Source organism: Acipenser ruthenus, chromosome 5, assembly GCF_902713425.1.
Source record: "Acipenser ruthenus chromosome 5, fAciRut3.2 maternal haplotype, whole genome shotgun sequence".
Lineage (NCBI taxonomy): Eukaryota > Metazoa > Chordata > Actinopteri > Acipenseriformes > Acipenseridae > Acipenser > Acipenser ruthenus.
The window spans coordinates 47,928,325-48,148,122 of record NC_081193.1 but is presented as its reverse complement, the minus strand read 5'-3'; the positions used below and the strand labels follow the sequence as shown (position 1 = coordinate 48,148,122).

General features: G+C 38.4%; 2 protein-coding genes across 4 annotated transcripts; one reads left to right on the top strand and one right to left on the bottom strand.

The window, feature by feature from the left end:
• The first annotated feature begins 15,737 nt into the window (after positions 1-15,737).
• LOC117403271 (tyrosine-protein phosphatase non-receptor type 14-like) lies at positions 15,738-141,051 on the top strand. Of its 2 annotated transcripts, XM_034005299.3 has the most exons (19): positions 15,738-16,266; positions 60,138-60,467; positions 70,201-70,370; positions 95,709-95,806; positions 96,758-96,825; positions 107,297-107,367; positions 108,305-108,392; positions 109,004-109,092; positions 109,970-110,057; positions 112,085-112,167; positions 114,729-114,786; positions 117,928-118,000; positions 118,372-119,831; positions 120,933-121,067; positions 132,074-132,292; positions 136,436-136,564; positions 137,175-137,409; positions 137,891-138,054; positions 138,637-141,051. In XM_034005299.3, exons 2-19 carry the CDS (start codon positions 60,294-60,296, stop codon positions 138,763-138,765), a joined length of 3,531 nt encoding a protein of 1,176 aa, XP_033861190.1. In that variant the 5' UTR covers positions 15,738-16,266; positions 60,138-60,293; the 3' UTR covers positions 138,766-141,051. The 2 variants fall into 2 exon arrangements, with proteins under 2 accessions (XP_033861190.1, XP_058880277.1); XM_059024294.1 differs by lacking the exon at positions 60,138-60,467.
• Positions 141,052-143,436: 2,385 nt separating this feature from the next.
• LOC117403425 (N-lysine methyltransferase SMYD2-like) lies at positions 143,437-192,767 on the bottom strand. Of its 2 annotated transcripts, XM_034005565.3 has the most exons (13): positions 192,353-192,767; positions 184,959-185,022; positions 176,980-177,090; positions 175,309-175,476; positions 170,158-170,218; positions 167,278-167,402; positions 163,862-163,929; positions 162,917-163,019; positions 157,734-157,844; positions 151,506-151,626; positions 149,719-149,893; positions 148,403-148,511; positions 143,437-145,716 (listed from the first exon to the last, which is right to left on the bottom strand). In XM_034005565.3, exons 1-13 carry the CDS (start codon positions 192,526-192,528, stop codon positions 145,636-145,638), a joined length of 1,473 nt encoding a protein of 490 aa, XP_033861456.3. In that variant the 5' UTR covers positions 192,529-192,767; the 3' UTR covers positions 143,437-145,635. The 2 variants fall into 2 exon arrangements, with proteins under 2 accessions (XP_033861456.3, XP_033861457.1); XM_034005566.3 differs by lacking the exon at positions 175,309-175,476 and having other exon boundaries at positions 143,438-145,716; positions 192,353-192,762.
• Positions 192,768-219,798: the final 27,031 nt, after the last annotated feature.

The following is a 219,798-nucleotide window of genomic DNA, read 5'->3' as shown; positions in this document are numbered from 1 at the left end:
AACTTACCCCTCTCTCTGGGTCTCATTCGTCATTCTACATTACATTCATCTTCTGTTTTTGGTCATATTTCTCCAGCTCATGTTCCTTCTCTTTTGCAGCTTTTCTGAGTGCATTTGATTGTGACAGGACAGATATCTTATCTGTAGCTTCAGCTTCCACTGCAAGTTTATCTACAGACGCCAGAAGAGCCTTGATGTTGGTCTCAATCTTCCTTTTCTTTACCTTAAGCTCTTCCACTTCATCCAGTGCTGCATTTCTTTTCTGTGACTTCTGCATGTCTTCTTTCTTCCTCCTTTCCTTGTCTAGATATGCATGATATCTTTGTCCTGCTGATCCACTTATCCTCACCTGTGTCACCCCTCCCATCACTCTCTGAGCAACTAAAGTTCTCTCTTTCATGTTTTCCACAGTTATCTGTTTATTTATGGAGAAGCCTTTCTCTACAGAGGCCTGGCCATGGGACAGCAGAAGTACCTTCTGTGTGACCTCCCACAGTTCCTGGTAGCGGTGGTCTTTTGAGAGTTGCTCATAGAAGACGCAGTCCAGCCTGGAGTCAGTTTCATTGAACTGTGAGAAATCATCACTAGTTCTGCAAAAAGTTGCAAAGTCTTTGAACTGAGTGATGATCCGGTCACATTTGCTCTCTCTCACCTGTCCATTATTTGATATGACTTGGAGGCAGGTCTTTAATCACTTTTCACACTGCCCAGGATTCTCAGCGATTTGTTTTGGATCAAGCCAACCCAAGTTCCTCACCAGGGTATATCTTAGGGGACAGTTCTGCAGTAGCTTGGTCACAGATGTGAGAAGAAACTTCTTAGCTTCAGTCTTGACAGTCAGAACATCTTTTTCTGAGACCTTTTTCTTCAACTTCAACTCCTTGAGAAGTTTGTCTGCAATAAATCCAGTGTTTACAATGGATGCATCTTTGTGGTTTTCATGTGCTGTAAGATCTTCTGTGAACAACTTTGCAGGGGTTTTGACTCTTTTCATCACATCATCAGTAATGAATCTCTGCATGAGATGTCTCACTGTGTCGAATAGGTCGTTTGCTAGGAAAGGCAACATGGGCTTGTCAGTTTGATATTTAACTAGAAAAGACTGGCACTCTTGGGCTATTGAGAGGAAGACATTAGCCTTAACAAGGAACAGTGGGTCAGCACAACTTTCCTCAACTGTAGCAAATGATTTTTTCTTTGGATGTGGGACTTTTCCTGCACACTGGAAACTTGAAACGTAGGTCTGGACCTGTGGCCAGATCTCGATTGCTCTCTCAAGGACCCTTACATTTTCCAACCATCTATGCTGACAGTACTTTAAGGTGAAGATGCTGGACCCTGTAACTCTCTGTGACGGAAATATGAGTTCTGGTTGTAAATCTCCCTCCCGACCTGTGAGGGTGCTAAGTAGTGAAAGGGAAAGGCTTTGGACGGGTTGGCCTGACAGTTTATTTCCTGGGTCGGAAAGTCAGTCAGCCTGGAAAAAGACAAGGCTCCGTCGCAGGAACATATTGACCCGGAAGGTAAACGAGGTAGCAGCTGCAGGCAATAGATTACCAAGGGGTCATGCATGATTGCATAAAAGAGGCCGGCGAATTGTAAATCTTTTCCTTCGCTTGGTTTTTATTGAGAGACTGGAAGGACTGTGTGAGATGCAGAGAAAGAGTACGGGAAAATATTTGTGAGTGTTTGTTTGTTTGTTCGTGTCTGTTTAGTAACTGTCTGTGTTTTTGTTATATAGCACTAGACGGCTAAACACGAATCCAGAGCTGTTGCCAAGGAGCAGCACAAAACCGGATCAACACTGCACTACAGTCACGATTAACATTGTTATCACCACTTGTTCACAAGTATAGCACGTATTATATTGTACTTCACCACAAGCACTGAGAGCACTCCCTTTGGACTTGTGATCGTGTGTGTGTCTAATTATGTGTGTTAGTACTGTGATTATTATTTACGGGACTGCAACCACATTGTTGTGTATTGCCAGTTCATTATTATTTGCTGGCTGGTCATCAGACCATTGGATTAATCATTAAATTAACCATTTCACCCGTACTTTGTTGTCTGTTTGTTCTTGGGATTACTGCATCCGCACCACACCTGCTATACACCTGCTACTAATTACCACTTTGCCACACTCTCATAAAGTCCTCTCGCCTTGCTGGAGAATCTTTAAAGAGCCACAAAAGACTACTTAGTGTGTGTTTGATGTCCCATTTAGTTTGATTGCTGCCAGTTGAAAAAAAACATTGTGCATTATATGTAGTCCACAACTCCCTATATTGATTAGCTTGCTACCAGTCTCCTCCTCAATGTTTCTGGAAAGTATGTCGTGCAATTTCCAGTTTACATTGGGCCCATCCATGGACAGTTGAATAATGTCAACAGAGTCACAGCTGCTTCGTACTCTTGTGTTCAAGTCATCAGCATATGCATGTCCAGAAAATGTGAACTCAAGACCCTTGTGCTTATACAGTCTCCATTCCAGAAGCGAATGTGCACATCCATCTGCTTTGATTGGAGGTGACTGTTCAAACTCTCGTCGAAAAGTAACACGTAATCACTGGCAGACTTCACCTTTGACAGCAGCAGAGATGAGAAGTGTGGTGCAATTCCAAATGTTGACAAGTAAGCTGCTTTATCATCCCCACAAGTAAATTTGGAGGCAATGTTACTGTCCGGAAACATCAGACGAAAGAGTTCGCCCTTCCCTTTGCAACTGTAGATTGTGCTTTTCCATCACATCAAGTGCCCAGTAAATATCAGCCATAAGAACATCTGTCCCACTCACAAAGTTCCTCACTGATGAGTTGCTGGATGTAACTCCAGATGATGTGCTGAAATAGGAAAAATATGTCATTAGACAAAGTACACTGCATATAAATATTTATTAGGAACACCTATCTTGAATAGTTTCTTTTCTCCTTTAGTCAGAGATCACTGCTATGCATTATTCAATTATTAATCTGTACTGGAATGAAAAGTGATGAAGATAAATTAGATGACAAAATAAAAGGGAACATCTTTTGATGGTTTTTGTCCATCTAGTTTTTTGTATAAAAAAAATATATATATTTTTATATATACAGTGGCTCTCAAAAGTATTCACCCCTGTGATGGGGTGCAGCCTATTTTGTGGTGGTTTTGTGTTTTTTGTATTGTTTAGAGTGGATATGAGTGAGTTTGGGGTGTGGTTCAGTGAATTTGTGTGAGGAATGTGTGGAATGTGCCTGGGCTAATGAGGTGCGAATTGCCCAATTAGCCCAGGCACCTGTATAAAAGGGAGTGGTTGGGTATGTTAGGGGGAGAGTGTTTGTAACAGTGAGAAGACGTGTGTGTGTGTGTGTGTGTGTGTGTGTGTGTGTGTGTGTGTGTGTGTGTGTGTGTGTGTGTGTGTGTGTGTGTGTGTGTGTGTGTGTGTGTGTGTGTGAGTGTGTGTGTGTGTGTGTGTGTGTGAGAGTGTGAGAGTGTGAGTGAGTGAGTGAGTGAGTGAGTGTGTGTGAGTGAGTGAGTGTGTGAGAGTGAGAGAGAGAGTGTGTGTGAGTGTGTGAGTGAGAGAGAGAGAGAATGTGTGAGAGAGTGAGTGAGTCAGAGTGTGAGAGAGAGAGAGAGTGAGTGATTCTTTTTGTATAGTTTGTGTTTAAAGCCTGTTTTTGTGTTCGTCTTTTTGGTTGGCCATCGTGCCTTTTTATTTGTGTTTTGTCAATTAAAATATTTTTGGTTTCACTGCATTTTCTGTCTCTGAGTCTTCCCTCTGCTGCTATCCTGGCACAGGTGGTGTTAGAAGTGGGATAGCGCCCCCTGGAGACTTAGAGCGGAAGTGCAGTTTTTGTTTTGTTTTTGGAAAAAAAGAAAAAAAAAAGAAAATGGAGCTGGCCCAGGAGGAGGCAGATGACAGCTGGGAGCTATTTTTAAAAGGGCTCGCAGCAGAGTTGTGCCCCGGCTGTGGGGCATATGGACACACAGTGGCCATCTGCCCCACCCAGTATGAGGAGGAGGAGCTGCCGCTGCAAGAGCCGGAAGAGGAGGAGCCAGTGGGTCCTGTGTCCGGAGGGGAGGAGCCAGTGGGTCCTGTGTCCGGAGGGGAGGAGCCAGTGGGTCCTGTGTCCGGAGGGGAGGAGCCAGTGGGTCCTGTATCCAGAGGGGAGGAGCCAGTGCGTCCTGTGTCCGGAGGGGAGGAGCCAGTGCGTCCTGTGTCTGGAGGGGAGGAGCCAGTGAGTCCTGTGTCCGGAGGGGAGAAGCTGAAGGCCCAAACCCCTATTTTTTTTTGGGAGGGACGAGGGCGTGAAGCTCAGGCTCCACAGCAGCCGCTGTTTTTGCTGCTGAAGGGAGCCCAGCGGAGACGCCCGCCACCAGCCCTACCCCCGCTGTCGGAGGAGCCGGCAGCGCCACCAGCCCTACCCCCGCTGTCAGAGGAGCCGGCAGCGCCACCAGCCCTACCCCTGCTGTTGGAGGAGCCGGCAACGCCACCAGCCCTACCCCCGCTGTCGGAGGAGCCGGCAGCGCCACCAGCCCTACCCCCGCTGTCGGAGGAGCCGGCAGCGCCACCAGCCCTAACCCCCGCTGTCGGAGGAGCCGGCAGCGCCACTAGCCCTAACCCTGCTGTCGGAGGAGCTGGCAGCGCCACCAGCCCTAACCCCGCTGTCGGAGGAGCCGGCAGCTCCACCAGCCCTAACCCCGCTGTCGGAGGAGCCGACAGTGCCAACAGCTCTAACCCCGCTGTCGGAGGAGCCAGCAGCGCCACCAGAGTGAGACGTGCTGCTGTTCCCGCCTCCGCCACCAGAGGGAGACAAGCTGCTGTTCCCGCCTCCGCCACCAGAGGGAGACGAGCTGCTGTTCCTGCTCCCGCCATTAGAGGAATTGGAGCGGGCTGTACCTCCTGTCGCAACAGCGAAGAGGAACTCTGGCCGCTGCCACCCTGGCCAGAGGTTCCTGCACTGTTGGCCACACCCAAGGATGCCTGCCTCGCACCGCCCAAGGATGCCTGCCTCGCACCGCCCAAGGGTGCCTGCCTCGCACCGCCCAAGGATGCTTGCCTCGCACCGCCCAGGGATGCCACAGCCACTCTGCTCAGGGATACCACGTCTGGATCGCCTGGGGTTGCCTGCTGCTCCGCATCGCCTGGGGTTGCCTGCTGCTCCGCATCGCCTGGGGTTGCCTGCTGCTCCGCATTGCCTGGGGTTGCCTGCTGCTCCGCATCACCTGGGGTTGTCTGCTGCTCCGCATCGCCTCCCGAGGGTCCGCTGCTGCTGCCGTCGCCTCCCGAGGGTCCGCTGCTGCTGCTGTCGCCTCCCGAGGGTCCGCTGCTGCTGCCGTCGCCTCCCGAGGGTCCGCTGCTGCTGCCGTCGCCTCCCGAGGGTCCGCTGCTGCTGCCGTCGCTTCCCGAGGGTCCGCTGCTGCTGCCGTCGCCTGGGGTCGTCGGGGATCCTGCTTCGCCTGGGGTCGCCAGGGATCCTGCTTCGCCTGGGGTCGTCGAGGGTCCTGCTTCACCTGGGGTTGCTACAATGTGGCCGGAGCCCCACGGAGGGGAGCTGCCGGCCATGAAGAAAGGGGGGAGATCAGGAGACCAGCTCCCCTCGCAGCAGTTTCGCTGCCGGAGATCGTGTGGTCGGAGCCCCACGGAGGGGAAATGCCGGCTATGAAGAAGGGGGGGAGGTCAGGAGACCAGCTCCCCCAGCTCCTTTTGCGGCAGGATAGTGTGTGGCGGGAGCCCCGGAAGAGGGAGCTGCCAGCCACGAAGAATTGGGGGTTGCCGGACCTCCCCTCCTGCGCACAAGGAGGGGAGGTGTGTGATGGGGTGCAGCCTATTTTGTGGTGGTTTTGTGTTTTTTGTATTGTTTAGAGTGGATATGAGTGAGTTTGGGGTGTGGTTCAGTGAATTTGTGTGAGGAATGTGCCTGGGCTAATGAGGTGCGAATTGCCCAATTAGCCCAGGCACCTGTATAAAAGGGAGTGGTTGGGTATGTTAGTTGGTGAGTGTTTGTAACAGTGAGAAGACACGTGTGTGTGTGTGTGTGTGTGTGTGTGTGTGTGTGTGTGTGTGTGTGTGTGTGTGTGTGTGTGTGTGTGTGTGTGTGAGTGTGTGAGTGTGTGAGTGAGTGAGTGAGTGAGTGAGAGAGAGAGAGAGAGAGAGAGAGAGAGAGAGAGTGATTCTTTTTGTATAGTTTGTGTTTAAAGCCTGTTTTTGTGTTCGTCTTTTTGGTTGACAATCATGCCTTTTTATTTGTGTTTTGTCAATTAAAATATTTTTGGTTTCACTGCATTTTCTGTCTCTGAGTCTTCCCTCTGCTGCTATCCTGCCACAACCCCCCTTGGACTTTTCCACATTTTATTGTGTTACAACATGGAATCAAAATGGATTTAATTAGGAGTTTTTGCCACTGATCAACACAAAAAAAGTCCATAATGTCAAAGTGAAAAATAAAATCTACAAATTGTTCTAAATTAATTATAAATATAAAACAGAAAATAATTGATTGCATAAGTATTCACCCCCCTTTGCTATGACACACCTAAATAAGCTCTGGTGCAACCAATTGTCTTTAGAAGTCACATAATTAGTTGAATGGAGTCCACCTGTGTGCAATTAAAGTGTTTCACATGATTTGTTTTTGGGAGGTCCCACAGTTGGTTAGTACATTTCCTAACAAAAACAAAGATTAATTTGTGTTTTATTTGGTTTAAATTGCCTAAAAAAAAGATCAAACAAACCCTAAGCAAAAACAGAAGTTTCCACTGAACTCCATAGCCTATAGACACAAAATTTGTTTAAAAAAAAAAAACTGGCCACTTATGCACATTAACTTTTTTAAAGTTAATTTCCCCACTATAAAACACTTTGTATTTTTAAACTAGTCTTTATCAATTTTAGACTTAAACATATTCACCCATACTTGTTGTTGTTTGCTGCCCCCTGCTGAAGATTTAGAGTTTTGAGCCTGACTTTCTAAACCTCCTTTGAGTGCAGACTGGGTAGTAGGGGATTTCCTTGCAGCAAGATGTGTTCTCGACCGCAGTACAGTTCTAGGAATTATACAATGACTCATTTCTCCTGTTGGAATATCAACAAACCCTAAAAAAAGGAAGGAAAAATCGTTTTGTCAAAATAACTAAATGGTAAGTTCCAAGGTAGTCTATACAGTGCAGTTTCTTTAAAATGACAGACCTTTAAAAAAAAAACCTGATCTACACTCCAAAACAATATACACACACACACACACACACACACACACACACACATATATACAGGGGTGGACAAATCGGGTCCGGACTACTGAACTGTAATGTTCCAAAGCCTGCGGGACTACCGACGACTTCTAAAGATTTTTTTTTTTTCTTAAGCAGTTACTAAAACCCAAAGCGGCCCAGAAATTGGGACGTTATCTGCAAACCAAATCGGCCCAGAATTTGCGACGTAAATGAAAACGGGCAGTCTACATGTAAAACGTAAAACTGTCATTACATTAGAGATAACTTAATGTATCCTGTAACAAAACTGCAATAGTGTGGAAGATATATATTTGATATTAAAATATATTGGTTTAGACTATAACAAAGATCGAGTGTAAGTAATCTGGGGATTTAAAGAACAATCCAGAGTGTTCTTAAAGTTGTCTAGGTCTTGTTTGAAAAGCCTGAAAGAAGGGTTATTGTTTATAAATTTTGATTTCTGAATATGAAACTTTCCCAATAAAATAATACAGTTAACCAAACTGGTTATCTTACTGACATTTTCTTCATAACCAAAGATAATATTCTTTAGGTCAAATGAAACAAAATGAGAGGTTTTCCTTAAAATAAACAATGAGACGTCAGTCCAGAAAGACTTAGTGTAATCACAGATTACAAATAAATAAAATATATCCTCCTCTTCTTGACCACAGAATGCGCAGGCACTGGAAATCAAGGGATTAAACTTAGAGATATATTTATTACAGGGATAATACCTATGGAGTATTTTAAAATGAATTTCTTTTACCTTATTATTAATAGCAAATCTATAAGGTATTAGCCAGGAAAAGGACCAGTTTAGAGGTCCCAAAATCTGTTCCCAATAAATTTTAGATTTTGAAATGTGATACTGGGGCAAGCAACGATTACAAATAAATGTAATATTACAATTACCTGGAAGATCCTTACCATCAATAACTAAAGAAGGTAAGGCACTATGGCTTATAGAATTATAAAGTCAATGGTGTTGTAATAAAGTACATAAGGTTGAAGGTATGGCATCAAAAACAATTGCATAATCTTTGGTTGTAAAACAGTGATCCATCTCTATTGAATAAATCTATTAGAAATATAATGCCTTTATTAGCCCAATTTTCAAAATATAAAGAATGACGTTTGTAAGTAATGAACTGGCTATTCCATATACAGTATTTGTGGGGTGAAAAGTTTTGTTTGAAAAAGATCTTCCATGAAACCAGTGCATGTGCATATAAATCAGATAATTTAAAAGGAAGTTTTCTAACATCAAAATCACATTTAACAAGCCCCCAATCTTATACCTTGAAGCGTGGAATGTTTTATATGAATAGCTAAAAGTTCAGCAGCTAAGAACATAAGAACATAATAAAGTTTACAAACGAGAGGAGGCCATTCGGCCCATCTTGCTCGTTTTGTTGTTAGTAGCTTATTGATCCCAGAATCTCATCAAGCAGCTTCTTGAAGGATCCCAGGGTGTCAGCTTCAACAACATTACTGGGGAGTTGGTTCCAGACCCTCACAATTCTCTGTGTAAAAATGTGCCTCCTATTTTCTGTTCTGAATGCCCCTTTATCTAATCTCCATTTGTGACCCCTGGTCCTTGTTTCTTTTTTCGGGTCGAAAAAGTCCCCTGGTTCGACATTGTCTATACCTTTTAAGATTTTGAATGTTTGAATCAGATCGCCACGTAGTCTTCTTTGTTCAAGACTGAATAGATTCAGTTATTTTAGCCTGTCTGCATACGACATGCCTTTTAAACCCGGGATAATTCTGATCGCTCTTCTTTGCACTCTTTCTAGAGCAGCAATATCCTTTTTTGTAACAAGGTGAGCAGAACTGAACACAATATTCTAGGTGAGGTCTTACTAATGCATTGTAAAGTTTTAACATTACTTCCCTTGATTTAAATTCAACACTTTTTACAATATATAATAAATAGGATGTGAGATATAGGACATTCCTGTCTAATTCCCCTTTCTAAATTAAATCGAGGTGTTGTACCGAAAGGAAGAGAAATCTTCAGCCAAAAAGTTCCAAAACCCTAAATAAAAAGGGGTGTTCAACAGAATCAAAAGTTATATAAAAGTCTAGAAACAGAATTAAACTGTCTTTGTCAACGAATGAATTATAATCTAAACGATCCAACACAAGTCTAATATTATTGGATATATGACGACCCTTCATAAAACCAGATTCAGAATTACTTCATTCAACAACCTATTTGCAAATGCCAATGCAATAATTTTATTGTCTTAGTTGAGGAGGGTTATTGGTCTCCAGTTATCCAACAACATGGAGTCCTTGCCAGATTTAGGAATTAAGGTAATAAGACCTTGTCTCATTGAGGGAGGGAGAATACCTAAGTCTAGAGCTTCCTTTGTTGCTGCAAAAAACATCTCTTTAATATGATCCCAGAATTTAATAAAAAAAACTCAACCTGTAGCCCATCCCGGCCTGGCGCTAGACAGGCAGTACTCTGGTCAGTGAAACTGAGACGCTGTGGCGCTCAGTGCGTTTAATGATACACAGAAAATAAAATGCTGAACAAAAACAGAATACGGCACTTGCGGGCAAAATAAATAGACAAACAAAATGAACAGACACTAACAAACAGGGACAAACACAAAACAAACACGTACCGCGCTGGTCCTCCAGCATCACGTAGCAATTGCTTATTATTATTATTATTATTATTGATTTTTCTCTCCTCACTCTCTCCTGTTCCTTCGCCCTGAACACACAACTCAGAGTGAGTGAAACGTGCATCTATATATACAGTTGTGCCGCGATTCAATTACTAATTAATTATTCACTTGAAACCCAGCACATGAACTAATTTGTGCAATCCCGTGCTCACAGATAAGTGTAATCCCTGTGCCTAAATACAATTATACATTTTAAATAACTTGTGCTACACACACCCATTTATATCCCGTGCAGCAATATCTATACAGCAACATTAACACACCACACGCAACATGTAACACAGAAATGCACACAGGGGCGGGACACATTGCCACAGGCTCTTATTGATTTCTTTTTGGCATTTCTTTTCTCTAAACTGAAAGAATGTGATGAATTTTTTCCACCATATTCCTACCACTTTACTCTTGCACAAATAAAGGCTCCCTTTACTTTTTTCATACACAAATCATCCAGTTCACACTGCAGAGAAGCTAACTTTATCGTTCTCATTAGGGGAGGTTAGTTGTGCTAAATTATTTATTTTCAAAGTACAGGTTCTCTTTGTTTAGAAAGATTAGTTAAATGTTTACTTCATTTAATAGCTATGGGTCAATTGCAACGAACTTGCAGAGTTAGTACGGAGCTGCGTACGGAGCTGCGTACTAAGTTGCATACTAGCTAGTACGGTACTATCTCGGGATCATCCCCAGCTGCGTACTAAGTTATTACCAATTGTATCGAAGAAACAAGCGGAACAAAGTTGGAGACTAGCTGATCCCCAGCTTTAGTACGGTACTAAGGATCAAGCATTGTTGTTGTTACCAAACAGGAACTGAAGGGGGTTCTAAATCATTCATTCATTCATTATCAGAATCGCTTCATCCTTTTACAGGGAGCCAGACACAACACAAGGTGGGATGGCTCTGAATGAGAACATTTGAAATATTTGTAACAGTAATGTATGTATTTTACGATATTATGAGCTAATAATCATTTTTACAATGTTACAAATAGGCCGACATTTATTCATAAATGTTAAGTCGTCTCTAACATATATTTATATGTGTGCACGTAATATATATATATATATATAATTTTATTTAAGATATATATATATATATATATATATAATATATATATATGCATGGTAAAATACTCCATATCAGGGCACATGGACTGTCTATAAAATAGTCAACCAAGTGCAATGCCATGAAATAAACTAGCAAAGCTGGTTTTTGACACTCAACACACACGGGCTGTTTCAACACCGTTCTCATTGGACCACAACAAGTACAAAACAGGGAAGGGGTGGTATTCCGAAGAAGTATCACCAGTGTCGAGTCCCCTGAAATAAAAGGGAATGAAAAGACTTGCTGCCCCCCCCCCCCCCCCCCGCAAAAAAAATAAAAAAAATACGTCTCTCAAATGTGAAACCTACTATTCCATACTACAGGCTCTACATACATGACTGTAATGCTGCCGACACCTTCCTTCATTATTAGTAGTTAACAGTATTGTAGTCGTAATGTAATTTTATTTTACTATTACAATATCCATACAGACAGCAGATGCTTCAAATACAGTGACGACATATATATGTGTGTGTGTGTATTTTATATGCACACATTATTATTTCAGCAAAAATAAACTGCCAGTACATTCTGGTACTTTCACATGTCTTCCTCTATTCCACTTAGTACGTGTGATGGGGTACACCTCGTCCCTGTATTATTATTTGTATATTTTGTATTATTATTATTATTATATTTGTATATGACGATGGGAAAGCCGTGTTTTTATTGTTCGTTTTGTTTATTAATTTAAAAACCTGTGTGAATGTGGCTGGAGCCTCAATAAGGTAATTGTTTTATTGATAATTAATTAAGGCTCCAGCCACAGCTTAAAAGAACCAGCTCCAGGCTAATAGGGAGAGATATTTCTTTTGAGTTAGAGACGGGAGGACGGTTTGGAACGAGATCATACATCCGAAGCAACTGCTACCGCTGTACCACTCGGTATTTGTTTGTTTATGTATTTTTGGCCATCAAGCCCTTTTGTTTGGTATAAAGTGTTTTGTTTTATTGTTTGATTTATTATTAAAACCCGAGCGCAAACGCGTCTCGTTTCCCCTACCTATCTTTGCCTTTGTTTTGTATTGCTTCTTCCTGGTCCATGACGTCAGTACTGCAACCACTCTGCCACAGTACGATACTAAAATTCTTTGTCCATAGCAAGAGTTAGACTAAGTTAGTCCCGTACTTAGTATCCTATAGAGGGCAGTAGCAGTTATTTTGGGGTTCGTTGCAATTGAGACCTTTTTTAGTACGCAGCTGGGGACCAACTTCAGCGGCCAAGTTCGTTGCAATTGGTATTTAACTTGCATACTATTATTATTATTTATTTCTTAGCAGTCACCCTTATCCAGAAATACATTTCAAGAATCACTGTACAAGTAATAATACAATTAAGAGCAAGATAAATACAATGACTTTGGTTCTAGCAAGTACGAGTATGACAAAATACGATTCAATAACAGAGCAGATAACAGTGTCAGTGATAGTTACATCAGGATATAATTAAATACAAAATACTATAGATTAAATAACACTTGACAGATTACAGTACTCTAAAGTACAGGATTAAATGCAGTAAAAGTATCATAGATCATACTAGTTTAGTATGGAGCTGCGTACTAACCACGGGATCATCCCCAGTTAGTACGCTCCTTTCAGTTTGTTGCAATTGACCCTATAAGTGCAGTATTAAATTTAAACTGTTCCCATCTGTTAGGGGGAGAGAGAGAGAAGTATCAGCATTAAGAACCAGAATCATATCTATAATTTGTTTAGATAATTCTTCATTATCAAGCAGAGAATAGTTTAATTTCCAATAACCTGGATTAAGTTTATGATCACCCTTTGACTGGTTATTAAACTATATTATAATAGCATGATTCAAGCAGAGAATAGTTTAATTTCCAATAACCTGGATTAAGTGTATGATCACCCTTTGACTGGTTATTAAACTATATTATAATAGCATGATGATCAGTAAGTGGGGAGGGGGAAATCAACACTTTATCAGTGTATGCAATTGAATTGTTAGACACTAACCAAAGATCAGTTCTGGATTTTGCTAAACCAGACCGGTTTGACCAAGTAAAGGAGATACACTTCTCACTACAGAATCTCCATGCATCTGTAAGATTAAAATTACAGCACATATCTAAAATATTATTGCTCGAGAAGGAAACTGGTCAATGGTATTATTAGGTGGCTCATTAAAGTCACCTCCAATAACCAAATAAGCATTGGGAAAACTGGAAAGAAATTCAATTAAACCGTTGGAAGTATTGTTTAAAAAAGTATTGTTAAGAGACAAATTGTTAAAGCCATACATAATAATAATAATAAAATAGAAATCGTCCAATTTCAGAACTAAAATAATACAACGACCCTCAACATATGCCCATGACTCTACCACAGCTCCCTCAAAGTTAGGGTTTAAGAAAATTGCAACACCTGCAGAACGATTAGTACCATGACTCAAGAAACATTTTCCACCCCATTGATTTTCCCAAAATTTCACATCAGAATTAAAAGAGTGTGTCTCCTCTCTGCAATGTTAAACATGCCTTCAAGCATTCCCACTCGTGTGACGACATATTCATGTGACAGACATGGACCAATCAAAATGCGAGACTGTTACGCAGTTCCATCCCAAAAACCAGGCCTGTGTCATACCTCAGGTTTGAAATCAAATTTCTTAGCTCTTGTGAGCAGTTGTTAAAGAAAAGGGATTGTTGCCAGGTTTAGTTTATTTTATTCACTTTGTGCCCACAGGGCCAGCACAGGTACATTTAAATAGTGCAGTACTACTGCAAAGAGAGACGAAAGTAAATAATAATAATAATAATAATAATAATAATAATTACAAAACGTTTCCTCTTGCTGTTCATAGCAGAGGAAAATGTAAGTGACCGTCCACCATGTATGTGAAAGACGAACACCATTTGATAATAAAATTAGATTGATTACAAAAAGATGCTTCTACAATATACTGTACATTGAATATATATTTAATTTGTATACACTGCCCTCCAACAAGTATTGGGACACAGGCCCCATATACCTACATCTTCTAATGGAATGCATGTATATACACAGAGAAAACATTGCATTGTTGAATTGCTACTATTATTTTATTAATTGTCGATAATATGGTAATCTAATCAAAATACAAATGACTCCACACTTGTTTTGTTTGCTGCATTGATTCATTCTTAAAATGCATTTTCTTAGACAAACTTAAATTGTATTTGCTCCTTAGCGTTAGTGAATGAATTAATTAGTGTGTTAAAAAGTTCACTTTGTTAGGAGAGGAAGTTCAAAGTGACTGTCCACCATCTCAAGTTAACTGTGACAGGCTCTATAGATGTTTTGTATTCACAGCTTTGTGAAAAGCCTACTCTTTCTTTTTTTGTTAAACTAATTACTTGGTGTAACCAGCAGATGGAGCTATTGTACTGTTTCATAACTAGCCAGGCCTTTAATCAGTTTAGACTTGCACTTTCTTGTGTTGAATCTTTGCTTGTTTGTTATAATTTAATTTGCGATATGTATATATTTTAAGTAGAGCATTATGATTAAAGGTTTATGTGCCTCAAGTTACTTTACATGTTGTTCAAACTCACTCCAATTGCCTAACTGTAATCAGACCATGCAAAGGTACCAGGTTGTAGCAGTTAATACAGAGTTGTATTTAAATGAAATCATAACTGAGTGGCAGGCAATATATGTAACACACTACAAGTACAAATGCAATCGTTTCTGAAGTGGTGTGGTTAGGGTGATTTCGCTTGAGCTCAGGAACTGCTCGTCAGTTCTAGTTGCCATACGTGTAACACAGTGTGGATTTAGCCTACATTACATACGTCTACAGAAGACAGCTAGACCCGAGGTGCAGTTCTTGAACTCATAGTCAAAGCTACTTATCAAAAACAAAAACAACAACAAAAACCCAACAGCTGAGTAATTGCAATAAGGATCACTCATAATGGTGAGAGGACAGTAAATATGTATTTAAAGCTACTTTTCTATTTTATAGAATTTTAATTATGCATGCCCTTGCCCAGTACTTGTTGGAAGGTGTAGACTAATGTCTCTATACACACACACTGTCCTACCAAAGAATAAATACGAGTCATCATCTGTGTGAGCAACCTTGCCTACTTGACACTGTTACAACATCAGGCAAGCCTGGGCACATAGCCTACAAGATAATGGAATATCACTGGAGCTATTCTGGGCCGTTTATCTTCAAAAACCTGCAATCAAGTAGCCAGTGTACATTACTGACACCTTGTACAGCAATGTCAGTCAAGGGCTTCATGTGGTGTCCCACCAGGGTGAGATCTGGACATTAGGAGCTGTGGCATCCCCCTCACCCCACCCCCCATAGATGGGTGCTATGTTGTCTTGATAATATTTGTCATGATATTCAGGTTTGACACATTACCTTTCTAATAAGAGGGGCTACATGACTCATAATATAGATTAAATATAAATGCCATAGTAATCCATTGTAATGACAAATGCTAAAAAGATTAGGATCTGAAGTTGAGCTTAATTTGTTTAGTATTTTAACTTAAACATATTCATTACCCATGGTGTAATTATTATTTTTTTAATCTCACCAAGAACTTAAGAAAAAATATATAAACTCCTTTATGAGCAAGGAGGGGGGTGGGGGGGCTGGTTTAGCAACTGAGAGCTACTTTTTCCCTGAAAAAAAATAATGCTTTGGTCTGGTGGATTTGCTTTCCTGGGTGTGTTTTTCTCCATCGTAAACCATTAAGGAAGCACCGACGTCTCAGCCTTCATTAGCTCTACATTCCTGGAATTCCACAGTTCTGATGTCATAAGGGACGGATCACACTTTTCTCTTTAAACCTATACGCTCCCTGTCTTGGGCGATTTATTATCAAAATGTACACATTGTAATTACCGGAAACACAGTGAACGAGGTCAAAAACTAGTTTCGGATTCCTAGGCAAGTTTTTCAAAGCATGCGCGCGCGTACCTTTTTTGGTACGAAAAAAGTTGGAAAGTTCTTGTCCCCCCACACAAAAGTAGTCATTGTGTGCTGTAATACAAACTTTGCAATTTGAGCTTCTTTCTAGCGGAGTAAAACGATTCGATCTTTGAAAAAAAGAAGACTCCATGTAGAAGATTTATGCACAGTATAACTAAGGGAACTTTCTTTGGATTGTGAAAACCATTACAATTTAAGGACTTAAACATTGGGATCTATGAGCTCTACGTAACCGAAGGAAAAGTACATACAAACGACATGTAACCAGTACTGGTAGGTGTTTCTTTTTTGTTTCTCTGAGCTCTATAGATACATACTTGCTTTTAAACGTTTATGCTTCTTTAAATCCGCTTGTACGTCCTGTGCTTTGCTAGCTTTTTACTGTTCACGTACTGTCTGTGCTGTACTGTCTAGTCAGAGCTTGCCTTTGCTTAAGTCTTTCTTTGGAAGACAATCAAAACAAGACGAGCCTATTTGTATTAACTTTAGCAGGGCTATTTCATGCGGAATAAAAAATCGGTTCAGGATAGTACTGGATTACTAATATAAACCAAAACAATGGCTATGTTACTGAAAAAGGAAGAGGTTTTTTTAGTTTTTTTTTTCTCTACACGTGCCGAATTAGAGAACACATGTTGTTTGGATTTGAGTTTGGGCCGAATGTTTGACTTGGGTCGTGCACTGTGACAACACAACAGACTGACCTGTCAATGCCTCCAGTGTTACACTGTTTATGTTTTATAATAATATTTACACTTTGGCTATTCTGAATAGGTGGTAAATATAATTTAATTATATTATTCATTTTGGTAGCTTTTATTTATTTTTTATTTATTTATTTTTTTCTTTTAAAATGTATAATTTAAAAGATTAAACAGTTGTGGTCGGTGAACAGACATGGACTTGCTCGGTAGTGAAGAGGACATCAATATCCCAAACCTTTGCTTTGCGCCTCAATGTGCTGATATTTTGATGGTTGTTCTGAAATTATTTTAACAGTTTTTGAATGTAAACACAAATTATCATGTCTCAACGAAAAGAGTAAATTTGTTGTTTATTGAAAAGGTGAATAAATCCATATAAGGACAGAAAACGAATTTGACAGAATTACCGTAACATAGGCCTGCAACATATTAAAGCCGGCAGTGTTTTGCATTATTGTCTGGTATTTTACAGTGTTTTCTTTTGCGCTCAGGTTTCAGGGGTAATATTCCCATCCTCCTGCCTACCTAATTAACCCTTTATCTTGTCTTGATTGCTCCCTGTTTGTAACTTACAGGAGGCCGGTATGTAGTACTGCATTCAGTATGATTGAACTATGAATATTTGAAAGTTTTCCTTGTAATGTGTTGCCAGTTGTTGCATCCAGTGTCCCTTTTTGTTTATGATGGCCTAATTAAACAATTTCAAAGCTAGAAGTGTTTTAGGAAGAATCTCAGCATTTTTACCTAAAACACTGTTTTTGCCCACTCAATTGTTAGCATTAATCAATTTAATTTGGTTTATATACATCTAGACAGAAAATAATTTATGAAACCACAAACTGCTTGTACATGTAAATTATATTCAGCTGAACTATGTACAGTATGTATACAGTTTGGTAAAATTGTATTTGTGTCTATCTTTTGAGAAGACTGAACCCTATGGCAATACATCATGGTCCATCTAGTACAGTTGGTCAGCCATTTTATTTAAGTAATATAATAAAATAATAAAGTTCCAGCAATTGCTCACAACTGATTAGACTTATTATAGGTTATCCAACCAAAAATAAGTCTCACCTTAGTCTGTAGGTCTTCAATTGATTAACATACTAAAAGAGATTCACGCAACCATAGGGGGAAAGCAGTTTACCTTAACCAGTTCACAGCATATTTATCATGTGATGTTTACATGGTTGTCATGTGATTATTATTATTATTTTTTAAATATTAGAAAAAAATAAAATGGCTGATTCAAACTCTCCTAAGCCCCTTTCACATTGGCATGCTGTAGCCGGGTCAGAACCGACCTGGTTCCGGACTCGGTATCATGCGGCTCGGCTATGCGATTTCACACTGCTTCGATAAAGCAGGGTTGACCTGGGTGACAGACGGAAGTAAACAATACGTATCAATATCCCGGTAGCAGCTTGTTACAGACGCTTCCATCCAAGCTTTTCTGGATTGAACCATCGGCCCAAATGTTGATTAGACCAAATGTTTCTTCATCCCTGCTGCAATCTGGCTCATGGTGTGTCTCAAGTAACAACAATATGGCTAAACAGAATAAACAAAAACATTCCTTGCGGAAGTAAAACCTTCACGCAGGCGTGGTTGTTTGTTATTTCGTTGGCCGTCATGCATTTTGTCTCGCTCAACCCGGGTCAAAGCGCGTCAACCCACATCCTGAGGTGGGTCACTGGGTATGACCCAGGTACATGGTTTCACTCTACGTGGGATTGCGACCTGGTTGAGCCAGAACCCGGGTTCAGACCTGGGTAGAAGAGCCAGTGTGAAAGGGGCTCTAGAAAGACCATTCTTTATTGCCATCGGGACCAGCCTCCTCAAGAGGTGGATACAAATACAATTTTGCAAACTGTATACAATACTGCGGATACTGTACCTAGTTTACCTTAATATAATTTACATGGTGACCACAGTTTGCTATTCTACCAATTATTTGCTGTCTAGTTGCAAGTAAACTTTACTAAATTGATTATTTCTAAAAGGTTAGTGTACAAAAACAGTGCCATTTTTTTAAGGTTAAAGTGGGCTATATATATATATATATATATATATATATATATATATATATATATAGGTAGAAGGATACATTTACAATTCACACTTTTTCCTCTAGACATATTAAAGGCACAGGTGCTGAAGAATGCTATTTTTGGCATCCATTTTATTATTATTATTTATTTCTTAACAGACGCCCTTATCCAGGGCGACTTACAATTGTTACAAGATATCACATTATTTTTACATACAACTACCCATTTATACAGTTGGGTTTTTACTGGAGCAATCTAGGTAAAGTACCTTGCTCAAGGTTACAGCAGCAGTGTCCCCCACCTGGGACTGAACCCACGACCCTCCGGTCAAGAGTCCAGAGTCCTAACCACTACTCCACACTGTTGACCAGGATCATAACTCAGTAACCAATTACCCTGTGACACTGACATTGAATATACCGTATAGTCTTATGCCTCGTTTCCACTGCAGGCTGAGGCTGGTGCACGTGTTTCTGTGTTTTTTCCTAATGTGGCCAAATTCGGAAGTTCTTGTCCTGCATCATCAGGTTACCGGGGGATTATGGGAATGTATTGTGCTACTGTTTTCTTTAAAACGCAGTAGTAGAAGTTCAGGAAAAAAAAAAAACTGCCCGAGCCATGGATGCTGCAATTGAAAAAAAGTTTTGTCGCTATTTTTATTTTAATGCTGTACACGATTGTAGACAGCATTCTCAAGACCCAATTTTCTGAACCAAAAAGAGGACAGATAGAAAGTGAATCTGATGGCTCCCATGTTAAAAACAATACATAAATCTAGCACCACTAGCAAGGAACTTATCTTTAATCATGCAGGATTTCCAAGCAGGTAACATTCGTGTTTTATCTATGCCAGAAACAAACATTCTTAACTTCAGCTCAATGCAAATAAAATATTCTAAAAGGGGGCAGACAAAACAAACAGCTAGGTTTTGTCACTGTTGCGTTTAGCCTGGGCAAAAAAGAATAATGATCTCTCCTGTAAACCTGTAACAACCCCCAAGACACATTTTACTCTAGAATCACTGTAGTGCTCTGATTGTTTACCAAAGCACGATTACTGTTAGCAGACACAGTTTCCTGCTTTCAGAGAGAACAGTAAAGCTTATATGTATTTATCTACAAAAACGTCACATACATGCTTTATCTACAAGAAAGAAAAAACAGCTTCTATAAGCTTCTGGTTTACTAAAGCTTTACGTAAATTATTATTTTTTTTTTAAAATAATATGTAAAACCCTACCTGTAGAGTGCTGTTCCATCGTGGCGTTCTCCACACAGGTACTATTCAAAAGACCTTGCAGCTCATTCACAGGCCAGGACCCTAACACACTGTCCATTTGTTCATAAAACCAAAAATAAATGGTCTGTTCCCGCTCCAATTGTTGCTGTCTTTAATTTTTCTGTAGTCCTGGCACTGTTGTGTTTTTTTTTTCATATTCTGCACAGTGCCCATTAATTGTTTTTGTATTTCCGAGTCAGCCCATACGGACAACAAAATTTTGTCTCCTTATTTTCCCCACATGCCACCACAATTTTGTTCGACAGCAGCCATTGTAAAGGGTTAAATGTTTTTTCTGTTCCCGTCGACTTCCTATCCAAGCACACGCCTCCCTGCTACATGATGACATAGTTCCTTTGTCATCATGCCTAGCCAGGGCTGTTGTGGCCAGCAGTGGAAACACCTCTTTTATGGCCGTGACTGGCCACAGCCGACGGTGGAAACCAGGCATAAGTTGTTGTTAGATAGCCTGGAGAAACTACAGAGAAGGTGATAACTACAGTGGTTCAGGAGTTCACACAATTACAATATGACATTTCTATTGGTGTCATTACACTTTGTTTCTACAGTTGGCTCTATTACATTAACAATAGGTACATGTTGACACATTATTAATCCAGAAGAGCAGTTCTGTGTGTGCAGCGAGTATCTAGAAGATAACTTGATTACTTTGAAACATCTGACCTCTCAAACATGGCACCTTTTCAGCCCATAACACTTAAAATAATGACAGTTAAGAGCTAATATTTTATGATTCTTCCTAAAACTGTTTAGGTATCTTCATATGTGATATCAAAAGAGTCTGAGACAGTGAGGTGGGGATTAGCCACTTTGTGCTTCTGCTGTAGAAAAACCTGTCAGGAGGTTTTGTCAGAGGTGTAACCAAGTCACTAAAATTGGGACTCGAGTCGAGTCGAGTCAGTGACATGCCAAGCTTGAGTCGAGTCGAGTCACTGAATTTGCCAAGTCGAGTCAAGTTGAGTCACCTATCTGGCTCGAGTCACTTCGAGTCATTAGTTCCGACAGTTCCAGACAGCTTCACAGGAAATCAGCAATCTATATATATAAAAATATCTGTGCTCAATTAGGTTGGATGTGCAGTAATGAATGATAACATAAATTAAACAAAGAACATATCTAAATATTTTCTCACTTCTTCTCAAGTGACATTACCCTATAGTTGTTTCAAGTGCCACATGAAAGAAAATTTTAGGTGGGATTTAATTTGATATGGAGACATGAAATAATAATATAGAATGTAGGCCAAGAGAAAAATAAATAAACTAGGGTTTAATGTACATGTAATTAATATAGAATACATGCTTTCATTTTTCTCTCAAACTTCCTGAGGAGCTTTCACTCTCCTTTTTCCTACCCCCAGCCCCATTATCCCCCTCCCACCCTACTTGTTTCTCTTTACCCCTCCCTCTACCCCATCATTAATTTTTCTTATGTACAAGAAAGTATCAGACTGCTGTCTGAGGTTTGTAATTGCACTTAAGCATCACCAATTCTGACAATAATTTGACACCAAGACGAGAGCGATGGGGTCTCATCAGCAGTCCCCCCCCGACTAAAAACACGCTCCACTGGTGCACTGGATGCTGGGACTGCTAAAACCTTCTTTGCAAGAGGATACAAGATGTTGAGCTTTGATTTATGAGAGACCCAAAAGTTCAGGGATGTCTTCTGCCTGTTCTGTCAGTTCCAGATATCTTATGAGTTGGGAGGCAGCTGTTTTGTTAGCATTATTGGGACGTCATTTCTTGTAAGAGGAGAAGAGTTTGGTGTACTTGTGAGGTGGCTCATCTTCATCTTCTTCACTTGTGCTTGAAGCAAAAGTATTCCTACCACTCACAGACTCAGCCTCCATCATCACAAGTTCTATATTATTGGAAATAAACAACATTAAGAACACAATTAGTTTTCTTTGATATTGATATAAATTGTCGCTTGAAATAAATAATTAATGGTACTTGCCTATTTTATGTATTGTAATGCTGTACATGTAATTGTATTTTAATAATAGAAATAGCCTGGGATAGCTAAATGAATAATGTACAATATAGTATTAGTACAGTGGTTTGCCAGTGAGCAAAAATAAGAGTAAATAGGTAGATAAATAAACAAGACACTTTAATTAGAGCTGCGGGCTAATTCAGCAATCAGAGTCATGTTGTTATTCAAGTTAAACAAGATAGGGGAAAGGTAATTGGATTGGAATTGGTACACAGTTAGCTTAGTTAATTTTGTTAAAAAAACAAAACAAGTACAGAAAATTCTCACCTTTCACTTTAAGACGAATGACCTCTTTCTTCTCATCTTCAACATTTACGTCAACAAGCCATTGTAAAGAGAAGGCAGGGTCCAGTACTGCAGCCACAGCATACACTGCCTCACCAAAAGGATGGATGTTATTGAAGTCAACCACTCCTTCCTCAGTCATTCCAACACTTTTGAAAATTCCAAGGTAGCGCTTCCGGATAGAGGATTGAAGCTCAGTGATAAGTGTCAAATACAGTTTTGTAAATGTCTACCCTGGGCAAGAACAGTGGGTATCACTAAACTTATTGTTGGTACTTCCTCACCTTGTGTCAGGTTGGTTGCCTCAGCAAATGGTAGCAGCACCTCAACAAGCTCTTTGAGCTGGGCCCATTCACGTACCAACAGCACAGTCTCTACATGGCCTGCATCTTTACATGTGTCAGGGAGCTGTTGATGGTCCAGTGATACAATGGATTGCATTTGCCGTAAAACTGAATTTCATCGAGTGGTATTAGGGGATGGAATACATCTGCCTTCGCCAAAGTTTTTCTCAAAAGCCTCTTTGAAGACAGTGCTGGAGTGAAGAAGCACTGTAACTCGGGTAGCCTTAGACATAGCAGATCTGACACCTAAGAATTGGGAAATAAATAACATTATCTTCAATTATTAAAAGTTATTACAATTCAAAACACAAAATCCCTATGCCTTTTACTGCTACAAGCATTTATATATTTGTATTTGCATATTTATAAATGAGCAATTTAAAGTAAACTCAGAGCCATGCATTTTCCTATACCTTTACACTGTTTGAGCCCGTCACCGACACACAGCTGAAGTGTGTGGGCAAAACAAGAAAGACGACACAGTCGTGTTGTGTTGAGGAGCAAAGAGTCTAACTCCTGCTGGTCCACATCTTCTAGGGACTCCCAAATACTGTTATTGTCAAGATCAGCAGCTGCATCTATGGATGATTCCATGTCATCTTCTGTCCACTCTGTGGTGCCCTCATCAGCATCTGGGAAAGATGTTGTGAATGCCTTCTTAATATTTGCAGCATTATCGCTAATGATAAAGTCAAGTTTGTTCTTGATTCTGTAGCCCTCAAATTATTCTATCAAAAGACAATGCAATCTGGTCTCCTGTGTGTCTTCCCATAAAACGTTCACATGCCAGAGTGTATGTTGACAATTTAATATCCTCACCATCATCTTCAATGATATGTGCCGTTACACCAAGGAAATCCTTCTGTCTGACCACAAATCCACTGTAGCGTTGACAGACTCACATTTTGCAAGTTTCTCAGTTATTTCTTGCTTCAGGCTACTTGCCTGGTGAGTGATCTTCTTTTTCATGCTCTGTCTGCACAAAGGCTTGTACCGAGGGTCAACCGTCTGCATGAAGTTCAAAAATCCTTGTGACTCCACAATTCTCAGTGGCAAGCTCTCACCAACAACCAGGTCCATCATGATTGATTCATGAATGGCCTGAGCCTGTGCACTTTTTGGTGAGTAGTATGTAGAAGTATTACCTCCCAAGGCTCCTGGCTTGGGTGACTGCATGAAGGAGGTTATTGAGGACTGTCCAGCTGTAGCAGTGTCTCTTGCTTTGTAACACTGAAATCTAAATAGAAAAGAAAAACGAAACAGTAATTAAACATTTAAAAGCACATCAGCCACGTTTCAGTTTTGTTTCAATGTTAATTTAAGCCGGTTCCATATTTTAATATCTATGTGTGTGTGTGTGTGTGTGTTGATTTGCCGCGACCTGTACGAGCTAACACACCACGTGCTGTAGTTGGGATACAGGTTTGTTATAGTATATCATGAAGGGCATTACAGCGGTGCGGTAATGTACTGTATGTCCATTGTGCTCTGAATCTATGTACTATTAATAATTACTATACCTTGGTCCTAAATATTCTCTCCCTGACTGCTCCAAAAAACTGTTCAAAACGGGAGACTTGGCAGATATGCATTATACAGACACATTTTTTTATACTGTTATGTTAATATTAACTTAAGAGTAAAATTACTTACCGGTCAGGGTGCTTAGTCTTCAAATGTCGGGTGAAGTTAGACGATGTTCCAAGTTTTTCGCATATTTTTGCTTTACAGTGTAGACAAGATGCAGCCTGCTTGTTCTTCTCCCGGTCAATAGTGTAATCTTTGAAAGGGAAAACCACCACCGCAGGTACTTTCAGTGTGATGCTTTCCATATTGTCGAATATACAGTTTTACACCGATATCTTCTTCCCACCTCATATTATGCTTGATTTCGGCTTGCTGCTTATGGCGTTTTGATCATAGAATGGTGCTATAGGCTAGAAAAGTGTTTCCTTAGCAACGGTCTTGACATTCACTGCACGAGCCTGTTCTGTTTATGCTACAAGATGACTGTTTGTAGAGGGGGGCTGCCGTTGTGCGCGTTTTGATTTTTTAAAATGTATTTTATCACAAAGACAATGACTCGAGTCAGATGGAAACTTTCATTTGAGCATTGACTCGAGTCAAGTCGAGTCATCAAAAATTGCGACTCGAGTCTGACTCGAGTCGAGTCATTGACTCGAGTCATTACAATTCTGGGTTTTGTGTGTTACTATCAAAATGTATTATAATGTTTTTAATGTTCTTCCAACAATGTAATCAATGGTGACCAATAAATGTGTCCACACTGGTACCAAATCCTCCTATCACATCAGGCTGTATAAGTACAAGATGGTTTATCGCCATCTTACCTTGCTTCTAGTCTGTAGAATGCTTTGCAGTAAAACTAAACTTTAGGCAAATGTTTGGTTCTCAGTTAAAATATTTGTTTAGCTTGGCTTTTTTCTGATGTACTTATGATTATTTATATTTATACAGTGCTCTATATAAAGGTTTGTGACACAGGTCCCTATTTACCTAAGAACATAATAAAAGTTTGAGAATGGAACTAGGGTGTTAGTCGATCAAGGCACATCCCTTGTTAGCAAACCATTCACCCTTACTGGGGAGATCTAATATAATAGGACAGAATCTATCATTTTTTTTTCAATGTTCCCAGTGTTTTAGATCCTATTGCGTTACCTCGTAGGTTATTCCATGCATTTATAACTCTGTAAAAAAGTGTATCCTACCTTCTTTTCTAAACTTCTACGCACCTTCCAGTTATGCCCTCTTGTTCTCTGTGCTGAATTTGAAGTAGTGTATTTGGTTAACTTTATCTATACCATTTAGGGTTTTATAGACTTTCAAAACTTTCTAAAACTTTAAAGATTGTTTAGAAACATTTTTCTTAGAACCATCAAGGATAAACTTCTAACCCTCTAAAACAGTGGGAAAAAAGCTTTGTGACCTGCACTCATGATTTAATTAATCATATATAATTATAACTTTATATAAACAATGCAGTCCAAATGAGTCAATGACTTCTGACCTAATATAACCACTGTATGTTCTGTTTTATATAATTTTCAATTGCAGCTGACAAACACTGCAAATTAAAAAACAACAACAACAACAACAACAACAAAAATATTGCTTTCAAATTATGTTCGTAGCTGAATTCTTTGTGTTTCTCTGAAGTTTGATTATGGATGCCATTCAGTAAAAATAAAACATTTTGATGGTCATTTATCTGAGTGTCTGGTCATTTCATGACAGAAAGTAGAGACAATACTTAGATTTAGTAAGCTTTTGCTTAAGTTTACCTCTTTTTTTCAAAATCAAAAAAAAAATGGCATTTGTTTCAGAATTTGAACATTGGTGTGTGTACGAGTATAACATTCATAGCCTTTTTATGTCCAGCTATGAAACATAAGCAGTTTTTTATTTCACTTTAAAAATGTGGAACAAACTCTGCACTTGAGCAAATTCTCTTTGAATATAGATTTTAATAAAATTTCTTTTCAAGTAAACTGCAATATTTATCCCTATAAATGTGTTACATTATCAACCACTACTGTACTAGCTTGACAAAAATAAAATGCATGTTGCATCACTGAATATAAAGTATACAGTTGTTCATTAGGACATGTTTTCATTGACTATTATAGTATTAAGTGTTTTTCTCCCAGAGTGAAAAGGGATATTAAATAAATACTTAGTATTCCTATTACTACACTTCCCTTGGGCGTAAAACGTTAAGGGTGTAAGTCGGAGTGGGTAGTTTGATGAAATCAGTCATATTAAAATTTAAAGACGTTGCAGCCAAGTTAGATTTGTGCTGTGCATGTGACTATATTATTAAGAGTTTTAAAGTATACCTGGGCAAGGAAAAGAACAGGTACATGGTTGGTTTCAAAGCTTCCAGTTAGCCGATTGGGCTAGTTAATGTTACCTTGGTAGTTAAAGATTGGTGCTAATTAATGTCTGTGAAATATTTAGTGTTGAATTGCATTTGATTTAAAGCTGGCCAATCCTGCATATACATTTTTCAGTTTGATTTGTGATTATTATTTAAAATTAAAAGTGAAAAATCTCTGTGGTCAAAAAAAGTTTAATTATATTGGCATGCAACACATTGTCTAGTCTAGGTGGATTTTTTTGTGGGAGAAATGCATTCTTCAAGTATCTCAAAACAATCACACTTCAGCCATTTCAAATGGACACATTAATGTTAACAACTCGGCTTAAAGGGATTCCTTTACCTCCTACGTTTTCAGAATATCAAATTTATTGGCTGTTTAATATACTATTATGTGTGTTCACTATTATCTTAGCCAAGGACGGTTTACTTGGCGCCATGACCAGGTGCTGCGATGTTTGGCCTTAGCATTGGAAGACAAGCGTAACATGACCAATAAGTTGCCACCTGTTCCATCAAAACATTACACACAAAAGACAACATTCCTCCGCCCAGGAGAGCAACCACCAAGAAAAGGTGTTAAAACCAATCCTCGCCCAGGACAACTGGAAGCTGCTAGAGACTGGAATATGCTGGCAGATGTTGGTCAACGGCTTATTTTTCCACCTGAGATTGCCACCACTAACCTTCGACCAGATATTGTCTTGTGGTCTGGATCAGCACGCCTTGTTCACCTGGTAGAGTTAACAGTGCCATGGGAGGACGCTGTAGATGAGGCGTATGAGAGGAAGAAACTGCGGTATGCTCAACTAGCCACTGAAGCGGAACAGCGAGGATGGAGAGTTCGGGTTTACCCAGTGGAAGTGGGTTGTCGAGGATTTGTGGCACACTCTACAACCCGGTTTCTCAGAGACGTCGGATTCAGTGGCCAAGAGTTGCGTCGCACAGTGAAGAACTTATCTGAAGCAGCAGAGAGGAGCAGCAACTGGCTGTGGTTGAGACGGAAAGATTCTGGCTGGGGACAGGTAAGTAAGCTGGGCTGAGTTGAGTGGGGGACGGAGGGGGGTGATGCTGGGACGCCAGAATCACCGTCGAGCCCTCTTGAGGTGTCGTGGGCTAGTCGACGAAACACTGAGGATGGAAGGTGCCCACTTGAAAACCCCAGAGATGTACCCTACTTAGCTCAATCCAGACGGTTGTCATGCTGATGCGCTGGGGAGGCCGCACTTTGGTTGATCCCCGGAGCCAGCATCGCAGCCGTTGTGTGTGCTGATGCGCCAGGGAGGCAAAATAAGCTGATCCCTGGAGCCAGCATTACACTTCAGCCATTAACACCAGACAGAAGGATATCTACATCATCATATGGAAGGAAACGTAAATGGATGGAGACGCATATGGATCACATTAGTTTACTGTAAAGCTACGTCTTAGTTGGTGCTTATCTTGGCGAGAGCCGAGTTCAAATCAGCATGAAGTTTTAATATCTACTCTCGTGTAATGGAAATCATAACCACTACTATTTGTCAGATCATTATTTACCATGCTTGTTGACCATTTTTCCAATCACTTAAGAAATTCAGATTTATGTTGAAAATGTCAGTTTTTCCTGGAGTAGTTGTTAAGCCGTATTAATTATGATCCCAGCAGAAACAACACTAGAACACCCACAATAGTATACTAAACCAGCAATACTTGAATATTACACAAATGCTTTAACAAACATCTTTGCTTTCTAGCTTGCTAAGACTGCCGGGAGTCACTTGCCTGGTTGAGCACATCAGTATCATATCATTCACTAGGCAAACGCTAGATAGGCCTCTCGGATTGAATTTGCCAATAGACAGAACCTTGTTTTGAATCATAATATTGTTACCCATTATGGCTGCCAGGTCATTTTGAATATTAAAAATGTAGTCTTTTGGGACTGCATTCATTTTATCCTTCTGGTATATTTAAGAAACTGGTAACAAAACAACTCATTTAAGTTCATCCACTTTACAGCCACTACTCTTTTATCACATATGTACTTCATGATTACAAACCATTCTTTCAGTCCCCTTTACATTATGCCCCTTGGGTGCTTTGTTTTGTTCACAAAAACCACCCACTCTGGTTAAGAAAGTTCTTAACTTTAGGAAATTTGCTATGAAATTGGCTATAGTAAAGCCTAATGTTGCATTTTGTGAGCCAAAAGATTGTGATCTTAAAGCAGATATGTGATTACCGGATAACATGGTCTATTTTATTGATCAGAAGAGATCTAATACAGACACACTTTAAACATTTTTGGACTGACATTTATTCCACATGTGATACCCATGGGTGATTTAGGGCATCACTAAATCCAATAAAAATACTGTGTTAGAGCAGTTTTTTTGTATTCAGCGGTATAAAGATATACCACAGTTGAGATCATTAAACATAGCCCACTGTATGTAAACAAAAACCCCTTGTACTGGATTAGTTAAAACAATTATTCGGCGGGATCTGTCAGAACATGCAGTTTCTCTTAGCATTTGTGTTTGGGAAAAGGTGAAGGCATATACTGCACAGTTGGTGGAGGTGTGTAGCAATATGTGGCATACTTTGTAATGTCAATGGTATGTTACTGAAATGATATGGTGCAAGGACTTCCAGACGCCAAACAGATGCTGGTTATCATCAGCAGGAATGTGTGTATTTGTCTGCTGCCTCAAGACTAACATTATAACATGAACTAGTGCTGTGTGTATTTTTTGGAAATTCATGACTCAAGTCCTTATTGACAGTCTTGTCTGTCTGTTTTTCAGTGTAGTTTTAAGTGCAGGGACACATGCTTCCTCCTCATCTGAAACATGCTCATCTGGGCATCAGGTTATGAAAGGTGCAAGTTATAGTTCAGTACCCTTATAACAGTTTACCATTGTAAAATTTAGCAGTGTGTAATAAAGCATCGTGAAAGCTTGGTAAAGCATATATAAACATTGTAATGTTCAGAAAAGCATATTCAAAAACATGGCAAACCATGGTAAAGTATGTTAAATGCATAGTATAACCATGGGACATCTTTTTTATTATTATTATTTTTTTTTTAAATAGGCCTAAGTTTTTGACTATTGCTGTTGGAAAATGTTTATACTTAGACCTGAGTATACTGCTGCATTATGCAGAAATTCCAGAGAACAAAACACAATTTATGTACGTCAAGTAATTTTGCCATATGTGTTCCACAGTGCAGTTTAAAGGTTGAAGAAGCAGTGGATTTATAAATCTTTATTTGCAGCTGTAGAACAATGAGCAAGCCTGTTGCGTTGTTGGCAGACAGGTACTAGAAATTCAAATACTGTGTTGGTTCTGTAAACAGCATATAGTAACCAGATACAGCCACGTACAATAAATCAGTTGAGACATTGCTGTAGAGGCAGTTTTGAATGTATGTAATAGAACCTTCCAAGCTAAAGTCCAAATAGAACACTTTTGCCTATTAAAGTGGCCCAGCAGGATCCCGTATCTGCATAGGCCAGGTTAACTGATCAAAGGAGGGGAAAAGCGTTTATAGATTGAGTTTGCAGAGACAAGCTGGCTGCTATTTACAGAAAGCCAGTTTCCTGGGAATTTAATGATATGTTTGTGAAAGTGCTGCCAGGAAATGGTAAGGCAACATCCTTGTGCCAAATCCAGCTGAATGAGATTGTGAGATACTGTGTTGAAGACTGCTCTGACTGGAGCATGCACATATAACACAATTAAGGGGGCTAACATTGTTTACAGAATAGTGTAAGATTCAGGTTAAAAGAATGATGTGATAGGCAAAAAAAGAGTACAATTCAATACTAATTACAGACCTATTGTTCCGGTTGTTACTGTGTAACCTACTATTGCTTGCAGGTATTCACATGAACCACATAATAAAAGTCATTCGTGCACAAAATGTTTAATGTGACGAGGTGCTTACCACAAAGGAATAGAATATTAAATATGATTTTCTCTGATACAGCTGGTTGTAGTATCCACTTGTCTCCAGTAACAGAAACCGGTCTGGCAGCACAATCCTGTAGAGCCTTTAAATTTTGACAGTTCAATAAAGTGAACTACACGGCCAATTAAAACCAATCTTTATTGACACATCAGTGTCTTCATCAGGTTACAAACTATCAATGTTAGCAACACCACGATTCATTGTGTTATATATTCTAAAAATAAAACGGTGATCAATACACAAGTCATTTATTTTACAAGTTGGAAAATGTAAAGCATTGTGGATATTGCAGACAGAAATGTATGTGCGAATGCAGCCTTAGTGTGTATGTAGAGATCACTATTTGGCAGCTAGTTGCATGCACGGCCTAATCTGGACACTTTAAAATGCTAACATTTCTTTAACAGCCAGAAGTAAATAGGGGACTGTAACAGAAAGACAATGATTCTTGGTGGTAAATCTCCCTTCCGACCTGTGAGGGCGCTAAGTAACAGGAACAGAGCACCCGGGACTGCTTGGCCTGACACTTCATTCCTAGGGTTTAAAAGATTTCGGTCATTTAGAAAAGGGGCATTAACTCATCGACCCGGAAGGGAAATTATGTGGCAGCCGCGGATTGGAGGAGCGGATGCAATCGTTTACCAAGGGGTCATGAGTGACAGTATAAGTAGGGGACAGAGCGACGCAATCTGTTCCTTTGTTTTGGTTAGAGAACGACCTGGAAGGACCTGTGTTTTGTGTGGAGAAAATCGTGAGTGTTTTGTTTTGTTTATTGTCGTGTCAAAATAATACTGTTTGTGATTATTTAGACAGATAAACACTATCCAGGAGCTGTCGCTAAAGGCCAGCACAAACCTGGACAACACTGCACTTTGTTTGCATAAAGTACTGTATTTTCACCACGAGCACTAGAGCACACACTGTGGACGGGTGTTTGTGTTTGTGTTTGTGTATGTGTTACGTGTGGGTGAACTAAAACAGGACTGTTATTATTTCAGGGCAAACCCGTGGATTATAAATAAGCAATACACACCGCTGTATTGCTTCCCATTGAGATTGTTATTTACTGTTGTTAGCCATCAGGCATTTGGATTACAAAATACAACCATTAAACAACATTGCACCTGGATTATAATTGTCTGTCTGTTTATTGAACACCTGCACCTGCACACTGTTAACCACTTTACCACAGGGACCAAGAGTGCCTCAATTGATATTCAGTTATTTTTTTTATATACATGTAGAAATCCCTCACAGATAGACTTGTTTTTCCTCTTGCTAATTTAGAGACTGTCGCGGAAATTCTCGAAAGGGGTTAAATCGGTGCAAGGCAAAAACACATTGTGATACATATTTCTCATTTGTGCCAAATTTCTGACGGACGCAGACATTTTCTTTCCCTTTGAATAAATGTAAAAAAATGTGTTCAGATATTTGTCCCAGCACTAACTTTTTATACTGTTTCTCCTAAAATACACAGAAGAAAAAATTATAACTTTAACAACATTGTGACATCAGGGGCATAGCGTAAATTAGGGGCATAGCGTGAGTTCCGCCCTCGGTACAAATCAGCTAGATACATTTTTAAAAAAATAGTACAAAAATATATCTAAAGATATATTTTTTTAAATAATGTGCCCACTTACATTTCTAACCCTTTGCTGCCGACATGCTCTAATTTTGATACTATTATGTCGATTACAAAACGCATCATATCCCAGCCGTCCAACCAGCAATCCGACTACAGTGAATGCCTCCATGTAATTTGTTTAGGGCTGGGGTGGGTGGGACATATATATATTTTTTAACTACAAGGATGATTAACTTGTGTCCGCCATTACAGCCGCATTCAATGGGGTACTCCCACATTTGAAACGTCTGTATCTCCCCTTCTACACGCCCTAAAGTGCTGATCTATAACTCATCCGAAAGCTAAGAATTGGGAATAATTATTCGCTTTTTAATTTTTTTAGGTTTGATTTAAAAAAAAAAACTTATGCTTTTTAAAAAAATACTTCTGGAATGCTATGTGTGTGTGTGTGTTTGATTGCAAACAGACATCTGAGATAACCTTTTTTTTTTTTTTTACTGTTATTTTAATTATATTTGTTTTTATTTTATTTTATGTGCTGTTTTGAAAATGTTTCTCCGGACGGAGGTGGAACTAATGTAAATGAGTTGCACGCATCTGATAACTTCAGGTGTAACTTCAGTATTTTAATTATTATTAGTGTACTTTCCCTATGTTTTCTTCGTTTCCATGCATGCAAAAAGATGGATAATTATTTAGATGTAGTTATTACTTTTATTATAATTTAGCTATTTTTTATTGGTAGTACGTTTTTGTCATTTGTTTTGTCTTTTTTTCTTTACCATTTATACATAAATCATTTTCTTTTATCACAAGCTAGATAATATTACATTTCCAGTTTCATTCCACAGCTGACCTGCATTCACCATTTCAGCTCTTTTCTGTAAAATAGATGCATTACAAAACCCTGTATAGCTGCAATTATACAAGCAATTTCAATTCTGATTTCTGATTTGAAATCCATGTAAAAATATTACATTTGTATGTTTTACAAATATTAGTTATTATATAATTTTTAATATTTTTTGGGAGGCGTGGCTTATATGTGAAAAAATATAACACATACCACAACCAAACATATTACATCATTGGAAAGGTCTACTTAATGCCTTTCTGTTGATATATTTGGTTTTTAATTTCTGATTTACGGTTACCAAACTACAAGCGCTAACACAAAGTTGTCATATATTCACGCCCAAATATGGTAATTCCCCGTAGGTGGCATAGGGTTAAGAGTGGCATATAATCGACATGTTTTCATATTATTATTATTTTTTATTTGCCATTTCTTTGTAACATTATTGCGATTTTAGGCTGTTTATAATTTTGACAGCCGGGGTATTGAAACATTGGTCAGTTTCCCTAGTTATGCCGCGTGTAGCGCCAGAATTGGATCCGACTCCAGTGAATTCGGATCCCATCCGAACATGTATAGATTAACACATTTAATGATGTAAACACAAGTAACTGGATGACAGTTTTTTAAAGCAATTTGAAAACAAACTAACAAACGTTATCATAAATATTTTCTTTTTCGTTTTTTGTTTTTTGTTTTTTTAACAAAGAAATTATTATTGCAGTCAGCCACACAGATCAGTGTTAAAAACAGATAGTGTCAAAATTAGTAATAATAGAGTAATTGAATCTGTGCTTGAGGCTTGGCAGGAGATTGCATATTTCATGGCTTGGGGGCTGTGTAGCTTGTGGCTTGGAAAGGAATTGTGAAAAGGGGTGAACGCCAGAACGGTATATAATGTGTTTACACATCTGTGGCGATAGTTTTGTTTTATTTCCATTCATACCCCAAAAAAAACCTTTATCTGGTTCTCAACCCGAAGCAACTGCACTGGCCTGATAACGACATAATAGACATCAGTGTGGGATTTTAGAAATCAAGTCAGATTTATGGCTGCAGGCTGTTTCCTCTGTTTTTGTAGGCCGTCTCCTGATTTTCCAACTATGGTCAACTCTGAAGTAACTTATTATAATCGATTCTAACTGCTACCTTTAACTGAGTAACTGAGAAATTTACCATTTCAACCAGCCTTAAAGCAAATTCTAGCAGCTCTTTAATTCAGATTTACACTGACATATCCCCAGTAGGTACTAGAACAGAGCACCCTATTTGATTATTTAGACTACTTAGTAGAAATAATTTGGAATACCTTAAATGTGTATTCTTTAATTTTGTATCATATATGCAGGTGAATGACACAGTTTATTTAAACACTGGGTTTGTAAAAACAGTATTATTAATTACTTTGAGAAAAATTGGCCAAGAAAATTCCAGTGGAAAAGATGATTGCTATGATGTTTTGCTAGAATCTGTGGCAATTTTATTAAGTTAATTGTATTTGCACAAGAAAATAACTAGAATGAACTAAACATTTGTGTATCTAATTACTGCTGCACTGTAACTCTGTATATCCTGCTTTTTTTTAAAATCACCCAAGTGTGATTTACTGATCCACATTTTAACATTATACACCCAGAGGAAAGTGGTTTTAAACATTCTTGGGCAGCGGTATTAAGATCTACCACTTTTAGATCAGTAAAAGAAAAGCCAGTTGATTTTAATTGGAATAGCAGCCAATTCTTTAACCAGTGTGAAGGAGGGGATGTTTCATAAACACATTATGGTTATTTGCTAATTTAAGGTAAAACATGGATTGTAAAAGATATAATGTACTGCACAGCCGTTCCCTCACCCTATAGGAGTTGCACTAGACAGAAGAGGGAAACAAATGTATGCATGCCCCTGCAAATTGCTAATGGTCTCACAGAAATCCAATTTGAATACAAAGCTATAATACAATTTGGAATCAATGTCCACATTGTTTTGTTTGTGTATTGGCTTCAGCGAAGACAGGAATTTTCGTATTTCCAAACATTTTGAAAGGCTTTTTTGTATTATTTACAAACAGGTGGCATATACTTAAGAGCAACATGCAGAATTTGTCATCTGTGTATTCTGAATGTTTAAAATGTGTTAGTTTAGCTAAAGGTAAGGTAACGTGACATGATGTGCTCTGTGTTGCTACTCCAAGACTGTCTGCCCATACACTGTAGTTACTTGCTCAGCATGCTTTTTTTAATTCAATGTTAACCCTTCAGTTGGCAATAATATTTTTTTTTACTTCTTTCCATTTATTCTCTAGGAGTTGAAGATACATATTAATTGATTATTATAAGAAATCTGCAAAAAAAAAAAAAAAACAACAAAAAAGACTTTGGTTGCATGACCATTTGTGTTTAATTAAAAATAAGTACACAAGATCAAGATGATGTGAAACCTGATCATATTTAAGGACCTAAACATTAACATTAATGAAATGTTCTGAGACTAAATAAACAGAGAGCTGTTGTACCTGAATGTTAGATATTGTCAGACAGAATGGGCAGTCACTGTTTACTCTGCATATAAAGTAGTCTCCTCATATATTTCTTTTAATTGTTAACTTGGAAGCAAGTAGAACTTGAGTTTAAATCCTATATCTGGCACACTGTGGTGTAACCTCAAGTCTGTGTTCCACCCAACTGAGTATAAGCAGGAATGAAAATAGATTTAGAGGGTGTGGTGGTAGGGGGTTTCTAAATAAAGTGTACACACCCAGGGCGCAAAATAACCCACGGCAACAGCAACAATTGCTGAAGTGCCCAAGCTGCTTGCTTGGGCACTTCAAAAGGAAGGGGTTTGGCAGTTGCCTCCAAGTAGCTTTTCTAATTGGTGCAACGAGAAAGATTGACACTGGGGCAGGTTTTATTCTTGTCAATCTGGCGCTTCATTGGTGCACTGTGTGTTTATGTCTGTAGTAGGCGTGGCAATTCAACGGTGGGCTAATAACGTTAATGACAAGCGGTTTTTCTGAGTTTATTCTATATTTAAAGTTGCATCTCTAAACAAAGGAAGCCACGTCTGGAAGTATTTTGAGGAACCAGATGAGAAAATCGTGGGATGTAAATAATTATGCCAAACAAAATTGCTGTACCACAAAAACACAAGTTCAATGTTTCACCATTTTAAATTAAAACATTCAGAATTATTGTGGATGGAGCTACTGATGGCAATAAAAAGCAAACATCCACAACAACATTTGCTATAGATTTGGCCAAAAAGGGTGTGATCACGTTTTAAATCGATGTAAGATTATCCCAATACTGTGCCGACCCATAAAACAATAACAGCGAGGCTGGAAAAACTTAAAGAAAATCGTGCTGCAGCTGTTCTTTCAAAGGGAGAAAAAGTTGCAATTACCACAGACTCAAGGACCCCATTCCCCAATCTTCCCATAGGTGGAAGGCTTTTTTCAGTTGACATTGTTCTGTAAGCTTTTGGGCGGAATGGCCGTTTATGTTTTGTACAATTTTTATTTGTATGTTGGAACTACTGTACTAAAGTATAGGACCTCTGAGACACACTTCAAACAGGTAGGCCAGGCATCTCTTTTTACAATGTAATGTAAAGTTGTGTGGATACATGAATTTAAATACTTTACATTATTTAGTAATACTTGACCATATACAATTAACTGCACAAGAAGGCAAACATTATATTAATTACTTAATCTATTACTTGATTGTGTGATAGTTTGGCATTTAAAATAGGACTTGTGTCAGTGTTTGGGAGGTTTATGTACACCAGTACAGTATGTAGAGGAGAGTGGCGTTTGATTCGAGTGCTCGGAAATTGTAATGCTCAAGTACTCGTCTCGAGCAATAATATCCCACCCCTACTATCAAAGACCACTAAGTTTTAAATCTCTTAGGAAGACTTTTTAATATCAGTCACAGTGCTTTTTACAATTCCAAAATACTGTGCTATTTTATCCCTGGTAATTACCTTTTCCAGAAGTGAAAGTATTTCCAACTTTTTTTCAATTGTAAGCACAACTCGCTTTCGCTTTCCTGTAGCCATTTTGCATTAGTGATATATAGTGGGTGATGTTCGTCTCTTTTTAAATTATTATTATTTTTTTAAACCATATAATTTTGGGCAAATTTACTTATAAAAAAACAAAAATACAAGAAAAAACGGAATAGGTTCCTGTTTTTTTGTTAAATGAGCCTTTAAGAAACACACTATTCTAAAAACATTATACTATCTGAAGATGTGTTCAATATGTATATAGTATATAGTTATAGCTCCACTAGCAACTTTAATTTCAACCATAACATTGTACATGTTTTTTTTTTTACTTTGTAGTTAAGTCTTTGCAATGTTAAAACGTTATTTGCTTATTTAGGGTTTATTTGCTTAGAAAATACTAACCAGTGCTGTCAGTATCAGAATGTAATATAAAGGCAGTGTGTGTGTAGATATGGTTTAAACATTTAAACGCTGACACTGCAAGGCATTTAAACAATCATAAAAATGTACCAAAAGCACATCCCTAGAGATTAAACAAAGTTAAATTGAACTGTGAGAGAACAGGCTTAAAATTGCAATACTCATAATGCAACGGTGCAATACACATTCTGACTCCAGTCTTCAGTGTATATAAATTGCTAATTTATATAGACATTTCAATGACTGTTGCTGTTTTGTAATTTGGTGATTTGTGTTTGTTTGAATTAATTTCATCAACATAAAAGGCGCTCTGTTTATTTTTTGTTGTTTTATGAATGAGTATGAAATCGCCTTGGTGCTCTTGGGTTGGATTTGTATTTTGCCTTTCTGCCCCCTAGAACTGCCTTGGTGCCCCTGAATTTACACGCCCAATGAAAGCAACCTTGCCTTGCCCTTCATGACCTTAACTTCATGCCCTGCACACCCTCTGTACTTGGTGAACATCCATTCTGTATGCATATTGATTGACTGCTTTCAGATTCAATTGTTGTTTCCAATCAGTCACCAGTAGTAATCTTCTTGTAGGTTTGCCCTTCCTTAATGACATGTCTCACAATGGTTCTTGATTTCCTGAGATATGGATGTGCCACTTTCCTCTCCCTTTCAAACTTATGATAATTGTTTGGTTCTACCAATTATATGCAACTAAGAGTTAACAATCCTTTTGACTACTATGTGCCTGCTTTGTTTCTAGTATCTAATAAACTGGCCCCATCTCAGTTGTTGCGTCCTTTAACAAGACCAAGTTGTGATAGATTCACATAATGGTAAACGTTTAGAAAATAATAATAATAATAATAATAATAATAATAATAATAATAATAATAATAATAATAATAATAACTTGTCCACTGTGGACAAACATCTGAATGAACTGGTCACCAGAGCAGGAGTGTCAAACTCCAGTCCTCGAGGGCTGCATGGTCTTCTGGTTTTCATTCCAACTTAAGCTCTCAATTAACTTAATTGGTCTAATTATTTGTTCAATTGGACATATTTCATATTTTTTCAACGTCTTTTGCAGTTGATGATTTCAAAAATGCATTTCATTCAAGGTACACTACTTATCAAACATTTTGAGGCCTGGAAATTTGAGAGCTCAGGTGGAACGAAAGCCAGAAGACACTGCGGCCCCCCAGGAACTGAGTTTGACACCCCTGCCCCAGAGGTTCATAAAAATGAATCCAAGCTAACGTTCACCAAAAAATGTATTTATCATAGCAGAGGCTCACGTTTTAGTTTGACATAGAGACAAAAAGCGCTGCTTTTGAAATCTGTTATGATTTGTGTCTGAAGTGTAATAATAAGAAAAAGGGAGGGAAATGTGTATTTGTTTGGTCTGTATCAGGAGTGGCCAAAGTTGACCCTTCCACTCCTGGTCTTTATTCCAACCCTGTTCTAAATTGTTTAATTGAACCAATTAATCCTCCATCCAGATCCTGAAGTAGTTTATTGTATCATTTTACCTGTTCAACTTAGTGTAATGGTCCTACAGGACTGTGATTGGAAATCCCTGGTCTATATCTAAATCGATTCCTTAGCTATGCAAACCAGGCATTCCAGCGTCCACTTTCTGTCAGATAGTGTGACCTATTTCTAGATTGACTGCTCGTGAATTAATATAACCTCTCACCCTCCAGCTTTTAAGTTGAATAAGTTATTATTTCTGTTAAATGTATCTTCTTAAAAGAATGCTTCTATTGATGATACAGTGCTGCGGTGTACTGTGTGACTGATAAGCTTCCTTGAAGAAGTGCAGTGAAACAATGTGAAAGAAATTTTACCAGATAACAGTACATTTGTATAACTCCCATCTACCCCAGGAATATGTTGAATTCTCCTTTGAGGGGCTGTTATTTCTATTATTCCTTTATGATGAATATCACTTGAATTCTTTTAACCACCTGGGTAGCAATGTTCCTCCACCTTCCCCCTTAAAGCTTGCTGTGTCCAGTTTGAAAAACATTCTGAAAAGATTATTGTGCAAAGTGGACTTTATCACTTCAATACATAGCTCATGCTCATAGTATGTGGTATTTTAATACCCAATGAGCATTGGTTTACACTTTTTTAAAGCATGTTTGAAATAATCTAGGAAGTATAAGTAAAATAGACTACCTTAAAGTAAGGCATACAGAAAATAAAAGCTGTACATTTTATGCTGTAGTATGGTACCAGATATTATTTAAAAAATGAAAACAATATCTTTCAAAACTGCACATGTGAGACCTACAGTACAAGGCGCATGAAAGTGCACAATAGAATCTCAATTACTTAATTAGTCTAATTATAATGAGAGCAAATATGTGTTGCATCGAAGTTCAAGCATCAGTTTGCTGCACCTAAAGTTTTTAAAGTGCATGAATGCTCATTGCGTATTAAATAGGTTCCTGTGCTGGTTCACCATGTAGTAGGAGCATGTGCTACATGCTGAAGAAGTGATGAGGACCCACTTTGCACCAGAATGTTTTTCAAGCTAGAAACGCCAAGATTTCAAATAAGCTTTCGGGAGGGAAGTTGGGTGACCTTGCTACCCAGCTGGCTGAAATAATTCAAATGATATTGGTGTGCAGCATGAAGGGAGGAACATAAATAACTACCCCCTTCAGCCCATTATCAAAAACAAAGGAGAATTAAAAATATACTGTAACAGGGCGATGTTACTTACGTCAGTCCACGCTGAATAATAAAAAGACAAACACAGAGCATTGGGTGTTGACACACCGTACAGGCACGCAGATTTAATAACAACACATGTGCTGCCACTAGGGTGCCAGCAATGGTAGCCCTATTGCCTGATTAATAAAGAAAACAAAGCTAAAAATAAAAGTTTGCCACACACTGCGAGCGTTGGCCTCACTAAAAGAGATGTCCCGCTCCAGGAACCTACCCTACGAAACCCTTGCTATACTGTTGTGGAGATCAAATCCCCTAAACTAACCTAGCCAAGTCCTGGCATCCTTCCTGCGACTCCGGCCTCTTCCCAACGGCCTCGGCTGGGCAATGCCTTCACGAGCATCATCTTGGAGTGGAAGGGTTTTGTGCAGTAGTTCTCTCCTCTGGAGAGGACGCTCTCCTCCTCGCAGTACACAAAGCAAGCTTTCACTCAGTGCCCGTCTGTGCGGCCATGGCGCTGCAGTAGCCTCGAACAGGCGCTGCTGCGTTCTTAAACAGGCTTAGGCTCCCCAAGCATGTCCCCCCCATCAGCCAATCAGGACCTCCCGATCAGCGCAGCACCGGGCGAGCCCTCCTGCTCAATTGGTTGCCTAGCAACGCGTCTCCTGTTGCGCGTCCCATCAGCTTCCATAAAGGCACACATCCACGCAAAAACCAGTGACAGGGTTCTCGCTGTCACATATACCAATGGTAATGTCGGAGCTATCCAAATGTACTGTTATGTTCAAAACAGAATACAACCAGTTAATGGAGGTGCACAACAGGTATTGTAAAACTCCCCTTTGTGGTATACAAATCACTAGTCTCAAAGACTACCAGTAATTACAGTACTTGTAGTACTTCTTGGTTATCCAGGCACATACAACCGACAAGGCATTTTCTTTACTTTTTTTTTTTTTTTAGATAGCACTAGTTGTTAAAAGGCATTAACTCTAAAGGAGTAGACTTTATTATATCTGCAATCATTAAAGATTCCCATGAAACAGGGACTATCTTGTGTTCTATGAGTTCAAAATCCTCACTATGGTTGCCCCAGCTCTGGGGACAAATGAGAAAAAAGGCACAGTGTATAAAGAAACAGATGACAGACAGGGGGCTTTAGAAGATGAGTGTTTCTGTGACAGCCATGAATGAACTCAGTGTCACTTCAAAGAAGACATGTGTGGTTCAGTTACAGTTATAATCTTGTCCCTGAATCACCCCTCTGTTTGCAGCCCACAAAATGGTCAGTAAAATTATTATTATTAACTGGACCACACCATGAATTTATGTGCAAGCATAACCCTCTTCAAGAGTTGTAGGTGTTCTTTTACATATTTGTTTGAACTGCTTTGGGATAGTCAGTCCAATTAAACCTCCACCCAGGTCCTAAAGCTGCTAATTATTTAATTATACCATTTAAACCTGGAGTGGCCCTCCATTACCAGAGTTTTTCTAGCCTTGCTTTATACCATTGAGATGTTTTGAATATTTAGTTGCTTACCTGTTTAATGTCTTCTTTTGTGTGTTTTGTATAATTCACTATTGCTGTTTCTGCTTAGATGATAATTAATTCGGCTTTCACAATAATGTCCTTCTTTTTCAACCAGCTTGCTTCTGGCAATGCTCCTTAAGGCTGGGATATATTAAATACTGACTGTTAGGGCTGTGCAACTGCAATTTCTGCCCTGATGCTGTGGTTTAGTAAAAAGGCAACCTTATTAAAAATCGCAGTGGTCATTTTAAAACTCTCCACTACAGAAATGTATCTTTTAGAAGCTGACCCACTGATTGAAAAAAAACATTATTCCTGGAATAGTTAGTAAGCATGGTAAATGATGATTTAGGCAAAAACAGCAATGTAGAATGATAGAGAAAACACAATTGTAAATTAAGGAAACAAATATATATTAGGAACATTTTGATGATATAAAGTATCAATTTGAATGTAATTCAATTATTGAGACAAGATAAAACAAAATGGTGAGAAAAAGTGTAGGCTTGTTTGTTGTTTGAACAACAGTAGAGGGTGCCATAACACGGGTTAAAGAGAAGAACTATAATATTGTTATTATATTGTTAAAAATTATTATACACAGCAAGTCATCTGAGCAGTTTGATGCTTTAATACAAATAATACAATTTAATTGAAATATTCATATGTTACATCAGCCCTACCGACTGCAGTTTTAAAGAGAAACATCTGCTCAGTACAATTTTGGATGTATGCCAATAAAATTAGAAAGAAGAAGAAAAAAATCTGGAAGCATTTCGCACGGAAACTAGTCATATTGGAAAATAAAGATGAAAAACAACATAGTTTCTTCTGTTACCCTGTGTATTTTCCATACCACAAAATTACAAGTGCAAATTTACATGCTGTGTTTATGTGGGCTTGAAATAAATCGACCAGGAATATTATGCCAGTTTTTATACAGAATTGGCATTGCTTTAACTTGTTAGCATTTGCCCTTCTGAAAAAAGTTTACCATGGTAAATTTGCACAGTAATACAACTTACCATTCTTCATCCATGCTTATACTATGCATTTATTATTCTTGTACTGCTTTACCACGGTTTTGTCTAGCTTATCAGTGATTTATCTGCACATGTTTTTACAACTATAATAATAAACTTGTAAAAGGGTGGAAAATAAGGGGATAGGATTAGACAGCTGTTTTGCATTTTCAGAAGGACTGTGGCTTTTAAGTACTGCTGAAAAAAGTGGGGAGGCAGTACAATCTCTCTCTCTCTCTCTCTCTCTCTCTCTCTCTCTCTCTCTCTCTCTCTCTCTCTCTCTCTACCGTATTCCTTTGAATTTAAGACCAATAATGGTTACTTCTAAAAAATGTCCTGCGTCTTAAATTTGAGCATAGTGATGTGTGTATTAAAATCAAAAGATGTGAATACCCGAGTACACAAACAGCAACATGACTGGCTGCCAAGAAAAGACGAACATAAACATCACTGCCTGATCTCAAGCTACCCATGACATACAGGCAGCCATTTTCAAAGAAACGTCTGAGGAATTTGAAGAGAAGCTTTTACAATTTCAATTTCAGTGTTTCGTTGTTAGGCTCCGTTCTAACAAACATTACGAGCTTGAACAGATCAGAAATATGCTGATCAGACCCCTGTATTTTTTGACATGCTAAGCAATACCACAGTTCACAAAAAGGCAGAAAAACAGGTGTGAGTAATCACGACTGGAAATGAGAAGCAGCACATAACTGTAATGCCCTGTGTGACAGCAGACGGCCACACACTGCCTCCATATGTTGTTTTCTTGTATGTGTGGCAGGGTAGAAAAGCCCTGCACATAGAGGGGGCAGGGCAAAGCCGTGCATGTAAATAAAGTGTGTTTATTCAGCACGGGTGAATGCATTGTGGTGTACAGTATTATTATTTAACCCTTTGGAAACTTTGAGAATTCTAACATTTTGAGGGCCGACTGAGATGACTTAACTTTAGAGCATGTATCAGACCAAAATATCTACTTAAAGTATACAGTATTATACATTTTTTTTTTAAATCTGTTGCTCTGCAGATTACTAAATAAATAATGATTTCATTCTATGATCAAGTATACCCACACTGACCTACTTTGAATGTGACACAAAAGTTAAAAAATCCACTTGAAAATTCATTTTTCTTTAGAAATGTCCTCATAAGTGTAATTTACTGATCTCCTACTTAAAATATGTGAAGTGATCAGTGGTAGCCACACACCGCAGGAACTAGAATCTGAAATCATTTTTTAAATATCATGTATGGTCTTGATTTTATACAAAGTTGTTTGACGTGCACATTTTTACCTTTTTGAGCAGTGATTGGCAGGGTTTTAGCTTATTATGTAAGTTAATGTATATATCCATTTAAAGCATAGAGTGACACCGTTTTGAAATGCTGAGTGTCTTTAGAACCTGGACATACCAAGGGTTACACTCTGACATTAAGTACAATCTTAATTTACCCAACTAGAAAGCAAAACAAAAGTAGAATAAAACACGCAAATCTTTGTCTTTTTTTAAATTGCTTTAAAAATATTTTTAATTCATAACAAAAATAATGTTGAGCAACAGCAAACATAAAAAAAATATATTTCTAATTTTAACAACTTTTGTTTCAGAAAAATACTTAGTGCACTTTGTTCATAAAATATATATATAAAAAAAAACATGTTTTCAATCTAAATAAATAAATACTAAATACTACATTATAATAACTAATTAATAGCTATACAAGTAATATACTACATTAGACCAAATTCATAAATGGCAAAATGAAAAAGGAACCAATAAAAAAAATAAACAAATAAATAAAATAAAGGGTAACACTAACAACAGCAAAGTCTGATGCAATATTGTAAGCGTAACACATTAGCCTACACTAAGCAATTGGACAATGTACTATTCTTATAAACATTAGTCTATTTATAACCAGGGCTTATTTCACATAACTAATATCTATTGAAAACTAAACAAGCAAAATCTTCAAAAAATCAGTGTGAAGTTCTTAATTCAGCTGATATTCTTCTTCTTCTGACATACATTCCATCAACATCTTCAGTAAAAATGTCTTCTACCATATTTCTTTTGGATCAGTAAGCGCTTTGATGCTGCAGTCTACGGTAATCTCGAGTAAACACTGCAGCCATAGATACTGAAATGCTGCACCGCATCCAAAAACTCTATTGGTTAGGGGCTTTAGTGAAATACATTTTGATTGGTTTGTCATGCCTGAAGTTTGTCGCACAGATATTTCACTACAGTAAATGGGTTAACTTTTGAATTGCATGTGCTGAATACTGTCAAGGTTTCTTTTTTTCATATTGCCAGACTGCGTCCCATGCTTTCTCTACCAGCAGCTGAAAAACTGGTTCATGCTTTTGTTTTCTCCAGGATTGATTACTGTAACGCCCTGCTCGTTGGGGTGTCTAATAGCATCCTCACTAAAATTCAATTTGTTCAAAACTCTGCATCCAGAATTTTGTCTCGGTCCCACTCAAGAGATCACATTACTCCTGTCTTGGAGGCCTTGCACTAGCTGCCTATCAGGTTCAGAATTGATTTTAAAATTTTAATGCTGACATATAAGGCTCTTCATGGGCTAGCTCCTGTCCGAAGTTATATCTTTTTTCACTCGCAACCTCCGCTCTGCTGATCTCAGACTGCTGCCTTTTCGCCTGCGCTCTATGGGCGACAGGGCCTTCTGTTGCTATGCCCCCAAATTATGGAACTCAATTCCATTAGAGATCAGGGAGTCAGCTTCTATGAGTGTTTTTAAAGCTAATTTAAAGATTTACTTTTTTAGAAAGGCGTTTTTATGATTTTTATGATTTTTCCTTGTGCTTTTTTATGTATAATCTGTTTATTTATTGCTGTACTATTAATTGTGAAGCTCTGAGATGATTGCTTTTAAGGGTGCTATACAAAATAAAGTTTATTATTATTATTATTATTATTATTATTATATTATTTGTTTGTAAACATTTTGGGCGATTTAGTTCACTGCCAGGTCATTCTTTGTATTGTGGTCGCTGAATCACTCAGCAGAAAAAAAAAGAAAAAAAAACTTGAATGAAAAAAAATGAAATAAAAATATCGATCTTCAACTACAGACCATGAAGGTTTTTATGCTAATTTGAAAAAAAATAACACACTTGTCACCGCATAGTAAACAATTACATAATTGATTGAAATTATAATGGGGCATCTGCAAAGGGTTAAAAAGGAAATATATTATTTGGTGTTTAAGAACGGGTGATTTAATGAATGTTTTGTTATTGTTCGGTTTGAATGTGTTCTGGCAGAGGCGGTGCCAGCAGCGAGTCCTCTGCCAGGCAGCTCGTGAGAATGTGGCTGGTGCCGATTATTGAATTATTGTTTGAATGTTATAGCAATAAAATAATGACTTGGATCGCATTGTTGTGGAGTTTGGTGATAAAATGAGTGATCAGGAGATGATTTATCGGTATGCACTACTATGAAGAGGTATGTGAAAAATAGACCGAACAAGAGGTGGGGCGGGGCTGGAGATGCAGTACTGAGTGTCCTGTTGATCTGCAGTGCCTTTTAAACCTGTTTTACTGTGGAAAAAAATACTTTTAAACAGTGCGTCTAAAATAAACTACGCGTGTGAAAATAAATTGGACCTGACGCGCCTGAGATGCGCTTAATAAATGGACCGCTAAGGGTTAAATATTTTATTTCTTTTTGTTTAATAAAAACGGCACCGCAGAGCAGCCTGTGTTGTTTCTTTCAGCTGTCTGGTCTGGGAATGGTAACCTTTGGCTACCCTGTCACATGTAGTGGCAGGGGTGGGATTCTAGCCCTTCCACGGACCCAGGCCAGAGCAGGTACTGCTGGTACACTTTTTTTTTTTTTGGAAATACTTTTTGAAGAAAATTATTATTGATATTAGTGAATGAAGAGAGGATGGGGTAGCTGGAAAAAGGCTTTTGGACCCCAGCACCTTTCAGTGGCTGAAAACAGAGGGGAGAAAACACCTGGTGACCAAGCACCGTGAGATGCTACAGGACTTCGTCCAGTTGCCGCCGGAGGTCCAGCTGAAGGGGATCCGAGGGAAGTACCCTGCTGCAGAGGAGGTCTTGAACACGATGAATAAGGTGGAGCAGTCCCAGTTTGCCCTGGCTGGTGGACCAATGTGCTCCATTTGCATGGAGTATGGGCATGGGGAGGCCAACTGCCATGAGCAGGAAGAGGACCTGGACACAGACCTGGAGTGGTGCACAAACTGCCTGTGTTATGGGCATGAGAAAGACAGGTGCCTGGAGGTCTACGGGGACACACACCTGGAGTGGGAGGAGCCCGACCGTCCATCGCCCAAGAGGGGGGAGCCCGAGTGTCCATCGCCCAAGAGGGGGGAGCCCGAGCGTCCATCGCCCAAGGGGGGAGGCTGAGCGCCCACAGGTCATGCAGGGGAAGCCCACATGTCCAGAGCCCAAGAAAAGAAAGCCCATCTCCAGTGACCGAGGGAGAGCCACACCTGTCTCCAGTGACCGAGGGAGAGCCGCACCCTTCTCCAGTGACCGAGGGAGAGCTGCACCCTTCTCCAGTGACAGAGGGATACTACCTGCTGCTCCCGCGTCCACCACAAGAGGGAGACTACCTGCTGATCCCGCCTCCACCACAAAAGGAAGACTATCCGCAACTCCCACTTCCGCCTCTAGAGGGAGACTTCACGCTGCTGCCATCGCCTCCCTATATATATACAGTTGTAGTCAAAAGTTTACATAGCCCAATGGAAATTGATAATTTCTAGAAATTTCTTCAAACACAAAGCCATTGCAAAGCCAGCTTTGAAACAGACCACTTACGTGACAGCTGGAATTAGGATGGCTGAGTCTGTATTACAAAAAAAAAAAAATCCTAAAAGCTAAGCCGTTTCAAAGCCGTTTACAAGTGGCTAGTGTCAACAGGGTATTTGCTGCACACTGTCAATGAATATACACAAGCTTTTATGAATCCCTCATTTAGTTAATCTATGTGTCAAATAATTGTAAATAATCCAGAGAATCTTAATTGTAATACATTGACATTTAGTACTACAACTACGACTACTGTATTTTACTGCACTGGGGCGTAACCCTGGATTGCATCAACCAAAATCGGTGGTTGATTCAATACAGTAATATCAAGATGTGGCTTATTCCAGCAGGGTATAGATCAAATTGAGCCCTTAGCCTGCTTGTCTCACAAGAGTTTGTAGTTACTGAAATATGATTATCTTCAATGTGTTTTAAAGCAAAATTATTGTCCATAAAACAAGTGACAGGTCATGGGAAGAAACAAACAAGCAACTAGTGTGTGATAAAGATATTTTCTCTTAGCAGTAATAAGAGCAAAATGCAGAGGGTTTAGCAAAATGGTCTTCATACAGAGCTGGTGCTAATGAAGTTTACTTCATACAGTTTCCAGAATTAGATCCATCTTTTGGGAGTTTAAAAATACATTGTCAATGCAATGCAAAGTTGATGAAAAAATGAACACTGAACAGAGATCCATGCATTTAATACTACGACTATGACTACAACAACGACTACTACGACTACTATTACTAATAATAATAATAATAATAATACAAGTTTAACCTCTTGGTGTAGACTCTGAAAATTGCAAGGCTTCTTAGGAGTTTGGAAATGCAGTAATGAGTGAGTGAGTTAAAGGGAATAGCTGCTACTGTATGTTCTCAGAAACAATACCAGCACAAGTGAAGTAGTAAAAAGTTTGTTTGACCATATGTACTGCATGTCATTGGGGATGATTATTAAAGTTTAGTTGGCACATTATTGTAAATCTCATCTGTTGAATGTATGTTATCTTTTGATTTACATAAGACATAATTTTAAAAGTGCACATGGACGCGATACAACTGCAGTGTTCCCTCTGTTTATTAAGAGAGATTCTAATCCATGGTAAAATTATGTCATCAAACCTGTTAGTAAGAAAGGTTTATCCATCTACAGGATGCCATATCGTTACATTTTTAGATCTACTGTATCTTGAGAACTGCTAATCTAATTAAATTGAAACTTGGTATGGTACTTTTTTATGTTTATTGTCTCTTGTGAACAATACGTTTTTCCATGTTGTTTTAGAGTAAGTTGTGATGATTGAAGTCCAAAGGCACTTGAGCTATTTAAGGACATTTATTGCGAGATATGTTTGTCTTTCTTTGCACTTTTATAGTTTCACAGCTGGTTTCATAGACCCTGATTTAGCACCAAAATGTTTTTTTTTATTATTTTAAAGAATGGTGGGAACTGTACCCTATGTGAACTAATGAGGAGTATGGTATACATTGCTAAAAAAATAAAACAGTTGGTGTAAGATGAATGACAGGACTTACTCTGGATTCATGCAGATCTCCTACAGTATGTGGTGGTGATGGAGGTGGTTAGCATGTGTGAAGAATGACCAGTGATTCTTAATCAAAGACAGTACGTGTTTTCAAATACCATAGTGCTTTTACAGCTGGCTTGTGCAACTTTTGACATATTTGAGTAAACAACATTCATGGTGTATAAAAAACGCCCAAGCACCCCCCTCCACACGCACCCTGTTCTAAGTATGATGGGCTATTGTTTAGTACATGACTTTAACTTTTCTTAAATGTGAAAGATGATATAATGTATAATGCCTGCTAGTGATTAAAATACAAGTCAAGCTTCATTTTCATCACTTGTTATCCGAGGGCATTGTGGTAATTGGAGGTTATTAATGGATCTGGATTGATGCCGATAGGGTTGGAAGGAGTAACCTTAGTCTTGTAATTAAAACAATACAGAACAAAATAATAGAAATAATCTTGCCAAGCTTTCTGACAATTTTATAATGAAGAATTCTTCCCTCAAAGCTTGATTGTTGGACAGTGATTGTTAGCCTAGCCATTTATGGAACCAGTCTTTGTATTTAAACCATTTAGGGTAAAATTAATTACAAATTTCTCACTTACAGTTGTCATTCATTCATTCATTCATAGTAAATGAATCATATTTGTGGTTCCATCTTTTACATGAGACTTCCTTTTCATTAAACATATTCAGAGATATTCAAAAAGTATTCTGAGTTAGGTAAAATTTACAAAACATTCACAAACATCCCTCTCCCAGCTTTTCTACTTTAATCAGTATTGAGTTTTATTATCTTACGTCATAAGTTGAAATATTTGAATATTACTATTTGTTCTACTACTAATCTTCTATTAGTTTTTATATGATAAGTAGGGACCTACCTAAATCGCGATTTCGCGGATTTCGCGGAAATCGTGAAATTGAGGGGTCACCGCGAAATTCACCTCTTAGGGGCCAATGCATACAAACAAGTACGGAGAGGAAAAAAAGAGAAAACTTGTTTAAATGAACTACTGCACAACGCAAGTGACACAAACTACGTATCTTCCTTCTGCAGATAGCCCTTTTTGATTCCTTCGCCGTCCTGTGTGCATTGCACTTAAGCAAAAAACAAACAAACAAAAAATGTCCACAAGTAACATTTACAAAATAAATTCTCCAAAGCAGTTAACGTTCTTGTTTACTATTCAAATGACAAAGTTTTCAGCCTATCGGTGCGTCTTTACTGCTTTTATGTGACCTGTACTGTGCAGGAGGGGGCGGGACAAAGTTGGTGCTGCATTGTTTTGATTTAGGTTGCTAAAATCTAGTTTTCAGCATCGGAGGGAAAATAGTGCAAATGGACGACAAAAAAAGCAAAGTATATTTCGGCCGATGATCATTTTAAGATATTTCCCAAAGAAACTACACGCAGACTGAGGTAATTGTTTTCCATATCTTAATGTGTATTTGGAGAAAATACGATCGATCGCTATTTAGCTTCAGAAACCAAACTGGAAAGTCAGCGCAGACAAGAAGTATTCCTGTCTGCAAGTTAAATCAGTACTAAAACGATCCAGCACAGCCACCTCGCTTCAACCTGCTGCTTACAGTTGGAATTTTAGACCCGAATAGCCACGTCTAAGCTTTGTTTTGATTCGGTACTAATAAAATAAATTATTGGATGGGACAAATAACATGACAACGAACGTGCTGCATATATTGACTTTATTAAAGTATGCCAGATTCCCTTGTGTAACCGAGTTTTTGGGCTGTTTCTAATCAATTTCCACATCTGTATAACTTGGCAAAGCTTTGCCTTAACTTCCAACCAATTCAGTGGATGCAGACGTGCAGTCTCAATGTATGGGCAAGTCAACTGCAGGGGGATGCTGCATACTCGCCTTTAACAAATGCCAGCACTCTGTTTTAGTAAGGAAGCAAGTACCACTATTTTTAGGCTTTATAGTGTTCTGAAATACTGTCTACTTAGGTTTATTTAATGTTTAAACATGTCCGCGAAATGTCCGCAAAATCCTAATTTTATTCCGCAACATACCCGTGAAAAATACGTAAATTTACAGCGATTTAAGTAGACCCCTAATGATAAGTGGTATCACTCTACCGTTCACTTTTAGTCCAAATCATGTTATACAGTACTACATAAAACAAAATAGTTTGGATGGATACAAATCACAAGGGGTTCCACTGACAGCAAAGTGACTTCAGCAGATTCAGTCGGACATAGTAGCACCTTAAAAAAGGAAAGACCAAACTTGTAAGATTGTGCCATGGCTGTGCAAAGTTGACGTTCTTTGTTGGGGAATCCACCGGGTGTGTTGCATTAGCTCTGACACTGCTGTGGGTTAGGGAGGCAAAATCGTCAGGGACTGTTTCTCGTCACTGTTTTTTGGAAGATCACACTGGACTGGCACCCAGTGAGCTCCAGCAGACACCCGCAGGGGCTGGCCTTTGTCCTGCAAGGGCAGTAGCTTGCTGACATCTGCTCAAGCTGTTGGTTATAAAGAGACAATTGGCTTGGTCATAGGTTCGGAGGACACCCCCTCACCTTGTTCTCCTCAGCTGTCATGGGGAATTTCTGTGGCAGGTACACATTGTGTCCTTGACTTTGTCTTGGATTGTATCCACTCTAAATACTGTTATCTCTTCTACTCGATGCACCTTGTAATTAATCCTCAAAAATATTGCACTTGGGTGCAACTGCTGTTGTAAAATTAAATACATGTTGCATTCAGTAGAGTGGAAATAGCTGTTAGGTATTAAAACCATCAGTATTTTATAGATGTGGAAGTTGCAGATAACAATCTACAGCAAATGGGCATTCTTATTCTGTGGTTTTTGAACTATGTGTAAAGGTTGCTTAATTTTATATGCTCACAAATATACTACACTTTTGATTAGAAGTTATTGTGCCCTATACGTAACTATAGAAAACTAACAATAAAACTACTTATTTGTGAAAAAAATTTAACTGCTCTTCTTATTGTTTATTCCTCTCAGAAAATATGCTTTTGCCTCCTTGCTTCAAAAATGGGTCCATTGTAAGTGAGTTTAAGAACAAGGAACATGGACATTTTATTGCTTTTCTAATAGTGTTACCGTAGCTTTTTGTTTACAGTGTATTATATTGAAGAGCAGTTGTTTTTAATGGCTTTTGTTTTGTCAAAACAAATGTGTCAACAAATGACTGTGTGAAGTACTGCTGTTTCTTCAGGTTACTTTGCAAAATAAAATAAATATATACATACATAAAAAATGTCTTTGTTTCCTTTGTTTCACTAATTGCACAAATTAAGCCATAACTGTAAAATCAGGTACAGTAAATATAGTAAAAAAAACCTCTCAACTACTCCTGGTATTTTTATGATTGACGTCTACTAAATACCTGTATGGTATTGTTCAAATTATCTTGCGTGTAAATCATTCGTGGAGAAAATCCATTAAAGCTTTCGCTCATGTAACGGTACATTTAAAGAGAACTATTTGTAGTTGAACTGGATAGCTTGGATATGCTCACTATTTTTATGTATTTATGCATTTTAATGTGGCAAATACATTTTACAATTTAATCAAAAACTGTACTGTCTATATGGGCCAAGATGCTCACCTTATAGGTAATGATCACTTACTATCCAAAGAAAATTAACAGTTAGAAACATTTAAGGTCTTTGGAATGCCAACTGCGGGTAGTGTATGCATAAATAAACTGAATTATGCTGTCTCGTAATGTCTCACAAGTAATTACTGAATGTGTCATCAGTTGGCATAAGATTGTACGAGTCTTTCTTACTCTCTGATTTAATCACTCAGATGTTCAGAATTTGCTGTACTGATGGATATAGTACTTTATGTTTTCCACAAGGTGATATTGCCTTACTCAGAGAATAGTTTCTCAATGTGGTAATTCCGTCTGTTGAGAAAAGACTAAATTTTCACTCAGTCAGTTACTGTGTAAAAAGGAGTATTCTGAATGAGTCAGTTTGGCAGCTAATATTTCACAAGGTAACAAAGAGCAACAAGTACAGTATTCATTACAGCAGGATGCTTAATTGCTTTTTTTCACTTGCCTGCAGAAAACTTAGCAGTCTAATATGTATATATATATGGAAAAATAACAACCTCTGATTGGTTAAACAACATCACATGACCGTGTATATATATATAGCATATAGCACAGCTTGCATACTAATGAGCTGCTTCACACTGAATAAATCACTACGCACCACTACATTCTACATTCTATGACAAACTGCCATTTTATTTGTTATTAGTTACAAAACCACAGCCACAGGTGAGTGGCATTTCACCTATTTCCTTTAATATATTTGGGGATACAACTCCACATAACTGGTACAACACCAACTTTCTGAGTGAAGACAGCAGTCCACCTGAAATAAATAAATAAATAAAATAAGTGCACCAACAAGAGTAGACACGTAACAGTAGATGAGGAAGAGCTAAATGAAATAGAAGAAAACAAAGATTGAAAAAAAACACACAAAAAAAACTACAGCATGGGCTGGTTAATGTACTTAAAGAAAAAAAATATGGACATTAATTTTATGGAAATAAGTCCAAAAAATCTCAACAACATTAAGGGAATTTTATGCCAGTGCAGGAAGTTCAACTGGGGACCAGTATTCAGTCTCCAGTTTTATAACGCTAAGCTGGACTAAATACATATTTTAAAAGTAGAGGTTTTAACATCTCTGCTGACAGCGAGTTTAAAACCAGCAATAATGTATTCCTGTTAGTCAGGAAAACTCTTAGAAAAGCAGGTAGAGACAAGGCCAGACACCACCAGACACCACCCCCCGAATTACCGGCCTGGGTACTGCGGTACTGTCCCCTGACACCGCGGTCGGATTGATGCGTAAAGTCTGGTTCGATCTTCAACTTAATCTGGCACGACTTGGACGCAAGGGTGTCCAACAACTAACAAAAATATATTTTGAGATCCAAAAGGATGAAAACGTACTAGAATGTGTGTGCCTCACATATAACGAGTTCACAAACTCACTAAGATCCGGCTTCAGTCTCTATCGCAGCTGCTTCCCTTACTTGCTAGTGTCATTTGAAACTCCGCCCATCATCACAGCTTGTGCTCAGTCCTCTAGTTTCTAGTAAGAAGGCACTTTCGAAGCAGAAATTCACAATAAACAAACACGTGCAATTTATTTTCAATAAGCAAACAATGAATTAAATTAAATAAAATTTGGGACTACATTACACTGAGGATGTATACACAATCAAAGTTTCTGGTTTTGTCAATTTAAATGTGTTTTCATTATTTATTTTTCTTCCCACAAATGACGTGTTATAAGCGGTATAAACCACTTTGGGCCGTGCAGTTCCGATGATATTTACCACTTCTGGGGTGGTTAAAGGCCCCAGGCGTGGTATATATCATGTGAACAGGCACGGCCCGTCGTGGTTCGTACCTTACATATATCACTATACTGTAGATTTTGATATATCGCAGTCCTGGAGTTGGCTCCCCATTTTTACTGCCTAATTGCATATGCCTTAGCTGCAATATACATAGGCACTTAAAATTACTGTTCATTTTATTTCTGAACTGCACATCACAAACATCATACTACTTCATTACATATATATATATATATAAAATTATTATTTGTTTATTTAGCAGACGCCTTTATCCAAGGCGACTTACAGAGACTAGGATGTGTGAACTATGCATCAGCTGCAGAGTCACTTACAACTACGTCTCACCCGAAAGACGGAGCACAAGGAGGTTAAGTGACTTGCTCAGGGTCACACAATGAGTCAGTGGCTGAGGTGGGATTTGAACTGGGGACCTCCTGGTTACAAGCCCTTTTCTTTAACCACTGGACCACACAGCCTCCTTATATATATATATGTGTGTAAAACAAAGATTACAGGTCAAAATCAGTGTCCTAATCTGAGCACCTTTTGTACATTAATTTGCAAAGAAAAGGATATTTCTTGTAGTGGAATTTTGTTTTCTGGTCTCAAGCACATCAGATGACATGAAGCATAAATTTACAATGGCTAGGCAGTGGAGCTAAATATGCACAAATCTGAAGATAAATAACATTTAAGATATCTGCTGATTCAAGGCCAGTGTGATGTCATATTAAAAACCATTTTCTCAATACTGTTGAAGAAAATAACATTTTCTCAACAATATGACATCACAATCCACTCTGGTGTCTGGCAGTATTGAACCTTGGCTGAGTTTAACTAGGCAAACGTTTGCAGATGTTCCCACACTATTCTTCTTCAGTTGTTGTTGTTGGCTGCAAACAAACTGTAGATGAGATAGTGTGGCAAACACATTTTGGCAAATGTTTGTGTAGTTAAATACAGCCCTACTCTTCACACAGATTTCAGAATTGTAAGAAATAATTTTGAAGTTCATGCTTTTATTGGATAAATAAATATATAAGCTTGAATTTTGCTGTTTATGGTGTGTGTAGATCTATCAGGTTTTGAAGGTGGTGTTTGGTTTTGCCTATGTAGACTGCATCTGGATATTTCTTCTTAGCAATTTCTTGCACTGGATTATGTACAGTAGATTTGCAAATGAAGGATCCCACTGAACTGAGGGTGAAGATATTGGGACAGGGACATATTGTGATGTAGTGCGGTTTAGTTTCTTCTGTTTGATTTTTGAACACTGTAAGTAAAGAGACGAAATAATGTCCTTGGTGGATACATGTACTCAAGTCTGTCCATTTGATGATTATCCCTGAGTTTATTAGTGTATTGTGGAGGAATCTGCGACAAAGCATGTTTTCTGCCAATGGATGATACTAAGCTGGGGATGAAATCAGGAGAATTGCTTATGAAATTGCAATTAAACATTTCATTGATAATTCTTATTCTGTACTATTCTGTACACACTGTTGATATATGGCATGGCCATCAACCTTTTGTAATCATACAGAAAGTTCTAATTTAGAATTTACAGATGTGACGGGGGATGTTACTGACATGTTCTTGATAGTCATTGTTGTACTGTATCTAAGTTACTGCTTAAGTTTCTTCAAATTGTCGATGATGTGTGTGCAGTGCCAGTAATTCAGATTGTATCCTTCCTCATTTCCACTGGTATCGCTATTGTCTTAATTTTCCTGACTTTTTTCCCCTGGCTGGTACGAGTGACATCTTCATGAAAGGTTTTGGGGTACTATTCAGCACAAACATTTGCAGTTATATTCTGTGTTCACGATTCATCCTGTAGTTTAGATGGAAGCTGTCGGGCGCTGCTGCGGGCACCTAAATAAACTACAGCAAATCAACACGCCTGCATTACTGATTTAAAAATAATAATAATAATAATAACAATAATAAAACGGGTTCCTATGTGAGACAATTTCTGCAAATGTCTGTGCAGAATTGTGAATTCAGTAATCATTTCAGTGATCGCAGAATTGGGGAATCCTGGTAGGATTAGTGATTAAACCTGTTCGTTTACGATTAGAAAATAGTGTAGTGTTGGATGTAAAGATGTACGCAAAATAAAATTAAAGTAGGTGAGTAGAAAACGTTCTTATTACGTACTGTTTCATATATGCTAACATTCTGACAATTAAATATAGTTCAATATTGAACACTTGATTTGGTATGTTTGATGTTTATAAATAAGGGTTCAATTAACGTGTGGGGGGGGGGGCCCACAATAAGGTCCTGCACCGGGGCCCATCTTCCTCTTCCTCCGCCACTGGTTGATTAATGTAAAAGTGACATTTCATCTTGGTCCAGGATGTTGGATTTTACATCTGTAATGACTACTAGTATTTCTTTAAGCTTTTTATCAGAAAACCAGTGTTCTATCTGTTCTTCTCACAAGAGGCTTTAGAACAGATTCCACAGGTCCTAAACATTTTTCAGTAAGGGGGCCATTACAAGATACAATTGGGTGACATTTCCAGCATTGTCAATTTTTGGGGAGCAGATGGCACAGGTTCCAGATATGAAAGTCTTGCAGAATGTGTTGACCATTTTATGGGAGGGATTTGATAATGATGTCTTGGTATCTTCCCTGAATAAGCTCTGTCTGAAAGTTGACTTTTTCTGCGATGTAATCTGCCCTGTTTTAAGACAACTCTGGCACCACCCTTGTGAGCTTTCATTGAGACCTCTAGAATCGCATTTGAAATGGCTTTTTCAGGCATTTCTACACTGCACAATAAAATAAAATACAGACGTGCTCAAATTTGTTGGTACCCTTACAGCTCATTGAAATAATGCTTCATTCCTCCTGAAAAGTGATGAAATTAAAAGCTATTTTATCATGTATACTTGCATGCCTTTGGTATGTCATAGAATAAAGCAAAGAAGCTGTGAAAAGAGATGAATTATTGCTTATTCTACAAAGATATTCTAAAATGGCCTGGACACATTTGTTGGTACCCCTTAGAAAAGATAATAAATAATTGGATTATAGTGATATTTCAAACTAATTAGTTTCTTTAATTAGTATCACACATGTCTCCAATCTTGTAATCAGTCATTCAGCCTATTTAAATGGATAAAAGTAGTCATTGTGCTGTTTGGTATCATTGTGTGCACCACACTGAACATGGACCAGAGAAAGCAAAGGAGAGAGTTGTCTGAGGAGATCAGAAAGAAAATAATAGACAAGCATGGTAAAGGTAAAGGCTACAAGACCATCTCCAAGCAGCTTGATGTTCCTGTGACAACAGTTGCAAATATTATTAAGAAGTTTAAGGTCCATGGAACTGTAGCCAACCTCCCTGGGCGCGGCCGCAAGAGGAAAATCGACCCCAGATTGAACAGAAGGATAGTGCGAATGGAAGAAAAAGAACCAAGGGTAACTGCCAAAGAGATACAAGCTGAACCCCAAGGTGAAGGTACGTCAGTTTCTGATCGCACCATCCGTCGCTTTTTGAGCGAAAGTGGGCTCCATGGAAGAAGACCCAGGAGGACTCCACTTTTGAAAGAAAAACATAAAAAAGCCAGACTGGAATTTGCTAAAATGCTTATTGACAAGCTATAATCCTTCTGGGAGAATGTCCTTTGGACAGATGAGTCAAAACTGGAGCTTTTTGGCAAGTCACATCAGCTCTATGTTCACAGACGAAAAAATGAAGCTTTCAAAGAAAAGAACACCATACCTACAGTGAAACATGGAGGAGGCTCGGTTATGTTTCGGGGCTGCTTTGCTGCGCCTGGCACAGGGTGCCTTGAATCTGTGCAGGGCACAATGAAATCTCAAGACTATCAAGGCATTCTGGAGCAAAACGTACTGCCCAGTGTCAGAAAGCTCTGTCTCAGTCGCAGGTCATGGGTCCTCCAACAGGATAATGACCCAAAACACACAGCTAAAAGCACCCAAGAATGGATAAGAACAAAACATTGGACTATTCTGAAGTGGCCTTCTATGAGTCCTGATCTAAATCCTATCGAACATCTATGGAAAGAGATGAAACTTTTGTGGAGGGGTACCAACAAATTTGAGCACGTCTGTATGTGTTTTGCTTCAAAAACAGAATCCATTATGTCAGAATCCATTATGTCTTTGTGATCAGTAAGAATTTCCTCCACTCATGAGAAAGACCTGTTTAACTAACTTGGGACTCGGCCAGTAGATAATTACGGGCCTTCCCTCGCTTGTGGTGGAAAATTTGATCTATCATTGAGCCCACCTATCCTTCCTATACAGTATATAGATTGCAAGTCAAGAGCTCAAGTAAGACTGGTGTAATGTGGGGTGGATTTATAATTTTACTTTGGGGTGGGGAAAAACATAATGCTACGTTCCTGACAGTCACTAGTCTCTCGTTTTCTAGTTTAGAGATTCTCCCATCAAGGCCAGGCTGTCTGCCATGATATTTATATCCTCTATTCCACAGATATATGATTAAATAAAAACTGAGTAGAGAAACAAAAACAGAATACATATTTGATACTATCTTGATGTAAAAGTTTGCCAGTTGGAGTATTTTTATGTTTTCCCTTTTCACACCGTGCATTCAGCTGCATATTTTTGTCAGGTGTGCTTTCTTTGTTTAGCCCTGAAAGGAATCTGGGACAATAGCCAAGGTATTTTGCTACAAGAACCAACAGCTCCCAAATATGTAAACATCTCTGTCCTTTAGATATGTAAGAATGTGTTTTTGAAGCTGTAGAATATGAGAACAATTAGTATACTTTACTTTATCATTGATGGTTTTTAAACCCAGCAACAACCTATGAATATAATTTGTTTTTATGTCACCAGTCAATCTATTATTAGGGGGTCATTCTAGCTCAAGTGGACCACATTCTGGGGAGGTGTCCTGCATTTGTGGTTGGTGATAAGAAACAACAGATATTTAGATCTGATTGTGAAAGCAAGACAAACTGGTGATTTTAAAACTTCATAAATGTTCTGGAAAATCAAGCAGTGAGTCTGAACAACCTTTTTAATATAATGTTTGGATGAAAAATAGATGCTGGGTAAAAGGAAAGTACTGATGGTATGAAATGTTAACTATGTAATTGAACCAGAGTTAATTTCTATTGGTAGGGAAGTGTGTGCCGACTGTTATTGGGTTAGTATTTATAAACTTTCAAACATGATGATTTAGATATTTTGTACATCTACCTTGGACACTTTACAAGCATGACATTTAGGGAACGAAACATCATACTTAGCCCAGAAATATATCTAAACAAAAGCTGCTGTAATACAGATACTATAGAATGCTATTTTATCGTGTTTATAAATAAATTCAAAGAGATGCAAACGTAGCACAAACCAAATGAAATCCTGCCTGTCCAATCCTATCAGGCCAATTGTAGTTTTAAATCTAGCATGCCTCAGCTCGAGGTCAGATGCTTTTGCCTATTTTCTGTTTTTAATAATGGTTTGGCATAAGGTAAGCATCACTGTTTGTGGTGCATGGATATCTTAAGCATTTTCAAGTTTCAACAAGTTCTTGTGGCATAAAATTATGATATTTAACAGGACTTTGGTTCACAGCAGCCAAAGAAACAACTGGTGGTACAGAGCCAGGAATCCAAAGCTGCTGATAAATCAAGTGAATAAATAAAATTATGGGAATGGGAATTAACCATGTCATTCTGGACTCAATTTTTTCAGAAGACCTAAATTATATATATTTTGTTCTTTCTAGGAAGCCTGTATTTATTCATGTCTTTGGGCATGGGACAGTCATTTTCACCTGTAGATTTCTTTGGCTGGGGGACTTGCCTTCAAGACCAGGAGAAGACTTTCTAAAGCAAAGAGGCACGTGTGGCGAGGGTGGATCTGTTTCCAAGGCCCTTCAGCCATGCCCTTCCGGATCAAACTCCGCCGCACCAGGCGCTATAATGTCTTGAGCAAGAACTGCTTTGTGACCCGCATACGCCTACTGGACAGCAATGTCATCGAGTGCACACTGTCAGTGGAGAGCACCGGCCAGGAGTGTTTGGAGGCTGTCGCTCAGAGACTTGAGCTGCGGGAGGTAAGGAGCCTGTTTCTGTACTTCATGTTTTCCAGATTACTCTGTTACTAGAAATGTATTTATTCAAGGCAAGTCAAAAAGCTGAAAATACCTCCCCTAATATAAGGGTTTATTGCTTTAGACATCACATGTCGGGCCTGTGCAGTATTTTGAGTGTGCATATCTCTGTACTCTGGGAAACAGTGATTTACATCTACTATTTACATTCTACTGTTACTGCTATTAAAAAAAGAATTGGATATGTACTTCCAGGCACTATGGAATTAAACTGACTGACATTAGCCATGCAGATAGGATGAGCTATTGTGAATGAAATGGTAGGCATTTTGACTATGATTGTCATGACGGCTTTCGAAGCAGGTCTGGTTACTGACACCATGTTGTAAAATGTACTACGTGTCTGCAATTTGAAAAATAAATGTGGTTCCCTCCCCCAGCCCCCAGTCACATATTCTTTCTAAGGAATATATTTTTATTTATTTATTTGTATTAATTGAAAATCACAACAAGATATGAATTGTGTTGCAGGGAGAACAACTCAGGGGTTGTGTAATATCACACGGCTAAGATAAGTGAGCCTACTGGACTATACTATTCATCTTTAGACATGATAATGGTGATGTCTATTGTGCGTTTTTGCATTAAAATATCGAGTTATTATATTATTGAATAGTTACAATATAAATATGACTAGATGATTATTATTATTATTATTATAATTTGTTTAATATTAATAAAAAGCTGTTAGTACTTTTGTAAGCTAACTTCTTTGTTGTTTGCACTAAAATGTATTACTTTCCCATGTCCAGTGGTCAGGCAAAAGGGTTTAGTTTGTTTTCCCCATAACTGTTCATAATATCCACATCAGACACAACACAATGTCCAGTTCCTTGTAGAAAATCGCTTTTGGATTCTGTATCACTGCTGTTCTCTGGCAGTTTTATAATGCCCAAACAGCAGTCACTGCCAGGTCTAGTAAGATGCAAAGACACAACTTGGCAAAGATGGGAGCACATGAAACTGATAAAATAAATACGGTAAACATCACAAGAACAACACAAGACACAGCCAGTGTTAACAGCTTGTCTGCCAAAAAGAAAGTGGAAAAAGGGGGAACTAGTGCTTCAGAAGATTCTGTTTATATACATTTTGGCTGGTTTTACAGGCCCTAATTAGCACTATTATACTGGACTACCTAATGTTAGGTGAGGTGTCGTAGTCCTAGATTAGTGAAAAATGGAGTCTCTGTAACCATCTCACATACTGTATGAGAAGCACTTATCCAAATTTTGTTGAAACTTGGTAAGTTATTGAGTTTCAAAATCTGGGGGTATATGAGGGCATCTCTCTGTTTGTCACATTTACATTTTTACATGTAGATATGGTGATTTACTTTCATTGTACTGATGGCTCTAATTTAGTATTTCAGTCGTGGCAGGAGTTGTATGTTATATTGTGCTGATGCCATATAAAGTAACATTGATGACAGACAGACCTAACTGTTGAGGCTTGTTCATCTTATGACATTATGGAAATACAATACAGAATCAAATTTAAAATATATTTTGTGTACTTTATTTGCAAGCTACCCTCAAGACTAAATGTTTATTACTTTCATTAATAATACATGAGTGGAGCAACAAATTACTTTTAAAAACATAACAAATGTCACACAACAGTTTAATAATGTTGCCAAGCATGCTTGTGTTATGTGCTTTCCTAATAGTGTCTTAGCTTACATTAGCTTATTTGTAAAAAGTGGTCATGTTTTGGATTTGTGCTTATTGCTTTAGATTTTATTGATATATTTATTTTTAAGAGACCCTGCTACCCAGAATTTAACCGCTGGCGCAGTGGTGTAGCTTGAGGGGTGCATTGACCCCCCCCCCCCCCCCCCCCCCACTCAAACACAGATCTAGTTGTGATTGGGCAGTCTCGTCATTTTTACACTAGATTCAGCCTTTGACTCCTTTGATTAGACAACGTGTGTGCACGTATTGTTCAAACTGACGATGGGACGTGCGATGAGACGTCCAAGTCGAAGATTAATATAGAAATTAGGGACTTGGAGGACGGGTGAAAATACAAAACATAATTGGCGACTCTTAAAAAATGTATGCTTTTAATGGTGCATTTAAAGCTATGTATGAAAATACATATCACTCAAAGGACGAAATGGTTATTGTAGCCTTCTTTGGAAAAGAAGGTACAATGAAATGAGTTACTGTAAAGCCATAAATATTTGCAAGCCTTTTATTATGAGTTTTTCGCGTATGAAAAAAAAACACAAACATTATGGCACAAATATAAAATTCCACTAACAATACATACTTCATATTGCAACAGGCCGGCAAAATAGGTTTTATGGGTGTGATTCGCCAAATATACCAAGCATCAAAAGAAAGTTATCACTATTATAACACATTTAAAAAAGGTATATAAATGATGGACATTGATGAAATGTTTTCTTTTTAATCATTTGATCATTCATCGTTGACCATGACACACTTGAGTGACTCTGGCTGAAGCATATGCTCTTAATCAACTAATTAGTGAGACAGTTGATTGGACACTGGATATGGAGTGATTTCAGCTGTTCAATTGTAAGCTTGAATAAAATATGCCACATCTGTCAAGAGAGCAGCGCCTTTGTGCAATCGGCATGTTGGAGGCTGGACTAGGGCAGCATACTGTGGCTCGCTGTCTTGGGTGCTCACAGCCAGCAATTTCAAACCTTGTGAGATGGTATAACCAGACACAGTCTGTCAATGACAGGCCACAAACTGGGAGACCAAGAGTCACAACATCTGCCCAAGATCGACAGATCATTTTGCAGCATCTTCGTGATGTCAGCTGTTAATCCGCACAATAAAAAGTCACTGCACCTGCTCTAAAACAGAGTTTGTCATTTTTTGATCACATCTAGTGAATACGTTTCTTTTGATGCTCAAACATATGTGATAAGTTTCTTTTGATGCTCAGTATATTTTAGTCGTAAATATTTATGCCTTTACAGTTTTTAAACCCGGTTCATTCTTTACAAATCGTGCAGAAAAGTGCTTTCTCTGGCCACAACATCGCATTTCATTTTGAATTTTCCTGACTTTTGCTGATAAAAACAAATCCACGTCTGGGAGGTTACTGGACATCCTCTGCTTTTGCCCAACTCTGAAGACACCTGGTTTTTAGGCCCATGCAAATCATGATTTAAACGGCTGTTGTAAAACCGAGACGTAAGTACTCGACAAGTTTGCAATGAAAAACAGGAGGATGGACTTGGAGGTTTAAACATTGGTAGGGTAGGTTATTCTCTCTGTTATTTAATGTGTATGTTTGATAACTGCATAGTAGTGGTTCAAATGTGATTGTGAGGTGAAACATCACGGTTCCTAATAGGGCAGTTTTGAGCTTTGCAAGTTTGGAGTGTAGTTATTTTTTACTTGCAGAAACATTTTTATAAATTATAACTAGGCTGTCAAGCAATTAAAAAAAAAAAAAGAATCCTGATTAATCTTGAGATTAAAAAAAATAATCTCACTTAATCTTGGTTTTAATCGCATATTTAATTGATACAATTACTGCATCCATCTTATTTAAGTTTGTTTTATTACTGATGCTATGTTTATATTCCAACATGTTGGAATATATTTTCTATTGTTTTGGCTAGGTGACAGTATCTGCACTGTTCAGATTATTTTATTAATGTTATTAGTGTAGAACAGTGGTTCCTAACCTGTGGTCCGTGGACCCCTAGGGGGCCGCGGGAAAACTAAATAAAAATAGCCTCCTCGCACCGGCAAGTCCCCAATTTCACAACGCAAATCATCTTCGGCAGAACGTAGCGTCTGCCATTGTATTACACTTCGCACACATTGTGTGAGTGTGGCTAAATGTGTGGTGAGTTGCAGCGTGTAATGTGATTTAGCCTGGTGATTAGATCACATCACACGCTGCAACTCACAGCATGTTAGAAGCAACCCCACGTGGTTCGCGCCGCTAGTGGGAAGTATCAGCAGTGGATCGCTGGATAAAAACAGGGTCGTTAAAGAGGAAAACGAGTGAAAATTAAGCAAGTGGCAGTGGAGTACAGAGGCGGCTCGTTAAGTGAGACATGGCCTCACCAAGAATTCCCAAAGGCTAACAAATTTTTTAGCATATTATTTTTATTTAATTCAGAAATATAAACACATTTAAGCACAGTTAAGCATGTATATATTAAAGAACTGTAAATCTACAGAAGCACTAGTGACATTATTCAAAAGTCACAACTTGCTTTCACCAGTAACGAAAGCACAATGCCAGAAAGCAAAAGGTAGTGCTACTGCACTGCTGCATGAGGCACAAACCTTTCTGAAGGCATTGCTGTGGTAACCATAGCTTGATGAGGTACCTACTGCATTTGGAGAAGTTAGAATGTATGTGATTTTAAATTTTTTCAATAATGGCTTTAGTTGAATCTGATTTTATATGTGACATGAGGAAAATACTAGGGCTGTCAAGCGATTAAATAAATTAATCGCGATTAATCTCACAATTGAAAAAATTAATCTTTGTTAATCTCGGTTTTAATCGCACATTAAATTGATACAATTACTACATCCATCTAATTTAAATTAGTTTTATTACTGATGCTATTATTATTATTATTATTATTATTATTATTATTATTATTATTATTATTATCCTTGACTGTAAATAAAATGGTTTAAAATGTATTTATTTATTTAAGCAGTAAATTTACCCATTGAGACCGTGACCAAAATGTACTTGGGGCAATAATTTAACATAAAAAAAAAATCATATCCAAAAACTGTAAACTAACAAAAAAAATTGTTACATACTACATGCAAAAAAAAAACAAAGCAGCAACGCAGCCTCTTTTGTTGTGGGCTTGCAGCGATCCTGAATTTCTGTTAGTTTTGAATGAATGATTTTGTGATATTGTAATTTTGTGTGTTTGTAGCAAATGTACCACGCTGGTGTCACGTAATGACTTGTAGAACTAAATAATAAGTGATGTTAAGATTCTGATTTGCCAATTGATTATAACAATTCTGTAAGTTGTGTGTTGTTTACAGTGCTAATGTTTCTTTTCTTTTAATTGATGGGGGTTTATTTTACATAGCGACTGCAGTCTATTATTTAAATGCATTAAAATGTACTCAGCGGAGCCATATATGAAATCAGCTGAACAAAGTAAATTTACTTTTAGTACGTTAGCCATTGTGTGGGGGGGAAGGTGGTTCAGAAATGTAATAATCCCCCATAGAAAGCAAGGTAATCTATTGCAAAAAAGGTATTTAGTTGTATTCCACCCACCCTCCTACTTACACACAGATCATAGAAATTAGTACTGGTTTCCTGAGTTACAAAATTGGCTTACATCTTCACCAATAAGAAATACTACATTTCATAGACTAATGATTTCACTCTGTATTATAGTATGTACAGGAGATGCTGCTTATTAACAACCTCTTGGTTCCCAGGAAAAAGTTGTCATTAACCGAAAATTGCCAATAAGCGAAAAGCCCTTTTTGAAGTGTATTTATATGGAACAACGATATATACTGTAGTTGTACAAATATGGCACTGAAATACATGTGTTTTAAATGTTACAGTGTTAAAAGATTAACACGAGAAACACAACATACCCAAACATACTACTGTTTACTTCATGAGTGTGTAAAACAGAAAAAGGGAGTTGGCTTAAATAGTACTACACAACGATGTACTATAATTGTCCTTACAATTAAAGTAAAGCAAACATAAAAAATATGTGTTGTATTTACAATCAATTCTAAAGAACACAATTTTAAAATAAGTCACAATTTGCTGTAAATCCATCTCCCGCTGTAAATCCATCTCAATTGTGTGCGCAGCTTCGTAGCCAGTTTCACAGCCACGATTCTGCCTCAGTCCACCAGAAATACGCAGTTGCGAAGTCAGTGTGTTATAAAAGCTGCATGAAGTATGCATATAAATCATGCAAGTGCGCTCTGTAGCACTGGCAACTAGTAATAAAGTTGTCAATAAGTGGCGTGCAGTTGCTAATATCAGAATTCCATTAACATTAGTCTATGGGATTGGATTGGTTCCTGGGAAAATGTTGTTAATAACCGAAAGTTGCCTTTATCAGGGTTGCTAATAACCAGCATCTACTGTATATTTCACTATAGCTACTACCTTTGAATGATTTCTTGTTCCATCTTCAGTGTTAAGGAAGCAGCATTTAGTTTTTTAGGTAGAGAATGTGATGCAATTTTGCATGTAGATAGAAGTTTTGTTGCTCTTGGATTTTGGTTGCAGAAAAAGGAAAAAGGAAAGCGTGGAGTGGGGTGTACAATTATGCAATTTATGACCACTATTACAGATACTTCAGGAAGCAGTGACTCACTTACACAGTGACTCACTTACACTGAGCACGAAGCAAAATAGAATGCGTGTACAATATTTTTGTTCACAAAAACTCATTTTATAGATATTAACAGGTTTATCCAGTATTTTCCTTATGGAGAATGGAAACTCAGGTACTGGGGCAAGAGCCAGCATGTTACAACATAAAACAACCAATTGTGACCAATTGCAGAATACAGAACAATTTGAAGAGACATACAAATTTGAGGAAACAAATCGTCAAGGTTGCAAAAATTACCCTGAAGGGTTCAGTAATTAAATCTATAAAGGCTGATCACTGATTTAATTACTTTATAAAATATAAAGTCAATTAAAGTGTTTAGAACGTTTGAGCAGCTATGTGTTAATATTGGATCTGTGCCTTACTATCTTAGTGCTTTACATGCAAAAACAATAACAGTAAAACAAGTTTTTGGAGGAGTAACAATCAGAGGACTAGTTATTTCACCAATATTGATCATGAGTCTTAATTTGTGTTGCAGTTAGTTGTAAGTATTCTTGAAATGTATTCATTGCTATCCCCACAGTACATTGATGATATTGGCAAAATGAACATGTCTTTGTTATGGAAACCTGGTAGAAACAAGAAAACACCTAGAGGCCAAGAGCTGATTTATGTTCAGTTAATTTCCTTAATCCCTGACTCGTAAATGACGCATAAGGTGTGTGGTCTTGCTGTTAACAATCAAACTTGTGTCTTCAGCATAATTCTCTATAAAACAGCAAAGAGCATTTGATTCAGTGATCATGGCAAACAAGTGTTGTAAAAGTGTACCTTTACTGTTAAGGTTTGGATGAAAGTTCATATTTTACGCTAGCCTTTGTTTATGACCAGATACGGTTGTTTCTTGAAGCAGTTTGTTTAGTTCTAAACCAATAGATTCACACAGTACGTAGATAGAATAAGGAGTCAATTCCCTTCACATTGCTAAATGAAAAATATAAAGTGCATTTACATTATATATCTTGCAATCTTTTTTTTAGAAACAAAATTATATGTACAGGGAGATATTCTGCCATGGTTTGAGCCACTGGAATTGCATTGTAGTATGATGGTAGCATATACTGTATATTATATTGTGTCACCTATGTATTGGATTCAGCCGAGTCAACGCCCCGGTTTGAGCAACCCCCCCCCCCCCCCCCCCAACTTTTAGCTAAAAGTACAATTTTCACCATTAACTTCTGTTTTTTAATAACCATGCGCAAATACTGCCTGAGGGGAAAATATCACGACTCACATGAATAGAAAAAAACTGCCTATAAGTACTAGTTGCTCTGTGCATTAAATGATTCAGGTTCAGAGAACGAAGACTTGGCTGTTTCGGATCAGATAATAGACTCCGCTTTTTTGTTACACTTTTTTGTTGGGCAGCAGTGTGGAGTAGTGGTTAGTGCTCTGGACTCTTGACTGGAGGGTCATGGGTTCAATCCCCAGTGAGGGACACTGCTGCTGTACCCTTGAGCAAGGTACTTTACCTAGATTGCTCCAGTAAAAACCCAACTGTATAAATGGGTAATTGTATGTAAAAATAATGTGATATCTTGTAACAATTGTAAGTCGCCCTGGATAAGGGTGTCTGCTAATAAATAAATAATAATAATACACTAAATCCATATTATACAATCCATCAGCATGGGTGCCTGAAAACCTGGGTACCCATCGGGTTTTAAATCACCGACCCGAAACGGGTTTCTTTTTACTACTTGGGTTCAATTTATTAATTTGAGAATTTAAAGAAAATGTAGAAAATATGAGAATGCAGTTGTAAGTGCAGGTCTCTGGTCGGTGTAATAAAGACAATGTTAATAAGACCAGCTTTGTATTAAACCTTTTCTCAACTGACATGATATCAAGGTTTTACAGAAAACAATAACAGCAGCAAGTACACCTCAATAATAACAACTGCGGTGACTGTTCTTCTCAGGAACTAAATCGGAAAGAAAACAACATAACGTCCTGTTGGGTTTATGTCAGTCATAACATAAACCCATATAACCGTGTGGCTTCAATACCAAGCCCATAGTCAGTTATGAGGCACCCAAGGCACGGGCCTCAGATAAAATCATACTAATAATGATTTATTTAGGCTCTCTTACACGTTGTTTAGTTGTTTTGCCGCAAAATAAAATGTATTTCATCCCTCATGAGCATACATTAATTCCCAAGTCCCGCTGATATCTTAAAAAATGTTTACTGTCATTGCAGACTACAGTGACACCGTACAGCTCAGTTCATACTACTATAGCTAGTTAAACGTGTTCGAATAGCTTCGAAACAAGGATTATTGACTTTTCTTTACAAGGTGAGACAAAGTACTGTAATAATGTTGATTAAAGAAGTAGATATCAGCCTAATAATAAAGATTAATACATTCCGGTAGCCCGCAGTTTAGCGAACCCGGCTTATTATTCCAATGCTAAATCGCTAGTGGAAGTGGCTCGTAAACTGTTGTTTAGCGGACCCAGGTTATGCAGATTTTAACAATTCTAACAGTAGTTTAATTGTGAAAATTATTACGTCATGTTAGGTAATGGTTTGGGGGCATGCCCCTGATAGAAACTGTAACTTGCTGTGCAGTCACAAGTGCCTCTGTGATTTTTCATGGCTGGCTATGGCCCTGAATACGGTTATCTACAGTGATTGCGCAAATATAGTTTCTTCCCAAAAAGATAAAATAAGTAGCCTTTATTTAAAAATAAATAAACAGATAAATACAGTATTGTTAGCTGTGTTAATGAAGTAGATTAACAAAGAAAAAACATGCACTCCAAAATGTGTAGGTACAAAATTATATCAGTATGAGAAAAACATTACTCACACACTTAGAAAATATTAACTATTTTGTTTTGGGTTAAATAAAAAATATTTGTGCTTCCTCCTTTGAATGAAATATTTCCTTGGCAAAATCCATTTTCTCCTGCTTTGGTAAAGAAATTCCACACAAGGCTCCTTTGCTGGATGCCATGTTTTAAAACAACAACAGTGGAATATGGCACAAAGAATCACACAGCATGCAGTGCATTAACATTAATAACTGTATTCAAACTGAGACGTATTATTATTATTATAATTATTATTATTATTATTAATTTCAATGTTTCCTGTACTTAAAAAGGATACACAAGTCTACACATCCAAAGGGACTAAATTTATAAAATTACTCTTCATATCTTCATTTTGGTACCCAGATACAGCCGATTTTAGAGTTGATTTCTTTACCTACAAAACATTGCTAGCTTGTAATGATTGTCCTCTCCTTCCAGGCTATATATGAATGATTCTAATCTGTAGCTTGTTTTTTTCTTTGCTCTGCAGACACACTATTTTGGCTTGTGGTTCCACAGTAAAACACAGCTCCAGCGATGGGTGGAGTTGGAGAAAGCCTTGAAAAAGCAGCTGGACAAATTTGGCAACGAGCCTCTTCTGTTCTTTGGTGTAATGTTCTACGTGCCAAATGTTTCTAGACTTGAACAGGAGGTCACAAGGTGCGTATCCAATCAAGTGCTTTAATCATGAAAATGAAAACAAGGCAATAATAACACAGTACCTTTATAAGATTATATTGCAGCTTAAGCATTTATGGAAACAAAACATTGCCAATTCTTGGCAATACTCTGTGGAGTTATATTTCTAATGTTTTAAGCATCTCCGTAAGAGTGTAATTATGTAATTGTTATCCTGCTGCCACTGCTAGAACTGAAACCTAAGATTGCTGATATATAGTGGTCATGTAGTTTTCTGGTTTCTGGATGATCTTGCCTTCATACTTGGTACACAACTGTATTCCATGGTTCTTACCTTGTCTGATGAACTCTACACAGAGTGAATTCCTGGTTTCCATTTTGCTTGGGTCAGGAGAACAAACAGAACAGATCTCTAACCCAGCGATCATTGCAATATAGTCCTTTTTGGCACCAAAGTCGTTATCCTTCCCCCATAAAACCCAGCTCCAAATTTCTCCTGCGATTGCTTGGGTACGGACTCTGTATAGGTGATCACATTTGTGCGTTTTTGTTTCTAAGTGTATATGTGTATATATATATATATATATATATATATATATATATATCCCCTTTTCTCCTTATTCTCCATTCACTGGCTTTCAGCTAGTTATTTTTACTTTTCATAAATTCTTCTCTTTATTATTGTGTCTTCCCCATGCCCTCTGTACTTTGTGTGGTTCCCCACTATCACCGTCTTGCACTATGGATTTCTGTGTAATGTGTATTGAGAAGTCAGATACTCCAAGATTTCCATTACACAAGAGTAGATGTTAAAACTTCATGCTGATTTGAACTCGGCTGTGGAGACTTTAAACAACACTGCTCAGCCGACTCCTTCACAGGTCACGATGCCGCCTATGACCAGGGATCAATTTTTCCAGTGGATGGGGAAATTAAAAAATCTTAAACAGGCTCGACCTCCACAGCCTGTAACCCATTCGCCGGTTTCTGGTACTCCAACGCCGACAGATATGTACGGTCAGCATTACTCCGCGGAGGCGCCCCTAACTATGACGTGGAGAAGCATACAGAGGCTCCTGCACCAATCTATACAATTGCTGATGCTGTTTTGAGGAGGATCTGTTTTGAGGAGGATGAGAATGATGTCCTGAGAATGTAACACAATTTTTGTTCCTGGGTAGTAAGTGTTATTTCCTAATTGCTTATGCCTCAAAAGTATAGAAAATGGCTATTATTCCCCACAAACTTTGCTTTTGTGACCAGGACAGTGATATTTTGAAATTTACCTATTTCCATTGAGAAAACGGGCGAATTTGTGTCTTTTCGTTCACATAGTCAGAAAAAAACAACATATGAATCCAAATTAACATGTATTTCTACTAAAGTAATACAAAAATGACTACAAAAGATTTAGAAGTGAGTAGTTTTTTGAGATTTACGATTATACTGTAAATCACTTTCACGAATCAGCCCCCAAATGTAGTCTCCCTTCATGTTCTCATTATACTGTCCTTGGTAGCGATGTTCAAAGTCCAGTATATCCTGGTGGAAGCGCTCGCCTTGCTCCTCCGAGTACGTTCCCATGTTCTCCTTGAATTTATCAAGATGAGCATCAAGGATATGGACTTTGAGGGACATCCTACAGCCCATTGTGCCGTAGTTCTTCACCAGAGTCTCAACCAGCTCCACATAGTTTTCGGCCTTGTGATTGCCCAGGAAGCCCCGAACCACTGCGACAAAGCTGTTCCAAGCCGCTTTCTCCTTACTAGTGAGCTTCTTGGGGAATTCATTGCACTCCAGGATCTTCTTTATCTGTGGTCCGTCACCGGCTTTGACCTTTGCCTCAGACAGCTTAGGGAAGCAGTCTTGAAGGTACTTGAAGGCTGCTGACTCCTTATCTAGAGCTCTGACAAATTGTTTCATAAGGCCCAATTTGATGCAGTGCAGTGGTGGCATCAGCACCTTCCGGGGGTCCACCAGTGGCTCCCACTTGACGTTGTTCCTCCCCACAGAGAACTCGGTCCGCTGTGGCCAGTCCCGCCTGTGGTAGTGCGCCTTGGTGTCCCTGCTGTCCCAAAGGCAAAGATAGCAGGGAAACTTGGTAAAACCGCCTTGGAGACCCATCGGGAATGCCACCATTTTGAAGTCTCCTATGACCTTGATGCCATCTCAGAAAAATGCAGATATGTATTCACTTAGGCAGCTGGAACTAAACTGAACTGGTGGGCTTAAGGCCCCTGTATTTATACTACTATTTATATTACTGGAAAGTTCTAGAAAGTTCTAGAAGTTACTCCAAGTTTACTCAGCACTGAATCTATCTGGAATGTTCTGGAAAATAGGTAAATTTCAAAATATCACTGTCCTGGTCACAAAAGCAAAGTTTGTGGGGAATAATAGCCATTTTCTATACTTTTGAGGCATAAGCAATTAGGAAATAACACTTACTACCCAGGAACCGAAAAAAAAAAAATATTTGTTACACGGTGGAATCATCGATGCAAGGGACAAAATAGCCTTAGAAGGGTTCCCCTTCCACTAGGCGGTCTGGAAGCCCATTGGGGCTATATGGGAGAAATCTGCCTCCGCTGCACCATACCTCCCAATGGTAGATAAATTCTACAGAGTGCCGACCCACCACAAGGACCATCTGTTCAAACCACCTAAGCTATATACCATCCTAGCTACACCAGGTACGGCTACATCCTCCAGACCCTCAGCATCAGATCGTGCAGGCAAGAAGCTGGATACCTTCCTGAAAAATTGCTACATGGCCTCAACATGCGACATGCGTGTTAGCAATTACCAGTTGTATGTAGCAAAGTATCAAAACAAGCTGTAGGGTCAGTTGTCAGCTGCCCTAGAGACACCTACCCCAGGGAATATTGAACTGGCCATGCAGTTAGCTGAGCCAGGGCTGTAGCAATTGTGGTCGCTGCTGGCAAGACAATAACATCTGATCTGCAACAGAAAGCAGTTGGTGGTGACTTTCACCCCGGGTGAGTATGGGGCTGCCACTATCTCCAAATCCCCCTACACTTCATCTGCACACAGACGCCTCCTTATTAGGGTAGGAACACACTCGTCGGAGGCTGAGGTTCAGGACACCTAGGCACCAAGACAAAGACACCGCCACATAAATCATCTTGAGCTCCTGGCAATGTTTTTAGCACTGAGACACTTCAGCCCCGTTTTAAGAGGAAGAGAGACCAAAGTTTTTACCGACTACACCGAAGCAGTAAAATACATCAATCACCAGGGGGGGTACAGGGTCTTGGGAGTTTTGCCTCCTATCCATGAAGATCTGGAATTTGTGCAGAACACAGGACATTACAATCCAGGCAACTTATTTATCCGGATCCAAAAACAACATCACCTGTTCACTCAGCAGAGAGTTGACCCCCAATAAGTGGCAGATCTGCCCAGAGGTAGTACACTGGGTATTCAACACACTAGGTAAGCAGACCATAAGTAGACCTATTTGAGACAACAGAAAACACTCTTCTGCTCCCGGTTTCAGCAGGAAGCAGCCATATCAACAGATGGTCTGTCCATTTCACGGTCAAGAGGCCTAATGTATGCATACTCACCCCTGCCACTAATCCCATCAGTACTCAGGAAGGTAAGATGAGACAAAGCCAGGCTCATCTTGATAGCCCCTTTGTGGCCAAATCCTGGAAAATGGCAGAGCCTGGGCCCCTGCACCTATCAGTGAATCTCAATCTTCTGTCCCAGAGCAACGGGAAGATGCTACACCTCAATCCATCAGTATTACAATTATCTGCCTGGAGGTTGAACGGCAACTGTTAAAGAAACAAGAACTGTTGGAGCAAGTCCTTCTTGCATCAAGGAAACCTTCCACTTTCAGGCTTATACAGACAAATACAGACAATTTGTCCTCTGGTGCAAAATTCCTGCACCATACAGCTGAGTTTTTATCCTACCTCAGTCACCTGTTTCATAAGGGACTCTCTTTCCTCCATCAAGGTTCATATTGCTGCAATCTCCAGCATTTTACCTGGCTGGGAAGGTCATCCGGTAGGTTCTCGTCCTACGGTCTCTAGATTTATTAGGAGGATTAACCCTTTGCAGTCCATTTATTAAGTGTGTGTCAGGCGCGTCAGGTCCAATTTATTTTCACACGCGCAGTTAATTTTAGATGCACTGTTTAAAAGTATTTTTTTCCACAGTCAAATGGGTTTAAAAGGCCCTGCATATCAACAAAGCACTTACTAGGCATCTCCAGCCCCGCCCCACCCTTTCATTCGCTATAGCTTTCACATATGCTAAGAAATAAATAATAATAATAATAATAGTCGTACATACCGATCGATCATCTCCAGATCACTCGTTTTATCACCAAACCCCTCAATAATGTGATCCAAGTCATATTACTATAACATCTCAAAAAAGCTCTGCAAATGTCTGTGTTATTCTCTGTGCGCTGATTCAGTAACAGGCGGCTTGTTTCCTTATGGCCGCCCCTATCTGATGCCAGGGGCAAGTATGACTATTCATGAGATACGCCCTTTTTTTTCAGCTTGTCTCGGCTCCTGTCGCTCCCACTCGGCCATTGAATGGTTTTCTCAGCTTTTTTCCATCGAAAAAACAACTAGAAACCCGTTTTTTGCGTTTTTAAAAAAGGCCTCCAACTGTGCTTCACCCAACCTGATGCAGGCACCCCTTCATGGCACTGACTTGTTCGGAGTCACCGATCATGTAGGCTTTTTTTCCAGATAGTGGCACAATGAGGGAATGCCTTACATGCATGGCTGATAGAGAGGTCTTTAGAAAACACACCAGGGCTTCTCACAAAGGCAGAATAAACAGGAACAGTAGAGAAGCGTACAAAAATGCCTTCTGATAATTTTGCTGTTATGTAACTGGAACCAGTTGTCATTTTCTGCTGGGGTAGCTTATTTTCTTTTGCAGATCTCTTAAGGGAAAGATCTATTTCTCTCTTTCTGTGCTCCACGCTCTTCACTCTCCGTCTCTCTCTCTCTCTCCCACCCACTCTGGGCAGGTCAGGCTATACAAGGCCATTAATGGTTGCAGGGAAAACATGGAAGCACCAGCTCTTCCCCATCTGCTGGACGGCAACCAACTTCTGGTTGCACCATTTTTTCCTCTCTCTTGTTTTTTTTTCACCTGCAGTTCCGTGCTGGGTCAGTATGGGGCGGTATCCCCATCTAACACCATGTGTGGCTTAGCATCCCTGGCAAGGCTGATCTGCACCCTTGAAATAGACCTAAATCACAAATAAACGAAACACAGGAACAAATAAACAGTTTAAACAAATCACTACAAAACAAAACTCTTCAAGCATAAACAAACCAGCACCAAAAACTATGGCTATCAAGGTGCTTTCTTACTATTTTATTAATATTTTTTTCATTCTCTTTCTTGTTCTCTTTCTCTTTATCTTTCTCTGCTCCACGCTTTCCTACCCACACAAACATTAATTGTTATGCCTTTTATTCCATATGGCAAACAATCAAACTCGATGGCTGTATAAACGGTGACTCCAGGCTGTCCCTTCACCAAGATGTCCGCCAGCCATGAAAAACCTGTTTCAGGACTTCATTAAGAGTCGACAGGTTCTTGCTTTTCAACATAAACACTGCTTGGAGTGGCTATATTCACATCAGTTTTAAGATTCTGATGCGAGATGACATGTACATGCAGATGGCAAATTTGTCATACTTACTGTAGCCTGTTATGTCAACAAATGAGGACAATGATGTTCCATTTATACTAAGAAACTCAGACTTTGGACCCAACTTGTAAGCTTGAGTAAAATCATGGGGAAAATATGAATGTTTGCAGTAAACACAGTTAATATTAAGCAGTGAAATGCATTGATCTTGGGGCTCTTTCACATTTGGTTTGCTTTTGCAATTTATCGAACTTTTTTTTCAAGTGGAACAGAACAATTAACCTGTTATGGAATTTTATATCAATGCAATAGGATAATACTGTAAAATAATAATAATAATAATAATAATAATATATATATATATATATATATATATATATATATATATATATATATATATATATATATATATACTGTATGCCTATAGCATTCTTTCACTTGAGAATATATATATATATATATATATATATATATATATATATATATATATATATATATATATATATATATAATGCATCTTTTGCTGCTTTCTTCTGTGAGTTAGATTGCCGGTTCAGTTCAATAGAAAATAACTCTATAATTTATAATGTGCTTCACATTATTGTAAACTAGCCCTCAGTATGGTTCCAAAAATTCAAGCACAGTACCATGCTCAGTTTATTTGGACGTTTCACATTAACCTCGAAATGAACCACTAATGATTAAATAAAATACATATAAACATTATTTTCCCTGCCAAAAAGTTAATTGTACTGAGCTTCTTACTTTAAAGTAGAAATCTTGTATAAAGGGTACCAAAACTTGGGGGGCCTGATTGCTCTATATATAGTGTGAAACAAATAAGCTGGTGACCTGTGTGGTGTTACAGATGACAAAGCAACAGGCAGCTGCTAAGACTTGAATGGGGGTCTGTCTTCTGACAAATATGTAGGAATGTACCTCTGCTTTCGAGTTAATTGCACATGTGGTTGTGTGTTTTTTGGAAACGCACCCCACAAAGTAAACCATAAGGTGGCATTTGGTAGGTCTCCATTAATATGCTAATGTAAATAGTTGTTCTAAGGGAGGGGGGGGGGGGGGATTTAAGCAGAAGTAGCAAAGTGCTAACTCTATTAAACAGACAAAACAGTAGTACTTTTCTTACTTTTTGAAAATACAAAATGTGATTATTTATTTTCAGTTTTTAATGTACATAAATACAGCACACACTCAATTATCCAAACTCATTTTGCTACAAAGTTTGCTCCGATCTGATATGGCACTGTTTTGGATAAATCAAGCTTGAACAAGTAAATTCAATACAAATTAAAAATTGCAGCTTTGTAAAGATCTCTTTTTTTGCAAGGCCTGCAGCATGAGCCTAAGCCCTCAATCTGACCAGGTCTTCAGATTCATGTAGCCAAAATAGCTGTGGAATTCTTCCCCTTGCCAGAGTATAAACTTCAACGCTGCAGTTGGGTAGGAGGACAATCATGAGCGCTGTGAAGGAGTTTAAAAGAAGTATTTGTGTTGAGGCCCTTATGCGGCTGAAAATCTCGAAAGAATTTGGCATTCATTTCGGCGTAGGAAGATGCAAAATTCCTGTGCAGTGAAGTGTTATTGGTCTGGTTCTGTTTCTTATCTTTGGCACCCTCTGTGCCAGTCTGTTTCCTCAGCTATTCTGGAGGAAATCAAATCCAAATCTATGATATCCTATTGATGTTTGTTGCCTATTGATGTTTCCAGGCAGGCTCAATACTGGAAATGGATTGTGCACTGTGGTGCAAGATGACTTCAAAATTGAGACAAAGGACTTCTCTATTTTCCTCATGTTCTAAAATGGAGGTAACAAGGGTAAAGCACGAAATAAGTGTATGGTTAATGAAATTGAAAATCAATTGACCAGTTACTCATGCACCCTGTGGTGGTGTGTGGAAATGAGTACAGAGTCCTGGGGTTAGGTGCAATGCTGTTTTATTGGTGTCTACAGACACACACACTTATAACACAGTACAGTCCAAGTAGTTACACAGTGCACTCCAAGCACTTGCACACAAATGGCTGTGTTTCTGTTGGCGTCTTCTGTCCCAAATCAGCTCCGCAGCAGCAGTTCAATCTCCCTTGGCCAGTTCTGAATTCTCCTGGGAAAAGCAATTAGGTACAGTAAGACACCTTGGTTTGTTTACCTTTTTTATTAATTTCGCCTCACTCCCGCACCAAACTCCCCCTCCCCAAGATGGCCGCCGCAACCCGGCTCTATACCTACTGCATGCACCATCTTATTGAGGCCATGTCTGTCGGTCACCCCAGCGCCTCCGTCTGTCTGGAGGCCAGTTTTTCCACCCTCCATCTTCCTTCACCCTGTTACACACCCATACAACATTTACAGATAGAAATGATCATATCCGATCCTGTAACAAACAATACCTTTATTAACCTTATTGACTTTTGGTAGTGTCATTTACACATTCTGGTACAGAGGGAAACGGATCCTTGCAAATGTTATTATATGTCTAAGGTGTCACTAAGTTCAAGTAAAACAGAACAAGAAAGCAAGGTATTAATGTAATTATTGTAACATTTTTTCACAATATTGCTGATGAAAAGCAATTTGCATTTGTGTGCCTGCTTCTTTCATGCACTTTCAGTGAAAAAAAAGACTGAACTGTCAGATTGCTTTGGCATGTAGTGAAATAGTATGGTAAGAACTGTTTTTGGAATGCAGTTTTGTAAATTTCCAAATACTGTATTAAAGTGCTTTGTTATTAATACTGCACTTTTTTTGCAGTAATTTGTACAGATTTTCTTTCTATAGTATACATGGAGTACTCTACTTTGTGTTTAGCCACACTGCTGTACCTGAATGTGTCCATTTATAGTTCCCCCACTCCCTCTGAGATATGATATTTCCCCTGGAACTAATTAAATCGGATATGGTAGGTTCTACTGTAATTTATACTTGTATTAATGTCCATAGTACCAGTCCCAAGAATTTAAGCATTATTTAGTCCCCATGGAAATCTGCAGTCAAATTTGCCTAAAATCTGCAAAGAAAAAAGTGCTTTTTCTGCAAAGAACTTGTCTGAAAAAAATCTGAAACAAAACAGAACAAACATGTTTGCCATATTATATGGAAATCAAAGAAGAAAAAAACACATACAGTAAAGCAAAGAGAGTTCACTTTTTTAAAACTGTTACAGCACATAAATATAACATTTTTTAAAAAAGAAATTAACAGTGACAGGCAACACTGATTGGCATTTTTGTTTCTTTGACCAAGGCCACAATGTGAAAGTGCTACCATCACATCCACAAAACAGATGGGAAAGTAACTAAAGGTTTGCTGCCCCCTTCCTTTTTGAGCATTCATGTTACTACACCAAAAACTTGTGTATTTACATATATAATTAGAATGACCTGCAACATAGGGAGTACAAACAAGGTCCTAATTGTTTTTCTCTGACCTTTCACATAGGAGTAACAGAACAACGCTTCACTTTGAACTTGTGACTAAACTATGACATCCTTTTGTAAAATAATAATAATAATAATAATAATCTTATCTTATTTCGTTCTTCAGTAGCCACTGTTTGTCTATCCATGGCCATTGTCACGGTCTTCTGCTGTTTTAACAGAAGCTATGACAATGAGTTATTGGAAATACCGGACTTGCATTTTGCCGTTATATTCGGTGTTAATTTAGATTTGTTTCCAGAGCTCATCGGTGGCCTTATGAATCTCTCCATGGTTGAACTAAAGTTCGCACTGAAACCCCGCCATGCTTCTCACTATACAAATACAGTGTATGCATGCTAGTGACATGTACAGTAATAGTAGGGCGCAAATATTTTAGTTTTTGTTTTTTTGCAAAAATTTGAGAATTCTGCGAGAGAGCAAATTCCGTGATTTTTTTTCGCAATCGCAGAATCCTGGAGGGACTAATTGTTCACACATTTTTGCGTTGTTTTGCTGTAGAATAAAGGGATTGGACAAATGCATCTGTACAAATGGGTTGTCACCCACATGATTGATGTTAATTATGCAAATACTATGTGTAAGTATTCTGTAATCTGTAAAAATAAAACTGCATCTCCCTAGTGCAAATCAGTTTCAGTCACAATCAACAAAACGTTAGGTTACTTACCGTAAACCTGGTTCCCTGAAAGAGAAGACGACCACCAACCAATACTTTTGGGATATGCCTGCCTTAGGTAGGTATTTGCTGCGCATTTTATGTCAGAGCTGTATAGGCCCCTCCGTGGAGTGACGTCCTCGGTCCCACCTGCTGAGGGAATAAGTAGTCGCTCCGTGGAGCTCACTTCCTCTTTTGCATCGAACCCACAAATGCGAGTGATGCGACCTCACAAGGTTTGGTCGTCATCTTCTATTTTCAGAGAACAAGGGTTATGGTAAGTAACCTAACATTCCCTTTCGATTCGAAGACGACCACCAACCAATACTTTTGGGAAAGTATACCGGAGCTGTCGCGAGGGAGCGTGAGCGGACAGCATACGAGGGACGCCTCACTACCGCCAACGGCCATCCTCCTAGGTGGGGGTAGACCGGCATTATTGTACGCAGTCATTACTGTGTCCACAATCCAGTGGGCCAGTCGCTGCATCGAGAGGGCTTGAATCAGGGTCCTTTTACCATAGCAAAACGAAGAGCTGGTCAGACTGACGCAGCGCTTTCGTCCTATCTACATAACCTCTCAATGCCCTCACTGGGCAGAGGGAATTCAGTTTCCTATCCTCGGAATCAAAGGGAGGGGAATGGAAGGCCTCTAGTTCCACTGATTGGTTCAAGTGGAAAGCCGTAATCACCTTAGGTAGGAATGCAGAGTTTGTGTGCAATGATAGCCTGTTTCCATTGTCCCAAACACACATACACGAACTGTGCACAGACAGAGGCTGCAGCTCACTGACCCGCTTAGCAGAGGTGATGGCCAAAAAAAGGCTGTCTTCATAGAGAGATATTTCAGCTCTATGGAATGTATAGGCTCAAATGGGGCCTTAGTGAGATCCGGCCATCCAGACCACTCGGGCAGGATGTCCTTTCTAGGGGTATGCATCTACCGAGCACCCTTAGAAAACGGGTCACCCAAATATGGGCTCTCGGGGATACTGAGTCTATGGGGACGTGACATGCAGATATAGCTACCAGATACACTTTCAGCGTAGAGAGGAACCTGCCCGCCTCTAGCAAATCTTGCAGAAACTGTAAAATAATTGCTATGGGACAGTAGATCGGGTCATGACCTCTGGCCATACACCACTTTTAAAATACCTCCACTTGGAAGCATGTAGTGCTGTTGTGGAGGAAGCCCTATCGTTCTGCAGTGTACTAACGACCGCATCTGAGAGCCCTGGGACAGACGGTCCCGTTCAGGGGCCAGACCCACAGCTGGAGTCTGCCTGGTTCTGGGTGCTAGAGGGCGCCTTGCGTCTGACTGAGGAGATCCTTGCACAGCAGGATCCAGGGTTGGCCCTGCAACAGCTGGCAAAGGTTTAAAAACCAGATTTTCCTGGGCCATCTGGGGGCCACCAGGAGAGCTGTCGCTTTTTCTCTCCTGACCTTCTCGAGGAAGGCAGGGATCAGCGGTATTGGCGGAAAAGCGTACAAAAGAGCTTTGGGCCATTCGTTGGCTAGTGCACTGCTCAGAACTCCAGCATATTTATGTGCAGGTATGCCCAGCGGCCTGTCCAGGACCCGCTGACTCCTCTGCCTGCCCAGACTGCACCTCAACCCAGGTTGGATGCATCTGTCGTCACCACTTGATGGTTGTGTATCACTCCATCCTTACGCCTTCGCTCAGGTGAGAGACTTGCCTCCACCAGCGTAGGGCTTCCCAGCATAGGACGAGACCTATCGGCAGCTCTGACATAAAATGCTCAGCGAATACCTACCTAAGGCAGGCATATCCAAAAAGTACTGGTAGTGGTTGTCTTCGAATTGAAAGGGAACCCTTGTGTGATATCCTTGTGTGCATTGCTTCTTTCCACCAATATATGAAGAACTTTCATAAATTCAACTGGGGGCCCAAATTGTGTCATACTTTTAATACACATTTGTAGAAGTGGCATCTTGGCGACCAGACTTTGATGAAAAAGAGACAAACATGCTTCCCTGTAATGATCAGCGAAGGGAGATGGGGGTAAGAAACTGTTCCCCAAAAGAGCCTGCAAAAAATACTGTATTTACTCGAATTTAAGTCACAGTTTTGTGGCCAAAATAAAAGTTCAGATTTGGGGGGAACGACTTGGATTCAAGGTTTTTAGTTAGGGTACCAATTTACATTTGCGCATGTCAATTATTCTGGTGCGCTTGAACAAGACCAACTGTAGACAGTGCCCACTACACATATTACTCTCAGCACTGTACCTTTTATGCAGCTTTTAAAAGAAAAGTAATTTTGTTTGCTGAAGAAAAGAGAAACTGCGGCATCTGATGTGTCAGATGATGGAGACGCAATCGAAAGGCTATGTAATACTATAATATCACCTGTAAAGTACTTGTTGAAATGATCGACGCGGGTCTGGCTTCAAAATAAACAATCATTTATTTATATATCTTTCTTTCTGTATCTGGAGGAGCACAATAAACAGGAACACTAAGGTATGTACTGCTTAATGACTGATCCTCTAACTTACTCACTGTGGTCTGTGTCTGGTTTAACTACGGGAACCTCACTAGTGTAAACTCCAAAGTCCTAACTCAAACTTAAAATGAACTACAACATTTCTGTCTTGCACTAATTTTGCTTGCGAACGTGACAGAGTCACGCTGGCCAAATTAAACAAACGAGGACAATAAAGCAGACTGAAATAAAGATCAAGGGAATTTACCCTTTCCCAGCTACCATAAACTGCAATGACTGTCGTTCAATACTGAAAGTACTGTTCTGTACTCTGTACATATTTTCTTTTTCCATTTGCATTTATAATATAGTAGGTGACTTACTCTGATGCTTTAATGTACAGTAATACAGCGTTCCCTGTTGGCACCTTGAAATGATAAAGTAATTTAACCGTTAATTATTGTGTTTTTTTTTATTAAGAGTTAAATGTGACTTGCATTGAGGGTCTTTTTTTTTTGGGGGGGGGGGGGGGGTTTGACTTAAATTCGAGTAAACACGGTATGTCTTGTAGGTTTTTTTTTTGTTTGTTTTTTTTGTGCCTGTCTGTTAACACTTTTAAAAGTGGCTGTTATCTGAAAATAAGAAAGGCTTTTTTTGTGTGTCATGGGGAACGGTTTCCTCTATGTCTCCAAAGCTGTTTTTCAATTCCAAGAATCTACTAAAAAATAAAACCTTGAGAATGCACATTAGTAAAGATAAATAGGTATGCTGATAATAACTTGGGTATAATGTTTTTTAACTCCTTCGCTATACAGAACATCTACCACATGAAAACCAATATTGACTGTCTATGAAAAAGGGGTTGCTTGCTGTTTAAAACATGTTGCATCTGAGAGGGATGAAATTTCTTATATAATATTATATATACCGGTGTATAAGATTAAAGGAAAACTTTATAACCTCTGAATTTGTATAACATTACATTGTTGTCTAGTTTATTATCACATGATATGTGTGCTTAATTATCATGTATTACTGTTTCTGCACTTTGTAGCCAGTGCTCTACATATTGGTCCCCCAAATTTTTGGCTGTGGGGCTCTCTGAGCAAGCCTGCGCAAGGTTGAAATTGTGTAACTTGGCCAGTATAAAAATGACCACTAGGGGCCTTTAACAAACTCACTGTTTCAGAGGGGGGAAAAAACACTGGTGCACCCCCCTAGTGTTCATTTTTATACTTTTTATACATATCTACCTTGAGTGAATGCAGGGTTTTCAAAATAAGCCGGCGATTGGTGCAATCCACCACCTAAGACTATATTTGCGCCGGCTACTTTATTAAATATTAAGATTATTTTTGGGTAAGGTGATATATAGTACATTTAGCTATATATATATATATATATATATATATATATATATATATATATATATATATATATATATATAAACAAAACCAAATTGTTAAAATGAACAATTGCATTAAAAAAATGTAGAACAGCAAAAAAACAAAAATAGACATGCATTAACAAAATGCCCTGAATACTTAAAGAAAACAATTTAAATGAAGCAATAAGCCCATTAATTAAGCTAAAAAAGGAAGGGAAAAGGGTATCGTTTTTTTTTTGTGAACTCCAATAAACCAGCGTTATCTTTCCCCAGTCAAATCGTAGAGTGCCTAAGTAAGCACGGTAATTTACCACAATAAAAAACAGTAATGAAAAAGAAAGTGAAGAATATAAAAAAAAGAGTGACCAGATATAGTCAGTGAAAGACAACACATTATTCAAATTCTTTGTCTTATTGTATATTTAAGGTAAGGCAATTTTATTTTTCCATTACAAGTGCTCCCGGATATAATGCTCTGCAGCCCGGCTGTACAGAATTCCTGGGGAGAACCCTGGAGGGGGTAGGAATTTTGAAGTTTTTTTAAGCTACCTGATCTTTTTTTTTTTTTTAAATGCCTGAATTTGTAAATTGTTTTTATGCAAAATGCCCCATCTGTTTTCTCTCTACACTTCTGCATTTGTTGGAAGAAATGCGCGACTTTTGTTGGGAACTGCTTTCTGATTTTGTTTAAAATTAGAACACTAGGTTTTGTTTTCTCAAAAGCATAACCTGTTTTTGGACTCGTTTTGCCATACTTATTGGTCTGGATTTTGAAATAATTTTACATAGCATTTTCAGTTTTCATTTTATTTTATTTTTTTAGTTTAACAGCAGTTTTCCATGTACATTAATTGGCTGAACTCTAGCCCCTCTTCCTTCCCTGTGTGCCTTCTGAGCCAGTAAATCAAGGCCTGTTTATTTTTTTTTAATGACCCACTTACATTTTTTTGTAACTTGAAGCCCTATTCGTTCATTTTAAAATAACATACCCTTGTATATGGGCTGCATTGTTTACTAGTCAGGGTGCAGTTTTACTGAAATCTGTGATAAAAAGCAGGCACGTCCATCACATTATTATTATTATTATTTATTTCTTAGCAGACGCCCTTATCCAGGGCGACTTACAATTGTTACAAGATATCACATTATTTTTACATGCAATTACCCATTTATACAGTTGGGTTTTTACTAGAGCAATCTAGGTAAAGTACCTTGCTCAAGGGTACAACAGCAGTGTCCCCCACTGGGGATTGAACCCACAACCCTCCGGTCAAGAGTCCAGAGCCCAGAGCCCTAACCACTACTCCACACTGCTGCCACATTGGTAGGTAAGCATTTTTAAATATATATATTTTCAGTTAACATCAATAAGTACTTAAGCCTAGTAATTAGAATTTTTTTTCTGTTTTCATAGGTATATTATGACCCAATCTCAGATGGGGGTACGCGGCAGACTAGATTTTTTGGCAAGGGGTACGGGGCCTAAAAAGTTTGAAAACCACTGTCTTAGTGGGTTTTAATGTAACTTTAAAATGGTTGCTTTTGTATTATTCATATATTGTTATTTAAATATGTTACTTAAATGGTCTGATTGTGGCAGTTGTATGTGTAACATGCTACACAAATGTACTGTAGTTTGTTCTTTTTTCTGCTGTGTACTGTACAGTGCTTTGCGATACTTTGTGATTGTACAAAAAGTGCTATATAAATGCAATAAATAAATAAATAAAATATTAGTTAATTATGACTGCCCTTTCTATGTAAAGATAGAGTGGGCGAAGCAGGCGTCTGACGATTCTGCCTCTATGGAGAATTCTGCTTGGTGCTGCTTATGAACTTTGCAGTTTTGAACTCGTCATATAATTGAATACTAATCAGTGAAGTACAATCTTTCTGCATTATTTAGAAATAATATTACAGGTAAATATTAGGGGTGGGCAACAATATGAAAATTGTATATCTATATCGTGCACGCATTTTGATATCGATAATATCGAAGTATTCCAAAATACAGAAATATAATAACGCAATTGCAATATCAAACATACTATATAGACGTTAACAGATATTTCCATATGAAAAGCAATAACTTACTTTAATTTAGTGGTGCTTTAATTCACAATATCCGTGGAAAAAAACAAGGTCTTGTTATATTGTTTAACTGTTCCATCATCAGCCACCTCAAAACCAAAATATTTCTATACTTCACTGTGCACAGACTTTCTAGCCAATCCAGAAGTAACTGAATCTTCAGCTGCTCTGTGTGTACATGACTCACGAAACACCTAGAAGTATTAAGTACGGTGTCATGCCGAACTTTGCATTATTTTGAGATATGTTTTGATGTTGTTTTTAAAAGTATATCTCATTTATAATACCGAAAGTTTTTTTCACATGAATAATAGCGTAAGTAATGAACCGCTGAAGCATGCGCATATCTCAAAATAGGTGCTTATGCAGTATGCAAATAACATAGCTACCTCTGAACATTTAAATTGATTTTATTTATTTAAATTGTGCATATCTTTTTAAAAACGTGTAATTCGTTTCAGCATTGCCCTATTAAACTGTTTAAAAGTTTTTTTTCACAGTAAAACAGGTTTAAAAGGCACTACATATCAACAGGACACTCAGTACTGCAACTCCAGCCCCGCCCCACCCCTTGTTCGATGTATTTTTCACATACCTCTACATACCGATAAATCATTTACTGATCACTCGTTTTATCACCAAACTCCTCAATAATGCGATCCAAGTAATTATTTTATTACTATAACATCTTAAAAAGCTCTGCAAATGTCCGTGATATTCTTTGAGCGCTGGATGCAGAAGCAGCTATCTTGTTTGTTTATGTCCTTGTTATCTCTGTGGTGCCGGGGCTATGTGTATTGCTCAGATTGGCCCCCTTTTTTTTTCTCCCGACTTCTCTCGGCTCCTATCGGTCTCACTCGGCCATTGAATGGTTTTCTTTTTCCGGAGAAAAAACGACTAGAGACCTGTGTTTTACGTCTTTTTGACGGAAGGGGGAAATTGTAATGTCAGACCAGGTCGACATAGGACCGCAAAGGGTTAAAAGTGACACATATGCATATATCTGCAGTACGGACAGTGCACTGGCAGAACTGCTCTGCCCGTTCCATGCCGTTCTTGACAGTCTGCCCACGGTGAGAGATGTGTTTTTGGAAGGCTTGCTTGTACACTTAAAAGGTTTGATCTTTCAATTTTAAAACCACTGTCTAGCTTAGAATATTTTCTTATATTGGTAAAGTGTTTATCTGTTTGTAAAATTATACAGATAAACTTGATTTCTTAAACTTGATAAAATTTGATTTCAGATATGTTTAAGTTCGTTAAAAACAAAATGTAATAATCTATTTTGGATTTTGTTCGTTGAAATCTAAAATGTTTTTCGACCACCCGTGGAAAGAAAGCCTTGTCCCAAGACAATGCCACATGTTTCGTATATAATAGACTCATATCTCTTCGAAAAAACAGTTAAAGGTTTGAGGCAATGTGATTTACACACCTATATCCAATAATAAAATGTCATTGAGAGTTTCGCTTCTGGAGAGCTGGTTCTGTCGGCAGGAACATCGTTGTAATTTCTGATTAACACTAGAACCGCCAGGTTTATGCTACGACCTAGAACCGCCAGCAGTAGTAATTTTGACGGGTACATTTTAAACAGCTTTGATATGAAAATGAAATACAAACTATCAGATACAACAGAAAAGTTTTATTTATGAACATCATATTTAACATTTGCATAGCAGAAACACTGTATTTAAATGAAAAAATAAACATATAAGGCTTTATTTTCGAAATTAGCGCTTATAATGCATGATGTAAACAATGAAAAACTATAATAAAATAAACATTTCAAAAGAAGATCTTGTGTAAACTGCTATATGTACATACAAAATTGTGAAAACGAAGTAATTATTTACAAAAATAACATAAAATGCTTTTTTTCACATTAGCCTACTGCGCACGACTTCAAAAAATGAAAAACTATAATAAAAGAAACATTTCAAAATAAAATATAGTGTAACCAGCTCTAAACTGGTTATATGTAGGCCTACATACACAATTGTAAAATCGAAATAATTATTTATAAAAAATAACATAAAAAATAAAATAACTCGGTTCCCATTGTGTAACGGGAATGCACATTCAGGGAAAGATGCTTCAAAGTAGCCCCCATATCAGCACAATCCACACAGATGTAATGCTTATCAACTTGTGTGTATTTACCACATACTTCTCTTTCACACTGAGCACAGATATCACAAGTTTTATTTTTATTGCATTTAGTTACCTGGCATTGTTTTCTGTCACTTGATGCTCACTGTATCCAGGCTGAGCTGCGTTTCCTTGCCGCTTTGCAGTTTTCTGATCTAAATGTTTCTGCCAAAGCTCCATGGCTAGCATCATAAGAGCTCTCTCCTACTGATATTTTCCCAGGTGCATTCATTGTACAAAATGAAGGAATTGATGGCTGCCATTGTAAAATATAGCAACTGGACACCGGTGATTGCTTTCACTGAGTACTACGTTTTGTGCAGGTGGTGGAAACTCTCTTCATGCTTTGTTTGCTGTTCCAACCAGGCTGTTTTCTTTCTTCAACTGTTTTGCTAATTACAGTGAAATAAAAAAAATGTATTGGTAACATTCATCCCTTTTCCTAAGCACGGTTACATCAGCCTAACACATTGTCACCCAGTCTCTGACTAGCTGGGCAAGTTTCATCTTTGCACAAGTAGGGGTAGGGTATGCTGCCAGCCAAAACTTGATCCCAAATTTAACAGGTTTGTTTGTCCAGCGACACCGTGCTTTTGTCGGAAACAGCTGCTTGTCCATGTAATGTTTTATGTTTAGCTTGAAACAGGCAATGCTGTTTTCAGTGAAGTTTTTCTGATGCCAAGGCAAATATATCTGTAGTTGCTCTCAAATCAAAACGCAAAAATATCAAGATTTCTCGAAAAATTCTTGTAATAGTAATATTATAAGACAGCAGACTATATATGCTCACGTAGACAACCAGACGGCAGTTCTCCAAGGAATTGATAGGATTACAATAGATATTTGCATAACACATACCTAGACTTCAAGAGCAATATTCTATTCAAGTACATACTGCTGTAAACTCAGCAGAGGTAGAGATAATAAACTTGCTTGTATACATATAAAAAATAGTGTATTGTAGGTTATATTAACAACAAATGCATGTATTGTAACAAGCCATCAAAATGACTACTTTTGGCGGTTCTAGGTAGAAGTGCATATAACTTTTTTTATTTTTGCGATTCTGACTTTCAAACGCTGTCAGTATATTAAATACGTGTATTTAGGAAAAGTCAAGAACAGACAACCGCGGATCTTTAACACATGCAGAGTAATTTAAATTTTAAAAGTGAAAACTGTCAAAATGACTACCGTGGCAGTTCTAGTGTTAATATACATATAAGTATGACGTCTTTGTCATAGCTGATATAAATGTGTAGAAGTGCCCGAAAACTTTTTTCAAAATGATGTTTGTCCACACTTTATTAAAACGTAATAAATTATTCATATAAAAATTTCTCCCTTAATACAAGACTATATAGACATGTGGGTGACATAATTGGAATAACTTCTAGGTGTAAATTGCATTGACCCAAATCTTTAACTTTTTTTCCTAAGAGATATAAGTCCATAAAATATGATACACTGGGCATTATCCTGCGGGAAGGCGTTTTTTATTTTATTTTAAAGCCAGCTTTAATGGAGTACTATATAGGGCTGCGGCTGACAGGTTTTTATTATTGGATACAGTTTTGTAAAATGCATTGCCCCAAATCTTTGACTACACTTTCTAGTGGATTTTAGTTCTCGCTGTATAGAAAATATGAAATTATCCTGGGGCAATACTTTTTTTTTATATAAATTGCATTGCCCCCAAACTATTTTTCCTAAGAGATATGTCTATGTCGAAACATGTGGTATTGTCTTAGGGCATGGCGTTCTTTACATAGAAAGATGAGCCATAATTAACTAATATATAGAGGTGCGGGTGAGGGCATTTTCAAGTTGGATGCAGGTGTGTAAAACGCATTGCCCCAAAACATGATTTATTTTTTTCTAAGATATATGTGCCCACACTATATATATATATATATATATTTTTTTTTTTTTTTAAAAGTGAAATTACCTTGGGGCAATACGTTCTTCATATAGGAATGAATCCTTTAATGACACACTATATACACCTTTGGTGAGATCATTATAATACAGTACTTAATAGAAATAAGTCATTTGCATTGCTCCAAACTTGTATGTATTTTTTATGCAGTATAGAATTGTGGTGGGCAAGAAGTTCATCATTGATAAAAACAGCCCTAATTAAAAACTGTATAATGTCTAAAGGGAAACGTAGATTCATTATTGATCAATGCCATGTAAAACATACTTACTCCAAACTTTAGCTGCTTTTTCAAACAAATATGATTCTATAATACAGGCTAACTGCACTATAACGAACCCCCATGGGACCCAGAGAAATGTACGTTATATCAGGGTGTTCACTATAATAATGAATAATGACAAAACGGCAAATTTGAATTGAACATCAATATATAGTACTGCTATGAAGATTCCTTCACATTGATCAGCATTTAAACAGTATTGTGACAAGGTACTCATGTCACATGTGTGGATAACCGCATTGCAAGACATGGGAGCGCAGGATTTATTAAACACAAAACAGAAAGTAAACAAACGGGTCATGTGACGTTACCAACGATGGTAACGCACAGAAGACAGGCAGGCAGCAAGTCTCAATCAAGCGCTTGTCTGTAAACAATCATTTGATCAAACATAACAACTCCAAAAAGCACACAAAACAAACCCGTTTCCACATATAAATTACACCAACACTAATTCCCCCCTGTGGTATGTTTAAGAGAAAACAGTAAAGAAATGAAAAAGTAAAGAATGCACACTTACATGCTGAATACAGTAATTACATGTCCTTTCTCTTGAAAAAACGATCCAGCGTTGATTGCTCCTCACGCCTGTTGCCTGGTTGCAGTTTCATCATGCATGATTCGTACTACAATAGGTCATCTTTGAATTAGCGTTATCTTTGAATTAGTCAACCATGGTGTTTGTTTTCACTGAGAGAATAACACACTTGACCCTGGAGAAAGTTCAGTGTCAGTCAGTACTGAGATCGTTGTATCCAGGTCGATCCTGTACCTGATCGTTCTAATAGGGCTAATTGCTTTGAAAAAATCGGTTCTTGCTGTGGGATCGTTAAAAACGGATGTTTGTTATAAGAAGGGTTCGTTATAGTAAAGTTAGCCTGTGTATGTGGGAAAATGAATCTATAGTAGACTTTAATAGAATGCAACAGTCATGAATTTGAGGCTTCAGACAGCAGTGTTTTCAGCAGGAGTTCAGTTCCCCAGACCCAGCTCGCACAGTGTAAGCCTAGGTGTAGAATGACGACATTTTGAGTTTCGAAGTCGAAATTTCAGGTTGTTTTTATTTTTTTCTCACATGGCCTAGGGCTCTTCCGTACACCTGCCTAGTGTGCAGCAGTGAAGGAACACAATTTAATGATGATTTAAGAACACAAATCACAGAATAATAAACAGTTAAAAAAAACTGCAATCCCAGAGGCGATTCATTTAACTTATAAAGGTTTTATGAAGATTGCATACCAGTGGTTTGGTGTATGCAGTCTATTTCTGCCTGGTCTTTGTTTTGTTGTGTTTCATTGCTAACAGCTTGTGACTCTTCTACCACACACAGCCCAGCAAATACAGACAATGCACACTGATAGACCTGCTATGCAGTCTAATCATAACAACTGTGCATGGAAGCTTATGAGGCTCCCCACTGCAGATTAAAAATGACTCACAAGCAACAAAGAATAAACAGGGTTTTATCTGGCATCAAACACCTTGTAAATATTGTCATTGTTGTGGTTCATTTGATGATCATAGGCTGACCATGTAACATAGGACTGATGTTTGAGCAATGGCTACCTACGTTTTATTTATTTGGGGGTCATACCATGTCTGAAACTAAATCTTAGTAACATGTTGTAAGACTTTGCATGCATTTACAAGAGAAAAGCTTTTTTTATATTGGTTTAATTATATCCCTTTCTAGGTTATGTGTACATTTTTGCAACCTTTCCTGGTTGTTACTTTTTTGTATATACAATGTGGTTGTAGTGATATAATTTTATTTTATTTTATTTTGGTGAATTACAGTATATAAATGTAATTAATATAACTTTACTACGCTGCTGTCTGCATACAAACAAACACTGTCTTTACTTCATAAGGATAGGGTCATTTATTTTTTTATGTGCTCCAGACCAGCGAGCAGTGGGCCAGTATTAGGGGCTTTGTAAATACTGCTCCAATACATGCACTTGTTAGAGGGTATAGTATGATAAAAATAACTTCACTTTTTTTGTTTTATGTTGGTATTCACAGGGGAAAACCATCCTAATCTGGATGATTTACTCATCTCAGCCTCTCCCAAATGACTATATTGTATAACTGAATATCCATTTTTTTGTAATACAAATCAATCATGCTACTGTATATATAAAAGCCTGTGCATGTAAAATGTTTTTACCACATGAGTGCTTTCCCAAAAAGAACCTGATACCCTTGTAATTGCAACTTTGTTCAGGGAAATGATCCCAACCATACTCCCTCCAGCTTTAATTGTTTGCAATTTCTCCAACCCATTAAAAGTCAAACACTTTTACCAGATATATTTATACTTGATATAAAAATATGAAATAGTGAAGGCTAATTTCACACCCATGTATCACTTTTCCTTCTTTCACGCACAACTGTTTACTTTTTATTGATCTAACTAGTTTAAGTTCTTAAGGCCCAGAGTGTCAAAATCTGGTACACCGAGGCACCATGTTGACTGCCTCCTTTTTCGACCTTTTGATCAGGTCATGCTTTATTATTATGTTATTATTATTATTATTATTATTTATTTCTTAGCAGACGCCCTTATCCAGGGCGACTTACAATCGTAAGCAAATACATTTCAAGTGTTACAATACAAGTAATACAATAAGAGCAAGAAATACAATATTTACTACTATATCGTTATAGTTACTACTATATCGGTCCATTTTTCAGTAGAGTAGAGTTTGAATACTGGCTGCTGAAGGGTTTTTTGTTGCAGTGGTAATTTATATCACTATTTTTATAGATTACTAAATTTACAACTTTTATGAGGAAGGTTTATATGAACTGAAATGAGTATGGTTTTCTCAATCTAGCCCCTAGTGTTCATTAGTCCCAGGACTACCACACAGTTTGCCACAAGAGGCCTAGTTGTGTATAGCAGGGGTGTTCAGGTCCAGATTGAGGTGCGCTTGCAGAGCTGTGTCGAGTAGCTCAGGTACCATTCTGATTGTAGCCAGCACTATTTTCCCACTGTTCATTTAAAAAAATATATATGTAAATGATTACATAAACCTGACAAATGATCCTTGGCAATGGGGATGTATCTAGAGAACCAGTCCTTCAGTTGTGATAAAACATAGTATACACATTCTCTACTAAAAAGTTATTGATGTTCTCAGAAAGTAGTGCATGGTGACTTACTTGCAATGTGTAGCACAAAGGCTCTATTTTAGGAACCATTGGTTTGCATTTGATCAAAATTTACATTTTGTTATAATATTGAACATATAATTTATGAAGATCACATCACTGGAGAAAAGAGTTAAGGATCATTTTGTTTTTAAATGTATCTATAAATACACAGTTAACACTTATAAAAAGTGTTACATGTATAGTGTACATTTTCTGAGTTTCTCAACACCAGGGTGAAACACAGACTTACTTACTGATTTTGTTTGCTCTGCTTGTTTTGTGCAGGTTTGAAAAGTTAAATACCTATTGCCACAGATGTAAGAATTACTTATAGTCAAAAAATATAATACATTTTTACATTTGTATCTTTCTTTAGGTTGCCATTTCTTAAGAAATATTTTTTTCGATTAAATGACGGCTTTCTTTCTGTAATAAGAAGCTCAGTTAAAAGGGTTTGTATTGTTGCTTTATTAGTTTAAATTGGTCTTTTTCACTATAATCACACCACATATCTCCATGGCTAATGGATTATACCATTCTACATTAGCCAATAGTGGTCTGTTTTTTTTTTTCTTCAGCCAATTCATTTTTTTGCTTCTCTTGTAAAAGCAAACTCATCACATTGTCATGGCTGACAACACTTTAGAAGACTTCATGGTTTTTCTTTGCCTCCTATAATTGTAGGATTAGGTACAAGGGACGTTTGCACTTTAAAATGGACATCATCTAGAGCTAGGTGTAAGATACCCGGTAATTACATGTCTCTGTTGAAAAGGGATTGTGTGTGCCATTTTTATCTCTGTACTTAAGAACTTTGCTTAAATAGAAACTGTCATGACCTAGAAAATAATGAAAACACACTGCTTTGGATTGCATGCTTGTAATGAATGGGATTTGATGATCTCTATCGGCTCATAATTACAGAGCTGTTTTGGCATTAAGCAGGGAAGCAAGAGATGAAACCTCAAGCAGAAAAAGAATATAAAACAGAAGGTCACATTTCCTTCTCCACATTGCTGATGATCTCTGTATAACTGTAGCTTAACACGAGAGTTTTCCTGTTGAATTGCAGTAGAAAGCATCTTTTTATTACTATAATAATATAATAATTCATGTTACACATCTTATTTTGTATCTTGTAATCACAGTACAATGCAGTATTTTTTATATTGTATGTTTCAAGGTATTGCAATTATTCTTCTCTTTTTTCATATTCCTTCAATATGTATTCCAAGTCTTTCTTATAACTTTTTTTTAGAAATAAAGAAAAAGCACTCTGTTATAGAGCTTGTCATGATGTCACGAGTTGAAACATTTCTTGACAAATTATTGGAACAACATCTTATTATAACCATTTGTCAGCTTATTATGCTAAGGCATCTGGGATAAAAATGCAAGAATGAAAAAATATTCATTAGCATAGTTTTGGCTGTATAATAACTAGAGCTTGAATTTTTCGTTTTTTATTTGTTATTTGGCCATTTTTTCATCATTTAGCAAAATCGGTTACTTTCGGGGATGAACAATAAACACCACTCAAATAAACTAGATTTCAGTTTGTAACACTCATTATTACACACATCTGTCATACATAGTTATAATTTATAAAATGGTGAACTTCCTATGTAAAAGTGCAGGTGTCCGCATAGTAGGACTGAGGAAAGAAAACCAGGTCTCATTGCAACCTGAACTACAGTAAACAGATCCCACACTAAGTATAGTTGTGTAACGTTTCTCAGGAATGACTACTCTGCAGTACCTGCGTATGATTTCTGGCTTTCCTTTTATGGTTTCTTCAACTAAGTCCTCATTTTCCTTTACATACTCGCTAACTGATATAATTTAGGCCGTTCCATTTTTTTTTCCTACAGCATAAGACATAAAATGTAATCAGTGTTTAAAAACTAGCAGTAAACAGCTCTGAATGATTATTTGAGGGCTTCTATCTGTTTTACTTGTATTTTTTTAATATGTTTTTTATTCCACTGTGAAAAAGTGGAGCAAACTGCACTAGTCCAAAGACTTGCATTACTGCAAATCTGTATCCATATTTGTATTAAATGTGTGTTTTGTAGTTTTTTGTTCTTATTGTTATTAATTTCACCAGGATTTATTATGTCACCTTTGCCCCCCTCAGGTATCAGTATTACCTTCAAGTTAAAAAGGAGATACTTGATGGACGACTGCCATTTTCAGTAGAACAAGGGATCAGGCTAGCTGGCTTAGCTGTACAAGGTATGTTTTAAAAACATTAGCTTCTCAGAGACTACAAGAACAGCTCTTTGAAAACATCATAAAAAGCTAAGAGAAGTAGCTGATCCTAGACCTAATATTTATGCAAATGTGAAAGAATTTGACACCGGCACCAAAAATAAACCCAATTTTTTTTAAATAATTTTATTCACATTTTTTACAATTTATTCATGTTAAGGGGTCGCATTAGAAGATAGCCGTTACTATGAGCCATACCAATGTTGTGTAAGTGGTGTCCTCCTGCGAAATTTGAATGAGGCCAACACATGAAAAGCTTAATAGTGCTGAGTTTTTATTATAAATTCAAAAGAACTAGCTACATTTGAGTTGTGCAACATTTATTACCAAATTGGTATTTTAAAATTGGGCTTCATGATGCAGTGGGAAATATAAAACTACCAAAGTATAGCACAACATATTTTGTGGGTAGCAATACTATTCTGTTTCTCTTAACCAGCCTTGCTTGGTCTATTCAATGAGGTGTGAGGTAGTGAATCAAATGTAGTTGGCAACTCATGAACTGTGAAACTGACATTTATTTGTAGAGAATCAAAGGAATGCAGAGCAGATGTGTTTTTAAAATGGGAATTTCAAAATACTGGAGCTAATGATTGGGGAGGGGGGAGGTGGTGGACAATGGGTTTTAGCAAAAAAAGATTAAAATCACTGAAGCTATTTAATTAGTCATTTCATAATGTTGCTTAGTGTAGCACTGAATGTTAAGTAACAGTTAACAACCATTTTATTTATCATTATTTAACAGGCTAACCTTTTACACTGTGATGGTGATCAGAAAGAATAGAGATGCGCTGGTGTTGTGTCTGTGGTGAAAAGGCTCACATTATTCAGTATGATAATGATGGGAGATATTGATAATTGGCAGGACCATGCTAACAAACAAACCATTCTTTTGTATTTCTGTTTTAATTACAGCTGATTTTGGAGACTATAATCAGTTTGAGTCCCAGGATTTCCTCAGGGAATATGTACTGTTTCCAGTGGTGAGTATCTCCAGTGTGGTGGCAGGTCCCCCATTGTGACTAAACAGTTATAAAAAGTTAGAATTGCAGTCAGTTAGTCAGTATACTGGAAAGCTACTGTATATTTGCAGTATATCCTATTATAGATACATAAAAACTATATACAATAATTACTATAGGTTTTATTTATTTATTTATTTATTTATTTTTTAAATGTAGTCGTCGCCAATGGTTTTTACCCCGGTTTTCTTCCCAATTTGGAATGCCCACTTATTATTTTTATCCCGGTTCACCGCTGCAACCCACCGGCGACTCTGGGAACGGAGGCTGAAACATGCGTCCTCCGAAACGTGTTCCTGCCCATCCGTCATTTTTCGTACTGTGGCTACACAGCGAAGCCACCAGACCTATAGTGCCAGAGGACAACACAGATCTGAATGGCTCCATTGCAGACCCACAGATGCCCTATCAGCCATAGGGGTCTCTGGTGTACCGTGGATTGCCCTGCCGACCTAAGCCCTCCCTACCCGGACGGCGCTTGGCCAATTGTGCGCCACCCCCTAGGACCCCCGGTCACAGTCAGTAATGACATAGCCTGGATTCTAACCTGCAATCTCCTGGCTATAGGGCCCATCCTGCACTCCACACGGAGCACCTTTACTGGATGCGCCACTCAGGAGCCCATATAGGTTTGTTTTATTCTAAACTGCCCTCAAACATGCTTTAAGAAACCTATAGAGAGTAGCGAAGAGTAACTGGATTTATCCAAGGGTGTCAATGTATAAATCATGAGGTTAGGTTTTGGGAGTGATCCTGTTTAGTTCAGATGGGGTCAACAAAGTAAACCCTAGAGCTATTTCAACCTTAGCACAGTGAGCAGGACCAAAGGACATGTGTGAAATTTGGAAAGAGACAGATTAGGACAAAGGATAGGAGACACTTTTCAAAAAAAGAGTGGTGGGTGTGAAGATTAGGTTGCCAAGTCATGTTGTAGTTGCTGAATCCCTGGAATTCAAGAGCCACTTTGACTTTGTTCTGGGATCAATTAGAATAGGAAGGACCATGGTGGTCAGAATGGCTTCCTCACGTTTTTAACTTTTCCTAAGACGTGATTGTAGAAACAAAAAGTTAAGTTATTATTGTTTTTTTGTTTACTTAATCTCTTGTTGCATAAAAAATAGGAATGTCTCAAATACATTTGTTTATACAGTATTTGTTTCTTTGGTTTAGTCTGTCTAAAGCTTGAATGTTTTTTTGGGGGGGATTCGTTTTTACAACTCGGTAGTAGTCTTTCCATGTGTTGTATAAAAAGACACTATGGGCAGGATTTTCAAAAGTTCGTAAGTGATAACTCCAGTGTTAATAAACAAATCGGTATGTAGCATTGATTTGGGCATTTTCAAGAGGTCGTTATGCCTATCTCGTTATTAAATAATCATGCTAACGTGATTTCCAAAATTATGTTGATTTACAAAGTAATGTTAATATCTTAACGAGCAGTGCTTCTTGCGTCTACAGTGCAGTCCGCTTATAAGAATCGCATCCGTCCTGGGTGTTTTGATTCTTAAAAGCGGACCGATATGATTACTGTGGTGCAGAATCAAACTTCCTATGAGAATGAGAAGAGCTTGTTCCCTGGCTGCAGTGTAATGGGTTGACCACTAGATGTCACGAGTTCCCGCATGTATGCACGCCCACGAAAAATCCACAGCTGCTTTCCTTAACTAATTATGGATAATAGTCAGTTGGTTTAGTGCTTGTTAAAGTTAATGACACCTCGATAGAAATGGCTTAGCCGATAGCTTTGTGATGGGGGTATAGAGGCGTAAGGAAGCAGAAGTAACAGAAAGAAACCAAAACTCGAGTAAGAGATCTAGTGTTTGTTTCACACAAAGTACTGTTAGTTAGTGCTCCAGCTAGAGCTAGGTTTATTTAGTTTGTTTTATAAGCGGTTGTTTCACCACCGCAGTGTAAGAAAAATAAAACCAACACTGTTTTTAAAACTGTAAATCAAGACTCCAGCCTGATAATTTACACTGTCCTTGGCCACTGTCGCATTACAATTAGCAAAAGCGTGCCATTAGCAGTTTAAATACAGTACACAGATGTCAGTGGTGCTCAGTCATTGGGGACAATACAAAACAAGTCCTCGTGGGTAAGCAGCTTGTTATATGATCACGGTTATGTTTACTCAAAGTTGCAGAATCCTGTTTTACTACAGTATACTTGAGAAGCGATAGTCTCGTGAAGGTGCCTAGTTTAACTGCCGTGTGGTGTTACATGTAATGGTCTTTGAATTAAAATGACATTACAGTGCAGTATTTTACTGTCAGGACTACCACTGCATTTACACATCTATGGCTTACTTATTTTCTGTTGCGATGCAAATCTCACAGTTTTTCATTAACCCTCAGAGTACTACAGGGCCGATGATTGGCCCACGGAGGTGTGCTGCGTGAGGACTAAAGGGCCGATTATCGGACATAGATCTGCCCTCCCATTTGCTCTCTGTTATTTTTGTATTGGTCAATTTTACCTAGCAACAAACTGTGCCGAGCAATAGCAGAGGGCTTTGGTGTTAATATTAGCCAATTAAAATGGTTGTGAAACGAACACCTTTTTTTATTGGTTAAAAAGAAAACCCTGTCTCCTAGGCTAGCTGAGAGTTGAGAAATGGCGGATTAGAGAGTGAGTTTTTAAGCGATTCGGACAGAGAATATGTTGAAGGTTTTACGGCTTCTGAGGCTGATAAAAAGTATAATTGGTTGGGACTGTATAGCTATGTGGATAGTGATGACAGCGATTTAAAAGAGGAGGAGGATGGAGAAGAGGAGGATGAAGAGGGGGATGAAGAAGAGGAGGATGTGGCGGGAGGTGACGACAGTACAGACAAAGACGTGCCTTTAATTCGGTTGCTGAACAAAAACTTCAGAGTCCCGATTTGGACCCGTAACAGAATTGCCAGAACAGAAAATAACATCGAACATAAAGAAGTATACATAGGTTAGTGACTTCACCAAATTGGATTTATAAACCACTGAAAAAAAACACTGATTGCAAAAGGACTTTACAGAGAATGAGATTCCGTGCCAATTCCACAACTTAAAGTAAGTTACGTGTATTAATAATAATAATAATAATAATAATAAGTAGAAGAAGAAGAAGAAGAAGAAGAAGAAGAAGAAGAAGAAGAAGAAGAAGAAGTAGTAGTTTTGCATATGCTTTTATATTTAATTAACACTTATTTGTGTTGGTATACATGTTGTACAATCTTTATATAAAAGAAAAGGCTTTCGAGGGCAAGTACGTTTACTGTGCTGTGCGGTTCCGATCTGTTTGTACAGATAGATGCGTTGCTTGCAAAATTGAATATATCTTTTGATTCATTGTTTGTAAACATCTGTGGTTTTTTACATTTAAAAAAAAAAAACATTCTGGGGATTTATATGTCATATTTTGAAAGTGTTTATGTGCCTGGTTGGTTTTGAAAATAACTGATGTTTTGATGATAAAAATACCGTTTGTATAACAAAGGTGTCTTTGTCAATACATATTTCTATATTCAGTCCAAAAATATATCAATAACAGAAAGAACAAAAAACTTCAATGTCTTATGTTTCTTGTGATATATAGGTTTCATATAATATATATATATATATATTTTTGGGTGTAAAATTAAGTAATTTGCTATGCTATCCCAAGCGCTGTTATTTGCGTGTGACAGCTGTAGTCCTGTGGCGTAGAGTACTCGCCGTGACTCTGAGGGTTAAGCGGAGATGCAAAGCTCTGCAATCCTCCCCGCCCCCACTTCCTTCTCCTCCTCCTCACCGTGCTGCAATTCCACTCCCTCTACATGCATATCACACAATAACATTGCTGTACTCAGTAATTATTCAATGAATGTGTATTCACTTTATTGAAACACATTTTCATTAACAGAGAACACAAAAAAACATACCTGTACAATGCAATGGCGCAGTCACGTTCGATTACAAACAATGCAGTGTTTCCTGCATCATTGTACTATCCATGCTGCGTACGTGCCTAATCACGCGAGATGTGATCAAATTCAAATTCAAAAACAGCTTTTATTGGCTGTACACGTCATTGCACTTGATCAAATACTGTATTACATGTAGTCAGTTTGCCCTGAAATTATTCTTATAAGCAGATTGCTTGATTCTTACAAGCAGATTATTTTACATTGGTTGGTATAGGAATGATTTGGTCCCAGTGGTTTTGATTGGGGCAGCAGTGTGGAGTAGTGGTTAGGGCTCTGGACTCCTGACCGGAGGGGCGTTGGTTCAATCCCAGGTGGGGGACACTGCTGCTGTACCCTTGAGCAAGGTACTTTACCTAGATTGATCCAGTAAAAATGGGTATAAATGGGTAATTGTATGTAAAAATAATGTGATATCTTGTAACAGGTGTAAGTCACCCTGGATAAGGGCATCTGCTAAGAAATTATTAATTTATAACGTTATTAATAATAAACAAGTCATGCCGCATGGTCCTAATAGCAGTTGTTAAGTATTCTGTAAACATTTCGTCTAACAGTTAAAAAGTGCAATATGGGGCTTGCTTTCAAAAGACATTGCCACGGACATGAATGGAATACATAATGTGATAGAGGTCATTGATATTGTCAGACTCCCCCCACACTGTATGTACAGTGTACACTCTCACCTTCACACGTCGGTATGCACATATTATAACATCTTCTTATAATACTGTAAGTGTTTGGTGGCTATTTCTATTCATGTTGAGTTTATTTATCGCAAAGGCAGGCAAACAGTACCAGAGAAAATGCATGATTAGAGGAATTCACTGAACAATTAACTATAAACAAACTGTGTATTGGGTTGGGGAGTTCTATTGTAATTTTAAAAGCTTAATAAATGTATAATGAAGTGTTACATGCGTGGTATAATAACTAACAACTACAAACACAAATGACAATTTAAACTTAATTATTTATAGCCTACAATCGTACATACTAAAATACATACAAAAGTAGATAATAAATTTAAAAAGTCAGATTTTTATCCACACGCCAGATAATCAGCAGTAAATCACGCCAGTAAATCAGCATTGTATATATGAAGTTATCTAAATAAATGTACATTCTGCATGACAAAATGTACAATTTTAAATGAAGTTTACAAATTATGCACAAAATAGATACTCGTGATTTTTTTATTTCATTTCCATTTGGCTGCTCCTCGCAGGTGAGAGAGCCGTCTCCCTGTATGCTAGTAGTTTCCATAACAGTGAATTATGCTTCCATTAGTTTTTCTTGATCTCGTTAACACTAGAACTGCCATGCGGGTCAGTTTGGCCCATTTTGGATTTAAAATGTTAATTACTCTTCCGTTGTAAATCGTATGTGTATGTCCGTTTTTCCCAAATATATTAATTAAATATCCAGACGACGTTTGATAGCCAGAATTGCAAAAATTATACATTTATAAACAGTTCTACCTAGAACCGCCACATGGGACAATGAGACCCATGCATTACAATACGTGTCTTTTTTTAATATAATGTAAGATATTCTATTTTTTTTTGTAAATGCACTACGAGACAGAGATTGCTATGATTGTGGATTTAGTCGATGCAAACTCAGTGAAAGCCTAGTTGCTTATATTTCAGTGTACCTGGGAGACAACAATCCTTCGTTTTGTTCCACAAATGCAACTGGGAATATATAAGAAGGAAATATTTAATCTTGAAAGTAGTCATTTTGATTGGAATACGGCAAGCTGCACTCAGATGCATACAGCAAACTGAAATGGCAGGAAGGATATGCCTAATATGAAACGTATGTTATATATTCTTTTTTTATATTACTATTAGAAAAAAAAAAGCATTTTGGTTTTACAGGTTTGTATGTACCAGTTTACACAATAGTGTTCAATGGAACTGCGTCTGTGTTTACAACACAGCTCCTGGATGCAGGCACAGTCAGCTGGCAGACGCGTACGCTCCTCCATAGAGTACAATGCAGCCGTCATACCGGAAGTAGTGTTATATTTTGTAGTATTATGTAGTATTAGAAATAATGATTTCGGTTTTATAGTTTTGTGTGTACATGTACCCGTTTACACATGTACACAGGTGTATGTACATATCCGTTTCTTTTGAAATGTGTATTTTATTATATATTTTCACTGTTTGTAGTTGTGCTGTATACAGACGTGCTCAAATTTGTTGGTACCCTTACAGCTCATTGAAATAATGCTTCATTCCTCCTGAAAAGTGATAAAATTAAAAGCTATTTTATCATGTATACTTGCATGCCTTTGGTATGTCATAGAATAAAGCAAAGAAGCTGTGAAAAGTGATGAATTATTGCTTATTCTACAAAGATATTCTAAAATGGCCTGGACACATTTGTTGGTACCCCTTAGAAAAGATAATAAATAATTGGATTATAGTGATATTTCAAACTAATTAGTTTCTTTAATTAGTATCACACATGTCTCCAATCTTGTAATCAGTCATTCAGCCTATTTAAATGGAGAAAAGTAGTCACTGTGCTGTTTGGTATCATTGTGTGCACCACACTGAACATGAACCAGAGAAAGCAAAGGAGAGAGTTGTCTGAGGAGATCAGAAAGATAATAATAGACAAGCATGGTAAAGGTAAAGGCTACAAGACCATCTCCAAGCAGCTTGATGTTCCTGTGACAACAGTTGCAAATATTATTAAGAAGTTTAAGGTCCATGGAACTGTAGCCAACCTCCCTGGGCGCGGCCGCAAGAGGAAAATCGACCCCAGAGTGAACAGAAGGATAGTGCGAGTGGTAGAAAAAGAACCAAAGATAACTGCCAAAGAGATACAAGCTGAACTCCAAGGTGAAGGTACGTCAGTTTCTGATCACACCATCCGTCGCTTTTTGAGCGAAAGTGGGCTCCATGGAAGAAGACCCAGGAGGACTCCACTTTTGACAGAAAAACATAAAAAAGCTAGACTGGAATTTGCTAAAATGCATATTGACAAGCCACAATCCTTCTGGGAGAATGTCCTTTGGACAGATGAGTCAAAACTGGAGCTTTTTGGCAAGTCACATCAGCTCTATGTTCACAGACGAAAAAATGAAGCTTTCAAAGAAAAGAACACCATACCTACAGTGAAACATGGAGGAGGCTCGGTTATGTTTGGGGGCTGCTTTGCTGCACCTGGCACAGGGTGCCTTGAATCTGTGCAGGGCACAATGAAATCTCAAGACTATCAAGCCATTCTGGAGCGAAACGTACTGCCCAGTGTCAGAAAGCTCTGTCTCAGTCGCAGGTCATGGGTCCTCCAACAGGATAATGACCCAAAACACACAGCTAAAAGCACCCAAGAATGGATAAGAACAAAATATTGGACTATTCTGAAGTGGCCTTCTATGAGTCCTGATCTGAATCCTATCGAACATCTATGGAAAGAGCTGAAACTTGCAGTCTGGAGAAGGCACCCATCAAACCTGAGACAGCTGGAGCAGTTTGCTCAGGAAGAGTGGGCCAAACTACCTGTTAACAGGTGCAGAAGTCTCATTGAGAGCTACAGAAAACGTTTGATTGCAGTGATTGCCTCTAAAGGTTGTGCTACAAAATATTAGGTTAGCGGTCCCATCATTTTTGTCCATGCCATTTTCATTTGTTTTCTTATTTAAAATATTATGTTGAATAAAAAATCAAAAGCAAAGTCTGATTTCTATTAAATATGGAATAAACAATGGTGGATGCCAATTACTTTTGTCAGTTTCAAGTTATTTCAGAGAAAATTGTGCATTCTTCGTTTTTTGTGGAGGGGTACCAACAAATTTGAGCACGTCTGTATGTGCTCATTTTAAAAATAAAGCCTTTATGTTTAATTTTCCATTTAAATAGTGTTTCTGTGATGCAAATGTTAGATATGATGTTCATGAATAAAACCCACGTGGCAGTTCTCGAAAAACCAGCGGTTCTAGTGTTAACATGCATTTTGATTAACGAGTTCCCCTTATCTAGTCGCTGAGACAGGAAGTGATGTACATGACCTGCGACAATTAAGCTTTTTAACAAGAAATGCGTTCATTAACGACCTCATCGACTCAATTTCAAAGCATTAACGGATTGATTTAATCAACACATTTCGTTTGAAAATCACTTGCTACTAAAGCTCTCTTTACTATACCACGAGTTCAATACATTAACACTGCTTTTTGGAACTCCTGACCTATGTGGTTTAGTTTGTGATTATCACTTTTACTACACGGATGGCCTGAAGGAGCAAACTCAGGACATACTGATTCATACAGTATCTGCTATAAACAACATTTTGCCGAATTACTTTATTCATTTGTTTGCTCTTAGATCCTAGTATACAACATGTCTAATCAATTACAGACTATGAATTGGAATTTAGTTTCACAAGCAGCCAGCCAGAAATGTCAGCACATTCCAGATCAGTAATGTTAGCAGGTATGAATTTTGAATCAATGAAAGTGTGAATACATACAGGGTTTTATTATTATTTCATGAGTCGTCATGGCAAGAGGCCTAGAGGCCCGTAAAACTTTTACAATACTTTGAAGTACACACTTAGAAGTCATTACTAACTTAAATCGAGGTAGTCAAGTGATAGCAAACACAATACATTCTGACAATAGTCTTGTTTTTCTTAAGCAACCAAGGTACGGTGTGATAAAGTGACAAGACCAAACGTAGAGTAAAAAAATAAATAATAATAACAATAATCAGTTATGAAAACTTGATTTAGCCTCAAGGCAAGTTTTCTAAAGATTTGTGAAATAAAGGACAAACACGTTTTTGATCTATGCAGATTAAATTACTTTAAACAAGATTATCTTATTTCTAAATGCTCTGTAAAGTATAGCCAGCCCCTCACAGGTGTGTGGCAGCCTGGAGGCACGTATTCTGCTGTCTCTTACTATTTCAGCACGGCTCTTGCATACTTGTCTGACAGAAACAAATATCACTGGGAGGCCCTGCAGCACTAGAGCAGGGGATTCCAGTCAAGTATGGGGAGCATTGCCAACAGGCTTCTTTTAAATCCAAAACAGTGTGCCATTAATTTTAGCTAATTTCATGATGTCCAATAAGTTGCCAGTTTTAAATGGCTTATAGTTACACAATGCACTGTGTACTGTGCCTTACAACAGTTTAACTGTTGGTCCTTCATCACAAAAATGTGTTGCCACTTAAAAAAAAAAAAAAGCCCACAAATAGAAAGGGGTTTACAGTAGTGATTTAGCATCGAGGAGAACAGACAGTGCCTCTTTTTTAGACTACACAGCAGGCTTTTATTTGCAGATAGTGCATGCTTTTTTATGAATTCATTTTATGTACATTTATTTTTAAAATGTTCATTGTTCTCTGTATAGTAACATGTATGCTGGATTCATTTTTGGAGGTTACAAAGCTGAAAATAGTAATGGTAGGCAAGTCCAGTACTGGAGTGCAGATTCATTAGATGGTTAAAAATTGAATGATTTGATTAAGTGCTTTAGGCCCAGTCTACTGGTTTAATTGGACACATTATTAAGTAACAAACACCTTAGCTGTAAGGGCCCACTTTGCCTAAAACTGCAGCATAGTATGTGTCTCTCAGGACATAATTCAGAGCTTTAATCAGGTTTAGATCCTTGTTCACCTGGTGCCTTCCAACAGATTACAGTTAACACAACATTTAACTTGTGCAAGAAATGTTTTTTTTTTAAATGTTTTGTTTTTGTTTACCTGAGTTTTTTTTATTTTTATTAATTTGTTCTTTTATAAATCAGGCAAAATCGGGGCTCCTGAGTGGCGCATCCAGTAAAGGCGCTCCACATGGAGTGCAGGATGCACACTATAGCCTGGAGATCGCAGGTTCAAATCCAGGCATGTCATTGCCGACTGTGACCGGGGGTTCCTAGGAGGCGGCGCATAATTGACCGAGCGCTGCCCGGGTAGGGAGGGTTTAGGTCGACAGGGCAATCCACGGTTTACTGCGCACCAGCGACTCCTGTGGCTGATATGGCGCCTGCAGGTCTACAGTGGAGCCATTCAGATCTGTGTTGTCCTCCGGCACTATAGGTCTGGTGGCTTCGCTGTGGATCTGCAGCGCGAAAAATGATGGATTGGCAGGAACATGTTTCGGAGGACGTGTGTTTCAGCCTCCGTTCCCTGAATCACCGGGGGGTTGCAGCGGTGAACCGGGATAAAAATAATAATTGGACATTCCAAATTGGGGAGAAAACCGGGGTAAAAACCATTGCCGACGACTAAATTAAAAAACAAAAAATAATAATAAAAACATTTTGGCAAAATCAACACTAGTGCTAAAGCAAAATGTCGCACATTTTTTTTAAGTTCTGACAGGCCACTATGAGATTTAACAAGTTCATGCTCTGACTAGTTAATGCTGCTATGAGGGATTAAATACCATTAAAGAGAATTGGTGTCCAAACCATTATTAATGATATAAAAAGTATTTCGTTTTTTGTTGCCCTTTTTATTCCAGAAATGGACCCAAGATGAAGACGTATTAGAAGACCTGACTCAGAAAGTAGCTCGGGAGCACAAGAGCCACTGGTAGGGGGAAATCAACAAAGAATACAGTATACGTTTTTAGTTTTTTTGGTGGGGGGGTTCTGCGAAGTTAGCAACATGGTAATTCTGAACCACTCCCCAAGCCAACTAGAATTAAGTCACACACCCCTTTTGGGCTTTTTTTTAAAAAATTGCATATTTTTACTTTTTACTACTACAGTAGTCTCTGTGTATAGGAACAACTCCTAGAACACTTCTGCTTAGGGAACAACCTTGTGGTGAAACAGAATTTTCCCATTGTTATGCTCCACCTAAAGGAACAGGAACTTCACTTAAAATAACACCTTTTTGGCACCGATAGCGATTTGTTGCTAACCGATTTAAAACTGATACAGTACTGTTTTGTAACCTGATAACTCATCATCATCAGAGTCAAATTTAAATGGTGTATTCAATCTCTTCAAAACTTACTTGTCATCAGGAGAGTAAGCTGGAGCTGCTGCTGGTGCATTTGTTAATTTTATTAACATTAGTTTGTCAGTTTATTATGATAGTTTATTAACATACGCTTGCCTATTGCTTTTCTCTTACTTATTAATTTCATATGCTGATGTACGTGCGTCATGACATAACTACTAAATATATTTGTATTTTATTGATTATCATGATTAGCCTTGGCATATTGTGTCCGGTGGTCAACTCTGTCTACAGAACACTTCACTTGCTTCCCGAGGGGTGTTATCTTAGCCAAAGACTACTGTATTAAATTGCCATAAGTTTTAAAAAAATAATACAAATTGCAACATTTTACTGGAATATTTGGTCAGTTTCTTTTTAACTGTTAACAACTAGTTTAAGATTTTAAGCTAACTGTTATCAAAAATTAAATAGTATCTGTTGAACCCCCAAAATTACACATACCATAGATTTATAAACAAAATAATTCCATAATTAAGACTATTGTTTTTGTTTTAAACAGTGGAATGCCACCAGCAGAAGCTGAGCTACTCTACATTAAAGAAGTGGAACAGCTGGAAGGCTTTGGACAAGAAAGTTTTTCTGCAAAGGTACAAGTTGTGTATTTATGCAGTGTAATGTTTTCTTAGATGTTCTTGTCCACATGAGCCTAGAAACAGTGAGTCTCAATGGTTAATACTGAGGACAGTGCTGGTTTTGAACCCCAGCTCACCCACATGCATCCTTGAGCAAGTCTTTAAATTATGACTAAATCCATATTAACAAATGCAGTGAAAACAATATGGTGGTCAAATCTATTACTGTCCCCTATGTGGCAAGCTGTTAAAGAACCTACAGCTTTTTTACAGGTGGCGAAAAAAATATACTGACTTTGAATTCTGAAAACAAATCCCTCAGAGGCCAGAAAAGTGCCAGTGTGGTAATAAAAGCTACATAGTTGCAGGGACTCTGCACTAAGAGACCATTCTTGCATTTCACACTAATATTTGGTAGCTTTCCTGGGCTTTGTCTTTGTATCCAGAACTACTCTACAAGCTGAAGCAGTTCTTCAGAGGCACGCTTTTAATTTTTGCAAATGAAGCCCCACCACTACTTGCCCCCTTGCGAGAGCTGACACGCTTGAAGTGGGACAAACATTACATATTTTGTGCAGTGTCAAAATTCATTATGCTTATAGGTTAATACAAAGCTTTTTTTGCAGGATAACCTTGCAAATGATATTGACCTTGCCGTTTCCTTCATGGGAGTGTTTGTCAAGCACAGGAATGGCAGATCAACCAGCACATATCGGTAAAGTAAAATATTTCAATGTGTATCAACTGTAGAAATGTAAAGTTGTATCTGACAAAACAAAAGAACTAAATGGTGTTCAGAAATGTCCCCCATTATTTGGAAGGTGTTGCTTTTACTTACCTTTAAAAGCTCCCAATAGAACATCAGAAAGTCATCTGACAGAATTACTAGGCAGCTTCCATGTGCTGCAACTGTGTATTTACAATTTGTCAAAAATGTTTGTTGGGGAATACTGCCTATAATGCATTACATTGTATGGGTTAACTGAATTAGGGTTTGTCAAAGCTAAATTACAAATAAGATTATCAGAGCTATTGTATCCAAATTGTCATTATCATGTTTATTTCAGATAGCAGAAACACACCCAATAAAGTTACCAAACCACTGCAATTATTTAAGTAATAACAATCAAGGCATAGGATATTTCCTTTGGATTAATGACCGGTTGGGCGAGTTGGGCCCAGCTGGTAATTAATTCCCCTGGAAATGTTTATGTCAATGTAGTTATTGCTATTATAAGCCATCTGTCAGTACAATACTTTGAATAAATAAAAATGTTAAACTGTTTTACCTGTGCTCGATAACTGTTAGCCTATGTGTTTCACGCTCACACTAAGCTCTATTTAGTTGTGGTGTAAAGTTTTTGTGATGTAAATGTTTTACGCTGTGCAGGGCATTTCTAGAGAATTAAAGACCTTCCCAGTAACCAATCAGATTGCTTGTTTAAGTTCCCAATGTTTCAGCAGGCTTATAAGGCTGTATCATGTGGTTTGAGTTACTATCTTCTATTCAAAGAAGAATACTTCTTGTTGGGGGGGAATTTGTTGAAAGGCACCTTCCCTCTCCGGTTTTAAAATGTTTTCTCAATTTACAGATGGAATGACCTTGGTAATATCACACACAACAAGTCAGCAATTTCCATCGAGTTAACAAACAAAGAAGAGACTACCCCATTCCACACAGTAAGTGTTGTGACTACAGAGGCAGAAAAAGCTCGCTTTCAGACATTCCAAGGTCAGAGCACGCAAAGAATGAAGAAGGAGGTCACTAGTTTCTTTCATATAAGTCAGATATACTCTTTCTGGGTTGTGAAACAGATTTTATAGTTTAGGGACATTGAAGAAAAACAAGACTCCCTCCCTGGATGTCATGTAGTTTTAAAAGTAATTGAAACTGGGTTCTCATCACTGTTGTGGTCTGCATCCTCTTCTAGTGTCATTTTCTGTTTAATGGGGTCTGTTCTCATAGCTGGAGATCAAATTGAGAATTACAAAAGGGTAATGATATATTGTAAAGGATGACATGCCACTATCTATACAAAACTGACATGCCATTGTTCTCTTAACTCTCATTCTGCATCTCTGATAAAGGAGCGGTTGTGTACAAATAGGTGTTCAGTATAGGCTAAAGGGTTATCTGGTATACAACCCAGAATTAAGCTTCTTGTGTCATATATGTAGTACACTGCACATCAGGTGTGGACAATGTTGGCCCTTCCATTACTGGTCTTTGTTTGTTACAGTACTGTGAGTTTTCCAGAGAGATCCAGAGAGAAGATAAGCAATAAAATGAATATGGAGCCAACTTTTTAGCACACCTTTGGGTAATATAGAGTATGAGCACAGTGGTTTAGTCTCCCTTATCAACAGAAAGAAAACAAACAGAACAATATCTTTTGGCAAAAAAATAAAAAGCTTATAATTATTAGTGGTTAATGTATTAATTATACAAGTCTGGCCTTGTGGTAAGAGATGAGAATTAATAACTTGTAATCTGGATAAAAGTGGTCCGGATTTTGTAATCCTATATTTTGTGACCGAGATTACTTTTATCGGAATCATTTTGATCCGGTTTTTCAGAAAATGTCACTGCTGGATTACATTTATCCATATTACAAATAATTACGATTATGATCTGCCTGAAAATTGTCACTCTGGGACATGTTATATCCATGTGCCCCCATGCCATGCAACCTTCTATATAAATTTCTTGTTTTTTCAGGCAAAGTCTGCTATTAGACACCCCGCAGCAAACAGTGGGCATAACAAAATATGGACTCCAACAAATTATTCAGGAAACTGTCCAAGTAGATCGCACCCAATGAGAAAACAAAAAGTAACATTCATATGTGTAAAATAAATATATGTGGGGGGCTCCTGAGTGGCACATCCAGTAAAGACACTCCACGTGGAGTGCAGGATGCACCCTATAGCCTGGAGGTCACCGGTTCAGGTCCAGGCTATTCCACTGCCAGCCGCTGTAGCTCTGAGGTAGCTGCATGGCGGGCCTGCAGAGTGAAAAGAAGTGGACGGCTGACAACACACATTTTTGAGTCAGCGTGGGGGTTGCAGCGGTGAGCCAGGCTTAGAATTGGGAATATCAAATTGGGGAGAAAATGGGACAGAAAACAATTGTCGATTCCAAATTTATAAATACATAAATAAATAAATATATGTGTTAGCTACAGATATTTTACTGGTACTGAACAATTTAACTCATTAATCTACCATGAAGCAGTGCTTTAGTAATGTGGAATTAGTGCTAGTTGGAAAAGTGATTTCCAATGGTAGAAATCAGAAATATATTTTTCATGGATTTGCCTTGTAATGCATTAGCTGGTGGTTTATCACTACAGTGTTTAGTAGATAGGTCATGAGCCACTGAAATATGGGTTTGTTGTCAGTATTTTGTACAACAAAGTGTATCTAATATGCACTCCAAGACCACACAATGGCTTTCGGTAGGGTTCTGTTTTCATATTTTTTTTCCTTATTCATCAGTTAAAGGTGTCTTGTAATAATGCACAATCATAGTTTTAATTGTCTCATATCCAGATTCTTTCTTCTAGTTTCTTATAATATTGTGGGTTTGAATTATTTATTTATTTATTTATTACTTGGTTTAGTCAAGGCATAAAACAATGTTTAAGAATCAACCTTTTGACATATCCCTGGTAATATTTTTTTCTTATTTGCTTTTTGTTTTTCAGGATGACATGGAAATGGCCAAATACATTTCAAGACTGTTCACCGCACGACACAAATTTTATAAACAGAATAAAATATGCACAGAGTAAGTGACAAAAAATAGACGGTTGAGTTATCAGTTGTGGTCCATGATTTTGCTTTAAGAAAATGTAAAAAGCCTGAATTAAAAGGTGAAAATTACAATATGAATTATGTTTTGGTTTTGGTCCTAGATTTTAGTAAAAACAATGCACTGTTGTTGCTCTGAGTGGCTTGAATCAAATCAGACATTCAGCTCTGCAAAACAACTGAAATTGTTTTTTTATTGTAGTCTGATCATTTTTAATACCATGGAAAGGAGGGATAATGCATGCTAATTAGAACATAACACATTACTACAGTGATTTTTTTATTATTATTTTTCTGGATATGGACATTAAAAGAATTGCAATTAACCCACCAATGGCTTCCTGCCTGCTTCAAGTTTGGTTATATATATATATATATATATATATATATATATATATATATATATATATATATATATATATATATACACAGTACCTTGCAAAAGTATTCAGACCCCTGACCAATTCTCTTATATTACTGAATTACAAATGGTACATTGAAATTTCGTTCTGTTTGATATTTTATTTTAAAACACTGAAACTCTAAATCAATTATTGTAAGGTGACATTGGTTTTATGTTGGGAAATATTTTTAAGAAAAATAAAAAACTGAAATATCTTGCTTGCACAAGTATTCAACCCCTGTGCTGTGGAAGCTCCCAGTTTACACCGATGAAAGAAATTGCCCTAACGAGGTCACAATTACCATACCATTGGCCTCCACCTGTGAACCATTAAAGTTGCTGTCACATTTTCTGGATAAAAACCCCACTGTTGAAGGATCATTGGTCAGGCTGTGAATCTGAAGGAAAATGAAGACCAAAGAGCATTCTACAGAAGTTAGAGATAAAATAATACAAATGCATAGATTAGGGAAAGGGTACAAAATAATATCCAAGTGTTTGGATATCCCAGTGAGCACAGTTGGATCAATAATTAGGAAGTGGGAGCTGCATCACACCACCCAGGCACTGCCAAGAAAAGGCCGTCCCTCAAAACTCAGCGTTCAAACAAGGAGACTTGTGAGAGAAGCCACAGAAAGGCCAACAATCACTTTGAAGGAGCTACAGAGTTCAGTGGCTGGGAGTGGAGTAATGGTGCACCAGTCAACCATATCAAGAGCTTTGCATAACACTGGCCTGTATGGGAGGGTGGCAAGAAAGAAGCTGTTACTCAAAAAGTACCATCTGAAAGCACGTCTGGAGTTTGCCAGAAAGCATGAGAGTGACCCAGCTACGGTGTGGGAAAAGGTTTTGTGGTCAGATGAGACCAAGATAGAGCTTTTTGGCCAAAACTCAAAGTGCTATGTGTGGCACAAACCTAACACTGCCCATGCCTCAAGACACACCATCCCTACAGTGAAGTATGGTGGTGGCAACTTTATGCTGTGGGGTTGCTTCTCATCAGCAGGGACTGGGCATCTTGTTAAAATTGAAGGAAGAATGGATGGAGCAAAATACAGGGAAATACTGCAAGAGAACCTACTTCAGTCCGCTAAAAAACTGAAGCTTGGGAGGAAATTCACCTTTCAGCAGGACAATGATCCCCAACACAAGGCCAAAGCAACATTGGAGTGGCTGAAGAACAAAAAGGTGAATGTCCTACAGTGGCCCAGTCAAAGTCCTGATCTCAATCCCATTGAGAATCTGTGGCACTATTTGAAAATTGCGGTCCACAAGCGCCGTCCAACCAACCTGAACAACCTGGAGCAAATCTGCCAAGAAGAATGGGCCAAAATCACTCCGACACTGTGTGCAAAGCTGGTACATACTTACCCCAAAAGACTTAAAGCTGTTATTGCAGCGAAAGGTGGCTCTACCAAATATTAATTTGTGGAGGTTGAATACTTATGCAAGCAAGATATTTCAGTTTTTTATTTTTCTTAAAAATATTTCCCAACATAAAACCAATGTCACCTTATAATTGATTTTGAGTTTCAGTGTTTTAAAATAAAATATCAAACAGAACGAAATTTCAATGTACCATTTGTAATTCAGTAATATGAGAGAATTGGTCAGGGGTCTGAATACTTTTGCAAGGCACTGTATATATATATATATATATATTTGTCAATTTAAAGAAATGATGGGCAAAGCTATAAATGTACTCATTATTATTTGCCCGAACTGTTATTCTGAACTACTTATTCAAGTACAACACTTTTTATTTTGAAACTTTTTATTTTGTAAACTGCTGCTTCCTCTAATGCAGATTAACTTGAGTCCTTCAAGTGGTATATGTTAATAGTTGTGTTTAAAAACCTGCATACCCTCAATTTACGAAAAAAAAAAAAAAAAAGCTTCTAAGAGAGAATAAAATGGATTATAAAACCTTGCTTTTTACTTCTAATAGTATAGCTAAGGCAACTATAACATGAGCAATATCCCCTTTTATGATTTAAATGCTTAAAAATACTGGTAGATACCTTTTTTTAGGTCCTTTTTAAGAGATACTTTGGCCCCATGCTTCCTGCATGGATATTGTTAACCATACACAGCAATACATAAACAACTTAACAACTCTTATTGTTAACCTACAGACAGTCAAATTCCCCTGCACCAATCAGGAGACAGCAACCTTGGAACAGGTCCTCATTGGTATGTTTTTTGTATCATTTTTTTTTTTTAGCTTCCAGTTTTTAGTAGTAATGTTAATTGTTGGTAAACGTTTCACATTTTTAAGAGAAACATTGTCCAAAAATGTCAAAAATATGCTAGCCTTTATGTTTATACTTGGTGTTCCACTTTTCAGGTTTATTCCAAATTTTACCGACAAATTACACAATTTTTTTTTTTTTTTAACTGGATGTCGGTTTTTACTGATTTATACCCGATTTTTGTCTAGTATTATTCAATATTTTCCAGGTACTATTTTCTAAGAAATGCACAATATTTTGATTAAAATGCTGTTTTATTTTGACTCCGACATTGTAATAAGCAGCCCAAAAAAAAAACTCAATAATAATAATAAAAAAAATAAGCAGCCCTACACTGTATCCTAGGATACAGCAGACGTTTAGACATCAGAGGATCAAACAACGTTCAAACGTGGTTCTCTGTCACTTCACAAACACATTATCACCTGATTATGTTGGCCAATCAAAGTCTGATTATTGTGACAATTGCTGGGCGTAGTAACTACTAGATTGAATAAAAAAACAAATTGAAATACTCACACGAAAACATAATAAGTTTAGTGGATGAGGAATGGGGAGAAAACATAAATCATTTTATGAATATTCATTCAAAAGAAAACTAATGTTTCGAAATATACAAAAAGCAAAAATAGCAGAAGTGGGTCAGATGAGGGAGAGGATGCATAGCGTTGCAAATACTGCTGCATTGAGGTACATGTTCGCGCTGACAATAAAAGAACATACTGAAATATAAGTGGCACATTAAACTAAAACAATGAAGTGAACTGAGAGACAAGCAATCTATTTATGCGGCTTTTACACACGCTTTAATAAAAAGAGAGCGCAGAATGACTGTGTTAATGAGTTTGTCAGAGAGCTGTGCTTTGCTGGACAGCCACTGTTTATTGCAGAGGTATGTATTGGTGACTTCGCGCGACATTACCGTCTGTCCATCAGCTAAAAAACACTGTCTAACACCGACAATCTTAATCGTAAATATTTAAGATTTAAACTTGGTAAGATGGTAAACTTATGGAACGCATTGATGAAAATGTCTGGTGTGATTTTTGACGCATCTCCCATTGGCTTGCACCGTCCAGTTCTGTCAATTTTCTTTTCTTTTTATGATTTCAAGGCAAATAAACCTGGCTTATTTTATGCTGATGTCATGTTCATACCTTCTGTACTAGATCCTATTTCTGTCAGCACATCGATTGGCCAGACATTTGCAAAGTACCAGCTAACTTGGGATGTGGCTTCAACTTGCACACATTCTGCTTCAACATACATGCCAGGGACATTAAACTTAATCAGAAACCAGAACTGCTACGCATCGATGTTTCAATTAAAAACTTAATTTATAACCGATTGTATCCCTATTTTAATATATGTAAACTCTGAAAAATAAAAACTGAAAATGAGGAACATATATACTGTAGTAAGTCGTGTTCTTATTAAATTATAAATGTGTTATAACCTGTGGGAGGTCGAGGTCACAATGGTGGGGTGTAGAGAGACAAAAACAAAATCCAAACAGGAAACACCAGGGTTGGTATTTATTAACAGAAATCACAAAAAGAAAAGTGTTTAACAAAAACCAGGGCTAAGTGAGGACAGGTGTGCTCAATTGTAAATAAAAGACAAACATAAATAACAATGTCCCAAAATAAGTCCCATGAGATGGTTTCCTTTCTCTTCCCATCACCGGCACATGGTTCCTTTGTCATCTCCTCGCCGTCTGCACACCCATGTCCTTGTGCTTAGTCTGCAGTTTTAAAACCCCTCCAGCTGTGAGACCCCTTTAGTACTCAGAGCTCCACCCCTGTAGTCATCCAAACACCAATCCCTGAGAAAACAGGTGTTCATAACAATGGCTGACTAAAGTAGCAGGGACCTCGCACTGTATTTCTTTACCAAGATGTCGGCCTCAAAGTGTGACGGTCCAGTGGATCCTGATAAGGGAACACCTTCAGCTGGCTCAGCACCCTCTAGTATCGGGAGGTCGAATTAGAGACCAGGCCCCCTTTAGCCTATCACACACCCTTATTCAGTGCCTATTTTTCTTTTGCATCTCCAAATACAGACCTCTGTGATGACTATGCACAAAATAGCAGTGAAAAGTTCAAAATAGAGGGTTCCATAATTTTTTTAATTTAACAAAACATGTCAACATGAATACTTGGAAATAAGTCCTTTAAATAAGAACATTTTGAAGTATGTACAATGAATTTCAGCTTTGATCATGAAACAAAATGGAGCTTGGTTCAGATGCATTATGGGGGAGGCCTTGGACAGTAAGAGTGTTAACAGACTTAAGATGGCTGAATTCCAGCATTCATTATAATACATACTTTGAATCAGCAAACAGGAGGATGGATAGATTTCTAAGACTCATTCATCCAAAAATGACCTTACAGTTGGTAACTAGAAACCCAAGATTACAACAGAGGCACTTGTTTTTTTCCTAGTGGATTCTAAATGAGGAACATTTCATCCATATAGTTTAGCCCCAGAAATATCTATTGTCTGACTGTTATTTGTGAGAATCAGGCTTTCTATGGACTCCTTTAGTCACAATAGTGTTCAAAGGTCACATATGTTCATTTTCATTTTTGGCAAGCAATTTTTCCTTTTTTAGTTTGGTCATTTAGTTGTTTTTTTTGTTTTTTTTTACCTATTAATTGGTGACTCCATTTTATTATTCATGTCAGCCTTCAGGCGAAATTCGGTGTCAATTTGTCAAGCCTTTATTTAAAACACATTTATTCTGTGCTTTGGGAGCTGTGTTTTTATAATTTCTATCACCTCCTTAGCAACTAGTAGCAAAACTAAGTACATGTAAACCTATCACTTTATCTAGTCTATGTTGTAGTGTTGAGTTCAGGTCCCAGCTGCATATTACTCCAATTTATTATCTTAAATTAAATGCATGTTTTTCTGATGAGGCACTGTGGTCAAACTAAGCCTAATCTTGTATGCATGTAAATTGTTGGCTTGTTAAGAAAACATTTTGTATTATTAATAGAAGTATTCTGACTGAATGACTGTGAGCATTTTTATTTTATTGCAGTTCATTAAGTGACTTTCCAGTATTTTCTTGCAGCCAAGACCATTTATCCTGCCACCTATGCACACCCAATATGGAGAGCATTACCAAGAAACTCGCACCTCGCAAGGTACTTTTATTGATGTGTTTATTTATTTATTTAAAAACCTTTATTAATTATTGCAACCTATGTAAATAGAATGCAGAATACCACTGCTGCTGTGCCACTGTAAAATAGCACATCACACACTGTTACAACCATTATCTTTATCAATATATACTGTCCTATCTAACTGCTTATCTCAGTGAATGTAAAATACCACCTCTTATTTCAGTAGGGAAGATTTATTTGGGATTTGTTATTATTTGTACATCTAGTATTTCTACTAAGTACCAGCATAATTACTGTGTAAAGTATATTTTGCACAGTGAATTAGTGCTTGTGAGGATATAAACTACAAATGAGCAGTATTTTCTTGTGCTCTCTCTTCTTTGAAACAGACAGCATTTTCCTTGATGAAAGGTCCTACTACAGGTCCCAGACTAGCTTGGAAGGGTGTCCAGTCGACTACTACACAGTCCCAAATGGCAGTGTGTATAGCGCACCCAGTATGAACTCTCTCAACCATTCCCAGAGCTTCATCCAGGCTTCTCCAATGTCCTCCAACCTCAGCATTCCAGGCTGTGACATCATGAGACCAGACTACATTCCCAGCCATAGACACAGTGCCATCATTGTGCCCTCTTACCGACCTACCCCAGATTATGAGACCGTTGTACGCCATCAAAGGGGTATCCACATAGACTGCCAGAGCCAGTCCTTGAGGAACCTCAACATCAGGAATTCCTATGCCTACGGCCAGCCTGAGGGCATGGTGTACAGTCAGCCCGAAATACGAGAGAGGGCCCAGTATCCATATCCCTGTGGGCCTCCAGTCGACTACAACAAGCCTGTGGTCCCCTCTGCTCAGATGAACCCCAACAGCTCAGCACAAAGCCATGCAGCAGCAAGTGCCATTTCCCACACAGTCAGTACTCCAGAGCTAGCCAACACGCAGCAACAGGGCACTCAAGGCTACAATACGGCCCACATGCTGAGGAACCATTTCTCCAGGCCACCACCCCCATATCCACGTTTCCGGCCTGCCACTAGCACGCCAGACCTAGCTAGCCACCGACACAAGCCCGTCAGTGGCAGCAGCCCTGAGCCAGTAACGCGCAAGGTCCAGTTGTCGGTAAAGACCTTCCAACAAGGCAGCTCCCCAGTGGTCCACCAGCCCCAACAGGAAGTCAGTGAACCGCTCACAGCTGTCAAGCACCGCCCATTGGTCAACAAGCGCCACAGCCTGGAAGTGATGAGCTGCATGGTCCGTGGTATGGAAGCCGTGACTTTGAAGACATTGAACGCACCTCTGCCTCGCAGGAACACGCTGAGAGAGCAGGTCCAACCTGAAGAACCGGTTCAAAAGGTTCAAGAGGTTAAGCAGCCTCCACAGTACCAGCACAAGAAAACCTTGTCCAATGCTACAATGCTGATTCATAGCAGCGACAGTGAAGAGGAAGAGGAGACCCCAGACTATGACGTGCAGATACCAGGGCTAAATGAAGACATCAGTGCTCAGCTGCAGGCGGCTTTGGCCAAAATCCCCAATAAGCCCCCACCGGAGTACCCAGGGCCAAGAAAAACGGTCAGTAATGGAACTCTCAGGCAAGACCAGCTGAATCAGGTCTCGGAGGAAGCCACGAGGGCCAGGATGATGAGGGTTGGGCAGAGTCAGGTCAGCAGCCTCTCTCGCACCGAGCAGGTGACACTAAACGGTCCTTCACTCGGACCATCTATTTCGGAGCCTGACCTGACCAGTGTGAAAGAACGTGTCAAGAAGGAACCAGTTAAGGAGAGACCTGTGTCTGAACTTTTCTCTATAGAAGATAGCATTGTGGAGAGGGAAATAATGCAGAGGGTATGTGAGATTTTTCTATAATTTTATTTATTGCACTAATTGAGGTCAACCTTATCAATATGTTTAAGTAGGGATTTGATATTTAAAATGAGTGAGGTGAGAAAAGGAATGGTTATTTATTTATTTATGTACTTAATTTTTAAGTTTAAACTGTTTTGTGAATAAAATGTATCATGATTGTGTGCTTGTGTTATTGTACAGGTGAACACAGGAAACTATAGGTCTGATGATGTATCAATATTTCAAATTGATTTTATATCACACACACTCACACACCATTTATCCACACCTGTGATCCTCATTATTGGTTGACTGTAGAAATTGCTGCTATGGAAATAAACAAGCTACAGATCCATACAATTTAGTAAGACATTAAATATTATTAATTTGTTAAACCCTAAGTACAAAAAATATAATTTCATAGGACTTAATATGAATTTAGAAACTTTCAGTTTAAACATAATTTACAAATAGTTGGAGAATCGAGCCCTAGGTCCTTATTATCTCCAAGGAAGGTAAATATCTCCAGAGACGGGGATATAGTGGAGTTGTGCAGTCTGTACATAACTGCTTGATCTGTCTCAAAGTTGTATCCAGAAACACATGCACGTTTTAAGAATATTTATTGGGTTTTTTTTGCAGTTAGGATAAATATTCCAGTACCATCAATGACTTGCCTTTAGTCAAGGTATTAGACTCTTCCCTGTATGTATGTGCTGCACTGTACTGTATGTCACCCCTCTGGTTTCTGAAGGTATCAGAATTACAACAAATATCTGTGTTTGGCAGATATAAGAATACTGCTTAAAATTAGCCAAGATTACTTTCTGTAATCTAGGCGGATGTGTGTAAAGTAGGTCAGAATTGCTGCAGGAGAATTAAAACCTTGTTTTCATGTACATACAAGCCTGAAGGGGTTTCTTTGTAAGAGGTTGAGGTTATATTTATATATATTTTTTTCTGTGTGTGTGTATCTCGATTAACTATGATCATCTGCATTCCTGGGCTTTAACAACCAGATCCTTCAGAGAATCCAACAGCATACTTTTATTCCACAATGGACTCAATGAGTGATTGCAGACATGTATTTTCTTGCCAAAGAATTTAGAAAAGCAGAAGGTGGACTCCCTTAAGAGGCCATTGATGATGGCTGCGCTAAATGGTCTCTGTGTGGCAAGGTTGCCGGTTCCTGAGGACAACCAGGAGGACACTTCCAAAGTGACAACAGATGAAAGGGTAAGACTAAAACTCCAAAAATGTTTTCCAGTATTTATATTTCTCATTTGTACAATATTCAAATGTGCCAAATTCATAAAACCTTTTCCCTGTCAGCTACTGCTGAAACAAGTGTGTTCTATCTAATTTTGAAGTGCCAATTTCGAATGTCTCCTCGCTGCTGAAACTTGCATATCAATTGGAAGGATTGAAGATGAACAGACAAGTCACTGCCTGGACTCATCTGCCCCCTGATCAGTAGATGTCACTAAAGGGCGATGATATTTCCTCCCAAGCCCTGTTGCAGCACACCCTTTGGGTTCCTAGCTAAGATTGACACCTTAGTACAAGCAAGATTGGAACCACGTTTTCATGACTCACCCTGCACACCAGCAGTGCATTAAAATCATTTTGTACATTTCATATATTTCTTCAAGGTCTCTTTATATCAATGCTTCTAATGGAAATCTGTGAAGTAGCTGTGGTTGATCTTGGCTATTGATAGTCCAAAACCTACGCTGAACTATTTTGTTATTAGCTGCAGTTCTGATTATTTGGTAGGATGTATTTATTTCTTTATCGTTAGTATTTCAGTTAAACCCACCTTCACTTCTTGGTAACTAGCCAATGTGGTTTGGCATACAGCATGTTAAACTGATAGTCAACCCTTACAGATCAGTATAAAGTTAAATCTGTGTATATATATATAATATATACACTACCGGTCAAAAGTTTTAGATCACCCCCATTTTTCCAGTTTTTATTGAAATTTAAGCAGTTCAAGTCCAGTGAATAACCTGAAATGGTACAAAGGTAAGCGGTAAACTGCCAGAGGTTAAAAAAAAAAGTTTAGGTTACCAAAAACTGAAAAATAATGTACATTTCAGAGTTATACAAAAAGGCCTTTTTCAGGGAATAAGTAATGGGTTAACAACTTACAGCTGTTCTGCAGCAATGGAAGTAAATTAAGCCTTGAAAGTTGATGCTAACAATTCCTACAGGTGTCCCAACTTTTGTTGATTACTTACAAACCCTCTGTCTGTATAAAAGCAGTGTTGGAACAGACTGTGTTACTACACCCTCTTAAGCATTATTTGGACAGTATTGTACTGCAGGAAGTAGTATATTGCTCTCATAATGGCGAGAAAAAGGCAATTAACAAAGGGAGACAGACAGACCATTATAACCCTTAAAAGTGTAGGTCTTTCCTTTAGAGAAATTGCAAAGAAAGCCAAGGTGTTAGTGAGTACAGTTTCCTACACCATCAAAAGGCACTTGGAAACTAGAGGAAACTCTGACAGGAAGAGGTCTGGCAGACCCAAAGCCACAACAGAATCAGAAGACAAATTTCTGAGAGTCAACAGCTTGCGTGATAGGCGGCTCACAGGACAACAGCTTCAAGCACAGCTTAACACTGGTCGAAGTAAGCAAGTCTCAGTTTCAACTGTGAAGAGAAGACTTCGAGCTGCAGGTTTGACAGGTCGAGTGGCAGTAAGAAAGACATTGCTAAGATGGCAAAATAAGAAAAAGAGGCTTGCCTGGGCCATGAAGCACCGCCAGTGGACTACTGAAGACTGGAAGAAGGTCTTATGGACCGATGAATCAAAATTTGAAATCTTCGGTTCATCACGCAGGGTTTTTGTACGCCGTCGAGTAGGCGAAAGGATGGTTCCTCGGTGTGTGACACCAACTGTCAAACATGGAGGAGGAAGCGTGATGGTCTGGGGCTCTTTTGCTGGATCCAGAGTCAGCGACTTGCACAGAGTGAGTGGCACCCTGAACCAAAACTGCTACCACAGCATTTTGCAGCGCCATTTTGCAATACCCTCTGGTATATGCCTAGTTGGTCAGGGGTTCATCCTACAGCAAGATAATGACCCAAAACATACCTCCAGGCTATGTCAGAACTACCTTAGAAGAAAAGAACAAGACTGTAGGCTTCAAATCATGGAATGGCCAGCACAGTCTCCAGACTTAAACCCCATCGAGCTGGTTTGGGATGAACTGGACAGAAGGGTGAAAGCAAAGCAACCTACAAGTGCAACACATTTGTGGGAACTTCTGCAACAGTGTTGGGAAGAACTTTCCGAACAATATTTGATTTCCATTGTAGAAAGAATGCCACGAGTGTGTTCGGCTGTTATATCAGCAAAAGGTGGCTACTTTGATGAGTCAAAAATTTAGATTAAATTTTGTTAAACAAAACGATTCCATGATTTCTTTTTTTATCTCCAATTGTTTATTTGTTCTATGCTTTAATTTCAGAGTACATTGAGACATTAAACTGCGTAAATTTCAATAAAAACTGGAAAAATTGAGGTGTTCTAAAACTTTTGACCGGTAGTGTGTATATATATATATATATATATATATATATATATATATATATATATATATATAATATTATTTATTTCTTAGAAGACACCCTTATCCAGGGCGAATTACAGTCGTAAACAAAAATACATTTCAAGAATCACAGTACAAGTAAGAATACAATTAAGAGCAAGATAAAAATACAATGACTTGGGTGTATATTATATATATATATATATATATATATATATATATATATATATATATATATATAAAATTGGCATTTTAAATACTCTATCCTGATTGGTTAAAACAGGTCACATGGGAGTGTTGCTATTAGTGCATATAGTGCATATGTTGGCACTTCTTTTCAAAAAGGGGTGAATACTAGTAGATATCCATACCCCACTAGCCTTAAAAAAAAAAAAAAAAAGGCAGACATATTAGAATGTATCGCAATAAACATGACTGATGAGATTTATGTAAGGGCTGACCTTTTGGGAAACCGAAGTGTACATGAGATATTGAATGAGTCTGAATCGGACATCAATGATTAATTAAAGTAGTGAAAAAAACAGTATTCAAATCAATTCAAAACTCGCCATTCTGATCGCTTTGCTGCTTCTGCCTGATCTACAGCGTTTCCCTATCCCATTCTGAAAATAAATAGTTTTAAAAACATATCTTAAACTTTCAGCTTTTTTAAGAAGATTTGGGTCGCTCTTAAAAGAAACTTTGGTGGTTAAATGGATGTTTTTTTTTTTCTGCTGCCTCTGGTCTATGTCTGTTCTTCTCTGGTCGGTTGCATCTCTTGCCCTGCCTGCTGCCACAGGTCCTACACCCTGCGCAGCTGTGTGATCTGATGCAGAATATTTATAAATGCATGTCGACAATTCCTGCCGTACTTTTCTCTCCACACATTTGTCCAGGTATGATGGTATCGTCTCTTCTGCTGTGCCCTGCATTGTCTTAAGTTGTTTCTTAACACTGGCCCAGTAGTTCTACATGTTGTCCAGCCGTAAACTGTAAAGTAACCGAGTATTCCATAATGCAAATAACGTCTTTCTCGCCACTGAGAAGCGGTAGCACAAATCTGGTATGGATACCTCCTGTCACTACCCAGGATAACAAAGGACGATAAAAAAAAAAAAAAATTAAAAAAACAGCGCTGTCGCCTGATACTGTTGTAGGTCTTGTGAGAAAGGGTCATTTGTGCTGTGTCATGATGAAAATAGCCAGTAATATTTTACTTTAAAATGTGATTAACAAACCAAGAATTATAACAAATCAAATAAAGGAAAACTGCAATTTCAATGGCAATATTCAATTCAACATCTATAAAATGGCATTTTTTTAAATTAATGCATTTTTGGGTTTATTTTTAATACGAAAGTCAAGGTCAACTATTATCATCGAGAAGGCACTATCACTATTAGAAAATGATTTTTACCATTGTTTTCTTTAAAAAAAAAAAAAAAAAAACACCTGAAAACCTAGATTTACCTTGAACTTGTACTGATTCTTCGGATACCTTTCCGCTGAGTAAAGACGTTCTAAGAAAATAGTCCCGAACATTTTTTAAATAAAGAACAAGGATGACATACCTATAAAGAGAAAAACAATTCGTTTTTATTTAATAAATTGATTTTTTTATTGACTTGTTAGAGTTTCATAATTTATATTTATAATCAGTACATTGCCTGAGGAATGAACGGAGCAATTACTGGACAGTCCGTGTACGATGGAGTCTGAACTACCAATACAATCTCTCATTAAATACCACTCTAAAATGCCTCCTAACTCACCATGTTTCTACCATCAGCCAAAGTCTTTCTCTCCTGAATCTATATATGAATGGAGCAATATTACTGAACTGTCCGCATCTCGCTTTGTTGTTGTTGAAAGATTTTGTGTCTGTGTACCAGTCGAGCTTGACCGTCTGTGATTGGCTCTTGGCAGTTGCAGGTACAGGATTGGTTGCTTTTGTCGATGCAAAGTATTGATTGGCTGGGTTTGGTGGATAATAAATAAATTTGGACCAATTGTGTCTTTGTTTAGTATTTACTGTCCAATAGATGTGAACTACACTTAAAAACACAGCAAGTCAAAAAGAAAGCCAGCACTTGCGTGGATTGATTTTAAATGATTCACAGTTGGTGTTGAGACGTTCCAGCGGGCATCTGCCATCTATTAGAGCCCGCTAGAACTGGAAGCTGATTGGCTGACTGTACTGAATCGCTTTATATATATGGAACCTATCAATTATTGGAAAAATATTTCAGCAATGTTCAACTTATCTTTGGGGTTTTCCTAGATCATTTGTGCCGGCATTAAAGTCTCCATTTAAGTGTGGTTTAAATCGGGTGAAAGTGCAGGTCAGGGCAGCACATTGATGGAGTAAATCCTCCGTTTCACAAGCAGAACGTGGACTGGAATTATCCTGTTGCTCTGTGGCAATTTGACAAAAACAGCACCGACTTCAATGACTTTAGGGGGCACTGTGCTGTAGAGGGTGCCGTCTCTTGGATGAGACATGAAATCAATTTCTAGACATTAAAGACACTATTATATGTTCAGACCATATGTAAGCCTCCCTGCTACCATTTGTATGTAAAGATTTAACTGGCCTTTGAAATAAAATATAATAAAACACACATGTACAGTATGTGGGTGTGTTTGAAAAGTAATTTAGTGGGGTCCAGTGTTTAATTATACTCCTGATATATTGCTTCATAAAGTCAAATGAAACCTGCTGAATAATGTTACGAAATCAAACATAAAATACTGCACTACTATTATGGCTTCCGGTAGACTTTTGCAATATCATTTTACACAGTAGCTTCTTTGATTACATGATGTTCAATAAAAGATTTAAATTATGTTGATATAGTTTTTTTTTTTTTTTTTTTTTTTAATTATGTCTCAATCCTAAAACTCTTGGCAAACTTTTGGCCACAGTTGTGTTCTATTCCGTCTTCATTTTACCTATTTTAATACTGTTATATATATAAAAAATGAAAGACAGTTTAATCTCATCAGATTCTTTAGTGGGGCCCCAACCTTCACCCCCAAAAAGCTTTTCATAATCATACAGTAGCCCCTCGCTAAACCGGACATGTTTGTCCGACATAAGGAGGTGTCGGGTTTAAAAACAATACAATAAAATTGGATATACATACATTTATAGTTCTCTATGTGTTTTAAATATTAATCATTGCGCTGAAATAACACTAATATGTTTTGGGTACACTACACATTACATTATGTAAAAATATAAATCTGTACAGTAGGCCTATACAGTACAGTAGTAAAATCAAATGAACACCTAGCACACTTTCTTTTTACTTTAGCCTACTGGTAACACAAAATAAAACATGCTGCTGCATTGTGCACATTGGTGTACAATGCAAATAAAAGATTATTTTAAATTGAAATTAAATGATTTTAAGGTTTTTTTATTTTAATTATTATTTTTGACTTGGCCTACTTAGTAGCCAAGACAATTAACACACAATAGATCATGGTCCTATACAGATGCTCGGAATGAGCTGGAGGGGTTAGTGGCACATGTGTGCAGCCTATTGCTACCAGCACGCTGGGAAAATCAGAAATGTCATAGAAATTTGTTTTCAAGGCTTGTAAGTACACCCTGACTTTAGTGAAAATTAGGTACTTGGGTGTTCGTCTCAAAAATGCATTGAACACAACTGGCAACGCACGAGAAAAAGCGGACTGGGAAATGCCAGCAACAATTGCGACTGTTTAAAATGTGCTTTCAAAAGTTCTGAACAAATTGTAAGTGTCACAATTGTTGGCAGCTTTAGTACATCTCATTAGAATATTTGTGAACCCTCATTTGCACTATCTCCACTCCCTTTTTGCGGATTTATGCAGGAACGCCCATAATTACATATTCATCTAAGGTTGAACCGCAAAGAAAAACTGCTGCTGCAAAGCATTGCCTAAAAAGTCGCTAACAGCATTGCACTTGTTTATTTCACCCTAGTCTTCCGACTCGTTTGCAACTGGGTTGCAACTATTGCAGTAGACGCAAAACTGTAGTACATCTAGCCCTAAGTGTTGCTTTTCCAGAGGGATTGCCACCCTTGTCTCTATGGGCTTATGAACCAGGTATTGGAGACAACCTTTATTTATTTCAAAATGTTTTGTAGCCAAGAGGGTTATTATTATATTTTGTTTTATCTAAACCAGAAGTTACTGTATAGGCATGACATGACTTGTTCATCATTAGGCCTGCAATTTTATTTTCTCCCAAAGCCCTCTGGTATGTCACGAACAATCTTGAGTTTCTCCTTGACAGACATTCAACCTTCTTCAAACAAAGCAAAACCTCAACCAGTACACAAATGAATATTAAAATAACAAGTCTTTTCAGAGAATGTGCAGTTCAGACATGCAGAGATTCGAATGCAATGCTGTAAGAAAGTGCATTCAATAGACATAATTATGTGGGAAAAGGTTGTAAAAAATGCCAGGAATTTTAACACAAATGTTCTGTATGTTCTGAATGTTTCAAGTTTCCTTAGAGAAGGCTTGGTAGCAGAGGGTTTAAGCAGTATAACCTCTCACTGCTGATGGCCTGGTTTTGAACCCTGATTTCCAGTAGGTCACATATAAAATAAGCTTTTGGTTTAAATACACAACATCTCAAAACTAATTCACAGGCCCAAATGTGACAGGCCATTATTGAGATGCATTGACAAGGATTAAGTGCTTGGCTTTAGCTAGTGCTGTTGTTTTCACCTATTTGAGTGCTAAAATTAAAAAAAAAAAAAAAGAATAATAACTAATCTGGCATTACCACTAATAACAAAAACTGAACCTAGTTTTTAGAAATTGCAGAATTGCAGAATTGTCCCCTTTTGATGAAATCTGGTCACTGCCCTTACTTACAATGTGACATATCAAAACGTGTCATGTATTTTGTATTTGCTGCGAGAACTTAATATAGGTATTATGCTCTAGTACTAATTTACTGCAGTGCCCAATAATATGTTCAATGTTATACTGGCAAGCCTTCTTGTCTATCTGTCACTCTATAAAGTAAATAAGCAAAAGAAAAATGCTGAACAATAAACATCATTTGATTTCGAACTTTGCCATCCACGTTCAAAAGTTCTGTTTACAGTGTAATACAGAGGAAGTGTATTTCACTTCTGTATAGTACAGTATCTCTTTAGTGAGTCAGTCATTATTTGCTTTTGCTTTCAGTGAATTTTATATTACCATAGTACTTTATATTAATTAAAAAAAAACATGATAACAACAGAGCTGCTTTACCAAATGTTAGGATTTTCATACAGTCTTGTCCTATTTCATTTATAATTTGGAAGGCAGTGCTACAGTACATCAACTGTAAACTGCTTCTGTGTTTTAATTGAAATGGTTCATTGTGATGCAGTGCAGAAGTATGTTTCTTTGTTTATCATTGCAACCATCCAATAGATTTTTACAAAACCTTGATGAAATGGTGTGATGTTTTTTCAGTGGCACACAGATTAGTATGAACATATATCATGAGTATTTGTAATTAAAGATTAAGAAGTTTGCTAAATTGCCTGCCACAATGGAAACTGTGATTCACACCCCTAAAGAGAAAGGTGAATCTGTGGGGCAATTTTGCTCAATTTTTTTGGCCGCTGTCTTTAGGCTTTTTTATTATTGTTTTGCTTGGCGCACCTCTTTTACAGTGTTTGATAGCTTCCAGATTTTTGGGCAATGTTCTTGTACGAATCATTTTTTAATCCCCACAAAAGGCCTAGCTATAATAATTGTAATACAGAATTTTTAACTGCTTCTGTGTGAGGTTGATCGTTGTCAGATTTAAGATTTTCTTGTGCCTTGGTGGGGATGCATACTGTACTGCATTCGAGTCTGTTTCTGTCACTGTACTGGGTGCAACTATACTTGGCAGGAATGCTTTTATCTCTGCTTGGTAGCAACAGGGAACTTCGGCTGTCTGGTTGACCACTAACTGTTATAACGTATGGCCTATTCTTTCTCACTGTTGTTTTGAGAGACTATATGTGACAAAAGATTTTAAGTAATGGTTTTGGGGCAGGGTCATGCATCAGGCGAATTAACTTGCTTTGCAATTATTAAACTTAAATAAATTATGTTTGGTCTCAGATTAAAAGCACATCACATAATGGGCATTGGGCAAAATTGTCAGTTTCTCCTTGACTGAATGGCAGAATGGAAAAGAGAAATCTTTTGTTGCTTCTGCTGCCACCATGCCTAACTCAAGCCAATGTAATTCAGCCTTTTAAGAATCAGATGAATGCATCATGAGTGATATACTAGTGAGATAAACTGAAAACCACTGCAAAAGATGTTAAGCAATTTTAGATACAGGTCAAATTTTCTTCATTTTTCCCCACATGGAGTGAATGGTTTTAAATAAACAACTCGCTCATTTGAAATGTCTTCCAGACATAGTTGAGATTTAAAACTGATTGTGACAAAGTGAAGTAGCTGGAATGTACAGTATTTCCTTACCTATTGTCAACACTCTAGTCATCGGTATTTAAGAAATGCAATATCGAGGACAACGTTTTTACATCTGTTCACTGCTTCCTTTTCAGGTGTTTAACAATAATAAATGGTGTTGCCAGTTCTAAGATTTAATTTCCAAAAGCAATCTAAGCAACATTTTTCTCAAGAATACTAACAAAATTAGCAGCCTGACTTGGAGCCAGGGTGAGAGTTTGTGGTTTTGTGAGCAGGTCGGTCCAGACGTCATTTATTTTATTTTAAGAATGTTATTCTTTCCATCTGTAACAGGGGTGTTCTGTTACTGTGTGGGTATCCTCCGAGAAATGAGAGAGACAGGGGGTTTGCAGTTGCAGTTGTTGGTGGACGCCACTAGGGTACCAGCAATGGTGGCCCTAGTGCGGAAGGATATATATACAAACATGTACACGACTACGTACAAAACAGGCAAAACAAACACTGTACAAAAAAAACAACTAGGAAATAAAAGGTGGCCAAGCTCGGACCATGCGCTACCCCTGCTACACCGGGAGGTCCCACGCCAGGAACCTTCTTCCTAACACAAATTAAATATACTTTTGTAGGATTAAAATCCCCTAAATTATTTTTTTTCTAAAGTATCAGTTGTCCCAGTCTACACATAGTCATAACCCTTAGCTCACCCTGGTTAACCACACAGCCTGATGATTCTTCTCTTTCACCTCCAGACTTGCAGAAGACAAAACAAACAAAAGAAGAACAAAAGGACTGGCCCTTTTTAAAGGCAGATGACCAGGGTTCATTGATAATCATTTAGTCAAATAACACCTGGCCACCTGCTGCACATTAAGCTTCAAAAAGGCTGGGAGGGGAGTCTAACCTCCCAGCCCTGTCATATCTAGCACAAACTTTTGTTTTTATACAATTAAACCAATGTTATTTTTAAACCATACAAACTATATTTTATTTACAAAACTCAAACAAAACATATTATTCACAAACATATAGTCCTCAGCCCTGCCACACCATATTTCATGAGATTGTTCTAGTGAGAGAAGTGTTTTTCTGTCAGAAACTATTTCCCTCTATTATGACTACAAAAAGGAAGTCAGTAAAATACTTTCAGAAGAAAGTTGTTCTTTAATATTCTTACATTGTGTCTAAATTGAAAGGAACTGAAAGACTGGTCTAAATTGTGAGATGATTTTATATTGAGCTTATCAAGAGGTATATGTTGGTGGCTGTTGTGCTTTTTAAAGGTACAAATGTGGAACATAGTTTTAATGACAGTCTTGTAGCCTCCTCAGTATATTTCCATTGATATTAGATGTGTAATCTGTAGAAACAGTTTATTTTTTGATAAAGCAATAAAAAAAGTTCCCATTTGGATGCTGTCTCTTAACATCACTGCTCGTTGTTTTCTTTTAGCTAAGAGTTTCCAGCATTCTTATTTTCCTTTTGTTTGGATGGAAATATGACTTAATTGAATGATTAACAACAATAGACAATGAGTCATTGGTCAGGCTTCTGTGTTTTATTTGTAAGCACGTACACTAACTGGAGTAAAGTAAACTGTACCAGTTAGACACTTATTGATTGTGCCAAATTTACAAAGAAGTAAAATTGTGTAATTAACGTTTTGATGCTAACAATATTTTCTGTTTATTAAGCAGCAAAGGGTGTACTTAAATGAATTTTTCTAAGCAACAACAAGGTAATAATATACTGGATGAGTGTAGTTTCCTTTAAAAGATTAGTGAATGACTAAGCGTTTAGTTGTAGTAAAACAAAGTCTGTACAGGTTTAAACCTTAAATTTTGGTATGCCTTTATTAAGCAATGTTTTGTGTAGGTTAATAAGTCACAAACATACCTGTATCTGTATATTGACTAAAGCAGCAACTGTGCATTTAAGTTATTTATAATTTTCAGTGCTCTATTCTCAAGGCATTTAATTGAATTATGTAATTTACACCTTTTAATTCAATGTCTTGGAAATAGGGCCCACTGTGTAAGACTTGCATGGAGCAGATTCTTCAAGTTCTGCTCATACAGTAACATTGAAATTGTTTGTGAATCTTTATTTAACCGAAGTAATCTGATTAATACTACACTATGCAGTTTCACTGTGAGTTTTGGGATTATCAATGTCCCTGCAATTGATGCTGAATAAAAGAATGACTTGCGTGCCTTGTTAAGAAATCTTGCTTTTGTTCCTTTTAGTGTAAAATCCTGGAAAGGAAGCTTGAGGAGGAAATGGTGTTCACAGAATACGAGCAGATCCCAAAGAAGAAAGCTGATGGCGTTTTCACCACGGCAGTGATGCCAGACAATGCAGAGCGAAACCGCTTCCGGGACATCGTTCCCTATGAGGAAAACCGTGTTGAGCTTGTGCCAACCAAAGAAAACAACACCGGCTACATCAATGCCTCCCATATCAAGGTGAAGAAAACGCCCTAGATTTTTCCTTTATATTAATTTGTATTATTTTTTGTGGTGTATGTGTTTATAAAATTCCCTTCATTGTGAGAGCTTTTCAGAAGTGTCTCATGGGCAAAGAGGCATGTCAGTCCTATCCCAGGCCTTTCTTTTAGAGATGGCCTGTGCCAGTGGGCAAAAACGGGAATAAGTAATGCATACAATCTCTCTTATTTTACACCAGTAAAAACATTTAAGAATGGAAACCAAAAAAAAAAAAAAAATCCTTACCAGTATTTCCAAACATACTAATAAACTACTAAAGGAAAGTCACCAGGAGATAGTAGGGCCTTTTTGTGCTACGTAGTATAGTTTTTACTATAGTTTTATAGTTTAACTCCCTCGGTATAGTCTCCCAGTATTCCAGTCAGCCAACTGCACCCCCTTCATCACCTTTACAGCTTCCCCTAGCCTTATATAAGTGTGGGGGTGTGAACAGGCTGGCTATATTGGTGATGTCAGGCCAGGAAATGAAACCAAAACACACAGCAACTGCGGGCCCACACTCGGGCAGCAGAAATGCTGCTATGGGCAATGCTGTCAGCAAAACATGCTGACAGCACCAAGGCTGGCTCTTCCAACCTCAGCAAATCCCCGGAGGTCAGCAGCAAACTACCTCCAGGGCAGGCCTCCCCAGGCAGTGACATGCAAACATTCCCAGGCGGTGACATGCAGTGATCCCCGGGCGGTAACGTGTAGGCATCACCAGGCGGTAACATGCAGGCATCCCTGGGCGGTGACTTGCAGGCATCCCCGGGTGGTGACGTGCAGGCATTCCCACGCAGTGCTGCGGAGGCATCCCCAGGCGATGAAGCCAGGAGGGGAGCCACTGGCCCAGAAGGCAGCACCGGGAGCTCCACTTCTCCCCCTTGTGATGGAGTCAGGACCAGTCATGGTGCTGGAGTTGACCACTCTGGCAGTGGCTGCGACGGTACTGGCGCTCTTTGCGGCAGCTTCAGCCGGGCTGTTTTCCCCTGTGCTCCCCTCAGCAGCCTATGCAGTGGCTGCTGAGAAATGCCAGCATCACGTCCTGGTCCTTTCTCTTGTCGCTCAGGACCCAGATGGCTATGGGCATAGACTGGGCCTCCAGCCCAGCATTGTCCTGGATCCAGTCCCGTAGTCTGATGGCATCATCTGCCATTGCCGTTTTTTTTTTTTTTCACCCAAAAACCACACACAGCAAAAAAAAAAAAAAAAAGTTCTTCAAAAATATTCACCCGCAGTACTTTTCCTGGCCTGCGGCTGTGGAAGCGCTGTTATCCCACGTTCTGACACCACGTGTGCACAGGCTGTCTGTAGGGGTGACGTCAAGCCAGAAAGGAACACACAGATAGGCAGTACTGGCGGGTGAAACTGAGACGCAATGGCTGCGCTCAGTGTGTTTATTGAATGAAACAAATAAAATATTTAAACAAAAACAGCACACGGCACTTTGGGCCAAAATAAATAGACAAACAAAACGAACAGACACGAACAAACGGGACAAACACTAAACAAACAAGTACTGTGCTGGTCCTCCAGCACGACTTAGCAATTGCTATTATTATTATTATTATTATTATTATTATTATTATTATTATTATTATTATTTTCTCATCACTCTCTCCCGTTCTTTCTCCCTGAACACACAATCCCTTTTATGCAGGTGTACCGAGACTCAATTGCTAATCAGTTATTCAATTTGGAATCTCGGTACAGCACGTGAACTAATTTGTGCACTTTCCTGTGCTCTACATACAAATACCCCTTTTAATCTGCACGTGAAGTGATTGTGCCATCCTCATGTCTAAATACAATTATATATTTTAAATCACTCGTGCTACACAGACCCATGCACCAACATCTATACACCAACATTAACACACCACATGCAACACATAACACAAAATACACACGGACGAGGCACACTGCCACAGGGGGTCTCTGATCGTCCTAAAATATCTGTTGGCTAAATATTGTATCAGAATACTGTTGTCATTACCACGTATTTTATTGTCCATTATATTTAGAAATAGCTTTATTAAATCCGGTTCTTCAGATGTTTTAACTGAGAAATAACTGATCCTTGTTCTGACTAGGTACTATAAATACTGATGATAAAAGAGAAGTTTCTAGCATCAGACATTATTCAAGACAAAAAAATCATGTATTTGTACTGAATAGTTCATTTCAGTTGTACTGCAGTAAGGTGTATATAAAGGATAATATATGGTACAGTATATAAAAAGACTGCGGTTTAGCAGTAAAGCTCATCACCAACAAAAGGTTTCAACCTCAAGGGTTAAGCCAAAGTAAGTTTTTTACTTTTACTGTGTAACTTTTCTTTACATCATAAGCCTGTTACGAGTCCTTTTAGAATTTTTGGAATACAATAAAAAGAAAAGAAAAAATGAAACAAAAAGGTACTTTTAAGTGAAGCCAACAAGGCTCAGTCAAGGGATTGTTTTTTATCCTACAGTTCAGATAGCACATCGGCCACTGGTGTCTGTTCCGGAGAAGGCAGTAATACATTGACTGTGGCATGAAGCCTGGTGTCAGCTGGCAAGCGAAGTCTGCTCTCACAGCCCTGTTGTGTGGAGCCGGTGCCTGTGGCTATTAGCTGTCTCCACCGAGCAACAATACAGGGACCACATTGAGCAAAAGGCAGTCCTATGGGATTGCTGGCTTGCAAGTGCTGCTTTTACCAGTAGACGCATAAACAATCAAGATGCTATTACGATAGCGTTAAGATGAACAAAACACATCCGCTTGTGTTGTCTAGTGTTTAAGCACTCCGATATCGGTTTCATTTTCATTGCTGTACAGCGTGCAGAGCAGTCTGTCCTTGATGAAATGTGTCCCAGAGCTTCCAGCAAGTCTAGAAAACATAAGTGTATGGCTAGTGTATCACCTACAACTTCAAACACTCAATCATTTAAACTCATCTTTGGTAATACTGAAAGAAACTAAACAAACCTCAAGACAACTACATTAGTGGAGTTAGTTTCTTTCAGTATGTGTAATGCATACAGATTTGATTCATGGTGTGTGTGGTTTCTGTTTGTAAAGTGTGGATTGCATTTAGTGCCAACCTGTACTTTCATTGTTCACTCCAGCTACCCCATTTGGCATGATGGGGGTTTTCCCCTATACAAATTGAAGACGTACAGTACATTGAACTTTGAATGAATACTATACTTGAAAACTAGTAGTCTTCACGGTTTACTTTAATTTATATCTTTGGGGCACCTAGAATGATTAAATAGCCTTTCACGTGTTACAGAGCTGCTTCACTGTCATAAAAGAAAAAGCCCTTGGTACATGTTTATACCATGTTGTGTACTTAAGTGTGGTACTCTGTGATTGAATAAGCAGGGCAATGTGTGAGTGTGGTGTTCTGTTTATTTGCATGTGTACAAATGTGTGTTTGGGGGGTGGGGGGTGTATCTTTCCCTTCTTGATGCTTTTGTGGAGGTGCTAAGTATCTAGTAACAGGCTGCCTTTCCACCACTAAATTAAGACGACCCATCAGATTAATGATTGAATATTCCAAACTAAGAAAAGTTGCCTCCCATTCCTTATTGTATTGTTTTTATTTAGTGCTTTCATTCTCTAGTGCAACATTATTACAATGTATAAGTAAATACTGTAATGATTTATAATGCATTTATTTAATTGAGGCTAGTTCAGTTGGACTTGAAACACAAAAAGTCTTGTCACTTTCAGTTGGTTTTTATAACTAAGGTCATTCAAAACATAAGGGGCTTTTATCATCAAACAAGCAGTGTGGTTCAGCAGCTGGTGGAAGGAAGGTTTCAATTTAACACTAAGGGAGGAGATGCACACCAACATGTGCATTTGTAAATTAAAAGGAGATCATTCAGTATGGTGTTTTGGGGGGCTATACAGTAGAACAGGCACTGCAATGTACCATAAACAATTTTTTGCCAGCTACCACATACACAAGCACATCTTGCTTCATTACTCAGAATGAACATACAGTACTCCAAGCCAATCTCTAACAGCACAGAAAATAAAGCCCAATTATGGGAACAGGCCAGCAGTGGATCATCTGGCAATGCAGTGGTAAGATGATGGACTGACAGCGGCTATGCTTTAAATTCCCAGGTGAACATCCACAGTGAGGAGTGGCACTACATTGCCACACAGGGGCCCCTGCCAAACACATGCCAGGATTTCTGGCAGATGGTCTGGGAGCAGGGAGTGAATGTCATAGCCATGGTTACAGCTGAAGAGGTACGTCAAAGAATTACTAACAAAAAGCTTGAAGCAAAACTGCATTGCAATGCTCTGCATGGTTGTATTTCAGACTGCATCATCTGCAATCTATTCAAAATGGAAAATGGAAGAAAAAATATCTCAATGTTTGATTTCATGATTACACAAGCAGTATTGTCACAAAAAAGGGACATAGATACACACATACAAACTACAGACACTAGGTGGCATGTAAAGAATTTTTGATGTAGCCATTGGAGTTGGAAAGACGTTATTTCTTTGGCTGGATTGTAAATTTCATCTTGTAAATGTATTTAATCTTCGCGTTCTACCTACATACACAATGTTTGGATAAAATGGAATTAATTTGATCTATTCCATCTAATAAATATTAATTATGCTGTATATTACTAGTGTTTGGGTGAAGGAACTGCAAAGCTGTTACTGAATAGTCATAATTAGCTTAACTATAAAAAAACAAATCTAGCTTCTCCAATGGAATATTGAGGCTTGTTTTTTGTTATACACGAAGCTCCCTCCTACTTGTAGACACAGATGCTCAAATTTTACATTGCACAGTGAAAAAGAAAACTGAAACATGTAGTCATATGAATTTTTTTTATTTCAGGAGGGTGGAAGGCCGAAGAGCCATAGGTACTGGCCTAAACTAGGCTCCAAGCACAACTCGGCAACCCACGGCAAGTTCAAGGTGACAACCAAGTTCCGCAGAGATTCTGGTTGCTATGCAACTACAGGTTTAAAGGTCAAGCATCTTTTGTCTGGGCAGGAGAGGACTGTGTGGCACTTGCAGTACACTGATTGGCCAGATCATGGTTGTCCCGAAGAAGTCGCAGGATTTTTATGTAAGATTTGTATTGTATTGTATTTGTATTTTACTCATAATTTCTTGGGCTCTTGTACTGTATTCCCTACTACTGTAGGTTGTATGCAGAAATAGCTATTCATGGATTTATTTTGTAATTGTTATGATTTTATTCAGCCATTTTGTATTCAACAGTTTTTACCTTTTATTAAAAACTAATTTTAATCATTTAATTTTAGATGAGTGTGCATATTATGTGGAAAAAGGGTAAAGTAAAATTTCTAGATATCAAATACATTATTTATATGCCAAATGGGTAATAGTCATTGGAATGCACCAATGGAAATTCAATGCATATTGGTTAGGATTATTCATTGATATCAAACGAACATCATGCACTAGAAATTTTCAAACATAAAATATGTGAATTAGGATTGACTCTTCACTACAAAAAACATTTGCTGCCAAGTCTTACACTAAAGACTTCCAAGTGTAACTAACATTTTTATATTGCTTTACAGCCTATCTGGAGGAGATCCAGTCTGTGCGTCGTCACACCAACAGCATGCTCGACCCCTCGAACAGCAACAATCCACCCATTGTAGTGCACTGCAGTGCTGGGGTGGGCAGGACTGGAGTGGTCATCCTCACAGAACTGATGATCGGCTGTTTGGAACACAATGAGGTCTGTAATAAACACCCTACTGCTTTGTTTGTCCCTTTTTAAAATGTAATTGGTTAAAAATAGGGCCCTTTTTAAAGTTTTTAACAGCTGATTCTCTTGGTAACCTTTTATTCTTTGTATCGTTCTTTGGCCAAAAGTTTTTTAACCTCTTGTCATATTCCAGAAACTGTTAGCAATACATACTTTAAATATGCAGTGGTACATTTTTTCAACATAGGCATTTTCCTCCATGTTTACAAGCTGTTCTGTCAGAGGTTCTGTCACCTTACACTATGCCTCATGGGATGCTTTGTTTTCATTCATAAGAACACAAAACATGTCTAGTTTGTGTCCTGTAATTGTGATTAAGCACTCCAGCTGCTTCACCAATGCCTTTGAGGGGTAATAATGCATTCTGTGTTAATGCATTTCTAGCATTATCCCCACCTTAGTTTAATTATTGCATGAAATATAGGTCAGTAAGCTTTATGTTTTTATTTGTGCATCACATATAAAGAACTGTGTGAAATTACTTCCATCGCCTTACTTTCCATACTTTTTCTAGAGCTGTCCCACTAAGCACTGGTTTTCTCTCTCTTCCAGAAAGTGGATGTCCCCATGATGCTGCGGTACCTCAGGCAGAAACGCATTTTACTGGTCAAGACTATCGCCCAGTATAAATTTGTCTACCAGGTTCTCATTCAGTTCCTCAAAAACTCCAGGCTAATATAGACTTGGGACCATTTGACTGCTATTGTACTTCGGTCCTAATTACTTCAAACCTTGTGCGTTCACCTGTCATATTAATAGCACATTGTTACATATAATCTGTCTGAACATCAATATATTATTTGATGATCTGACATTAAGAAAATATGCTACTTTCTTTGTAGCAGGCTTACTAATGTCATTCATAATATGTATACCATAACAGTTCTTAGTATAGTAAACTAATGTTTTGTACTCTCAGCCTTTTCTGGTGTAATATATTAATGTGAAACGTTTTTAAACTGGATTAAAAATACATCACACAGTACTTGTCAATCAAGCCATTCTGTCAATCAAGCCATTCTGTCAAAGAAAATTATACTGTTATTTTCAGGCAATCATGTCAAAAGTAATAGGTTGCAGTCCTCATTTCCATTTTTTTTAAGACACCTTAGGGCCAAACTCAGTTAACTTTTAGCTTTTTTAGCAAAATATAAATATATGCAATGTCAATGAGGATGCATGCAATACAACAAAACAATAAATTAACACATTATTTAGAAAAACATGTAAAAGCCTTTTGGTCTTAGCATTTAATTTTACAAAATAATACAAAAATGTGCACTTTATGTTTGCAGAGCATCCGCTGTTATGCATGTCAGTACTGTCCTTGTGCTGAAAAAAAAAAAAAGAAAAAAATCATGAAACAATGACACAGGTCTTGAATTTCCAAAGTCGCCTTTAACCTGTCTATTTGAATGTATGATAATCACTAAAGATATTTGACTAGTTTCTACCTAGCATCTGATATTCACCATTCAGGTAATGTTGCCATCTGTGTTAATTATAATGACATTGCCATTAAATAATAACAGAGACTGTTCAGTGCCATTAAAACAAAACATTTGAACAAAAATGGAAAAACAAACATTAATGATGCAGGAACATACATTATTTACTGATTCACAATTGATTTTTTTAAGTGAAACTAGAGAAGAGAGCATCACAAAAAACTACAGGATGCATTAAATTGGGTGAAAGTAACTGTAATGGGGAGGCAATGTCAAGCACCTTATATCTGCAGTTCAGATGTACTCTCAACTACATTAGAAGTGAAATGTAAAATCTTTACTCTAGCAATTTTATTTGTAATTTCAGTCTTTCCAAATTTTACACTATGCATTCCTACATTTCGACTAACTGAACTGCTTTTGTGTGTTCTTACTCGATTGAAGTTCAATTGATGTTTTTTATACAGACAACTGTATTTTATTATTTTTAGTAGTAAATGTAAATAACCGATCAAAACTGCCCTATCAATACAGTACAATGTTGGAACCAAGAATACATTGTCTACATTGATTATTTCTATTTTTAAAGGGAATTATTATCCATACATCATGTCTTATTAGCTTCAGTTTTATGCCTTTTTTATGTTTTCATTTTATTTATTTGAGCTATGTGTGGCTCTAGAGATAGGGCAGTGAGCCTGAGTTTATTTTAATTAATCAATTAACTAGTCTATGAATACAAAGTTCCCTTATTTTAGATGGGCTCTGGACCAAATTTAAGTCACACAAGCACATAACCAACCTTCAGGCATTGTTCTGTCTCCTGAATTATTATGACATGAAAAAAGGAGGGGAGGCAAAACCTCATGTAATAGATAGCCTTCACTACATATACATTAAGCTTGTTGTGTGGACACAATGGTATCTAATGATTGTTTTTATTTTATTTTTATATTATTATTATTATTATTATTATTATTATTATTATTATTATTATTGACGTTGTTTTTAAAAGAAAGGCAGAAAATAATAGCCTACCCTCTGAACACTAGCCTAAAAGTGACTAATATTTTTTTTTTTCAATGTATCTTTAATGTATGTGATATCAAGAGGGTTATGTGCGATATGGTCAGAATGAGTTGTTATGAATGTTGTTATGAACGTGTTTTAATATTATAAAATCTTTAAACTATGCATGCTGTTTTTATACTCTAATGTATAGTTACTCGAATCGATATATAAGCTCATGCTTGCCTGCTATATGTTATAAGTAAGATTTTTTACAGTATTTTTTGCACTGTATCCAGATGCATTTGTCTTCTTTTTTATTTCTGTTTAAATCTTATGACTCATGCCTTCTCACTGGTATAACATACTGTAATTTTCACAATGGTATTCTAATTTTGTAAATCATTATTTGTATGTTTTTGCTTTTGTTTTCATTGTTGTAACACATCTTTTTGTAAAATACCTCTATCATTCTTACTCACAATATGAAATAAAGCATTATTTGACTTTTTCCCTTGTCTGCTGCATACTGTCTCTTTAAAAAAGTGTGCATCTAAAACAGTGTACGCCTTTAAAAGAAGGGTAAATTGCAATACACTGTACACTAGCCTTAAGAAGCATCTATCATGGGTACCTACCAAGGACTAAAAAGTCACGTTTCTACCCCAAAATGTGTTAAATTAGCATAGCTTGGAATTGGTTGCCAGTGGCTTTATTATTGCTGCAGGCTACCGACAGCACCAGGCTGAGCATCCACCTGGAGTTGAAGTAAAACTTCTTAAACCTAATTCATTGAGGAAGATTTGTTTTAGAAGAACGAAAACATGAAAATAAAAACTGTTGGTTCCACAACTTTGTAGTAGTACTAGAAGAATAATATGTAGTGGCAAATGCAGGCTAGTAGGGTAGCCTATTGTAGATTTACTACCAGTATTTAAACAACGTACTGATTAGATACTTTTTATATCATTAATGTAAAAGGTAAAGTAAATTACAATTATTTGTTCTCTTTAAATCACTGGGGAGTCCACACATTATATTGTTTTGAAATACAGAATTTTGACAAAATGTGCAAATATATGTTGGATGGCTTACATTTGTTAGCCTAACTATTCGGATATATAATAAAGGAAAATATTTGCAGGGTTTTTTTTAAAAATTCCACATTAAATGTTATGGAAAGACATGTTAAGGTTTGAAACATTCCAAACGCTTTAAGAAGCAGAAGTGCTTTCCATGTCCTGAGTTTTAGCACCATGAATCCCCAAAGCCTTTGTTTGAAGAGTATCACAAGAATCACTTCAAGAATGACTTTCAGGTGTGCTATAGAAAGGATTATTTACATGACTACTTTTTTGAGCTCAAGTAGAATTTCAAGAGAGACCCTGGAGGTACAAGAGTTTGGGAAACAGTAGTTTGCAAAAGTTACTAAGTGCTCCTGATGTCAATTACATTTAATAAGCTTTTGGCAAAGGGCTTGTTACACTTAGCCAGCCTAGATACCCATTTCTTCACTCGTTTATGCCTTTGCAATACTTAGACTTGCACTTTGGGGTCTAATAATGAGTTAGCAACTATTATCCTTTTGGAGGAGTGTCTTTTTTCCCCATTCTATAGTGCTTGGTTAGTGTGCTGCATTTGTAAAGTACTACGGGTAAGTTAAGTAATTAAAAAATGGCCATAATATTATAATAAATCAGAACTGCAAAAAAAGTGTTATATTACTAGATGTGAATATACTGATTTTTTGTGTAGTAATGCTTGACGTACCTTCACGATTTTTCAGTTCTAAAACTAATACTGTACTGTGTTTTTTTCAAATATATTCGTTTAGAAACACTTCCTGTAAATATTATATAAAATAGTATAGGACATTTTAAATAGCTAAATTATCTTTAAGCTGGAATGAAAATGTGGTTAACGTAACTCTCTTAGTAACTTTTACAGACAGATAACCCTAGGCCTAGTATGCCTAATTATATTAGTTTTGGTGTCTTACACTGATGAATAGAAAATAATTATGGGCATAGATATGGGCATTGTAGTTTCCTAGGCCACTGTTCTAATTGGAGTTGCAGTATGTTTTCTATACTACAATAGCACAAAGATTTTGGACAAGTTATCTTGCCCGGACCTGTATCTGTGTCTCTAGTATTGAAAGAGTACATTTATTTCTGTCCCTTTATATGTTGGTGGCTACATATATTTTTTTACAAACTATCCCATCAAAAAGATGCAATTTCCCTTATATTATGTTACAGTTATGTATTGTTTTATGGAATTAATTGGAAAACAACTATGATAGGTATGTATTGATAAACTCAGCTCAATAACAAAAATATAAAATTCAAGAAATGATGAATTCACTGTTGTAGTATTGGGAATGGTTGATTTTAAAACATGGCAAATACAAACCCTTTTTGTTTTTCATTCCCATTTTTTTTTTTATTGTTGTAGTGCACATACATGACAATTAAAAACAACAATCAAACATAAATACTGCATGCATTCATTTAACCTTGATGCCACAGCCAGTACAATAAATACATTAACAACATTGCTATGAAGATGCTGCCTGACATTGTCAATCCTTTGCCTTCTATCAAACCAACAATAATAAAACAAGTTAATTACTGGTTACAGTGGGGAGTATGGGATGCTGAATGAAAATGCTTCTCTGAATACATGATGCCAATCTGTGATGTCCCTTTTTAAAAACCTTCTGTAGGAACAGTGGCAGACAAAAGTATTGGCAAGATAATTCAAGAAAACACATTAAATACAAACATTTAGTGAACATTAGCCACTAATATGACAGACAAAAAGACACTATTTTTAATCGTGTATATATATATATATATATATATATATATATATATATATATATATATATATATATATATATATATATAGATATAGATATATATAAAATGCAAGTAATTTCAAATGCTTGTTCATGACAAAAGTATTGCCGCCTTTACATTCAAGGTCTGTAAAAATGTAATAGCACTAATTTTAAAAACATAATTGATTGAAAACCACTACACAGTAATTAAGCTGCATTATGAAGTCAATAGCCAGAAACGTAATTATTTCCAACATATATAGAAGAAAAACGTTTCGGCAACAAATCAGATGATGGTGAAGACAAAGGAGCTGGATTCATGTTTGAGAAAAGCATTTGTAGCAGACTACAAAAAAGGAAATGGCTACAGAGCAGTATCAAAGAAATATGTAATACCAAAAATGCACACTCAGCAATAATCAAGATGTATCGCTTGAAAGAAGTAGACATAGAAAGGAAATTAATGGTACAGCAGGTAGGAGAATTGTCAGAGCAGCTAAGAAAAATCCAAGATCAACAGCCAAAGACTTAAAGATTTAGAAGCATCAGACATAATAGTTACGGATGTGATTTTGTCACGGTGGTCATGGAACCTGTGAATTTGTTTCCACTCAGCATGAAAATAGGAGCAGTTCACGTCTTTTGAATTGGTTTCAGTGCAAAGTTTAAGCGGTTAGCAAACATCAAATAAAGGTGAATACTTAGACAGAACTATAAAAAATAGGGGTGAAATTAAGTTCTAAGCAACCAGCAGAGCAATATCCCAAACAAAAGTGGAGGGAGCAGCTTTAAGGAGAAACAAACTTAAAATGAACCTACACTTGATAATGCAAAACCTAAAGGGAGGACGGTTTACAGTTCTGGAGGAGCATGAACTCCAATTTGCCCAAAACCCCCCCTCAAAACTGTTCAGATAGTTTTAGTTGTTTTTTTTTTTTTTAAATAAAAAAATAATTCTGCAATATCCTTGTCGTTAATCTGTAGCGTTCAGATAGTTTTCAGATAGGTAGGCCTATAACTGTTAATTAAAAGGTAAGCATATTCCTGTTACGGTTATTTTAAAAGGTACTGTAAAAAAAAAAAAAAATCTAGGTTTACTTTTCACTAGAAGCGTGTTTAAAGAAAACACAACAGTAAATTAAATATATGTTTACTTTGCACAAATACTAAAATTATACAGTATATTACATGAATTAATATATTTAAGTTCAAATCTTTGTAGCCGTGACCATTCCATGAAATTGTCTATTTTTAGCTGTGACTGTGCCGTGATTTTACCGTGACAAAATCACACCCTTAATAAATCACCTGAACACAGAAGAGTTGTTTGCACGTAGACTTCGCTGCAAACCACTATTAAAGAAAATTCATAGAACAAACTTAAATATGCAAAGAAATATGGAACAGGAATCAAACATTCTTTAACAAAATTCTGTAGTCCGATGAGACTAAAATATAACCTTTCCCAAAAAATGGACCACAGTATGTTTGGGTGTTTTAGCAGTTCTGGAACTGGTTGCATTCAAGTGATTAAAGATTGAATGAGATGATACCATCTCCTAAAAGGCTGATTGCAAACTTCTAATACAACAATGACCAAAAGCATACAGCTAAGTCAACGCTGGAGTCACAATCCAATAGAAATGCTTTGGACTGAGCTGAAAAAAGCTGGAGTCAAGCATTGTGTATACAATCTGTCTGAGCTGAAGGAAATAGGCAAGACAGAATGGGCCCAAATTTCACCAACAAGATGTAATGTATTGGTTAAGAATGATCATAAACATCAAAGCCGTGAGAAAAGCAAAAAGTAGGACACACAAAATACTAAAGCAGGCGTGCCAATACGTTTGTCATGAACAAATACTTAATCAAAAAACAAATAAACCTATTTAATGTGAAGAATATTTGTTAAATGACTAGAAATTGTGCATTTTGCTTTTTGTTTTATAGAATGGGTGCATTTACTGGTTAAAACAAACTGGAAGTTACCCACAAAAATGTTACAAAGTTACTTTCCTCGTGATAAATAAGTATAGTAACAGTTTACAAAGGCCTTGTTTTAGTAACATCACCACACCAGTCTAAAGTAAAACCTTTGACAAATAAGGCAGTTGATAAGTAGAATTTGTGCTAAATATTTTGAATAGATGCAGTAGTTTTAAAATATCAAGATTTAGCAAGTTTCATTACAAGTAAAAATATTAAGTTACCAGGCCATAATTGTATTTTTACTTTGGGGGGAAAAAAATGTTATTTTTCTTCAAGCTCTTTCTTGATCTCTGCTATGTAATGATGGTCCTTTCCATGGGCCACCTCCATAATCGCTATTGCCTAAAACAAAAAGGGAAAACATTTTAGCTTTTTTTCCCACTTTACATTGCCAAACATATATTAAAAAAAAATAAAAACATAGCTTAATGATGCTGTTGTAACTTTTTTGGTAAGGCATTAAACTCTACTGGTGTTGTTCAAAAATCTCTTTACATGTGCCAGGGAAAAAAGTATGAACCTGCAATAAAATGTTCCAAGTATCTTGAGGAGACCAGAAGGGTGGTATGGCTGTGTGACAGGATGATGTCACAGCCCAGGCTGGTGAATATCTAGGAAGTAGACCTAAGCTGCAATTCTGAATGCGCTAATGCGCCTTTTAATTAAACAAATAAACAAAAACAAACGTTACAGACACTAACAAAACCACCGTGGTCAAAATAAAAGGCACAAGGGCCAAAATAAAAGGTTTGACAAAAACTCATGAAAATAAACAGACAGCACAGCACACTGACATTAATTCTCAACACTGACCATTTCATCACTACTGATCACATTATTTATACACCTGTGGCTGGAGCCTTAATCATTTAAACATTTATTCAATTGACAACTCCAGCCACATTCCGCCATGTTTTTGCACAGAGAATTTTAACTCCCTCCCTGCCACCCAATATCTTGTCCCAGACACACCCTGTAACTTACTATACATAAATATGCCTTATATACATATAGGTGTCGCCAGAGCTGGGTCCTGAGACCCAAGCATTGGGCTCCATGAGTGGGCCAATAAACAGTTGAAATTGGGCGTAAATGGTTATTTCCTGTTGAGTCAAGCAGTGTGCAGCTTGACATACTGGATGTTTAAATTGTGTCTATTTACTTATGTCAAGTCCCTGTATAGCCCCCACTTCTCTCCTTTTGTGAGTGGCAGGTGTATAGACAGTTGCTTTGATTGATGTGTTTAGTATTGTCTGTATTTCAATGTAATATTGGTATTTAAATTAGATCTAGTTTCAGTTTTTTTTTTTTTTTTCTGGAGAATGTACCTTTCTTTAAATATGTTTTTGCTGACTCTCTTTTTATTAAAAAGTGAAACTAGCTGATTAACTGAGATTTCTTTCTACTCCAGTAAATAAAGTGCAGAATGAAGGTGGCAGAATAAAATGAATAAAGTGCTCTTATAATGAAAACGCATAATTAAATCATCACAATTATTATTAATTATTTTATTTGACAAGTTTAGCAAGGGTGAAGTCTTTGTTTTATACCCTCCAAGCAGCGAGGGTAAAGCAATCATCACTGTGGTCTTAGGAATGTATATGTAGAAAAATATTTGTGCTTGTTTTGTCATTATCATTTTCCATGAATAAATTACAACATTAAAAGGCAGGCAGGGCACTCAGAAATAAAAGTATTTTACCAGAAACCCTAAATATCAGTTCTGGTGTATTCAGAAGCATCAGACTTTTGCATTTGAAGTAAGTGGTATACTTTAGATTTATTTCAGACAGTGTGTGATTGACACCGGTAGTGGAGTTGAGGGTTGTGTCGAGTTCATAGGGCTGCGGTTTGCAAGCAGCCTCACAGCTGCCCAATCACATTTATAGAAGTCAAATGCATATTCATGAGTACAATTCAGAACACAGTCAAACAGCCAATCAAATCGACTGGTCAGCCGAAAAGCTCGAGCTGCAACCCTCATTGGTTATGATGTGCTTACAACTCATGCAGCTAAATTCTCTCCGTCTTGTCAACCTCATTTTATTGCAAGCTCTCTCTGAATAAACACAATATCAACCTACTGAATGTGATTTTATAATTAATATAACACAAAACTTTATGTATGCAAGCACTCTTGTCTTTTCAGTATTTGGATAATGACATCACTATTAAAATTCAAGTTTGATTAGGATTTAAAACTAAGTATAGTGTCTACAACAATTATTCTAGCATTGCTACATTTCTTACGTTCTTGTAATATTATATATTGAATTTGAATGGAAAGAAAAAGCTACTTAATTGTATTTAGTATATAGGCTAGTCAGTTTGTCGTGAGAGAGCTTTATCTGCTCTTTGTTGCTTGAAGGGCTAGACAATATCTTCCACATCTGAAGATCTGCTTTGTGCCTTGCCCTGCTGCACTGTCACAGAGATGAGATTGATCTCTCCAGAACAGAAATGGTCGCAGAAATTTGATGCCAGTGGTCACAGGAAGATTGGCAAACTACATTTAAAATTAGATGCACATGATGTTGTGAAAAAAAGCCAATCAGAGCACTGCATTTGAATAAGATAACTTATATTTCTGTGTATACCTGCTGTGTCACGCACTGTACAAAACCACACAGGTCCAGCAAATTTATTACCTCAGGTACTCAAAATTCTATAATAGTATCTTATATATATATATATATATATATATATATATATATATATATATATATATATATATATATATATAAAACTGTTAACTAAACGTATGTATTTAACATAAACAGCATATAATAAATCTCCTCATATCTTCTTTCTTCTGTTATAAAAACTTTAGAGGTGGTGGTGGGGGTGAGGCGCACGGACATGTAATAACCCAGACGTTACACAGAAACAAACACTTTACATTTTCTGAGGCAATTTTCTTTACCTCAGTTTCAACTTCTCACCTAGACCTTTGTGTTTTAAAAATGTAGTGTATATATACACCTATTCAGCAAATCCTAGCATTGACGTGATTTTTTAATGACCTCACCTTTTTTAAAGCTTTGACTCCCAGAGACTTCTTTTCCAATCCTATATACAGTCTTCCTAACTTCAGCCACATGGAGGCCACGTTTAGAGAGTAAGCAGGGTAATGTTTGCTATATATAAAACAAAAAGGTTAAAATGTTTAAAACATTCTATGCATCAATCTGGTTCACTTTCAACAATCTGCCACATGACCCTTGATACTAGTGAAACATCCACCGCAGATACATGGCCATTAAAAGACTGCTTACAAAAGCATGTCTTGTATAGGTTTCATTTAATAAAATGCCTTCAAATTGTCCTTATTGGAATGTCCCTTAACCCTTTAAAAAAGATAAAAAGGGACATACGTGTCCCACAAATAAAAATGCTATTTCTTATTTTTGCAATGAGGTGCACAAAATGGGGGTTAAAATTTACTGACAGGTTGGATCTGATCATGTGATACTTGAGTCATTCTCAAATGTATTTAAAAAAGAAACCGCTTGAGCAAACACTCAACTCCTTGTTTACCTCAAAGGGTTAAGGAAACATTTTGGGAAAACCCTAGATCACTCCTTCTTACAAGTCCAAACATATCGGAGCTTTAGGAGGCAGCAATGTCATAATAGGATGGAAATATCATTAGAATTGTTTTAGTCCAAACCACGCTGTCTTGCATAGCCACCCACATACTCAAAATATCTTTCCTGATTTTTACAAACATGTTTCCCAAAACTGAAATACAGAATCATGTTTATGTTTTTGATAATTTAAAGCAAACCATGGGAATTGTATCCTTAACACAAAAAATCCAGATAAACAAACTTCAATTAGGCAGGCACTCCCAGCCGCCCTGCAATTAGAGCAGGTCCTGAGAATCCAAAGCACTGTATATGCAATACATGAGGGGCTATATTCAGAAGTCACACAAACTAGTGACTCCTCACGCGATTGGAAGCAAATATCCACAGTGAAATCCTCCATGGACACAGACTGACAGTTGGAATCAGCAGATTACGTCTCCATTTAAATTTGCACTATGACATCAACTGAGTTTCTATTTACAGTCTTTTTTCTGATTCTTTTCCAGGAGACAATTAACAGTTGTATTCATGTGACCATCCACCGTTATGCTCAACTTACTCTAATAACTAGAACTGCATTTTTACTTTGTCTTGTGTAAGTTCTTGGCAATGACCTTGGCATTGACTACTGTCTAAGCACTGTTGGTCCCAGCTTTGAAAGCAACACTGCCTTCTCTCCATATGGTAGTACACAATGTGTAGGTGTGTGGCCAGACCGTCTATTAAACATAATTTGAATTAAGAGTGCTTGTACCTGTAGGGTTTGATGATCTTCTCCCCATAACGCAATGCTCCCTCCCAGTCCTGCATGTAAAGGCACACCCCCATTGCCTGGTACATCATGTGCAGCATGTACACGTTGGTGTCCTCAAACACAGCATCCATCTTATCCAGACTCAGCTCGCAGATCTCCAGCAGCTCGCTAGGGGGTGCCAAAGGGTCAAGAAATAACAGCAATGGAAAAAGATGCCGCAGCTGGGGTACAGGAGGCAGTGTGGACTAGTACTTAGAGATACAGTAGTGAACAGATATAATGGGTTCCTAGTTTCAAACCCAAGATTATTCAGAGGTGTTCACTCCACCAACCAGCTCCAAGACTGTCAAACCTGCATCATAAAATGGGTAACAAACCCTTAAGTAGGGTGACCAGACGTCACAATTAAAATTTGTAATCTTAGTTAATATTTTAATCGCATATTTAACAGATGCTATTATTATTATTAAGTTGTTCTTATTACCTAGAAGGCCTTACATGGTCTTGGACCTTCTTATCTTACAGATCTGCTGACCCCATATGTCCCTGATCGTTCAGAGATCACAAAAAGCTAATCTCCTGACAGTCCCTAAAATTTGTTTGAACTCTGTTGGAGCCAGGGCATTATAATGCCTCTCGTCTTTGGAACTTGCTCCAGATTCATATCAGGAATGCCAGCACAATTGAGTCTTTTAAATCCTGTTTGAAAACGCATTTGTTTGGGTCTGTTTATTTGTAGCTGGATTATATATTAGACACAGGCTTTTTTATATTTCTTTTGTAAAGCGCCCTGGAATGCTTGCATGAACAGCGTTATAAGTGAAATATGTATTGTATTCTTATTATTATCATTATCATCATTATCCAAAGGACAACCCAGCATAAAAAAAACTGTTGTCCTATTTCTGGATTAATATTGTCAGTTTATTATTCACCTTAATGCATTTTAAATTATACTGTATATTTTCCTTTAGAAGGGTATCCTTTACTGATTTTTTTTTAAATGGCAATGAAAACCAAGTATTCTTTTATTAATAACTTAATTGACTAACTAAAACAAATCATTCATTGAGTAACGCTTATAGTCTCCTTTTATAGTCTCCTTTTTGCTCCATAATGCAGTTATACGACTGACTTTCTATGCAAATGCAGACTGCACTCATTGCGTTGCATGCGCTCGAGTATATTATATGGTGCCACAGGGAATTACAGTGTGCTAAGAGGGTCAAAACAGAGGCTTGCTATTAAACACCCATTAAATAAATTAAACTCCAAAGAACTTAACTGCGATTAATTGACAGCCCCAATTTCTAATGATTTAATGTATAATTATTATTATTATCATTATTATTATTAAACTCAAATATAAAAACTATGTAATATGTATAACACAATATGGTAAACTAATTGGCCACAAATTACACCCAGGAGTGTACTGAAATTAGCTATCTGCTTAAAATATAAATGGTTTATAGTCTTATTTATTTAACAATGTGTCCGGTTTTGAGCTTTGGACACCTGATCACCCAACTGCTGCTTAATAATGCAAGGGTGAAAGAATGGGCAATGGAACTTTTATCAAAACAGTCTTGATAATGCTGATGATGATATTGGTATTATATGTACAGCAAAAGACACAGTAACAGTGAGAAGTACTGTTTTATACATTACAATGTGTTAGGTAATGCTGTTTTATACATATCATGGTGTTAGGTAATGCTTTAGGGTTAAATGTATTGGTTTGCTCCTTACTGCACCAAACACAATTGAATAAAAGAAAAGGATATTTTTATAGTGCTTTGCTCTCCGGAACTCCTCAATCACATTCCTGGCATACTTCACCATGTCCCTGATGGTCTCAGGTTTTGGAGGTTCATTCATTTTCCTTATTTCCATTTTTGCTTTATCCTACACAAATTGGGAACTCGTTAATACAAGCGTAGTAACATTTCCACTACAAGTTGATTCTAACTATACAATATGCAACAGAAGCATTTTTCAAAATAACGATAGGTTGCAGATGCAACCCTGATTCCCTGAAAGAGAAAATAACCATCAAGGTATAGGATATTGCCGTCAGGCAGTAGGAATTGGCTGAGCTTTATAGCAAAGCTGCCGATAGGCCTCTGCGCGAGCTGACATGAAAGCCCGCCCCCCTGGAAGCTTACATTACGCAGCAAGCAGAACGCCCTTCCTCTTTTGCTTGATGGTTCAAGGTATTATTATTATTATTATTATTATTATTATTATTATTATTTGTTTATTTAGCAGACGCCTTTATCCAAGGCGACTTACAGAGACTCTGTAAGTGTGAACTACGCATCAGCTGCAGAGTCACTTACAATTACGTCTCACCTGAAAGACGGAGCACAAGGAGGTTAAGTGACTTGCTCAGGGTCACACAATGAGTCAGTGGCTGAGCCGGGATTTGAACCAGGGACCTTCTGGTTACAAGCCCATTTCTTTAACCACTGGACCACACAGCCTCCTTCATGGGAACAGTGTACCCAAGCCGTCGCGAGGGAGGATTCTCGGCAGAAGGACAGACTTACGTCATAACGCAACTGCGTAGGCAATACATCTACGCATATACGGAGCCACGCCTCAGCGTCTATGCTCGCAATGACACCTGTCCCAAGGTGCAATAGTCAACACCATATTGTCAACCACCCTATAGGTCCGCATCCTGAGGCATCATAGAGTGTAGCACAGATGCTCAAAATAGTGGAGCAGAGGAATCCAGTACATTCAACCAGTAAAACCTCGTAAAAGTATGCGGTGTAGCCCAACTGGCTGCCCCTCTAAAGAGGGCCCAGGATGTCGCCATACCCCTAGCGGAATGTGCCTTCAACTGCCCTGGTGGCGGAAGGCCTCCAGATTCGTACACTAATTTAATAGCATCCACTATCCAGTGGGAAAGGCGTTGTTTAGACAACGGCTGACCAAAAGTCCTAGAACCATGGCATATGAACAACTGTTCTGTTGCCTCACAGTCATTGTACGGTCAGTATAACACCTCAATGCCCGCACTGGGCAGAGCATGTGTAACCGTTCTTCCTCTGGGGAAGAAAAAGGAGGAGGATGGAATGCCATCAACTCGACTGGCTGGTTCATATGAAACGGGGATATGACCTTGGGTAAAAAGGCCAGATTTGGACGCATGGAGACTTTAGAACCGTCTCCTGCGAAACGAGTACACGATGAATGCACTGATAGTGCATGTAACTTGCCCACGCGTTTGGCTGATACCACTGATAGCAAAAACACGGTTTTCATAGACACAAGCTTCATATCCACACTGTGGAGAGGCTCGAACGGTGCCTTGGTAAGGGCTTCTAGCACCACGTCAAGGCTCCATGACGGTAAACTGGTCGTCCTAGGAGGTCGCAAGCATCTTGCGCCTTTTAGGAATTGAGATGCCAGAAAATGGCAACCTGGTGATAAACCGTCAATGCGTACATGGCAAGCCGATATGGCGGCTAAATACACCTTAAGTGTAGAGGTAGATTTCCTTCATCTAACAGTTTCTGTATAAACTAATAAACCTGTCATAGGGCAGGATATTGGGTCACGTCCCTCAGCCAGACACCAATCTTGAAACAACTGCCATTTGTACGTATATTGCGACCTAGTAGAGGGCGCTCTGGCACTCTGAATGGTCGAAATCACCGCCGTTGAAAGCCCTAAGGCTGACAGGCACTCCCGCTCAGGGGCCAAGCCCATAGCTGCATGAGCTTGGGGTTCGGGTGCCATAGCCCTCTTTGGGCTTGGGACAATAGGTCCGCTCGCAGAGGGAGCTCCCTCGGGTGACCGTGCAACAACTGCACCAGACTCGGGAACCATATTCTCCGAGGCCACCGAGGAGCGATCAAAATCACTGTCGCTTGCTCTACCCTGACCTTCTCTAAGAAGACGGGGAGCATCGGAATCGGTGGAAATGCATATAGGAGCCCTGGCGGCCATTCGTGAGCCAGTGCATCGACTCCTAGGGGGCTGTCGAGGTCCTTCACCGAGAACCATAGGGGGCAGTGCGTGATCTCTCGCAAAGCGAAGAGATCTAATTGCGCTGTGCCGAACCATTCCCAGATGCGCTCTACCACCTGAGGGTGAAGACGCCATTCGCCCGCAAGAGGGCCTCCTCTGGATAGGAGATCCGCTGCGTGGTTGACTCTGCCCGGTAGATGAACCGCTCGAAGAGAGGTTAACCGTGGATGTGCCCATAGCAACAACCGTGCTACCATCCGGTGAAGACCGGGGGACCGTAGACCGCCCTGGCGGTTGATATATGCCACTACCGTGGTGTTGTCTGACCGCACTAACACGTGCTTGTTTCAAAGCACTGGCAAGAAATGCCGCAGGGCGAGGTCCATCGCTCTGAGCTCCAGAGCATTGATGTGGGCTGACCTCCAGGGTCCTGACCACACTCCATGGGTCCCTGCCCAGTTCCAGACTGCTCCCCAACCTTCGTTGGAAGCATCGGTGATGACCACTTCCCTCCGGAAGATGGGACCCAAACGTACGCCCTGGCGGATGTTCGAATGAACTTTCCACAAGCGTAGAGCTTCCCAGCAGGTTTTGGAAATCCTCAACCTGCGGTGTTTGTCTCTCTGTGAATGTAACGCGAAGGCATTGAACCAGGCCTGTAGAGGTCTCTGGTGTAAGCCCAAGGGAAGGGCTTGCTAGGCGGCAGCCATCAACCCTAGCATACGCTTAGACAGCTCCATGCTCACTGTTTCTCTCAACCTGAATAGGGAGAGACACCGCTCCATCGAGGCAACTCTTTGTGTCGACAGGGTCGCTTCCATGGACACCGAGTCCAGATGCAGAGCTAAAAACTCGGTCTGCTGGCTTGGCAGAAGGCGGCTCTTCTCCGAATTTACCTTCGGACCTAGCCGCTGAAGATGGTCTATAACCATCACTGCGTGCTGTGCCAACTGCTACTTCGACTGCGCGCAAACAAGCCAGTCGTCCAGATAGTTCAGCAGTCGGATGCCTTGAGTCCGCAAGGTAGCCAAAATGGCATCCATACAGTTCGAAAAGGTTCGAGGAGCCAGTGACAGGCCAAATGGAAGGACACGGAATTCGTATGCCTTGCCCTGAAAGGCGAAACACAAGTACTTCCTGTGACCCGGGCAGATGGGAACATGAAAGTACACATCTGTTAGGTCCACGGTGGTAAACCAGTCGCTGCAACAGACAGACTGGATGATGTGCCGGTGCGTAAGCATCTTGAACGATAACACCCCGTAGGTATTTGTTCAGTGCTTGCAGGTCTGAAATAGGGCGGAACCCGCTGTCCTTTTTGGGCACTAGGAAGTATTTTGAATAGAATCCTTGCTCGATCAGAGCAGGGTCTACTTGCTGAATAGCATGCTTGCTGAGCAATGCTTGTATTTCCACATTCAGAGCTGAAGACTGAGCGAAGTCCTTCACTGCAGTTACCACCACTCCCCGAAAGGGGGGGGATTTAACCGGAACTGAAGGGTATAACTGGTGACAATGTTTTTTTGCACCCGGATGTCGTTGATGCACAGTTGCCAGAATTGGAGCTGTGGGAGAGTGTAGGGGTGGGTTGAAAGCTGCCTGGTTATCTCAGGGCTGCTTTGTCTGTGCTCACTCACGAGGGGCCTGACCGGAGCCACAAGGACGTGGTCTACTGCCTCCTCTAGGACGCCAACCTCCATGCTGCGGCCTTACAAATGTAGGCTGCCCACGTGCTGCCGCACTAACAGGCGAGGTCTTAATACCTCCTGGCCACGTCTGATGTTGCGGTGGTGTCCTACGCCACTGGTGGTCTTGTGGCCGCTTATGGGGCCACATTTTTGCCATCTGCTGCGATGCTTCCCGAGCCTTAGCAGAGCGCTGCAGCATCTCTTCCACCGCTGGGCCAAACGTGTGCCTTGGTGTGATAGGAGCATCTAACAAAGGAGCTTTGTCAGGCTCCTGGACTCTCGCCTGCGAGAGCCAGAGCTGTCTTCTGGCCACCACTAGGTCCTGCCTTGAGCCCATGCGTTCAGCTGGGCTATCTTCACCAGGAACTGAGCGACTAGCCCCAACTCTGTCCTTAGAGACACCGAAGGGTATTCTGGGAGGTCTTTTACAAGCGGGTATTCTGGGAGGTCTTTTATAAACTGAGAGGAGGTTGGCCACATTGGACAGTCTAACCGCCTCTGTAGCCACCAAATAGCCCTTCTTGAGGTGCACCTCGGTGATCCTGCACTGCTTGTTAGGGCACGCAGGATCTTTTGCCAGCCCCGAGAGCGTTGGCGACTTCACCAAGGCTGCAAACGCAGCGTCAACTAGTGGGAAGAATGCCAACCCTGCCTCGCTCGCTCCCTGCATTACAAACATAGAAGCTTTACGTGAAGTTGCAGGGGAAGAGGCCGGAGTACACCACGTGGACTGCACCTCCTTGATAAAAAATCGGAGAAGGCCGGGAGCATCCTGGGCTGCTGCGATCGTGTCGAAGGTGACTAAGAGAGACCACCGAGGTTGCTCTAAGGCAGGCCAACCCGAGTCTGAAAATTCGCGCACAGCGAGCAGAACATTCTGTCTGCTAAGGCCAACGCAGCAAGCTCTGGCCCCAGACACGCCACGCAGTCCTCATGCGGGTCGTTAGCCGGCAATTTCGCCTCGCAGGTGACACAGCGATGGAACCCAGACATATTTTTGACACCCCGTTCGCCAAAGTGTCGCTGGGTTCGACGAAAGTGCGTGTACCGAACGCCGAGGCGTTAAGCACCTAGCGTCAAGCACCGAAGCGTCGAAGTGCGTGCATCAAGTGCTGAGCACCGAAGCGTCGAGCGTCAAAGTGCGTGCACTGAGCGGCGAAGCGTCGAGGTGCATGCACCGAGCGCTGAGCACTGAGTGCCGAGCGTCGAGTTGCGTGCACCGAGCCCCAAGTGCCGAGGCACTAAGCACCGAGCGCTGAAGCGCTACACCAAAGCGCTGACACTGAAAAATGCCGAAGCGCTATGCGCCGAAGTGCGTGTACTGAGCGTCAAGACGCTATGCACTAGACGGCGAAATGTCAGCTGACCTGCAGAGTGGAGACGCTAAGTGCTAGTACAGTGTCTTAGTCTAAAAGACAATGGTGTTGTGCTATACTTACCTGTGTTAAAAGGGGCAACTGAAAAGTGCACTTGGCGGTTGTCTTCCTTGTATATTTTTTATTTTTATTTATTTTACTTTTTTTAGAGGAACTGCAGCAGCACTATAATAGTGCAAACAATAACTGTAAGGTGGGCTACAGCCCTACAGCTACCACGCGGTGTGATGTTACAATCCACGGGTGGTATTTGATGGAGTGGCTGCAGCAGCAGGCTCCACACTGGGTCTAGCCGCAGGCGAGACCGAGGCTGCAAAAATTTGCGCGGCCTAAGCCAGGCGCACAACACGTCCTCTAAACTATTCTATACCTAAAAGGGAGAGAACAGACAATACAAAAAACCCAAATATATAATATAGCAATATTAATAAAATATTAATATGTAAGTGACAGGCGGCAAAGAGCCAACGCGGAAAGAACGCAATGCCGAAGCAAAGCGTGAAAGTGAAAATATAATATTATATATATATAATGTATTTAATGCTCAGCAGAGCGAACACTGAATCAACTCAGAGAAGAGGCGGTAGCCAGCTTCTCAAGCTCAAGGCTGACGAGTACAATCAGTGATGTAAATCTCTCAGAGAAAACTTACCAGCTCAATGTCCTACATAGGCTGAAGGCAAAAGAGGAAGGGCGTTCTGCGCACTGCGTAATGTAAACTTCCAGGGGGGCAGGCTTACACGTCAGCTCGCGCAGAGGCCTATCGGCAGCTTTGCTATAAAGCTCAGCCAATTCCTACTGCCTGACGGCGATATCCCATACCTTGATGGTTATTTTTGACTTGAAAGGGAACTGAAGCAATAAAATCGAGACCAATTTTATAACATGCTGCACTAATCTAGAGCCACTAATGTGACTCAAGAACTATCCAAGATATGAATAGTGAGCCTTGGGTTTTAAATCTTACTTTTCCTTTGGTGGCACACTCCTTGCAATCGCAGTTGAAAAAGTATGAATCCTTCAATCTGTCATTCCTGTCATCTGTGGGGTACAGCAGGTCAATATAGCTGGTAAAGATCTACAAGTGATTAAAAAAAAATGTATTATCAAGATATGATAAGAATACTTTCATGAAAGCAGTGATACCTCTTATATTTATTATTTTAGATATTTATTTTTTCAGTGGTTATTTTGAGAAAATGTACAGCTTTTTTGTAGATGGCCAAATAAATTACTGTCTGAAAAGTGAATCGACCAGTTTGACAACAGTCCAGACTGGAATCACACTGCACCTCTATTGCACCAAATAAATAAATAAATAAATAAATAAATAGAATCAGCAAACTGCACAATGAAAGGGGGTATGTCAACACAAAATAGTAGTCACTGCTGTTTTCAGTTTTTAGGATATACAATTTTTTTTTTAAATCTGTGTTTAAATCAGTAAAAACCTAAAATCCCAAACTCTAGCTATATTTCTAACTTCAGTGATTTTTTTTGTATCCTTTAACCCTTTGCGGTCCTTTGTCGGACTGGGTCCGACATTGCAATTATTCCTCACAGGTCCTTTGTCGGACTGGGTCCGACATCATTATAGCAACGCAATAAACGGGTGTCTAGTCGTTTTTTCTCTGGAAAAAGCCGAGAAAACCATTCAATTGCCGAGTGGGAGCGACAGGAGCCGAGACAAGTCGAAAAAAAAAAACAAAAAAAAAAACAAGGCGTATCTAGTCATACATGGTATCTGGTATCAGATAACGGGGGCGGTCGTAAGTAAACCAGTTGGCTGACTGAATCAGTGCACAGAGAACACAGACATTTGCAGAGCTTTTTTGAGATGTTATAGTAATAAAATAATGACTTGGATCGCATTATTGAGGAGTTTGGTGATAAAACGAGTGATCCGGAGATGATCGATCGATATGTACGACTATTATTATTATTATTTATTTATTACATAGGTGAACGCTATAGCAAACGAAAGGGTGGGGCGGGGCTGGAGATGCCTAGTGAGTGCTTTGTTGATATGCAGGGCCATTTAAACCCGTTTGACTGTGGAAAAAAATATTTAAACAGCGCGTCTAAAATTAACTGCGCGTGTGAAAATTAATTAGACCTGACGTGCCTGACGCGTGATTAATAAATGGACCGCAAAGGGTTAAAAATAACTCTGATAGATATCATTAGGTTATTATCATAACCCTGGGTCCCTGAAACAGAAATGTAACCATTTACCTCCTAAAGACCCGAATCCTGAATATTGTATACTTTGATCCTGTGACGCAGTCGTGACTCCTTCAAACCTGCTGCAATCATGGATGCAGCGACCTTGAAGGTTAATGGTTACATTTCTATTTCAGGGAACTAGGGTTCCCATAGCCATTGCAAGGACAAGATTGCAGAATGACCAGAATTGTAAAAAATTCTGCAAAGCCAGGTAAACTGCCTGCAGCTCTAAAACATTGATGTGGAGACCCTTCCATGGGGGGTTCCACACACCTTGCAAGCCTTGACCATTCCACACAGCGCCTCAGCCCAGGCTGGACATGTCCGTGGTGATGACCTCCCTTCTGGTGGCACTGCCCAGCACTACACCTGGGTGTAGATGGGCCGGCTGTTTCCATTAAGAAAAGTGTCCTTAGACAGAGATGGGACACTGTCAATAGGTGGTCGTGGTTCGACGTGGGCTGGACGACCCTGCTGTTGAACCAGGCCTGCAGAGGATGCATGTGCAGGAGACCCAGTGGGAGGGTCTGGGAAGCTGCTGCCATCAAGCTTAGAAGCTTCTGGTAAGTCGCTACCATTGAGATCCAAACAGGCGGTTATTATCTACACTCTGCCGCCTGACAGAGTGGCCAGCATGGACTCAAAGTCCAAGTACACTCCCAGATAGGAGGCTGTTTGGGAAGGTGTCAGGTGGCTCTTCACATGATTCACCACAAGGCCCAACCGATGGAGGTGGCTGGTGACAAGTTACATGTGGTACTGATACCAGTAGTCCAGATGGCTCCCTGAGAAGGGGCCCTGGGCCTGCGGCAGCAAATCCCTAGGGCTGCTGCTTCACTTGTGGCTTGGCCCACACCTTTTGTTTCTGCGTAGGGCGGCAGAACCTATTATGGCCTCGGTGGCCAACAGCCACTGGCCAGTCCTGAAAATCGCCTCTGGCAGCAGGCATAGCCGGCTGTGTCGGTCTTTGAGGCTGTTGGGCCCGAGGATGCCCGAGATTGGTCTACGGGTCCACCTGGTCACAGTTACCACGGGTGGCAATGTACAAGCAATGCACAGTAAAGCCACTGGCAAAAACCACTCAGCACATCTCCTAAAATGTCAATTATTCCAATTACGCAAATGCAGTCTGTATTTAAAGTATGAACGGCAGCAAATAGTGAAGCTGCAGAGCTTTTATAGCTGCCTGCGCATTCACCTGCAACAGAAATATGAACCAACCCTGAAGGAAGCCTGCTTGTCAGAATAAACTAACAGCCTTCGCAATGGTGATGCTAATAGCTGTTCATCAAAGCGGCATCGAGATACTGCGATTGTAATACAACCAACAAAAAGCCGAAGCTAGTATCTCGGTCCTGCGCAGCGCCGCTGAGCCCAGCAGCTGCTCTTACTGTATGTGTGTGTCAGGCACCACGTTACTGACAGGCCTGCCCCCAATATCTGTAAAACTGAAATAAAACAATGAGAAAGCAGCTTTCGGTTTCAAAAAACAGTCACTTAAACAATTACAAATATATAAAAACATATATAACCGTTTCGTAAGTGCAAATCAACAAAAAACGAGACAATAAGCTCCAGCCGACTTATGATGCTGGGTCCCTGGAAAGGAGCGACTCGTTCTGCTGGCGTCAAGCAGGGCACAAGGCTGTAGTGCACACAAATACGTGAAAATAGAAAACTATTTCAGCGATTCACTTAATATCACATGACATGTGAAACATATACAGATATAGACAGCTGTACACTGAACAAGGTTCTCCGTCAGGTCAGTCTTGAAATGAAACATATGCGTATGCAATTCAGGGTCTCAGTTTCCCTTTGTTACTTGTCAATATTCCACAGTAACCAACTCCATCATTCTGTGCCTGTATTCTTCTAAAAGTTTGCCATAGAAAAAGCATAGCAAACTGTAAGAAAGCCCAATGAAAGCATAGTAAGCATTGCTCAGGTATGGTAAAGCGTATTAAAAAAAAGCAAAAAAAAAAAAAACATGGCAAACCAGGGTAAACTATGGTGAATGCATAGCATAATCATGAGAAAAGCATGGTAAAAATACAGTGGTAAACTTTTATAAAGGAACTCAACGAGTATATTTCAGTAGCTTCTTAGAGACTTTTAGGCTGTCTAAAAGCAGTTCATTGGGTGCTGATACTGTTAATTAATATGCTTTTTCCAATTTTGAAATGAGACATTCATATGTATAATGTTCACTCTAATACCATTTCTTGGGCCTTGGTTGCTAGGTTAAATCTCCCACTGTGGTCGCCTACATTTTTTAATATATAAATGAAATCAGCTTCTTTCAGATTCATCACAATGATACAGAGGCACAATACAGAGATGATTAGCTTTTGTATCCTCAATTACGAGATGACTGTGTCTCAGAATTATATTACAGATAATGAAGTGCTATATTCAAGAACAATAAAGTTTGTTTTAGCTATTAACATCTCAAAAAGCTCACAGTTTGGTAATAAGACACAGGGAGTGGACAAAAAAATGGAAACACCTGGGTAAATGAGGGACACCAAGTATATTGAAAGCAAGGGCTTCCACACAGGTGTGGCTCATGCGTTAATTAAGCAAATAACATCCCAGCATGCTTAGGGTCATGTATAAAAATGCTGGACAGGCCTGGTTGCCTATAATTACGGCCAGCATGGCTGCAAGAGGAGACCTCAGTGACTTTGAAAGAGGGGTGATTGTTGAGGCACGTTTGGCAGGAGCTTCAGTGACCAAGACAGCTCAACTTGCTGATGTTTCACGAGCAACGGTGTCTAAGGTGATGTCGGCATGGAACTCCAAGGGAAAGTGCAACAATGGGCGGAAGCGCATACTCCAGGATTGTGATATCCGTGCATTAATTCGAAGTGCAAAGCAAAACAGGCGAGCAACTGCAGATCAATTGACTGCAAATTTCAACCTGGGGCGCGAGCAGCCAGTTTCATCAAAAAGGGTCAGCTGAGAACTTATTTACTTTTATTTTTTTTTACGCCTTTATCCAAGGGCGACTTACAGGGACTAGGGTGTGTGAACTATGCATCAGCTGCAGAGTCACTTACAACTACGTCTAATCCGAAAGACAGAGCACAAGGAGGTTAAGTGACTTGCTCAGGGTCACACAATGAGTCAGTGGCTGAGGTGGGATTTGAACCGGGGACCTCCTGGTTACAAGCCCTTTTCTTTAACCACTGGACCACACAGCCTCCTTAGAACTCCACAGAGCGGGATACCATAGTGGCCCAACGCCCTATTAAGTGACTACATTGGTGTTTCCATTTTCTTGTCCACTACCTGCACATGTTCCAAATACCAAGAGTATAGGTCTTTTTTGTGGTTAAGTCACTCAAATTGGGAACATTTGCCCTTTGCAATTGCACTCAGAAGGGAAAAACAGACTTAGCAGTTGATACACTGCTTGGACACTTTTTTAGGACCTGTACTTAATATCAGGTTGGGCCAATGTTTGCCCCGATCAGCCTTGACGTGACAGGGCATGGACTCCACAAGGTGCTGGAACGTGTCTTGAGGCATGTTAATCCATTCTGTAAAATATTTCAGACTTAATTAGATAGTCTTTTCACTCTGTCAGTCATAACTCCTTGCCACAGCTGTCTCTCTTGGGGACCACTCTCCCATCTTTTTACTATTGCCGATACACTCTGATGACCGACGTCTTGAAGCAGAATACCAACATTACTTATCTTGCTACTGTGGCACCTGCTTGATATGCACCCACTATCATGTCTCCTTCCTCATTTCTGGTTGACTGTTTGCAATTGTGCTTTATAATGCTGTAAAGATCATGTCACATCACACGATCAAAATCATTTGCATCACTGATTTAGGGCTCTGCCACATCCAAGCGCTTAGACAGTTCCTAATAAAGTGGCCACAGTGTAGGTCAAAAATGATGGTTTTTACCTCATCCCCAGCATTGATCTCCTGAACAGCCCTGACCTCTGCAAGGGTCCCTTTGTAAGTGACAATCACATTGGGGCAACAGCTGTGGTTCATCAGGGCAACACTAGAGCACAGAGAAATTAGTCATTAACACATGTAGGTTATAGCAGAAGCAAGGGGCAACTTCAGTCATAATGAAAACAAGATAATTTCAAACACCATTAGAAGATAAAAGATTCTGTGAGTGCCTAGGTTTAGAACAACATTATGCATAAAAGCTTCAGTCACGATGAAACATGAAAAGATAAAGGGTTTTAAAATGCAGGTTAAGTGCTCCTCTAGCAGACCCTATAAATTATGTTTTCACATGAAAAGCATACTTCATATTATTATTTTAATGTAATAGCAACTACCTGACTATAGACTCTCAAAGTAATGTTTTATCCAAAAGCCCTGAGGCATTTTGATAAATGTGATTCTCAGCATTAGGATAGATATCCAGGGTGGAGCTTTGCGAACATTCATTTCTGCAGAAGTGTCATGATTTTTAATTACTTTTTATACCAAGGGAGAGGATTCAAAATCCCTTACATTTCTTCAACAAAAGGTAGGTAGCAATGGTTTTCAGGAATAAATGAAAATATTATTTTGAGAATGCCCTTTTATTTCTAACAAGCATGAAGCCATAGCATATTATACTTTTGTAAAAACACAACATTGAGGGTTTCCCCAGATAAGAGCCTTTATTAACCAAAATTAGTTGTCCATGCCATATTTTTATAAGAAAAAACAGCGTTGAAATGTTTTTTTAAAACCTAAAAAAGAGCTCACCTTGAAGTGTTGCTTAGCACTAATTTGACCATACATACAGTAACATTAGGCAGTGCAACATTAATGCAAATTGTAATTTGTGAAACTTTAGGAATAAACTGTAATGCTAGGGGGAAATAAAATATCTGAACTTACTCTGGGAAAACAGCAGAGCCCAAATGGGAGAGTTCTTCATCCTCTATTGTAAAGCCATTGCAATTGACCTGGGGGGGGGGGGGGGGGGATAAGGAGCAAATTAAAATGTTTTTTTTTTTTTTTTTTTCAAATTTGCACAGTATCTCACTAGCTGCATCCTAATGTAGACATGATGTTCAGCTGCTTCCTAATGAAGACGTGCTGTTCTTCAATATCTCCTGTGCGAACAGCTGATGGGTTGTTCAGGTGTGACCATTTAGGCAGATGGTAAAACTGGAATAGCTAAAACTGCTATGCAATTCATGGTTTTATTTTATTCTAATAGTCCATTCCGAATATCAACCGATTTTAAACACGGAATATGGGTGGAGTTTAAATGTGCTGTTCCATTTTCCATCTCACTAGAGAAATAAGTACAGACGATCACTTCTCTAAACATTAAAGCTAACAACCAATGTTCTTTGGATCCCAACAACTGGGCTAAATGATTAGAAAACTAATTGAATTTCCTTTTAAAAATCAGCTCCCTAGGGAGGACCAACAAATGCCTTTTTCCTTTCAAGGCAAGGATTAAAATAATTGGTCGAATCACGTGTAAAAGGGTACAATAGGGGTGTGTTCTTTCTCTGATTGACAGGAGACAGACTGAGGTTGACACGCAGGTTTTATTTCATACATCACAGTCTCAACTCATGTGACACTACCAGTGATGGTAGCGCACGGAGGACATGCATTAGAATGTACCAAAAGCAAAATAAAACACTCTACAAAAACTGCAAATACAAAGTAAAGGGTGCAGAGCAGCTTTACCATATCACTGTATAATACATTACCAGGATATTTTACACAAAGACAATTTCATGTCTTCGCCAAATCAAAATAAATTTGACACCCAAAGAAATAATAAAAAAAAATGTTTCTCTCCGTTTTATTTATTTATGTGTTTTTTTTTTGTTTGTTTTTTTAACAGTTAAGGCATTTTGTCTGTATGATGAAGGGTGGAAAGATATTTCAGAACCACCCTAATGCGTGCTCTTGATGCGAGAACAAAGAGGGTGATTATTTACAAGATTTGGATGTGTGAAAAAATACAATCCTTTTGGAATAAAGTGTTTGATATTTTGTCTGAAGTACATAACATGTCACTCCCAATATCGCCACAGCTGGTGCTCTTGGGAGGCAACACAGATTTATCAGAGTGGATTGGTGAATGACAAACTCTTGGAATCAAGTACATTAAATTAATCTATTTTACCAATATACTCATCTGATGTTCTGGCTGCTCTATATAGTCTAACAACTCTATCCTGCTGCACAAGGGTTAAGGAGGGGTTAAACACCAACTGTTTCTCTTGAGGAGAACATTTCCTTTTATGGGTAAAAGACATGTCTGAAATAGCAACTGGCATCAATTCAGTCAGCACAGCTGAGTCCCCCCTAGAGTGAACCCAACCCCAAAAGACAAGAGGGAGAAACAGATAAGACAGGAATGGTCCCTTCCCTGGAATTTCTCTTCAGCCTACAGCAGAGAAAACTAAAAGTCAAGACTTTAATGCAACAAGTTGATGGCTGCCTGTAATACACACTTGTGTGTAGTGGGTCTCTTATTGTATAAGAGGTGTCATCTCATGCAGTTTGTATGTATGTCTCATACATACATACACATATACATACATACAGTTGTAGTTTACATACCCCAATGGAAATTTATAATTTCTAGAAATGTGTCAAAAACAAATAAGTATAAGAAATCTTTTGTAAAAAAGTTTTACTTTTGTGGATGGGGAAAAAAATAGATGTCTACAATTATTTATTTCAGCATTTTTTTTGCAAAACTACAAAAATGCCAATTCAAAAGTATTCATACCCTGTCAAGAAAAATTAAATAGCTAGTTGAGGCACCTTTAGCAATAATAACCTCTTTTAAATGATTAGGATATTTGTCAATGAGCTTTTGATTCTTTAGTGATTTTTTACAATTCTTCAACGCAAAACTGTTCTAGTTCCCTTGTGCACAGCCGCCTTTTTTGACTAGGCCATTCCAGAACCTTGACTTTACTGTTCTTTAACCATTCTGAAGTAGATTTTGATGTGTGCTTCGGATCACTGTTGTGTTGGAACGTCCAAGTTTTGTAGTGGAGGGTTTCAGATGATTGGCCAGTATCTTTTGGTATGTTATGGAATCCATTTTACCATGTATTGGAACTACATTTCCTGTGCCATTAGAGGAAAAACAGCCCAATAGAAGGATATTACCACCTCCATGCTTGACAGTAGGTATGGTGTTCTTTTCTTTGTACACCTCACCAGACTTTCTTCAAAAGTAACGACTATCAGCATGACTCAACTTTTGTTTCATCACTCCACAAAACCTTTGACCAGAACTCATATCCATCATTCAAATGCCGTTTTGCAAACTTTAAACGCTTGTCCTAGTGATATTTTCCTAAGAGTGGCTTTTTCCTTGGCCTGCGAACATTGAGAACTTCACCATGCAATACTCAACCTATGACAGAAATGGAAACCCCAGTCCTACCTGCAGCCAATTCACTTTGAATATCTTTGGCAGTCAATCTCGGATTGTTATTAACCTTCCTCACAATTCTTCTACTTGTTATTGGTGAAAGAACCTTAAAGAATCTTCCAGACTGAGGGAGCGTTGTGACAGTATAATGAGTCTTGTACTTCTTGATAATAGAAACAATAGTTGAAATTGGGATACTCAAATGCTTGGAAATCTTCTTGTACCCTTCTCCAGCTTTGTGACAATAAATAATTTTCTGCCTAAGGTCTTCAGATAGCTCTTTACTTTTTCCCATATTGACTTATTGGTAATGACAGCAATCATCCTATGCCCAACCCTTTTATACTCTCCAAGAATGCTCACCTAAAATCCAGCATTTGCTAGGCTTTTCTAGAATTAGGTTCTACATTATCACATTGAAATTTCTAGCACCAAAATAACATCAAAAGGTATGAATATTGTTTTTTGCAAAAAAATTGCAAAAACTTTTGCTACAAAAGATTTTTCCTAAAATTCTTTGTTTTCGTTAAATTTCTAGAAATTATAAAATTTCCATTGGGGTATGTAAACTTTTGACTACAACTGTATATCTTTATTTATTTATTTTTAACTTTGTGCTGTAATGCTATTTGTTGATTTCTTATTCTTCATTTATATTTGTATGTATAAAAGCTTCTACTTGAACAGTAGCTCAGTTAGCACACTTTCATCCTAACCTGAACCTGCTCCTGCCATTCAGTCCTGTGTGGTGGTTATATGATATGAACTGGGCTTGGGGGCTAAGGGAAGACCACCAGACTCATTCAGCTTGTGACCTGAGCCAGATCTTAACCCACATCAAACAGTCTTAGTTTCAACATTTAAAGCTGAAACTAAAGAGTATCCCCTGTACCTGTGCAAAGAGCACCAGCAGAGCTGCATTATCTGGGTATTCCAAGTGCTTGGAGTAGAAGTGATGGAGGGCAGCAATGTCACTCTGAATCAGCTCTCTCTTCTCATTATCCAGCTTCTCCAGATCTAAATAAAACAGGAGAAGTGTTAGACAGTACTGGATACAATGATATCCCTTATGTAATAGTATTTTTCATATGCAAGAATTGGTCAGGAGTGGTCACAGCACCCAATGAGGTGTCAGATTTGCATAACAAACTAGTGCTTTGTTAAATCTGTTAGCTTATTAAGTGGCTTTGTTTAATATTGTAAGCATTCAGTATAAAATGTGGACAATGTCCCCGACTCTTCTTCACATGAAGTCCTTATCCAAGCCCTTTTCTCAGATTCTTCCTTCATGGGAAAGTAATCCAGGATAAAAAACAGGATATGTATGACAGCAATTCTGGGACAGCTAGCAATAACCCTTTTAGGAATATTAATACAATCCAGATATTATTTGGAACTAATATAATATTGAAGAATACTTTCCTTGTGCAAAGTACAGTTTGTTAACAAAATAGTCCTATTAGTTACATAACATGTCAATATTTAATTTAACTGCCATTCAAAATGAAACCTCCCCATACCAATAGATATTGTAAGCAACTAAAACTCTGCAAACCAGACCTGCTGAGGTATCCTTGGAACCCTCAGAATTCGTATGAAAAAATGAGCACATCTAGGATTAAGGAGTTGAACTGTGTCTTACACCTGCAAGTGTTCTTGTATGTGAGGGACTGATATCTTCTCATTCAACCCCTGTCTTGGTCTTTTAAATAAACTGTATGTGACTGACATTGAATATAAGTAACCAGCAGTCTGCTTAGTATTCTAATGCAACGCTTCAGCTTTCCTCTCATTTAAAAGTACACTTTCTTGGCACTGATAGAGATTCGTTCAAACTGATACAGTACTGTTTAACCTGATCTCATCATTATCATCAAACTTACGGAAAATTAAAATGGTTTATTCAGTCATTGCGAGAGTGTCTTGAGGCACACTGATTGGTTTATTCAATCTTTCAAGAAACACCATCATATCATTGATGCATTTTGTATTCTGATTTCCATGAGTGCACCTCATCTCTACAGCACCGCTGTTTCTCTTGCTACAAAAAGACATAAGTGACCGAGCAATTTGTGTTTCCCGTTCTGATAAGTTGCTTCACCATTCTGTTAAATAATGTTGTGCATGTCTTGAATATTGCTCATGTACGTGTATTCATAATTCATGTAGCGCTGATGCTGCATTTAACGTGTGTAGGGGTGCTGTGTTCATTTATTTTGACAGTTTACTAACATTAGTTTGTCTGTTACCTATTGCTTTTCTCTTATTCATTTCGTTTCATATGTTGATGCACGTGCATCATGACAAGAATACATATTTATTGATTCATATTGTGTCTGGTGGTCAGCTCTGTCTTAGAGTACACTGTGCGTAAGAAAACACTTCGCTTGCTTCCCGAGGGGCGCTCTCTTAGCTGGAGACTACTGTATTAGTAATTTGCCTTTGAAGCTTTTTAAAAGAAATGCCCTTTCAAGCTTGCCAAGGTAGTCTTCACTGGTGTAACAGCACACAGACTCCATTTGTGATCTGTATTCATTTATATCACCTCAGTGTCAGCTGGCAAGGTCTTTCTTCCAGGTGCAATTTGGTCTGGCCAGCACAGAGAAAGTACTGCTGTCAAATCTGTTTATTATCTCTCACTGGAGACATATGTATGCATGTCACACTTCACATGTTTCCATATATCTGGAGAACCAGTTATCCATTTGCCATTAAACTTGGTGTTCATATTATTTAGTACAAGTTATTGAGCGTATTAGATTATGGGGATACATGGGAGCGTCTGTCTGTCCGTTCACTCACCCGTCTCTAGGATGAGTAAACATTTTTGCATACATCTGGAGAATCGCTTCTCAAATTGGTGATTAAACATTTAACTGATAATTCTTATTCTGAGGGTGGAAGTGGATTACTTAAACAGAGTCTGATGTAGTAATACCATTTTGGTCTACTATAGTGTTCCAATAATACACAAAATTGACAGACAAAATAAGCACTACGCATATTTTAGTTATCAGAATGACTAAACTCTTTTAAAGTGGTTGAAGCTAAAAAAATTATTCCAAAAATTATACCTGCTTTGGACTTCCATTAGCTACATACTCTAGGTCTCAAATGTGCAAGATTTCATTTTAAAACATGACATCTGGAACTATATTAGGTTCAATTTTCATTTTGCCTAACTCCCAGAAACTGTGTTACACTTGCAGTTCCTAGGTCATTTAATCTCAGAAGTGTCTTTAGGGTCAAAGCATGTTACTGGCTGCAAGTATGGCAGTTGACAGGGGAAATGGCCAAGGAAGTGCAACACTATCCGAAAGCATGCTTGCAAACAGAGATATCATTCAGCTAGTGTAGTACAAGATCATGTTGTAAAATAAAAAGGGATGTTTTCTACAAAACTGCACATTTGTGACCTATAGAATGAATGGAAGTGCATAACATGTAAGATTTATTAAACTATTTAGTTAGCTAAATAATCATTTAAATACAAATTACTTGATACTTAACTACGTACTGTAAGTTTGGTATTTTTGTAATTAAAAACACTGTTTTTGTATTTGTTTTTTTTATTGCATAATAAACTCACTGACACATTTTCTGGCACTATAGTTGCGAAAGCCAAAACACTAACATGTTTCAAAAGTGCCTTCTAAACACCCCGTGGAAAGTCAAACAATGTGCTATGCTAATAACTATCCTGCAGTACAGACAACCCCCCAGGCCAGCCTGTCACCCTCCACGGGCTAAAAACATTTATTAGAATACTTACGTGATTCAAACTCTGACACTGTTAAAAGTTTCTCTGCTGCAGTTTTTTCCGTCTGTGTTTTCTGCCACGAAAAGAAAAGGAAAAAGTAAAACGTAAAAGCTTAGCAAAGACCATAGAAAAAAGTAAACTCCAATTTCTTTCCCAGCAACATGTTAAGCACATGAGACATAATCCTGTTAATTTACTTACAGATATTTCTTTAATCCTTTAAACTGTATCAATGAAATGCTTTTACATTGTGTACTCAATCCAAGATATTAAGTAAGCCTTTCAATGTAATTTTCCTCTTGTATACACATTAGACAGTAACAATTGTTAAATGCAATTCAGAAATAGCGCTTTGTGGTTTTCTTAATCGGTTTAAATCTATCTACTATAGGGAGATATAGATGGCAATAAGATGAGTTTGGCTCAATCTGTAGCACATAGTAGTTGGCAGACCAAAACAGCAACAAGGTTAGACACTGTGTCACAACTGTCTAGCTTTGCACAAAAGGCTTGTCGTTGATTAAACAGGGATACCAAGTTGACCGCAGCTCTACAATTATGTTATGAGGGCAGAACCAGTCTTGGGTACACTGTAGGTGAAACTGTTATGTATAGTTGGTAAATTTCCTCTCACAGTTTACATGAGTCCCTGTGTGCCATTCTGCAGCAGCCTGCGAGTGGGGGAGTTTATATGACGTCATAAAGTTCTAAAAGCACTTTCCAAGAGCCTCTCCATAAAGTTATAAAACACATTCCAATATGTTTAAGGACCTCATAAAAGGAAACTTGTTAGAACCGATTTTAGGGTAAGATTACCTGTAATACGTTTTTTTCGTAGAGAATCCTTGATATTAATCCTTTTTTGGTGCCATTAATGTCCCTCCTCCATAACCCCCGCCCCCTTCCTGGTGTATCATTGTCCAAATTTCCAAATCAAACCCAACAGTAAAAGGAAAAAAAATATGAAATATTGATGTAGGAGTCCAAGTTTTTTGCTGTTGATGACAGAGCGAGTAATCTTGATAAATGTCCGTCCCTGGGGGATAATGCTAAATTGCAAAACTGAAATGTCCCAGCTAAGAGAGCAGAGCGTGTTTCCCGATAGTTTTACTGATTTGAAAATACTGAATAAGGGAACGAATACAATCGAGTATAGATACGGGAAGGCTGGCTTCAAACTTTTCTGTGGCCAGTATGATTCCTAGAAATTCCAGTGAATGAAGGGGGTCGATCGTTTTTTCCTCTGAAAGCGGGACGCCAATTTCTGAAATTAAACTTCTGAGACTGGTGATCGCTTCTGCTGGTGGATCTGAGGGAGGAGAGATCAAAAGAAAATCATCGAGTAGGTGGAGCAAGAATGGAATATGGTATGCATTGAGAAGTATCCAGCATAACACTTCTGAAAGCGTATCAAATATTTTTGGGTTGCTGCGGCAGCCAAAAGTTAACTGTGTAGAAAAATAATATTTTTCTTCCCAGCATATCCCGAACACTAACCAAGAACCACAACCTGCTAATTTAATTGAATGAATTGCATCCCTTATGGTAATGTATTGTAGAGAAAACTGATCCCTGTGATGCTGATAAATCTATGACGCTTTTTTCCTGACATTTTCAGAGTGGCGATGCCGATAAGGTTAATCCTGTAGATTGGAAATGGGGGAGCTGCAAACAGGCTGGCCATAAATCCTTTTTCGATCCCTTTTTAAATGAGAGACTGCACAGTCTTTGGTTCTTGCATAGCAGAATGGAGGTTTTTGCTTTGAAAGGAGGAGGGGGGGATTTGACCGAGTCCGGTTGAAAAAACATTCTCTAGTCCGTTGATTAAATAGTTGACAAAGATCTTGTCTGGGTGATTATGAAGTTTTTGTTTTAAAATGTGTATATATATGGGAGTGGAAACTTTAAGTGTTGAAAAGAGTCACTTTGGAGCTATTGGGCATACAATTTTGGAATGAGTATCCCCGCAAAAACTGCAGATATGAATATTATTGCATTGTCTGAATGAGCATATACCGGGGTTGACATTATTACATATTTGCCTTCCTCCTGCATATCTGATTCTTCTCCCCAATCTGTCTTCTCTTGTAGATTGCTCGGGTGGGGCAGAAGAATGAATGGAGTTGGGGATCGAGATTCTGTTAGAGAAACGAGGAGTGATGCAGGATGTTGATGTGGAGGTTTACGCTATTGCAGCTTTCGGGCAGAGAGAGGTTGAGTGGCAGGTAGAACCGCAGACTCTGTATGCGTTGGCTCTGAGACCACTGAAAATCCTATTGAATAGGTCTAGATCAGGTTGTGCCCAGTCAATGATGCGATTATCTGAAGCCAAAATAGCTGCTGCTTTAGCTGAAATTGATTTATGGTAATCAAAGAACATGGTCCCTCCATATCTGACAGACAGCTCTACTATATAGTTCTTGTCTGTGGTTTGGATATACTGAACATAGCACATCTCTATAAATAGCGAAGGCAAGGATGAATTCTCCCAGAGTTAGATTCTTCTGTAATCTGGGGTCTCTGGATTTCAGCGTGACAAAGATCTCCACAATCCACTACTCTATGGTCCAAAAGCTCAGATGTAGCCATCAACAGTGAAACCAGGTTGACGTCCTTCCCTTCTATTATGTTTCGCCGAATCTGCGGGGATATTGAGTGACGACGGGCAGTGATTGAGACGCCGGAACCATATGCTGTGGCAGTTGCAAGGTTGTACATCGGAGACTCGACTGTAGGGACTGGCTTTGGTATCACGCCGGAAATGACTGTAGCTAGAGCAGAAGTAGCTGGGTTTATTGCAGGAATGAAGGAAATCACTGTAACTGCGGAACCTTGCTTTCCTTGCTCGATGTTGGACACCCGTTTATCCAAGTTGCTAATTCTGGTATTGACTGATAAGGTATCCGTGAATGGTTGCATGAATGCTTTTATTTCATTGAGAATGCGAGAATGTTCCCGTTGCGTTTCCGCTGGCTGGAGCGGCTGCTTCCTGATGTGATGTGCTGGCAGCTGGAATCGCTTGCTCTGAGATGGTCTGTCTGCTGTCTGATCTGAGCGCGGCTGGGAAGTTTACTTCGGTGGAAATATAGGTTTTACGGAGATGGATTCACAGTAGAAAATGAAAAGGGATTCCTGATTGCTCACTGCTGGAATCGCGCTGCTGTTTTTGAGGAGGATCTTTATGAGTTTGTTGAGTCAAGTCCTTAAAGTACAGTCACTCTGGAGGTGTATCCTGGGCCCGGAGCTGCTTTGATCGACGGGGATTGACTTCTTGGACGGTGGGTAGTGGTATGCTGTCCTGCTCGGGAGGCACCTGTTCGTAGGAGGCTGTGTGGTCCAGTGGTTAAAGAAATGGGCTTGTAACCAGGAGGTCCCCGGTTCAAATCCCATCTCAGCCACTGACTCATTGTGTGACCCTGAGTAAGTCACTTAACCTCCTTGTGCTCCGTCTTTCGGGTGAGACGTAGTTGTAAGTGATTCTGCAGCTATTGCATAGTTCACACACCCTAGTCTCTGTAAGTCGCCTTGGATAAAGGCGTCTGCTAAATAAACAAATAATAATAATGTCACCGAGACGGTTGAAGATGTCGGAGAGTGCTCCGATATAGACATGAATTGATCTTCGAAAACCTCTGAATCCAAGGAGGAGATCTGAGGTAAATTATGTGGTTTTATTTCTTCCCCTGAAGACATTTTTTTGCTGGGGTCTTGAAATCCGCTTAGGTTCACCAAAACAAAAAAACACAAGACGGAAGTGTACAGTGTGACTAATGTTTTAAATAGGAAGTAGATTTGATTGATTTGATTATAGAAGATCAAAGGATAGGGAGGAGCCTATCAATACAATAGGTTAACATACGATGAACTCCACACACCGAGTGAACTCTCGAAAGACGCCCAAGTAGGTGCACTGCAGATGTCTTGAATTGGGACAGATTTTAATTGTGCTCATGCAGTAGCTACCCCTCTTACTGAGCAGGGTTTTACAGGTCCTGGAGCCGGTTTCTTGTCCAGGTTATAACAAAACCCAATGCAAGATGTAATCCACCTTGAGATTGTCGGTTTAGAGACAGGTTTGCCTTGAGCTTGTGTGGTAAAAGACACAAAAAGCTGTCCTGATGGTCTTTTTTTGATAGTCCTATGAATATAGAAATGCAGTGCTCTTTGGATATCAATTAAGTGTTGTCTGGCTTCTGATTTATCTGGTTTTCAGGAAAAAAAAAAAAAAAAACAGGAAAAGTTATAATCTGATACAGATGGAACTGTGTTACCACCTTTGGCAGAAATTGAGGATTAGGCCTGCAGACAATCCTGTCACTGAAAAGCTGGAAATAGGGTGCATCAATGACTGCAGAACCGGCTCACAGAGACAACATTTGCTACAGCCCTAACATTGTTGTCAATGCCATCACATGCTGCCTGCAGCTGGATCTTTGCAGCATTTTTTCCTTCTTCTGCAAGCTGCATAGCCAGTTCGATGTTCTCTGGGGTAGGGGTCTGTAGGGAAGCAGGCATCTGGCTCCATAGCTTATGTTGATATTTGACAGCATGTATTTTATAGTTATTCATGCGCAAGTGGAAGCAGAGTAGCCATTCTCCAAGAATGTATCAGGGATCTGGAGGATGCACGGGTGGCTGGTGCAGCCATGATAATATCTATTTTAGGCTTATTAAAATTATGATCTTTGTGGCCAGTGGGTACCCTGTAGAATGTACTTACTCTATGTAGATATGATGCAGCACGTGCAGGTTTTTTTCTATAAAGCCTCAACAGGCCTCCAGACTGCCTCATGGAAGGGAGAACCTTCAAAGGCCTTTCTATCCTATGCATTTATAATGCTCTGGAAACTGCCCTCCTTAAGTCAGGGTATTAGCTTTGAGAGAGGAAGACATCCTTCTCAAAACTGCCTCTGCATTAGTATATACCGGTGAAGTACCCTCTACAGCCACTGAAACGTCATTGTCAGGGGCAGAATCTATGAAGTCATCGTCTCCCATGCTGTGTGTGTCAGCAAAGTAGTATTGCTCTTGTGTACTCCAAGTTGTTGCGGTACCCGTAGCAGCCAGCGGGGCTACCGGCTATAGAGGTACAGACTGCCTTGAGTTCTAAAACTCCTGCAGCCACTGAAAAAAAATATCCTTAGTTACCAGGGGCAGTAATACCTGTGAAGTAGTCGACTGGGTCACCTCGGTTGGAATCTTGGTAATGGCTGCCGCTGTTTTAGCCGGTGCATCTTTTTCTTGTTGATTTACTAGTTCTCTTCCTCGGGGCAGACAAGGTGGAGCTCTGGTGGTCTCTGGAACTACTTGGTCTTTTAGTTGTTGTTTTTGCTGAAGATGAAGAGCAAGATCAGAACACAAAACCGGGCGTGAAGGAGCCTTTCCTTTTTGTGTTGGTGTGTCCGACATGTCAACACACATTAGACAAAACTCTCTACCACAAGATGGTGAAAAGAGGAGAACCACACAGTGAACACACAGAAGGCATGTGTGTGAAAAACACTGATAGCCACAGGGAGAACAACTAGCAAATGCTAGAAAGAAGAAAAGGAAAGAAGAAAATATAGTATATAATCCCCCTTACTATAATAACTTAGAAAAAAAAGAAAAAAGAAACGCAAGTACATAAATGCCAATACTATACCAAGTCCTTACCCAAGCATACACAAGAGAAATTTGGACAATAATACTCCAGGAAGGGGGGGGGGTTATGGAGGAGGGACATTAACTGACCCAAGCAACATGGAGACTGGGAGTTCACTCTGCGTGTGGAGTTCATCATACAAAGTAAGACAGAATGTTTTCTGTTTAGACACTAGTATGGTAATCAGTTAGCTATTATTGGGTACGTCTGGGATGTTAGTGGTGTGTAATAGGCTATATGTTAATGAATGATTGTTTATTGCCTGTATAACAATAAACTGCTTTGGGAAGACCCTTTGTGATCCTCAGTGCCGTTGGAGAGTTCTCCAGTGCTTTGTTTCATTGCACTGTAATGCTGTGAAGACTTCTGCTTTATGAAATAAAACTACTCTGTGAAACAACTGAATAAAGACTTTGTTGAACTTATTCAAGACAATTGAAAACCCTTACATACACCGAGATACAGTACAGTATGTACAAAATCATTTTGGATTCCTTTCTTGTGTTAATCTTACAAATACTGAGCAATATTGCTTTAGTGTACTTGAGAGTTCATATTAAAATTCAAAACATTCAACAAGTCCTAAGAATACTGTAAAGAGAAAAAAAGTGTGCGATGAAAGGAGGCTATAAGAAAGAAATTTGATTGATCTTAGCCCAGTTTCTACTGGACAAAACCAGAAGTAAATTTACCAGGAAGTCAATGATATATTGGAATAGGGTTGGCTACTGAACCCAACCTGGTAGTTGGAGTTCCCCAAGGGATAGCTGAAGCACTATTGTGAGTCAGTGTATGTCAGCTAGTGATGGTGGGGGTAGCTGGCTCTTAAACAGCCTAAGCAGCACCTGTTTATCAGCCTCCCGTACCAGATGCAATATTTCATGTGCTCTTGTCAGTGTTCAAAACCAAATGACTAATGGGGCCTACATATAGCTGTCTGTTGTCTACTTGGACCACTGAAAAAAATAGATAAATAAATAAAACATTCCTAAACTTCTTCACTCGATTCCTCTTGCAATGAGAAAATTAATCCTGGCCCCTTTTGAAATAAAAAAATTGTCTTTGAAACGGCACAAAGAAAGGTGTCATTTTCTCAAACTGTCAGTCAGCCTCCTCCATTGTGTCCATGACTGCTGGGGAGTATTGTTGGCAGCTGTCTCAACACTTCCCCTCCCCCCTTCTCCTCTCACCTGCTTGGCAATGATTCTGGCTGTAAGCCGAACAGTCTCTGAGGGATCCCAATTCTCCTTGAAAATGCACATGGATGAACATTCTAACTTGTGCATCGGCCAGTCTCCTCTCTGCAAAAGAAAAACAAATCTAATAAAAACAATTTATTCGGCTAGGAAAATAACAGATTGTGATTTTTGGACAATTCAAGTCCACATGATGTAATTGTCAGCAGTCTTGATAGTTTTCTTTATACATACAGTAAGACAAATCTTTACTGATAATGGTTATCAGTGTTGTAATATATTTGAGCATATCCAGCTTGATATGTTAAGTGAAAAAACAACACCAAAGCTGAGGCCTGATCTTTCAGTCATTTTTCAGATGCAATACTAAACACTGAGACCTGAGTAAGAGCATTAAAAAGTATGTAGAGCAATCAAAAAAAATGCCCTCAGAATTGTTTTTACTACAAGTATAAAAATTATTTTATTTTTACTAACAAGTATCAAGAACGTGGTTAGTATATGTGGAATTTTTTTTTTTTTTTTTTGTAATCTGACCGATTTTACTGTATTGTAGAATGATGTGTTGCAAATTCTTGTAAACATTCTTGTCTCATGAATCTTCCTGGGTAAAGAAACTCCAGAAAGACTTATTTTATTTTAACAATTTTTGAAGGACACCTGGCCCCACCATTTTTGGTTAACATGTTGGGTTAACAACTGTTGCCATTTGGCGATCACAAAAAACTCTATAAAACAGGCCACCAACAGAAACCACTCACTGGACTACTTTGCAGGGTTAGAAACTAACAATATTGTGCTACTAGTCCAAAGGACTAGTACCTTTTGAAACTTACTAGTCCTTATGTGAAGTGCCTAAGTTGTAATCAACAACAGTTGAGGTCCCTAAAAATAGGCTTAGATTTTATTTTGCTAAAAAATAAAACACTATTATAAATTTAGATTTAAATTTTTTTTTTAAAAGCACCTTCGTAAACGCTCATACAGATCGACCAATCACCTGTTTGCACCTCGTTACTGAGCGACTACTGTACTGTGTGCTGAGAAACTGACTCTGACAGCACCCGACGGGATGACAGAGGAAAAAAATTCTCTCAGCTGTGTCACCTCGCCGACCACAAAGCTCCGCCTGAAATTGACACCGAACACAATTAAAATGTTTATTTTATTGTACATTACATGTGTTGCTATTTATAAAAATGCTGGCTGGCTATGAATTACTACAATATTTAATGTACTCACGTACACATGCAGTCTTCACTAAAGTCCCAATTTAAAGATGTTTCACTGTAGCCCTCGGGTTGAAACTGTTAGGTAGCTATTTTTTTTTAAATTAGCAATAGGAGAAAACCACTCAGCAAGTACAGTAGAATCTGCCAGAAAATTCTACTATAGATACTAATGAGAGCATAACAAATACAAAAGATAACTGAGGGAAAAGCAGATCTTTTCAAGAAAGCTGGGAGACTTTGTATAAATTGATTTTATATTTTTTAAATGCTGCTATAACAGTTCTGCTTGTGAAGCATCCACACTATATATTGACAGAACAGGCGATTTATTTGCACGATGCAGGACCTTATTTTCCCCCATTGGTGCTTGAGCCCCGGAGCGCTCACGGAATCACCGCCTGTGCACCTATTATCGGTGATTAAAGCCTGGTTTTCAAATGAACTGATTATCGCTCACCAGTACTGTATTGGTATAAGAAGAGTGTGTTTTTAAGTAAGTAATTTAACCTATTATAAATCTCCACATTTTTGTAAAATGACTTTACACTTACTTCAAAAGACGCAATGTGTTTCAGTAAATTCAAACGATAAACTTCGTATCCCGCGCAGAGGGAGAACACAAACGTAAACGTCAGTAAATGGGGTTGCATTGCAGGGTAGATGAAGGCAGGTTTCAGTTCCGAGTGACTGTTTTCCAGGGCTCTACGTTTAGATTTTTAACTACTGGCCCATTGGGCCACTGAGCTACTGTTTTTACTGGCCCAAATGCAATTTTATCTGGCCCAATATATTTATATATTTTTCATGATGGTTTTTATTTTCAGTATGTTTCTAACTGTGTATGGCAACCAAAGAGACCCCACGTCTCAAAAGAAAGTGGCAAAACAAGCCTTTCAATATGTTACTTCAGCCATTTGACATGTCCACATTTGTGTGCTTGTCAGAAAATGAAAATGCTGTATTCAAGATTTGAAAATGTATGTGTACAAATTACTCATTTTTTCACAAGCAAACCCGCAACCGAGCTGTTACCATATGGTCACAGCAACGCTAAAACTGAATTATAATAATCCTAATTAGGGATGGGTCAGTGTGGTCGTGTACACAAAAAAAATCTTATACATTAGCTACTATTAGAAGCAAACACGTCTTTCTTTTATTTATTTTTTAATGCTGATGCTTAACAAGTGTTACGTCAGTCTTAAACCCGTTGTTATTTGCATATTAAAAGTTAAGGACCCTAATTAATTATGCAATGCTTGTAATAGCAACATTCTACAGTAATCGTATTCTGTTTGAAAATGTTGCCAATTTGATTGCCTTGTTTTTAGCTAATGTTAACAGATCCCTGCAGGAGTTCCGCTGTAATGACAGAAGTCGTGAAACAGCTTGCGGGAGCATGGCACCGACGAACTGAATGTGTGAAATGAAATAAAATAATGTATATAGCAAGTGCTAAAAGAAGTAATCCAAACTTGGGTAACATTGAAATTAGAAAGGTAATTCAATGTTATGATGAATATAAAGACATACTAAATGTTAACCATCACAGCACTTTGTTCCGTAGTCTCAGATTCTTACTGTACAACAAATATGACGTGTGGCAGGAAAGTTAGGATTAGCTCGTAGTTATGTTTTTATTATTATTTTTATTATTATTTATTTCTTAGCAGTCACCCTTATCCAGGGCGACTTACAATTCATCACGTTATTTCTCATTATACACATTATACATTATACAGATATCACTTTTTTTTTTTTAACATACAAATTACCCATTTATACAGTTGGGTTTTTACTGGAGCAATCTAGGTAAAGTACCTTGCTCAAGGGTACAGCAGCAGTGCCCCCAACCTGGGACTGAACCCACGACCCTCCGGTCAAGAGTCCAGAGCCCTAGCCACTACTCCACGCCCTATCACTCATTTTAAATAATGGTTTGTAAATTAGTTTTCAGCTTTTTGGCACGGGCCCATTTTCCTGGATTCATGAAATGGAAGCCATGTATAGATATATTATACTAGTTAAATGTAACCGGCCCAGTCGGGCCTGCGGTGCTTCATAACTACAGGTCAAACTGCGATCTCTACTGGCCCCGGGCCGCCGGGCCATGGTTAATGTCAAACCCTGTTTTCTAAGCATTATTTGTGAATGCTTATTCACCATTGCTGCACCCAGTTAGAAAATTGACTTCCCTGCAATTTTTTAACGCAAGACTGAATGTGAGAGTGTATGTGTACATCTGTTTTAAGTACTCGCCCAGAGGACTACCGAGACACAGACATCAACTAGTCCTCATAAGATTTAATTCGCCTCAGGCGAGCGTGAGTTTCTAACCCTGCTTTGTGTTTTGTCGCCTGTCCTAACATACTATATGATGCAGGGATATAAATAAGACTCCTATTGCATAGCAGATTTACCCATTCCAGGTATTAATACGATCTTGTTTATCCACGGTGTATAGGTAACAAGGGCAGGGGTGTTATTAAACTCATGGTAAAACCAGGAATGGAGCAATCTGTTATGTAATTGGATACTTATTTCCATGCCGGATATGTACGGTAACTTGGCAACATCAGCTAAAGTATTTAAAGTAGTACTGGCTCTTACTTCTATAAAGACACTTTGACCGATCAAGCCTACGTTACATTTGTTTTTGACAGGCAACAATAACTGAAGAGCAGATCCTGAGCTTAGTCAAAGCACCTTAATATAGACATCAAATAATACAAACTAAATACAAATGACTAACTGCATTAGAACCACACTGTAGGATTGCAAACATCATAACATGGTAAGAAGGCAGTAAAAAAAAAGACTAAGAGAATGTAATCTGAAGCTATTTACATTAACACTATATGGAAAAAACTTCTTGTAACAAGCTAAAACTCATGTAGGGGTAGGTTACTGGAACCTAGATTCTGACAATCAATAAATGTCCCAACAAAATATATTTTTTAAAAAATTGCATGAGCAGTTCTCCAAATTTCTTGGTTATTCAATGGCCAGAGTACAAGCAATGGAGAATGCATATCCCTCTATAATGGAGATGCAGGTTTGTACTTGAACTACGTTGTAACATACCCAATCCTTAAGCAACGTCCAATAACTAGTATTTTGTGAAGGAATTACAAGTAAACTACCCTGAACAATATAAACTCTCCAAAGCAGTAGGATTGCGCGACAGAACCAAGAAAAATTGCTGGGTAAGGTAGGATTGTTTACAACATATAGAAAATAGTACCAGAATTCACATAGCAGATGTTATTGATATACTTGTCGACAGAGGTATCAAACATTTGGTGTACATGAGTTTTAATCAGACAGCATTTGGACCATTCACAAATGTTCAGCAGAGACCACATTAATACTAATCATATAGAACAGATCAAGCGTTTAGTAACTGTACAGCCTAACATGCCCATGTTGATTAAAGGTTTATCACAGATTCCATCAGGCAGTCCTTATAGAAAAAAAAAATGTCCATGAAGCAACCACACCCAAAAAGTCCCAAGCTGTTATTTCAGGTCCGTATTGAGAATGCAGGTTAAGCTAGAAAAGTTTAAACACAAAACAAAAAAAACAAAAAAACAAAATGAGACTTCGGTGCGAGGTGCTCATTAAACCCCGATAAATAAACCAAAATGAGACTTCTATGCGAGGTGCTCGTTAAACCCCGATAAATAAACAAAATGATAATAATCCCAAACAGTCAGAACAAAACAGATAATCCAGCAGCGAAAGATAAGATTCCTCCCCATCAGGGGATCTCGCCCAGTTCTTCCTTGGTCCTGTCGAGCTTGGAGTTTCCAACCAGGTAAGGAGACAAAAAGTGATGATTTGGATAATAAATGGATTAGTCACCGTTGTTGCTCTTAGGATAAAAAATAAACAATTTGAATGATGTAGATAGTTTCAAAGGGGCAGGTGATTAGATAACTGGTTACTTTCAAACTGGAAAATGGCAGATTAGAAAAAATACACGGTTTCTAACAACCAACAGATCATTGTTTCCCGATCTCTCTTTTATAGACAGCAACCACCTTCTTCAAAAAGCCCTGCTCTTTCCTCCAAACACTCTGCATCCACAAAAAACCACACCCAAAAAAGAATCACCCCAGAAAAAGGAACCACCCCCTTCACAGGAAGTAATAGCCACATTTAAAGAGCTCCCAATTAAGATACTTAGACAATGATAAATCAAGCTCAATAAGCCCTTTGCCAAGGCAATTAGCAACACCTGACTCTAATTAGAACTTCCATGTGGAAATTAAGGAAAAGATCATTCAGTTAAAACGAGAGACCAGTGCAGAGATAAACCCCTTACCAAAACTGACAGTAAATTGATATAGCTTCACCTAAGTTTTACCTTATGAATCTGAAAGGCCCACTTTAGAAAAGAGGACAAAATTACTTATTTAGCAATTGAATAGAGAATTAACTTAACCTGGCCAGGTATTCTGATACTCAATTAAGAGCAGCAGGCAGCAAATTACTTATGCTGCATTCATGTAGCTAGTGCTACAACGTCACTCTTATCTAGAGAACCGCGGATATAATTGTGATTACGTTGGTATGGACATTCCTTCAGGGGTATCAGAATCTAGGTCATGGTGATCTTCTAATGAACATACATGCAAGAGGAGAAGTAAAGGTTGGGACCAAGAAAAGGCTGTCTGGCCCACCATGGCTCGTCCCTTGTTAGAAAACCCATTTGCTCCTAATAGGGGGATCTAATTTAAAAAGACAGAGTCTAGACTTTTTTAGACCCTACTACAAATCACCTAGTAGGACATTCCATGCATTTATAACTCTGTGTAAAAAAAAAAAGTGATTCCTGTCACTCAAGTCCTCTCTTTACCTTCTTTTTTCGTGGTTGAAGAGATTTAATTCTTGTAACTTGTCTTCATAGCTCATGTCATTAAGTCCTGGGATCAGCCTAGTTGCCCTTCTCTGTACCTTCTTGAGTGCAATGATTTGTAATGAGGTGACCAAAACTACACACAGTATTTTAGGTGAGGTCTAACTAGGGCATTATATAATCTTAGCATAACTTCCCTAGACTTCAGTTCTACTGTAGCTTGTTACAATAATGTAGTCCACGTACTGTTAACAAATGTCACCTACTTATTTAATATTGCACTGCACCACCACTAAAACCTAAGTGTATAGTCAGAATAATCCCTCATCTTGACAAGAAAACAACAGTTCACTTTCTTCACAAGGAGTATGGATTGCCATAGCAACTACAAGAACAACAAGACAGCCACAGCTCACATTACGAACAACAGGAGAGCTACAGTAAGCTAAACCTGCTAAGCTGTTGGCCTATACAGTAATATTTACCTATTGGTATAGGTTTGAAAATCAAACCTATGCACATACACAAATAAATACTACACATGATTATTTCGTTACCTAGGTATCATAGGGAAGTCTTTTAGTGCTAAATAATCCTTTATTGGTCTTTTGACCAATTCATAATACAATTCAATTCAGTACTGGTTCAAATTCTTGCCATTTTGACATTCTGTACACTTATTAATATGGCAAATTTAAATTTAAATTAAACAAGTTGTATTTTGTAGTGAGATACTGCCACACCCACCAACTTTAATCAGTACCAATTTTGCATGGAAATATAAGCAACATTTAGCTTGATACTTATTCAGATTAAAAACAGGTTTCTTGATGTTGGTGTATTTTTTTCATTTAAATTCCATAAACCACAGCCGGCTGGAGTGTAATACACTATTTCCTGCCATATGAATGGTCAGTAATATTTACTTTACAAGTTCCCCTGTAAGATTAGTTAACTCTGAAAAAAATCATATCACAAAGCATGGACATCTTTACCGTTACTTGATTGTAGTACTAGTATTTTGTTCAGCATTTATAAATGTATATATTAGTATGCAGATACTTGTAATTCTCTTCATCATGTTAATTAAAAAAAAGAAACACTGCGGGGACACTGCTGCTGTACCCTTGAGCAAGGTACTTTACCTAGATTGCTCCAATAAAAACCCAAGTGTATAAATGGGTAATTGTATGTAAAAATAATGTGATATCTTGTAACAATTGTAAGTCGCCCTGGATAAGGGCGTCTGCTAAGAAATAAATAATAATAATAATAATAATAATAATGAAGCATTTTTTGTGACCCATATTCAACACATGTCCAATGAACACTCACATTCGTGGTTTATGAGGCAATCACTCGAACTGAAGTAGCTACAGGTGTTGCACACTAGGAGATGTATTTTATTCCCCCAACACAACTGTTTTTTAAATCTTGGCCAGGATAACAATCCCTGGACGCAATGCAGAGATCTTGTACACAAAGGGAGGCTGAAACGTTGGACACAAGCAATTAAATCTTACTGCTACCAAAGCAAATAGATATTCACAGCATTATAAGAGTACTTCAAGCGATTGGTACACAACAATTGTGTAGAAGACAGAAATGAGGGCTAGGCATTGTTTATTGTTGTGTAATTAAAACACATTTAACAAGATTGATGCAGTTTTAATGAATACCTGCTGAGTTACTGCACAGACTAGCACACTCTCAAATGAATTGAATGTCATATCTATGTGGCCCTGCTTACAACCAGCTGGCCCACAATAGTGGTGCTCAACTGTAATAATATGTCCATAGTATTTTAATAAAAAGCATACAAACTAGTTAGTTAGCTGGTGAAATACATTTTGCAGAGGCCAAAATGCTGATTCTCTTACCTGGCAGTCAACGTTGCAGTAGAACGCTTGTTTGCATTTCCCACACTTAGAAAGTCCCTCTTTCCTGCAGTGCACAAAAACAAAGATATAATGGGAGTCCAGGCTATGTGGTTTGATATCGCAAAATACTTGCAGCAAGAAAACAACATCTATTCAAGTACATCATATCCTTAATAACGATACATTTGAATTTATTTCAAAGGCAAAAGGGCAAACAACCTTTTCTAAAGGAAGAAAACAGTTCATATTTTGAGTAAGTTAACCTACAGCAGTGTCGGTCTTGTATCACATGTTACAGCATTTTGTTTAAGTAGCCCTTAGATATTGGATAAAAGGTGAAAACGGGTCTCGGAAACCAAGAATAGGAAGGGTATGAGCTCCCTCATGTTGCAAGAGGGTGTCCCTCTGTGGCTGGCTTAAGGATACTTATCCTAGCAGAGTCTATATAGCAAAAACTCTGCTGACATTTCAGCTTATCAGAATCTAGCAGAGCCAGATAAAACCTCCGGGTAAGAGTCTTTCAAACAAGGAAACATAACTTGGACGTGTCATTCTGATAAACATTCCAGGTACTTAGACTGAATAAAAGCACATATTAGGGGAGAGCATTTGACAGATGCTGCTTAGCCTATGCACCTGGAATCTCCTTGTACTGTGGTGGGCTGTGACCGAGTCACAGGATCAGAGGGCTTAACTGAACTCTCAAATTCCAATGTACAGTACTGAGTGTCTGTAGAGGTTTGTATAAACCTTGGCTCAGTAGAGTAGATTGAGGCATGCTCATAAAGCAGTGTGGGGAATAGCATGGTCACTGCTTGTGCCACCAAGGTTTAAATCATAGCGTAATTTGAGTTGAGGCAGCTCATTAGGGCAAACAGTTTTATAAAGTGATTGTAGCAGGGCGATTGCCCTGTACATGTGTATTTAGTGTTGGTATCATTTGTATGGGGAAATGGGTTTATTGTATGTCGTTTTGGAGTTGATTTGTTTAATTGAATTATTGTTTTACAGACGGGCGCTCGATTGAGACTTGCTGCCTGCTAGGCTTGGTTGAGGGGAAGGGCAGCAAGTGATTGGCTGTGCTGGACCTCAATCAGCAGGTGGGTGGGTCTTGATTCAGTGTTCCGTCAGTTCAAAAGCATCCGTGGGAGATGGTTCGAGGCGACTGTAACGCCATGCCAGAGGACAGCGGCGTATACTCAGGAGGAGAGGGTCCGAGCTGCAGGAACGACAGCTATGCAACCCTGAGACTGCAAGCGGTGCTTGTGAAGGCAATGCCCAGCCAAGGCCGTATGAAGCAGCAGGAGTCGTTGTATGAATACCGGCTCATGAGTAGGTTAGTTAGGGGATAGTGATCCCATGTGATGTATAGCGAGGGTTACGTAGTGTAGCTGGTTCCTGGAGCGGGACGCCTCGTTTTAAGGCTAGCACTCGCCCTCTGGGGCACCTTTTATTTGTAGTTTTTGTACTGTGTTTTATTTTGCCTTTTGTACAGCTTGCTGTATGTGTCCTCTGTGCGTTACCATCGCTGGTAACGTCACATGACCACTTTTTTACTTTCGTTTTCTGTTTGTTTGTGAATAAAACCTGCGCGCCTGTGCCGACGTTTTCAACAACACCACGTCTGTCTCTCTGTAGTTTGTAAACAGCGGCTATCCACGCAAGTGACGTAAGACCCGGTCACAGTGATATTTTTCATTTTTTGACTCTTGATGCATTTAGGAAAAATCTAACAGAGCCTATATTGGGTATGTATTGTGGTGTCTAATGAGAAGTAATAAATGTATTCATTTTCCAAAATATTCATTAGAAACAAACTTTACAGCTAAATATGAGCAAGGAGTCTACTGGAACACAAACTGTTTTCAATGGTCTGAAACAATGGTGCTACAAAATGCAAAATACAATATTGCCTAAGTAAAGACACCACTACACGCAATTCCTGGTACAGAAAGGTGTTTTATGTAGGATTCATATTTAAAGCTAATCATACTTTACTATGCTATATTACAGTGTATCTAGTTATCCTGGTTGAAATATTATGTAGGCTGAATGTTTTATTAGTTACTGCACTCATATACCCAAGAACTACTGAAAACATTTTTGTAAGGAAGCAGCTACATCATTACAGTATCATGTACATAACTCTGTCTACCTATACAGTATAGTATCTTGTTGCCAACATTAATACAATATAGAGATAGCTTTATTAAAACTGCCAGGTTGCTAAATTGTACTTCCACATGTATTTAGTTTGAAAAGCTAATGCATAATGATGCACCATTTACCAAGTCAACAGCAACCTAGAAGGAATAGCAGCCAGCATGGTAAAATACAGGTTTTCAGTTCCATGAATAAACTAATATGGTTTTGGAAAACAGTCAGGAAGCCAAACTATAACATTGGTAGGATTACCATGTACAAAACTATACTTGGCTACAGCTTGTCTTTACAGTAATGTATAACATTCAGCTCTTTAACAAAAATATCTCCTATGTTCTGAAAATTCAGGGCAACAGCATGCTGCAGTAGATATGAATATGGTAATTTAACCATCATCTCAAACCAATAAGAGAACAGCAAATAGAAACGCTTCCTGTACTTGATCTGCTACTCAGTGCTGAACAGTTCAATAATGAGTCGAACACAATGGCTCTTCTCCTATTGGTCTCTGGAGAAAACAAGGGCATGCCAAAAATACCCACAATGATGATGGGGTTTTGTAAGGTCTGGGAAATAGTAGCACCTTTACATTAACTGAACCGGGTTGCAAAGGACTGTAGCAAGGCCAATTTTAAATCCCAATAATACTTTTTTTTTTATTAGATATAGCCTAACATGTTATTTAAATTAACTAAATTACAGTGCTGTAGAAATGAGCATAAACTGTGTACTCATCATTATTTACAATATTAAAGTGATAAGCAAAGCTTTAAAATCAATTTTCTGTCCTCTCATTTGCTACATAATCACCAGTCCCCTTATTGTTTTGCTGAAGATCTTTTGGGATACAGTACTTGCTTTTTTTTATTTTCACATTTTCAACACTAAGTAACTGTACAGAAAGGTCATTCAAAGATAACTAATTAAATAGTTGTTTTTTTTTAAAGACCCATTTTAGCACTAATCCTTTACTATTTGGTCTGTGAAAGCAGCCATCACTTACACTGAAAAAATGAACTGCGAAAAGTGTCATGCGTTTATATATATTTTTTTCCTTTTAAAGTACAGATTTAAAAATAAACTGAAAAAACTGAACTGTTTTTTTTTTTTTGATACATTTACTGTATTTTACCCAAGTCAGGTACATCTACAGACGCTTCAGGTTCTGATATCCCAGGCAAAAATCTACATTTCCCAAGAACAAGTTATTTTATATAGACTATTATATAGAAATATAGACTATTTTATGTGAAACAGATTTGGTAACTGTCCTTTGGGCTATTCAGTCATGGACATCAGTAGTTCTTCAACAGGACAACCACGATAGGAATTATACTACATCACCATTATAACACAGGATTATAAAATGAAGCTTGTTATACTGCATATAGAAAACGGTATAGTTTTCTGTATGATACAAACTGAAATTCATCCCATGAGAGGTCAGGGCAGCCGCTCTGTTGGTTGTTGAATGCAGTGGAAATCAGCTAGTACCCCTATTATGTATTTTTATAAAACAAGATATAGTTGCTGTAAATAAGAATAACTATATACAGATTTAATCTCATTTCCATCTGATCACACAAATATCAGGGTTTATTGTACCTACTGTATACACACACACACACACAGTATCAATACCATCAGTTTTTTTCATAGCAATGGAATGCGCTTTCACTTCCACTTCTAACTGCATTACATTTCAATGTATTGTATTCCTTTTTTTCAAAACGGTTTTATACATTATACTGTTTTTAAATGAACCAATTCCTTTGGATATTTTCTATTTTAAATAAATTAACTTAAAGATAAAATGTACAATGATCAAGCACAATTTTTTATAATCCATTTTCATTGTAAATTATTAAAGACAACCATGGATTTAAAATTTCAGTCTCTATTAAAACACTGAACATTTTTTTTTTAAATCCTTTAACGCTAAATGGGTCAAGAATAAAATGTGTATCAATGGATAGATCTTGAAAAGATCCCAAGCCCTGAATATAACTCCATCAGTTGGGGATCCATTGTGCAGAATTAATGGCTTTACCCTATCCCTAACCCTCATCATAACCCCAAGCCATCTCCATTTTTCTAATATACTTGGGATCCATACATCCCAAGCTGATGTGCTCACCATATATGTGTGACATATCAAGCTCTTATAATATGAAGACAAAGACGGCATTGGGGTCCTATTCACAAAACATATTCGTAAAAGTACTTTTTTTAAAGAATGTTTTGTTACCGACTGATTTGTAGTGCCCATTTTGTTAAATGCAAGTTTGCATGGATCCCTTTTAAGCTGTTATAGAGATGGTTTGAAATGTATTCTCATTTTTCAAAGCATCTCTGTGGGACTAGGGCCACTGGTACAGATGTAAAACCTATTACTAAAAACCTGTGTTTTTTGCAAATATGAAAAAAAAACTGTGAATAAAATACTTTAAAAAGAAAACAGCAAATAAAAAGGCTTTTATTTTATTTATACATTTAAACAAATGTATGAACAAAGTAAATAAATGCCTGCAACACAGATGTGTCTGACAGGATTGGTACCAAAGGGAGTTTTATACTTTTGATATACAGCACATCACATTACAATATATAAAACTCTATTCTACTAAACCAAAAAAAAAAAAATCATTATACAAGCAAACACTTCAGTTAAAGTTGAGAAATATAGTCACACATCCCTAAAGATTTTTTTAAAACATATTGTCACGATTCAGACAACACATGATGCAGCAAAGGTACAGCAAAGCATTTCTACAGTTATAGGCAAAATTTGTCGTTTGTGTGACATCTGGTTGCAGATTGGATCATAGACTGCAGATGGAACTGGCAGGAGTTCCTTTTTGATACTGGAGGAAGATGAATTTATCAGACTGGTTTAATGTCAAATTAAGCCAAATCAGAGAAACTAAGAAGGTTTTGGTCTGGTTAGTTCTTTTGGGTGACCATATTGATCTTCAGTGGCAATGCAATGGTTAAAAAATGACAAACTTTTTTTATATTTAAACATACAGTACTAATGGCAGAACAATTCTATTAACTAATATACATAGTAAGGCTAATCTACTGCAGTAGCATAGAAACATATCTGTACCAGTGTGCTAGCACTACTTCCCCTGGGCTGCCATTGCTGGTAATGCATTAGTGGTCTGCAAAGGCTTCTTCAGTGGAATATGCTAGGACTATAATGAATGATATCCCTGGGGTAATTGTATCTGAGGTGCGTTTAACTAGGAGAACGTTCGTTTTTTTTGTTGGTGGTCTGTTCGCCTCAAATGTATGATAACTGAAGGGGTAGGTTGCGTAAAACAAGAATGGCGACAGGCTGGGAAAACATTTCTTTGACTAAGGGAAGGACAATTTATATGACAAAAAAAGAAGCCGAAAGAGTTATTTCAGGTATGTTTAATATTATGTGACTTATTTATAAAATATTGGTATTTTTCGATAAAATTGATCAAATATTATTATTTATTTCTTAGCAGACACCCTTATCCAGGGTGACTTACAATCGTTACAAGATATCACATTATATCACATTAACAAACCATAAATAAATATCTCGGGTCAAATTTAGGGGATTACCAATACTTTAAAATAGTTTTTGAACTGGGTCATTCCAGCACAAGTAAACCTTCCTCTTTGTGCTTGATGACACATAAACCACATGTGATGGAGAAAATGGTGCCATGTGCCTGCAAAAGAGCTGAGGAACTCAAGTCCAACATGATGAGAAAGTCTCTGAAAGTGGTAATAATGTCAATTTTCCCCAAGTGGGGGATGGCCTAGATAAATAATGTTATAATTTCAGAAAAAAAGATTTGACAATATGGCCAACAAAATGAGGTGAACAAAATAACCAGTAACACTTTTTATTTTTATTTTTTTTAATTTACTAATCGTCAATTGATTTTATCCCATTTTTCTCCCAATTTGAAATGGGCAATTGTATTTTTAGGCTCAGCTCACCGCTACCACCCCTGCACTGACTTGGGAGCGGCAAAAACAAACACACGCTGTCCTCCGAAGCGTGTGCTGTCAGCCGACCGCTTCTTTTCACTCTGCAGGCCCGCCATGCAGCCAACCCAGAGCTACAGCATCGGAGGACAATGCAGCTCTGGGCAGCTTACAGGCAAGCCCGCAGGCGCCCGGCCAGTCTACAGGGGTCACTGGTGCGAGGTGAGTCGAGGACACCCTGGCTGACCTAAGCTCCCCCCCCCCAGGCGGCGCTGGACCAATTGTGCGCCGCCCCCCTGGGCGTTCCCGTCCACGGTCGGCAGTGGAATAGCCTGGACTTGAACCGGCGACCTCCAGGCTATAGGGTGCATCCTGCACTCCACACGGAGCACCTTTACCGGATGCGCCACTCAGGAGCCCTGTAACACTTTGTTTTAATGCGCACACTATAGGATACTGTAGAAATCATAACAAATGTATCATTATTTGTTCAGAACAAAGTATAAAAATCAATTTGTACCAATATCTAATCAGTGACAACCTGTGTCTACCACCCGAGAAGGAAAGTACAGTCAGCTGGCCAATGGAGATGACCTACACAATTATATTGATCTTGTCTCCATATTTCTGTGAATATTCTCCTGTAAAATACCAACATGTTTTTACTATTATTTCATGCAACGATGTACACATAATGCTCTTAAGTTACTGTACATTGTTCATAGATCTGTCTACAGCACGCATGTTTAAAAATCACAGTACGAGAAATCCGAGACCACCTGATACAAAAGTGTCACTGCTGATGTGTTCAGACCTCTCAGCTGTTGAACCTGAAATTAATGAACTAAAGCACTTTTACGGATTAAAAACGTTTTCTTTATACACACACACATACATTATAATATGTGTGTGTGTGTGTATATATATATATATATATATATATATATATATATATATATATATATATATGATTTTCTACTATTGTTTTAGAAGAAAAGTGACAGTACGATTTCATGAAACCGCATGGTTCTGATTGATTTTTTTTTTTTTTTTAAATGATTTTAAGAAAAACGCACGCTTGCCTTAAATCTTGAAGGATAATTTATTTGGACTCTTATTGCAAACCGAATGTGCATTAGGACCAACATGAAGCCTTTCCCCGACACTACCTGACTTCCGTCCAGCATGCAGTCTTTCTTCAGAAACACGTTGCAGTAAATAAGAGCAAATGGAAAGTGATATTACTCAGAGCCACGTACCTTGCAAAGCAGAACTCACAATGATTCCCCCTCTCACTGACAGTTAACACATAAGTATATGCCGGGCATGTAAACAGCAAATCTCCAACTTTATAGTGTTTTAATGCCCTCAGCCCTCTGCCTTTGCCAGGGCTTGTGAACCTTTCGATTCCTTCTGCCGTGCCCTCTGTTTTCATTTTCTGGATGTGGTTTTCTGTTTCCCCTTTGTGTGGTTCTTTCACGGGTTTTCAGCTGCAGCCAAATGCTTTTTACTGTTGTTGGGGAAAGATCAGATTCAGACTCCGTTAGAATCAGTCTTACTAGTTTTGCTATTAATGGAGCAGCGTCAGACTAACCTAGAACTACATAAATGGTAGTCGGCTCAAACAGGCTAGGCAATTGCTGCAGGATCCCGTTGGGTCCTAAACTTCGTCAAGTTCACTGTACACAATGCCAGTATTGATCTTACTGTGGAAAATTCTCATTATTTCAGATCACAATCAACTTGAAAGTCCATTGTGTGCAGATTCTAGAAATACGTACATTTTTGGTTACTTTTTAAATTGTTTTTCTCTGCTCTAACTATGTTTTATATATCATGCGGTTGATCATTTGCAGTAAAAGAAAAAAAAAAAAAAACTTAGTCACAGATATTTCCAAAGAACAGAAAAAGTATGATATGGTCAAACTTAAGGTTACAATACATAAAACCTCATAAAACCTCATCACATGACCAACAATAGAGAAAACTATTGCCCCATGACGCTAGTTTTTTTTTACAGACTCCTTAAATTACGTCATCAAGCTGAACGTCCTTCCTCTTTTATTATTATTATTATTATTTATTTATTTCTTTGCAGACGCCCTTATCCAGGGCGACTTACAGTCGTAAACAAATACATTTCAAAAATCACTCAACAAAGCAAAATGGCTGACAACACTAAATTGTCATAAAAACTTTGCTTTCAGTGTTTTCTGACCTAAAATTCAAACAAATACAACATGTCGTTGTAACTCAATGGACTTTTCAGAGTCTATGCCGCAGTGAGAAAGTCAGACGGATAGTTCAATGCAAAAAACCCCCCCAAAAAAACAACTTTAATAACTATGCCCTATGGACGTCAAAAACATTGACTTTCTTGACTGATTCGTAAAACAAATATGTCCTGCAGACCTCGGCTCATAGTGGGAAACTAAAGTCCCCTCCTCTCCAGTCCTGTTGTAGTCCAAGCCTTTTGTTTATTAGATCGAGGGGTTCGTTATAGCGAAATAACAATCAAAATGAATGATAAACTGTTGGAGTAAGTTAATGAGATGAGATTGTGAATAAAAGTAGAATTACATGTACCTGTTTGTCTCATGTATGCAGTATTCTGCCTTTGCTTTATCCTATTTGTTAAAGAATTAAAATGCAGTACAAAAAGCAAAAATCCCAAACTGAGCTTTTATTCCAAATCAACCTGACATGAAAAGTTTGACATGAAAAGTTCATCAGATCTTTTTTTGCTTTGCCGCATGGTTGCTGAACAAGCCAAAAAAACGTTTAGACAAATTATGTTCACGACAGAGATATGCCTGCGTTACTTATTTTTTCAAACTATCAATATAGTTTCCACCTTTATAAAATAAAGTTATAACATTATTTTCGTTTCAGATGCATAGTTACACAGCGCACGCTTTTTATTAAGACAAAAGAGTTCACTTCACTGTATATATATATATATATATATATATATATATATATATATATATATATATATATATATACAGATAGACAGATAGATAGATAGATTGATAGATATATTTAAATGAGAAAATCACATTCTGATATCAGTTATGTGATGCCACTACACAATTCATCACAATCAGTAAAGGACAGTTTTCATGCGTTTTCTTTTGTAGGAAAAAGAAAGCTATCCCATTATAATGGATACCCTTACCATTATAATGGGACATCACTATAAAGGCAGTCTAAGATACCCTGAAGAAAACCTAGCAGCGCCATTAGCAGACCACCACATTATAAGGAATGGTAACACAATGTATTTGACCAGATTTTGCAAGTAGTCCTGATTAATTGCACTCAGATATTGACATTCCAAAGTGTGATAGCTTATAGAGATACAAAATGTGTTGTAGTTGTGTAGAACAATGAAGTACTAGTGCCATTTGTTCACTGTGAAAATCTCAGTTGCATCAGCTACTGTAGGGTGCCACTGAGGAAGTAAGAAGTGATTTAGACAAAGATTGCTGCTGCTGCTGACACTCAGGATCAGACACTGACAAGCAACAGCTGTGGGGGTACCTACAGCTGCTCTACCCCATGTCTTAAAGACACAGCAGAAGGAATTGAAAGGTTCTCACAGGTTCACTGTGTGGTCCGGTGGTTAAAGAAAAGGGCTTGTAACCAGGATGTCCCCAGTTCAAATCCCGGCTCACTCACTGATTCACCGTGTGACCTTGAACAAGTCTCTTAACCACCTTGTGCTCTGTCTTTCAGGTGAGATGTAATTATATGATTCTACCATTATGGTACATTTTGCAACATGTGAAAAAGGAAAAACAAGAGTAAATATTTTTTCAAAATATTTTTTTTATTCAAAAAATAAACCTTCAAATATACAGAAACTGCTCTTTGCAGAGCTCAACAGCAAAACACTTAAAAGATGTATACTAAAAATCCACATGTAAACAGTATTTTTGGTCAACTCTGTTACTGACATGTAGCATACTGTTCAGCAAAGTGTGTCTACTATTAAATATCTAATTCATGGATATATGGCAGTTCATGTGTCCCTTATCTTAGTTTAAAAAAAGCTAGTTGTTAACAAGTAAATAACTTATGTTTAAAATCTATTAAGACTGTTGATCTGCAGAAATGATTACGAGGTATTACAATTTTTATATGAAAGTCTTAATATAAGGTTCATTTCTATAATTTGAAGGGCATTGTATCATTGAGTTTGATTTTGTTTGTAATCAACTCAAGCTATATTTTCTCTAAACTATATTGAATACATTTTAGACTAATAAATTCAAAGGTAACATAACTGACGTGACAGTAACATAGTTGACCGTGGTAACAGAATTGACAGGACGGGGGGGGGGGGGGGGGGATCAGTGAAATAAAAAATGTTCATTTCAATTGTCCCATTTTTAAAAACAACATTTTGTATCAAACATCTTTTAAAATAAACCCATTAATCTATGTAAGAATTGGTTTGCACACTAAAATTAATAGTATATATATATTGTTTTAAATTCCACAATAAACATGGATAAAATAACAGGTTTAGAGTCTTTTCATTGCTCCTTGTTTTTTAAACATTTTGTTCTTTAAACATTTATGAAAACAATTTAACTTTTAAATTCAGCAATTTAAGAACACATTTAAAACTTGTGAACATTGCAAACAAATGTCGTGACTAAGTGACTGAGACTAAGAAGTACTAGGATGCCACAAAAAATTGAATATGCGCCTCATATAGTGTATCACACATTACGTACTTAGTGTAAACTAAAGCTACTAAACAAATATCCAGGAGTATTTGGAGGTGGTGTGGATGTTGTATGTGTTTAGCTTGTGTATGAGGCTCCTGCAGTCATGGAAACTCATGGATACTGTTATAGCATACAAATCAATGACATGCTTTACACTTCTGTTATTTTGGACCATACTGCTTTACAGATCTCAACATGACGGGCAGTCACAGGCTTTGGTGGTGGAATCATGCATATCACATCATCATATAAGTACCACAACATATCATCACGATTGGGCCAATAAAATCTGTTGGACCCAACACGATGCATGCACTTCACTTGTACATGTGTTTCATTAGTTTGAAGTACAATTCCAGGATACAGCTCATCTTCATACTTAAGGACACACCATTTCCCAAGGACATCTGGATTTTGTCATTGAATGTCCCAATCAGCAGGCTCTGGAGATTCAGAAAGAAGTTGAACTGCAAAGCTGAAGTTTTGTGTATTGTAGCATTGACATTCTAGCACCTGTTATGTTGAGCACAAACAGCTAACATCTCGATATGTAAGCTTTCCTGGAGCAAGTGTGATGAGCTGATGAATTTTCATTGTTGAAGGTACAATTGGAAGACCTGTAGGCATTTCTTTTGTGGCTTTGTCTACAGTATCATTATCCACGTAGAACAACTTTACAGTTGTACCTGCATCACATAATGACTTGAACAAATGAGCAGCACTTGGTATATCCCTTCCGTGACTGACTAACCTGTCAGCTGTTCTTTTCAGAACACCACCTACTCCATCGGGAGCACCTTTGCCATGGCTTGCCTCAAAGAAGTTCCATGTTCCTGCAGTGAACCCTCTCTTGTGTAGTTGAGTGCTAAAAAGATAGAAATTTCCCTTTTGCCTGTATTGTGTGCATGGCCCATCACTGAAAAAGTGAACAACAGACACAAAGGGATACACTTCTTTCAGATGATCTAGAACAGGAGCAAGGTATTCCCATATTGCTGGAGGGCCCTTTTGTTTGGATGGAGATATTGTACTAAAGCAGACATGCTCTTCTTTTCCACCAAGATACAGCACTCCAGTATGTAGTGTAGCTTGTTGTTGAGATGAGGCAAAGTGCACTGCTTGAATTTCACTACCGAACTTGCAAGAATAGTTTTCTGAGAAGTCGATATGAATCAAGCACTCATGTGCTGACATGTTTTTCTTCAGTTCACGGTGGTACAAGAACTGTTGTTTTATGTTGAAAAGATGTCTTCTGAACTTTTGGAGTTGGTTTTGAAACATCTCAACTAGCTCCTCCATGGCGCTTTCCATTTCTTGCTTTACTGTGACTTTTACAGGGACCTGTTCCTTTACTTTATCTTTGTTTTTTTTTTCCTTTAGCACTGACTTGGTTGTCCACTGCCAGTATGATACATTGGCCTGTGCATCATAGGTAGAAGTAAGTGGAAGCTCAGTATCTTTGCATTGGGCACATTCACCATACATACATGTTTTCGAAGCAGGATCACAGCAAATCGATTCAGCCAAGCATTCCAAGTCAATACTATCGAGAAGTTTAAGCTTATGCAGCTTGTCTGCAAGGAAACCAAGATTCTCATGAAGTTTACAGAGACATGTTTCTCGATCAGAAATTGTTGGATGCACAACCCAAAATGGTCGCATGCGGCAGAACAATGAATAGGAGATGGTTGCAAATGGATTCTCCAGAAGGAATCTTCTGTGCAGATTCTTCAATGTGTCAGTTAGGAAGCGTTTTTGCATTTTGTATTTGTTCACTGTAATGGTTTGTTTCTTGCTTGCAGTTATACGGCTGGTATCATCTCTGATGTAAAAGACAACAACTTCCCTCTTTAGTTCATTGGCAGCTGTTCTGAATTTTCTCCGAACAAATGTTAACGGTTCCTGTTCATTTTCTAGGCCCCTACGAAACCGCTTTCTTGAAAACCCAAAGGCTTTCTGAGCACATTTCTGCAATCTGTACTTCTTTAGAATTCTTCCTGTAATGATTTGTGAAATAAGTTGCTTGTTCTTTTCTTTTTTGGAATTGCAATATTTCTGTTTAATGTCTTCAATTAATGAATGATGAAAGACAAGGGTTTTACGGAGAGTATCTGGAACTGGAAATCCTCTTAGCAACCTATTTGTTTTTGATCTGGGAGATTCTGTTTTCTTTAACAAGCGTTGGTACCTTTTCTTATACCTGTCTGTAAGTCTCTGCTGTCCTTTTAGAGAATTTTTTAATCTTTTAATTTCTCTATATATTTGACTGTTTTCCCTTCTTATTTTTCTTCTGCCAGATAGCAGTTGCCTGTAAATAAGCAAAAGCAAGATCAAAAGGTATCCTTGAAAATGTTATTTTGTAAATAATTACTTAAAGGTCTACTGAGGAATATTAACACTAACCACTGATTTTTGTTTTTTTTACATGCAATCTTAAATGTTTCCACTTATACTGTATGCATTTATACTCTATCTAACCTTGATGGTCCAGGCTGTGGATTCTCCTCAGGGCTCTGTGGGGGTGTTACCAGAGATGCTACTATTTTCTTCCTTTCTCTAGACTGCTGTTGAGCTTTTCTCCAAAATTTGCGTTTTCTACGTTTCTCCCTGTCACTTAGCTCTGCCACTGACTTTACTCTCCCTGCTTCTTTTTTTTCTTGCCATTTCTGGCGCTCCCTTTGCAAGTACTGCTCTCTTTTAATGGGATCGGCATCACGGCGAGCACGATAGCGCCGTTGCTTTTCTGCAGCAGAAAGTACCATTTTATTCTATATCTGTCTGGGAAAAAAATAAGAATTTCCTTACTGGTCTTTATACAGTTTAATTACAAATCCAGACAAAAATGAATGTTAAATATTGTAACAAAGTAATCTTATTTGTATATATTTTTTTAAATGTCAAATCTGTTGCCTTCAGTCAACTCTGTTACTTTAAATGGGTAACATGGTTGACTGGTAACAGTGTTGACATTTATCACTTATTCGGCCTTCATGCGCCATGTGGAAAGCAGCCTGAAACCACGTGTTGTGATCTTAGTAGAGGGCTTTATAAGCAATGTAAAAGTGTTTTTTGTTTTTTTTATGGATCAAACTATCATAATTACTTTTAAGTAACATTGTTGACGGTTAGATAATATACTGTCTACCCAAACACAACTTAAAGTGAAAAATATAGTCACAGATGTTTAGAAACATACCTGTAGTTGTGCCTCTTATCTTCTTCCCTGTAGATGAGGTCACATGCTGAAGATCACATGGTTTTGGGATAAACCATTATTTTGAGGGGGGATTTCTCCTCCAGTAACAGGGTTGACACTGATTTTACGGACAACATTACATATCATAAATTTTAGACTGTAGATACATTTTAACTGTAAAAATATATATAAATATATATTTGTACAAATATGTTCTAGTTTGTTTTCCATGATAATGGCTGAATTGTATATATTTTATACAATTTACTGAGTTTATTTCATTAATGAAATTATATGTTAGCCTATAGGGACATCACCAAAACATGCATATTGGATATATCATATTAATTATTTGCTCAGTTAATGCTTTATGTTATATTATTTCAAATTTAAAATATACAATTAGCATTGTATTTTACAGTGTACATTGGTTTTGTAATTTTATTTTATAATTTACCCAAAATATAGCCCAGGGACATAAAATGTACCCTATTTGTAGAATCACCCAATTGACTCTATAGCTGATGCATAGTTCACACACACTTGTCTTTGTAAGTCGCCTTTGATAAAGGCACCTGCTAAATAAACAAATAATAATAATAATCAATGTTAAGCTTAACCATAGAAGTGGTATACGTGTTCTTAACCATGGAAGTGGTATAAGTATACTTCTCGCGGGTTGGAGGGCCTTGGATTCGCCTCGGGACTCACACCGCCCAAAGGCGTCTGTATATTGGACGTATATGGATACCCTGTCAGGCCTTATTGCATTTATAAACCAGGTCAAACACAGTGGATTTGAAAATAAATTAATAGAAATCATTTTTAATTAAATATTCTTACACCAATAAAGGAACAAAAACTGTGTCCCATTTAGAACGTTTAACTGTATATAAATCATGTATTTGTTCCCAGATTTAACCACAAAAAGTCCAGATTTAGCTAAATACATAAATGTTAACAAACACATTCTTACAAGCTTTGAAAATTGTACTTTCAGATATAATTTATACTGTAAATGTTGAAAACACGTATGGTAAATTCAGCATTTAATATCAGTCTATAAATATTTTATCTGACACATTAAATCTGGGTTTCTAACAAATAAATCAGTGAATTAAATTTTTTTTTACATATATACTTGCCGTCCAGATTCAACATTTACCTAACAGATACATCTGAAAAACATTACAAAATCTACACATTTCAAAATTTTTAAGAATATGTTTGTTAACATGTATTTATTAAGCTAAATCAGAACTTTTTTGGTTAAATCTAGGAAAAAATACACGATTAACATTAAATCTGGGATTTAAATGAGTGCTTTTTTTTTTACACTTCACGCCCCCATAGATGGAAGCCGCATTTCTGACACTCGCTACTTCAAACATAATTTCTCCAGTTATGCAAGCCATAGAGTGATCGTCAACGGTTCATTTGAAGGTAATGCTGTAAATCTCTCTCCCAACTAGAAAGGGTGCTGTGTAAAGGTGAGGGTATGCTGTCGCCTAGATCTGCCACCTCGTGGTAGGTGGAAACCGGAAGGTGACCATATTAGGAGGGGCGCGTAGCTGCAAGTACTCGAAACGACTCCATTGCAGTCAGCTGCGGGACGGCCCTCTATTGGAGAAACCATGGGCGACGGGTTGCTTGCAGGGAGGAGTTTTGTGAGTACAAAGGGGAAGTAGCTACATCAGTACCTCGCTTTGTGCTGAGAAACTGAGCAACCAGCCAGAGCTGTTGTTGTTTTTGTATTACGTGCTGTTTTTGTGTGTTTACAGAGGAGGAGTAGGAGCGAGGGGCTGCAGCCACGGAGCCATCGTGAACCACTGGAGCACTACCTTCACTTCCCAAACACCAGCACACCCCCCCCCCCCCGTGGATTAAGGAGCACACTTTCGTGCACAGGACGTGTGGGGATTATTGCGGATTGTTTTGTTTACTTTTGTTTGTTTTTGTTTGGCCTGCAAGCCAGCCGTGTTCCCCCCGATACCATAGTTGGTAGAGGGGTGGTTTCCTTTGTTTTAAATTAAATAAAACACAGACATTTATTGGGAAGCATTGTTTTGGGACTGTTTATTTTTTCATTACACCACTCACACTGATCACAAGGGGGATAAGAAAATAACATTTATTTTCATACCTTTAGCTGTATTTTAATCATTCAATACATTTTAGATTATTTATTCAGTTTAATTACGGCCATAGCACCTACTTTCTTCATTATCTAATGTCTATGCATTTTTACTTTCCACCATAGACTTGCATAGGATCCGCCACCGCCATAGACTTCAATTAAGTGCATTCCTGTGCTATAACAGGAGGTTGTGCACATGTGCACGCTCCCTAAACATGTCTGCCACCATACTCAAGTCACCTCCCCACTGGTTAGTAACTGTAAACAAAACACAAACTTAATAAAATAGACGGCTAAAACATCATGTCATTCTATAGAAAATGTGCACCTTTCCCATAAAATCCACACAATGTTTTTACTGACGTTATTTATGTTGCATTTAAACATTTCTTTCTCTTAATTTTCAGGACTCATTCCCGTACCCTCAGAACTCCGTCAACACGACTCAGGTAAGTTCCATTTACATTTCGTTTTATATTGCTAGTCACAGTAGACAAACAGTATATATGTTAGATTCTTGTTAGCTGTTAAATGCATGTGTTGTTATACTGTAGGGATTTAGGCATTAGTGATGGACTACAGGAATATTCTCCATCACATGGACACACTAAATAAAAAAATAAAAAACATGGTGTGAGAAGTGGGCTAGTGGCCCTGGACACTCATATTCCTAACTGTAGATTTATTTTGGAAAAAAATAAAAGAGAAAAGTGAAAAGTGCTCATATGAAAACATCCTGTGGTGTGAGGCCTACAGGCTGGTTGAGATGAGCACGTTGGAGGAATGGCTCCTCCGTGGAGAATTCCGATCCCAGCTTCCTGCACCAAGAGGAAGAAGGGGAGGAGCAGCCATTCCCGGAGGCGAGCCAAGGAGCAGGTGCATCTCCAGCACCAAAGAGGGAGAGTAGCTGGGACAGGTACCTCAGCGCTCTCGAGGCCTCAAGCTGGTAGGGGCACTTTGTGTTTAACTGCCCCCTCTGGAATGAGTGCCCTGCATTGCCACCAGCGTTGCCACAACCAAAATTTTCGCTGCCGGAATGCCTTGCACCGCTGTCAGCATTGGGGACAACCCAGCAGAAGGAGGTGAGGGGTGGTGTTTTAGGGGGGGAGGTGGCCGATGGCGGCCATGTGTGCTGCACAAGGGGGGAGGAATGTGGCAGCATGACAGGATGAAAGCTCTGCCAGTGCACAGGTCTTTGTGTGTGTGTGTGTGGGGGGGGGGATGAGTATATAGGGTGGCAAGGAGGGGTTAAATTCCTCCCTGCAAAAACATGTGGGGATGTGGCTCGCTGTGAATTGAATAAGTGGTTAAATTATTAATTAAGGTTCCAACCACAGGTGTATAAATAGGGTGATCACAGGTGTCAGTGTAGAGATATTGATGGTGGAGGTACTGTGTGTGGAGTTTGTTGTTTTGTGTTATAAATAAATGCGCGTGAGCACTTACCTGCAGCATTTCTGGGTCTCTGAGTCTCCTTGGTAACGCGTACTCCATCACAGTGTGACAGTACAAGAAAGTTACCTCCTGCTTCTTTTTTTTGATGAAATGTTTTTTATTAGGGAGTACAGTAAACACAATACAGCAATGTAACCCATACAATATTCCCCAAGTTTTTCAATTTTTACCCACCCGTCCCACCCTACCTCCCTCCCTCCTTGCCTCCCTCTCTCTCAACCTACCCACCACCTTCCCTCCCTCCCTATCCATCCTCTCCTTCCTTCCCTCTTTACCCGCCCTCTCCCTCCCCCCTCTTTCCCTACTCACTGGCGCTGGGGAAGGGAGTGGAGAGGCCGCCAGCACAACGCTATCAACATTTTTGCTGCGGTAAGGCCAGCTAATCTGATTCGTTTCTGCTGGGATGTCAGATCAAGGGAGAACTCATAATTCAGTATTAACAATATCAAAGAGCAAGGAATTTCTTTCTCTAGAATGATGGACAAGGCTGAAGACACCTGCTTCCAGAATTTAGCTACCACCGGACAGTCCCATACCATGTGCATGAAGATACCTAGGGCACCCTGGGGCAAAGTGGGCAAACAGGACTGGGGGCAAGTTTCATTTCAAAGCGCCTGTGTGGGGTTAGATATGTTCTGTGAAGGAAATGAAAATGAATCAATTGATGATTAGGGTTTTTGGAGGCTAGGCCTACATTGTGCCTGATGTTATCCCAATTAGTTTCTGTAGCAAGGGGGGCTAATTCAGTATTCCAGATAGTACAGATAGCTAATGGTCTGTATGAAGTTTTAAAAAAGAGTATAATGAAGAGACCAGCCCCTTTGCTTTACCCCCTGTATCTAGTATTTTATGAATTGGATGTAATGGTAGTGTTGTCCCCCAGGGAACCCCATAGGCACGCATAGCTGAGCGGAGCAGAAAGTAGAAAAAAAAGGAAGAACCCGGTATGTTATATATCTGTTGTAGGTCCTGGAACGTGTGAAGATAGCCGGCCTCAGAAATATCAGCAAGGGTTTGTACTCCCCCACTCCTCCAAGGAGGAAACGAGAAGGGTCAACTCCCCGATAGGAGCGCAAAGTTAAGGAATATAGGCATATGAGAGTGCCATTTAAGTTGAGAGTTTGTGTGTTTTTCCATAGCATGCCAGATTGATATTAACTGAGTAATTATTGGACCAAACTTTAACCTGCAGTCTTGTAATCTATATGGATAAACTATTTTTTCCTCTAGCAGTTGCCATGAAACAAAGATGTTGGGATTGAACCAAATAGTAAGTGGGCACAAAACAAATGACCAAAAATACAATTTGAAATTTGGAAGGGATAAACCTACTGTTACTTTTTCACGTTGCAAAGTAGAAAGTTCCATATGGGTCGTTTTCCTCTCCAAATACATTTGGAAGTCAGGGAATGAAGTTTGTCCCAATATCCAATTGGGGAAGATAAAGGGAGTATAGAACTGAAAAAGTTAACCCGTGGGAGCTCATTCATTTTAATTATAGCGATGCGGGCCTGGAAAGAATTAGTGAAGTGTGACCAGTTGTCCAGATTTGATTTTACCTGAGCAAAAATTTTGTTGAAATTAGTAGATACAGTAGAGTGCAGAGAGGGGTAAATATCAACGCCAAAATATGTTAACTGTCTGACTACTGGAATATCTGAGGGAAGGGTATCCTCACTAGACACGAAGTTTAGGGGCATGAGAGTCGATTTAAGCCAATTAATTTTATATCCCGAGATGCCTGAAATTGTTAAAGATATTTAAAAGGTGAAGGAGTGAGCGGGGAACGTTTTCAATAAACAATAATACATCATCTACATATAACGAGATATGATGTTGAGTAGAATTAACAGTAATAGGGTAAGAGAGAGCTGACTGACGGACAGCTTGGGCGAGTGGCTCTAGTGATAATACAAATAATAAATGAGAGAGGGGGCAGCCCTGGCGTGTGCCTCTAGAAACAACACATTGGGGGGAGCATTTGTTCCCTGTTAACACCATTGTAGAAGGATTAGCATATAGGACTTTGATCATATTAATGAACCCTGAGCCCAGGCCCATGTAATCCAGTACCGACCAGAGATATCCCCATTCTAGTCGGTCGAAAGCCTTCTCTGCATCTAGTGAGAGAACCGCGCACAGAGTGTCATTGTTTATAGTAGAGTGTATAATGTAGAGCAAACGGCGGATGTTGTCGGAGGCCATATGGGTCTTAATGAAACCAGTTTGGTCGTGATGTACTAATTTCGTCATGTGGATCTCAAGGCGACGTGATAGGACCTTGGCATATAATTTGGCGTCTGAATTAATAAGAGATAGGGGACGATAACTCGAACGGAGCGTAGGGTCTTTATCTTTTTTCAGTAATAGGGAAATGACAGCTGTGTTTACATCTCTATGAAAAGAACCTCTCTTGATAGATGGTCTGCATCATGTCTAATAAAAGGGGGCCCAACTGGTCCCAAAAAGTCAGGTGGGATGCCATCGATAACAGGGGACTTAATAGTAACAATGTTAGCAAAATGCTCATTTCTGCGTAGTCTCAGAGCGAGTAAATGAGAGGGTCTACTACCATTAAAATAATATTTCTGCCTTGTTCTGTGGATAAGGAACTCTGCTCTATGTCTTAACAGTAGGTTAAGTTCCTTTCTGACCAGATTAAGTTCGAACGCTGTGGTATCAGAGAGAGTATTTTGCTGGGCATGTTCCAGAAAAGCCATTTTGGTCTCCAGCTTTGAAATTTTTCTAAGACGTGACTTAAGGTTGGAGGCAAAGATAGTGGTATTATCTTTAATGAATCCCTTCACTGCAACCCACAGTATGCGAGGATCATCAACAGAGCCGCAGTTAAAAGAAAGGAATTCCCCTAGTTTAGATTGAAAAGACGTGCGTAAGGTGTCATTATGCAATAGTGTAGTATTAAAGTGCCATCTGGGGGCGCGAGTCAGGGCGTCAGTCAGAATTACTCTATAAAGGTTTGCATGGTGGTCAGAGAGGCTCATGGGTGTTAGCTCGGCAATCTTTACTTCAGAAAAGAGAGACTGTGTTGCAAGGATATAATCAATCCTGGAAAATGATTTATATCTTGATGAAAAAAAAAGAGTACTCCCTAGCTGAGGGATTAATCACAAGCCAAATGTCAACCACACCTGTATCTGAGACGAGTTTCCTCAGTTCCGAGGAGGCTAAACGGTGTGAGGTCCCTTCTTGTGACGCAGATCTGTCCAAACAGTGATTCATGACAGCGTTCATGTCAGCGCCAATAACTGAAGAGAAATCAGACAATTTCAGCAAAAGATTGGTCAGGGAATTAAAGAAACCTGCTTCAAATATGGTGAGAGCGTATACCAATACAAAAGTGATTTTTTTGCCCAGATTTTAAATATGCTATTCTCCCTGTTTCATCTCCCCCTGTCACCCATAATCATTATCTGAAAACTGTGGTGTAACAGAATTAATGCACCTATAGTTTTGTTTTCAATTGAAGAGGAAGCAACTACGTGAAAAGATTTATTCGATAATCTAGGTACATCTTGTTGTTTAAGGTGGGATTTCTGTATCATGGCGATCTATTTTTTTTCTGCGCAGGAGATCTAAGCAGGTTGTGCGTTTAACAGGTGAATTTAGGACAGAAAGACCAGTCATAGGAGTAGAAAACAATTTTAGTATTCAGGGACACATGAACACAATGTCGTGTAGTACGACCACTGGTAAAAGAAGCAGGTCTGACAATGAGAAGAAGTATAACAATCCTGTCCTCCCTGATTTATCCACCCCAGCTTGGTTATGAAAATAGATATTGAGGTAGCCACCAGTATCCCCATCAAACTCTCCCCCCCCTGTCCCCCCCCCCCCCCGTCCCCTCCCCCATACCCCTATGTCTCCCCCATCCCCACGAAACCCAAAACCCAGCACTGTGGGAAAAACATCACAGCCCCCTCCCCCCCCATCCAATCTAAATTCTGTGACTCCGGTAGAGCCGGGCACAAAACATCTCATTTTTAAACCCCCTCCTCCCGCCATATAAAACCGTAAAATATAGCAAAGGAGAGATAACATCCAAATTATATATAATTAACCAGAGCAGCTAAAGAGTGTTCAGTACAGGTTAGAACCTAACAATTTCAACAGGAAAATTTCATTGCAAGGGAAAGAGAAGATAGAAAAAAAAAATCCTCAACTTGCCAGTTCGATCAGATAAAGATGATCTCCGGGGTGGCCTACAGTGGGCGTCTGTTCTTATAAGTCTTGTCTGCGGCAGAATTCTCAGGCGTCGCAAGATGTCATGACACAGTAACCAGGCCCAGGAAAGTGGATCCCCGATGTCAGAGTTAGACTGTAGCTATACAGGTTGGGTCGTCAGATGAAGTAGGAGTCGTTACAAATCCAGTTGGTGCCGGGAGGATATTCCCGTTGTTTCATCAGACTCCATCTCATCATTAGGAGGAGAAGGGGCCCGATTACATGAGGTCCGGGAGTGAGACGAACCAGGGATGTCCAGTGAGTCCAGGTAAGCTTGTGTGTCGGCCAAAGAGTAGAATATATGTGTCTGTGAGCCGTGAATAATCTTGTAGATTGTAGGATAGAGGAGGAAGGCCTGCACCCCCTGGGAACGAGCCAGAGCGAGAGGCTGGGCAAATGCACATCTGGGCTGGGCAGTATAATTACTAAAATCCGGGTAAAACCTGAGAGTCTTGTTGAAGTGGCAAGGGGGGGGGCCTTTCTGGCTGACTGCAATATTAGCTGACGGTCTGAATAGCGCAGTAGGTTAAAAATTTGCGCACGAGGCCTGTCGTTCGTCACGGATTTGTCAGCGTAAATACGATGTGCTCTCATGACTTCTATCTTCTTGTTCGCCAAGGATGGAAACCACAGCGGGAGGTGTTTTTTTAAAAAAGTGGTGGCGCTTTCAGCTTCCAATCCCTCAGGTAGGCCTAAGAGACAAAGGTTATTTCGATGGTTCCTGTCCTCCAGATCAGCGACCTTGGCTTTCACGCGGTCTACTCTGGAGTTGCAGAGACAGGCCGCTTTCTTATTATCCTCCGCCGATGTTTGCACAAGGGTGATATCAGCCTTTATTTCTTTGAGTTCGAAAGTGAAAGATGATAGCTGCTTATGTATCGAGTTTGGAATCCGATTTCATATATATCCTCCAGGTGGGAAAATTGGTGTTCGAAGAATAGGCATTTTTTTTCTCCATACAGGCCTCCATCATAGTGGTTGAAAGAGAATCAGGGGCCGCGTTTCCAGCCTTAGATGGTGATGGCGCCTGTGAAGAAGGTCGTTTTTTCTGCAGTGCCAACATTCTTGGATGTTCAGGAGACCGTAATAAACTTAACAGGTAAGTGGCAAGTTAGTATTATTATTTTTCTTTCCCTTTCTCTCCTTTTAGTGTGTATATTAGGGCAAAAAAATGATGGGAAGAGAGGAGCGAGATTTCTAAGCAGCCATTGAACCAACGGGTCACGTGACCTCCAGCACCTCCTACTTCTGAGGCTATCATGTCGACACAATTTAAACTTATCACATGTGTGGAGAGGTAGTTGACCTGTGTAGCTTAATTTTCTTTTTCTCCAGTGCTGTGTTAGTCAGCAATCAGAGGCTAAAATAAACATTAGGAACCACATGATTTTTTTAAATTTTTATTCCAGTTGCTTATTCCAGTTGTACTTGAAACCTTATATCTCAGACTGTGTTGTGTCTGATTGAGTTGGTGTTGGAGAGAACGTTTAGGTAGCAGTTTAGGTAGTTTTGGCACATTTTTCACTTTTATTTTGTATCCCTGTATTACATTTTTCTTGTTTTATAATTTTATATAAATCACATTTCATTTGTTTACCATCCCCAATTTAAAAAAAATAAAATACACAGAATAATTATTTGTATAATTGAGAAACTTTTCTTTTCAGGATATTTTTTTTTCTCCCTATCTGTAATTAAAAAAAAATGATTTTATTGTAATCATTTCTTTCATTTTTTTTTTTTGGTCTCCTCATCTATTTAAAAACGTTTCTATAATTATTTGATCAGATTCTTTCCTGTTATATTTGGTTAAAAAAAAACACACACAAAATAAGACTTTTTTCTCCTTTCTCCATATCCCCCAAAACGATTTGATTGTAATTCTTGGTTTGAGTTTTATAATATATATATATTCCTTTTTTTTTACTGAATGATCTCCTCTCCCCTCACAACACACGTTGTAATTGTATAGGATCTAATTGTATTATATATAGCAGTGGAATCATTAACATGTAGTCTTTGGGTAAGTGCAAATGAATGAGTTAGCAGGAACAGGTCTGTAATCGTAGCACACAACATTCTGAGATAGACACCACTACAGGCAATTCCCATCCCCATTACAGTGTGGTTGAAGTGCAGGTGCAGTATCATCAGTTATACTGAAACTAAGCTCCAGTCTGCTGTTGTGTCTCCCTAGTTAGCATCCCTGCAATATCTCCAATTTTATTTGAGCTTTTGTGGAATGTTTTGTAATTAATCACAATCGGTTTGGATGGCAGAATTAGGCCAAGGCAAAGGAAGCAGTCAGCAATTTTTTATTCTTACTTTACCCTTGGCGAACGGAAAAGTCCTAAAAGCTTAAAGGGAAAGTCTAAAAGCTTATCAAATAAAGATGCATTTACAAAGAACATAGAACTGAGCCTAATAACGAAATGCTGAAATTGTAAAAGCTTCTCTTGGAATTCTTCAGGAAGCTAATGTTGCTTTGTGACAGGGAGGACCCTGTCGCTGGTTCAGCTGCGCTGCTGCTGTGGTAAACAGGAAGGCTTGCCAGAAGCTGAGCTGATCGGGAGGTCCTGATTGGCTGGGGAGCGTGCCCTGGGAGCCCATGCCTTTTTAGGAACGCAGCAGTGCCAGTTTGAAGCTACTGCACCACGGCCATAACTGGACAGGTGGGTGCTGAGCGAAAGCTTGCTTTGTTTACAACAAGGAGAGCGTCCACTCAGTGGAATAATTATTATGCAACCCTTCAACTGACAGTCAGTCACGTTGCTGTTTGTGTATTCGGGCAGTCACGTCTTTTGATAAGGATTTTACACAAACACTATACTGTAGGCACGCCATTTCTCTGAAGAAAAAATTGGTTTAAAAAGTGGGTCTTAAATTCGAAGTAATAGGGTAGGCGAAAATACGATAACTTTAGCCAGAGGTGTCAAAAAGTAAAATACATTCTAACATCACTGGAAAAGTAGAAGTCTGCATATTTTAAAAATTCCTGCCTCCCTTAAAGAAAATACCTAAAAGGCTTTAGTAGGCTTTAGGTGGTGGAATAAATGAAAATATTATTTTGACAATGCCCTTTTATTTTGAACAAACAGCTCACAAAGTAAAACTATAAAATAAATAACCAGATTACAAAATTAAGCTAATATTACAGACACAAACAACACTGTTTTTTTACAGAAAGGGGCACAACCTATTACATGCTTTGTCAATGCCACGTGTATATAATGCCTTCATGTACAATTTAACATTAACACTAGATTGTCTGTTTTCAGATCTTTAAAAAAAAAATTACGGCACATGTCAATGGCAACACAAAAGTTACGTAAAACATGTATAAGATCTATAGAATCAGTCAGCTGTTTCTGAGTATGGAGGAAAAGGAGGTGGTTTAAACGATGTTCAGTTATGCATAGGGTGGTGTTTTTTATATAGATCTTATACACATTTTACACTAGTGTACTACAGGATGACATCTGTACACACGCTATCATGTACCGGCACTGGAATTTTCACAAATGATTGAAACATGATTTTGAATTCTATATGTTAGTTAGGACAGACGCATAACAATACTGTGCTGGCACTAATATAAAGACACTTTATATTACACAGAGTGAGCATTATATTTTTGAAAATGATGGTACAATATTAAAATAGTATTTAAATGTTCCTTTATTTAAAATAAATGTCTAGACAAGCTCGAAAAAAAAAATGAAATTAGGACGATTATTGATTAAATAGCATTTTAATCCAATTTGATTCAAGGTGCTCTTCCGGAATATGCAATACAGAACAGTTTCAAAACGTTTTGTCGACACCCAGAAGTGCAGTTTATTCAATCAAATCAGTGAAAACAGGAAAGTTAGCATCATAAATCCAGGTTTGCAGTATGACTAAAACGCCAAGAGTCTGATTTGATAATGATCAATATCTTTTTTATTATTATTATTTAATACTGAAATGTGATTCTGTGGCGTCTGTTTACTATATCAGAAGGCAGGTCCAGTTTTTACATTTCTCCTACTGGTAATTTTAACAGGATGCACATACACTCTGAGAGAGAGAGAGAGAGAGAGAGAGAGAGAGAGAGAGAGAGAGAGAGAGAGAGAGAGAAAAAAAAAATATATATAAGTAAGATCGTAAACGTAAAGTGTTTGTTCTCACCGTGTCTGTTTGTCTGTCCGTGCACCGTTTGTTTAGTGTTAGTCCGTTTTGTATGTCTGTTTATTTTGGCGCAAGTGCCGTGTCCTGTTTTTGTGCTGTTTACAACCCATTTATTTGTTAATAAACGCTGAGTGCAGCCATTGCACTCAGCTCATCACCGTCTGTCTGTGTTTGAATTCCTTCCTGCTTCCGGTCTGACGCCACCCACTCTGGCCGTCTTTGTGACATGCCCCCAATTATAAATTCAAATGAGGTTGCTCATGTGATGCGACATGTGCAGCTTGCAGCAATATAAAGCTGCGGGAGCAGCAGAATTGCAAACATTCTACTAGAAACGGGGAATGGCAAATATGTACCTGCATTTGAAAGAGGCATGATAGTGGTTGCAAGTTGAGCAGGTGCAGGAAGAACAGTCATGTTGGTAGGGTGCTCCAAGACATCAGCTATCTGCAATGGCAAACCAAAACGAAAGTAGTCGCTAAGTGAAGAGAGTTAGTGTTGCTTGCCAAGTCTGAAACTTCAAATATTAGTGCAGTCATTCCCCCAAAAATGTATCATTTCTTTAAGAATACAGAATGACTAGGGGTGGTACATTTATTGAGACACCTTGTTTACTAAGTATCTTAATATCCCTGAATAGATAATTGCCCCCTCTTTGACATTAGGCAATATATTTTAATAAGCGAGATGTCCTATAGGTGCAGCAGCACTGCACATATTATACATTTACTAGCAATGCAGAATAAGCAATTTTTTTTCTTCAGTCATTTAGTAATATAGTTACCATGTACTGTACATCAATATATTCCCTTTTATGTCTAACGACATATGGAATCGGATATTTCAGAAATTATTATTTGTTTGTTTATTTAGCAGACACCTTTATCCAAGGCAACTTACAGAGACTAGGGTGTCTGAACTATGCATCAGCTGCAGAGTCACTTACAACTACGTCTCACCCGAAAGACAGAGCACAAGGAGGTTAAGTGACTTGCTCAGGGTCACACAACGAGTCAGTGGCTGAGGTGGGATTTGAACCGGGGACCTCCTGGTTACAAGCCCTTTTCTTTAACCACTGGACCGCACAGCCTCCTGAAAATGAAATCAAACATTGCTTTTTAAGAACCTCAACTTAATGTTTGTTTTGTTTGTTTATGGGGAACCAGAGAAGGGTCCTCATTGAAATTGCATGCACTTTACAGTTTTAAGCCAAGTGATTTTGAGAGAATCTCTCATCTTCTATAGAAGTTGCTTTGACTAATCACTTGAATGCTATTAGTGTTTGTTTTGTCATGTTGTACGAATAAATCGTTATTGTTTAAACAAATTGATTGCTCTCAACTGCAAGCTTGCTTATATATATCAACCTCAGGCCGGAACTTGAATCAAAGATGAATTAACCCCTTCTCTGCTGAGGCCCTTGTGACACTTTTCTTTACCATATTCCCTTTTGGAGACCCCAGGCAAACCATTTTTTTTGTCACACTCTGAAGTTTTCATTGGTGCCAAGTTTTTGTGGATTTTTGATCATGTGACCACAAAATACAGATATTATAAACAAAATGCTACTTTTTAATTACATTTATTTTACCTACATCACATTTCATGGGAATGCACTGCTTAAAAAGAATCCTCCCCTTGAACAGCAGGCTGGACTCATCCACAGATATATTTTGGTATATATCTCTTCAAATTTATGCTTCAGGTGGTCTAGAAGTGGCCTTAATTTGAAGAGCCTGTCAAACTGAGGGCGGTCCCTCGGGAGAGACATAGCATTGTCATTGTAATGTAATGTAATGTGCTAGTGCAGCTTTTCTCAAGAGTAAGAATCACCAAAGAGAAATTAACTGATCAGGGTAACAACTTTAGGTTCAAATTACTTCACCAGGTTTATCGGCTGATGGGAATGAAAGGTATAGGAACCACATGTACAAGAGCGGAATGCCAGACCGACGAAAGACCACACAGGTATACCATGTGAATCTAGTAAAACCATCGTATAAATGTGTAGATGAACCTCAGCAGCATCTCTTCGTGAGAGCGATACAAGAGGAGGAAGAATATCAGAGCAATACTTCCCAATAGACACTCAACGGTTCCAGTAATAAAATAATGACTTGGATCGCATTATTGAGGGGTTTGGTGATAAAATGAGTGATCAGGAGGTGATTTATCAGTATGCACGACTATGAAGAGGTAAAAATACAGCGAACAAGGGGTGGGGCGGGGCTGGAGATGCAGTACTGCAGTGTCCTATTGATATGCAGTGCCTTTTAAACCTGTTTTACTGTGAAAAAATACTTTTAAACAGTGCATGTAAAATAAACTGCGCGTGTGAAAATAAATTGGACCTGACGCATCTGAGATGCACTGAATAAATGGACCGCTAAGGGTTAACGGTCGCTACGTCCATGATTGCAGCAGGCTTGATGGAAAAATTACATTGAGGTCTGTGACCGCAGTGTTTTTATGTCCTCAGGGATGAGCCATGACTGCGTCACGGGCTCATCGAGCAGCTTTGATATATCTTATTCAGGTTTCAGGTCTTTAGGAGGTAAATACCCATATAGTAATGGTTATATTTCTATTCCAGGGAACGAGGGTTATGATAATAACCTAACGTTTTCCTCAGTAGGAAATTGTTTCCCAGAGAAACATGTTCATCTGCTGTTGAAAAGGTGGGCCATAGATTCACTAAGGTACTAACTGATCGGCCATGAGTTTACCCTGGAAACAGATCATTGTGCATTGCAGTGGCTCAAAATGCAGCCTTTTAAATTCATAGTGCACCACAGGAAAGGAAAAGAGAACCAGACTGTCGTCTCTTGAGAACACATGAAAATTTAAGGAGGGGGATGTGTCCCTCACAATAATAGATAGTATAGCTGTGTTACAAATGTAGCAGAAAGAAATCAAAATCTCAGATTTTGAGTTGAGTTGCATCAAACAGTTGGATGTGAAGGGAGGGAGGGGGTGTACATTTTACTCTTGCTAAACGTTTTGTCTACTTGCTTTTACCCTGCCATATGTTTTTATTGGTTTTGGAAGTTCTTAGTGTGTTTGCTGTAAATTAGTTTTATCTGTTAATTTTCAATAAATCTTGCACTTTTGCACTAAATCCAGCTGTTTCTGCCTGCCTACCTGCTGGAACATCAGCCGTGGGTCGCAAATATCACGACATATATATATATATATATATATATATATATATATATATATATATATATATATATATATATATATATATATTGTGGCAAACTGTCATCTTGGGTGATGGTTTGCTACTGTTTCGGGACCTATATTACTTCTTACCTATATTAGTCTTATTGCAACAATAGGTTAAAACAGGACGGTGCCTGTATATTTGTCTATCTACAATACAAAACAAAATAAACAAAACAAAAATCTAAATCCACCAAGGAGCTCTAGCTAAACGTGGCTGTGTTTTAACTATACACTGGACAGCTAAGCTGTTTACCGGTAACCAAAACCACTTGTTCACCAAAACAAGTTACACACAATACACAGTTTCTTTCCCGGACACAGATCTATCCACAGGTTTAAGCCTTAACACAGACAACGCAACTAACTTCTCAGATTTGTTTAAATACCTGCCTGCTTAATCAAAGGCAAGTGTCTCTCATTACATTATAGCCAGATGTACTTCATACCGGCTCTAATTCCCAGCCCGCAAGGTAATTGCCAGCCCCCCTCCTCACTTTAAAACACAACCATGGTTAGAAACTAACAAAAGACTAGTACCTTTTGAAACTTGCTACTCCTGATGTAAACTCACTAGTCCTTATGTGAAGTGTCTAAGTTGGAATCAACAACAGCAGTTGGGGTCCCTAAATATATTAGGCTTACATTTTATTTTCCTAAAAAATAAACACTGTTATAAATTTAGATTTTTTAAACATTTTTTTTAACAAAGGCACCTTAGTAAATGCTCCTACAGATCGATCAATCACCTGTTTGCACCTCGTTGCTGAGCGATTACTGAGCGACAACTGTAGTGTGTGCTGAGAAACTGACACTCTGACAGCACTAGACGGGATGACAGAGGAAAAATTCTCTCAGCTGTGTCACCTTGCCAACCACGAAGCTCCATCTGAAATTGACACCGATGACACAAATAAAATGTTTATTTTATTGTTCATTACATGTGTTGGGGGGTTATAGTCTGTGAGTGATTAAATAACTATGAATTGCTGCCTACAATAATTCATGTACTCACGTACACACATGGCCTTCACTAAAGTCCCAATTTAAAGACAGCACGTTTCACTGTGGCCATCGGGATGAAATTGTAGCTAGATGGCTGCATTAGGAGTGGGAGAAAACCGCTTCAGCAAGTACAGTAGAATGCCACAACTGATGGACGCTGAATCTACTAGGTTGGATACTAATAGAGCATAAAAATACAAAAGAAAAACAAGGGAAATGCAGATCTTATCAAGAAAGCTGGGGGACTGTATAAATGGATTTGAATATGTGAAGGATCGCCTTCCAGTTTGAAACTGGTGCTTGAGCCCCGGAGCAGTCACTGAGTCAATGCCTATGCACCTATTATCTGTGATTAAATTATTGCTCACTTTAAGGTGCACACATTTATCGCCCTTTAAAAACGGTGTGAATAAAGCTCATCTCATTATTCAGAGCGGGGTGCCTAATTTAAATGCATTATCATGTATTAACATACACATCACATATTCATTCTGATTACTATAGTGTGACACAATAAAATCAGTGTGTGACTGACAGAGACAGAATGATTCTTGGTGATAAATCTCCCTCCCGACCTGTGAGGGCACTGTGTTGACTGGATGGCCAGACAATTAATTCCCAGGGTTAGACAGAAGTCAGCCATCTAGAAAGGAGGCACAGCTACGGTACACTAAATCATCGACCCAGAAGGAAAACGATGTGGCAGCCGCGGATTGGAGGAGCAGTTGCAATCGTTAACCAAGGGGTCGTGATTGACAGTATATAAGGGGACGTAGCGAGGTGATCTGTTCCTTTTGTTATGGTTAACGCTGAACCTGAAGGAGAACTGTATTGTCTATCGTGAGTTGTTTGTCGTGTCTAATTATACTTGTTTGTTGTTATTAGATGGCTAACACGATCCGGAGCTCTCACTACAGGCCAGCACAAAACCCGGACAACACTACATTTGTTTCAGAATAAATTGTATTTGCACCACGAGCACTACAGCACTCACTATGGACTGGTGACTGTGTTTCTATATTGTGTGTGTATTAAATACCGTGTTTATTGTTTCAAGATTGAACCCCTGGATTATACTGTGTAGTACACAGTCTTGTGTACTACCATTCATTATTATTTACTGTTGTCAAGAGACTTTTTGAATTATAAATAAACACCATTGCACCTGGATTATCGTTGTCTGTCTGTTATTGATCACCGCATCACTCATGCACCTGCACACTGCAAACCACTTTGCCACAGCGCCATAATATGCCCACTATTTTGTGCGATAATTAATACAATTGCAATAGTAAATACAGAAATCATCAAAGTGCACACTAATTCTGTGCCCTTTCGTAAATTAGGCGCTTTATCTCTGAACGCTAGAGCGAGTGAGGCATAATGCAGATTTAATGGGAGGTAGAAGAATTGCTCTTAAAATATATTTCTTAGGGATAGGAATTTTAAACGTTTAAACATATAAACTCTAAATAGGTGGTTAAACCTTGAATAATATGCTAGACGTATAACCGACCACGTGACAAATTTCACCAAACGCATATTTTTTAGTAGGTGTGGTATGGTATCCGGTCCATGTGGTAAGAAAGTTAATGACAAGCATTTTTTTCTGACATTTGTTATATATTTTTAATAAAATGGCATTTCTAAACAAAGGAACGAGTCAAAGCCATCTTTGGAAGTATTTTGAGGAACCGGATGAGAAAACCGTTGTATGTAAATAATTATGCCAAACAAAATTGCGGTACCACAAAGACACAAGTTCAATGCTTCACCATTTAAAATGAAAACATAAAAAATGTAGGAGGTTGGGTCTGAAAACCTCAGATCTAGGATAATTTATGGGAAGCCAGGTCAGGGTTTTGTTTTGTTTTATTTTATGTCTGGCAATTTTTTTTTTCACCACTAATGGCCACTGTGAAAAAAGTCAGTGGTGAGTGATTGAGCTCCTGAGACAGCCAGACAGGGATTGGGCTAGGGGACAGGAAGTCCAGCCTCCTATGGAAATATAAGGAAGCTGGAAAAGCCACATTGGGGGTGAACCAGGAAGTGCTGGAGAGATTGCATGTGCTGCAGTAAAGATGTACCAGTGAGAAACCTTCATGAAGGGATATATAATTTAAAAGAAGCGGTTTTGTTGTTTTACTTTAGCTGATTGGGAATTGGTAATAGAAAGTACTTGTGTTGAAGAAATAGAAACACAAACCATTCTTGAAACAGGTGGCACTTAGAAGTGCCAGGAATTTAACAAAATAATTTCAACCGCGGGTGCGGTTTTAAAACAAGCCCAAAGGAATGTGCGTGAATCATGTTCAGCCAGGAGGCTGGACAAATGAAAAATCTGTACAGAGGATACCAGGAGCTGCAGCGCCACAGAAGGGACACAGGTTTATCAACACAAACAGTGTGATTACCACTCTCAACCTCGCTTATATACTATTTGTGTTGTTCATGCAAGCTTGGTTTGTGTGTCAGTGCGCAAGAACAAAGGGGAAGTAAAAATAGCAGGACTAGGGTTGGACTTACTGCAGCGTTTTATTGGAATGTTTTATTCCACAGGAAACTGTGGAAAGAAACTATAAGGAATATTAAACAAGTGACAATAAACATTATTTACTTGCCTGGAGGGACTGGAAGAAGTCACTGTTCCTGGATGGTCCACCGGGAGGCGTGCAAGTTAAATCCAGTCACAAGAAACATTATTCCATCAGTTACCACAAGGGGGGCGTGGGTGGTAACTTCAATACTAGAAAGTATTTGACTTACCAGGGACATTCAAATAAAGAGGCAGCAGCTTAGTATACTGGGTGCTATTGTATATATTGGGGAGGCGGGGTAAATATATAAAAAAAAGAACATCTGTGCACTGCAATGCTTAACCCCAATGAGGTGCCGATCACATAAGGCAATTGTATATTAAAACAAAAGAAAGTCTGTTTGGGCTTACACTCACTTCTCAGATCGATCCACCAACCTTGATTTATATAATTATTATTTGTTTATTTTGCAGACACCTTTATCCAAGGCAATTTACAGAGATTAGGGTGTGTGAACTATGCATCAGCTACAGAGTCAATTACAATTACGTCTCACCCGAAAGACGGAGCACAAGGAGGTTAAGTGACTTGCTCAGGGTCACACAATGAATCAGTGGCTGAGGTGAGATTTGAACCAGGAACCTCCTGGTTACAAGCCCTTTTCTTTAACCACTGGACCAGCCTCCCAAACGATCAATTGGTCGCACACTCAAAATCAGGACAAGATTTACTGTAGTCTTTTAAAAAAAGGTTTTCTTCATTTTATTACACTAAACATGTTTTTTTACTAAACCAAGCAAACAGACAAAAAGGTAGCAGAACTACACGTTTCGGCACAACAGGTCTTCGTCAGATTCACAATAATTTCAATTACAGCTGTAGTCACTTATATACACACACACTGATTCAATTAGATAATTCAATTATAATCAAGTAATTTAGTAATTTTACAGACATGTCTACATTGTGCAGTTTCCATTAGTTCTTAATAATTGAGACTTTCAACTGTAATCAATTATACATACATCAATTAAATTTAATTGTAATTGATTAAATTATTTCCATTACACGAGAGTAGATGTTAAAACTTCATGCTGATTTGAACTCGGCTCTCGCCAAGATAAGCACCAACTAAGACGTAGCTTTACAGTAAACTAATGTGATCCATATGCGTCTCCATCCATTTACGTTTCCTTCCATATGATGATGTAGATATCCTTCTGTCTGGTGTTAATGGCTGAAGTGTAATGCTGGCTCCAGGGATCAGCTTATTTTGCCTCCCTGGCGCATCAGCACACACAACGGCTGCGATGCTGGCTCCGGGGATCAACCAAAGTGCGGCCTCCCCAGCGCATCAGCATGACAACCGTCTGGATTGAGCTAAGTAGGGTACATCTCTGGAGTTTTCAAGTGGGCACCTTCCATCCTCAGTGTTTCGTCGACTAGCCCACGACACCTCAAGAGGGCTCGACGGTGATTCTGGCGTCCCAGCATCACCCCCCTCCGTCCCCCACTCAACTCAGCCCAGCTTACTTACCTGTCCCCAGCCAGAATCTTTCCGTCTCAAAAATTAAGTTATTTGGCACTTCACATAATTATCCACATTGTATAATTGACATACTAAAAACAAAATTATGGTTAATCTACTTCTAATTAAGAATGCAAAACTATAACATAAAATTCTACTTCAGTAAATAGAGGGTACAATCGACTTATTCAGAGATATTGGCTCAAAATCCAATGTTTAAGGTTCTATAGTTTTTAGGTGTAAAAATCCAAAATTATTCTCTTCTTAACAATTGTTTAATTACATTACCACCTCTAATATGAGCTGAAACTTTTTCAATCACTACAAACTTTAAACTTGAAGCAGAGCCATGATTCATGATTTTGTAATGTCTTGCTATGGCATAATCCATATTGTTATTTCTAATTGCAGCTTTATGTTCTACTATCTGTATTTTCAAATTTATTTTTGTTTATCCTATATACAAGGACATTT

Coding starts and splice junctions, on each gene's coding strand:
- LOC117403271 (XM_034005299.3), top strand. CDS start 60,294: ATGCCCTTCCGGATCAAACTCCGCCGCACCAGGCGCTATAATGTCTTG. Junction 70,371..95,708: donor CTTGAACAGGAGGTCACAAG/GTGCGTATCCAA, acceptor TGCCCCCCTCAG/GTATCAGTATTACCTTCAAG. Junction 95,807..96,757: donor AGCTGGCTTAGCTGTACAAG/GTATGTTTTAAA, acceptor TTTTAATTACAG/CTGATTTTGGAGACTATAAT.
- LOC117403425 (XM_034005565.3), bottom strand. CDS start 192,528: ATGAAAACAGAGGGCACGGCAGAAGGAATCGAAAGGTTCACAAGCCCT. Junction 177,091..184,958: donor ACTGCAACGTTGACTGCCAG/GTAAGAGAATCA, acceptor TTTCTTTTGCAG/AGAGGAGACTGGCCGATGCA. Junction 170,219..175,308: donor CCCAGTCGACTACTTCACAG/GTATTACTGCCC, acceptor TTTTCGTGGCAG/AAAACACAGACGGAAAAAAC.